Below are 288,358 nucleotides of genomic sequence, written 5' to 3'. Positions count from 1 at the left end.
CTCCACAACTCCCAGCAACACATGAAACTAATCTCTAGATATTCAAGGGAGGAAAAGGGTGTCACAGAAGGACAATCTTCAATTTTGTAAAACCCTGCATCAACCTTCTTCACTGAATTCAATCTTGAAATATAGAGCTTCTTAAGAGACGGTAGTTGCCCAAGTGAAGGAAGCACACAACAGTTTTCACAATAACTTAAACATAGAGTTGTCATCTTGTGGTAGGAAAAATTTCCCACCCAATCTGGAAGTATGGTTCCATTATAACCCCATATTGTTAGAGATTCCAGGCCTTGGTGAGGTTTTAATTTGCACAGTACATGAAATTCAATTTGGAAGTCGGTGCCATTAGACCACCATTCCAACGATAAATCATTAATGTTCTTCTTATCCATCATCCTAGCCTCCAATGCTTCATTGCTTCTGGTTACATTCTCCAAATTACTAATAGAAAGTGAACCATGAAGATTTGAAAGTGTCCCCAGTTCTTTGATTCCGTTCTCTTTGTGCTTACCCACAATAAAGAAATCCAAATGTTGCAAATGACTGAACATTCCCATGCCTCTAGGCATCTCTTGTATATGAGTACCATTAATATGAAGATGACACAAGTTGACAAGATTTTGCATGTCAGTAGGCAACCTGGTCAACACTCCACAATGAGACAACACCAGAGTTTGTAGATTGTACAAATTACACAATGACTCCGGCAGTGTTTTTATTCTTGTAGAAGACAGATTTAAATAACGCAAATGGATCAATTTACCTATTGAATCAGGCAAAACATCCAGACTTGCAAAGTCACAAAATGATAAGACTCTCAAGCCCTTAAGCTTCGACACTACAATACCTGGTGCCTTTTCCTTGTTGAACGGAGAATCTTTAAAATCAATTGCCAAGAAAGTTCTCAAAAATTGTAGTTTGTCAAAAACTTCAATGTCTGAGATTGGATCACTGAACTTTGTAACTGACAAATGACGAGTCTTCATACCAATCTTGGTTTCTTTTCCAAGTTCTTCTGATCTGAAATAGAATTCTCCACCAAGGGATAATGCTAGATCATGCACGAGGTCATGCATTACAAAATAATTGCCCCAAGTTTGATTACTTGAACGTTGAAAAAATGATCTCGAAACTAAATCATCAAAATACTCGTAACCAACTTTTAACGCCTTTCCTTTGTTTGGAAACTTCAAAAGATCTTCAGCCATCCACAACAAGATCAATTCATTTTTTTGAAATTCATAATCTTTGGGGTATAATGAACAATAAACAAAGCATCGTTTCAGACGTGGAGGGAGATAATGATAACTGATTCTCAAAGCTGGAATAATTTTACGATGACTTTCAGGAAGTTCCCAAATGTCACTTTCAAGTATATTATTCCAATCCCTAATAGCATGTTTTCTTCTCAGCATACCCCCGAGTGACCGTGCTGCTAAAGGCAATCCATTACACTTTTTAATAATCTCCCTTCCAATTTTTTCTAAAGCTCTTTTATCCTCGCCACTTGATTCTGACGGAGGAAATGCGTGGTTTGCAAACACTAGCCAACAATCTTCATTTGACAATTTATTTAGAGGATAAACTTGAACAATATGGTAAGGTACTACATTCGCTACATTTTCATTGCGAGTTGTCAAGAGAATTTTACTTCCCCTTGTCCCATTTAGAAATGGTTTTATAAGATTACTCCAATTATCATAATCCTCGATCCATACATCATCCAAGACAATTAAGAATTTTTTATCTTTTAGCTTGTCCATCAATTCAAGTTGAAGTAAGTTTAGATCATCCAATTTACAAGACTTTTGCGTAATTTGCTCTATCATAGTTTTTGTGACCTTCACAATATCAAATTGATCAGAAACACAAACCCATGCATTTAAATCAAACATTTGCTTCAAATTGCCATCGTTGAACACAGATCGGGCTAGAGTGGTTTTTCCAACCCCACCCATGCCTACAATAGCGATAACAGACACTTGTACGCCATCACTGCTATCCTTTACCAACTCCATTATGGCCTCCTTGTCTGTATCCCTACCATACATATCATATCCATCTTCCAGAGATGTTGTTGGCTGGGCATTCCATGGCTCGTTGCTCTCCCCTGCCATCACTTGCAAAGGAAGACCCTCCATGCCTCTTAAAACTTTATCCAAATTGCCAACTACTTTTTCCAACTTACTGGCCATTTTCCTATCAGTAAATCGAGAAAACACTTTACTTACCTTCTTTTGAGTTGCAGCTTTGGTTGAAATTTCATCCAGCATGTCATCGGCCTCGTAGAGAACATCCTTGAGCTGAATGAGCCACTGGTTGACACTGGAGAGTTTGGTTTGTTTCTTCTCAGCATCATCAAGCACAGCTCCAACCACTCTCAGAGTGCTCTTCAAGTTCTCAAGCAAATTGAGGTCAACCTTCTTTCCACGGATGAAGTCAACAACCTCATCGGTAGCAAGCTTGTCGAACACGACATCAAGGAAAGCAGAGAGAAACGCACCACCAACTGCCTCAGCCATGATCTGAAGAAGAAAGACAAAGGATAGGAATTGGTTAGAATAAACTGGATTGGTTCTTGAAAAGGTTAACTGATATGAAGAGATCGGATTTAACTAGCTCTGCTAAATATGACAGTAACACTGTAGAACCGTCCTTGGTTGGATGGTTCTTTAAAGCGGAATCTACGTGGAAGACTAGTTGCTTGAAAATTCTAGGGGTGGTATGTGTCGTGTCCCTTTCCTATTTAATTAATTATTACAATCGTATGTTTTCTGGGACCGCTTTTGAGTCTTGTCAACTTCATGCATTTGATTTGATGTATTGTTATGATTTCAAGTTATTAACTTCTTGAACCGAATTTAGCTGTAAAAAATAATAATAATAAAAGTTGCTAAATAAATTAATGTCTTTTGTGAAGCCATGGGATTTGTGGCTTGGGCACACTAAATAGATAAAAGGGTGATGGTTGAGACACTCAACATTTTTGTTGGAACATCCAGTAACGTGGGTGAAAGGACAAAAATGTACTTCATCCTTTCATATAGAAGTGACACACTGACTCGTCCGTATGAGTCACTGTTCATTATCTGAAAAATCGCTTCTTCTTCCTCGCTGCACAATGCCTTTTCTTCTTCTTCCGCACTACTTCTTCTCCCTATAGCCTCTTCTTCTACCTCCACACTGTCGGTTGGTTGCGGTCTCTTCTTCTTCCTCGCTGTTGCGTCTTCTTCTTGTGGTGATTGTGGCCTCTTCTTCTCCAGTCTTCTTCCTGTTGCGTCATCGTCTTTGAGGTTAGTAAATCTTCTTCCTCCTATGGTGCTTGTTCTTCCTTGCAATTAGATATTGTGTATTGTTTAGTGTTTTGATTTGCATTGGTGCTACTTGTTTGTTATATTTCTCCCCCGCCCCTGCCATGCTTCTGCTGCTCCATGGTTATTTCTGTAAAAAACTTGCACGGATCAACAATCTGTATGGCTTATACGGATTGCCAATTCGTATGGATTTTTTTTTAAAAAAATGATTTTTTTATGTTTCTGAAAACCCATATAGATTGATATGTCTCATACAGATTATCAATCCGTATGGGTTTTTTTTTTTAAAAAAGAAATTGATTTTTATTAGAAAAAAAGTAGGAAAAACGAATTTTGTCACCTTAACTCATTATGGTAAGAGTGCATTTTTTTCTTACCATATTCAAGACTAGTTGTATGCCCAGATCATTCCTAAGATAACACTCTTTATACCATCAAGTGTCAAATTCTGTCACCTTCAAGGTTTATCTCACTCAGTAGAAAGTTACCTGTAGCAGTCTGGTAAGTAACTTTCTAATTTAGTTGTCAACATTTCTTTATTTTTCAAGTTTTAAATTTCATAACATAAATCGCTAACATAACACTATTCTTAATATCAAGACGTTTCAAGCAACATGTATTATTTTCTTAAAGACAAAGGTTGTACTCATTTGCACTTGGAGGACGTTGCAGAATGCCGACTTGTGTTTAATCATTGGAGGAAGACACTTAAAATTGGAGCTCGATGTTAACATTTCTACGAAACCTTGTCCTTGACCGCTGACATGGAAATAGTTTTTGAATTCATTGATCTCGTCGTTAACCGTGTGCTTTATTGGTCATGTTTATGAACATTTTAGGATTTTGAACATTTTAATTACTATGAACATGTTAATTATTATGAACATTTTAATTACTAATGAACAATTTATTTATATAATAGTTGTTTTATAATAATTGTTTTAACATGTGCTGATTCTAAATTTGTTGCAACCATGTTCTTATACATAATAGTTGTTTTGTCATGCCTAATATTTTCCCATTGTTTTTGAAAAAAATTGGTAATGTTTTTGAAATAAATTATTTTTAATTAATGACTCAATTAAATTTTTTTATCATTGCTAAATTTAACCAATTACTAAATTAAAATTAATAACTAAATTTAAGCAACAATTGAATTAAAATATATTTTGAAATGATTTGTTTTATCATTGCAAAATTTTTGTTATTTATGGTTTTTCTATTAAAAAAATTCTAATCCGTATCACAAAAAAATGGTCGGTATCTCAAAAAAAAATTTGACGTACATACGGATCAACAATCCGTGTGGCCATACGGATTGTTGATCCGTACGTACGTCAAAATTTTTTTTTGCACTCTTCTCCTTTTTCGACAATGAAAATCAACCAAAATTCACCATATACTCCTCACAAACGCATGTACACCACCGAAGACCAAATACGCTTCCTAACCGCCCTTAATGGAAGCAACTTACACTAAGTGACAAAAATTTTACGAAAAAAATAGCATTGCAGAAATGAAAAATTGTACTTGCTATTTACAACCGAAAATAGCATAAGGGTATTTTTGACATTTTTGGAAATTGTTGGGTACCCCAGCAAAAATGTTGGGTGCCCCAAACAATTCCCTAGGTAAAATTGTGAAACTTTTTAAAAGAATGCTAAAGAATAGAGTTTGAGAGTCATTTAAGCAAACGAACCTTAAGGTACTACTACTATTGATTTGTAATAGAAGTAAAAAAATATTAAGGGCAAAAATAAATAAATTATTCACTAAATATGATATAAACCTTAAAAATATAACTAGTAATAATTAATTAAATAAATAAAACACTACCATTAATAAGTAATAACACTAACCCATCAGAATTTTGCCCATTATTTGTAGCATCATTACAATTTATTTTATGGAACAAGTGAATTCAAACTTGGCCCATGGTTAGCCTCTTTCATGGATCTATTGAATACGACCATGCTCTAAAATATTTGATTTATTGTTGTACTTTGTGGTCTATAATTTCCTATTGATTGTTATTATCATTTTATCTTTCAGATCTAGATGAACTCCATTGATACGGCCATAGATAAGAAGATACTTGAGAGTATGACATTTTAGATCAATCTCATCCATTTATTCTTGTCAAATATCTTCAGTGATGTGGCTCAAAATTATTCCCTTAATTTTATTTTTATTTTCATGAATCTATTGATTATTTTTTTAAATAATCTATTGATTATTGTTAGTATAAATATACTTTTTTTTATTGTGCCAAATTGTGCTTGGACCGAAAAATATCATTATTCATATAAAAAAGTTGAGATAAAACTCTAGAGTTTAACTTTCATTCCTGTCAACTCTAAATCAATTAAAAATCACAATTTTGTGATAAAAAGAATTCTAGTGAAGTGTGAAGGAATAAAGATAAAAATAAAATTTTGCAGAATATTTTTCCAAAAAAAAATGATAATGCTATGTGTAAAAATTAGATTTTAAAGTCTATATTTTAGTAATATCATTATAGTTCTCATTATTTTGACCATTGTGATTGTTGTTTTAACCGTTATTGAAAATTATTCCCCTATTTAATTCTCAATGATGTTCTAGGGAAAGAAGTGGGTTTTTGAAGCCTATATCATGATGTCGTCACTATAGTATGCAAAAATCCATAGTCTAAAGACATTATTTTGAAGATTCTAGGTGTTACCATAGCCGTTACAACTATTGAAAACTCCATTTGAGGTTGAGGTTGAGATGGGCGACGACTTCAACACCTTCGAGATCGGAGTGAAAGCAACTAGAGGACCCGAAACGAGATCTGAGTTTGTCCAGATCTACAAAACGAAGACTTCTATATATGAGTTCGTCCAGATTTGCAAATAAAAAATGTTCATCAATGATATCAATAGTGCTAAAAACACTTATCTGAAATTCCAAAAATCTGCAAAACTTGGAATGAAGGTGACAAGTAGCAAAGAAAGCTTCTCCGGCGATAGCGACTCACCTCACTTGAATTGCTCCTCTCCAACCTTCGTCAACTACAACGAGTGAATAATGTTTTGTTTTCTTTTTCTTTTTATATATAAAAAAAAAATCGTTGCATGTTTGCAGTGGTACTAACAAATTGAAGAAATCAGTAGCATGGAATCTTTTTTTATTGGTTTCATTTTTGTATTATTTTATTTGTTGGATTCTGGTTAGTTTGTTTTGTTGATTTGTGTTATGGAGTTGCTTGAGTTTTTTTGTTCTTTCTTGATGAGATTTGAATTTGGGGTGGTATGTATGTTTGTGTTTGTGAGCAAAGGAGAAAGAGGGGAATGGAGGTGCTCGCAATAAGAGAGAAGGCAAACCGAAAACAAAGAGGAAAACGAAACGAGAAGGGAGAGAGACAAAAGATGGTTTAGAAATAACCATAGCTGGAAATCATTGTGAAGGGCGTGGTTGGCGACAGAGAAGGGGAGGTTGTGCATTGCAACAGTGATGAAAGTTACCGGCTAGTATTGCACACAGGGAGGCCAGTGCAGATTTGGAATGCCGATAACAAGGATGACCTGATGAAACTAGAAATTAGAAAAAACATTATTATAAAAGAAAAAAATTGAAATGTATTAAAAAATAATTGGTTAAACAAGTCTCCCTTCTTCAGTGACCTGATAAACCTATAACCTTTTTCCATTATAATATAATTTATCTTTTTATTTTTATTCATCTTTTTTATTTTTTTATTTTTTATTATTTTTTTCTTCCGGTAAGTAACCTGCTATTACAGGTAAATTTTAATTTTCCACAGGTGGTCTACGTTTTGCAGACTTCACCATAGCCGAACACGATTTTACAGGTATCCAAACACACTATCATTGTTCCATCTGTTGCTTCTCTCTCTCTGTCACTGCCATTTTCATATCAAGATCATTTTCAATAATTCAGTTAATACCACCAAAAGGATAAATTTGAGAAAGTCTACGATTTTCCTAGGATAAAAAATAAGCTAGCTGTCTATCCTATAATTCTACTTCCAATTAGATACCTAAAGTCAAAACTATATTTTACCCAACCAACAAGCTACAAATCTAAACCAATATAAACCCATACAAATAAGACATGAACTAGAAGAAAGAGCTTGTAAACCTCAAGTCTAACTCAACAGCAATACACATTATGACAAATCAAACCCTGCCCCTGCAAATTCAACAAAGTGCAGAAATTATGACTTATGAGATGAAAGAAACCCTACATTTATTCTATTATATGTCAGAAACGAGATCTAAGTTATGTATTTTCGAGGCTTAAATGAGAAAATTTATTATTAAAATTGAAAAATAAAATCACTAGGAACCACAGAAATTGAACAATATAATTCTGAAATCAATAGATCATGAACTGACAAATAGATAACTTGGTTAAAACCACGGTTCAACTACGGTTAAAATATTAAACCTTGAATTAGTACCTTCACATGTTCAATCACTGGTCCGGCTTGGTTAAAACCATATTTATGCAACCATGGCCCCTTGGGAGGCACAAATCTAACAAAAGCAATACACCTTGTAAACATCATAAAGGCAGAGATTACAAGATAAAACACCTTTACATCTATTCTACTCAATCCCAAATGTTATGAGATCTAAGCGACACTATAGTATTATGATTAATTTCCATAGGATTTTAACAAAAAAAATGCTGAGATAATACATTGTCAATAAAAATGAATAAATAATCACCTGAGCCACCGCAATCGTCCAATATAATTCTGGAAACTACAGATCGTGAGAAAACATATAAAAATTGAAAAATATGATCACTAGAACCACAAAAATCGAACAATATAATTCGAAAAACCAAATAAAATAATGCAATCACCAGATTACAAATCTCACCAATGTAATAAACTGAAAAGAATCAACATAAAAGCAATGAACAATATGATAGATCTAACACTGCTCACGCAAAGACATAAATTACAGTTGGAGGGTAAGGTTGGATGGTGAAGTTGATGTGTGGGAGTCACAATCATGAATTGGCCAAGTCATTAGTTGAACATCCATATGTTGATCGATTGACTAAGGATGAGAAAACAATTATTGTTGATATGACAAAGTCAATGGTGAACCCAAGAAACATTATGCTAACATTGAAGGAGCACTATGTCAATAGTTGTACAACAATCAAACAAATATACAATGCAAGAAGTGTATATTGTTCTTCCATTAGAGGTAGTGATACTGAAATGCAACATCTGGTGAAGTTTCTTGAATGAGATCAGTATATTCATTGGCATAGATTAAAGGATGAACATGTTGTACGTGATATCTTCTGGTGTCATCCTGATGCAGTGAAGTTATGCAATGCATGTAATTTAATGTTTTTGATAATAGTACCTACAAAACAAACAGGTACAGATCCCTGTTACTTGACTTTGTTGGTGTGACACTAACGACGATGACATTCTCTGCTGGTTTTTCATATCTGGAAGGTGAGCGTGATAATAATGTGGTATAGACTCTAGAACGGTTTCGAGATCTTTTTCTAAGATGTGATGTCTTCCCTGGAGTTATTAGCATTGATGAATGCAGTGAAAACTGTATTCCCTGAGTGTACTAACTTGTTGTGCAGGTTTTACATTGACAAAAATGTCAAGGAAAAATGTAAATCCCTAATTGGTCAAAAAAATGCATGGGAGTATGTCATGGATGCCTGGGGGAGTTTTATTGATTGTTGTTCCGAAAATTAGTTTGATGATTGCCTTAAGAAGTTTAAAATTGATTGTTCACCATGCTCAAGGTTTGTTGACTATGTTAATGAAACATGCATAATTCCCCCACAAGAAAAAATGTGTTAAAGCCTGGACGAATAAAATGATGCACTTAGGAAACACAAGAATAAACATGTATGAAAATGTTATTTTTTTATGAGGGTTGATGAATTCATGGATTTTAATTATTGCATTTGTTTATTATTTTTTTGTGTATTTGAAATGTAGGGTTGAATCTACTCATTGAGCTTTAAAAAGACTATTATAGAATAGCCTTTGACACCTATGTAGTGTTTGGGATGCCATGAACAACATGATCATGTTGCAACACACTGAAATCAAAGCATCCTTAATTTGAAACATGTACACATGTGGTTGAACATGTTTTTAAAGTTATCTTATTCAAGAGGCTACTTGACATGGTTTTAAGGTATGCTTTAAATCAGATTGTTGCTGAGTATGACCGTGTACATTATGCTGGCAAAAATCCTTCTCGTTGTGGGTGTGTGATGAGAACTACTCATGGTCTTCCATGTGCTTGTGAGTTATCCAAATACGTTCTTGGTAGCATCCCACTTGATTCAATCTATATGTTTGGGCGGAGGCTAAGTTTTTCAGACCAATGGTTATCTGAGCCCTGAGTGACAATAACGAAAGAGATGGAAACCATATCCAAGTGATTTGACAAGCTTGATATTTATGGAAAAGTAACTCTAAAGAGTAAACTTTGAAAAATTGCCTACCCTGATCAAAACTCTATGTGTCATCCTCCAAAAAATTTCAACAACAAAGGTGCACAGGAGAAACCGATGACCAAGCACTAAAGATCAATAAAGCATGATCCGTCTTACTGGAAGTATGTTGATGTTTTACATTTTGAGCAAAATAGTAATTCTTCAGTTAAATGTAGTGTATCATCTTCTGACCAGGCCATTCCAAGAAGGACCATGCCGATGTTGGATCAATTTCATTCGTTCATTCACGATTTCATTGAAAACATTATGGATGTGAAAGCTGACAGTAACTGCGGATATTGAGCAATTGTTGCGTTATTAGGTATGTGTGAAGATTCATGGTCTGATGAGTATATCAACATCTTTGGTGGGATAGACAGATTTGAAGAATTAAAGAGGTCTCTACTTGTTGAATGCCATGTATACTTGTTTAATATAGGTTAGTATGAATAAATGGATGGATATAACCGACATGAGATATATTATTGTATTAAGGTATAATATAATTCTTGTACCGTTGTCTCTGCAACAAAGCATGAAGTTCTTTACTCTTAGAAGTCAACCACCAACAGATTCTTTTGTGCATCGCATAATATGTATTGGTCACATTTTTGGCAATCATTTTGTTCAGGTACATTCATCGTATTGGTATTTTTAACATAATGTAAATAATCGTGTGCTCATATATAACTTGAAATTTTTTGTGCATGTGTAATAGGTTTATTTAAGAGACTATTGTCTGTTACCGCCTCTAGCTTTGTAATGGTCTACAAATTGTCATCCTCAGGAAAAGCAGTAACCAACTCCATATATTAGTAGAATGCATTAGTACAATTTGATGATGTTGAAAAGAGACTATGTTGATTTAAGTGAAGATTGAACATTTAGCTTTTGATGACTTTGTAATATTCTACATTAATATATAATTGTTTCAGTGCATATTCACATAATTATGCATTATACATTACGTTAAAGTTAACTATTTAAGGTGTAGTACTACGTGGTTGTTAGAGTTAACTGTGATGTCAATACCAGGGTCTAGTAATACACTTTAGGGTTAAGTAATTTAAAATAATTTGTTAACAATAACATTAATAGTGACATTAATAAAATTCAAATAAGTTTGGTAAAACCAAAATGTTATGAAATACAATAAAATTATAAACATAGTCTAAATTTTTTTCCAAAAGAATCGAAAATGTCTTCAAGCATGATCCGTGCGCCGCCTTCGTCGTGACTTGATATAAACATTGTGCTCTACAGTGACATCCCTAGCGATCCTTAAGCAGTCTTGCATGACATCATGTGCTTTTGTGCCTTCAATGACTATTGACAACAACAGATAAGGTATTACCATAATGCATAATTAGGCTACTCCACATCAGAAGGGGCATGTGTAGGTGCTTCTTCCATAGTTGTTGGTGCCACTGAGAACTCAGACATATCTGGTTCCACATATGTCTCATCTTGCATGACAGGTGGATGTCTGGCCGGATCCCCGGACTGTGTCGGTGTCATGAATGGATGTGAAATCATGTTGAACCAGTGCATGTAGTTCGGTGCATATTGTCTTGGCACAACACAGATTTGGCCCACTGGTGCAAGGTACTCAGAAAAATGCATCCATCTATCGTCAATATCTTCCAACGATAACCTTGATCTCAGAGACTATGGAGGAATGACATGAACATGCCCAAATTGTTGCACTACCCTCTCTTGTCGGTGTATCACGACAACGGGATCCCATCAGATATGTCCAGAAAAACATGAAATGAGGTCAAACTCTCGAACTTCACAGTGGTCACCGTAAGGCATCCAAAAACATCAGTAGTTAGTTGATCTAGATGCTTCCGATACGTCGATGCTGGTAATGACTTCGTAGAAGTCCACTGGCAGGCACATGGTGACCTTTCATCATAGTCTGGGTCCTTAAAAGCCTCAGCAATAGATGGAAAATGCTCCTAAATCCAACACTACAGAGATTAGATCAGAAGAAAAAAACCAATTTTCAAATGAAGATATTAAAAACATATTAAAAAATGATTAAATAACAATCATTGACAATAATTACATGTAATAGTGTGATATATCCAGCAAGTTGTCGGTTGCTGCTCTTACGAGTATCATTCGAATTATCGTACATATTCACTAGGGCGGCAGCTCCCCATGCGTAGCTTCCACTCTGACTCTGGTCTCGGAAGGCGTCCAAGAACACCACATGCACATGTGTTGCACTATTGTTAGCAAAAAGAGTGCAACCTAACAAATGCAACAAATAAGCACAAGCTACTATAGTCCAATGTCCGACCTCATATTTACTTTGACAAATCTCTTGTAGCCACGATAGGCATACGTATGCCCCCATGACATTGTACTATCTCAGCTCTAGCCTCATCTCCAAAGACTTCAAGTAACTCGACCAACATCAACATCGCTTCATCGACATGAAGAGTCTCGAAGCTATGGAATGTGCCTATGATGGGAAGATGAAGTAGAGAGGTCACATCATTGAGGGTGATGGTGACCTCTCCTACTGGATGATGGAAACTGCTCGTCTTTTTATGCCACCTCTTGACAAAAGCTGATATAAGTCCTTGATTGCCAGTGTCCAATGAACATACGATGAAAGGACTTAATCTTGTGGCAGCAACTAGCCCTTCAATTTCAGCAGCAGGTCTCAAATTTTTTAACCTTTTTTTCATGGGAGGATAACTTCAATTGTTCCTAGAAAGAATAATTTTAACAATAATAACAAATACTTATCAAATTATAATTTATTAAAAATTATAAATACTTCTCCATTCCAAACAATGATTGCAACATTGTCACCATCGACAGTCAACACTGATGGGTCAAGTGGCCCGCCTAGAAAACTCTCGGCATCATCAACAACTTCTTTAGCATGTTGGAATACATCTTCAGTTACATCATCCACGTGAGGAGCATTCTCAGCAACACCACCAGCTTTCCATTGCCTACGTGCGGATGTTGTGGGCCTTTGCCGTTGGGAAACATCATTTGAATGACGATTATTCTCTCCCCAGGGCTCTACCTATAACTCTGCCTAAGGCAGGATCTATACATCTAGTTCTAACCATAATTTGAAAATTTCCACATACATAATTTTTTTCCCTCAAAATTCAAACAATACTTAAAATCAATGACAATACAATCATTCTTAAATAAAAAATTATTTAATTTATACTTAAAACAAAAACAATTTCATTATATTAATAATTAAAATAAATAACTATTTACAATTAAAACAAATTTAATTATGTTTATAAACAAATACAAAATTAATATATTTACAATTAAGATTAATAACTATTTCATAACATAATTCAATATAAAATATTTTTATTTAAAACACAAACAATACCTATTTTTAGAAAAAAATTAAAATTTACATATTTACATGCACAAAAAAATAACTATTACAAATCATAATTCAAAATAAAATATTTTTTAAAAAAATAAACAACATATGCATCATGTAATTCGTATGAGTTATACGAATTAGATGATCCGTATCACTCATATATATATAGTTAAAATATAAAGATTTTTTTTTTCTGATCACTATTCTTTGTGAGAATGATTTAAATCCCACATCACTTAATTAAAAAAATAAAAATTATTATCGCATTATGTCATCCATTATTAGTTTATAAATTTGCTTAGAAAGTACAATATTCTTCTTCTTTTTTTAGGAGAAAAAGTAAAATATTCTTAAAAAATATGAAAATGAATAGTGAATATTCAATCGCAAATTCAATTAAATATTAAATAAAATTGTCTAACGAGTATCTAAATTGTATCCCAGTAATTAATTGAGATAAACACTGAGATTTTTTAATAATTTTATTATTTGAGGAGATATTTTGCCTGTGATAGGTAAAACAACAACAAACAAAATAAAATCTACCACTAAAAACACGTGTCAGGAGGACACAGAATTGGATCCGCTCCAGCTAGCCATCTCTCCGACAACAATCACAGCCCTTGAATTTAGTTCAATCTAATGGTCTAAAATTTCTTATAGACAACCAATAAAAAATTGCAAGCACATTATAAAATGAACACTTTTTAAAAATAAAAATAACTTAATTATTAATTTTGTCCCTAAATTATTTAAAATAATTAATTTGGTGACCAAAAAGTTTAATTTAATTCTCAATCTTGAAAAGATTCAATTTGATTTTTAAATTTTTAAAAATAAATCAATTTAATCTTAAATTATTTTAAATATTTAATTTAAATATTTAAAATAATTTAATAATCAAATTGCTTCATTCCAGAAAATAGAATGATCAAATTCAAGCTTTAAAAAATTTGGAGCCCAAATTTGGAGACTCCCAAATTTCGAAACAAATGACCACAGCCAAATTGAGCGCCACTGAATACAAAATTACCGATGACGGCAAGGCACTTTGGCGACTCCAAGACCACCGCAAAACCACCCGTGGCAGCTTACCACCTCCTATGATGGCAAGATATTGCCGTTGAAAATTGGGATTCCCTGTTTGTAGTCCAATGTGGAATCCATTATTTTTCTGATTGGATTTTCACTAGTGTATAATTATAAAATAAAATACGGTGGATATGTAATTTTTTTTATTGGGTTTTCTGATTGGGTTGTTAATTTATTATTGTACATACAATTTTTTTTTTATCAATTTTTCACCATTATCTAGCGGATAAAAGTACTATACATTAAAAAAAATTAATGTGTTGGCAACACTTCATTGGATGGATACAACTTTTTACTGACATTCATTCGCACGGGTAAGTTGAAAAATAAAAAACTGTAATATAAGTGTGGACTATACAATTATAATATTATACTGTATTTTTATTTATTAAATTTGAAAGTAGGTAAATGAGGAAAAAAATTAATATAAACTAAAAAATGAATCATCGGTCCGTATGACTGATTTGAAGATCAAACAAAAAAAAAATAGATATTATATAACAAAATGAATGTTAGAAATATTGTTTGTAGCAAAACAAAAGTATTTAATCTTATATTTATATATATATATATATTTTTATAAAAAAATGTGTAATTGATGGTTAAGATAAACATGACAATATAACATCACGAGATTGTATGTTATTCTTTGTTATTGTTCTCTAATATCGTCTTTATCCTCGTCTCATATACTCAACCACGATAATAAGAAGATATAAAAGAAAGAAAATGAATATTAATAACCATCATTTATATATTTTTAAATAAAATAATTATATATAAACATAAGATTAAATAATTTTTATGATAGTTTTGGTTTCTAGAATGTGGTGGAGTGGGAAAATTAATCATTGGTAGTCTCGTGTTTTGATTTCCTAACCTGCAAATTCATTTACCTAATTGAATAAATCATTGAATTGATCAGATTTATAAAATCTTATGAGTAATTCTTTTAGTGGTAGTTCAAGATGAAATCTAAAATTAAATTAAATTAAATGAAATAGAATTGAAAGTTGCAGTAGATGTTTAAAACAACTTACATTCCCAGAAGAGTGTGAAACTCATGAATTGGACAAAACATCTCTAAAATCATCCATCACATTCTTGAAAGTAGAACTTGAGAATTGAAATAAGACTTAAGTCAAAATAGAATGTACACCTCAATATTAGTTTGAACTATTAAAAGTTGGAAGTCACTTTCATGTGTGATATAATCAGAATTTTTAGATACTTACCATAGATTTTGGAAACTTCGTTGAAAAGAACAATAGATCTTGATAATACAAATCAAATATCAAAATGACATTGTTTTACATCGAAAGAACTATGTTGTCACAAGTTTTAATGGATATAGCACATGTTTCCTCTAAGAAATCCTCATCAACAACCATTGATGGATCAACAATTTTTGTCACCAGGTCAAGTAAGACTTTTCCTTAGCAACAAACGCCATAGCCACAAATTGATGTTGATGAACCTGTTCGATAGTAAATAAAATCGATGTCATAATAATAGATTGAAAGAAATATTCCTAACTATTTCAACACCTATTTCTCTGCATTCATACGCCCCTCAAGGCACAAAAAAGGAAAACACAATTAACATAAGCATATAAAATAAACCACAACATCAATCACCTAATATAAATGATTCAAGAAAGTACTCAAATCTACACACTTACACTTTTGAAAGACAGGTTCAACACAAACCAACCAAAGTTCTATGAGCTTTTTGTGTGAATGAAACAATAGAACTTCTCAAGCCAACATGAATCAGTACATGTTCAATCACCCCACATATATCTTGACCACTTAACTACTTCTAAATGAATATCATGCATAATAGTGAAGTTTAATTTTTTTTGTTGTTGCATATTTTCTATCTTCATAAGTCAAAGAATCATTTTCACAATTTATAGAAAAGTAAGAGAATTCTATGCAGACCTACCTGACTCCAATGCCTCCTAGGAAAGAGAATAAAGGGACTAACAATAATGTGATGAGCACCTTGTTCAACGTAAGATTCAAAGGCATCTCTTATTGATGGTTTTGCTAATTCCTGTGAATGTAAAATACAATTATGAAGCATCCATAGGTACAATTTTGTCATGAAATGAAAAGGCAAAGACATTACTAGATGCCCAAAGAAAATTATGTTACTACAACTATTATTTCTGCGAGCCAAATCTAGATTCTAGGTCAGACCGAGAAATAAAGGGTAAGCATCTCAACTATATTTCCTCATATCGGAAATTCATGCATTATTGTGCTTGCCAAACAATCCAAGGAAAATGCTAAGAATATTAATACATGTGCATCCACACGAGCATCCTTTATATTTACACATGTGCACATTCTCTATTATCATTCATGTAGTACTTTTAAGAATTTAATTGAATTAATTAATAATAATATGTGTAGTGACTTTAACTCAATTCAATTGTCCTTTATGTTAGATGTGGAATCATATTTTTATTTGGAAAAAATATATTATATGCTAAGGAAGTTCGCGATAAGGATAAGAGAATTATCGATAACTCATCCAAACCTAAAACATTATACGCTAAGGTAGTAAAAGATAAAAATAAGAGGGTTACTGATAATTGATCCAAATCGAAGACATTATACCATAACTTATATAACTGATAATCATTATATGTATGTCATTGTAAGTCATACATGCAGACATTTTAGAAAAACCATTTTAGCAACGGCAAACCAAAAGAGATACACGATAATAAACACAAAATGTTATAATAAGTGAAACTATTGTTGTAAAATAGAACATTAAACCCAAACCCAATAACTCTTAGTTAACTTTTGTCACTTCAACCACCTTTCCCATTGCAGCATCAAAGGTAAAAAGAATTTTGTCTCCCTTTTATAGTTTGTTATATTTGTAGTAATGCTTTCAACTTTTTCCAATCTTCACTGTGTTCTGAATCAGATTTAGCTTGCCTTAAGAAATTCACAACATGGAAGGGTAAGTTCTGGCAAAAATGAAATATAGTAACCACCAAAATTTTGGGTATGCAAAGAATTGAAATAATTGTATTCCAAATTAGAAGTGAAAATAAAATAAGTGAAAGACAAAAAATTTAACCATATGAATTGGCTTCATATTGCTTTGTACTTGGTCAAGGTTGCTTCAAATAAGATCTCTTCTTAGTTGGTTGCATTATGTGACTGAGGTTTGGGAAACTGATCACATTCTCCACCATCTTGAGGTTGAAGTCATTAATTTTTTAAAACAATAATTAGGAACAATGAGTGAAAAGATATACAACAAAATAAAAGGTTGAACCTCAACAGTTATTCTATTATGAAAATATAACCCAAAAAATTAATCATTGGTAGTCTCGTGTTTTGATTTCCTAACCTGCAAATTCAATTGCCTAATTGAATAAATCATTGAATTGATCTGATTTATAAAATCTTATGAGTAATTCTTTTAGTGGTAGTTCAAGATGAAAACTAAAATTAAATTTAATTAAATGAAATAGAACTTGAAGTTGCAATAAACGTTTAGAACAACTTACATTCCCAGAAGAGTGTGAAACTCATGAATTGGACAAAACATCTCCAAAATCATCCATCACATTCCTGAAAGTAGAACTTGAGAATTGAAATAAGATTTAAGTCAAAGTAGAATGTACACCTCAATATTAGTTTGAACTACTAAAAGTTGAAAGTCATAACATAAAATTCTTTTCATGTGTGATACAATAAGAATTTTACCAATTAAAGATTTTGCATTTGTCGTAGTATTCAATGGTCTTCCTTCCTTATCATGTATCAAGATCTTTAATTAATCCTTGTTTATTCTTAACTCTTGAGACTGTTACATATAGTTGACCATGGCTAAAACTAGTCTAGGCAAGTAAAGTCCAACACATTCCAATAACTGACCCTAAGATTTGTTTATTGTCATGACATATGATAGCATGATAGAAAACTGGCTCCTAATCAGTTTAAAAGGCCATGGGGACTGTGATAGAGACATACTCATTCTAGGAATATATATCAAATTTCCATTTTGTTTCCATCAATGATTTTTGGTTGGGTGACATGGTTTGCTAATCTTGTCACAATTAGTCTTGTGTCATTACATAAACCTTCAGATTGATTTATATTTCTCAAAACATGACCGGACTTCCTACTTTAAGTTTAATTTTATGATTAGGAAGTCCAAATGTCCTTAGAGAGTTTAGAAATTCAGGAGTAAGTGTTTCCCATGCTTGGCTGTCTAAAGGAAATTAAGAAACAACAGTGAGTAAGAACAAAGACAATTGTCCAAACCAGCATAGAAAATGATAAGCTTGATGCATTATAGTTTATAGATGATGACTGAAATCAGGACTTCCCTTCTCAGACAGACCACATTCTCCTCCTACCTATGACCCTCTATTTCATACAAAGTTTCACATAGCTTACAAAATTTATGTAAAGAATGGGAGGAAAAATAAAATATAAGATTAAGAAGAAAACAAACATTATCTTATTTGTCCTTTCCTTTTTTTATTCCCTGTTAAAGTTATATTTTGACAATTTTTATTGAGATACTTGACTGGAACTGTAATTTATTTTTTGTTATTTCAAATCATATAAGGTGTGATTGTTAATTTGGTTCACAAATATTTGGTATTACCCTCATAGAATAAGAAGCTTTAATGTTTTGGTGAAGTTAATAGATATTGCCTATCCGATCAGGCCAAGTCATGGCTTAAGGCCTGTATCAATCCTATTCTCTTCCCTTATCCAAAGCACTCTTCTATCTTCAGAACTTGCCACGACTTCCTCCACCCTTAGCCCTGCAAGATCAGCTTTATACCCAAAATACTATTTGTATAGCAATGCATCTACTGATGCTATTTTGCTTCAAAGCACATGTTGTGAAGCACCTCTAGCATGTGATTGAAACACAACTACATTTTGGTGACGCAAATAATCCAACACAAAAAAATGGTAACAAAAGTTTTTGATAACAAATTTTGTGAACAAGCTACACAGAAAATACCCAGATGTCTGCAGCAATCAGATTTTATTCAACTATGAAAAGACTGGGTTATAGCATCAGTACATTATTATGTTTCTTAATCGAAGCAAGATGGACACATTCTATACGTATGAGATTCAGTCAGCATCCTGGAAACAAACAAAATAATGTAGTTATTTTTAAAACTGTTTTAAGAAAAAGTGGTAAGCTATGGATGTTTGCCAAATCATAAATCAGAACATTTCTTATTGCTTACTCTTTTGAAACCAAAAAATTGTACAATGTTGGAATGTCCAGCTTTTTAGAAGTTGTGCATTCTGACAAACCACGAAAAAAATAAAATTATAAGATTATGACATTTGAATAATATGAAAAAAGAATCATGGTCATGAATAAACTAAACTTGGGTTATTGTACTGGAGTTTCAACTCTGGAATTTATTTGACTTCCATATATATTGATTTTGTAGTTCGATTAAAATGCCAATGATCAAAAACCTTACCCATCATCAGTCATCATTCATCCTCCAAACTTCCCGAGTTTTTGTTTGGATTCAAAATGACTTGCCATACTCACTCCAAACAACGAAGCCTGTACCAAAAAGGTGCTCAAGCTTTCCTTATGGAAGTTTGATGTTGTTAAGAACAAGATAACGTCCTAGCTTTCGAGGCCTAGGTACCTCCAGAAACAAGGTAAGGGAAAAGGAAATTGTATTATTGCTTGCTCCATTAGTTACATTGCTTCTCTTTATATAGAATTTCAGCCTCTAACAATTCTAATGGTGCTTTTTGGCATATTGCCTTGGAGGAAAAAGACAAACAAAGGAAAGGAATTCTGCTTTTTAATGGAATGGTGCCACCTCAACTGACAAGCAGAATTTGAGGAGGATCATTGCTGCGTTTCTGCATTGCGGAGCACCACTCCTGCCCACTCACTTTTCCACAAAATCCTTTAGGTACGGTGTCTTGACAATTTCCCTTTTTGGCCTTGTTGTTTCATCTTTTCTTGCCCCTGTTTTTGGCCTTGATTCTGCTCCTTGAATTGATTCTGAGTGTGGCTCTGCCCCTGCATTTTGTTGCTCTGCATTGTTTTGTGCTGTGCCTATAGCTGTAACATTCCCACCTGCATCGAGAAAAACCTTGTCCTCAAGGTTGTAGGTTTCTTTCAATGTCGTCCATGGTTCCCATGAGGTGTCTTCCGGTAAGAGACCCGCTCACTGCACCAAGACAAGTAACTGTTTCTCGCATCCTGAGCCTTCCCACTTGGTGTCCAAGATGGTAAGAGGAGTTATAAGTGGGTGGTTATCATCGACTGAGTCAGGTAATGTGATGGGGGTCTCTGTGGGAGTGAACGGGGAACGGTAAGGTCGAAGCAACGAGCAGTGAAATACAGGGTGAATTTTGGATTATGCTGATAATGCGAGCTTGTATGTGACAAGTCCGAGCTTCTGAACAATTTGAAAAGGGCCATAAAATCGTTTTGCTAGCTTGGTGCCGCCTGAAGCCGTTGACTGTTGGCGAGGTCGTAATTTGACCAGGACCCAATCCCCCTCTGCAAAGTCAACCTCCCTCCTCTTTTTATCAGCAATTTCCTTCATTCGTTCCTAGGCCTTCAGTAATTTCTTAGTCAAACTTTGGATCATGGTGTCGCGACCAGTTAGCCAGGTATCCACAACGTCAACATTGGAGTCTCCGGCGAGGTATTGAGGAAAATATGGGGGTTTCTTGCCGAAGGTAATCTCGTATGGCGACATGCCTATGGCTGAGTGGATTGAAGTATTGTAGCCATTCGGCCCACATGAGGAAATGTCCCCATGTCGCAGGTTTGTTGTGAACGAATGCCATGAGGTACTGTTCAATTATCTGGTTCATCACCTCCATCTGCCCATCTGTTTGCGGGTGGTACGCGGTACTCATGTGGAGGGTCGAGCCGTTGAGCTTAAACAGTTCCTACCAGAAACGACTGATAAACAGGGGATCTTGATCGGATACGAGGCTTCATGGAGGGCCATGAATTTTGCCAGAGATCTCCATGAATAATCAAGCAACTTCAAATGCAGTGTAATGAGCTGGAAGTAGTCCCAAGTGCACCCCCTTAGAGAATTTGTCCACGACTACTAGCAGTGCGGAGTGGCCCTTGTATGGAGGAAGGCCGACAATAAAATCCAGGGATAGATCCTCCCAGGGTCTCGCCGGAACTGGTAGAGGGCATAGGAGTCCTGAACTCTTTTTATGATCATTCTTGGTCTGCTGGCACACAAGGCAAGCGGTGATGAAGAGCTGAACATCCTTCTTTATAGACGGCCAGACAAAATTCTCACCAATTCGTGCCAGGGTCTTTGCGATACCCATGTGGCCTCCAGTGAGGGTGGTGTGAAATTCCACCAAGATGGTGGAGATGAACGGAGATCCTCTGGGTGGCCATATGCGACCCTTCTGCAAGATGAAGTCGTTGTTAATTGAACAATCTGAGTATTCCTCCTGTGTGTCTTGGATTCAGCATCGAAAGTCCAAGAATTTAGGATTGGCATTGAGCTCCCTCTTGAGTTCCTGCAAAAAAAAGGAAATAAAGAATCATTAACAGAAAGAGTGTGCCAGGGAGGTTTTCCGACCTCCGTGATAGGCCATCAGCCACCGTGTTCGATCTTCCGGCGTGGTACTGAATGGTGTAGTCAAAGCCCAAGAGGCGTGCTAAATAGCGATGTGTTCGGGCGTTTGAACAGCTTGTGCCATGAGCTCCTTAAGGCTACGATGATCTATTAGGATTGTGAAAAGGTGGCCCAGAAGGTATTGACGCCATTTCTTGATGGCGGCGGTAATGGCAGCGAGCTCCCTTAAATATGTGGACGCGCGAAGGAGCTTGGAAGAGAATTGCTAGTTGAAGAAGGCAATGGGATGGTTTCGTTGAGACAGGATTGCGCCCATGCTGACACCGAAAATGTCGGTTTCCACCACGAAGGGAATGGAGAAATCCGACAAGCTGAGCACCGGTGCGCGACATAAAGCTTCCTTTTAAAAAAATAATTTAGAAATTTTTAAAAAAAAATGAGTTAGAAATTTTAAAAAAAACTTAGCTAGAAACTTTAAAAAAATAAGTTAGACATTGAAACTAATAAGTTACAAATTTTAATTTTTACTTAAAATTATTATATTATTTAATCAAAAACAAGTTAGAAATTTCAAAAAAATAAGTTAGAAATTTAAAAAAATAAGTTACACATTTAAAAAATAAGTTAGAAATTTTAAAAAATAAGTTAGAAATTTCAAAAAAATAAGTTAGAAATTTAAAAAAATAAGTTACACATTTTAAAAATAAGTTAGAAATTTTAAAAAATAAGTTAGAAATTTAAAAAAAATGAGTTAGAAATTTTTTAAAAAAACTTAGCTAGAAACTTTAAAAAAATAAGTTAGTCATTGAAACAAATAAGTTAAAAATTTTAATTTTTACTTAAAATTATTATATTATTTAATGAAAAACAAGTTAGAAATTTCAAAAAAATAAGTTAGAAATTTAAAAAAATAAGTTACACATTTAAAAAATAAGTTAGAAATTTTAAAAAAATAAGTTTGAAATTTAAAAAAAAATGAGTTAGAAATTTAAAAAAAAACTTAGCTAGAAACTTTAAAAAAATAAGTTAGACATTGAAACAAATAAGTTACAAATTTTAATTTTTACTTAAAATTATTATATTATTTAATAAAAATTTCAAAAAAATAAGTTAGAAATTTTTAAAAATAAGTTACACATTTAAAAAATAAGTTAGAAATTTAAAAAAATAAGTTAGAAATTTTAAAAAAAATGAGTTAGAAATTTTTAAAAAAAGTTAGCTAGAAACTTTAAAAAAATAAGTTAGACATTTTAAAAAATAGGCTAGAATTTTTTAATTGATTGAAACAAATAAATTACAAATTTAAATTGATTGAAACAAATAAGTTACAAATTTTAATTAAATGTAATTGATTGGACAAAATAAGTTACAAATTTTAATTTGCACGAACGGGTCACAAACATTTATTCCTTATAAAATTTTTTGCTAAAAGTTGATAATAAAACTTTTATTCCTTTTTCATACATACTACACATTACAAACGGATCACAAACATAACAAATTGACACACTAAGACATATTACATCGACTAGAACATGATGGACACAAATTTAATTTGCACGAAACAGCCTAACATTTAACTAGCATTCAATCACGCAAGGACGTAACCACATCGTCCTCATTTTCCATAACCACTTTACTAAAGAGAGCCAAAATTTCTATTGGCACAAATTGTTTCCAGTAATTAGACTCTACCAACACCTTCAGCACGTCGTCGTCACATTTCAGCTCAACAATTTTAAATTCTAAAACTTTCTCAGAATACTCTAAATGACTAGGTTGTCGATAAAACAAACGCCTTACAACTTGGGATTCGTGAATCCCATGAGAAGGATTCCCTTTAGGTGCTACTTGCTTGATCAAATCCTTCAGTTGATCTATGCTACATCCTTTTGGAATATCAATTTTTTTTGGATTTATTCCGGTGAACGCGTAACCCACAAAGTTGTTTTGGCGTGACATGTTCCATCTTCCGTTGTAATACAGAACCGCATCATGTGTAGGGATGCTGGGCCGTTCAAGTAAGTTTAAAATTGCATCTGTTGTTCTACCAATGGTACATAACAACTCAATCGGTCCAACAAATGAAAATTGATCATTATACATTAACATGGTGTTCACATCCATGTCATTTTTCAATTGCATACTTTCAAAGTAAATGTTGTTACCTGTATCTTCCACTGGTCGCCGGTAATGAATTTCATCCACAACTTCATTGTTGTTTAGCCGAAGACTGTTGTATATTCTGCTTTTGAGAGTTGAAAAATCGCATAAGTTTGGTACTCGCATGGGCACTGCACCAGAACTTTGAAAATAAACCCCACACTCGTTGTGAATGACGATTCCATTTCGAAAAATGAATGCCAACCTCGAGTTCATGATCGTCTGGGACGAAGTCTCTCCTAAGAATTCCATTGTTTATCGAAAATTAATTTGACAAACTCTGAATACTAGTTGATGTTGAGTACCATGGACATCCCCATCTATCATATATATAAATGGCCCAGCCAGGCACATGGCTTCCCTTTTACCAGACCCGTGACTATTTTACATTGTGAAGCGTAAAACTAAAGCAACCTCCTGTCACGTCGTTCACTGTCGGGTCACGTCAGTCATTGTCGTCTGAGAAAAAGGTTGGTTTCGGGCCATGTAAACTTGCCTAAGTACCCCTGTTCGAGGTTTTTTTTAAAAATTATCTGGGAAAGCCGTGAGACTCTCCAAAGGTGGCCTGTCTCATGTTTGCACGTCAACGAATCCAAAAAAAATAACAGGAGACACTGGTTCATTCAAACAGGGCCTGCAACGGAACTCCAAAACTCAAAAAAGCTAGTTTCGGGCCATGTAAACTTGCCTAAGTACACCTGTTCGGGGTTTTTTTTAAATTATCTGGGAAAGCCGTGAGACTCTCCAAAGGTGGCCTGTCTCATGTTTGCACGTCAACGAATCCAAAAAAAATAACAAGAGACACCGGTTCATTCAAACAGGGCCTGCAACGGAAGGCCCAAAACTCAAAAAAGTTAGTTTCGGGCCATGTAAACTTGCCTAAGTACCCCTGTTCGGGGTTTTTTTAAAATTATATGGGAAAGCCGTGAGACTCTCCAAAGGTGCCCTGTCTCATGTTTGCACGCCAACAAATCCAAAAAAAATAACAGGAGACACCGGTTCATTCAAACAGGGCCTGCAACGGAAGGCCCAAAACTCAAAAAAGTTAGTTTCGGGCCAACATTTCCTCTTGAGGGACGACACGTGACCTGCTACTCTGGCCCTTATCTGACATGTCCATCCTTCTTGGCGCGGAATTTAATTCGTCGTCAGAAATAACTGAAGGACACCTCGCTTGTTTCTCTTTTGGCCGCCACCGATCTTGTCATCGTCAAAGGCGCCCTTGCGCTTGCCGGCAGAACCTTTTCCGGCAACCTCCTTGCCTTTTCCTTTGACCTTGTTCGTCATTTCTACAGAGAATGCAATGAGACCAACGCCAATTGCATGGTCAGAGTTAGAGAAATGGAGAGAGGAAGAAGTACGTGACTAGAGTGTGTGTAACTATGAAGAACGATGAGTCCAAAATGAATTTTACTGTAAATAATTTGAGGAAAAAAGTGACCAATACATATTATGCGGTGCATACAAGAATCGGCCATTGGTCAACTTGTGAGAGGAAAAGATCATTTAACTAATACCAAATAATCTTAAAATTAACAAAATAATTTAACTAATTAACCCACGGAAGAACCTTCTTCCGTTGATTCTGACGGAAGAAGTTCTTCCGCGTAGTTCCACGGAAGATGATTCTTCTGCAGTTCTTCTTCCATTGACACTCGCGGAAGAAATGTTTCGCGGGCATCCACGGAAGAACCTTCTTCCGTCAACTGCGGAAGAAGGTTCTTTCGCGGATGCCCACAAAACATTTCTTCCACGAGTGTCAACGGAAGAAAGTTCGCAAAAAGGCTGAAGGGCATTTTTGCCATTTTGGAAATTTGCTGGGTGCACCAGCAATGCTGGTGGGTGCCCCTAGCAAATCCCATATAAATAATAGCATCTAGATACTATTGGTTTTTTTTACTGGTCCAGGCGAAGGAAACTAATAAACTACACAAGCAACAAAAATGGGATGCAGATTCTGAAATTGGATTTCATATGTAGTGGGTGTTTGGAAAAGATTAAAAAACGTGGTTCCAAACTTCTCTCTACATGTCCATAGTTTAAAATGCATAATTAGTTGCTCATTCTCGTGAATCAATTTTGTAGAAACAGGAAAACAAACATGCTAGTAGTCAATGAGATAAGTTAGGAAGAATGAATGTGGCTTCAATTCAAGAGGCCAGGAAAGTCTCTTTGGGGTTAGTGAGATAAGTTTTTAAATATAGTTAAAATATAATGTTGTATAATTTATAAAGATTTCTTATTTTTCAAAAGTGATGACTATTTGAGAAGAATTTAAATCCCGCGTCACTTAATAAAAAATAGAAATTATCATCCATCATCTCAACCATTATTAGTTTATAAATTTAATTAGAAAGTAAAATATTCTTCTTCTTTTTTAGGAGAAAATGTATAATATTCTTAAAAAATATGAAAATGAATAGTGAATGTCACTCTTATAGATTCAATCGCAAATTCAATTAAACATTAATTAAATAAAATTGTCTAAGGAATATCTAAACTGTACCCCAGTAATTAATTGAGATAGACATTATGAGATTTTCTAATATTTTTATTATTTGAGGAGATATTTTGCCTGTGACAGGTAAACCAACAAAAAACAAAATAAAATCTACCACTATAAAACACACGTGTCAGGAGGAAACGGAATCGGATCCGCTCCAGCCAGCCTTCTCTCCAGCAGCAATCACAGCCCTTGAACTTAGTTCAATCTAATGGTCTAAAATTTGTTATTGACAACCAATAAAAAATTATAAGCACGTTATAAAAGGAACACTTTTTAAAAATAAAAATAACTTAATTATTAATTTCGTCCCTAAATCATTTAAAATAATTAATTTGATGACCAAAAATTTTAATTTAATTTTTAATTTTTAAAAGATTCAATTTAATTTTTAAAATTTTTAAAAATAAATCAATTTAATATTAAATTATTTAAAATAATTTGATAATTTCATTCTAAAGAATAAATGATCAAATTCTAAGCTTTAAAAAATTTGAAGACCCTCAAATTTCGAAACAAATGACCACAGCGAAATTGAGCGCCACTGAATACAAAATTACCGGCAAGGCAGTTTCGCAACTCCAAGACCACCGAAAAACTACCGGTGACAGCTTACCACCTCCTATGATGGCAAGACATTGCCGTTCAAAATTGGGATTCCCTTTTTGTATTCCAATGCTTACGCTGAGTTACTGGAATCCATTATTTTTCTGATTGGATTTTCACTAATGTATAATTATAAAATAAAATACGGTGGATATGTAATTTTTTATTTGATTTTTTGATTGGGTTGTTAATTTATTATTCTACATAGATCTTTTTTAATTTTATCAATTTTTCTGCATTATCTAGCGGATAAAAGTACTAAACATTAAAAAGATTTAATGTGTTGGCAAACCCTTCATTGGATGGATACAATTTTTTATTGACATAACTAAATCCAATGATTGATATTGTTGCTGGAGAGAGGGAACGGTGGAGAGGATCCACTTCCCACACTATTATCCATTTTATATGTTGACTTTTTATGTTTCTCACGTCGTCCCAGTGAAGGAGGTCCAAGGAAAGTACTCCATACGTAGGTGTGAGTGAGTGAAGGGAGAGAAGATAAGGGCAAAAATGAAAAGAGAGAATCTGGAAAGATTGGTGTTCATGCAAGGAGATGTTGTGGTCACACATGCTGGTGTTGTCGATGGCAAGGGAGGCAAAACGAGAACGAAGGAGGTCGACAATGGAGAGAACTTAGAACAATGAGTAACCACGACTGCAACAAAACTACGACAAAGATGGTGGGTGGGTATCGGAGAAGGTGGTGGTCGGAGAAGATGGTGGCTGAGGTCAAAGAACTGAGAACACGGCTTAAGGCCTGTGATTGTATTTGTGAGAAAATGGCAAGAGAAAATGACAAGAGAAGTTTTTGATAGAAATATTTGTGAGAAAGACAGAATATGCAGAGATGTCTTTTATTTTATTGCATTCAACTATGAAGAGAATGTGTTAAAGCACCAGTACATTAATGTATTTCTCAATTGAAGTAGGATGGACACATTCCATATATATGAGATTCAGTCTCCATCCCTCAAATACAAACAAAATATATAGTAATTGTTTTAACTGTTTTAAGAAAAGTGGTAAATATGGATGTTTGCCAGATCATAAATCAAAACATTGCTTGATGCTTACTATTTTGCTACCATAAAAATGTACAATGTTGAAATGTTCAGCTGGTTAGAAGTTTTGCATCCTGAGAAGGAAAAAAATATAAAGGAAATATAAGAATGTTATGACATTTGAATAGTGCAAAAAGAAAAAAAAATCATGGTCATTATTAAACTGAACCAGACTATTGTAGTTGACTTTCACTTCTGAAATTGATTTGACTTACATAAATATATATACTTTAGTATTTCGTTTAAAGTGGTAAAGATCACTGACCTTACCCATCAGACGTCATTCTTCCTTCAAACTTTTCATGTTCTTTTGATTTCAAAATCTCTTGCCAGAACTCATTCCATACAATGAAGCATGTACCGCTAAGGTGCTCGAACTTCTGTTATGCAAGTTTGAATGTTTGATCTCTGAGAACATCATGGTAACCTTCCACACAGATGAAACCACCACCTCCCCTCTTATGTTTTGCATCAAACAAACAAAAAAGCAAACAAAAAAAAGTGATGACCTGCCTAGGGAGCAGTATATTACAATTTCCTACAACAGAATAATAATGGAAAAAGCAAAACCTCAGATACGTTCTAGCAGAGAATTTGAAATGGCTAGCAGTTAAAGGATATGCAACATTTTCAATAATCCGCCAGTATACCTAGGAAGACTGCATGCCTTATGGAAAGATCTGAGATCGTCCTATGTAGTTGTCCTGATATGCATGGCTTTTCATCCTCTCCATTGTATGCAATGAAAAGTTTTTCAGTTAATAATTCAGGTGTTTAGAAAGCATCAGTATCACGTCCATTAAATCAGAAGTTCCATTTAGATCTTGTTCAAAGTTGAATTCATATCCATTGACAGGTGCAGTTTCTACAGGACAAAAAAAAAAAAACATTGTTGCGAAAGACACATTGAAAGGAAGATAATGTAATTGTGAAGGTCTAGTTATACCTGTGTTTGATTACAGATACAGCAGTGCTACCGCCACAAAATTCATCAGTGTCAATGTTCTTAGCAAGCTTTTCATCTATTCACTGAAGCACCTCATAAAGGTTCCCTCCCATGAAGGAAAGGACATGTTTTGGTTATCCTCAACATGGACATCACTATGACTGCCACCATTTGTAGCATTAGCATGACAGTGTTTCATGGCCTTTTCTTGAGACAGTTTGATTGGTGCTGAGAGTTTTGAGGGTAGATTGTCACGTATGCACTGTGATAACCTGTGTCCTAGAGGATCATGACCATCAAACACGCCACAAAAGATCATGTCTTTCTTTCCAGTGAAGTCCTGATAATGTATCATATTAAGCATTAGTCCAAGCCGTGAATATCATTCTCTAAGAATCATTATGCTTTATTAAAAACCATAAGATAAAGTCACTGTTCAACCATGAAGTTAAAGATGACTATCAATGCTAGTAACATAGAGATAAAGCTTCGCCATCTTAAGGCTCATGCTGTTACATCATATGGCTATTGAAGAAGATTCCAAACTTAATAAATCATCTTAATATTTGGTTTGAACAAAAAATATTTTAAATTATGACATGACAAATTATTGAACTAAGCTATGGCATAAAATATGCAGAAGCAAATAGTTCGGCCTCTGCAGTCCATAGTAATGAATCTTCATCCGCATAAAAAATGTTCCATTAAAATAGAAAAGAAAGATACTAAATATAGGTAATCAAGAAATTTCCATGAGAGCATTAGTTAAAATATTTGTAAAGTATACCAGAAAAATAAAATAAAACCATTGCCATGAGAGCATTATCCATTTAACTCAAAATGGTATTGCCATGTCAATAATCAAGAAATTGCAGCTCAATTGTTAAGGATTTAAAAGGTGGAAATTTTTAATTCAAAACTTGATGCTCTTTAATTCTTTTAGCAAAGAAAGCATGGTAATGTCATGAAAAAAAATCTGTTAAGACTTAAGAACAATTTTTTAATGAGAAGAGAAAAACACATGTCGCGAGCACAATGAAGTAAGAAATAAAAAATAAACCAAATCCATTGCAAACAGATGAATGAAGAATTAATCTTACCGGCCAAACCGTCAATGCATCTTGATTAACTCCTTTTGAACCTTTTTGGCTGTACATTGACACAAATGTAGAGGACCCTTTTAACATGACCCTGGCCCTACCATGTTCACATGCACCATCGTCATTATTATGTCTTACATGTTGGTAAATATTTGTGTTTTAATTTAAAATTTATAAATATATATTAATTATATTCATTCTATTTTATAACATAAAATATTTATTTTAGATTTTTTTAAGATTTTATTTTAATGAGTCAACTAGTTTGTTACGTTTGTAGGTTGGTTTCCAATGGTCATATTTTGTTGTTGAAAAAATGCCTATATATATCTCTTTTCTCTTTTCTATAAAAGACACGGAGCAACGTCTCGTTTCTTTCTCCCAAAAAATTGTCTCTTTCTTTTTCTGGAAAAAACTTATTTTTGTGAGAGCAAGAACATTGGTGTTCAGAAGGTTCGGAAATCCTTTCGCTGCACACAATCGAAATCAACGGGTTGTCGTATCTTGGGAGAGGAGCGCAATCAAATTTTTCTACCAGTGCAGTGGGGCGTTTTCTCTCTAAGGATAGCTTTTATTCGCTTTAATCCAGGTTATATCTTCCTTCCCCTAATTTATTTTTTCCTTGTGTTTATTGTATGTTATAATGCATTATTCATGTGTTGTCAATTAAATTTATTTTGCTACTATTATTTTGTTATTTAATTCAAGACTGTGCATCTTCTTCGTATTTATTTTCTTTCATTTTTATTTTATTTTCTAACAGTCTTAGAAAGAAAAATTATTTTTCACTTTCTTCTTGCATAGTCTTTTCTGCAGTAGCATTCTATTTTATCAAAATGTCCGCCATGGATATAATTAAGTCCCTTTCCAGTAAGCCTGAAAAATTTACGGGTGAAAATTTTTTCTGTTGGCAACAACAAATGAAATTCTGACTTACTGAATTGGATTTATACTCTGTGATTTCTAAAAGAGAAATAAAAACTTCAACTTCCTCTACTGATATAGTTCAAACTGATAAAGATATTTTATGTCATGGACACATTTTAAGCATGATGTTTCTGATAAAGATATTTTATGTCATGGACACATTTGAAGTGGTTTGGCTGATAACATATATAAGATTTTTTGCCATACCAAAACTTTTGTTGAGTTATGGGAAGCTCTTGAATTGAAATATGGATCTGCTGAAAAAGGTTTAAGTCATTACTCGTGTGAAAAAATGATTGAGTTTCAAATGATTGATGAAAAATCTATTTCAGATCAGATCCATGAATTTGAAAATATTATTTATGACATGAAATTGAAAGGAATCGTTTTGCCTGACATTATGCTTGTGGCTTTCATGATTTCAAAATTGCCTCCTTCGTGGACTGATTTTGCTCGAAACCTGAAACATAAACATGAAAGTTTTACCTTTGATGATTTGCTTGTCTGTCTCCGCATTGAGGATAAACATCGTTCATCTCAAAAACACTTGCAAAAATCTGATTCTCACTCTAAGGCCTATCTTGTTGAGAGCTCTAGCAAACCTTTCTCTAAGTTCTTCAAAAGGCATGGGTTTAACAAAAATAAATTTGGTAGAAAGCCTTCCTTTTCTAAAAATAAGAACAATGCTTTTAATAACAACAATAAGCCTAAGGATAAAAATTCGGGGAATGAAATTTTTTGCTTTGTTTGTGGGCGAGCTAACCATTTGGCTAAGAATTGTTTTCAACGTCATCGCCAGTCCACGTCTTTCCCTAAACCTCAGGCTAATGTTGTTACAGTAAGTGCTGCCTCTGATTCCCCATCTGACAGGTACCATGTCACTAGCCCTGAGTTAAATTGTGTTTTTAACTCAAATGATTGATTTATAGACTCCAGGGCTAATGTTCATTTATGTGTTGATAAAAAATTATTTTCTTTATATCAGGAATCAAGCACACGTACTGTGAGCATGGGGAATGAGAGTATGGCACATGTGTTAGGAGAAGAGCAAGTGAAACTAGAGCTATCTTTAGGAAACTTTATTGTTTTAGATGGTGTCTATCATATTTCTGATATTAGGAAAAATTTAATGAGTACTTCTTTGTTAGTCCAACAAGGGTAAAAGGTTGTTTTTGAATCCAATAGAGTTGTTATTACGAGACATGGTAATTTTATTGGTAAAGGCTACATTTGTCATGATTTGTTTAAGTTAAGTTATCTCTCAGTCTATTAATAAAATATCCAATATTTCTTCTTTTGTTGCAAATGTTGAATGTTCTAATATGTGGCATGCTAGACTTGGACATGTGAATTTGAATTCTATCAAAAGAATGATGTCTCTTAATCTTATTCCTAAGACTTCCATTGATTTAAAACAAAAATGTGAAACATGTATTCAAGCAAAGCAACCTAGAAAGATTTATACTACATGTATTGAAAGAGAAACTAACTTGCTTGAATTGGTTCATAGTGATGTATGTGATAGTAATGATGTGTTAACACGTGGTGATAAGAGATATTTTATTACTTTCATTGATGATTTCTCCAAATATTGTTATGTGTATTTAGTTAATCACAAAAGTGAATTGTTTGATAAGTTCAAAGTATATAAAACAGAAGTAGAAAATCAATTAAAAAGAAAAATTAAAATTTTAGGTTCCGATAGAGGTGGAGAATACGCATCTTTAGACATGAGTAATTTTTGTGAAATGCATGGTATTATTCATGAAGTGACACCTCTGTATGCTCCTCAATCTAATGGTATTGCGGAAAGAAAGAATCGTACATTGCTTGATATGGTGAATGTTATGCTTGTAAGTTCTGGTTTACCAAGTAATATGTGGGGTGAAGCTTTGTATTCTACATGTCATTCTTAAAAGAGTGTCTTATAAAATTTTTGAAAAAACCCCTTATGAGCTATGGAGAAAAAGAGAACCAAACCTAAAATATTTTAAAGTGTGGGGGTGTCTAGCAAAGGTAAACATTCCCATTAATAAGAAAAGGAAAATTGGACCAAAAACTGTTGATTGTGTTTTTGTTGGATACTCTATGCATAGTACTACTTATAGATTTTTGGTAGTTAATTCAGAAGTGTCTGAAATTTCTAATGGTACTATTATGGAATCTAGAGATGTTATTTTCTTTGAAAATATTTTTCCTTTGAAAAATAAATTGTCTAAATCTTTTTGTGATACTTCTTGTTCTAATTTATCTTCTTGTAGTAATACTAATAAGAATATTGTGTTTGAACCTAGGATTTTGGTTAAAAAAGTTAAGGATTTTGGTTCTGAATTTTGCTCTTTTTTGCTTGAAGATGGTCCTAAAACTTATGGTGAGGCCATGAGGTCTATTGATGCACCTTTTTGGAAAGAAGCTATTAATGATGAAATAAGTTCTCTTAAAAATAATAAAACTTGGTTTCTTACAGATCTTTCCCCTGGTTGTAAAAGTATAGGTTGTAAGTGAGTTTTCCGAAAGAAATTAAGAACTGATGGATCTATAGAAAAATTTAAGGAAATACTTGTTGTCATTGGATGTAAACAAATAGAAGATGTAGATTTCTTTGATACATATTCTCCTATTTCTAAAGTTACTACCATTAGGGTCTTAATTGCACTTGCTTGTGTTTTTAATTTAGAAATTCATCAAATGAATATAAAAACTGTCTTTTTAAATGGTGAATTAGAAGAAGAAATTTATATGAGCCAACCTGAAGGCTTTGTAGAACCGGGGAAGGAAAAGAAAGTTTGCAAACTTGTTAAATCTTTATATGATTTGAAACAAGCTCCAAAGCAATGACACGAAAAATTTGATCAAGTTGTTCTTTCGTATGGTTTTCAAATCAATAATAGTGATAAATGTGTGTATGTGAAACGATTTGATGATAATGGATGTGTCATTTTATGTTTGTATGTGGATGACATATTGATATTTGGTAGTAATATGCAATTCATAAATGATGTGAAGTCTTTCTTATCTAGAAATTTTGATATGAAGGACCTTGGTCCAGTAGATGTGATTTTGAGTATTAAGCTTATAAAGAAAAATGATGGCATGATTTTAACCCAATCACACTATGTTGAAAAGCTATTGAAGAAGTTTAATTATTTTGATGTGAAACTTGTTTCTACTCCTTATGACTCATCCATCAAGCTAAAGAAAAATTTGAGTAAAGGAATTTCTTCACATAAATATTCTCAAATTATCGGTTCTTTGTTACATTTGACAAACTTCTCTAGGCCTGACATTGCATATGCAGTTGGTAGATTAGGAAGGTATAGTAATAATCCTGATCATTCTCATTGGATTGCATTAGAAAGAGATTTTAGATACTTAAGAGGAACCATCAATTATGAGATTCATTATACATGTTTTCCTGCAGTAATTGAGAGGTTTAGTGATGCAAATAGGGGTGGGAATAGGCTAGGTCGGCCTACAGGGGCCTACGACCTGGCCTACATAAAACCTGACCTGAACTGACCTATTTAATTAAAAGGTTAGGCTTAGGCTCTTTTAAAAGCCTATTAAATTAAATAAACCAGGCTTAGGCTTGTTAAAAAGCCTTATAAGCCTGATAGGCCGACCTATATATATGTATATATATTTATATTATTTTTTGGTACCAATTTATACTTATATTATTTTTTGGATACAATTAATTTTTTGTTAAACTAGCCGACTTTGATTACAGATTACTGCTCCATAAATTTCATTCCTATAATCAAGTAAGACTTTAATTACAATTTAGGTGTGAGTCGTGTATCCCTTTATATTACTCATTATTTTTATTGACTTTCCTATTCTGATTAACGTTTCCTTTTCCATTAACTCTCCTATTATGTTTCTACCTACCCCAAAGCAAACAAATATAAAAAAGGTTTTTAAAAAGGCTATTAGGTCAGGCTAGACTTTTAAAAAGGTCAAGCCGAGCCAAAATAAAAGCCTTTGATAGGCTATAGGCCAGGCTCAGGCCTGAAAAATTCATCGTAGGCTAGGCTCAAGTCTTTTAAAGCCTGACAAGGCCTGGCCTATTCCCACCCCTAGATGCAAATTGGATTTTTGATTCTGATGAAACAAAATAAACATGTGGTTATGTTTTCACTTTAGCTGGTGGTGCAGTATCATGGAAATCTGCTAAACAAACTATTATTTCACGTTCTACTATGGAAGCAGAAATTATTGCTTTGGATGCTGCTACTAGTGAGGCTAAGTTTCTTAAAAATTTGTTATGTGATTTGCCATTGTTGAATAAGCCTATACCTCCAATTCCAATGCATTGTGATAGTCAAGTTGCTATATCTAAAGTTAGTAGCAAAAATTTTAATAAAAAAAAAAAAGACACTTAAGAGTGAGACATAAGTCTATTAGAAATTTGATTTCTCATGGTGTCATTTCTCTTGACTTTGTCAAGTCAGAAAATAATATTGCGGATCCGCTTACAAAAGGGTTGACGCGTCAACAAGTACTTGAGTTGTCAAGGGGAATGAGACTAAAGCCCATTATTTAGTTACAACAATGGACACTCGTCTCCATGTGATTAGTGATCCCATGAATGGAGTTCAACGAGTAACAACGAAATTGTTTGTTGACTAAAGTACACCAAAATGAAATTTGGCGAAGCTGTTCCGTTTCTCATTCCTATGACGAGGTGTATTATAAATTGTGACAATATTAAGGTTGAGGTATTTATATATATGTATTTTTTGTATAAAAAAATACCTCTTAATGAATCCGATGACAATTGTTGTAGGGGTGGGGGTCACAACCCACTCTTTGAGGATTCACCTAGTGAGTGTGGTGGTGGGACCGCCACTGTGAGATATGAGCTAATCTCTAAGTGACACTCACGAAACAAGTTACAAGTGCAAGGCCGTATAACGCGCTACCACTGATTAGAACCTAATTGAACGCCAATATTGTAGGGGTTGTGTACTAAAATCCGGTTAAAGAATATGTAGTTCAAGACAATCAAGTCATTACATTTTTCTCGGATGGAAGTTCATAAACACTAAGTATAAGGCTCAAAACCAGAAGGTTCCTTATACCAAAATACAATATCACATGCTCTTTCTCTTATGTTTTATACAAATTATCTTTTAGAAAATATATTTTAAAATTTTAAATTATGTGGGGGAATGTTGATAAATATTTGTGTTTTAATTTAAAATTTATAAATATATATTAATTCTATTTTATAACATAAAATATTTATTTTAGATTTTCTTAAGATTTTGTTTTAATGAGTCAACTAGTTTGTTACTTTGTTGTGACAACTGTAGGTTGGTTTCCAATGGTCATATTTTGTTGTTGCAAAAATGTCTATATATATCTCTTTCCTCTTTTCTAAAGAAGACACAGAGCTGGTTTCTTTCTCCCAAAAAATTGTCTCTTTCGTTCCCTATAAAAAAAACTTATTTTTGTGAGAGCCAGAAGGTTCAAGGATCTTTTCGCTGCACAGGATCGAAACCAACGGGTTATCGTATCTTGGGAGAGGAGCACAATCAAATTTACGCGCTTCAACCCAGGTTATATCTTTCTTCCCCTAATTTATTTTTTCCTTGTGTTTATGGTATGTTATAATGCATTATTCATGTGTTATCAATTAAATTTATTTGACTACTGTTATTTTGTTATTTAATTCAAAACTGTGCATCTTCTTCGTATTTATTTTCTTTCATTTTTATTTTATTTTCTAACATTACATGCACAACAAAAATTTTCAAAATATAAAGAGGGCCCTCCAAATTTCCACAGAAAACAAGGAAAGGAAAAATTGCATGCAAGAGTTTGCGTTTTTTGAGAAAAATTGGATGACTAAACCTTGAATTGGGATAAAAAAAAATGTTGGGGTCTTGTCTTTCAATTATCTATAGCAGTACGTAGTTCAGTTTTTAATTTGTTTGCAGCTGTCACCACGGACTTAATTTTGGATTGTAAGTTAAGTATTTGAACTGGCTTAGTTCTATTTTAGATTAAAATGATCGTTATCTAACTAATACTGTTTTTATTAGTAGTTAATATCGAATCGAAAAACTTAATTCGACAGCTATATATATTTTAGTTGTGTTGTAAATAACGGATAAACACATTAATTGTCTTCTTTTATAGTAAATTTTATAGTTTTATCTGAAATGAGTTTTCATTTGTTTATTCTTAATTTAATAGATTCTCTATTTCACATTTTATGACAATACGTTAGTTTTTTTAAAATGAATATATGTTTATTGTTTAAAAAATAATTGTATTCACGAACAAACTCATTATAATTAAAAGATAATTAAATTTCTTAAACATGTCAATAAAACGTTAACTTTTGATCATTTGCTTAAAAAATTTATTTAGAAATTTATTTTTTCAAGAATGGGAATGTTAATTTTTAGGAATTATTTTTTAGTGAGAAATATTTTAGGATTTTTTATTTCAACGAGAGCATTTTTTATAAATTTATCTTAACATCTTACTTCTTTGAAATCCATTTCACCTTTATCTTTAAATTAAAGTTTAATATTTTAAAAAATTTCAATAGTTAAAAATAATATTTTATCACAATATAAATCGTTTATCACAAATCTAAAATGAGTAAGAAACAATGAGAAACATTGTATGCATTGACAAGAACAACTTTTGAAACTATGATCTAAAGGAAAATAAGAAACAATGAGTAAGAACAAAGCTCTGGGGCAAATTTAAAGGGAAACAAGAAACAAGAATGAGAAAGAACAAAGACAATTGCCTAATAAATTAGCTTAGAGAATAATAAGCTTTATGAATTCTAGGTAATGACTGAAATCAGGACTTTGCTTCTCAGATAGACCACAATCTCCTACCCAAGACCCTCTAGTTTCTATTCCTTGTTCATTGTTATTATTGTATTTTAAATCATCCAAGTTTCACATAGGTTACAAAATTGATGCAAGGCAAGGGAGGGACAATAAAACAAGATTAAGAAGAAAACAACATTGTCTTATTTTTTCTATCTTCTTTTTATTCCTTGTTGAACTTATGTTTTGGAAAATTTCCTAGAGATGTTAGACAGGAACTGCAATTTATTTTGTTATTTAAAATCATCCATGGTGTGATTGTTAAGTTGGTTCACGAATCCTTGGTATTACTAGCAAGATCTAAACCCTTATCAATTTTATATGAACCCTCATAGAATAAGAAGCTTTAGTGTCTTGAATTCAGTAATTATTACCTATCTGAACCAGTCAAGTCATGGCTTAAGGCCTGTATGCTCAGGGAGTTGCTGGTGCTATGCTCCAGATGGTGCCATGGAACAATCTTAAACACTCTGCCATCAGCCGACTGCGCCCTCGCTTCCTCCTCCTTTTGCCCTGGAAGATCAGCTTTACACGCATAAATATGAGCTTTCTGGTGTTTTACTTGAAAGTTTTCCTGACAATAATATTTTCCACAATATATATTTGCATAACTTTGCATCTACTAATGTGATTTTTCTTCAAAGCATCTCTAGCATGTGATTGAAACACTGTGAATTACATATTGGAGATGTAAATGATCCAACCCAGGAGAAAATGGCAACAGAAGTTTTTGACAGAAAAATTTGTGAGAAAGACAGAATATGCAGAGATGTTTGACCTTTAGTATGGTAAAGATCAATGACCTTACCCATCAGATATCATTCTTCCTTCAAACTTCCCAAGTTGTTTTTATTTGAAAATCACTTGCCAGAACTCATTCCATACAATGAAGCCTGTACCGTTAAGGTGCTCAAACTTTGGTTATACAAGTTTGAAAGTTTGATCTCTGAGAACATCAAGGAAACCTTCCACACAGATGAAACCACCACCTTCCCTCTTACGTTTTTGCATCAAAAGCTTTGAATGTAAGATTTCCTTTCTTCCAGTTCTTTCCCATTCAGTGCACTGGTGTAAGGGCAAATCAGTACTATGTAACAGAATTCACATCAAATAACATGTACAGCCTACTTTGAGCATTTTGCTTACTGACCAAACTTGCAAAAATTCATAGATTCAAGCAGTATGAGAAATTCAACCTGTACATATTGGGATAAACCTTTCAGAAGTGTTCCACCTATATATATCCATCTTTGCATCAAACACAAAAGTGATGACCTGCCTAGGGAGCAGTATATGACAATTTCCTACAACAGAATAATAATGGAAAAAGCAAAACCTCAGATATGTTCTAGCAGAGAATTTTAAATGGATAGCAGTTAAAGGATATGCAACATTTTCAATAATCTGCCAGTATACCTAGGAAGACTGCATGGCTTGTCGAAAGATCTGAGATCTTCCCATGTAGTTGTCCTGATATAGCTTTTCATCCTCTCTATTGTATGCAATGAAAAGCTTTTCAGTTTCTAATTCGTGTGTTTAGAAAGCATCAGTGTCACGTCAATTAAATCAGAAGTTCCATTTAGATCTTGTTCAAAGTTGAATTCATATCCATTGACAGGTGCAGTTTCTACAGGACAATCTATCATCTCTGAAAAACAAAGTACACCCAATTACACTTTGAACACTGACAGAGAATGTAACAAGATGAAACAACCACCATGATTGCCGATATATTGAGAAAGTTCAAATACAATGGCATTGATTAATAACATTTCTTCAGGGTAATAACACTTGTTGAATGAAATGAATAAATTAACTGTGAGAATAAAAAGACATGAAAAGAAAGATATCCTTGACTGAAATAGTTTTGTTTGGTTAGACTTAGAAGACGATGAAGTAGGTCAAAGAAGGAGAATTACCCGGTGCTCATCCTTGGTCACTAAATCCATCTATTGTCAACTTTAATGTGATGGATGTGGGATATTTTAGGCCAAATTTGAGGGTGCTTCCTGCGGCATTGTTTTTCCAGCAAAGGACATCTCTCTATGGTTAATTTTATTAGAGAGACAGGAAGCATTTCTCCCACCATATTCTCCAGCAAAGGACATCCCTTTATGGTTAATTCTTGCAGGGATGTGAGATGGAGAAGCCCCGTGCAGTCCAACATCTCCAGATTTGACAAGTAATATAGCTTCAAAGACGTAAGGGAGGGAGGCAGCAAACCCTCCTTAGGGAAGGACTTGATGCCGCCACATGGACCCAAAACAGTGAGATCAGTAAGCATGCCCATGGATGGCCATGCTAGGCCGCTCAGTAGTTTCTCACAATACCCAATCCAAACTGTTCTCAGGTTAGGTGGCATACCCCCTTCTGGAAACGACTCAATTTCTGGGCAGTTGGATATTTGGAGATATTCTAACTTTGGGAGAAGACTACTTATTTTGTCAGGTAATGACTTCAACTTGTCGCAATGCCCAACTTCAATTCGAGTCAAATTGGGCGCAGGCAATCCTTTTTTACAGAATGATACAAAGTTGGGGCATTCGTAAATGCTCAAAGAACACAGACTCTTAAATGACTCTGCCCCTGAAACCAAAAGAGATTTCAGATGTTTACAGTATCTGATTTCGAGACGTTTGAGATTTGGAAAAGTAACCAATGGAAGAGACCTGAGAAAATAACAACTATTATCTAGGACCAGTGATTCCAGTAACTCGTGCTTGTGTTGGGTCGGCAATTCCAGATTTTTAAGATTGCTGATATCCAGAGCCTTCAGAGATGCAGGCAGACGACCACCTGGAAATGATATGGCTGACGAACAATGACTCAATTTTAAATGTTGGAGGCAAGTTGGCTCAATGCTGGTGATGGCCTTAATCATGGACTCCACCACTTGGCTTCCTTCTACTTCTAATCTCTTAAGGGTGGGAGCCCTAGGGAGAGAAGAGACAAGAAGCTCGCAATATGTAATTGTAAGTGTTTCCAGAGCAGGAAGGTGATTTGGCAAATCTCCCCTTAGTTTGGGGCAATCCTCTATTGTAAGAGACTTGAGTAGAGGAAAGGCGTCTGACTCAGGGATACTCCACAACTCCCAGCAACACATGCGTTTAATTTCTAGAGTTTCAAGGGAAGAAAAGGGAGTCACAGAAGGACAATCTTCATTGTTGTAAAACCCTGCATCAACAGTCTTCACTGAATTCAAGTATGAAATATAGAGCTCCTTAAGAGACGGTAGTTGCCCAAGCGAAGGAAGCACACAACAGTTATTACAGTCAAATAAACGTAGACATGTCATGTTGTGGTAGGAAAAATTTCCCACCCAATCTGGAAATATGGTTCCATGATAGCGCCGTATTGTTAGAGATTCCAGGCCTGGGTGAGGTTTTAATTTGCACAGTACATCTAATTCAGTTTGGAAGTCGGTGCCATTAGACCATCCCAAGGATAAATGATTAATGTGCTTCTTATCCATCATCCTAGCCTTCAATGCTTCATTGCTTCTGGTTACATTCTCCAAATTCTTAATAGAAAGCGAACCATGAAGATTTGAAAGTGTCCCCAGTTCTTTGATTCCGTTCTCTTTATCCTTGCCCACAATAAAGAAATCCAAATGCTGCAAATGACTTAACATTCCCATTCCTCTAGGCATCTCTCTTATACGAGTATCATCAATATGAAGATGACACAAGTTTACAAGATTTTGCATGTCAGTAAGCAACCTGGTCAAATTGTGGCACTCAGACAACACCAGAGTTTGTAGATTATACAAATTACACAATGACTCCGGCAGTGTTTTTATACTTGTACGAGAGAGATTTAAATAACGCAAGTGGATCAATATACCTATTGAATCAGGCAAAACATCCAGCTTTGTAAAGCGACAAAATGATAAAACTCTCAAACACTTAAGCTTCGACACTACAATACATGGTGCATTTTCATTGCTGAACGGGGAATCTTTAAAATCAATTGCCAAGAAAGTTCTCAAAGATTGTAGTTTGTTAAAAACTTCAATATCTGAGATTGGATCACTGAACTTTGTAACTGACAAATGACGAGTCTTCATACCAATCTTGGTTTCTTTTCCAAGTTCTTCCGATCTGAAATAGAATTCTCCACCAAGGTATAATGCTAGATCATGCACGAGGTCATGCATTACAAAATAATTGCCCCGAGTTCGATTACTTGAACGTTGAAAAAATGATCTAGAAACTAAATCATCAAAATACTCATAACCAATTTCTAATGCCTTTCCTTTGTTTGGAAGCTTCAAAAGATCTTCCGCCATCCACAACAAGATCAAGTCATTCTTTTGAAATTCATAATCTTTGGGGTATAACGAACAATAAACAAAGCACCGTTTCAGATGTGGAGGGAGATATTGATAACTAATTCTCAAGGCTGGAATAACTTTACACTGACTTTCAGACAGTTTCCAAATGTCACTTTCAAGTGTATTATTCCAAACCCTAATAGCATGCTCTCTCCTCAACATACCTCCGAGTGACCGTGCTGCTAAAGGCAATCCATTACACTTTTTAACAATCTCCCTTCCAATTTCTTCTAAAGCTCTTCTATTCTCCCCACTTGATTCTGAGAGAGGAAATGCGTGGTTTGCTAACACTAGCCAACAATCTTCATTTGACAATTTACTTAGAGGATAAACTTGAACAATACGGTAAGGGACTACATTCACTACATTTTCATTGCGGGTTGTAAAGAGAATTTTACTTCCCCTTGTTCCACGCAACAATGGTTTTGTAAGATTACTCCAATTATCATCATCCTCGATCCATACATCATCCAAGACAATTAAGAATTTTTTATCTTTCAGCTTGTCCATCAATTCAAGTTGAAGCATGTTTAGATCATTCAATTTACATGACTCTTGCGTAATTTGCTCTATCATAGTTTTTGTGACCTTCACAATATCAAATTGATCAGAAACACAAACCCATGCATTTAAATCAAACAACATTTCCTTCAAATTGCCATCGTTGAACACAGATCGGGCCAGAGTGGTTTTTCCAACCCCACCCATGCCTACAATAGCAATAACAGACACTGGTACACCATCACTGCTATCCTTTACCAACTCCATTATGGCCTCCTTGTCTGTATCCCTACCATACATACCATATCCATCTTCCAGAGATGTTGTTGGCAGAGCTTTCCATGGATCGTTGCTCTCCCCTGCCATCACTTGCAAAGGAAGACCCTTCATGCCTTCTAGAACTTTATCTAATTTGCCAACTACTTTTCCCAACTTACTGGCCATTTTCCAATCAATAAAGCGAGAAAACACTTTACTTACCTTCTTTTGAGTTGCAGCTTTGGTCGAAATTTCATCCAGCATGTCATCGGCATCATAAAGAACATCCTTGAGCTCAATGAGCCACTGGTTGACACTGGAGAGTTTGGTTTGTTTCTTCTCAGCATCATCAAGAACAGCTCCAACCACTCTCAGAGTGCTCTTCAAGTTCTCAAGCAAATTGAGGTCAACCTTCTTTCCACGGATGAAGTCAACAACCTCATCGGTAGCAAGCTTGTCGAGCACAACATTGAGGAAAGCAGAGAGAAACGCACCACCAACTAACTCAGCCATGATCTGAAGAAGAAAGGCAAAGGATAGGAATTGGTTAGAACAAACTGGATTGGTTCTTGAAAAGGTTAAGTGATATGATGAGATCTGATTTAAGTCGCTCTGCTAAATAAGACAGTAACAGAGTGTAGGGTTGTCCTTGGTTGGAAGGTAGGTGTCATGTCCTTTTCCTATCTAATTAATTATTACAATTGTATGCTTTCTGGGACCGCTTTTGAGTGTTGTCAACTTCATGCATTTGATTTGATGTATTGTTTATCATTTCAAGCCATTAACTTCATCAACCGAATTTAGCTCTAAACAATAATAATAATAATAACAATAATAAAAGATGCTAAATAAATTAACGTCTTTTGTGAAGCCATATGTGCTTTGTGGCTTGGGCACACTAAATAGATAAAATTGTGAAACTTTTTAAAAGAATGCTAAAGATTAGAGTAGGAGAGTCAGAGTCATTTAAGCAAATGAGCCTTAAGGCACTACTACCATTAATTTCTAATAGAAGTATAAAAATATAAAGGGCAAAAATAAATAAATTATACACTAAATATGATATAAACCTTAAAAATATAACAAGTAATAATTAATTAATTAAATAAAACACTAACATTAATAAGTAATAACACTAATCTATCTATATCTATATATTATATGTAAAATGGTCTTACCCATCAGAATTTTGCCTATTATTTTGTAGCATCATTCCAATTTATTTTATGGAACAAGTGAATTTAAACTTGGTCCAGGATTAGTCCTTTCATAGAGTTTAAATTTCTTGAATACGATCATGCTCTAAAATATTTGGTTTATTGTTGTACTTTGTGGTATATAATTACCTACTTATTCTTATTATCATTTTATCTTTTAGATCTAGATGAGCTCCATTGATGCGGCTATAGATAAGAGGATACTTGAGAGTATGACATTTTAGATCAATCTCGTCCATATATTCTTGTCAAATATCTTCAGCGATATGGCTCAAAATTATTACCCATTTATTTTCTTTTTTCTAACATGTAGTACTTATGATAAATTTATTAGAAATCAAAATTATGCATATTTTTATTGACTATTTTAATTATTTATTATATTACATAATTTAATAAAAATAACATGTTATTTTTTATTGTAATAAAAGAAAAATTAAATTTAAAAAAAATCTCACTTCCTGGTGAAAGTATTTTCATGGAAAATTAATAAAAAAACACTTTTGGAAAACTTCATTTCACATGAATGCTTTTTTCAAATGCATACCAAACATCAATTTTTCATCCTATAATTCCCAAAAAAATCAAAAATTTATCTTCTACTAAACATCCCCTTAATGTTATTTTTATTTTCATGAATCTATTGATTATTGTTAGTTGAAAAATATCACTGTTCATATAAAAAAGTTGAGATAAAACTCGATAGTTTAACTTTCATGCCTATAAACTGCAAATCAATTAAAAATCACAACACACAATTATGATCAAATTCATAACATTTTTTATTTAGATAATAGTGTGAAAAAAATCTTTATGTGAGCAATACATTCTATTTAATAGAGTAAATAATTTATACTACACGCCTAAGTCACAGTTTACACACACAATCACCACCCATCTTTTTTTTATAGAAAAAATCACCACCCATCTAAGAACGATAAAACATAGTAATGAAATCAAAAAAATAAAAGACAATAATGAAAATATGCGATAAAAAGAATTCTAGTGAAGTGTGAAGGAATAAAGATAAAAATACAAGTAAATTTTGCAGAATATTTTACCAAAACAAATATGATAATGTTATGGATAAAAAATAGATTTTAAAGTCTATATTTTGGTAATATCATTATAGCTCTCATTATTTTGACCATTGTAACTGTTGTTTTAATCGTTATTGAAAATTATTCCGCTATTTAATTCTCAATGTTCTAGGGAAACAAGTGGGTTTTTGAAGCCTATATCATGATGTCGTCACTATAGTATGCAAAAGTCCATTCATGGCTTTAGTCGTTATGACCACTAATAAAAATAGTCGGAAAAGACATTATGTTGAACATTATAGGTGTTATTACAAGCCGTTACAACTATTGAAAGCTACACCATTTGAGGTTGAGGTTGAGATGCGCCACGACTTCGACACCTTCGAGATCAGAGTGAAGGCAACTAGAGGACCCGCAACGAGATATGAGTTTGTCCAAATCTACAAAACGAAGACTATACGTGAGTTCGTCCAGATTTGCAAATCGAAAATGTTCATCAATGATATCAGTCATGCTAAAACACTTAGATTTGAAATTCCAAAAATCTACAAAACTTGAATGAAGATGACAAGTTGAAAAGGAAGCTTCTCCGGCGATAGCGACTCAGCTCACTTGAATTGCTCCTCTCCACACTACTAAAAAAAAGGCCTTCTACATCGATTCTAATGGCCTTTCTACATCGGTTACGACGCGTGGTGGTAACACAGTGTCGTTGAATACCAACATCGATTGGAAGACCGTCTTTGAAGGGCGACCTTTCTACATCGGTTGTGTGGCTCAACCAATGTAGAATGTGAGCTTTCTACATCGGTTCTAAGGTTTAAACCGATGTTGAATGATAGCGTTTCTACATCGGTTATCAGCCAACCAATGTAGAATGGGTAATAATGACAAGGTTTCTACATCGGTTATAAGTCAACCGATGTAGAATTTGAAGGATTTCTACATCGTTTATTACTTAACCGATGTAGAATGGATAGGAATGGGAAGGTTTCTACATCGGTTATAAGTCAACCGATGTAGAATTTGAAGGATTTCTACATTGTTTATCGCTCAATTGATGTAGAATAATGATTTTTTTTTTGCGAAATTTATAATTTCCCCTTCAAATATTGATGTGATGTTAAAGTGCATGATTGTGGTTTACTAAATGTAAAAATACACATATTTGAGCATTGTAAGAACAATATCAGCATTGTAATTGTGCATATCAAATGTTAGAATTGTCAAGAAAGACAAAAAGATGATTTCAAATTTTGAAGTGGAATTTAACACACCAATTCACCGTACCCATAACCAACATCAAATAATTTAAAATAAAAAGTCATAGCAACAAGTTGGTTTGTGCAAACAGCAGCATGCAGAATCAATCGATATGTATATACACTTCCAATGGCTCAAATATTATGAAAATTTCTATGCAAATATTTCTACCAATCAAGTCATAGTACTTTGGTCCTGCCAATCACCGATGATTAAGTGTCAAATCTGAACAAATATTTTTTGCCAAGAAGTTTATTGCACAAGACACTTGTTCAATCATACAAGTAGACTGTTTGGTTGGAATAGGAAGCAACTAGCTTTCAAGAATAAAAATACAAGTTTTTCACACATTTTTCTTTTTTGTCTTTTCCTTTCATTACCAGGTTTTGTAACTTGTCATACCTCTTCTATCTATATGACATATAATACACTATCTATCACAGCATCACCATAAAAGCATTGTATTCAGAAAGCTTACCAATACAAAGAAATAATGATCCTAAACTTATGCACCTCTGTTAAAATATAAAATAAATACCTCTCTTAAAATTAAAATAAAATCTGAAGCACTAAGAACACCAACAAATTGTCCCTTGCAGAAGTCCCAAAGAGGAGCCATGAAAACTCCCTGCAAATTATCCAGGTCATGCATCTGAGAGAAAAAAAAAATAGCTACCTGCTCATGCAATATATGAAACGCCTGTTTCACTGGTAGATCAACATCCAAAGCAACAACCTGTGGCCAGGAGTCACTATCACTATTAGTAATTTTAAACAACATAATATACTTAAAGTACCTCACTCAAAGTACCATCGGTCAACCGGGCCTGCTTATTAAGTGAACAACATAATATACTTAAAGTCTGAACAATTAAACATCCTATGCAAATAAACGAGATACAATTTCAGTTTTCAGACATGAGTGGAAATCATATTATAAAATGCTACAGAACAAACATGAGTAACAAGAAATTGTAAGTTACCAGGTTCACAAGTTATAACAAACAAGGAATCAGAAAGATTATATTTAATTTCATTCCAGAGAGAAAAGTCAACAGACCTACATAGATTAATATTGCTGGAATATAGATCTTAACATCTGGGTTCGAATCCGGAAACAGCCTCTTTGCATATACAAGGGTAAGGCTTCGCATAGCGAAGAGCCTCTGGGCAATGGGGTACGAAATTTTTTATAGATCTTAACATCTAAAATGAGTTACAAAACATTCTCTAGAGTCCAGTCAGATCATAGTATTGGCCCTACTTTTTGAAATTCCATTCACAAGTACAGCATAGCCAGAATACAAAGAGCAGCCATGTCACTAAAAACAAACACAAGTGTCAAGGTAAGACTAACTCTCACCATTCGGCGAAAAGCATCATTATCCACATCCATGCTATTTCCAGAAGCAACGTCTGGAGGCAATTACAATGCCACAAACTACATCCCCGTTGCCTTATATGTGATAAATAGGAGTATGGAGTGAGAGTCTGAGACTGTTATGAGAAATTAAAAATATATATTTAATTATATATAAATAGTTTTTTTTATCATTCTTTAATTTCTTATTTGGAATTTTGATTTTTTTTCTTTTGCAATTTATATTATCAGATTTTAAAAAATCTACAAAAATTTTCCAATCCTCAATTTTATGTAAATTTATTTCTTTTCTTTTTTATATTTTAATTAATTAATTTTAATTATTAAATGTTAATTTACACATTATTAGAATACTGACATATCAATAGTCAATTATTAAGTCAAACAATCAACGTAAGCAAAGTTGGTTATTGGAATAAATAATGAATTTTCTAACATTTAAGAACTAAAATCATAGGAAAAAAATATGGAGACTAAAAGTAAAAGTGTGAATAAAAAATTAAAAGGAACCCAAATTGCTATTAAGATAAAAAAGACAAATCAATATAGCTAAAAGATTAAAAAACGAAAAAGACCAATTAATCAAAATTATAATAGTAAGAACTCAGGTACACCTAACATAATATATACTTCACCGATCAATTTATTTAGTTCATTTCATGTTGGCAACTAGTTCAACATTTTATTTGACACTTCGATATTGTTCTTCCTTCCTCTTATGATGATGACATTGAAATTATCAAATTGAGTGATATTCGTCGCTGGACCTTCCATAAATCAACATTAAAAGTCTCAGACTAACTCTCCTTATGAAATTGTTTAAAATAAATTAGGATTTACCATCTTTTCAACCCATAAACTTTTAAAAATTTCTATTTTTAATTCTTGAATTTTTTTAATTTTGTTTTTAGTCTCTTTTCTTTTTTCTCTCATTTTTAGTCCTTTTAAGGAACTAAAACTAAAGATAGAAAAAAAAGGTTAAAGAACTAGTAAAAAGTATGGACAAAAATATAATTTAATGGATTCAAAATAAATAAAGAACTAGTAAAAGTATAGATAAAAATATAATTTAAAGAACTACTATCACTATCATTATCGCCACTATTCCACCAACACCACCACTATTGTCACCATCGTCATTGTCTTCACTCCCATCCGTTACCTCTAGCACCTCCATTCATAATAGAATAAGATAAGATAAAATGATTAACTTGTTTTGTTTATTTTAATTTGAAACATGTTTTAAAAAACTAAAAATAAAATATAAATAGAAACTCAAAACTAAAATTAATTTTATTTTTTTAAAATTTCAAAATTAAAAACAAGAAAAACACCCGAACGGGGACCTCAGGAATGTTGAGGTCAAGACTGTGTGGTGGTCAGTGTGGGTGGCGATGATAAGGGCTATATGGCAGCTAATGAATGATAAGTCCAAAATCCCACACGAGTTTGATGATCGCATATGCAAATCATGGAGGGGTTCAATTTCAGCCTATAAGTATGGAGATTAGATGTGGAAACCTGCATGCATGGAGCAATTACAATGGCATGCTAACACCAAAGATGCATTAAATTTTGTGGAGGGGAACATGATGCAGGGGGCTCGTGAGAGTGTAGTTGGGAATGATGACTGATGGGAATGGTTATATAATAATGTGAGAACTGTAAGTTTGTTGGATCACACTAGATGGGGAAAGGATTTGTACTAATGGCCCTTTATGTTGACAAAGTGGGCTGGTTTTGTTTCTTGTTCTCTAAATATGCTCCTGTAACATTTTGGCTTGGTAGGTGCTATAACTTGTGACTTCTACCTTGCTTTTAATGATTATAATTTTTAGCTGTTGGAAAAAAAAACTATTGCTTTCTAACCTGTTTATCATAACGATACAACTGGCTTTTTTTTTTTATCCTTCAATGGTGTAATATTTTTACTAATTAACGAAATTGGTAGGATGCGAATTTTTTCCCCCAAAACATGTACGCTGTGGCTGGAAAACACAATTGAATGAAAAATAAAAAATTTATGTAAACACGACTTGTATTTTTATATATCTTAATTATTTTCTTTTACAAAATCATAACTATATTTATGACTTGTTTTTTATTTTTATTTTTTACTAGTCAAAAAATAATATGACTTCTTTTTTATTTTTTATCTGAAGAAGTTGTAAAAGTGAATATGATTTACATTTGAATTTTTTATTTCCTTTTTTATACAAGTCTTGAATTGTAATTTTAGCTAGATTTATTAGAAAAGTATATATATATATATATATATATATATATATATATATATATATATTTCACTCTCCCTTCCCCATTTTGATTTTTGAGAGCTATTGGAATAAAATTACCTTTTTCTCTTAAAAAAAAGGTCTGGAAAACAATGATTTTTAAGTTGCTTCCTATTTTCTAAAGAAAGTAGATCGACAACATAAGTTGATTCTAATAGGAAGCTATTGTCCAAAAGGGAATAGGAAGAAGAGAAAAGAAGATCAAAAGGGTATAGAATTCAGATAACCATATCTAGAGTTTCACTTCACAACCAACTCAAGAAACAATACTATATACCTTACCAGCCACTCCAAGACTCACGATTTAATATGTTCATCCCAATAATGATTGGAGTAACAGAATTGATAAGCTTTTCAATTACAAACCCAGGATCTTAAAATTTTGAGAGAAAACAAGACAGAATTATCCTTAAGTAGTGATTTATTAGAATGAATTTTGTGAGTTTCCAGATCCACTCCAGGATTCTTTTTAACATCAAGATTTCACTTTTAGTGAGGAACTTATTCCCATGCAAAAAACTCTTTCAGCTATTATGCTCCCATGCTAAAAACAAGGTGAAAGGAACTGCCTACCTGAGAAAGAATGATAGGACCACCCTGAGACTGAAATAGCTTTTCATTCTTCATCATCTGGACTATTTTCTGAGTGAAACCTTGCATTGCAGTCGAAAAGTAAAAAAAGTTAAAAATAAGTGTTTTCTGGTTAAGACAATTCAAAACTTAAAATTATTTTTTTAAAATTAAGGTTCGAACATACTTCAACCAAACTGGAAATCCTCTACAGTTACACCATCAAACAATGTGATTAAGCATTGATACTAAGAAACCAAAGATAATTTGACAACTTAGAAAGTTTTATGGTTCAATTTTGATAAAATGATTTACTTCCACCTATCTTTGCTCATCATATTTGATGTAAAGCGGCTCCTGTCCTGTTCCCACAGATATGTGTATGTACATGGTTATATCTATGGAGCAAAAGGTAAAAGTAATTAATTTGTGTATGTACATGGTTATATCTATGGAGTAAAAGGTAAAAGTAGTTAATTTGTGTATGTAAATAGCATGCTTCAAAGAAAGCATGGTGCAGGTGAAAAACAGCCAAGACTAAATTTGTGAAAACATAAATGAGACACATGAGAAAGTCAAAGACGTGGAAATTAACTCTTTTCATTGCCACAATGGCTAGCTTAGTAGCTTGCAACTAATGTAAAAGATGCAAGTGAAAAGTAGCTTGCACAATGGAGTATTTATATAGTCAGATAAATGAAGGATATGAAATTTTAAAGTTCTCATCTATAAACGGGACAAGAGACAAACAAATAAGACTTAAAAGTGTTATTTACTTGTAGTAAGTACTAATTTATAGGATATGTCTTCCTTCTGAATTGATGCATTTTCTCATCTCATGATTTCATTTCGTTTACTCAGAATCACAATAAGAAAAGCATGGGACAAAAGCAACATTGTTATGTAACTAAACAGATCGAGAAGCAATTAAGAGAGTAGAAAGAACCTAATTGATGAGACTCTATCAGAGAAGGCACCGAGCAAGATTAAGCTGAGCTGCACAGCTACTCTAACCCACCACTGGAATATTGAAACCCTTTCCACCTTCATCTTTTACCAATAATTAATATGAACCTGCAAATAACTTTGAAGAGTTCAAGCTTCATTTCAGGTGACAAGGAACAGAAGAATATTATGGCAAAATGAACTTTGCTAATGCTGTTAGTGATAAAAACTGAAGACATACATAAATGACAAAAAAAGATAATTAAATTAACCTAATGTAAAATTTCTAAGGGACACGTACAAACCTTGACATTCTCCAATGTCTTTCCCAGAAAGACCCTAATAGAGTTACAGAAAGCCATATATACGTAGGAGATGAACAGTTGATGATAGCTATTTTTTCTTTGGAACAGTTGAATGGTACAACATCATTGCTACAAAAACAGGAAACCACAAGGCAAGAATAATATAATAATAATAATATTTCTCTGTTTTAAAAAGAAGCAAACAAAATACACAATCTAGAGTAGTACCCACACTTTTGCATCTTTGTTAGGCATTGGCAAGATAGTTTGAACTACAACTGGAATCATTGCCAAGTGTGAAGCAAGTGATGGCAGCATTTCAAAAAAATTTAACTGCAACAATTTAAAGTTAAGAGGAAAAAAATATTTTACATATGATGGGAGATAAAAGAACAAGGTAATGCCATGAAATAAGTGCCATTACAAAACGGAGAAGTTACCAGCATATCATGGTGATTGATATAATTTCTTATGAATATATTATTGTAAGACATAATTGTTAGCAACAAAGGAACTCCCAGTTTAACAACATGATTCAAATTAGGGACAAATTGTACCCTAGAATAACTGAGCACAACTTCAAACTAGAGCTAAAAGATATGAACGATTATTCTAATTCATAATGATAAAATACACATGTCATAATCGAATACAACAGTAAGCGTCAATGTGTGGCACGTTAACATTTTAACTCAGACAATCCAAATTGCAATGAGTAGCAATTAGCAAAGACTCCACACGTTTAGGGCAACATATGCAAAACAATTTCATCTCACCGATTATTAACAAAAATGAATAAAAAAAATTAGGGTAAACAGAGGATTGGGCATTGTGTATACCTTGGTGGCGAAAACAAGGTTGCATTCGGTCTTGCAGATGCAGCAAAGGCGATCGTCACAGATGAAACGTAGACGAGGGACGCACGTGGAACACACCTCCCGGTGCAAGCAGGGTCCGTACGCAACCCATTCCAAAGGCTCAGCACAAACGGCACAACAATCATCCATCTCTTCTCCTATCTCTTTCTCTCTCCTTTTGATTCTTGATTATGGATCACAGAAAGCGCAAACCCTAATTCCAGTGCCCAGATCACGACACGAGGTTAGGTTATTGCAATAAGGAGACAAAGAGAGAGATTGGGATTCTAGGATTTGAAACGATCGGGCTTCCTGATCTTAAAATTATTTTGATTTCAATATTGGACTGTTGCTTTGCAATGGGTCAGATAAATAAGGAAAGAGAGAGATATGTATATGTCAACATGTGAGGTAGAGGTGGTGGGGTCGAAGGACAAGGTTTTGGTGAGGGGGTGGAAGATAAGGGGCCAGGGGATGGCCGGGGAGAAGTTGTGGGTGGTGGCAGCGACGAGGAGGACGAGGCGGTTGGAGGAGGCGGAGATAAACTGTGTGAGGGTTAAGGAGAGAAGATGGATGAGGTTTCGCATTTTCCCCTTAATATAAAATGGGAAATTATGTAAAGACAATGACGGTTCTTAAAAACCGTATTTGAAAGGTTGTTTTCAAGGGCGGTTTTTAGAAAATCGGCATTGAAAGCTTCCGCATTTTTTACCAAGGTGGTTTTATAAAACCGTCCTTGGTTTAATGTTGTAAATTCTCACTTTTGTAGTAGTGCCAACCTTCGTCAACTAGAACGACTGAATAATGTTTCGTTTTCTTTTTCTTTTTATAAAAAAAAATGTTGTATGTTTGCAGATCTAACAAATTGAAGAAATCAGTAGCGTGGAATCTTCATTTTATTGGTTTCATTTTTGTATTATTTTATTTGTTGGATTCTGGTTAGTTTGTTTTGTTGATTTGTGTTATGAAGTAGCTTGAGTTTTTTTTGTTGTTTTTCTTGATATGAGATTTGAATTTGGGGTAGTATGTATGTTTGTGTTTGTGAACAAAGGAGAAAGAGGGAATGAGAAAACGAAAAGAAAAGCCAGAGAAAAAAGATGGTTTAGAAATCATTGTGAAGGGCGTGCTTGGAGACAGAGAAGGGGAGGTTTTGCATTGCAACAGTGCAGATTTGGAATGCCGATAACAAGGATAAACTAATGAAACTAAAAATTAGAAAGAAAAAAAACATTATGATAAAAGAAAAAATTGCAATGTATTAAAAAATAATTGGTTAAACCTTCTTCAGTCTCAAACCTAATTCCTGATAAACCTATAACTTTTCTCCATTATAATATAATTTATCTTTTTATTTTTATTCATCTTTTGAATTGTTTGAATTTTTTATTATTTTTTTCTTCCGGTGAGTAACCTGCTATTACAGGTAAATTTTAATTTTCCACAGGTGGCTCGTTTTGCAGACTTCACACCATAGCCGAACCCGATTTTACAGGTATCCAAACACACTATCATTGTTCAATCTGTTCCTTCTCTCTCTCTCTCTCTCTGTAATTGCCTTTTTCATATCAAGATCATTTTCAATAATTCAGTTAATACCACCAAAAGGATAAATTTGAGAAAGTCTACGGTTTTTCCAGGATAAAAAATAAGTTAACTGGCTATCCTGTAATTCTACTTCCAATAAGATATCTAAAGCCAACCAACAAGCTACAAATCTAAACCAATATAAACCCATACTACTAATGTGAAACTTTTTAAAAGAATGCTAAAGATGTATGAGAGTCATTTAAGCAAATGAGTCTTAAGGCACTACTACTGCTACTGATTTCTAATAGAAGTAGAAAAATATAAAGGGCGAAAATAAATAAATTATTCACTAAATATGATATAAACCTTAAAAATATAATTAGTAATAATTAATTAAATAAATAAAACACTAAAATTAATAAGTAATAACACTAATCTATCTATATCTATATATTATATGTAAAATGGTCTTACCCATCATAATTTTGCCTATTATTTATAGCATCATTACAATTTATTTGAGGGAAAGTCTTGGGGCACCCAGCAGTTTTTGCTGGAGCACCCAACAACTTCCATAAATATCGAAAATACGGGTCATAAATAGTAGGAGGAGTTTTTCATTTCTGCCGTATCATCTTTTCCTATAAAATCCCGATCACTTAGTGTAAATTTTTTCCGTTAAGGTCGATTTTGAAACGTATTTGCTTTTCGGTGATGTATGTGCATTATTCAAGAGTATATAATAAATTTTGGTCGATTTTCATTGCTGGAGAAGAAGTGTTACGTGAAAAAAAAAATTGAAAAACCTACATATTGTCAATCCGTACGGATTAATCCATATGGGCATACGGATTGCTTCATACATATTGATGATTTGTAGGTTCGTAAAATTTATTTAAAATTGTGAATATTTTAAAAATAATTTTAGCAATTGTGTGAATTTTTTTAAATAATTTTAGCGATTATAAAAATAATAATACAGCTTCAAAGAAGAAATAATAATACAGGTATTAAGTGTGCAACATCAGTTACTAAATCCAGCTTAGTTCGTAACATCAATGCCATTGTATTTGAACTTTCTCAATACATCAGCAATCATGAAAGTTGTCTCTTCTTGTTACATTCTCTGTCAGTGTTCAAAGTGTAATTGGGTGTTCTTTGGTTTTCAGAGATGGTAGATTGGCAGTAGAAACTGTTGGAAACCCACGTTCACGTTCCACGTGTTTCTATTTTTCTTTTATTATTTTTTTGGAAAATTTTGTTATTTCTAAATCTGATCCATTTTCCATCCACATTCAACCCATATCTTTGCAACATATTTGCAACCACCTTCAGTAACAAATCACGTACCCATCCTTTATCTCACGTACTGATAACTTCTATCTCACGTTCTGATAACAAGTTGAGCTCTGTGATGGACAAACTCTATAAATAGGATGGAGTGCTCTCAGTTTTGTATCACCAAACTCACTTCTCTATTCAGAAAAATACACCATCTATTCAGAGCGAATAAGGGTCTGAAAGAACAAAATTACCTTTCAGGTTCATGTGTGTGTCGCTTCGCGTTCGATTAACAATGACTGGAGGTACGCTTGTAATATTTAATTTCCATTGTTTGATTTGAATATGACATTTAAATTGATTTGCATGTTTAGATCAGTATATGTATATTTTACATTTGGTATCAGAGCCACATAGTGCCTCTATCTTGCTTTTATTATGTTTTGTTCAATTAAAGAAGAAAGGTGAACAGTAAGTGTTAAACAATGTTTTTTTTAAAAGCATACCCTCCTCAAAAGGCTGAATTTAATATTTAAATATTAAAAGTTTGAACCTTTTCAAAAAGCGTAAAATGGAAGCTAACTTTTATATATTAAAATAATGTGATACGCTGGAGGATGAAGATGTACATGCGCATATTTACTGATATAAAATTGTTAATACATATTTGTTTCTAAGAATTCTAAACAAAGCATGACTTATCCAATGGTTGATACGGTTAATATACCTCTCTGTCACGGGTTTGAATCTTATTGGCAGCCTTTTTGTTGCTTGTTTTCGTTTTTAATTAATTAAAAGGAACGCATAAATGAAATGAAAAGGCCTTGGGCTGGTCTTGAATCCTTGCCATGTAGCATGCAATGACTCCCTCTACCACTAAGATATTGCGATTTATTTGTTTATTAGGTTCAGTTCATTTATATTTATAACTTATGAAGGATAAATCATTTATGTGCAAGCTATTTAAAATTGTGTGTCTCTAAGTTATGCTGAACATGCAATATTATGTTAAATACTGGTATGCATTAGATTTGATCCTTTAAAGTTTATTACATGTTGAATGGATATACGTGCAATGTTATTTTGAATTGGTATACGTGTAATTTGTATGATTTAATATTGAGCACGTTTGCATTATTAAGTATGTTATGCAAATATTATTTTTGAATGTTAAGTGATTAATATAATTTTATTAAATTAGAGAATAGCCACAACATCTTTAATTGAGTAAAATTATATGCTAAATTTATAATCACATTAGAAATATTAATTGTGATTAATCATATGTAATGTGATGAAATCTACCCACAGAAATTTTGTTGTATTTGTATGATTAATTAGGATAAAATATTAGATTATATTTCTTAATTTACCCACAGGAATTAAGGAAAAGAACATGATTTAATAGTTTTATCATAAAGTTGCATGATGAATCTAATTGAGTAGGACTTTAGCCCACAGGCAAGTTTTGTGTCACTAGATTCATATATTGAGACATGATTTGCATTGGCAAAACATGACATTTGTTTAGTCTCAAATTTTCTTAATGAGCATGTGTGTTTGTTTGCAGTTTCACAATCAATGAATATTTCTTGTGACCTTCCCATATTGAAAGGTGATAATTATAAGGTTTGAAAGGAAATAATTCTCCTTCATTTGGGCTGGATGGATATTGACTATGCTATAAGGAAGGATGGGCCACCGGCTATTACTGAAACTAGCGAACCTGATGTTGTTGACCTTTATGAAAAGTGGGAGAGATCTAATCGTCTCTCCGTTATGTTCATAAAAACCAATATATCCGCTAGTATCCGGGGTTCAGTTGACCAACATGATAAGGTCAGCGATTTGTTGAAAGCCATTGATGAATAGTTTATGACCTCTGAGAAGTCGCTTGCTAGCACACTCATTATGCAATTCTCTTCCATTAAGCTTACTGGAACGAGAGGTGTGCGTGAACATATCATGCGCTTAAGGGACATAGTGGCTCAGTTGAAAACCCTGAAAGTTACCATGTCTGAATCCTTCCTAGTACATTTCATTTTGTGCACCCTACCTCAACAGTATACACCCTTCAAAATCTCCTATAACACACATAAGGATAAATAGTCTATTAATGAATTGATGACCATGTGTGTTCAAGAAAAGGAGAGATTGATAATGGAAGAGGGTGAGAAGGTAAATTTGACTACTTCTACTTCTGGAAAGGATAGGAAGAAGTTTGTAGGCACCAATAAAGAAAGGATTCCGACTCAACCAACAATTAAAAAGGAGTCAAAGTGTTTCTTCTGTAAAAAGAAAGGACACATGAAGAAGGACTGCCCCAAATTTAAAAGTTGGTTTGAGAAGAAAGGTACACTATTTACTTTCGTTTGTTATGAATCTAATATGATTAATGTGAATCATAATACAAGGTGGATTGACTCTGGTTCTACAATCCATGTTTCTAATAACCTGCAGGGTATGGAAAGCCTAAGGAAGCCAGTGGGAAGTGAGTAGTGCATCTACTCAGGGAGTAGGATGAGCTCGCATGTAGAGGCCATTGGAACGTGCGTCTTAGTTTTAAGTAGTGGCTTTAAATTGCATTTGGAGAAAGTTTTTTTATGTTCCTAGTTTTTGTAAAAACTTAATTTCTGTTTCTAAACTTGCACCTTTGGGATTTTATTTTAATTTTATAGCCTTTGGTTTTAATTTACTAAATAAATATGAAATTATTGGTTGTGGTCAATTGTTTAATGGTCTTTATTTGATTGAATTGAAAAGCGACACTACTTCTATGTACGTTTCTATTGGGTTAAAACAATGTATTATGAATGAAGAATCCTCTATGTTGTGGCACCGGAGATTAGGACATATCTCTATTGAGAGAATCAAGCGATTAGTAAATGAAGGAGTACTTAGTACTTTGGATTTCACTGATTTTGATACTTGTGTAGATTGCATTAAGGGTAAGCAAACTAATAAGTCTAAAAAGGGTGCAAAGAGGAGTTCTAATTTATTAGAAATCATACATACAGACATATGTTGTCCAGACATGGATGCAAATAGTCCGAAATACTTCATAACCTTTATAGATGATTATTCACGATATATGTATCTCTACTTACTTCATTCTAAGAATGAAGCTTTAGATGCCTTTAAAGTTTTTAAGGCTGAAGTTGAGAAACAATGTGGAAAACAAATTAAGAACGTGAGATCAGATAGAGGTGGGGAGTATTATGGTAGATACACAGAGGATAGACAAGCACCAGGTTCATTTGCGAAATTTCTTCAAGAACATGGGATTGTTGCCCAATACATTATGCCTGGTTCTCCGGATCAGAATGGTGTGGCAGAATGAAGAAATCGAACCTTATTAGACATGGTGAGAAGCATGAGGAGTAATGTAAAGCTTCCTCAATTTTTGTGGATTGATGCACGTAAGACGACTGTGTATATATTAAACTGAGTTCCAACCAAGGTTGTCTCAAAGACACCTTTTTGAGTTATTCAAGGGTTGGAAACCAAGTTTGCGACATATACGCATTTGGGGATGCCCGTCTGAAGTAAGAATTTATAATCCACAAGAGAAGAAACTAGACCCTAGGACTATTACTGGTATTTCATTGGATATGCTGAAAAGTCTAAATGGTATAGGTTCTATTGTCCATCCCAGAACACTAGGATTGTGGAATCAAGGAATGCAAAGTTTCTTGAAAATGACTTGATCAGTGGGAGTGATCAATTTCAGAACATTTCTTCTGAAAGGGATCACTATGAAGCAGAACCTTCTGGGACAAGTAATAGGTTGGTAGTCATTCCTACCCCTCAAGTTAAAATGGGTGTTAGACAACTAGTTATTGAAGTACCACAAGCTGTTGAAAGTGATCATGTAGATCAAGTTGTTTGTGAGGAACAACATGATGATATTGAACAAACTGGTGAAGAACTAGTTGAACAAGTTCCTCAGCAAGATGACCAAACAACATTAAGAAGATCTACTAGAGTAAAAAAGACAACAATTCCTAGTGATTTTGTAGTGTACCTACAAGAATCAAACTACAACATTGGAGCCAAAAATGATCCTGAGACGTTTTCACAAGCCATGAGTTCTAAGGAATCAAATTTTTGGTATAATGCTATGAGGGATGAGATGGATTCTATGGCATCTAACCAAGTTTGGGATCTCGTTGAGTTGCCTGTTGGTGTAAAAGCCATCGGATGTAGATGGGTCTTCAAAACAAAGAAAGACTCAGAAGGCAACATTGAGAGACATAAGGCAAAACTTGTTGCTAAAGGATTCATTCAAAGAGAAGGAATCAATTACAGAGAGACCTTTTTCCCCTGTATCTAAGAAAGACTTTCTTTGAGTAATTTTGGCATTAGTAGCTCATTTTGATCTTGAGCTGCATCAAATGGATGTGAAAACGGCGTTCCTGAATGGTGATCTAGAAGAAGAGGTTTACATGAAACAACCTGAGGGATTCTTATCTAGTATTTGTGAGCACTTAGTCTGCAAGCTTAATAAGTCCATCTATGGATTGAAACAAGCCTCCTGCCAGTGGTATTTAAAATATCATGAGGTCATTTCTTCATTCATCTTTGAAGAGAATGTCATGGATCACTGTATATACTAGAAGGTCAGTGGGAGTAAGATTTGTTTCCTTTTATTATACGTAGATGATATTCTGCTTGCGACTAATGATAAGGGTAATGCTATATGAGGTGAAACAATTTCTCTCAAAGAACTTTGATATGAAGGATATGGGAGAGGCATCTTATGTCATAGGAATAAAGATCCATAGAGAAAGATCTCGAGGCATTTTAGGCTTGTCTCAAGAAACCTATATCAACAAAGTTTTAGAGAGATTTAACATGAAAGATTGTTCACCAAGTGTAGCTCCCATTGTGAAGGGTGACAAACTCGCTTTGAGTCAGTGCCCTAAAAATGATTTTGAGCAGGAACACATGAAAAATATTCCATATGCTTCAGCAGTTGGAAGTCTTATGTATGCTCAGGTTTGCACTAGACCTAATATTGCGTTCGCTGTTGGAGTCTTGGGAAGATATCAAAGTAATCCAGGTATTGACCACTGGAAAGCTGCAAAGAAAGTGATGAGATATTTTCAAGGAACAAAGGATTACATGCTCATGTATAGACAAACTGATTGTCTGGAAGTGATTGGCTACTCCGACTCAGACTTTGCTGGTTGCGTTGATTCACGAAGATTAACATCAGGTTATATTTTTATGTTAGCCGGTGGAGCTGTATCTTGGAGAAGTGCCAAGCAAACCTTAACTGCTACTTCCACTATGGAGGCTGAGTTCGTTTCCTGTTTTGAAGCTACCTCGCATGGTGTATGGTTGAAGAGTTTCATGTTTGGCCTTAGAGTTATGGACTCTATTTCTAGGCCATTAAAGTTGTATTGTGACAACTTTGCTGCGGTGTTTATGGCTAAAAACAACAAAAGTGGAAGTCGAAGTAAGCACATCGACATCAAGTACTTAGCCATAAGAGAACGTGTTAAAGAAAAGAAAGTGTTCATTGAACACGTCAACACTAAGTTGATGATTGTTGATCCTTTAACTAAAGGCATGCCACCAAAGAATTTTAAGGATCATGTAGTACGAATGTGACTTGATTCCATGATGTAATTTCATTGTATGTACATTTATTATTTTCAATGAAACTCTTATTCTGTTAGATATTTTCTCATATGGTTTTGTGCACATATTTATTTATTTCGAGAAAAATCATTCGGTTTAGATATAGAATAAACATATGGTTTATTCATTAAGTTGAGAGCTAGTGTTGAGAGACTTGATATATTGTGGTACATGGAAGATACTACTCATCATTAGAGGACATATCACCATGACTCATATATTATGTTTCTTGTTATGGTTGATGTTGAGTTAAATGGACCAAGTGGGAGAATGTTGGAAGCCCACGTTCACGTTCCACGTGCTTCTATTTTTCTTTTATTATTTTTTTGGAAAATTTTGTTATTTCTGAATCTGGTCCATTTTCCATCCACATTCAACCCATATTTTTGTAACATATTTGCAACCACATTCAGTAACAAATCACGTACCCATCCTTTATCTCACGTACTGATAACTTCTATCTCACGTTCTGATAACAAGTTGAGCTCTGTGATGGACAGACTCTATAAATAGGATGGAGTGCTCTCAGTTTTGTATCACCAAACTCACTTCTCTAATAAAAAAAATACACCATCTATCCAGAGCGAGTAAGGGTCTGGAAGAACAAAATTGCCTTTCAGGTACGTGTGTGCGCCGCTTCGCATTCGATTTGCAATGGCTGGAGGTACGCTCTTAATATTTAATTTCCGCTGTTTGATCTGAATATGTCATTTAAATTGATTTGCATGTTTAGATCAGTATATGTATATTTTATAGAAACTGCACCTGTCAATGGATATGAATTGAACTTTGAACAAGATCTAAATGGAACTTCTGATTTAATTGGCTTGATACTGAATGCGAAAGAACTGGAAGAAAGGAAATCTTACATTAAAAGCTTTTGATGCAAAACATAAGAGGGGAGGTGGTGGTTTCATCAGTGTGGAAGGTTACCATGATGTTCTCAGAGATCAAACATTCAAACTTGCATAACAGAAGTTTGAGCACCTTAGCAGTACATGCTTCATTGTATGGAATGAGTTCTGGCAAGAGATTTTGAAATAAAAACAACTTGGAAAGTTTGAAGGAAGAATGACGTCTGATGGGTAAGGTCATTGATCTTTACCACTTTAAAGGAAATACTGAAGTATATGTATTTATGTAAGTCAAATAAATTTCAGAAGTGAAAGTCAACTACAATAGTCTGGTTCAGTTTAATAATGACCATGATTTTTTTTTTCTTTTTGCACTACTCAAATGCCATAACCTTCTTATATTTCGTTTTTTTTTCCTTCTCAGGATGCAAAACTTCTAACCAGCTGAACATTTCAACATTGTACATTTTTATGGTAGCAAAATAGTAAGCATCAAGCAATGTTCTGATTTATGATTTGGCAAACATCCGTATTTACCACTTTTCTTAAAACAGTTTAAAAAATTACTATATATTTTGTTTGTAATTGCGGGATGGAGATTGAATCTCATATATATGGAATGTGTCCATCCTACTTCAATTGAGAAATACATTAATGTACTGATGCTTTAACACATTCTCTTCATAGTTGAATACAATCAGACTTCTGCAATAAAAAAAGACATCTCTGAATATTTTGTCTTTCTCACAAATATTTCTATCAAAAACTTCTCTTGCCATTTTCTCCTGGGTTGGATCATTTGGATCTGCAATATGTAGTTCACAGTGTTTCAGTCACATGCTAGAGATGCTTTGAAGCAAAATTACATCAGTAGATGCATAATAATGCAAATACATATTGTGGAAAATATTATTGTCAGGAAAACTGTTAAGTAAAGCACAAAAAGCTCATACGTTTATGTGTGTAAAGCTGATCTTCCAGGGCAAAAGGAGGAGGAAGAGAGGGCATGGTCTGATGATGGCGGAGTGCTTTGGATAAGGGGAGAGGGGAAAGACGAAGAACTCAACAGAATAAGATTGATCCATGGCATTGTCAGGAGCATAGTACAGCCCTTAAGCCATGTTCTCAGTTCTTCGACCTCAGCCACCATCTTCTCCGACCACCACCTTCTCCGATACCCACCCACCATCTTTGTCGAAGTTTTGTTGTCGTCGTGGTTACTCATTGTTCTCAGTTCTCCCCATTGTCAACCTCCTTCGTTCTGGTTTTGCCTCCCTTGCCATCGACAACACCACCATGTGTGACCAAAACATCTCCTTGCATGAACACCAATCTTTCCAGATTCCATGTTTCCATTTTTGCCCTTTTCTTCTCTCTCTTTATTCCAACTCCGGCATGTCCTTCCTCTTTCTCGTTTCAGTTTTCGACATCGTCACTCACTCACACCTACGTATGGAGTACTTTCCTTGAATTCATAGACCTCCCTCACTGGGGACAAATACATGAGAAACACACTTATGTTGGGAACACGAAAAAAACAAACCACAAAATTCATATATGTGGGAAGTGGATCCTCTCCACCGTTCCTTCTCTCCAGCAACAATATCAATCATTGGATTTAGTTATATGTCAATAAAAAATTGTATCCATCCAATGAAGTGTTGCCAACACATTAAAATTTTTTAATGTATAGTACTTTTATCCGCTAGATAATGCAGAAAAATTGATAAATTAAAAAATAAAAAGTCCATGTACAATAGTAAATTTAACAACCCAATCAGAAAACCAAATAAAAAATTACATATTCACCGTATTTTATTTTATAATTATACATTAGTGAAAATCCAATCAGAAAAATAATGGATTCTAGTAATTCAGCTTAAGCATTGGAATATAAAAAGGGAATCCCTTTCCTCATGACACTTATGTTTTTAGATAAATTTTTTTTAATTAAATTGATTATGTTTTTAGAATTGATTTTCAACTATTTTTTTTAGGTTTTTTAGAAATTAGGTTTTATTAGTTGAACTCCTAAGTTAATTTTTTTAATTTGTCTTTGATCATGTAAATGTTTTTAATTGAGTCCTTAAGTTTCTTAAGACTATCGTAAGTTGTAATTTCTTGTATTTTCAAGATGCTAAAAACTAATTCCAAGATCTAGTTTTTTAGTTTAGGGATAGGAATCCACCCATTTATTTACTTTTAATTTTTTACCCCCTGTGCATCTTATTTTCTAGTTAATTTACTTTTCTTTCCAAGTTAACTTTTACTGGATTACAAGTGTACACTTTTGTTTTCAGGTTGTTTTTTGTTGATTGTATTTACTTCTCTTCATGTTCAATGTTGTCTCCTTTCATCAATTATTTTTAATTGAAAATATTTAAATGTGAATTATTTTATAAATTTTTTAGTATTGATTTTATCAGTTTCCAATTTATTTATTTATTATTGATTTTATGTATGAAAAACAAACATTATGTATGAAATATTTGTTAGTTATTAGTAAGATTAATAACATTTTAAATTAGATTAGATTTAAAAAAACAAATATTAGATTATATTGCTATGACAAAAAACATGACAATCCGTTTAATTAGTGTTTTGGCCATAGGGATCACATATCCATATGGTAATTTTTAAAATTTTTTTAAACTAGTGTTATGTTTGGTAAAAAAAAAATTGCAGTTATTCTTTTAATATTTTATTTTATTTTTTGTGATTTTGTTAAAAAAAATTAGTGTAGTTATTTTTTAGTGTATGAACCATACGAATCAGTGTGGTTTTTTTTTTAATTGAAAATAATATAGTGTAGACACCTTGCAGACCTTATGGATTGTTGACCAAAATTTCAAATATACTTCAGAATTGATGAAGCAAGAAACAGGACATTCAGGTTCTGCTCCACCGGCATCACAGTTAAGCACCCTCAACGAGGAACTGGAAATGATTCTTGCAACTCAGCCTAGTAAGAATGTTTACCTTTCATATTGATACGTTTATTCACACATGTGACATGTCTGTAGTTAATTAGCTTTGACAATTGCTAAGAATGGTTTCTTTTGAATACATGTTGAGTTAATAGATTAATAATTCTACCAATTGCTAAGAATGAATTGGCGTTCATCATGACTGCTAATTGAATATCAATTTTGTTATATCATGTTTGAATGTTAATTATGTCATAATTAACAAATGAAGAGCACAGACAATGCTGTTAAATGGCTAAGATCATGTTGAAGGTCTCGGTTCCACCAAATACTATTTTAAATACTATTAACGTCAAGGATCAAATCATCTTCATTTTGATTTAATTAACATATCATTATTTTGTTATTTTGTGCAACTAACCAACCAACCAACCTTATTTTGTTATATCAAATGTAGATTTACGGTGAAGTTAGTATGTCATTTATTGTGAGGTATTTTTTGTGAGGTGGAAAGACGTACTTGACCGTTTATTGACAAGAATTGAAATTTCCATACCATTGTCTACAACCAAGATTTGGATAAATCAATCATTGCAGCAGGGTGGACAACACTAAGATTTTTATCACCTGACTGAAGATCATCAAGTCTCGTTAACTCATTATGGTAAGAGTGTATTCTTTCTCACCATATTCAAGAACAGTAGCATGCTAAAGTCATTCCCAAGATGACACTTATTATACCATCAAGTGCCAAATTTTGTCACTTTCAAGGTGTATCTCACTTCACACAAAGTTACTTGCAGCAGACTCATAAGCATTTTTCCAATTTAGTTGCCAACAATTTTTTATCTTCCAAGTTTTAAATTTCATAAATTGCTGACATAACATTATTCTTAATATCGGGATGTTCTAAGCACCATGTATTATTTTCTTAAAGACAAAGGTTGAAATCATTTGCATTTGGAGGACGTTGCAGAATGTCCTTGAAAGTTGGCATGGAAGTTGTCTTTGAATTCCTTGATCCAACCATTATGCTTCGAAACCAACCTTAACAGAAGAAACTTACACTAACTGATCGAGATTTTACAGGAAAAAATGACACTGTAGAAATGAAAAACTCGTCCTGCGATATTTTCAGTGTTTATGGAATTTGTTGGGTGCCCCAGCAAAAAATGCTGGTTACCCCATGACTTTTCCTAAAATAAATTGTAATGATGCTATAAATAATAGGCAAAATTCTGATGGGTAAGACCGTTTTACATATAATATATAGATATAGATAGATTAGTGTTATTACTTACTAATTTTAGTGTTTCATTTAATTACTTAATTATTACTAGTTATATTTTGAAGGTTTATATCATATTTAGTGAATAATTTATTTATTTTTGCCCTTTATATTTTTCTACTTCTATTACAAATCAATAGTAGTAGTGCCTTAAGGCTCATTTGCTTAAATGACTCTCATACTCTAATCTTTAGCATTCTTTTAAAAAGTTTCACAATAGTAGTATGGATTTATATTGGTTTATATTTGTAGCTTGTTGGTTGGGTAAAATATAGTTTTGACTTTAGGTATCTTATTGGAAGTAGAATTATAGAATAGACAACTAACTTATTTTTTATCCTGGGAAAACGGTAGACTTTCTCAAATTCATCCTTTTGGTGGTTTTAACTGAATTATTGAAAATGATCCTGATATGAAAATGGCAGTGACAGAGAGAGAGAAGGAACAAATTGAACAATACCTGTGGAATATTAAAATTTACCTATAATAGTAGGTTACTTACCGGAAGAAAAAAATAATAAAAAATTAAAACAATTCATAAGATGAATAAAAATAAAAAGATAAATTATATTATAACGGAGAAAGCCAGAAAGGTTATAGCTAGGTTTATCAGGTTTGAGATTGAAGACAGTTTATCCTTGTTATCGGCATTCCAAATCTGCACTGTTGTAATGCACAACCTCCCCTTCACGGTCTCCAAGCACGCCCTTCACAATGATTTCTAAACCATCTTTTATCTCTCCCTTTTCTTTTAGTTTTCCCCATTCCCTATTCTCCTTTGTTCACAAACACAAACATACATACTACCCCAAATTCAAATCTCATATCAAGAAAGAACAACAAAATAACTCTAGCAACTCCATAACACAAATCAACAAAACAAACTAACCAGAATCCAACAAATAAAATAATACAAAAATGAAACCAATAAAAGAAGATTCCATGCTACTGATTTCTTCAATTTGTTAGATTTGCAGACATACAACATTTTTTTTATAAAAAGAAAAAGAATACGAAACATTATTCATTCGTTGTAGTTGACGAAGGTTGGAGAGGAGCATTATGATTTAATTAACATATCATTATTTTATTTTGTGTAACTAATCAACCTTATTTTGTTATATCAAATATAGATTTACGGTGAAGTTAATATGTCATTTAATGTGAGGTGGAAAGACGTACTTGACCGCTTATGACAGTATATTGACAAGGATAGAAATTTCCATACTTTTGTCTACAACCAAGATTTGGACAAACCAGCCATTGTAGTAGGATGAACAACAATAAGAGATTTTTATCACATGACCGGAGATCATCAAGTGTCGTTAACTCATTATGGTAAGAGTGTATTCTTTCTAACCATATTCAAGAATAGTAGTCTGCGACAGTAGCCAGCCAAAATCATTTCCAAGATGACACTCATTATACTATCAAGTGCCAAATTTTGTAACTTTCAAGGTGTATCTCACTTCGTACAAAGTTACCTACAACAGCCTGGTAAGCAACTTTCCAATTTAGTTGCCAACAATTTTTTATCTTCCAAGTTTTAAATTTCATAAATTGCTGACATAACATTATTCTTAATATCAGGGCGTTCTAAGCACTATCTATTATTTTTGTTGGAGATATACTTTTGTAACTGCATAATATTTTATTTTTCAATTTTTAAAATAGGATTTAGTAAATAAGTTGATTTCCTATATTTTAGGAGTAAGTCAGTTTTAATGGATTAGCCTAGTCAATAAGTGGTTCCTCTTATCTTTAAGGAGCAAGTTAGTTTTAATATTATGTTTTGCTAATATCTTGTTATCTAATTAGTTTATCTTTTGCTATTTATTGTATCGCTGCTGAGAACAATTTGAATTAGAATAGAATAATTCTATTTTCTCTGCATACGTATTGTCTCTCTTCTCTCCTCTGTTTTTTATAATTTCCTCCACAAAATCAACAATTGGTATCGAGAGCCTTATTCTTACGGGACCTCTACCATGGAAGGTGAAACAAGTTTTTCCCACATAACTCTTCCAATCTTTGATGGAGAGAATTATGATCTTTGGGAAGTGAAAATGCAATCCTACATGGAGTCTTTGGATTTATGGGATGTTGTGAAAGAGGATTATGAAATATATCCGCTGCCTGAAAATCCCACCACGGCCCAAATTAAAAATCACAAGGAAAGAAAGATGAAGAAGGCAAAGGCCAGGTCATGTTTGTTCACTGGTGTTTCACAAATGATATTCATCAGAATCATGACTCTTAAATCACCCAAAGCAATTTGGGATTATCTGAAAGAGGAATACACTAGAGATGATAGAATACGAAGCATGCAAGTGCTGAATTTAAGGAAGGAATTTGAGCTTCAAAGGATGCAAGAGTCAGAGACAATCAAAGAATACTCAAACAAATTGTTGGGTATTGCCAACAAGATAAAGTTGTTGGGAAGTGATTTTGCTGATTCAAGAATTGTAGAGAAAATTTTGGTAACGGTGCCGGAGAGGTATGAAGCATCTATAGCTTCATTGGAGAACACAAAGGATCTGTCGAAAATCACATTGGCAGAAGTGCTACATGCCCTGCAAGCTCAAGAGCAGCGAAGGTTGATGACGCAAGATCATGTTGTCGAAGATGCTTTGCCCGCCAAACATCATGAAGTTGATGAAAGCAAAAAGGATTTTTTCAAGAAGAATCAACCAGCAAGCAGGGAAAACAGTGCAAACAACCAAGGTAAGGATAAAAAGAAAAATTATCCACCTTGTCAGCATTGTGGCAAAAAAGGTCATGCACCTTTCAGATGTTGGAGGAGACCAGATGCAAAATGTAACAAGTGCAACCAGATAGGGCATGAAGCGGTGATCTGTGCCAACAAAAATCACCATGATGAGGGAGCTCAGATTGCTAATCAAGAAGAAGAGGACCAACTGTTTGTGGCCACATGCTTCTTGAGTAGTGAATCAAGTGAAAGTTGGTTGATTGATAGTGGTTGTACAAATCACATGACATATGATAAGACTCTATTCAAGGATTTGAAGCCAACTAATGTCTCAAAGGTCAGAATTGAGAATGGTGACTATATTCCTGTAAAAGGAAAAGGAACTGTTGCAATTTCAACGTGTTCAGGTATCAAATTAATATCAGATGTTCTTTATGTACCTAACATTGACCAAAACTTGCTAAGCGTAGGTCAGTTGATTAAAAAGGGATTTAAAGTGTCCTTTGAACATCAACATTGCTTTATCTATGAAAATTTTGGCCGGGAAGTTCTAAGGGTTAAAATGAAAGGTAAAAGCTTTTCATTTGATCCAGCAGAGGAGGAGCATACAACCTATTTCACTCAAGTCACACCCACGAAATTCAAGCACAAGAGACTTGATCATTGCCATCTTGAAAGAATGCTAAACATGAAAAAAGGAAATATGCAAAAGAAAATTTAAAGAAGTTTCAAATGGAGGAATGCAAATCTGTTAGCACACCAATGAATCAAAAGGAGAAGTTCAGCAAGGAAGAAGGTGTTGATAATATTGATGAAGGATATTATGGGAGTTTGATTGGATGTCTAATGTATCTTACTACAACAAGGCCAAACATTCTATTTGCTCAAAAGAACAAAACTGGAATTTTTGTTGACAATCAAGTAGCCATTGCTACTGCAAACAATCCCGTGTGTCATGGGAAAACTAAACATTTCAACATCAAGTTCTATTATTTGATAAAGATGCAACAAAGTGGTGAAGTGAACTTAATTTATTGTAAGTCTAAAGATCAACTGGCTGACATGTTTACAAAGTCACTACCTATTAACAAACTTGAACCCAAAGAATTGGAGTTTGCAGTTCCAAAAGCAAGGAGGAGTGTTGGAGATATACTTTTGTAACTGCATAATATTTTATTTTTCAGTTTTTAAAATAGGATTTAGTAAATAAGTTGATTTCCTATATTTTAGGAGTAAGTCAGTTTTAATGGATTAGCCTAGTCAATAAGTGATTCCTCTTATCTTTAAGGAGCAAGTTAGTTTTAATATTCTGTTTTGCTAATATCTTGTTATCTAATTAGTTTATCTTTTGCTATTTATTCTATCGCTGCTGAGAACAATTTGAATTAGAATAGAATAATTCTATTTCCTCTGCATACGTATTGTCTCTCTTCTCTCCTCTTTTTTTTTATAATTTCCTCCACAAAACCAACAATTTTCTTAAAGATAAAGGTTGGACTCATTTGCATTTGTAGGACGTTGCAAAATGTCCTTGAATGTTGGCATGGAAATTGTCTTTGAATTCCTTGATCCAACCATTAACCATGTTTTATTTTGGTCATGTTTATGAACATTATTACGACTTTGAACATTATTATGACTTGGAACATTATTCCTTTTAATTATTAGGAATTCCCTAAATGTGCTTTTGCTACAAACAATTTGTCTAATATTATCCCTTTGTTAGTTATCAATTTCTTATATAATAGTTGTTTTATTATGTGTTGATCATAAATTTTTTGCGATGTTGAAGTAACATTGAGCGACAAACAGTATCTTTTAGTAATTAATTTGGTCATGTTTATGAATTAAATTATTTTTAATTAATCACTAAGTTAAAATTTAAGCAATCTAATGCTAGTTTTAGTAATTTAAAAAAAGTTTATATATATTATAAATTTTTTAACAATCTATTTAATAAATACATTTGTTTATACCACTATAAAATAATATCACAAAATCAACATTTTTGTTTATACCACAATAATATCACAAAATCAATATTTTTATAATTGCTAAAATTATTTTAAAAAAAATTCACACAATTGCTAAAATTATTACAAAAAAAAGTTATTACAAAAAAATTATTTTTAAAATATTCAAAATTTTAAATAAATTTTACGAACCTACATATCACCAATCTGTATGCCCATACGGATTGACAATCCGTAGATTCTTTAAATTTTGTTTTCACGTAACTTCTTTTCCGGCAACAAAAATTGACCAAAATTTACCGTATACTCCTGAACAATGCACATACATCACCAGAGAACAAATACACTTGGAAACCAACCTTAAGAAAGAAACTTACACTAAGTGACCGAGATTTTACAGGAAAAAATGATATTACAGAAATGAAAAACTCATCCTGCTATTTATAACCGGTATTTTTAGTATTTATGGAAGTTGTTGAGTGCCCCTGCTAAAAATGATGGGTGCCCCAAGACTTTCCCTAAAATAAATTGTAATGATGCTATAAATAATAGGCAACATTCTGATGGGTAAGACCGTTTTACATATAATATATAGATAGATTAGTGTTATTACTTATTAATTTTAGTGTTTTATTTAATTAATTAATTATTACTAGTTATATTTTTAAGGAATTCGAAGACAATTTCCATGCCAACTTTCAAGGATATTCTGCAATCTCCTCCAAATGCAAATGAGTTCAATCTTTGTCTTTAAGAAAATAATACATGGTGCTTAGAACGTCCTGATATTAAGAATAATGTTATGTCAGCAATTTATGAAATTTAAAACTTGGAAGATAAAAAATTATTGACAACTAAATTGGAAAGTTGCAGGTAACTTTGTGTGAAGTGAGCTACACATTGGAAATGACAGAATTTGGCACTTGATGGTATAATGAGTGTCATCAAAAATGATTTTGGTAGGCTATTCTTGAATATGGTGAGAAAGAATACACTCTTAGTAGTCAATTAACAGTCATGATGAACGCCAATTCATTCTTAGCCGTTGGTAGAATTGTTAATCTATTTCTCGACATATATTTGAAAGAAATCATTCTTAGCAATTGTCAAAGCTAACTAACTATAGACATGTCACATGTGTGAATAAACGTATCAATATGAAAGGTAAACATTTTTATTTGGCCGAGTTGCAAGAACCATTTCTAGTTCCTCATTGAGGGTGTTTAACCGTGATGGTAGTGGAGCAGAGTTGAATGTCCTACTTCTTGCTTCATCAATTCTGAAATATATTTGAAATTTTGGTCAGCAATCCATAAGGTCCGCAAGGTGTCTACACTATATTATTTTCAATTAAAAAAACAAAAAAAAAAATACTCATCTGTATGATTCATACACTAAAAAATAACTACACTAATTTTTTTTAACAAAATCACAAAAAATAAAATAAAAATTAAAAGAATAACTACAATTTTTTTTAACAAACATAACACTATTTTAAAAAAATTAAAAAAATACCATACGGATATCCATATGACCAAAACACTAATTAAACGGATTGTCACATTTTTTGTCCTAGCAATATAATCTAATGTTTGTTTTTCAAATCTAATCTAATTTAAAATGTTATCTAATCTTACTAATAACTAACATAAATATTTCATACATAATTTTTGTTTTTCATACATAAAATCAATAATAAACAAATAAATCAGGAACTAATAAAATCAATACTAAATATATAATTTATAAAATAATTCCCATTTAAATATTTTCAATTAAAAATAATTGATGAAAGGAGACAAAATTGAACATGAAGAGGAGTAAATACAATCAACAAAAACAAACTGAAAACAAAAGTGTACACTTGTAATCCAGTAAAAGTTAACTTGGAAAGAAAAGTAAATTAACTAGAAAATACGATGCACAGGGGGTAAAAAATTAAAAGTAAATAAATGGGTGGATTCCTATCCCTAAACTAAAAAACTAGATCTTGGAATTAGTTTTTAGCGTCTTGAAAATACAAGAAATTACAACTTACTATAGTCTTAAGAAACTTAAGGAATCAATTAAAAACATTTACATGATCAAAGATAAATTAAGTTGAAAATCAATTCTAAACACATAATCAATTTGATTAAAAAACATTTATCTAAAATCATATCAATTGGCATTTTAGTCCGACTCTAAATAATTTGTACATCCAAACATAATAAAATATCTAAACTTGTGATGCACTTCATTGGGGGAAAAAGTGGAAATTCCTGATCCTTTCTTTTTCTTCTTTTGCGTTGTCATTATTTTGTGGTCATAAAGAAGAGGCTTTCATAGGCATCTTTTTTATGATGGTTTGAGGCATCGTGTGTAATATTGTACTGCACGTAGGGACATCAATGCGACACGGATTGTCCACCTTAATAATTTCATGGTGATATCGATTATTAGAATGCATTATTAGCTCCAAAAAATGGAGCACAAAACAAAAGAGGAGTTGTGAATTGTATTACGTTGGGAGGGAAATAATATTCGTGTGTCAATGTCACATTTGTAACGAGACTCTGCTGAATTATGTTTCAACAAAAAAATAAAAATTGTTATGTTTTGGAAACAACATGGGAGAAGAAGTAAACTTGAAGAAGTTGAAAAAGTAGAGAGGATTGATTGAGTATTAATTCAGGATTAAGGCATTGTGTTCAACTTTTTGAACAATTAACAAAAATTTGAAATATCAAAAGCAAGATGATAATAATATGTATAACTTCAATGTTACATTACATTTTTTAATTATATTCATTTTTTGAAAATTCTAATAATTTTATCTATATTACTGGCCTTGTTTTAAGAGAAAAAGTCTACAAGGAAAAATTGTCTAATTTCAGTATTCTTTGCGAGTTTCATGAAAATAAATTATAGTGATATTTAAATTAACTTATTAATGAAAAATTTAGGGGATGCCAATCTTAACTATTTAAATTTAATTAATGATTATTTTCTTTATACAAATGAAAATAAGCTTCGCTTAATATATGTCTTTTAATATATATATATATATATATATGTGTGTGTGTGTATATATATGTTCTTCCGAATTCTCTATGCAAGAGTAAGCTGATAGGAACATTAATTTTTCTCTAAATGATTGAAACTTGTCTGTTCCAAGTCAAATAGTGATTACCCTTAGGCCATGCTTAATTATCTAACACTAGCTTAAATACCTTCTTCCTTCATACAAATATATCAGGTTTTACTTTTACTTTTAATTCTTATAATATTTATATCTATTATTTCCCCCTTTTATTAATTAAATAAATACTTATATGGCTCCGTCCGGCATTGTCAAGTAAATACTATAGTTAGTGTTATCACATGACAACGTCTATTTCAAAAAAAAAAAAAAAAACAAACGTCTATAAAATTATGTAAATATTTTTGCACTAGAAAATTTGGACATCACAAAAATCATAAACAAACAAAATTATAGGTTAAAAGAAAGTAATATATTTATATGAATTTATAAAAAGTTTTAAAATTTATTCAATTTAGACTGAGTTATAATTTTTAAATTTCATATGAAATTATTTGGGGCTTTGGGAATACTCGTATCTAGTAAATATAGATAATAGCATTAGATACTATTGGTTATTTTTACTGGTCCAGGCGAAGGAAACAAATAAAATACACAAGCAACAAAAATGGGATGCAGATTCTGAAATTGGATTTCATATGTAGTGGGTGTTTGGAAAAGATTAAAAAACGTGGATCCAAACTTCTCTCTACATGTCCATAATTTAAAATGCATAATTAGTTGCTCATTCTCGTGAATCAATTTTGAAGAAACGGGAAACCAAACATGCCAGTAGTTAATGGGGCGATAAGTTATATATATATATATATATATATATATATATATATATATATATATATATATAATTTAGGAAGAATGAATGTGGCTTCAATTCAAGAGGCAGGAAAAGTCTCTTTGGGATTAGTGAGATAAGTTTTTAAATATAGTTAAAATACAATGTTGTATAATTTATAAAGATTTTTTTTTCAAAAGTGGTGACTATCCGAGAATGATTTAAATCCCTTAATTAAAAAATAAAAATTATCATCCATAGTTTATATATTTAATTAGAAAGTAAAATATTCTTCTTCTTTATTAGGAGAAAAAGTAAAATATTCTTAAAAAAAATATGAAAATGAATAGTGAATGTCACCCTTATAGATTCAATCACAAATTCAATTAAATATTAAATAAACGTCTAACGAGGATCTAAACTGTACCAAAGTAATTAATTGAGATAGACACTACCCAGCAGGAATCACAGTCATTGAATTTAGTTAAATCTAATGGTCTAAAATTTGTTATTGACAACCAATAAAAAATTACAAGCACATTATTAAATGAACACTTTTTAAAAATAAAAATAACTTAATTATTAATTTCTTCCCTAAATCATTTAAAATAATTAATTTGATGACCAAAAAGTTTAATTTAATTTTCAATTTCTAAAAGATTCAATTTAATTTCAATTTTTTTTAAAATAAATCAATTTAATATTAGATTATTTTAAATATTAAATTAAATTATTTAAATTAATTTGATAATGTCATTCTAAAGAATAAATGATGAAATTCACCCCCAAATTTCGAAACAAATGACCATAGCGAAATTAAGTGCCACTAAATACAAAATTCGGTGACGGCAAGGAGAAAATGGCAAGAGATGTTTTTGATAGAAATATTTGGGAGAAAGACAGAATATGCAGAGATGTATTTTTTTCATTGCAGAAGTCTGATTGTATTCAACCATGAAGAGAATGTGTTAAAGCATCAGTGCATTAATGTATTTCTCAATTGAAGTAGGATGGACACATTCCATATATATGAGATTCAGTCTCCATCCTGCAAATATAAACAAAATATATAGTAATTTTTAAACTGTTTTAAGAAAAGTGATAAATACGGATGTTTGCCAAATCATAAATCAGAAAATTGCTTGATGCTTACTATTTTGCTACCATAAAAATGTACAATGTTGAAATGTTCAGCTGGTTAGAAGTTTTGCATCCTGAGAAGGAAAAAAAAAAAAGAAGGAAATATAAGAAGGTTATGGCATTTGAATAGTGTAAAAAGAAAAAAAAAATCATGGTCATTATTAAACTGAACCAGACTATTGTAGTTGACTTTCACTTCTGAAATTTATTTGACTTACATAAATATATATACTTTAGTATTTCCTTTAAAGTGGTAAAGATCAATGACCTTACCCATCAGACGCCATTCTTCCTTCAAACTTTCAAGTTCTTTTGATTTCAAAATCTCTTGCCAGAACTCATTCCATACAATGAAAGCATGTACCGCTAAGGTGCTCAAACTTCTGTTCTGAATGTTTGATCTCTGAGAACATCATAGTAACCTTCCACCACACTGATGAAACCACCACCTCCCCTCTTATGTTTTGCATCAAAAGCTTTGAATTAAAGATTTCCTTTCTTCCAGTTCTTTCCCATTCAGTGCACTGGTGTAATTGCAAATCAGTAGTATGTAACAGAATTCACTTTTGATTACTGACCAAACTTGCAAAAATTCATAGATTCAAGCAGCATGGGAAATTCAACCTGTACTTATTGGGATAAACCTTTCAGAAGTGCCCCACCTATATATATCCATCTTTGCACCAAACATAAAAGTGATGACCTGCCTAGGGAGCAGTATATTACAATTTCCTACAACAGAATAATAATGGAAAAAGCAAAACCTCAGATACGTTCTAGCAGAGAATTTGAAATGCAGTTAAAGGATATGCAACAGTTTCAATAATCCGCCAGTATACCTAGGAAGACTGCATGCCTTATCGAAAGATCTGAGATTGTCCTATGTAGTTTTCCTGATATGGCTTTTCATCCTCTCCATTGTATGCAATGAAAAGCTTTTCAGTTAATAATTCAGGTGTTTAGAAAGCATCAGTATCATGTCAATTAAATCAGAAGTTCCATTTAGATCTTGTTCAAAGTTGAATTCATCTCCGCAGCCAATGTTCAATCCCTGAAAAACAAAGAACACCCAATTACACTTTGAACATTGACAGAGAATGTAATAAGAAGAAACAACCACCATGAATGCTGATATATTGAGAAAGTTCAAATACAATGGCATTGATTAATAACATTTCTTCAGGGTAATCGTTGTATTGAGGTAGTAACTGATGTTGCACAATTAATACCAGTATTATTATTTCTTCTTTGAAGCTAGAGGATCATAAGAAACATTCTCATATATGTTGCCTTTAATAATGCTTTTATTCCCTGTAGATTCAGTAACATATATAGTACATCAATTTACATGTCAGAATCAGTTCATGGAGGGAGGCAGCAAACCCTCCTTAGGGAAGGACTTGATGCCATCACATGGACCCCCAACATAGAGATGGGTAAGCATGCCCATGGATGGCCATGCTAGGCCGCTCAGTAGTTTCTCACAATTCTTAATCGAAACTGTTCTCAGGTTAGGTGGCATACCCCCTTCTGGAAACGACTCAATTTCTGGGCAGTTGGATATGCCAAGATATTCTAACTTTGGGAGAAGAGTAATCATCTCATCAGGCAACAACTTCAACTTGTCACAGCCCATAACTTCGAGAAAACTCAAGTTTGGTGTATGCAATCCTTCTCCCGACAATGATACAAAATTGGGGCATTTGTAAATTTCAAAATAATTCAGACTCTTAAATGACTCTGACCCTGAAACCAAAAAGAGATTCCATACTTTTGCAGTTTTCAATTCGGAGCTTTTTAAGATTTGGAAAGGTAACCAATGGAAGGGACATGAGAGAATCACAACTATTATATAGTAACAGTGTTTCCAGTAACTCATGTTTGTGTTGTGTCGGGAATTCCAGATTTTTAAGATTTCTGATATGCAGAGCCTTCAGAGATGCAGGTAGACGACCACCCGGAAAAGATATGGCTGACGAATAATCACGCAATTTTAAATGTTGGAGGCAAGTTGGCTCGATGATGGTGATGGCCTCGATCATGGACTCCACCATTGGGCTTCCTTCTACTTCTATCGATTCCAACAAAAGTGGAAACACATGCAACGATACATTATTGCTTTTACATATCTCTAATCTCTTAAGGATGGGAGCCCTTGGGAGAGAAGAGACAAGAAGCTCGCAATTTCTAATCTCAAGTGTTTCCAGAGCAGGAAGGTGATTTGGCAAATCTCCCCTTAGTTTGGGGCAATACGCTATTGTAAGAGACTTGAGTAGAGGAAAGGCGTCTGACTCAGGGAAACTCCACAACTCCCAGCAACACATGAAACTAATCTCTAGATATTCAAGGGAGGAAAAGGGTGTCACAGAAGGACAATCTTCAATTTTGTAAAACCCTGCATCAACCTTCTTCACTGAATTCAATCTTGAAATATAGAGCTTCTTAAGAGACGGTAGTTGCCCAAGTGAAGGAAGCACACAACAGTTTTCACAATAACTTAAACATAGAGTTGTCATCTTGTGGTAGGAAAAATTTCCCACCCAATCTGGAAGTATGGTTCCATTATAACCCCATATTGTTAGAGATTCCAGGCCTTGGTGAGGTTTTAATTTGCACAGTACATGAAATTCAATTTGGAAGTCGGTGCCATTAGACCACCATTCCAACGATAAATCATTAATGTTCTTCTTATCCATCATCCTAGCCTCCAATGCTTCATTGCTTCTGGTTACATTCTCCAAATTACTAATAGAAAGTGAACCATGAAGATTTGAAAGTGTCCCCAGTTCTTTGATTCCGTTCTCTTTGTGCTTACCCACAATAAAGAAATCCAAATGTTGCAAATGACTGAACATTCCCATGCCTCTAGGCATCTCTTGTATATGAGTACCATTAATATGAAGATGACACAAGTTGACAAGATTTTGCATGTCAGTAGGCAACCTGGTCAACACTCCACAATGAGACAACACCAGAGTTTGTAGATTGTACAAATTACACAATGACTCCGGCAGTGTTTTTATTCTTGTAGAAGACAGATTTAAATAACGCAAATGGATCAATTTACCTATTGAATCAGGCAAAACATCCAGACTTGCAAAGTCACAAAATGATAAGACTCTCAAGCCCTTAAGCTTCGACACTACAATACCTGGTGCCTTTTCCTTGTTGAACGGAGAATCTTTAAAATCAATTGCCAAGAAAGTTCTCAAAAATTGTAGTTTGTCAAAAACTTCAATGTCTGAGATTGGATCACTGAACTTTGTAACTGACAAATGACGAGTCTTCATACCAATCTTGGTTTCTTTTCCAAGTTCTTCTGATCTGAAATAGAATTCTCCACCAAGGGATAATGCTAGATCATGCACGAGGTCATGCATTACAAAATAATTGCCCCAAGTTTGATTACTTGAACGTTGAAAAAATGATCTCGAAACTAAATCATCAAAATACTCGTAACCAACTTTTAACGCCTTTCCTTTGTTTGGAAACTTCAAAAGATCTTCAGCCATCCACAACAAGATCAATTCATTTTTTTGAAATTCATAATCTTTGGGGTATAATGAACAATAAACAAAGCATCGTTTCAGACGTGGAGGGAGATAATGATAACTGATTCTCAAAGCTGGAATAATTTTACGATGACTTTCAGGAAGTTCCCAAATGTCACTTTCAAGTATATTATTCCAATCCCTAATAGCATGTTTTCTTCTCAGCATACCCCCGAGTGACCGTGCTGCTAAAGGCAATCCATTACACTTTTTAATAATCTCCCTTCCAATTTTTTCTAAAGCTCTTTTATCCTCGCCACTTGATTCTGACGGAGGAAATGCGTGGTTTGCAAACACTAGCCAACAATCTTCATTTGACAATTTATTTAGAGGATAAACTTGAACAATATGGTAAGGTACTACATTCGCTACATTTTCATTGCGAGTTGTCAAGAGAATTTTACTTCCCCTTGTCCCATTTAGAAATGGTTTTATAAGATTACTCCAATTATCATAATCCTCGATCCATACATCATCCAAGACAATTAAGAATTTTTTATCTTTTAGCTTGTCCATCAATTCAAGTTGAAGTAAGTTTAGATCATCCAATTTACAAGACTTTTGCGTAATTTGCTCTATCATAGTTTTTGTGACCTTCACAATATCAAATTGATCAGAAACACAAACCCATGCATTTAAATCAAACATTTGCTTCAAATTGCCATCGTTGAACACAGATCGGGCTAGAGTGGTTTTTCCAACCCCACCCATGCCTACAATAGCGATAACAGACACTTGTACGCCATCACTGCTATCCTTTACCAACTCCATTATGGCCTCCTTGTCTGTATCCCTACCATACATATCATATCCATCTTCCAGAGATGTTGTTGGCTGGGCATTCCATGGCTCGTTGCTCTCCCCTGCCATCACTTGCAAAGGAAGACCCTCCATGCCTCTTAAAACTTTATCCAAATTGCCAACTACTTTTTCCAACTTACTGGCCATTTTCCTATCAGTAAATCGAGAAAACACTTTACTTACCTTCTTTTGAGTTGCAGCTTTTCGTAGAGAACATCCTTGAGCTGAATGAGCCACTGGTTGACACTGGAGAGTTTGGTTTGTTTCTTCTCAGCATCATCAAGCACAGCTCCAACCACTCTCAGAGTGCTCTTCAAGTTCTCAAGCAAATTGAGGTCAACCTTCTTTCCACGGATGAAGTCAACAACCTCATCGGTAGCAAGCTTGTCGAACACGACATCAAGGAAAGCAGAGAGAAACGCACCACCAACTGCCTCAGCCATGATCTGAAGAAGAAAGACAAAGGATAGGAATTGGTTAGAATAAACTGGATTGGTTCTTGAAAAGGTTAACTGATATGAAGAGATCGGATTTAACTAGCTCTGCTAAATATGACAGTAACACTGTAGAACCGTCCTTGGTTGGATGGTTCTTTAAAGCGGAATCTACGTGGAAGACCAGTTGCTTGAAAATTCTAGGGGTGGTATGTGTCGTGTCCCTTTCCTATTTAATTAATTATTACAATCGTATGTTTTCTGGGACCGCTTTTGAGTCTTGTCAACTTCATGCATTTGATTTGATGTATTGTTTATGATTTCAAGTTATTAACTTCTTGAACCGAATTTAGCTGTAAAAAATAATAATAATAAAAGTTGCTAAATAAATTAATGTCTTTTGTGAAGCCATGGGCTTTGTGGCTTGGGCACACTAAATAGATAAAAGGGTGATGGTTGAGGCACTCAGCATTTTTGTTGGAACATCCAGTAACGTGGGTGAAAGGGCAAAAATGTACTTCATCCTTTCATATAAAAGTGAGACACTGACTCGTCCGTACGAGTCATTGTTCATTATCTGAAAAATCGCTTCTTCTTCCTCGCTGCACAACGCCTTTTCTTCTTCTTCTTCTGCACTACTTCTTCTCCCTATAGCCTCTTCTTCTACCTCCACACTGTCGGTTGGTTGCGGTCTCTTCTTCTTCCTCGCTGTTGCATCTTCTTCCTGTGGTGATTGTGGCCTCTTCTTCTCCCGTCTTCTTCCTGTTGCGTCATCGTCTTTGAGGTTAGTAAATCTTCTTCCTCCTATGGTGCTTGTTCTTCCTTGCAATTAGATATTGTGTATTGTTTTGTGTTTTGATTTGTATTGGTGTTACTTGTTTGTTATATTTCTCCCCCGCCCCCGCCATGCTTCTGCTGCTCCATGGTTATTTCTGTAAAAAACTTGCACGGATCAACAATCTGTATGGCTTATACGGATTGCCAATTCGTATGGATTTTTTTTTAAAAAATGATTTTTTATGTTTCTGAAAATCCATACAGATTGATATGTCTCATACAGATTATCAATCCGTATGGGTTTTTTTTTTTTTAAAAATGATTTTTATTAGAAAAAAAGTAGGAAAAACGAATTTTGTCACCTTAACTCATTATGGTAAGAGTGCATTTTTTTCTTACCATATTCAAGACTAGTTGTATGCCCAGATTATTCCTAAGATAACACTCTTTATATCATCAAGTGTCAAATTCTGTCACCTTCAAGGTTTATCTCACTCAGTAGAAAGTTACCTGTAACAGTCTGGTAAGTAACTTTCTAATTTAGTTGTCAAGATTTCTTTATTTTTCAAGTTTTAAATTTCATAACATAACACTATTCTTAATATCAAGACGTTCCAAACAACATGCATTATTTTCTTAAAGACAAAGGTTGTACTCATTTGCACTTGGAGGACGTTGCAGAATGCCGACTTGTGTTTAATCATTGGAGGAAGACACTTAAAATTGGAGCTAGATGGAAACATTTCTGTGAAACCTTGTCCTTGACAGCTGACATGGAAATAGTTTTTGAATTCATTAATCTCGTCGTTAACCGTGTGCTTTATTGGTCATGTTTATGAACATTTTAGGATTTTGAACATTTTAATTACTATGAACATGTTAATTATTATGAACATTTTAATTACTAATGAACAATTTATTTATATAATAGTTGTTTTATAATAATTGTTTTAACATGTGCTGATTCTAAATTTGTTGCAACCATGTTCTTATACATAATAGTTGTTTTGTCATTCCTAATATTTTCCCATTGTTTTTGAAAAAAATTGGTCATGTTTTTTAAATAAATTATTTTTAATTAATGACTCAATTAAATTTTTTTATCATTGCTTAATTTAACCAATTACTAAATTAAAATTAATAACTAAATTTAAGCAACAATTGAATTAAAATATATTTTGAAATGATTTGTTTTATCATTGCAAAATTTTTGTTATTTATGGTTTTTCTATTAAAAAAAATTCTAATCCGTATCACAAAAAAATGGTCGGTATCTCAAAAAAAAATTGACGTACATACGGATCAACAATCCGTGTGGCCATATGGATTGTTGATTCGTACGTACGTCAAAATTTTTTTTTGCACTCTTCTCCTTTTTTGACAACGAAAATCAACCAAAATTCACCATATACTCCTCACAAACGCATGTACACCACCGAAGATCAAATACGCTTCCTAACCGCCCTTAACGGAAGCAACTTACACTAAGTGACAAAAATTTTACGAAAAAAATAGCATTGTAGAAATGAAAAATTGAACTTGTTATTTACAACCGAAAATAGCATAAGGGTATTTTTGACATTTTTGGAAATTGTTGGGTACCCCAGCAAAAATGTTGGGTGCCCCAAACAATTCTCTAGGTAAAATTGTGAAACTTTTTAAAAGAATTCTAAAGAATAGAGTTTGAGAGTCATTTAAGCAAACGAACCTTAAGGCACTACTACTATTGATTTGTAATAGAAGTAAAAAAATATTAAGGGCAAAAATAAATAAATTATTCACTAAATATGATATAAACCTTAAAAATATAACTAGTAATAATTAATTAAATAAATAAAACACTACCATTAATAAGTAATAACACTAACCAATCAGAATTTTGCCCATTATTTGTAGCATCATTCAAACTTGGCCCATGGTTAGCCTCTTTCATGGATCTATTGAATACGACCATGCTCTAAAATATTTGATTTATTGTTGTACTTTGTGGTCTATAATTTCCTATTGATTGTTATTATCATTTTATCTTTCAGATCTAGATGAACTCCATTGATGCGGCCATAGATAAGAAGATACTTGAGAGTATGGCATTTTAGATCAATCTCATCCATTTATTCTTGTCAAATATATTCAGTGATGTGGCTCAAAACTATTCCCTTAATGTTATTTTTATTTTCATGAATCTATTGATTATTTTTTTAAATAATCTATTGATTATTGTTAGTATAAATATACTTTTTTTTATTGTGCCAAATTGTGCTAGGACCGAAAAATATCATTATTCATATAAAAAAGTTGAGATAAAACTCTAGAGTTTAACTTTCATTCCTGTCAACTCTAAATCAATTAAAAATCACAATTTTGCGATAAAAAGAATTCTAGTGAAGTGTGAAGGAATAAAGATAAAAATAAAATTTTGCAGAATATTTTTCCAATAAAAAAAGATATGATAATTCTAGTGAACTTTCATTATAGTTCTTATTATTTTGACCATTGTGACTGTTGTTTTAACCGTTATTGAAAATTATTCCCCTATTTAATTCTCAATGATGTTCTAGGGAAAGAAGTGGGTTTTTGAAGCCTATATCATGATGTCGTCACTATAGTATGCAAAAATCCATAGTCTGAAAAGACATTATTTTGAACATTCTAGGTGTTACCATAGCCGTTACAACTATTGAAAACTCCATTTGAGGTTGAGGTTGAGATGGGCGACGGCTTCAACACCTTCGAGATCGGATTGAAGGCAACTAGAGGACCCAAAACGAGATCTGAGTTTGTCCAGATCTACAAAACGAAGACTTCTATATATGAGTTCATCCAGATTTGCAAATAAATAAATGTCCATCAATGATATCAATAGTGCTAAAAACACTTATCCGAAATTCCAAAAATCTACAAAACTTGGAATGAAGGTGACAAGTAGCAAAGGAAGCTTCTCCGGCGATAGCGACTCACCTCGCTTGAATTGCTCCTCTCCAACCTTTGTCAACTACAACGAGTGAATAATGTTTTGTTTTCTTTTTCTTTTTATATAAAAAAAAATCATTGTATGTTTGCAGTACTAGCAAATTGAAGAAATCAGTAGCATGGAATCTTTTTTTATTGGTTTCATTTTTGTATTATTTTATTTGTTGGATTCTGGTTAGTTAGTTTTGTTGATTTGTGTTATGGAGTTGCTTGAGTTTTTTTGTTCTTTCTTGATGAGATTTGAATTTGGGGTGGTATGTATGTTTGTGTTTGTGAGCAAAGGAGAAAGAGGGGAATGGAGGTGCTCACAATAAGAGAGAAGGCAAACCGAAAACAAAGAGGAAAACGAAACGAGAAGGGAGAGAGACAAAAGATGGTTTAGAAATAACCATAGCTGGAAATCATTGTGAAGGGCGTGGTTGACGACAGAGAAGGGGAGGTTGTGCATTGCAACAGTGATGAAAGTTACCGGCGAGGATTGCGCACAGGGAGGCCAGTGCAGATTTGGAATGCCGATAACAAGGATGACCTGATGAAACTAGAAATTAGAAAAAACATTATTATAAAAGAAAAAAATTGAAATGTATTAAAAAATAATTGGTTAAACAAGTCTCCCTTCTTCAGTGACCTGATAAACCTATAACCTTTCTCCATTATAATATAATTTATCCTTTTATTTTTATTCATCTTTTGTATTGTTTTAATTTTATTTTATTTTTTTCTTGTAAATTTTAATTTTCCACAGGTGGTCTACGTTTTGCAGACTTCACCATAGCCGAACCCGATTTTACAGGTATCCAAACACACTATCATTGTTCAATCTGTTCCTTCTCTCTCTCTGTCCCTGCCATTTTCATATCAAGATCATTTTCAATAATTCAGTTAAAACCACTAAAAGGATAAATTTGAGAAAGTCTACGATTTTCCCAGGACAAAAAATAAGTTAACTGTCTATCTTATAATTCTACTTCCAATAAGATACCTAAAGTCAAAACTATATTTTACCCAACCAACAAACTACAAATCTAAACCAATATAAACCCATACAAATAAGACATGAACTAGAAGAAAGAGCTTGTAAAGCTCATGTCTAACTCAACAGCAATACACATTATGACAAATCAAACCTTGCCCCTGCATATTCAACAAAGTGCAGAAATTATGACTTATGAGATGAAAGAAACCCTACATTTATTCTATTATATGTCATAAATGAGATCTAAGTTATGTATTTCCGAGGCTTAAATGAGAAAATATATTAATAAAATTGAAAAATATAATCATTAGGAACCACAGAAATTGAACAATATAAATCTGAAATCAATAGATCATGAACTGACAAATACATAACTTGGTTAAAACCACGGTTCAACTACGGTTAAAATATTAAACCTTGAATTAGTACCTTCACAGGTTCAATCACTGCTCCGGCTTGGTTAAAACCATATTTATGCAACCATGGCCCCTTGGGAGGCACAAATCTAACAAAAGCAATAAACCTTGTAAACATCATAAAGGCAGAGATTACAAGATAAAACACCTTTACATCTATTCTACTCCATCCCAGATGTTATGAGATCTAAGCGACACTATAGTATTATGATGAATTTCCATAGGATTTTAACAAAAAATGTTGATAATACATTGTCAATAAAAATGAATAAATAATCACTAGAGCCACCACAATCGTCCAATATAATTCTGGAAACTACAGATCATGAGAAAACATATAAATATTGAAAAATATGATCACTAGAACCCCAGAAATCGAACAATATAATTCAAAAAACCAAATAAAATAATGCAATAACCAGATTACAAATCTCACCAATGTAATAAACGGAAAAGAATCAACATAAAAGCAATGAACAATATGACAGATCTAACACTGCTCACGCAAAGGCATAAATTACAGTTGGAAGGTAAGGTTGGATGGTGAAGTTGATGTGTGGGAGTCACAATCATGAATTACAATCATGAATTGACTAAGTTATTAGTTGGACATCCATATGTTGGTCGATTGACTAAGGATGAGAAAACAATTATTGTTGATATGACAAAGTCAATGGTGAAATCAAGAAACATTTTGCTAACATTAAAGGAGCACAATGTCAATAGTTGTACAACAATCAAACAAATATACAATACAAGAAGTGCATATTGTTCTTCCATTAGAGGCAGTGATACTAAAACATCTAATGAAGCTTTTTGAACGGGATCAGTATATTCATTGGCATAGATTAAAGGATGAAGATGTTGTACGTGATATCTTCTGGTGTCACCCTGATGCAATGAAGTTATGCCATGCATGTAATTTGATGTTTTTGATAGATAATACCTACAAAACAAACAGATACAGACTTCCGTTACTTGACTTTATTGGTGTGACATCAACAACGATGACATTCTCTATTGGTTTTTCATATCTGGAAGGTGAGCATGTTAATAATGTGGTATAAACTCTAGAACTGTTTCGAGATCTTTAAAAGATTCAATTTGATTTTTAAGTTTTTAAAAATAAATCAATTTAATCTTAAATTATCTTAAATATTTAATTAAATTATTTAAAATAATTTGATAATCAAATTGATTCATTCCAGAAAATAGAATGATCAAATTCAATCTTTAAAAAATTTGGAGACCCCCAAATTTCGAAACAAATGACCACAGGGAAATTGAGTGCCACTGAATACAAAATTACCGATGATGGCAAGGCACTTTCGCGACTCCAAGACCCCCGCAAAACCACCAATGGCAGCTTACCACCTCCTATGTTGAAAATTGGGATTCCCTATTTGTAGTCCAATGTGGAATCCATTATTTTTCTGATTGGATTTTCACTAGTGTATAATTATAAAATAAAATACGGTGGATATGTAATTATTTTTATTGGGTTTTCTGATTGGGTTGTTAATTTATTATTGTATATAGAATTTATTTTTTTCAATTTTTCTTCATTATCTAGCGGATAAAAGTACTATACATTAAAAAAATTAATGTGTTGGCAACACTTCATTGGATGGATACAATTTTTTACTGACATACTAGTTCAGTGCAATCACACGGGGTAAGTTGAAAAATAAAAAACTATAATAAGTGTGGACTATACAATTATAATATTATACAGTATTTTTATTTATTAAATTTGAAAGTAGGTAAATGAGGAAAAAAATAAATATAAGCTAAAAAATGAATCATCAGACCGTATAACTGATTTGAAGATCAAACCAAAAAAATAGATATAACAAAATGAATGTTAGAAACATTGTTTGTAGCAAAACAAAAATATTTAATCTTATGTTTATATATAATTTTTTTTATAAAAAATGTATAATTGATGGTTAAGATAAAAATGACAACATAACATCACCAGATTGCATGTTATTCCTTGTTATTGTTTCCTAATATCGTCTTTATCCTCGTCCCATATACTCAACGACAATAATAAGCAGATATAAAAGAGAGAAAATAAATATTAATAACCATCATTTATACATTTTTAAATAAAATAATTATATATAAACATAAGATTAAATAATTTTTGTGGCAATTTTGGTTCCTGGAATGTGGAAGTGGAGTGGGAAAATTTTTGTCATCAGGTCAAGTAAGACATTTTCTTAGCAACAAACGCTATAGCCACAAATTGACGTCATAATAAAAGATTGAAAGAAATATTCCTACCTATTTCAACACCTATTTCTCTGCATTCATACGCCCCTCAAGGCAGAAAAAAGGAAAACACTAAAAAATAAACCAGAACATCAATCACCTAATATAAATGATTCAAGAAAGTACTCAAATCTACACACATGCACTTTTGAAAGACAAGCACAATACAAACCAACCAAAGTTCTATGAGCTTTTTGTGTGAATGAAACAATAGAACTTCTCAAGCCAACATGAATCAGTACATGTTCAATCACCCCACATATATATTGACCACTTAACTACTTCAAAATGAATATCATGCATAATAGTGAAGTTTAATTTTATTTTTTTTGCATATTTTCTATCTTCATAAGTCAAAGAATCATTTTCACAATTTATAGAAAAATAAGAGAGAATTCTATGCAGGCCTACCTGACTCCAATGCCTCCTAGGAAAGAGAATAAAGGGACTAACAATAATGCGATGAGCACCTTGTTCAATGCAAGATTCGAAGGAATCTCTTATTGATTGTTTTGCTAATTCTTGTGAATGTAAAATACAATTATGAAGCATCCATAGGTACAATTTTTTCACGAAATGAAAAGGAAAAGACATGACTAGATGAACAAAGAAAATTATGTTACTACAACTAATATTTCTGCCAGCCAAATCTAGATTCTAGGTCAGACGGAGAAATAAAGGGTAAGCATCTCAACTATATTTCCTCATATCGGCAAATCATGCATTATTGTGCATGCCAAACAACCCAAGGAAAATGCTGAGAATATTAATACACGTGCATCCACATGAGCATCCTTTATATTTACACATGTGCCCATTCTCTATTATCATTCGTGTAGTACTTTTAAGAATTTAATTGATAATAATATGTTTAGTGCCTTTAACTCAATTCAATTGTCTTTTACATTAGATGTGGAATCATATTTTTATTTGGAAAGAATATATTATATGGTAAGGAAGTTCGCAATAAGGATAAGAGAATTATCGATAACTCATCCAAACATAAAACATTATACGCTAAGGTAGTAAAAGATAAGAATAAGGGAGTTACTGATAATTGATCCAAATCAAAGACATTATACCATAACTTATATAACTGATAATCATTATATGTATGTCATTGTAAGCCATACATGCTGGCATTTTAGAAAAACCAAAAGAGATACAACGATAATAAACACAATGTTATAATAAGTGAAACTATTGTTGTAAAATAGAACATTAAACCCAAACCCAATAACTCTTAGTTAACTTTTGTCACTCCAACCACCTTTCCCATTGCAGCATCAAAGGTAAAGAGAATTTTGTTTCCCTTTTATAGTTTGTTATATTTGTAGAAACGCTTTCAACCTTTTCCAATCTTCACTGTGTTCTGAATCAGAATTAGCTTGCCTTAAGAAATTCACAACATGGAAGGGTAAGTTCTGGCAAAAATGAAATATAATAACCACCAAAATTTTGGGTATGCAAAGAATTGAAATAATTCTATTCCAAATTAAAAGTGAAAATAAAATAAGTGAAAGACAAAAAATTTAACCATATGAATTGGCTTCCTATTGCTTTATACATGGTCAAGGTTGCTCCAAATAAGATCTCTTCTTAGTTGGTTGCATCAGGTGATTGAGGTTTGGGAAACTGATCACATTCTCCACCCTCTTGAGGTTGAAGTCATTAATTTTTTAAAACAGTAATTAGGAACAATGAGTGAAAAGATATACAACAAAGTAAAAGATTGAACCTCAACAATTATTCTATTATGAAAATATAACCCAAAAAATTAATCATTGGTAGTCTCGTGTTTTGATTTCCTAACCTGTTGTTAACTCATTGGCAAGTGTACCAAATCATTACAAGTAGTAAAGTTCTTGGAAAGCCGAGTGTCGTACCACAGGAATTTTGTTGCACTTATGTGAAGTACTTTTCAGTTTGCAAGTTGTAAAATTCGTGTATAAAATTAAAGGCAATCTAAATCTAAGAAATTTAAAATTTAAAATAAAAGATAAAGATAATAGATAAGATAAGATAAAAGATTTAAAGATAAGATTAAAAGATAAAATTAGAAGATAAAATATTTAAATTGCGATAAAGATAAATACTTCTACGAAATTCAAATAAATAAAATCTAAATCTACTAAATCTAAATACTTACTCCTAAAACCCAACAGTGAAATAAGGAATAACTACTTCTAAGAAAAACCAACAATAAAAATAGAGAATAAAATCTATATATTAAAATCGCTAAAACCTGACAAGTCTAATTAGCCTAGATATATGGATTCTGGATTTGTCTGTTATCAATACCAGTGAACTAATTCTGTCCCACATCTATCCATCTACTTGCCCCTGATGCCTCATGATGACAAGCCTACCTTAATTACCTATCTTCCAAATGCCCTTTGCGAAGACTCAATAACTAAGATGCTTGAAGATTACATTCTAGATGCTTGCTAAAGCATGGGCATTGAGGCATTAAGTTATGCTCACCCAATGATTTCTTTCTTTTATTGTTCTATTAAGCGTTACCCTCTCCCGAGTGGCATAACCCTTAAAACCGATTCACGCATTCATTCCTTATCCCTAGTTAGGCTTTACCCTCTCCCGAGTGGCCTAAAGACTAACAAAAAACAAAGTCCGAGATGCAGAATAAGCAAGAAAGAAAAGCAGATAAAAGAAACGGGAAGGAAAAACCCTCTAAAAGATAACCCGATAATTTCCTCCTTTTAGTGTTCTCTTAAGCGTTAGCCTCTCCCGAGTGGCCTAACCCTTAAAACAGATTCAAGTATTCATTCCTTACCCCTAATTAGGCTTTACCCTCTCCCGAGTGGACTAAACCCTAACAGAAAGCAAGTTCAGAGATACAAGATGTAAAAAGAAAGAATGGTAAATAAATGAAGAACCTGGAGGGAATTCCTCTTTTTATTGATAACTCTTGAAATGTGTTAGTGCTTAGCACTACTGAGTTTAAAAAGGTTGGCTAAGATTTTGTTAAAACATAAGCACTTAGACAATGAAGGAAAGCTGGAGTTGCTGCACATGATGTCCAACGTTATGTCAACGAATAAGATCGGGCTGCACAATGCACAAGGCAAGATAAAGTGTCAAGTGATGAATTGAAGTTGAAGGATCCACGATGTCGGATACAATGTCCTGACATCCTGCTCGAGAATACTGGAATTGCTGTACAATGCAAGATAAAAGTCAAGTGAAGCATTGAAGCTGCAGGATCCAAGATGTCGGATACGATGTCCCGACATCTGGCCCGAAAATACTGGACATATAAATCTGTTATATCTTTAACAGATTATTGTGCAGTTAGCAAGAGATAAGAAGATCTATCTTTAGGAACGAATTAAAAGATCATTATAGTTCGAATTTCAAAGTAGAAGAGTTCGTTCAGGGATTAAAGATTAAAGATTAAAGATTCAAACTAAAAGAACAAAAGGTATCTTTTAGTTCCTTAACTGCAGATTTTCAGGTAAGAGATAGATCTCCTCCAGCATCAAGAACTTGCAGCCCAGAATCGTACACGGCTATATAATCATGGAGGCTGCACGAGTTCTTGACCAAGTCCAGGATTGAAGAGTTATTTTGTGAGTTTTGGGACTTGAGTCTTTTGTGAGCCACCTTGATGGTACCCTAGCATCAAGTGTTGGACCTATGTGTGTAGAGTTGATCTCTTGTGTCTAGAGTTGATCTCTAGTGTGTAGAGTTGATCTCTTTTGTACAGAGTTGATCTCTGGTGTGTCTTTGAATTAATTGTAAACACGGGAGTGTGAGTGAGAGGGAGTGAGCAGAGGTTCTCATATCTAAGATTGGGTCTTAGGTAGAGATCGCACGGGTAGTGGTTAGGTGAGAAGGTTGTAAACAGGGGTTGTTAGACCTTGAACTAACACTATTGAGAGTGGATTTCCTCCCTGGCTTGGTAGCCCCCAGATGTAGGTGAGGTGCACCGAACTGGGTTAACAATTCTCTTGTGTTATTTACTTGTTTAATCTGTTCATACGGACACATACAATCTGCATGTTCTGAAGCGTGATGTCGTGACATCCTGTACGACATCTGTCCCCTGGTATCAGAATTTCATTTGGTATCAGAGCAAACACTCGAAATCACAGAGTGAGATCTGGGGAGATAAATTCTGATGAACATGGAGAAAGAAGGAGGACCAGTGAACAGACCACCAATTCTTGATGGAAGCAACTATGAATACTGGAAAGCAAGAATGGTGGCCTTCCTCAAATCACTGGATAGCAGAACCTGGAAAGCTGTCATCAAAGGCTGGGAACATCCCAAGATGCTGGACACAGAAGGAAAGCCCACTGATGAATTGAAGCCAGAAGAAGACTGGACTAAAGAAGAGGACGAATTGGCACTTGGAAACTCCAAAGCTTTGAATGCACTATTCAATGGAGTTGACAAGAACATCTTCAGACTGATCAACACTTGCACAGTGGCCAAAGATGCATGGGAGATCCTGAAAATCACTCATGAAGGAACCTCCAAAGTGAAGATTTCCAGATTGCAACTCTTGGCTACAAAATTCGAAAATCTGAAGATGAAGGAGGAAGAGTGTATTCATGACTTCCACATGAACATTCTTGAAATTGCCAATGCTTGCACTGCCTTGGGAGAGAGGATAACAGATGAAAAGCTGGTGAGAAAGATCCTCAGATCCTTGCCTAAGAGATTTGACATGAAAGTCACTGCAATAGAGGAGGCCCAAGACATTTGCAACATGAGAGTGGATGAACTCATTGGTTCCCTTCAAACCTTTGAGCTAGGACTCTCAGATAGGGCTGAAAAGAAGAGCAAGAATCTGGCGTTCGTGTCAAATGATGAAGGAGAAGAAGGTGAGTATGACCTGGATACTGATGAAGGTCTGACTAATGCAGTTGTGCTCCTTGGAAAACAGTTCAACAAAGTGATGAACAGAATGGACAGGAGGCAGAAGCCACATGTCCAGAACATCCCTTTCGACATCAGGAAAGGCAGTAAATACCAGAAAAAATCAGATGTAAAGCCCAGTCACAGCAAAGGAATTCAATGCCATGGGTGTGAAGGCTATGGACACATCATAGCTGAATGTCCCACTCATCTCAAGAAGCACAGGAAAGGACTCTCTGCATGTCAATCTGATACAGAGAGTGAACAAGAAAGTGATTCTGACAGAGATGTGAATGCACTCACTGGGATATTTGAAACTGCTGAAGATTCAAGTGATACAGACAGTGAAATCACTTTTGATGAGCTTGCTACATCCTATAGAAAACTATGCATCAAAAGTGAGAAGATTCTTCAGCAAGAAGCACAACTGAAGAAGGTCATTGCAGATCTGGAAGCTGAAAAGGAGGCACATAACGAGGAAATCTCTGAGCTCAAAGGAGAAGTCGGTTTTCTGAACTCTAAACTGGAAAACATGACCAAATCAATAAAGATGTTAAATAAAGGCTCAGATATGCTTGATGAGGTGCTACAGCTTGGGAAGAATGTTGGAGACCAGAGAGGACTTGGGCTTAATCGTAAATCTGCTGGCAGAAAATCCATGACAGAATTTGTTCCTGCCAAAACCAGCACTGGAGCCACGATGTCACAACATCGGTCTCGACATCATGGAACGCAGCAGAAAAAGAACAAAAGAAAGAAGTGGAGGTGTCACTACTGTGGCAGGTATGGTCACATAAAGCCCTTTTGCTATCATCTACATGGCCATCCACATCATGGAACTCAAAGTAGCAACAGCAGAAAGAAGATGATGTGGGTTCCAAAACACAAGGCTGTCAGTCTTGTTGTTCATACTTCACTTAGAGCATCAGCTAAGGAAGATTGGTACCTAGATAGCGGCTGTTCCAGACACATGACAGGAGTCAAAGAATTCCTGCTGAACATTGAGCCCTGCTCCACTAGTTATGTGACATTTGGAGATGGCTCTAAAGGAAAGATCATTGGAATGGGAAAGCTAGCTCATGATGGACTTCCTAGTCTGAACAAAGTACTGCTGGTGAAGGGACTGACTGCAAACTTGATTAGCATCAGTCAGCTGTGTGATGAAGGATTCAATGTAAACTTCACAAAGTCAGAATGCTTGGTGACAAATGAGAAGAGTGAAGTTCTAATGAAGGGCAGCAGATCAAAGGACAATTGTTACCTATGGACACCCCAAGAAACCAGCTACTCCTCCACATGTCTATCCTCCAAAGAAGATGAAGTCAGAATATGGCATCAAAGGTTTGGACATCTGCACTTAAGAGGCATGAAGAAAATTCTTGACAAAAGTGCTGTTAGAGGCATTCCCAATCTGAAAATAGAAGAAGGCAGAATCTGTGGTGAATGTCAGATTGGAAAGCAAGTCAAGATGTCCCACCAGAAGCTTCAACATCAGACCACCTCCAGGGTACTGGAACTACTTCACATGGATTTGATGGGGCCTATGCAAGTTGAAAGCCTTGGAGGAAAGAGGTATGCCTATGTTGTTGTGGATGATTTCTCCAGATTTACCTGGGTCAACTTTATCAGAGAGAAATCAGAAACCTTTGAAGCATTCAAAGAGTTGAGTTTAAGACTCCAAAGAGAAAAAGACTGTGTCATCAAGAGAATCAGGAGTGACCATGGCAGAGAATTTGAAAACAGCAGGTTCACTGAATTCTGCACATCTGAAGGCATCACTCATGAGTTCTCTGCAGCCATTACACCACAACAGAATGGGATAGTTGAGAGGAAAAACAGGACTTTGCAAGAGGCTGCTAGAGTCATGCTTCATGCCAAAGAACTTCCCTATAATCTCTGGGCTGAAGCCATGAACACAGCATGCTACATCCACAACAGAGTCACACTGAGAAGAGGGACTTCAACCACCCTGTATGAAATCTGGAAAGGGAGGAAGCCATCTGTCAAGCACTTTCACATCTTTGGAAGTCCATGTTACATCTTGGCAGATAGAGAGCAAAGGAGAAAGATGGATCCCAAGAGTGATGCAGGAATATTCCTGGGATACTCTACAAACAGCAGAGCATATAGAGTATTCAATTCCAGAACCAGAACAGTGATGGAATCCATCAATGTGGTTGTTGATGATCTGTCTCCAGCAAGAAAGAAAGATGTCGAAGAAGATGTCAGAACATCGGGAGACAATGTAGCAGATGCAGCTAAAAGTGGAGAAAATGCAGAAAACTCTGATCCTGCTACAGATGATTCAAACATCAACCAACCTGACAAGAGACCCTCCATTAGAATCCAGAAGATGCACCCCAAGGAGCTGATTATAGGAGATCCAAACAGAGGGGTCACTACAAGATCAAGGGAGGTTGAGATCGTCTCAAACTCATGTTTTGTCTCCAAAATTGAGCCCAAGAACGTGAAAGAGGCACTGACAGATGAGTTCTGGATCAATGCCATGCAAGAAGAATTGGAGCAATTCAAAAGGAATGAAGTCTGGGAGCTAGTTCCTAGGCCCGAGGGAACTAATGTGATTGGCACCAAGTGGATCTTCAAGAACAAAACCAATGAAGAAGGTGTCATAACCAGAAACAAGGCCAGACTGGTTGCTCAAGGCTACACTCAGATTGAAGGTGTAGACTTTGATGAGACTTTTGCCCCAGTTGCTAGACTTGAGTCCATCAGATTATTACTTGGTGTGGCTTGCATCCTCAAATTCAAGCTGTACCAGATGGATGTGAAGAGCGCATTTCTGAATGGATACCTGAATGAAGAAGTCTATGTGGAGCAGCCAAAGGGATTTGCAGACCCGACTCATCCAGATCATGTATACAGGCTCAAGAAGGCTCTCTATGGATTGAAGCAAGCTCCAAGAGCTTGGTATGAAAGGCTAACAGAGTTCCTTACTCAGCAAGGGTATAGGAAGGGAGGAATTGACAAGACTCTCTTTGTCAAGCAAGATGCTGAAAACTTGATGATTGCACAGATATATGTTGATGACATTGTGTTTGGAGGGATGTCGAATGAGATGCTTCGACATTTTGTCCAACAGATGCAATCTGAATTTGAGATGAGTCTTGTTGGAGAGCTGACTTATTTTCTGGGACTTCAAGTGAAGCAGATGGAAGACTCCATATTCCTCTCACAAAGCAGGTATGCAAAGAACATTGTCAAGAAGTTTGGGATGGAGAACGCCAGCCATAAAAGAACACCTGCACCTACTCACTTGAAGCTGTCAAAGGATGAAGCTGGCACCAGTGTTGATCAAAGCCTGTACAGAAGCATGATAGGGAGCTTATTATATTTAACAGCTAGCAGACCCGACATCACCTATGCAGTAGGTGTTTGTGCAAGATATCAAGCCAATCCTAAGATAAGTCACTTGACTCAAGTAAAGAGAATTTTGAAATATGTAAATGGCACCAGTGACTATGGGATTATGTACTGTCATTGTTCAAATCCAATGCTGGTTGGGTATTGTGATGCTGATTGGGCTGGAAGTGCAGATGACAGAAAAAGCACTTCTGGTGGATGCTTCTATTTGGGAACCAATCTTATTTCATGGTTCAGCAAGAAGCAAAACTGTGTGTCCCTATCTACAGCAGAAGCCGAGTATATTGCAGCAGGAAGCAGCTGTTCACAGCTAGTTTGGATGAAGCAGATGCTGAAGGAGTACAATGTCGAACAAGATGTCATGACATTGTACTGTGACAACATGAGTGCTATTAATATTTCTAAAAATCCTGTTCAACACAGCAGAACCAAGCACATTGACATTAGACATCACTATATCAGAGATCTTGTTGATGATAAAGTGATCACACTGAAGCATGTTGACACTGAGGAACAAATAGCAGATATTTTCACAAAGGCTTTGGATGCAAATCAGTTTGAAAAACTGAGGGGCAAGCTGGGCATTTGTGTGCTAGAGGAATTATAGCAACTACAGCAATCTGAACGTGCCCAAACGAATCACTTAGCATTAATAGCACGTTCACTACTGAACCAAGGAAAATTCGACCGTTGCTTCACACGGCCCTCTACATTCCTCATTCAAATATATATCTGCTTGACATTCGTGTTTTCATCAGCATTTCCCAATAGTTTTCTGAGATTTACTAAATCATTCCAAACGCTCTGCTTTTCCATGGCTACCTCATCAAAAGAAACTGCAGCTTCTGGTTCACCATCTGTCCCATCATCTCCACACCAGGAACAACCTGAACTCAACATCCAACCCATCCAAATAATTCCTGGTCAAGCCTCTGTCCCTGAGAAACTGGTTCCCAGAAGACCACAGGGAGTGAAGATTGCTGAGAACCCTAGCTCTGCAACGAGTTCTAGGGAAGTAGACACGGAGATGGACAAGAGAATCCGCAGTATTGTGAGTAGCATTCTGAAAGATGCTTCTGTGCCTGATGCTGAGAAAGATGTTCCAACATCGTCCACCCCAAGTGTTTCTGTGCCTGATGTTGAGAAAGATGTTCCAACATCTTCCGGTCCAAATGCTGAAGTACTCTCTTCCCCCAGCAAAGAGAGATCAACAGAGGAAGATGATCAAGCGACAAAGGAGACCCCTGCACCAAGGGCACCAGAACCTGCTCCAGGTGAACTCATTGACCTGGAAGAAGTAGAATCTGACGAGGAACCCATTGCCAACAGATTGGCACCAGGTGTTGCAGAACGATTACAAAGCCGGAAAGGGAAAACTCCCATCAAGAGGTCTGGACGAATCAAGACTATGGCCCAGAAGAAGAGCACTCCAGTCACTCCTACCACATCCAGAAGAAGCAAGGTTGCTATCCCCTCCAAGAAGAGGAAAGAAATTTCCTCATCCGATTCTGATGAGGATGTCGAACTAGATGTCTCGACATCTAAGAAGGCCAAGACTTCAGGGAAGAAGGTGCCTGGAAATGTCCCTGATGCACCATTGGACAACATTTCATTCCACTCCATTGGCAATGCTGAAAGGTGGAAATTCGTGTATCAACGAAGACTGGCCTTGGAAAGAGAACTGGGAAGAGCTGCCTTGGATTGCAAGGAGATCATGGACCTCATCAAGGCTGCTGGACTGCTGAAGACTGTCAGCAAGTTGGGAGATTGCTATGAAGGCTTAGTCAGGGAATTCATTGTCAACATTCCCTCTGACATATCAAACAGAAAAAGTGATGATTATCAAAGAGTGTTTGTCAGAGGAAAGTGTGTTAAATTCTCCCCTGCTGTGATTAACAAGTATCTGGGCAGACCTACTGATGGAGTGATCGATATTGCTGTTTCTGAGCATCAAATTGCCAAGGAAATCACTGCCAAACAAGTCCAGCATTGGCCGAAGAAAGGGAAGCTTTCAGCAGGGAAGCTAAGTGTGAAGTATGCAATTCTACACAGGATTGGTGCTGCAAACTGGGTACCCACCAATCATACTTCCACTATTGCCACAGGTTTGGGTAAATTTCTGTATGCTGTTGGAACCAAGTCCAAATTTAATTTTGGAAACTATATTTTTGATCAAACTGTTAAGCATTCAGAATCATTTGCTATCAAATTACCCATTGCCTTCCCTACTGTATTGTGTGGCATTATGTTGAGTCAGCATCCCAATATGTTAAACTACACTGACTCTGTGATGAAGAGAGAATCTCCTCTATCCCTGCATTACAAACTGTTTGAAGGGACACATGTCCCAGACATTGTCTCGACATCTGTCTCGACATCAGGGAAAGCTGCTGCTTCAGGTGCTGTGTCCAAGGATGCTCTGATTGCTGAACTCAAGGACACATGCAAGGTGCTGGAAGCAACCATCAAAGCCACCACTGAGAAGAAGATGGAGCTAGAACTGCTGATCAAAAGGCTCTCAGAGAGTGGCATTGATGATGAAGAAGCAGCTGAGGAAGAAGGAGAAGCAGCTGAAGAAGAAGAAGAAGCTGCTGAGGAAGAGGAAGATGCAGCAGAAGAGACAGAATCCGATGATGATTCTGAAGCCACCCCATGATCATCAGACCTTTAATTTTGTTTTTCACTGTTACTAGATATAGGGGCATGCCCCTTTGAACAATTGATTGTTATTGGTCTGTAATATTTGCACATTAATTTCATGCATCCTACTTTTGCCAAATTTATGTCTAAAAAGGGGGAGTAATAGTATTATGCTTGCTATTATGCATGATTATGTTGAATGTATGCAATAGTAGATGTATGGCAGTAGGATACGATGTATGCATGATTCATGACTTGAGGGGGAGTTGTATGACGTTGAGGGGGAGACTGCTGCTGATGATGACAAATGTAAGCTACTAGAAGCTGCTAGAAGATGCTGCAGTAGGAGCATAAAGACAGGGGGAGCAGATAGCGGATGTCACATGAGATGTCTTGACATCCTGGAGAAGACTAGTAGCTGATAGAAGATGATGCAGTAAGCATGGAGACAGGGGGAGCAGAAGCAGAAAGCTGATGTCATCAGAGATGTCTTGACATCCTGGAGAAGACTTGTAGATTAGCAACTTGAAGAATTTCCGCTGTGCTTGATTACTCTGATAATGAATGTTGCTGATCCCACTTGCATAACTGCTCGTACCTGCTCAGGAAGTGTCTAAGTATGTTTTAGACAAAATTTGCCAAAGGGGGAGATTGTTAGTGCTTAGCACTACTGAGTTTAAAAAGGTTGGCTAAGATTTTGTTAAAACATAAGCACTTAGACAATGAAGGAAAGCTGGAGTTGCTGCACATGATGTCCAACGTTATGTCAACGAATAAGATCGGGCTGCACAATGCACAAGGCAAGATAAAGTGTCAAGTGATGAATTGAAGTTGAAGGATCCACGATGTCGGATACAATGTCCTGACATCCTGCTCGAGAATACTGGAATTGCTGTACAATGCAAGATAAAAGTCAAGTGAAGCATTGAAGCTGCAGGATCCAAGATGTCGGATACGATGTCCCGACATCTGGCCCGAAAATACTGGACATATAAATCTGTTATATCTTTAACAGATTATTGTGCAGTTAGCAAGAGATAAGAAGATCTATCTTTAGGAACGAATTAAAAGATCATTATAGTTCGAATTTCAAAGTAGAAGAGTTCGTTCAGGGATTAAAGATTAAAGATTAAAGATTCAAACTAAAAGAACAAAAGGTATCTTTTAGTTCCTTAACTGCAGATTTTCAGGTAAGAGATAGATCTCCTCCAGCATCAAGAACTTGCAGCCCAGAATCGTACACGGCTATATAATCATGGAGGCTGCACGAGTTCTTGACCAAGTCCAGGATTGAAGAGTTATTTTGTGAGTTTTGGGACTTGAGTCTTTTGTGAGCCACCTTGATGGTACCCTAGCATCAAGTGTTGGACCTATGTGTGTAGAGTTGATCTCTTGTGTCTAGAGTTGATCTCTAGTGTGTAGAGTTGATCTCTTTTGTACAGAGTTGATCTCTGGTGTGTCTTTGAATTAATTGTAAACACGGGAGTGTGAGTGAGAGGGAGTGAGCAGAGGTTCTCATATCTAAGATTGGGTCTTAGGTAGAGATCGCACGGGTAGTGGTTAGGTGAGAAGGTTGTAAACAGGGGTTGTTAGACCTTGAACTAACACTATTGAGAGTGGATTTCCTCCCTGGCTTGGTAGCCCCCAGATGTAGGTGAGGTGCACCGAACTGGGTTAACAATTCTCTTGTGTTATTTACTTGTTTAATCTGTTCATACGGACACATACAATCTGCATGTTCTGAAGCGTGATGTCGTGACATCCTGTACGACATCTGTCCCCTGGTATCAGAATTTCAAAATGCTCCATACATCATTGGCTTTTTAGGCCTGCCAGGCCCTAGCTAGGGGATTAGCCACTCATAGTCATGAGGGCTTTACAATGAGAAGGGGGGTGAAAGAAAGAATGAGAATATAAGAAAAGGGAAGGAAGAGGAGAGAACTGAGTGCCAGAGGTCTGAAAACTGAGCTCTCAGGAAGTGTGTGTTTTCCTAGGCTGACCCTCTTATTTATAGGTGCAAACTTGGGCTTGGGCTTTTTCTGATTTTCTTCTTTTTTTTTCCTTTATTTCTGCTCCTTTTTGCTTGTTGTACCTCCCTTTTTCACATCTGCAATCAAAATTCGAAATTAATTAAATCTTTCCAAATTAAAGCATAAATAACTGCTAAATAATTAATTCTAAGTTAATTTTAGACCGATTTTCCACTATTAATTCACTATTATTTAGCAGTTATCAAAATCCCCCAAATTAAACTTTGCTTGTCCCCAAGCAAATAAGAAGAATAAAATTATTCCATTCTTAAGCAAAAATTTCCTCAAGTAAGTTCCAATCATTCCAACACTCTCCATGACTTCAATTCCTTGGTCCTTTGACTGGTCTCTTTGCATCTGTCATGATATGAAAATAAAAGCATAAACACGAGAGCATAAACAAGTCAATTATCTGGAATTCCAACAGGTCTGGCTTGCCTTACTTCCTTACAAAGCTGGTATTTCTCTCTGCTCACAAGTGTCTGGTCAAGTGTTTGCAATTTTAACAACCTGTAAATAAAACTCAAGAGTTTTGTACTTCATCTCGGTTAAGGTTAGCCTTAATTACCTTTGGTGGATCACTAAGGACTTTTATGGCTTGTAATAGGGCCTAGCTAACAAAGAATCATGGTTTTTCTTGGAAATTCAAAATATAAGATTATAAGAGAGCATGCATTCCAAAAATTTAAATTCTTGTCAAGATCTATTTCCCACTTTAAGCCCCTTTTTGCCTTTAGCACTTTCCAATGACACCTCTCTTTTTCATTCTTGCCCTTTTTATTTATTTATTATATATATATATATATATATATATATATATATATATATTTTTTTTTTCTTTTTCTTTTTCCCTTTTTTTCTTTTTTTTTTCAATAATAAGCATAATAATAACAATGGGCTCACAATTATTTAAAGGTGTTCTAGTGTGTGCTATTTCCTTGGCTACTTTACCCATTTGTTCAAAATCCCCCAAATTAAGGCCTTAATATCATTTGGAACCCTACTGCTCTCTTAGAATCCTACACAAGGTCAGGAATATCAATTTCTTGGCTTAGGGTTCTACTCAGAATAAATCATTATAATTCTTTCGACTCAATATGGGTGCAAGGGATAAAATTATGTTGGGTTGGCTTTTTGGCTGAGTGGGTGAAATAAAACAAACATGGCCTTGATCATATCCACCTTAAGTAACTAATTTTAACAGTCCAAGAATGATGCAAAACTAAAAGTTTAAAAACAGGCATTTTCTCTCACAATTAAGGTCACACTCTCACCGGGATAAATTCAGTATTAGCGTACCAGATGTGTCTTCATTCCATCAAGCTAACCTTTCCTTTTCCGTGAATCATGTTTCATTCCTTGATCTAACTTTTGCTTCCAAGACCAGTGTTTTCCAATGACTAGTAGCCTTTCAAGTGTTGGACCTTTCAGAACAAACTCAGAATTGTCATTTCTCAAGTTATCATGCAATTTATTTATTCACGCATATGCTCAAATCTAATAATATTACCACTGCTTTTCATTTTGAACATAAGCTATAAGTATGACAAAATAACTTAAAATAAAAACCTAAAACATAAGAACATAAAACATAAACATAAACATAAAACAAAAACATAAAGAAAAATAAAATAAAACTAGTGTCCTGCGCCACCTCCCAAATCTGCCCATGGGCCCCAATCAGCGCCAGCCATGAGGTCCTTATCAACTGCAGGATCCTCAGCGGCGGCTCCAGAAGGCCCTTCCCCCCTGTCAGTGGAGGGCTGGTCTCCTGGCCAGGTGACCTGCTGACGATAGGCCTCCGAAGTCGTGAGCGGCGGATCCATCTGGAAAACTGGGTGCTTAGCGCGAGGTCGCGTGCTAAGCGCGTGGCTTCGTGCAACCTACTTCAAGTTGTTATTGGTACCCCTCCTGTTTGCTGCTTGCACCTGTTTGCGCCATGTGTTTTTTTTTTTAAGGAAAAGAAACAAAACAGGAAATAACAATTGCAAAATAAGGACAGAATATAACAAAGATAGAACAGAAATACCTATAATAAAATGTTGGGTTGCCTCCCAACCAGTGCTTAGTTTAATGTCTTTAGCTAGACATAGAGCTTTTTTCAAGGATCTTTTAAATGCACGACGGTCGTCAACTTCTCTAATTGTCCTCCATTATAGATCTTTAAGCGTTGTCCATTGACGATCCATTTCTTCTCATAATTTTCTGCTCGAGGGTCCACTAATCCTACTGCTCCTTGAGGTCTGATTTCTTTAATAATGAACGATCCTGACCACTTTGACTTCAGCTTTCCTGGGAAGAGTAATACCTACTTCCCTGGCTAGAATTCTTTCTTTTGTAACTTCTTATCGTGATACGCCTTATTAGTCTTCTGCTTGTAAATCCTAGATGATTCATAAGCATTTAACCTCATTTCTTCCAATTCCAGTAACTGCAGCTTCCTCTTCTCTCCGCATGCCCTATTATCAAAGTTTAGGAATTTAAGAGCCCAATATGCTTTATGCTCCAATTCTACTGGTAGGTGGCATGCCTTCCCATATACTAGCTGAAAGGGTGATAAGCCAATGGGAGTCTTAAATGTTGTCCTGTAGGCCCAAAGTGTGTCATCGAGCTTCAAGGCCCAATCCTTCCTTGATGATGCTACTATCTTTTCGAGGATTCGTTTCAGCTCTCTGTTAGATATCTCTGCTTGGCCATTTGTTTGCGGATGATAAGGTGTAGCTACCTTATGTCGCACATTGTATTGCTCCAGGACTTTTCTCAGATGATGGTTACAAAAATGCGTGCCCCCATCGCTAATCAGTGCTCTTGGGACTCTAAAACGGGAAAAGATGTTCTTCTTCAAGAACTTGATCACTACCCTGGCGTCATCTTTTGGTGTGGCTATGGCCTCCACCCATTTGGAGACGTAATCCACAGCTACCAAGATGTAGACATTCCCATATAAAGAAGGAAGAGGCCCCATGAACTCTATGACCCAACAGTCGAAAATCTCAACTTCCATTACATTTTGTAATGGCATTTCATTCCTTCGTGAGATTCCCCCTGTTCTTTGGCATCTATCGCAATAACGCACGAACTCGTGGGCATCTTTAAAAATGGAGGGCCAGAAAAAACCCGATTGTAGCACTTTTGCCGCCGTTCTGTCCCCATTGTGATGACCACCATAGGGTGAACTGTGGCAGTGCCACAGAATATTTCGCGCTTCTTCCTTCGTGACACATCTTCTTAGCAAATTATCAGCCCCTGCCTTGAATAAATGAGGATCGTCCCAGACATAGAAGCGTGAATCATGCAAGAATTTCTTCTTCTGATTCCAATCAAATTCTTCTAGGATGATCCCAGTGGCTTTATAGTTGGCCATGTCCGTAAACCAAGGTCGAGTGTCGGCCTGTAAGAGGAATTCGTCAGGGAATTCGCCTTTTACCTCTAGTTCCTCCTTGGTGATCTCCTCGTTATTCAATCTGGACAAATGGTCAGCCACTAGGTTTTCGGATCCTCTCTTATCCTTGATGGTGATATCAAATTCTTGTAGCAACAGGACCCATCTAATTAATCTCGGCTTTGAATCCGCCTTAGCTAGCAAATGCTTGATGGCGGCATGGTCAGTGAAAATGATGACCCTTGATCCTATCAAGTAAGACCAAAACTTTTCTAAGGCAAAAACAATGGCCAACATCTCCTTCTCTGTACTGGTGTAATTCAATTGCGCCTCGTTTAGGACTTTGCTGGCATAATATATGGCGTGAAAAACCTTGTCATGCCTTTGTCCCAGAACCGCACCTACTGCTTAGTCGCTAGCATCACACATCAATTCAAAATCCTTGCTCCAATCTGGGGCAATCATTACTGGTGTCGTGGTGAGCCTATGCTTCAGTGTTTGGAACACTGCTGAACAATCTTTATCCAACTTAAAGGCTACGTCTTTGTTCAGCAGATTACTTAGGGGCTTGGCGATTTTTGAGAAGTCCTTAATGAACCTCCTATAAAAGCTCGCATGCCCCAAGAAACTTCTGACGCCTTTGACATTCAGTGGTGGTGGCTACCTCTCGATGACATCTATCTTTGTTGGGTCAACTTCTATGCCTTTACATGAGATCTTGAGACCCAAAACAATACCCTCTCAAACCATGAATTGGCATTTTTCCCAGTTCAATACCAAGTTGGTTTCGACACACCTTTGTAATACCTTTTCTAAATTATCCAAACAAGTGTCGAACAAGGGTCCAAAAACCGAGAAGTCATCCATGAAAACTTCGATACTCTTCTCCACCATATCTGAAAATATGGCCAGCATGCACCTTTGAAATGTAGCGGGTGCATTACACAATCCGAATGGCATTCGCCTATAAGCAAAAACACCATAAGGGCATGTAAAGGCCATTTTTTCCTGATCCTTGGGATCTACCGCGATTTGATTATAACCTGAGTATCCGTCCAAGAAACAGTAGTATGCTTGCCCTGCAAGTCTTTCCAACATCTGATCCATGAAGGGCAAAGGAAAATGGTCCTTCCGGGTGGCTTCGTTTAACTTGCGGTAGTCAATGCACATCCGCCAGCCCGTGACAGTTCGTGTGGGTATTAGATCATTCTTTTCATTCTTCACGACTGCCATTCCACCTTTCTTGGGGACCACTTGCACCGGACTGACCCAACCACTATCAGAGATAGGGTATATGAGTCCAGCCTCTAACAACTTAAGCACTTCCTTCCTTACTTCTTCTTTCATAGTCGGATTCAGACGTCTCTAAGGTTGTCAAATAGGCTTGTAATCGTCCTCCATCATTATTTTATGCATGCAGTACGAAGGACTGATTCCCTTCAAGTCAGATATATGCCATCCGATTGCTTCCTTATGCTTCCTCAGGATGTCCACCAACCTGTTCTCTTCTGCCTGTGTCAGTGCATTACTAATTACTACAGGTTTGGTGTCACCCTCCAAGAAAACATACTTTAAATGCTTAGGCAGTACCTTTAATTCAACCTTCTTTTTTCTCGGGCAAAGCCTCTTTCTCTAATATCTGAAAACAAACTTCTTTCTCAGGAATGACTTCTTGTCGATCCAAGTCTTCCAAGCAGGCCTTGTGATCCTCTTCTTCTTCACTGGTGAGACAGTCCATCTTGTTTACTATTTCTTTCTCCAGTGAAGTGTGTGGTGTATCCAGAATATTGACCTTATCATCCCTGTCAATCTCTTCTATCTTGAAGCACTTCCAACCTTCCCGTGGATACTTCATTGCTTTAAAAATATCGAAAGTGATCTTCTGATTGTCAATACTCAGTTCCAAGCTTCCGTTCCCCATATCTACCACACAGTTGGCAGTCAACATGAAGGGTCTGCCTAAGATAAGGGGAATTTTTGTGTCCTCATCGATGTCCATGATGACAAAGTCCACCGGAAAAGTGAAGTGGCGAACCTTGACCAGGACATCTTCTACAACCCCGTATGGTCTCGTAATTGAGCGGTCTACCAATTGAAGTGTCATTCTAGTGGGATCAATTTTCAGATTCCCAAATCGTCGACACATTGATAAGGGCATCAAATTGATGCTTGCCCCTAGATCAATGAAGGCTTTATCTACCGTTTCTTTTCCTATAGTGCATGGGATGGTAACGCTTCCGGGGTCCTTGAACTTTTTAGGTAGCTTCCTTTGAATGATCGCGCTACAGTTGCCTCCTACTACAATGTTTTCGCTGTCTATATATTTCCTCTTCTTAGTGATGATGTCTTTCATGAACTTAGAATAAAGGGGCATCTGTTGTAAGGCTTCCCCGAATGGCATGGTAATCTCCAGTCCTTTAAATATTTCTAATAAATGCTTGAAGTAGCGCTCTTTATTCTTCTTGGTTGGCACCTTAGGATACGGAAGATCCTGCGGCAAGACTGGTGATTCTTCCTTCTTAGCTTCTCTTGCCTTTTGACTCTTGGTTTTAGGTGATAAGACCACCTTTTCTTCTTCCTCTGGCTTTCCTTCCTCTTGAAGTTCTTCTTTCTTATCCTCAGTTTCCTCGTCTTCTGTCATCGTTCTTGCTTCTTGAGCGTTCTTTTGTGCTCGAGTCATTACCGCTTTACACTCTTCTCAGTATTAGCCCCAAAAGTTCTTGTGGGCCTTTCAGCCCTTTCCTGGGCTAGCTGGCCCAATTGTGTCTCCAGGTTTCTGATAGCTGCATTTGTGCTCTTTTGATGTGATCTCGTCTCCTGGATGAATGCCTTCGTCTCTTGAGTGTTTTCCTGGATGAATGCCTTCATCTCCTGAGTGTTTGCCCTTGTCTCTTGGATGAAACTTAAAAGCATTTCCTCTATAGTGAGAGACGACTTCTCTTGCTGACTCGGACAGTGACTAGGGTGCTGGTATGGTGGTTGGGGCCTAGGCTCCTTGTACTAATTTCCTTGATTTCTCCAGCCGGAGCCTTGGTTAAAGTTTCTTCCCTGGTTAAATCCTGGTGGTCCGTTATTGTATCCAGACGAGTTTCCTTGGTAGTAGCCTTGGCGATTAGGATTGCCCATGTAATTTATTTCTTGAGAGGGCTCATGTTGGATTGCGCATTGTCGAGGCTCATGTGTCCCTCCACATGTGGGACATCCCTCTATTTGCAAAACAGGGGAATGAGAAATATTCACTGCTTGCAGTTGTTGGGGCAATTTGTTAAGCGTCTCCGTAATAGCTTCTAGTTGTCTGGATATCAGCTTATGTTGTGCCAGAGTTGCGTCTTGTGTACTAAGCTCTAGGAGGTTTTTCTTTGTTGGGACATGAGAACGGTCAAGAAGGATAGCCTGATCGCTAGCTGCCATGTTCTCAATGAGTTCCATCGCTTCCTCGGGTGTCTTTAACTTAATTTTTCCTCCCGCAGATGCGTCCAGTAATTGCTTCAATTGAGGTCGTAATACATCAATGAAGATGTATAATTGTATTGGCTCGCTATATCCATGAGTGGGCGTTTTCCTTAACAATCTGTGGAAGCGTTCTAAGGCCTCGCTAAGGGATTCATCTGGGAATTGATGGAAGGATGAGATTTCTAGTTTCCCTTCAGCTGTCTTGGATTCAGGGAAGTACTTTTTCAGAAATTTGTCTACAACTTCTTCCCAAGTCCTAAAGTTGTTGCCCTTAAAAGAATGCAACCATCTTTTTGCCTCTCCCGCTAACGAGAAAGAAAAGAGGCTGAGGCGTACCGCCTGTGGTGGAACTCCCGCTATCTTGAATGTGTTGCATATTTCTATAAATGAGGCTAGATGCGTATAAGGATCCTCACTTGGGAGACCGTGGAAGAGGTTCCCCTGAATCAGCTGAATGAGGGAATGAGGGTACGAAATATTAGGGGCTTGAACCTCTGGCGGTGTGATACTTGTGAAGAATTCAGGAGTAGTAGTCTGACAGAAATCTTCTAATGTAACCCTACGTACTGGTTCTCCGTCCATTTAAACGTGATTTAGAGAGAGAGGAGGTGAAGTATCTATGTCTTGCTCTCTTCGTCTTCTTGCGGCGTTATTACGCCGACAGGTAGCTTCAATTTCTAAGTCTATGGGAACGATAGTAGATTTATCTCGCATAAAAACACAGGGTTCTACCCGTGTAATTTATGGAAAAGGAAAGAATGGGGAAAGAGGAGTGATGATAGAAAGATTTGCCAAAGGAATGGCCAAGGGATAGAGGAGGGGTGGAAGAAAGAATGGCCAACAGAATGGCCAAGAGTGAAAGAAAGATTGGCCAAGAGAATGGCCAAGAGGGAAACAAATTACAAACTGATAGTATGACACTTAAATGCGAAAACAAAATCCCCGGCAACGGCGCCAAAAACTTGTTAACTCATTGGCAAGTGTACCAAATCGTTACAAGTAGTAAAGTTCTCGGAAAGCCGAGTGTCGTACCACAGGGATTTTGTTGCACTTATGTGAAGTACTTTTCAGTTTGCAAGTTGTAAAATTCGTGTATAAAATTAAAGGCAATCTAAATCTAAGAAATTTAAAATTTAAAATAAAAGATAAAGATAATATATAAGATAAGATAAAAGATTTAAAGATAAGATTAAAAGATAAAATTAGAAGATAAAATATTTAAATTGCGATAAAGATAACTACTTCTACGAAATTCAAATAAATAAAATCCAAATATACTAAATCTAAATACTTACTCCTAAAACCCAACAGTAAAATAAGGAATAACTACTTCTAAGAAAAACCAACAATAAAAATAGAGAATAAAATCTATATATTAAAATCGCTAAAACCTGACAAGTCTAATTAGCCAAGATATATGGATTCTGGATTTGTCTGTTATCAATACCAGTGAACTAATTCTGCCCCACATCTATCCATCTACTTGCCCCTGATGCCTCATGATGACAAGCCTACCTTAATTACCTATCTTCCAAATGCCCTTTGTGAAGACTCAATAACTAAGTTGCTTTAAGATTACATTCTAGATGTTTGCTAAAGCATGGGCATTGAGGCATTAAGTCATGCTAACCCAATGATTTCTTTCTTTTATTGTTCTATTAAGCGTTACCCTCTCCCGAGTGGCCTAACCCTTAAAACTGATTCACGCATTCATTCCTTATCCCTAATTAGGCTTTACCCTCTCCCGAGTGGCCTAAAGACTAACAGAAAACAAAGTCCGAGATGCAGAATAAGCAAGAAAGAAAAGCAGATAAAAGAAACTGAAAGGAAAAACCCTCTAAAAGATAACCCGATAATTTCCTCCTTTTAGTGTTCTCTTAAGCATTACCCTCTCCCGAGTGGCCTAACCCTTCAAACAGATTCAAGTATTCATTCCTTACCCCTAATTAGGCTTTACCCTCTCCCGAGTGGACTAAACCCTACCAGAAAGCAAGTTCAGATATACAAGATGTAAAAAGAAAGAACGGTAAATAAATAAAGGACCTGGAGGGAATTCCTCTTTTTATTGATAACTCTTGAAATGCTCCATACATCATTGGCTTTTTAGGCCTGCCAAGCCCTAGCTAGGGGATTAGCCACTCATAGTCATGAGGGCTTTACAATGAAAAGGGGGGTGAAAGAAAGAATGAGAATATAAGAAAAGGGAAGGAAGAGGAGAGAACTAAGTGCTAGAGGTCTGAAAACTGAGCTCTCAGGAAGTGTGTGTTTTCCTAGGATGACCCTCTTATTTATAGGTGCAAACTTGGGCTTGGGCTTTTTCCGATTTTCTTCTTTTTTCCTTTATTTCAGCTCCTTTTTGCTTGTTGTACCTCCCTTTTTCACATCTGCAATCAAAATTCGAAATTAATTAAATCTTTCCAAATTAAAGCATAAATAACTGCTAAATAATTAAAAATTCTAAGTTAATTTTAGACCAATTTTCCATTATTAATTCACCATTATTTAGTAGTTATCACCTGCAAATTCAATTACCTAATTGAATAAATCCTTGAATTGATCTGATTTATAAAATCTTATGAGTAATTCTTTTAATGATAGTTCAAGATGAAAACTAAAATTAAATTTAATTAAATGAAATAGAACTGGAAGTTGTAGTAGATGTTTAGAACAACTTACATTCCCAGAAGAGTGTGAAACTCATGAATTGGACAAAACATCTCCAAAATCATCCATCACATTCCTGAAAGTAAAACTTGAGAATTGAAATAAGACTTAAGTTAAAGTAGAATGTACACCTCAATATTAGTTTGAACTACTAAAAGTTAGAAGTCATAACATAAAATTCTTTTCATGTGCAATATAATAAGATTTTTACCAATTAAAGATTTTGCATTTGTCATAGTATTCAATGATCTTCCTTCCTTATCATGTATCAAGATCTTTAATCCTTGTTTATTCTTAACTCTTGAGACGGCTACATATAGTTGACCATGGCTAAAATTGGTCTAGGCAAGTAAAGTCCAACACATTCCAATGACTGACCTGAGATTTGTTTATTCTCATGACATGTGATAGCATGATAGAAAACTGCCTCCTAATCAGTTTAAAAGGTCATGATGACTGTGATAGAGACATACTCATTCTAGGAATGTATATCAAATTTCCATTTTTGTTTCCATCAATGATTTTTGCTTGGGTGACATGGTTTGCTAATCTTGTCACAATTAGTCTTGTGTCATTACATAAACCTTCAGATTGATTTATATTTCTCAAAACATGACCGGAATTACTACTTAAAGTTTAATTTTATGATTAGGAAGTCCAAATGTCCTAAGAGAGTTTAGAAATTCAAGAGTAAGTGTTTCTCATGCTTGGCTGTCTAAAGGAAACTAAGAAACAAAAGTGAGTAAGAACAAAGACAATTGTCCAAACCAGCATAGAAAATGATAAGCTTGATGCATTATATAGTTTATAGATGATGACTGAAATCAGGACTTCCCTTCTCAGACAGACCACATTCTCCTCCTACCTATGACCCTCTATTTCCTATTCCTTTGTCATTGTTTTTATAGTGTTCTAAATCATAAAAAGTTTCACATAGCTTACAAAATTTATGTAAAGAATGGGAGGAAAAATAAAATATAAGATTAAGAAGAAAACAAACATTATCTTACTTGTCCTTTCTTTTTTTTATTCCCTGTTAAAGTTATATTTTGACAATTTTCATTGAGATACTAAACTGGAACTATAATTTATTTTTTGTTATTTCAAATCATATAAGGTGTGATTGTTAATTTGGTTCACAAATATTTGGTATTACCCTCATAGAATAAGAAGCTTTAATGTTTTTGTGAAGTTAATAGATATTGCCTATCCGATCAGGCCAAGTCATGGCTTAAGGCCTGTATCAATCCTATTCTCTTCCCTTATCCAAAGCACTCTTCTATCTTCAGAACTTGCCACGACTTCCTCCACCCTTAGGCCTGCAAGATCAGTTTTATACACAAAATACTATTTGTATAGCAATGCATCTACTGATGCTATTTTGCTTCAAAGCACATGTTGTGAAGCACCTTCATAGACTACTAGGAACTCCAGTTACAGTTCCAGGAACAGGGAGTAAAGTCACTAAGAAGCCCGAACAGAAGGTGCAGGTAGCAAAAAAGCCCAAAAGGAAAGTTACAAGGCCTACATACCTGAAGGATTACGCCTAAAGGGCAATGTGGGAAAAGCCATCTCCAGCAGCAACATCAGCACGGTAGCACTAGATCAAGCTTGATTGTGATTGTCTCATTTTAGCTAGACAAATATAACCAATTCTGTTATCTGGAATATTCCTGTAGGCAATTCAATACAAATTCTGTTAGCAGGAATTCCTATAAATACCTATGTAATAATCAATCAAGCATAGAAAAGAATACTCTCAGTTTACGCAAATTCTTTTTCCTTTCCTTCGGAGGTCCTGGCCCTCGAAGCCAGTAGCTGCACCTATCAATTTCTAGTGCTTTCATTGACTTGGAAAACTCAACCCCACCAGAATCTTCTCTGAAACTTGAGGAGATCCTCACCCGTCTTTCCATTCAACAGCTATCCTTGGGCAAGAAACTTGACGCCCTTCTCACCCACATCAATCCTCACCACAATCATGTTTCATCCGCTTCCTCCCCCAACCCCATTGTTCCTCAGCCACACACTTCGTCCCCTGCACACAGTCACAAATTCAAGTTAGATGTTCCGTGATTTGACGGTACAAACCTGAATGGTTGGATCTTCAAGATCAACCAATTCTTTGACTATCACCAAACCCCAACCCAGGACCGTTTAACAATCACCTCCTTCGATATGGAAGCAGAGCAACGACCAACTTACCTCATGGCCAGTTTTTTTACAGGCACTGCAACTCCGGTTTGCTCAGTCCCCTTATGATGATCCTACAGGTGCCTTGTTTAAACTCACACAGTGAGGATCAGTCAGTGCTTACCTGTCTGAATTTGAAGAACTCGCCAATCGCGTTGTTGGCCTTCCGCAAGCCTTCCTGTTAACTTGCTTTGTTGTTGGCCTGTCGCCAGAAATACGCCGTGAGGTGCAGATCCTTCAACCTCTGACACTTGCTCAGGCCGCCGGCCTTGCACGCATTCAGGAGGAGAAGTTCCTCAAACAGCGCCATGCCGCCCGTCCCCGACCTGTGACAGCCAACCCCCCCTTTCGCCCTCTCACCATCCCACCATAATCACTAACCACGATCTTGCAACCATTGATCCCGCCCTTGCCATCCCCTGCACGTCCTCCTCCACCTCCTACCAAACGCCTTTCACCGGAGGAGATCGCCTCACGTCGTGAGCGTGGGCTTTGCTTCACCTGCAATGAGAAATACCATAGAGGTCACCATTGTGCCTCTAGGGTTTTTCTCTTCGTTGCTGAAGAGGACAACCCATCCCAGACCCTTATAGAGCCACTTGAACCAATACCCGACCCGCCCGACCCAACAAACCCAAGCCCAGCCCAAATAAGCCTCAATTCTCTAAAAGGCCACGTCGCACCTGAAATGCTGCGTTTGGTGGGCATCATCGCCAATCACCAGGTCGTGCTCCTGGTTGATGGTGGCAGCACCCACAACTTCATCCAGAAGCAACTGGTGAAGCAACTGGGGTTACCATGTCAGCAGACTGCCCGTTGAAAGTCATGGTGGGCAACGGTCAGCACCTCGAGTGCTGTTACTTATGCCCAGCGGTTTCCATCGAAGTTCAGTCCACTATCTTCACAGTTGACCTCCATGTGCTGCCCATTTCCAGTGCTAATGTTGTCCTGGGGGTACAATGGCTGAAATCCTTAGGGCCTATATTGACGGATTTTAATACATTGCGCATGCAATTCTTCCATCAGGGGAAGTTGGTCGAACTTAAAGGGGACGATGATGCTAACCTTCGCCTGATTACTCTGTCCCAATTCCGACACTTATGTCATCAGCAAGGAGAGGGTTATTGCTTTCATATTGCTACCATCTCAGACCACTCCAGTACGAGGGACCCACTTCCTTTTCCCCCTGCCATCCAATCCTTACTCACTAAGTACGAGGTGTTATTTCAGGACCCACAGAGCTTACCTCCGTCACGTGTAACTGACCACCATATTAACTTATTGCCACACGCTTCTCCGATGAATGTCTGGCCGTACCGGTACCCCCATTTTCAGAAGCATGAGATTGAGCTTCTGGTGGAGCTCATGCTTCAAAAGGGGTTGATTCAGCTCAACACTAGTCCCTTTTCGTCGCCGGTGCTACTCCTACGTAAACAAGACGGCTTTTGGCATTTTTGTATGGACTAGAGAGCCTTAAACGCAGTGACGATCAAAGACCGATTTCCCATTCCTACAGTGGATGAACTCTTGGATGAGTTAGGTGGTGCGTGCTACTTTTCAAAACTCAATTTGCTTCAGGGCTACCATCAAATCCGCATGAACTTCGATGATGTTCCGAAAACAGCCTTTCGAACACATCATGACCACTACGAGTTCAGGGTTATGCCTTTCGGGCTTTGTAACACCCCTTCGTCATTTCAAGCTACGATGAACCTCATCTTCGGCCCATATCTCCGACAGTTTATCATCGTCTTTTTCGATGATATCTTGGTGTACAGTAATTCGATTGAAGACCACTTGCGCCATTTGGAAACTACATTTCAAGTACTGATGGCCAATCAATTCGTCCTCAAATTATCTAAGTGTTTTTTCGTGCAAGACCAGGTTGAATATCTCGACCATTTCGTCTCGCACAAGGGGGTGGCCCCAATCGCAGCAAAGGTGGCCGCCATCCAGCAATGGACCACTCCATGTTCTACCAGAGCCTTGAGGAGCTTCTTGGGGTTAGCAGGGTTTTATGGCCGCTTTATCAAAAATTAGGCTACTATGGTAGCTCCCCTTGTTAAGGTGACCACTATAGAGCCATTTCAGTGGACTTCGTCAGCCCAGGAAGCATTTGACAATCTCAAATTAGCTTTGTCGATCGCGCCGGTGCTGGCCCTCCCAAACTCTGATATTCCTTTCACCATTGAGTCTGATGCTTTCGGCATGGGTATGGGTGCCGTTTTAGCCCAAAATGGTCACCCCATATCATTTTTCAGCAAACCCTTTAGTCCCAAGCTTCTCTGCTCCTCCACATATGTCCGAGAACTGTGTGTCATCACCACAGCTGTGAAGAAATGGAGGCAGTATTTGTTGGGCCATCGTTTTATGATTATCATCGATCATCGGAGCTTGAAAGAGTTGCTTACTCAGGTCATACAAACCCCTGAGCTACATATGTATCTGGCCAGGTTGATGTTATATGATTATGATATCCAATATCGCTCGAGAGCTAATAACCAGGCGGCGAACGCCTTATCCAGGCTTCCTGAAATGCCGGCGACCTTGCATTTGATTCTTTCCGTGCCAAGTCTGACCTTTCTCGGGGAATTGCGCCACCAGCTTAATTCCAATGCTTCTTATTGTCACCAACGTTAGGCTATTATAGACTCTCCTGCTGCCCATCTTGGCTTCTCCATTAATCACGACCTTATTCTCTACAAAGGTCACATTTGGCTGTGTTGGGATTTGCCCATCATCGCGACCTTGCTTACAGAGTACCACACCATGCCAACTGGGGGTCATGCCGGCGTTACCAAAAACCTGACGCGCTTGTCGAAAAATTTCCATTGGCAAGGGATGCGTGAGGATGTTGTTCGTTTCATGGCACAATGCTTGGACTGTCAAGTTATGAAATATGAAACTAAGAAGTCTGCAGGTTTACTCTGTCTGCTTCCTATTCCATACCGGCCATGGGAGGATCTCTCCCTTGACTTTATTACTGGGCTTCCGCCATTTCACGGCAATAGGGTGATTCTCATGATTGTGGATAGGTTTTCGAAAGGTTTCCACCTTGGAATGTTACCTGCAGCACACACAACGCATATGGTGGCCTCGTTATTTGTCAACATTGTCGTGAAACTCCATGGTTTACCTCGGAGTCTGGTATCGGATCGCGACCCGCTCTTTATCAGTCGATTTTGGCAGGAGCTCTTCCGTCTGAGTAACACCTTGCTAAGGATGAGCTCTGCGTACCATCCACAAAGTGACGGTCAGACAGAGGTGTTAAATAGGGTCATCGAACAGTACCTACGCACCTTTGTTCACCGCCGGTCGAGAATGTGGGGAAAACTGTTGCCATGGGTCGAGTGGTCTCATAATTCTTCGTGGAGTGTGGGCACAGGATCTACTCCTTATGAAATTAGGTATGGCCAAAAACCTTTCTCCTTTCCCGAATATGTTACTAGCACCTCCAATGTCGCCGCAGTAGACGAAATGTTGACTGAACGGGACATTACCTTCCAGGCTATTCGCCGGAAGCTTATCAAGGCACTGGAAAGCATGAAGAAGTTCGCAGATAATAAGCGCAGGGATGTCACTTATCAAGTGGGTGACTTGGTCCTCCTCAAGCTGTGACTGTATCAGCAGAGCACTGCTCGAGGAGCTTCCTCTACCACAGCTAAGTTAGCCAAACGCTATTATGGACCCTTCAAGGTTCTTGAGCGTATTGGTGAAGTAGCTTATCGTCTGCAACTCCCGGAAGGCACCCCCATTCATCCGGTTTTTCACTGTTCGGTTCTCAAACCATTTCTAGGCTCCCCTGACCAGACCTCAGAGGTTCAGCTCCCAACTTAGGCAATTAATGGGCAGCCTGTGGTTACCCCTTTGACTATCATTGACTATCGTCGGAGCTCGGATACTGGGTCATGGGAAGTGTTGGTTCAATGGCAAGGCCTATCTCCTGACGAATCATCATGGGAAGATTGGGAGCATCTATGCGCAACTCACCACCTTGAGGATAAGGTGCTCTTTCAAGGGCCAGAGAATGATAGACTACTAGGAACTCCAGTTACAGTTCCAGGAATAGGGAGTATAGTCACTTAGAAGCCAGAACAGAAGGTGCAGGTAGCAAAAAAGCCCAAAAGGAAAGTTACAAGGCCTGCATACCTCAAGGATTACGCCTAAAGGGAAATGTGGGAAAATCCATCTCCAGCAGCAGCATCAGCACGGTAGCACTAGATCAAACTTGATTGTGATTGTCTCATTTTGGCTAGACAAATATAACCAATTCTGTTATCTGGAATATTCCTGTAGGCAATTCAATACAAATTCTGTTAGCAGGAATTCCTATAAATACCTATGTAATAATCAATCAAGCATAGAAAAGAATACTCTCAGTTTACACAAATTCTTTTTCCTTTCCTTTGGAGGTCTTGGCCCTCGAAGCCAGTAGCTGCACCTATCACACCTCTAGCATGTGATTGAAACACAACTACATTTTGGTGACGCAAATAATCCAACACCAAAAAATGGCAACAGAAGTTTTTGATAACAAATTTTGTGAACAAGCTACACAGAAAATACCCAGATGTCTGCAGCAATCAGATTTTATTCAACTATGAAAAGACTGGGTTATAGCATCAGTACATTATTATGTTTCTCAATCGAAGCAAGATGGACACATTCTATATGTATAAGATTCAGTCAGCATCCTGGAAACAAACAAAATAATGTAGTTATTTTTAAAACTGTTTTAAGAAAAAGTGGTAAGCTATGGATGTTTGCCAAATCATAAATCAGAACATTTCTTAATGCTTACTCTTTTGAAACCAAAAAATTGTACAATGTTGGAATGTCCAGCTTTTTAGAAGTTGTGCATTCTGACAAGCCACCAAAAAAATAAAATTATAAGATTATGACATTTGAATAGTATGAAAAAAGAATCATGGTCATGAATAAACTAAACTTGGGCTATTGTACTGGAGTTTCAACTCTGGAATTTATTTGACTTCCATATATATCTTTGATTTTGTAGTTCGATTAAAATGCCAATGATCAAAAACCTTACCCATCATCAGTCATCATTCATCCTCCAAACTTCCCGACTTTTTGTTTGGATTCAAAATGACTTGCCATACTCACTCCAAACAACGAAGCCTGTACCAAAAAGGTGCTCAAGCTTTCCTTATGGAAGTTTGATGTTTTCTTGGAGATTATGGAACCCTTCCACACTGATGAGACCCTAACCTCCACTCTGATCTTTTGCATCAAAAGCTTTGCATGTATGATTCCTTTCTTCTAGTTCTATCCCATTCAGAGAACTGGAGTCAAGTGCATATCAGTAGTGTATAGGCAACTTTGGGCATTTCAAATACTGACCCAACTTGAAAAAATTCAGGGATTCAAGCAGTACTGGAAATCCAACCTCAACATATATCATTCCTTGCATCAATGGATAACCTTCGCAGAGAGCAGTATACTACAATTTCCTAGAACACAATAATAATGGAAAAAACAAAACCTCAGATATGTTTTGCCAAAGAATTTGAAATGGCTAGAAATTAAAGGATACGTAACATTTTCAGTTATCTGCCAATATATACCTGGGAAGCATGCCTTACTGAAAGATCTGAGATTATCCTATGTAGTTGGCCTCTTATAGTCGGGTGCCCAATGAAAAGCTTTCCAATTAAAAATTCAGCAATTGAAAAATCATCACTTTCAGGTCAATTAAATCAGAAGTTCTGTTTAGATCTTATTCAAAGTTGAATTCATATCCATTGACAGGTGCAGTTTCACTGGGCCACTCTACCATCTCTGAAAAACAAAGTACACTCAACTAATCGTGAAAATTATATTTATTATTCAAAACAAAAATATTTTTAAGATAATAAAGAAATTTTTACTGAATGATTATATTAACATCTTTTATCCACATCTTTGGGTGTTGATGCTGATCCAAAAAACATTTTTCGCATGGTAATATTTGTTGGGAAGAGATAAGAATTATATGAATACTAAAAAAATAGAGTAATTATTTGCTTAATTGTTTTATACATTAGTTGTTACATTTTGTTAATAAAAGGGATTTAAATCACGATATTTCCTACTTTTCTCTCTTTAAAAATCACCTTATGGGTACTTGAATACTATTTCAGATCAATCTAGCTCAATTCAGATGAGAAAATGTTTGATCAACATCCAAAAATTTATTCAACATTTAGGGAGAAAAAAATGAAAAAATATAGGTATAATATAATTTATGATGCAATAGAAAAATAAAATGTTTAAAATAAATTATAGTTCATATATCATTAATTAGCCATTCAGATGTCTTGTTGTGTGGAGTACATGGCGTTGAACTTGTCCTTCAACAATTAATCTTAATCCTTGGCTATTTAAAACCTTATTTCTATTGATTGGAGCATTGTGTTGGAGCATAATTTGTGCGAGGCCAACTCATTGGAGGAATGGGAGAATTTGATTTGATTATTTAGAATCCACTCCCAACCAGCTTTATTATTACCCCTTTGGATTTTCTTGTATTTTCTCCTAAACGTGCGTGCTGTTAAAGTTAGCTAATTAACTTCCGCATCAAAAGTTACAATTGACGCAAATCTATGAACTTTTTCTTTTAAACTCACATTTGTCTCATAGGATGGAATTGTGTAGGGGGCATTTGGGTTAGAAAAAGGAAACGCAGAGGAGAAAAATAAAATAATTTTTTTAATTAAAGTAAAATATAAGAGATGTGGATCCCATGAAATAAAATATATATATTTTTTGGTATATTATTTTTCTCCATCATACCAAAGGCAGTCTAAGGGTATGTAGGGTAAAAAGGAATAGAAATAGATGAAAGAAAGTTGAAATGTGAAGAGACTCTCTTCAAAAAAAAAATAAAAAAAGAGTGAAAAATAAAGTTATTTGATTGAGATGAAAAAAAAAGTGTAAAAGAAATTAAATGTTTAAATTAAAGTGTTTAGGTCAATAATAAAAGAAAAAAACTGAAAAAGAGATTAAGTAAACATTCATTTTACCCCGAAAAAATACATTTATGTAACTATATATATGAGATAAAAATGTATATTTTTTTAGTAATTAAATTCACATAATCAATTATACAAATTGCATATATAACTGATTATACCTTGAGTAAAGATCACTAGAAAGCAAACTTGATTGCAAACTAAGCATAATCAACTATAACATTTGAATAACTTATTATATGTGACATGATACCCTAATCTGAAAGTTCCAGCGAGGGTTAACGAAGGGCTTGAGGGACAATTTTAGCTACCAACAATTTTGTGCATTGCATCCTTTTTATTGTTTATTTTCCTCCCTTTTACTCTCTTTTTGAGATGAAAGTAAAAACATGTGGGTGATCACATTATTTTTAAAACTTTCATTAACTTTTCACATGTAACAAACATCCTAGATCATCTTCTCTCATTGTTTTTCAATTCTATATACTTTCAATTCTCTTTCATCCTTCTTAACCAAATAGTTAGAAAAGGTAACTATAAAGAGTTGAAGACTACTCTTTCCATTTCTATTTATAAGACTCAAATTTAAAATAATATTTGCTCTTTTTTATAAGACCTAATCTATAATGTTTCATGCATTAATTAATTTTAAATTAAAAATGTCCCTCGTTAAAAAAGAGAAAGCTAGAATATATTGACAAACAATTAGGAAAGAGAGGAGTATTAATGACAATAATTTTGAAAAAAATTATAAATTTAAAACAAATTTATTGTTATCAACTAAATTAATCAATTTTTTTAATTTTGATGAATTCAGTAATTAGGTCTTTTATACACAAACAGAGAAATGGTAATTTCTTGAAGATGGCTAGTGTGGGACCTCACTTCATATCTCATTATTTGAAACTTATTTCAAGCCATTAGAAAGATACATTTTTAATTTAATGGACAATTTTTTTCTTCTTTCTTTTTTTTTATTTTGTTTTTTTCCTACTCTTTTTCAATTTACTCCTCTGTTTTCTCTTTAGCCGTCGTGCACTATCAAAAATCACCATAAGTGTTACTTCTACTCTTCCTCATCTTCCCCTTGTGATTGTCGCCCTGCCAGTAACCATCATCAGAATCATCTTTCGATGTGTCAGAATGTTATAGGAAAATCCTAACGACATCACATTCCCACAGAGACCAACACCCTAACCAACATCAAACAAAGATGAACCTCGTCAACAGCATCCTTTTCATAAAGACAACGAAATCAACATCGAAGAGAAGAACTTAGAGGGAATCCAAAGGGATCTAGTAGCAATCGCCCATGATCCCCCATGATAGCTGCAACAAAGGGACTAAGATCCACTCGGCAACGTCACAGCAGTGGCCATTATAGTCTTACCAACACAAAACACTAAGAGCACAAGGATATGCATAAGCATAGAGATGCACGTAATGAGGAGCACAGGGATTTAGGCAAAGCCATATCGGCATCAGGGACGACTTTGCAAAGAAAGGTGACAAGAAGGTACTCAGAAAGAAGGAGACAAAAGGGAAAAGAAAGGAGTTAAGGAAGAAAAGGATATATCGGGAAAAAGAAAAAAAAATAGAAGGCTTAAATAATAATTTGGTCGCTATAATATATTTTATTTTTTGTTTTATTCTTTAATTTTTTATTTTTTTTAGTCCCTATAAAAATTTAATATTTTTGGTTTTAGTCTCTGCTATCAACTAATGTTGATTGATAATGTAACGAAAATATTGATAACTCATTAACTTGTTACATTATTAAAGAGTTTGACAAGATAATCATTATATTTTTTTATAAACTATGTTTTTAATCTTCATCTACTAGTATGACATCATCAATATAAATATAGTTCTAAACATATGATAATTCTTTTTTTTTAAGGATGAGAATTCTATTCTCATTATATTAAGTTGTGGATTGTGCTTTAGATAATCGTTTTGTGGGATGCTGATTTGTGTAAATTCTTCTTTATGATTTATTGATTTTGATTACTAAATCTCCTTTGTTTTTTTGCAAAACTTCAAACTTTTTCTAGTAGTTTTACACCATCAAAAAATTTGTAGCACCTTAGAACTCCCAAATAATGTCTTGAACCAACAATATTTTATTATGTGATTATTACATCATATTAGTAATGCACGTGTTTATGCATCATCCTTTAATGATGATATTTGATGAAAATAACTAAAAACAATGACAGACAAAAGTTGAGGGACTTAGATCAATCAAAAAAATTATTGAGACTAAGATGGATAAAAAAAATTATTTTTTTCATGATAATTGTTTTTTATTTGTTATTATTCCATTTGAAAAGACTAATGACAAATGATTTTTTTATTAGGGACTGAATGTGATATTTTTTATCAGAAAACAAATACAAAATTTAGATATTTCTTAAGAATAAAAAATATAAACCTTGTGTTTTTCAACATTGGTGTTACTGTTTATAATTCTAAGGCATGCTTTTCGGCCAAATAGCATTTTTTTGGTGCTGTAATCTTTTACCAGAAGTTCTGGTAGTTATTAATAAAATTTCATTTCTTTCGGCTTTAAAAAAAATAACCTTACGCTGGGTTGTTAATTGATCACTTTTTACTTTTGTAGATTCATTTTTAAGCTTCATAATACTCAGCAATAGTATAACCCCTCTGAATTATCAGCAATCTATTAATACTATATTCTTGGTATGTAAAATTCCAAAATCCTCTGGTTCTAGTGTCTAGTAATGTTTTATGCTGAATGTTAGTGTCAACAAAGCACACTAGGAAATAGTTGAAGATAAATAGAAAAGTAGGTGCTGCTTAGTTCTTCATTGAACTCTTTAGAACCCAAGCCAGAAAAAAGAAAAGTTTTATGGTACCATAATAAAGAGTGCTAAAATTGATCAATGTTGGTCTTAGACAGATAGAAAAGAAGTTGTTATGAATGGGGGAAAGAACAGTCTAGCTTTGAGGGCTAGGAACCTCCATAAGAGAGAAAAATAAGGAAGAAACTTGTATTTTTCTGCTTGATTCCTATTACATGCTTCATTCATATATATAAGTACCAAATACTAGCTAAAAGCTGTTATCTGATTCTAGCACATTCTAACAAAGAACACTAACAGAATTTGGCAAATAACAGAAAAAGCATAAATGGCAGACAGCATATGCTTATGGAGCCAATGAATTCCTGCCAACTCAGCACTGTTGTCGGAATTGGTTACGCAAAATCATTTAGAGATATTGTGGCTTGGTTATCTTCCTCTTGGGCCTTTGGTTTGTGCCTGCTTGCTGTGTATCTGGTTATTGCTTCTTTATTCCATTCCTGACAGAAGTCTTGCAGGTAATAACACCAGAATTAGAAAGGCTAAAATAATTTCCTTCTTCTGGGATTGTGTCAAAAGAAAAATCTTCTGGCCATACAATTGTTAACTTGTTAGTAGCACTAGCACTCCGATTTGTGGAGTTTGTGGCTGAGTTAGTGATCAGCTTCAACCCTCCTTAAGGTACTGAGGTGATTGCAATTTATGATTCATAGTTGGCAATGGAGAACCCTCCAAGAACTTTCCATATTTCCTTTTGATTCTACCATACTCTTGCCATATCTACAATTTCAGTATTTACATGTCTAGATTATGAGAAATGCAGGTGCTTCAAGGGATGTCTATTGTTCCCACTCACTTTGGATCAGGATTGGGTTAAAGCAGGCTAATCCTTCAGCTGGAAGAAGCATATGGATGAACAATCATCAACCTCGAAACCATACTTATATTTCAAAGCCCGAACAGCATGGTTTACAAACAATTTGGCAGCCATGGACCTTTTTGGTGCTGAAGCAACTATGTTTATTACTTCACTGTTTGTTAGCACATCCGAAATCTGTAAAAGAAAGAAAATTCAGACCTTTTTGGTTGGGATAATTTTTTAGAAGTTAATTGGTTGTTGTTTATTGCTGAAAAGCTCTCTTAGGAAATTGATAAAAATAAGCTATTATTTGTGCCAAATATGCTGGGACAAAACTTAGATACAGTTTTGCAGGTGCTTTTAACATTGTTCTTCAATCTAAATTGGATTTTCACCAAAGTAGTCTATGTTCACTTTTAATAGAAACCTCTATTACACGGATTACTAGGTGAAACTCCAATTCTAATTGAAAGACAACAACGAAAGCACTTGTAGAACTAACTGCATCTAATTTTTGTCCAATATGAACTAAACACGTATGTGTGGAAACTACATGCTGTTAATTCATTTAACCTTATTTGTTATTTCTTTTCTTACACTATTTGATCAAATATTAGCAAACATATTTGGATTGAGAGGAATACGAGTATTGAGCATCATTTAAACACTAACAATGATTGTTCTGTTCCTGTAACTGATTATTCAAGAATCAAAATCCAAAATTCGAAGTTGACATCCTGATATGAAAATGCTTACCCCATCAGAAGCCAAAACCACACACTTATCCTCCTTGGTAAGTTTTCTTTAAGACACATCAGGGACTGAGGCGACACCATAGTATTTTAGGCAAAAATTTGTAAAGGCTCTTGCCATAGCCAGTCCAGGGCAGTCCCTTTCAGGCATCCATACTCTGTTTACAGTAGGATCTTCTTCTACAGCAAAAATTCTCAAAGCTTCTCCTGAGTGACATTGAGAAAGAAAAGCTAGTTAGACACAGACCAAGGGACATTTGGAAGAATTCATAAAACTTATTTGGACTAGTAGAAGTAGCTTATGGCCATTCAGTAGAATATTTTTAGCTTATTTCAATTAAGTTTCAAAAAGAATGTTATCAAAATAAGTTCGGTTAGCTTATTTACTAAGTTTTACAATCAAGCTTTTAGGGTCTGTTTGGATAAACTTATCTAGAAGCACTTTTAGGAGAGAAAAATAAGAAGAAATGAAATGAGTCTCTCTCTAAGCTAAATTGTGGAAACTCTCTTGTATAGTTTCTCTAAAAGATGAGAGAGCTTTTACAAACTTGTCTATGCATAAGTGCTTTTGGATAAACTTACCCAAACAAGTCCTGAAAGAAGCTCTCATCTAATAAGTTCTTAATGAATATGGCTTAATTAGACCATTTAACCAAACACACTCAAAAGGGTTGTAAGATTTGGAAACTAAGTATAGGTAATACCAAAACATACTTGGAATATCTGGAGCCAAGTCAACAGTAAGTTGAACAGGAATAAGGTGATTGTCAGGTGCTCTTCTGCAAAGAACTGCACAAGAATCCCCCACATTGCCAATTATTACTTGGTCACTCTGAAATTTAAAGGGGGAAAAAGATGTGGTTATAACATTGTTGCAAAAGTATTCACAGAAAAAGAAAAAACATAGTTGCAAAAGCAACATTGACAAGAAGGTAATGTAATTGTGAAGGTCTAGTTATACCTGTTTGATTACAGATACAGAAGTGCTACCGCCAAGAAATCCATTAGTGTCAATGTTCTTAGCAAGCTTTTCATCTATTTCACTGAAGCACCTCATAAAGGTTCCCTCCCACGAAGGAAAGGACATGTTTTGGTTATCCTCAACATGGACTTCACCACAACTGCCACCACTTTGTAGCATTAGCATCATAGTGTTTCATGGCCTTTTCTTGTGACTGTTTGATTGATGCTGAGAGTTTTGAGGGTAGATTGTCACGTATGCACTGTGATAACTTATGTCCTAGAGAAAACAAGGGAAGGAAAAATTGCATGCAAGGAAGAAGTTTGCGTTTATGAGAAAAATTGGATGATTAAACCTTGAATTGGAATTAAAAAAAAAAATGTTGGGGCTTTGTCTTTTATGTATAGTAGTATTTCAGTTTTTAATTTGTTTGCAAATGTCACCACAGACTTAATTTGGATTGTAAGTTAAGTATTTAAAATGGCTCAGTTCTATTGTAGATTAAAATGATCGTTATCTAACTAATACTGTTTTTTATTCGTAGTTAATGTCGAATGGAAAAACTTAAGTTGACAGCTATATTTTAGTTGTGTTGTGAGTAACGGATAAACACATTAGTTGCCTTCTTTTATAGTAAATTTTATAGTTTTATCTGAAGTGAAATGAGTTTCCTGTAACGGAAAATATTTCCAAGAGTTATTCTTCAACTAAAGTATTTTCAGTTTTTTTTCAACGAGATATTTTAAATTTTTTATAAAACTTTTATCTCTTTTTAATTTTTCATTTTCATACTTATTTTTAAATTGAATTTCAATATTTTCAAAAGAATATAAATAAAGATAAATATTTTTGTATTATAATATAAATTGTAAATTTATAGTTTCCTGTAGCACAATACTAGTAAAATAATATCAATAGGATTTATTTAACTTGTTGGTCTCTCGTCTTTTGTGATTGTTTTTAGCCCTAGCCTTCTTAATCTTTTGACTTGTCTTAGTCTATAAAAAAAAATTGTTTCGTTTATAGTCCCTCAATTTTTTTGTTTCATTTTTAGTCCCTAAAAAATTCTACATATATTCAGAACAAAAAATAAAACAATATTTTTTTTGGGACTAAAAAAGGACAAAAAATTATGAAACTAAAAACGGAAATTCACAAAAGATGAAAGACCAAAAAGATAATAACCCAACTCAGATGAAAACTTGTAGTGGCAGAGAATTTATAACAAGTAGTTAGAGGCAGGATAACACTTTTCAATTATGTGACATCATACTTGCGTGACATGCTTAATAGGAGGTGTATCCAGAGGTAGGATGGGATCATCCTTGTCAATTTGAACAAAGCCACCCCTTTGGGTGAAAGCAAACATTGCATGCAATGACATGAACAACTTTTGAAAATATGATCTAAAGGAAAATAAGAAACAATGAGTAAGAACAAAGCTCTGAGCCCAATTTAGAGGGAAATAAGAAACAAGAATGAGAAAGAACAAAGACAATTGCCTAATAAATCAGCTTAGAGAATGATAAGCTTGATAAATTCTAGGTAAAGACTGAAATCAGGACTTTGCTGCTCAGGTAGACCACAATCTCCTACCCAAGACCCTCTAGTTTCTATTCCTTGTTCATTGTAATTATTGTGTTTTAAATCATCCAAGTTTCACATGGGTTACAAAATTGATGTAAGGCATGGGAGGAACAATAAAATATAAGATTAAGAAGAAAACAACATTGTCTTATTTTTTCTCTCTTCTTTTTATTCACTGTTGAAGTTATGTTTTGGAAATGTCCTAGAAATATTAGACAGGAACTGCAACTTATTTTGTTATTTCAAATAATCCAAGGTAGGATTGTTAAGTTGGTTCACGAATATTTGTTATTAATAGGAAGATCTAAACCCTTATTAATTTTATATGAACCCTCGTAGAATAAGAAGCTTTAGTGTCTTAGTGAATTCAGTAATTATTACCTATCCGAACCAGCCAAGTCATGGCTTAAGGCCTGTATGCTCAGGGAGTTGCTGGTGCTATGCTCAAGATGGTGGCGTGGAACAATTTTATTCTGTTGAGTTTCTCGTTGTTCCTGACTCTCCTTATCCAAAACACTGCCATCATCAGACCACACCCTTGCTTCCTCCTCCCTTTGCCCTGGAAGATCAGCTTTACACACATAAATATGAGCTTTTGGTGTTTTACTTAATAGTTTTCCTGGCAATAATATTTTCGACAGTATATATTTGCATAACTATGCATCTACTAATTTGATTTTGCTTCATAGCATCTCTAGCATGTGATTGAAACACTGAACAATTGGAGATGTAAATGATCCAACCCAGGACAAAATGGCAAGAGATGTTTTTGACAGAAAAATTTGTTAGAAAGACAGAATATGCAGAGATGTCTTTTTTTATTGCAGAAGTGTGATTGTATTCAACTATGAAGAGAATGTGTTAAAGCACCAGTACATTAATGTATTTCTCAATTGAAGTAGGATGGACACATTCCGTATATATGAGACTCAGTCCCCATCCAGCAAACACAAACAAAATATATGGTAATTTTTTTAACTGTTATAAGAAAACTGGTAAATATGGATGTTTGAAAATCATAAATCAAAACATTGCTTGATGCTTACAATTTTGCTACCATAAAATTGTACAATGTTGAAATGTTCAACTGGTTAGAAGTTTTGCATCCTGAGAAGCAAAAAAAAAGGAAATATAGGAAGATTGTAGCATTTGAATAGTGCAAAAAGAATAAAAAAATCATGGTCATTATTAAACTGAACTCAGACTATTGTAGTTGAATTTCACTTCTGAAATTTATTTGACTTCCATAAATATATATACTTTAGTATTTCCTTTAAAATGGTTAAGACCCATCAGATATCATTCTTCAAACATCCCAAGTTGTTTTGATTTGAAAATCACTTGCCGGAACTCATTCCATACAATGAAGTTTGTACCGCTAAGGTGCTCAAACTTCTGTTATGCAAGTTTGAATGATTGATCTCTGAGAATATTATGGAAACCTTCCACACTGATCGAACCACCACCTTCCACTCTTATGTTTTGCATCAAAAGCTTTGAATGTAAGATTTCCTTTCTTCCAGTTCTTTCCCATTCTGTGCACTGGTGTAAGTGCCAATCAGTAGTATGTAACAGAATTCACATCTAATAACATGTACAGGCTACTTTGAGCATTTTCAGTACGGACCAAACTTGCAAAAATTCATTGATTCAAGCAGTATGGGAAATTTAACCTGTACATATTGGGATAAACCTTTCAGAAGTGTTCCACCTATATATATATCCATCTTTGCATCAAACACAAAAGTGATGACCTGCCTAGGGAGCAGTATATTACTACTTCCTACAACAGAATAATAATGGAAAACTGCATGTGTTATCAAAAGATCTGAGATCGTCCTATGTAGTTGTCCACTTGTCCTGATATAGCTTTTCATCCTCTCTATTGTATGCAATGAAAAGCTTTTCAGTTAAAAATTCAGGTGTTTAGAAAACATCAGTGTCTCGTCAATTAAATCACAAGTTCCATTTAGATCTAGTTCAAAGTTAAATTCATATCCATTGACAGGTGCAGTTTCTACAGGCCAATCTTCCATCTCTGAAAAACAAAGTACACCCAATTACACTTTGAACACTGACAGAGAATGTAACAAGAAGAAACAACACAATGATTGCTGATATATAGAGGAAGTTCAAATACAATGGCATTGATTAATAACATTTCTTCAGGGTAATCATTATATTGAGGAAGTAACAGATGTTGCACACTTAATACCTGTATTGTTATTTCTTCTTTGAAGCTAGAGGAACATAAGAAACATTCTCATATATGTTGCCTTTAATAATGCTCTTATTCCCTGAAGACTCAGTAAGATATATAGTACATCAAATTCCATTTCAGAATCAGTTCATAGACAAGAAATCTAGTCATTTCTGAAGTAAGTATGTTTCTGAAGTAAATAAAATCTATACAAAAGAATTTGCTTTCGTTTACACCTGCAATTCCAACCAAGTATGAAACTGAACAACTAACCTAACACTTGTCGAATGCAATGACTAAATTAAATGTGAGAGTAAAAAGACTTGAAATAAAAGATATCCATGACTGATATAGTTTTGCTTGGTTAAACTTAGAAGACGATGAAGTAGGTCAAAGAAGGAGAATTACCTGGTGCTCATCCTTGGTCACTAAATCCATCTACCATCAACATTAATGCCTCGGATATGGGATATTTTAGGCCAAATTTGAGGGTGCTTCCTGCGGCATTGTTTTTCCAGCAAAAGACAACTCTTTATGGTTAATTTTATTAGAGAGACAGGAAGCCTTTCTCCCACCATATTCTCCAGCAAAGGACATCCCCCTATGGTTAATTCTTGGAGGGATGAGAGATGGAAAAGCCCTGTGCAGTCCAACATCTCCAGATTTGATAAGTTATATAGATACAGAGACATGAGGGAGGGAAGCAGCAAACCCTCCTTAGGGAAGGACTTGATGCCATCACATGGACCAAAAAGATAGAGATGGGTAAGCATGCCCATGGATGGCCATGCTAGGCCGCTCAGTAGTTTCTCACAATTCTCAATCCAAACTGTTCTCAGGTTAGGTGGCATACCCCCTTCTGGAAACGACTCAATTTCTGGGCAGTCGGATATGTGGAGATATTCTAACTTTGGGAGAAGAGTACTCATTTTGTCAGGTAATGACTTCAACTTGTCGCAATCGAAAACTTCACTTTCAGTCAAATTGGGCGCAGGCAATCCTTCTCTCCAGAATGATACAAAGTTGGGGCATCAGAAAATTCTCAAAGAACACAGACTCTTAAATGACTCTTCCCCTGAAACCAATGGAAGAGACGTGAGAGAATCACAACTATTATATAGGACCAGTGATTCCAGATTTTTAAGATCGCCGATACACAGATCCTTCAGAGATGCAAGTAGACGACCACCCGGAAAAGATATGGCTGACGAACAATCCCTCAATGCTAAATGTTGGAGGCAAGTTGGCTCGATGCGGGTGATGGCCTCGATCATGGACTCCACCATTGGGCTTCCTTCTACATCTATCGATTCCAACAAAAGAGGAAACACATTCAACGATACAAATTGTTGCTTTTACATATCTCTAATCTCTTAAGGGTAGGAGCCCTAGGGAGAGAAGAAACAAGAAGCTTGTAATTCATAATTGTAAGTGTTTCCAGAGCAGGAAGGTGATTTGGCAAATCTCCCCTTAGTTTGGAGCAATCCATTATTTTGAGAGACTTGAGTAGAGGAAAGGCGTCTGACTCAGGGATACTCCACAACTCCCAGCAACACATGATATAAATTTCTAGGTTTCAAGGGAAGAAAAGGGAGTCACAGAAGGACAATCTTCAGTCTTGTAAAACCCTGCATCAACAGTCTTCACTGACTTCAATCTTGAAATATAGAGCTTCTTAAGAGATGGTAGTTGCCCAAGCGAAGGAAGCACACAACAGTTATCACAATCAAGTGAACTTAGACTTGTCAAGTTGTGGTAGTAAAAATTTCCCACCATATCTGGAAATATGGTTCCATTATAACCCCATACTGATAGAGATTCCAGGCCTTGGTGAGGTTTTAATTTGCACAGTACATCTAATTTAGTTTGGAAGTCGGTGCCATTAGACCATTGCAAGGATAAATGATTAATGTGCTTCTTATCCAGAATCCTAGCCTCCAATGCTTCATTGCTTCTGGTTACATTCTCCAAATTCCTAATAGAAAGCGAACCATGAAGATTTGAAAGTGTCCCCAGTTCTTTGATTCCGTTTTCTTGGTGCTTGCCCACAATAAAGATATCCAAATGCTGCAAATGACTTAACATTCTCATTCCTCTAGGCATCTTTCCTATAGGAGTACCATCAATATGAAGATGACACAAGTTTATAAGATTTTGCATGTCAGTAGGCAACCTGGTCAACATTTTGCAATAAGACAACACCAGAGTTTGTAGATTGTACAAATTACACAATGACTCCGGCAGTGTTCTTATACTTGTAAAAGAGAGATTTAAATAACACAAGTGGATCAATTTACCTATTGAATCAGGCAAAACATCCAGACTTGCAAAGCCACAAAATGATAAAACTCTCAAGCACTTAAGCTTCGACACTACAATACCAGGTTCCTTTTCCTTGTTGAACGGAGAATCTTTAAAATCAATTTCCAAGAAAGTTCTCAAAGATTGTAGTTTGTCAAAAACTTCAATGTCTGAGATTGGATCACTGAACTTTGTAACTGACAAATGACGAGTCTTCATACCAATCTTGGTTTCTTTTCCAAGTTCTTCCGATCTTAAATAGAATTCTCCACCAAGGGATAATGCTAGATCATGCACAAGGTCATGCATTACAAAATAATTGCCCCAAGTTCGATTACTTGAACGTTGAAAAAATTATCTCGAAACTAAATCATCAAAATACTCGTAACCAACTTCTAACGCCTTTCCTCTGTTTGGAAGCTTCAAAAGATCTTCAGCCATCCACAACAAGATCAAGTCATTCTTTTGAAATTCATAATCTTTGGGGTATAATGAACAATAAACAAAGCACCGTTTCGGATGTGGAGGGAGATAATGATAACTAATTCTCAAGGCTGGAATAATTTTACACTGACTTTCAGGCAGTTCCCAAATGTCACTTTCAAGTATATTATTTCCAATCCCTAATAGCATGCTCTCTCCTCAACATACCTCCGAGTGACCGTGCTACTTAAAGGCAATCCATTACACTTATTAACAATCTCCCTTCCAATTTTTTCTAAAGCTCTTCTATCCTCCCCACTTGATTTTGAGGGAAGAAATGCATGGTTTGCAAACACTATCCAACAATCTTCATTTGACAATTTACTTAGAGGACAAACTTGAACAATATGGTAAGGGACTACATTCACTACATTTTCATTGCGGGTTGTCAAGAGAATTTTACTTCCCCTTGTTCCATGTAGAAATGGTTTTGTAAGATTACTCCAATTATCATAATCCTCGACCCATACATCATCCAAGACAATTAAGAATTTAACTTTCAGTTTGTCCATCAATTCAAGTTGAAGCAAGTTTAGATCATTCGATTTACATGACTCTTCCGTGATTTGCTCTATCATAGTTTTTGTGACTTTCACAATATCAAATTGATCAGAAACACAAACCCATGCATTTAAATCAAACATCTGCTTCAAATTGTCATTGTTGAACACAGATCGGGCTAAAGTGGTTTTTCCAACCCCACCCATGCCTACAATAGCGATCACAGACACTTGTACACTACCACTGCTATCATCTGACAACAAAAACTTCATTATGCCCTCCTTGTCTGTATCCCTACCATACATACCATATCCATCTTCCAGAGATGTTGTTGGCTCCATGACTCGTTCATCTCCCCTGCCATCACTTGCAAAGGAAGACCCTTCATGCCTCCTAAAACTTTATCTAATTTGTCAACTATTTTTTCCAACTTACTGGCAATTTTCCTATCAGTAAAGCGAGAAAACACTTTACTTACCTTCTTTTGAGCTGCAACTTTGGTACAAATTTCATCCAGCAAGTCATCGGCATCATAGAGAGCATCTTTGAGTTCGATGAGCCACTGGTTGACACAGGAGAGTTTGGTTTGTTTCTTCTCAGCATCATCAAGCACAGCTCCAACCACACTCAGAGTGCTCTTCAAGTTCTCAAGCAAATTGAGGTCAAGCTTCTTTCCACGGATGAAGTCAACAACCTCATCTGTAGACAGCTTGTCGAACACAACATCAAGGAAAGCAGAGAGGAATGCACCACCAACTGCCCCAGCCATGATGTCAAGAACCTTAATGCATTTTATTTTTTTCTTCTGTAAGTGTTTTTAAAGAAATTTATCTAAAAAGAACCAAATTGTTAATGATAAGCTTGATGCATTATAGTTTATAGATGATGACTGATATCAGGACTTCCCTTCTCAGACAGACAACAATCTACTCCTACCTATGACCCTCTATTTCCTATTCCTTTGTCATTGTTTTTATAGTGTTCTAAATCATACAAGTTTCACATAGCTTACAAAATTGAGGTAAAGAATGGGAGGAAAAATAAAATATTAAGATTAAGAAGGAAACAAACATTATCTTATTTGTCCTTTCTTTTTTTTATTCCCTGTTAAAGTTATATTTTGATAATTTTCATAGAGATACTAGACTGGAACTATAATTTATTTTTTGTTATTTCAAATCATATAAGGTGTGATTGTTAATTTGGTTAACGAATATTTGGTATTACCCTCATAGAATAAGAAGCTTTAATGTTTTGGTGAAGTTAATAGATATTACCTATCCGATCAGGCCAAGTCATGGCTTAAGGCCTGTATCAATCCTATTATCTTCCCTTATCCAAAGCACTCTTCTATCTTCAGAACTTGCCACGACTTCCTCCACCCTTAGTCCTGCAAGATCAGCTTTATACACAAAATACTATTTATATAGCAATGCATCTACTGATGCTATTTTGCTTCAACGCACATGTTGTGAAGCACCTCTAGGATGTGATTGAAACACTGAACTACATTTTGGTGACGCAAATAATCCAACACAAAAAAATGGTAAGAGAAGTTTTTGATATCAAATTTTGTGAACAAGCTACACAGAAAATACCCAGATGTCTGCAGCAATCAGATTTTATTCAACTATGAAAAGAGTTATAGCATCAGTACATTATTATGTTTCTCAATCGAAGCAAGATGGACACATTCTATGGATGTTTTAAAACAAAATAATGTAGTTAATTTTTAAACTGTTTTAAGAAAAAGTGGTAAGCTATGGATGTTTGCCAAATCATAAATCAGAACATTTCTTAATGATTACTCTTTTGAAACCAAAAAATTGTACAATGTTGGAATGTCCAGCTGTTTAGAAGTTGTGCATTCTGACAAGCCACGAAAAAAATAAAATTTTAAGATTATGTCATTTGAATAGTATGAAAAAAGAATCATGGTCATGAATAAACTAAACTTGGGCTATTGTAGTGGAGTTTCACCTCTGAAATTTATTTGACTTCCATATATATCTTTGATTTTGTACTTCCATTAAAATGCCAATGATCAAAAACCTTACCCATCATCAGCCATCATTCATCCTTCAAACTTCCGGAGTTTTTGTTTGGATTCAAAATGACTTGCCATACGAAGCCTGTACCAAAGAGGTGCTCAAGCTTTTCTTATGGAAGTTTGATGTTGATACGGAGGAACACACACTGCAATCCACTATAACAGAGGAACGAGCTACTACAATGGCAGCAAATCAAGAAAATGCAGAGGCAACAGAACAGAGGGTACAATTAGCAAATAGGCCCAAAAGACCAGTTATTAAACCATCATACCTTAGAGATTATGTATAAGGGGCGAGATAGGAATTTAGCTTGGTATTTTAGCTTGCTTGATACTTGCTTGGTAGTGGGGGACAAGCTTAACGGATTCTGATTCCTTGAGCTGCAAATATCCGAATTCTGTTAGAATCCATAGTATAAATATATGTAAATAAAATCAAGCAAGGCATGAATGAAATGAGAATTATCTTTTGAGCATTTTCTTTGGAGGTCCCTGGTTCCTCGAAAACCAGTCCCCTTTTCTCAACCCCGTATCAGTGGTGCTTTCATTGCCTCCCATGTCTGACCCACCTCCATTAACCTCTTCGACCAAGCTCGAAGAAATTCTCGTAGCCCTCACCACCCAGCAATTGTCCTTATCTCACAAAATTGACGACCTTATCCAGCATCTCGCCCACCCCACGCCTGCCAATTCCTCTTCCTTGCCTCGCGTCAATCCCAATCCTGCACGACAACACAGACTCAAATTAGAGGTTCCTCGTTTCGATTGGACGGACCCCGTTGGCTGGATTTTTAAGGTCAATCAATTTTTTTATTACCATGGGACCCCTGAGCACGAACGTCTCCAAATTGCATCCTTCTACATGGAGGGTCGAGCCCTCTCATGGTTTCAGTGGATGTCCGGCAACGCGCAATTCACGTCGTGGCCGGCGTTCATCCAGGCGCTTCAGACCAGGTTTGCGCCGTCTCAATACGAGGATCCCATTGGAACCCTTTGCAAGCTTACCCAGAAAACCACAGTCACCAATTACCTGTCGGAGTTTGAGGATATCGTGAACCGCATCATTGGCATTCCCCCTACCTTCCTCATTGGCTGTTTCATTTCCGGCCTCACGCCAGAAATCCGTCGTGAAGTCCAAGCCCACCAACCCCTTACCCTCACCTAAGCCGCGGGCCTCGCCAAACTTCAGGAAGAAAAATTCCTTGAGTCGCAGCCCCTCCTTCCCCCCAACCGTCCGCGACCAACCTCCGGCCCTTTTTTCCCCACCCCACCTCTCCATTCTCCTTCCCCACCCTCTTTTCCCTCACCCTCTCCCAAACAGAACCCTCCTTTACCCTCCCCAAATCCTCGCCCCAACCCACCCCCGCCGTTCAAGCGCCTCACCTCGGACGAGATAGTTTCTCGCCGGGAACGAGGACTTTGCTTCAGCTGTGATGAGAAATACCATCGAGGACACCGGTGTGCCTCTCGGGTATTTCTCCTTCTTGCTGAGGACGGCGATACCCTAACCATCCCTGACTCACCTCTTATAACCAACTTGGACCCTGACCCGGACCCACCTTTTGACCCGACCCATAACCCTGACCCGTACCCGGCCCAATTGAGTTTGAATTCCATGGCGGGCCACCTAGCTCCTGAAACGCTCCGTTTCATTGCCACGATTGCCAGCAACGATGTAGTGCTCCTTGTAGATGACGGGAGCACTCATAACTTCATTCAGCAGCAGCTAGTGACCCAATTGAGCCTCCCTTGCAGAACCACAACCCCCCTGCGTGTCATGGTTGGCAATGGCAACCAACTCGAGTGCAACACCATCTGCGAGGAAATTCTGGTCACCATTCAGGCTCACAATTTTCACGTTGACTTATATGTTCTTCCCATTTCCGGCGCGAACGTGGTGTTGGGCGTTCAGTGGTTGAAGTCACTGGGACCAGTATTGACGGATTACAATACGCTCCTCATGAAGTTCTTTCATAATGGTGGTCTGATCACACTACAAGGAGACATGGATGCTTCCTTGACTTCCCTATCCTCCTTCCGCCGTTTATCCTGAAAGCCAGATAATGCCATGTATTATCATATCACCCTATTACCGGACCTCAATTCAGCGACCCACCTTCTTCCTCAGCCCGTCCAAACACTCCTTGACAAATTCGACTCCCTTTTCCAACCCCCTCAGTCCCTCCCACCTCCGAGACACACTGACCACCACATTCATTTGTTACCGCACGCAGCTCCGGTCAACGTGAGACTTTATCGATACCCTCATTATCAAAAGCGCGAAATTGAAGAACAGGTGGATTCGATGCTTCAGAGGGGACTCATTCAGCCAAGCACCAATCCCTTTTCATCTCTGGTGCTCTTGGTTAAGAAAAGCGATGGGTCGTGGCGCTTTTGTGTGGATTATAGGGCCCTAAATGCCTTGACGGTGCGTGACTGATTTCCAATTCCGACCATCGACGAGCTCTTGGACGAATTAGGCGGAGCTTGTTACTTTTCGAAACTTGACCTTCTGCAGGGGTATCACCAAATTCGAATGCATCCCGGAGACATACCGAAAACCGCTTTTAGGACTCATCACGGCCATTATGAGTTTAAAGTCATGCCATTTGGGCTCAACAATGCCCCTTTTTCATTTCAGACCACTATGAACCAGATTTTCAGGCCTTACCTCCGTCGGTTCATCATCGTCTTCTTCGACGACATTCTTGTTTATAGTCACTCCATGGATGACCATTTACACCATTTAGAGCTTACATTCCAGGTATTGCTTGCCAATCACTTCGTCCTCAAGTTTTCTAAATGCTTCTTTGCTCAACTTCAGGTCGAGTACCTTGGCCATCTGGTTTCGCATTCCGGTGTCGAGCCCCTTCCTTCCAAGATCACTGCCATTTAGCAATGGCCTGTGCCTCAGACCACTAAGGTGGTTCGCAGTTTCCTGGGCTTAGCAGGGTTCTATCATCGCTTTATACGAGGGTATGCCACCATTGCTGCCCCTTTGGTCAAAGCAACGACCGTTGACCCTTTACAGTGGACGTCGGAAACTCAACTTGCGTTTGAAAATTTGAAGCAGGCGTTATCCTCTCCCCCAGTACTAGCCTTGTCGGACTTTAGTATTCCCTTCACAGTGGAAACAGACGCTTCGGGAGTGGGTATGGGTGCCATTCTATCTCAGAAAGGTCACCCAATTGCGTTTTTCAGCAAACCATTTAGCGCCAAATTACTTTGCTCCTCCACCTACGTTCGCGAACTCTTTGCAATCACGGCCGCCATCAAGAAGTGGCGCCAATACCTGCTGGGTCACAGATTTATCATTCTGACGGACCATAAAAGTCTTAAGGAACTTCTCACTCAAGCTGTGCAGACACCAGAACAACACATGTATTTGGCCCGTCTCATGGGCTATGATTATCAGATCATGTATCGATCAGGAGCCCACAACCAAGCAGCAGATGCCCTGTCGCGCGCTCCTATTAATTCCTCCACTCTCTACATGATTCTTTCAGTTCCCTGCTTCACCTTCTTGGAGGAACTCACTCAACAACTGAAACTTCATGATGATTATCTCCGACAACGTCAGAACATCACAACTGATCCTTCCAGCTTCGAGGGGTTTACCTTAACTGACGATTTTATCCTCTTTCGCAATCGAATTTGGCTTCCTCGCGATCTACCCATCATTCCCACTCTGCTCAGAGAGTATCACGCTACCCCTACTGGGGGCCATGCCGGAATCACCAAAACTCTGACCAGGCTTTCTGAGAACTTCTTTTGGTCAGGAATGTGTAGTGATGTCTCCACCTTTGTCGCCAATTGCTTTGAATGTCAATGCACAAAATATGAAACAAAGAAGAAGCCTGGCCTATTATGTCCACTACCAGTTCCCCGGCAGCCTTGGGAGGATCTTTCTCTTGACTTCATTACTGGGTTACCACCTTACCAGGGCCATACCGTAATACTTGTTGTTGTTGATCGATTCTCCAAGGGAGTTCATTTAGGAATGTTGCCCATAGCTCATACTGTGCATGCAGTTGCTTCCTTGTTCCTGAACATTGTAGTCAAAATTCATGGTCCACCGCGAAGCTTGGTGTCTGATAGGGACCCATTGTTCATAAGTAATTTCTGGAGGGAGCTTTTTCGCATGAGTGGAACCCAGCTACGGATGAGTTCGGCGTACCACCCAGAGAGTGACAGACAAACTGAAGTCATCAATCGGGTTATAGAGCAATACCTAAGGGCCTTTGTCCATCAGAAACCAACTTCTTGGGGCAGACTTCTTCCTTGGGCGGAGTATTCTCACAACACTTCATGGAGCTCTTCCACGGGGACCACGCCTTATGAAGTGACCTTTGGAAGAAAGCAGCCTTTTAATTTTCTAACTTACCTCGCGGGTCAATCCACCATTGACGCTGTGGATACAATACTCACAGACCGTGATGAAGTTTTCCACATGATTCACAAGAAGTTGTTGAAGACACAAGAGGCCATGAAACACAAAGCTGATCTCAAACGCCGTGAAGTCACTTACAACCCTGGTGATTGGGTTTTGCTTAAACTTCGCCCTCACCGACAAGTCTCTGCCAAAGGTTCTGAGCAGGTCACGAACAAACTCTCTAAGCGGTTTTTTGGCCCCTTTCAAGTTGTCGAGCGCGTAGGCAAAGTTGCTTATCGACTCCAACTTCCACCCGAGGCCAAATTGCACCCTGTCTTTCATTGCTCCTTGCTCAAACTCTTCCATGGTGATCCAGCAGTGGCGTCGGACACATTCACAGGTATTTCCTTCGATCAGCAACGACCAGTGGCCCCATTGGTTATCTTGCCAACGCGCAGAACAGGTGATGCACTCATAGAAGTTTTGTTTCAGTGGCAAGGGTTGTCTCCAGATGATGCTACTTGGGAAAATTGGGATATCCTTCGTGATGAATTTCACCTTGAGGACAAGGTGCTTCTCCATGGGCCGTGGAATGATACGGAGGAACACACACTGCAATCCACTATAACAGAGGAACGAGCTACTACAATGGCAGCAAATCAGGAAAATGCAGAGGCAACAGAACAGAGGGTACAATTAGCAAATAGGCCCAAAAGACCAGTTATTAAACCATCATACCTGAGAGATTATGTATAAGGGGCGAGATAGGAATTTAGCTTGGTATTTTAGCTTGCTTGATACTTGCTTGGTAGTGGGGGACAAGCTTAACGGATTCTGATTCCTTGAGCTGCAAATATCTGAATTCTGTTAGAATCCATAGTATAAATATATGTAAATAAAATCAAGCAAGGCATGAATGAAATGAGAATTATCTTTTGAGCATTTTCTTTGGAGGTCCCTGGTTCCTCGAAAACCAGTCCCCTTTTCTCAACCCCGTATCAGATGTTTTCTTGGAGATTATGGAACCCTTCCACACTGATGAGACCCTAACCTCCGCTTTGATCTTTTGCATCAAAAGCTTTGCATGTATGATTCCTTTCTTCTAGTTCTATCCCATTCAGAGAACTGGTGTCAAGTGCATATCAGTAGTGTATAGGCAACTTTGGGCATTTCAAATACTGACCCAACTTGAAAAAATTCAGGATTCAAGCAGTACTGGAAATCCAACCTCAACATATATCATTCCTTGGATCAATGGATAACCTTCATAGAGAGCAGTATACTACAATTTCCTACAACACAATAATAATGGAAAAAACAAAAACCTCAGATATGTTTTGCCAAAGAATTTGAAATGGTTAGAAATTAACGGATATGCAACATTTTCAGTTATCTGCCAATATATTGATGGGAATCATGCCTTACTGAAAGATCTGAGATTATCCTATGTAGTTGGCCTCTGGTGCCCAATGTAAAGTTTTCCAATTAAAAATTCAGCTATTGAGAAAGCATCACTTTCACGTCAATTAAATCAGAAGTTCTGTTTAGATCTTGTTCAAAGTTGAATTCATATCCATTGACAGGTGCAGTTTCTCTGGGCCACTCTACCATCTCTGAAAAAGCAAAGTACACCCAACTAATCGTGAAAATTATATTTATTATTCAAAAGGAAAATATTTTTAAGATAATAAAGAAAATTTTACTGAATGATTGTATTCACATTTTTAATCCACATCTTTGGGTATTGATGCAGACCCAAGAAACATTTTTTGCATGGTAATATTTGTTGGGAAGAGATAAGAATTATATGAATACTAAAAACAATAGAGTAATTATTTGCTTAATTCTTTTATACATTAGTTGTTAGATTTTGTTAATAAAAGGGATTTAAATCATGATATTTCCTCCATTTCTCTCTTTAAAAATCACCTTTATGAGTACTTGATAGATCTAGCTCAATTCAGATGAGAAAATGTTTGATCAACACCCAAAAATTTATTCAACATTTAGGGAGAAAAAAAAAAGAAAAAATATAGGTATAATATAATTTATGATGTGACATAAAGATAAAAAAATATTAATAAAATGTTTAAAATAAATTATAATTCATATGTCATTAATATAAATTTTATTTAAACCTTATTTCTAGAAGATTGGAGCATTGTGTTGGAGCATAATTTGCGGGAGGCCAACTCATTGGAGCAATGGGGGAATTTGATTTGATGATTTGGAATCCACTCCCAACCAGCTTTATTATTGCCGCTTTGGATTTTCTTGCATTTTCTCCTAAACGTGGGTGCTGTTAAAGCTAGCTAATTAACCTCCGCAACAAAAGTTACAATTGACGCAAATCGTAAACTTTTTCTTTTAAACACACATTTGTCTCATAGGATGGAATTGTGTAGGGGGCGTTTGGTTTAGAAAAAGGAAACGTAAAGGAGAAAAATCAAAGAATTTTTTTAATTAAAGTAAAATATATATATATAAGAGATGTGGATCCATGGAATAAAATATATAATTTTTTGGTATATTGTTTTTCTCCATCATACCTAAAGCAGTCTAAGTCTAAAGGTATGTAAGATAAAAAGGAATGAAAATAGATGAAAGAAAGTTGAAATGAGAAGAGACTCTCCTAAAAGAAGAAAGTGTAAAAGAAATTAAATGTTTAAATTAAAGTGTTTAGGTCAATTATAAAAGAAAAAAAAAACTGAAAAAGAGATTAAGTAAACATTCATTTTGTCCTAAAAAAATTTGTTTATGTAACTATCCATATGAGATAAAAATATATTTTTTTTACTAATTAAAGTCAAATAATCAATTATACAAATTGCATATATAACTGATTATACCTTGAGTAAAGGCCACTAGAAAGCAAACTTCATTGCAAACTAATCATAATCAACTGACATTTGAATAACTTATTATATGTGACATGATACCCTAATTTGAAATTAAGTTCCAGCCAGGATTAATGAGGGCCTTGAGGGACAATTTTAGCAACCAACAATTTTATGTATTAGCATCCTTTTATTGTTTCTTTTCCTCCCTATTATTCTCTTTTTGAGATGAAAGTAAAAACATGTGGGTCTCACATTATTTTTAAAACTTTTATATATCAACCTTTCACATGTAACAAACACCCTAGAACATCTTCTTTCATTGTTTTTCAACTTTATATACTTCCAATTCTCTTTCATCCTTCTTAACCTAATACTACGAAAAGGTAAGTATAAAGACTATTTCTTCTATTTCTATTTATAAGACTCAAATTTAAAATGATGTTTATTCTTTTTTATAAGACGTAATCTATAATGTTTCATGCATTAATTAATTTTAGATTAGAAATATCTCTCATTAAAAAAGAGAGAAAATATATTAACAAACAATTAGGAGAGTCTAACACCCTATTTTTCGTAAAATAAAAAAAAGTTTTTATTTAAGAATAAATAGAGTTTTAGAAGAAAAAAATGATGAGATTTTATAATTAAATAAATAAGAAAAATAATTTTATCAATTAAAATAATTATTTGAAGGAAAATAGAAAAAAAATATTTTACTTATTCATTTGATAAGAAATAAAATAGATTTCTTGTTTATAAAATAATAAAAATAAAGAAAAACAGATTAAATAACAGGCTCTCCTGAATGACCCATTATGTTTCAACCAAAAAAAAATTGTTATCTTTTGGAAACAACATGGGAAAGAAGTGAACTCGAAGAAGTTGAAAAATTAGAGGATTGATTAAGGATTAATTCAAGATTAAGGCATTGTGTTCAACTTTTTGAACAACTAACAAAAATTTGAAATATAAAAAGCAAGATAATAATAATAATAATAATAATAATAATAATAATAATAATAATAATAATAATAATAATAATAATAATAATAATAATAATAATAATAATAATAATAATAATAATAATAATAATAATAGGCGTAATATTACATTTTTTAATTATATTCTTTTTTTGAAAATTCTGATAATTTTATCTATATTGCTGGCCTTGTTTTAAGAGAAAAAATCTACAAGAAGAAATTGTCTAATTTCAGTATTCTTTGCAAGTTTCATAAAAATAAATTATAGTGCTATTTAAATTAACTTATTAATGAAAATTTTTGGGGGATGTCAATATTAACCATTTAAATTTAATTAATGATTATTTTACTTATAACAAATGAAAATAAGCTTCGCTTAATACATACCTATTAAAAAATATATATCTGTTCTTCCGAATTCTCTATGCAAGAGTAAGCTGATAGGAACATTAATTTTTCTCTATAGGATTGAAACTTGTCTGTTCCAAGTCAAATAGTGATTACCCTTAGGCCATGCTTAATTATCTAACACTAGCTTAAATACCTTCTTTCTTCATACAAATATATCAGGTTTTACTTTTACTTTTAATTCTTATAATATTTATATCTATTATTTCCCCCTTTTATTTATTAAATAAATACTTATATGGCTTCATCCGGCATTGTCAAGTAAATATTTTAGTTAGTGTTATCACATGACAACGTCTATTTCACAAAAAAAAAAAAAAAACATGGCAACGTCTATAAAATTATGTAAATATTTTTGCACTGGAAAATTTGGACATCACAAAAATCATAAACAAACAAAATTATAGTTTAAAAGAAAGTAATATATTTATATGAATTTAAAAAAAAGTTTTAAAATTTATTCAATTTAGACTGAGATTTAATTTTTAAATTTCATATGAAATTAATTGGGGCTTTGGGAATACTCGTATCTAGTAAATATAGATAATAGCATCTAGATACTATTGGTTTTTTTTACTGGTCCAGGCGAAGGAAACTAATAAACTACACAAGCAACAAAAATGGGATGCAGATTCTGAAATTGGATTTCATATGTAGCGGGTGTTTGGAAATGATTAAAAAACGTGGTTCCAAACTTCTCTCTACATGTCCATAGTTTAAAATGCATAATTAGTTGCTCATTCTCGTGAATCAATTTTGTAGAAACGGGAAAACAAACATGCTAGTAGTCAATGAGATAAGTTTTATATATATATATATATATATATATATATATATATATATATATATATATATATATATATATATATAATTTAGGAAGAATGAATGTGGCTTCAATTCAAGAGGCAAGGAAAGTCTCTTTGGAGTTAGTGAGATAAGTTTTTAAATATAGTTAAAATATAATGTTGTATAATTTATAAAGATTTCTTATTTTTCAAAAGTGATGACTATTTGAGAAGAATTTAAATCCCGCGTCACTTAATAAAAAAATAGAAATTATCATCCATTATGTCAACTATTATTAGTTTATAAATTTAATTAGAAAGAAAAATATTCTTCTTTTTTTTTAAGAAAAAAAGTAAAATATTCTTTAAAAATATGAAAATGAATAGTGAATGTCACCCTTATAGATTCAATTAAACATTAAATAAAATTGTCTAAGGAATATCTAAACTGTACCCCAGTAATTAATTGAGATAGACACTATGAGATTTTCTAATATTTTTATTATTTGAGGAGATATTTTGAATAAACAAACAAAAAACAAAATAAAATCTACCTCTAAAAACACACATGTCAGGAGGAAACGGAATCGGATCCGCTCCAGCCAGCCTTCTCTCTAGCAGCAATCACAGCCCTTGAATTTAGTTCAATCTAATGGTCTAAAATTTGTTATTGACAATCAATAAAAAATTATAAACACGTTATAAAAGGAACACTTTTTTAAAAATAAAAATAACTTAATTATTAATTTAGCCCCTAAATCATTTAAAATAATTAATTTGATGACCAAAAATTTTAATTTAAATTTTAATTTCTAAAAGATGCAATTTAATTTTTAAATTTTTAAAAACAAATCAATTTAATATCAAATTATTTAAAATATTAAATTAAATTATTTAAAATAATTTGATGATTTCATTTTAAAGAATAAATGATCAAATTGTAAGCTTTAAAAAATTTGGAGACCCCCAAATTTCAAAACAAATGACCACAACGAAATTGAGCGTCACTGAATACAAAATTACCGATAAGACACTTTCGCGACTCCAAGACCACTGCAAAACTACGGGTGACAGCTTACCACCTCCTATGATGACAAGACATTGCCGTTCAAAATTGGGATTCCCTTTTTGTATTCCAATGCTTACGCTGAGTTACTGGAATCCATTATTTTTCTGATTGGATTTTCACTAATGTATAGTTATAAAATAAAATCCGGTGGATATGTAATTTTTTTATTTGGTTTTTTGATTGGGTGGTTAATTTATTATTCTAAATACATTTTTTTTAATTTTATCAATTTTTCTGCATTATCTAGCGGATAAAAGTACTAAACATTAAAAAGATTTAATGTGTTGGCAAACCCTTCATTGGATGGATACAATTTTTTATTGACATATAACTAAATCCAATGATTGATATTGTTGCTGGAGAGAGGGAACGGTGGAGAGGATCCACTTCCCACACTATTATCCATTTTATATGTTGACTTTTTATGTTTCTCACATCGTCCCAGTGAAGGAGGTCCAAGGAAAGTACTCCATACGTAGGTGTGAGTGAGTGACGCTGTCGAAAACTGAAACGAGAAAGAGGAAGGACATGTAGGAGGTGGAGTGAAGAGAGAGAAGATAAGGGCAAAAACGAAAAGAGGGAATCTGGAAAGATTGGTGCTCTGCAAGGAGATGTTGTGGTCACACATGCTGGTGTTGTCGATGGCAAGGGAGGCAAAACGAGAACGAAGGAGGTCGACAATGGAGAGAACTGAGAACAATGAGTAACCACGACTGCATCAAAACTCCGACAAAGATGGTGGGTGGGTATCGGAGAAGGTGGTGGTCGGAGAAGATGGTGGCTGAGGTCGAAGAACTGAGAACACGGCTTAAGGCCTGGGATTGTATTTGTGAGGAAATGGCAAGATAAAATGACAAGAGAAGTTTTTGACAGAAATATTAGTGAGAAAGACAGAATATGCAGAGATGTCTTTTATTTTATTGCATTCAACTATGAAGAGAATGTGGTAAAGCACCAGTACATTAATGTATTTCTCAATTGAAGTAGGATGGACACATTCCATATATATGAGATTTAGTCTCCATCCCTCAAATACAAACAAAATATATAGTAATTTTTTTAACTGTTTTAAGAAAAGTGGTAAATATGGATGTTTGCCAAATCATAAATCAGAACATTGCTTGATGCTTACTATTTTGCTACCATAAAAATGTACAATGTTGAAATGTTCAGCTGGTTAGAAGTTTTGCATCCTGAGAAGGAAAAAAAAAATAAAGGAAATATAAGAAGGTTATGGCATTTGAATAGTGCAAAAAGAAAAAAAAAAAGCATGGTCATTACTAAACTGAACCAGACTATTGTAGATGACTTTCACTTCTGAAATTTATTTGACTTACATAAATATATATACTTTAGTATTTCCTTTAAAGTGGTAAAGATCACTGACCTTACCCATCAGACGTCATTCTTCCTTCAAACTTTCCATGTTCTTTTGATTTCAAAATCTCTTGCCAGAACTCATTCCATACAATGAAGCATGTACCACTAAGGTGCTCAAACATCTGTTTGTAAGTTTGAATGTTTGATCTCTGAGAACATCATGGTAACCTTCCACACAGATGAAACCACCACCTCCCCTCTTATGTTTTGCATCAAAAGCTTTGAATGTAAGATTTCCTTTCTTCCAGTTCTTTCCCATTCAGTGCACTGGTGTAAGTGCAAATCAGTAGTATGTAACAGAATTCACTTCTAATAACATGTACAGGCCACTTTGAGCATTTTGATTACTGACCAAACTTGAAAAAATTTATAGATTCAAGCAGCATGGGAAATTCAACCTGTACTTATTGGGATAAACCTTTCAGAAGTGCCCCACCTATGTATATCCATCTTTGCACCAAATAAAAAAGTGATGACCTGCCTAGGGAGCAGTATATTACAATTTCCTACAACAGAATAATAATGGAAAAAGCAAAACCTCAGATACGTTCTAGCAGAGAATTTGAAATGGCTAGCAGTTAAAGGATATGCAACATTTTCAATAATCCGCCAGTATACCTAGGAAGACTGCATGCCTTATCGAAAGATCTGAGATCGTCCTATGTAGTTGTCCTGATATGCATGGCTTTTCATCCTCTCCGTTGTATGCAATGAAAAGTTTTTCAGTTAATAATTCAGGTGTTTAGAAAGCATCAGTATCACGTCAATTAAATCAGAAGTTCCATTTAGATGTTGTTCAAAGTTGAATTCATATCCATTAACAGGTGCAGTTTCTACGGGACAAAAAAAAAAAAAACAAACATTGTTGCAAAAGCAACATTGAAAGGAAGGTAATGTAATTGTGAAGGTCTAGTTATACCTGTGTTTGATTACAGATACAGCAGTGCTACCGCCACAAAATCCATCAGTGTCAATGTTCTTAGCAAGCTTTTCATCTATTCACTGAATCACCTCATAAAGGTTCCCTCCCATGAGGGAAAGGACATGTTTTGGTTATCCTCAACATGGACATCACTATGACTGCCACCATTTGTAGCATTAGCATGACAGTGTTTCATGGCCTTTTCTTGAGACAGTTTGATTGGTGCTGAGAGTTTTGAGGGTAGATTGTCACATATGCACTGTGATAACCAGTGTCCTAGAGGATCATGACCATCAAACACGCCACAAAAGATCATGTCTTTTTTTCCAGTGAAGTCCTAATAATGTATCATATTAAGCATTAGTCCAAGCCATGAATATCATTCTCTAAGAATCATTATGCTTTATTAAAAACCATAAGATAAATTCACTGTTCAACCATGAAGTTAAAGATGACTATCAATGCTAGTAATATAGAGATAAAGCTTCGTCATCTTAAGGCTCATGCTGTTACATCATATGGTTATTGAAGAAGAATCCAAACTTAATAAATCATCTTAATATTTGGTTTGAAGAAAAAATATTTTAAATTATGACATGACAAATTATTGGACTAAGCTATGGCATAAAATATGCAGATGATTTATTAAGTTTGGATTCTTCTTCAATAGCCCGATTCCAAGAATCATTATTTAGATGTTGTTCAGTTAAGACTTAAGAACGATTTTTTAATGAGAAGAGAAAAACACATGTCGAGAGCACAATGAAATAAGAAATAAAAAATAAACCAAATCCATCTGCAAACAGATGAATGAAGAATTAATCTTACCTGCCAAACCGTCAATGCATCTTGATTAACTCCTTTTGAACCTTTTTGGCTGTACATTGACACAAACGTAGAGGACCCTTTTAACATGACCCTGGCCCTACCATGTTCACATGCACCATCGTCATTATTATGGTTACATTCAGATTCCACATCATGCACCTTCCCTACAAATGAAACATGACAACTGCAACACCCTCCTATGTCTTACATGCACAACAAAAATTTCCAAAATATAAAGAGGGCCCCACAAATTTCCACAGAAAACAAGGAAAGGAAAAATTGCATGCAAGAGTTTGCGTTTTTTGAGAAAAATTGGATGACTAAACCTTGAATTGGGATAAAAAAAATGTTGGGGTTGTCTTTCAATTATCTATAGCAGTACGTAGTTCAGTTTTTAATTTTTTTGCAGTTGCCACCACGGGCTTAATTTTGGATTGTAAGTTAAGTATTTGAACTGGCTTAGTTCTATTTTAGATTAAAATGATCGTTATCTAACTAATACTGTTTTTATTAGTAGTTAATATCGAATCGAAAAACTTAATTCGACAGCTATATATATTTTAGTTGTGTTGTGAGTAACGGATAAACACATTAGTCGCCTTCTTTTATAGTAAATTTTATAGTTTTATCTGAAATGAGTTTCCATTTGTTTATTCTTAATTTTATAGATTCTCTATTTCACATTTGATGACAATACGTTAGTTTTTTTAAAATGAATATATGTTTATTGTTTAAAAAATAATTGTATTCACGAACAAACTCATTATCATTAAAAGATAATTAAATTTCTTAAACATGTCAATAAAACGTTAACTTTTGATCATTTGGTTAAAAAATTTATTTAGAAATTTATTTTTTCAAGACGGGAATGTTAATTTTTAGGAGTTATTTTTTAGTGGGAAATATTTTAGGATTTTTTATTTCAACAAGAGCATTTTTTATAAATTTATCTTAACATCTTACATCTTTGAAATCCATTTCACCTTTATCTTTAAATTAAAGTTTAATATTTTAAAAAATTTCAATAGTTAAAAATAATATTTTATCATAATGTAAATCGTTTATCACAAATCTAAAATGAGTAAGAAACAATGAGAAACATTGCATGCAATGACATGAACAACTTTTGAAAATATGATCTAAAGGAAAATAAGAAACAATGAGTAAGAACAAAGCTCTGAGCCCAATTTTGAGGGATATAAGAAACAAGGATGAGAAAGAACAAAGACAATTGCCTAATAAATCAGCTTAGAGAATATGATAAGCTTGATGAATTCTAGGTAAAGACTGAAATCAAGACTTTGCTTCTCAGATAGACCACAATCTCCTACCCAAGACCCTCTAGTTTCTATTCCTTCTTCATTGTAATTATTGTCTTTTAAATCATCCAAGTTTCACATAGGTTACAAAATTGATGCAAGGCATGGGAGGAACAATAAAATATAAGATTAAGAAGAAAACAACATTGTCTTATTTTTTCTATCTTCTTTTTTTTCCTTGTTGAACTTATGTTTTGGAAAATTTCCTAGAGATGTTAGACAGGAACTGCAATTTATTTTGTTATTTAAAATCATCCATGGTGTGATTGTTAAGTTGGTTCACAAATCCTTGGTATTAGTAGCAAGATCTAAACCCTTATCAATTTTATATGAACCCTCATAGAATAAGAAGCTTTAGTGTCTTGAATTCAGTAATTATTACCTATCTGAACCAGTCAAGTCATGGCTTAAGGCCTGTATGCTCAGGGAGTTGCTGGTGCTATGCTCCAGATGGTGCCATGGAACAATCTTAAACACTCTGCCATCAGCTGACTGCGCCCTCGCTTCCTCCTCCTTTTGCCCTGGAAGATCAGCTTTACACGCATAAATATGAGCTTTCTGGTGTTTTACTTGAAAGTTTTCCTGACAATAATATTTTCCACAATATATATTTGCATAACTTTGCATCTACTAATGTGATTTTTCTTCAAAGCATCTCTAGCATGTGATTGAAACACTGTGAATTACATATTGGAGATGTAAATGATCCAACCCAGGAGAAAATGGCAACAGAAGTTTTTGACAGAAAAATTTGTGAGAAAGACAGAATATGCAGAGATGTTTGACCTTTAGTATGGTAAAGATGAATGACCTTACCCATCAGATATCATTCTTCCTTCAAACTTCCCAAGTTGTTTTTATTTGAAAATCACTTGCGAGAACTCATTCCATACAATGAAGCCTGTACCGTTAAGGTGCTCAAACTTTGGTTATGCAAGTTTGAAAGTTTGATCTCTGAGAACATCATGGAAACCTTCCACACAGATGAAACCACCACCTTCCCCTCTTATGTTTTGCATCAAAAGCTTTGAATGTAAGATTTCCTTTCTTCCAGTTCTTTCCCATTCAGTGCACTGGTGTAAGGGCAAATCAGTAGTATGTTACAGAATTCACATCTAATAACATGTACAGCCTACTTTGAGCATTTTGCTTACTGACCAAACTTGCAAAAATTCATAGATTCAAGCAGTATGAGAAATTCAACCTGTACATATTGGGATAAACCTTTCAGAAGTGTTCCACCTATATATATCCATCTTTGCATCAAACACAAAAGTGATGACCTGCCTAGGGAGCAGTATATGACAATTTCCTACAACAGAATAATAATGGAAAAAGCAAAACCTCAGATATGTTCTAGCAGAGAATTTTAAATGGATAGCAGTTAAAGGATATGCAACATTTTCAATAATCTGCCAGTATACCTAGGAAGACTGCATGGCTTGTCGAAAGATCTGAGATCTTCCCATGTAGTTGTCCTGATATAGCTTTTCATCCTCTCTATTGTATGCAATGAAAAGCTTTTCAGTTTCTAATTCATGTGTTTAGAAAGCATCAGTGTCACGTCAATTAAATCAGAAGTTCCATTTAGATCTTGTTCAAAGTTGAATTCATATCCATTGACAGGTGCAGTTTCTACAGGACAATCTATCATCTCTGAAAAACAAAGTACACCCAATTACACTTTGAACACTGACAGAGAATGTAACAAGATGAAACAACCACCATGATTGCCGATATATTGAGAAAGTTCAAATACAATGGCATTGATTAATAACATTTCTTCAGGGTAATAACACTTGTTGAATGAAATGAATAAATTAACTGTGAGAATAAAAAGACATGAAAAGAAAGATATCCTTGACTGAAATAGTTTTGTTTGGTTAGACTTAGAAGACGATGAAGTAGGTCAAAGAAGGAGAATTACCCGGTGCTCATCCTTGGTCACTAAATCCATCTGTTGTCAACTTTAATGTGACGGATGTGGGATATTTTAGGCCAAATTTGAGGGTGCTTCCTGCGGCATTGTTTTTCCAGCAAAGGACATCTCTCTATGGTTAATTTTATTAGAGAGACAGGAAGCCTTTCTCCCACCATATTCTCCAGCAAAGGACAAATCTCTATGGTTAATTCTTGCAGGGATGTGAGATGGAGAAGCCCCATGCAGTCCAACATCTCCAGATTTAACAAGTAATATAGCTTCAAAGACGTAAGGGAGGGAGGCAGCAAACCCTCCTTAGGGAATGACTTGATGCCATCACATGGACCCCAAACAATGAGATGGGTAAGCATGCCCATGGATGGCCATGCTAGGCCGCTCAGTAGTTTCTCACAATTGTCAATCTCAACTGTTCTCAGGTTAGGTGGCATACCCCCTTCTGGAAACGACTCAATTTCTGGGCAGTCCTCTATGTGAAGATATTCTAACTTTGGGAGAAGACTACTCATTTTGTCAGGTAATGACTTCAACTTGTCGCAATGCCGAACTTCAATTCGAGTCAAATTGGGCGCTGGCAATCCTTTTCTACAGAATGATACAAAGTTGGGGCATCGGGAAATGCTCAAAGAACACAGACTCTTAAATGACTCTGCCCCTGAAACCAAAAGAGATTTCAGATGTTCACAGCATCTGATTTCGAGACGTTTGAGATTTGGAAAAGTAGCCAATGGAAGAGACCTGAGACAATAACAACTATTAACTAGTGACAGTGATTCCAGTAACTCGTGCTTGTGTTGGGTCGGCAATTCCAGATTTTTAAGATTGCTGATATGCAGAGCCTTCAGAGATGCAGGCAGACGACCACCCGGAAATGATATGGCTGACGAACAATCACTCAATTTTAAATGTTGGAGGCAAGTTGGCTCAATGCTGGTGATGGCCTTAATCATGGACTCCACCATTTGGCTTCCTTCTACTTCTATCCATTCCAACAAAAGAGGAAACACATGCAACGATACATTATTACTTTTACGTATTTCTAATCTGTTAAGAGTGGGAGCCCTAGGGAGAGAAGAGGCAATCTTAAGTTTTTTCAGAGCAGGAAGGTGATTTGGCAAATCTCCCCTTAGTTTGGGGCAATTCTCTATTGTAAGAGACTTGAGTAGAGGAAAGGCGTCTGACTCAGGGGTACTCCACAACTCCAAGCAATACATGCGAACAATGGATAGAGTTTCAAGGGAAGAAAACGGTGTCACAGAAAGACAATCTTCATTTTTGTAAAACCCTGCATCAACAGTCTTCACTGAATCCAAGTTTGAAATATAGAGCTCCTTAAGAAACGGTAGTTGCCCAAGCGAAGGAAGCACACAACAGTTATCACAATAACGTAAACTTAGACTTGTCATGTTGTGGTAGGAAAAATTTCCCACCCAATCTGGAAATATGGTTCCATCATAACCCAATATTGTTAGAGATTCCAGGCCTTGGTGAGGTTTTAATTTGCACAGTACATCTAATTGAGTTTGGAAGTCGGTGCCATTAGACCATAGAAACGATAAATGATTAATGTGCTTCTTATCCAGCATCCTAGCCTCCAATGCTTCATTGCTTCTGGTTACATTCTCCAAATTCCTAATAGAAAGCGAACCATGAAGATTTGAAAGTGTCCCCAGTTCTTTGATTCCGTTCTCTTTGTGCTTGCCCACAATAAAGAAATCCAAATGCTGCAAATGACTTAACATTCCCATTCCTCTAGGCATCTCTCTTATATCAGTACCATCAATATGAAGATGACACAAGTTTATAAGATTTTGCATGTCAGTAGGCAACCTGGTCAACTTGTCGCAATCAGACAACACCAGAGTTTGTAGATTGTACAAATTACACAATGACTCCGGCAGTGTTTTTATACTTGTACGAGAGAGATTTAAATAACGCAAGTGGATCAATTTACCTATTGAATCATGCAAAACATCCAGACTTGCAAAGCCACAAAATGATAAAACTCTCAAGCACTTAAGCTTCGACACTACAATACCTGGTTCCTTTTCCTTGTTGAATGGGGAATCTTTAAAATCAATTGCCAAGAAAGTTCTCAAAGATTGTAGTTTGTTAAAAACTTCAATATCTGAGATTGGATCACTGAACTTTGTAACTGACAAATGACGAGTCTTCATACCAATCTTGGTTTCTTTTCCAAGTTCTTCCGATCTGAAATAGAATTCTCCACCAAGGTATAATGCTAGATCATGCACGAGGTCATGCATTACAAAATAATTGCCCCGAGTTCGATTACTTGAACGTTGAAAAAATGATCTAGAAACTAAATCATCAAAATACTCATAACCAATTTCTAATGCCTTTCCTTTGTTTGGAAGCTTCAAAAGATCTTCCGCCATCCACAACAAGATCAAGTCATTCTTTTGAAATTCATAATCTTTGGGGTATAACGAACAATAAACAAAGCACCGTTTCAGATGTGGAGGGAGATATTGATAACTAATTCTCAAGGCTGGAATAACTTTACACTGACTTTCAGACAGTTTCCAAATGTCACTTTCAAGTGTATTATTCCAAACCCTAATAGCATGCTCTCTCCTCAACATACCTCCGAGTGACCGTGCTGCTAAAGGCAATCCATTACACTTTTTAACAATCTCCCTTCCAATTTCTTCTAAAGCTCTTCTATTCTCCCCACTTGATTCTGAGAGAGGAAATGCGTGGTTTGCTAACACTAGCCAACAATCTTCATTTGACAATTTACTTAGAGGATAAACTTGAACAATACGGTAAGGGACTACATTCACTACATTTTCATTGCGGGTTGTAAAGAGAATTTTACTTCCCCTTGTTCCATGCAACAATGGTTTTGTAAGATTACTCCAATTATCATCATCCTCGATCCATACATCATCCAAGACAATTAAGAATTTTTTATCTTTCAGCCTGTCCATCAATTTATGTTGAAGTAAGTTTAGATCATTCAATTTACAAGACTTTTGAGTAATTTGCTCTATCATAGTTTTTGTGACCTTCACAATATCAAATTGATCAGAAACACAAACCCATGCATTTAAATCAAACAACATTTCCTTCAAATTGCCATCGTTGAACACAGATCGGGCTAGAGTGGTTTTTCCAACCCCACCCATGCCTACAATAGCGATAACAGACACTGGTACACCATCACTGCTATCCTTTACCAACTCCATTATGGCCTCCTTGTCTGTATCCCTACCATACATACCATATCCATCTTCCAGAGATGTTGTTGGCAGAGCATTCCATGGCTCGTTGCTCTCCCCTGCCATCACTTGCAAAGGAAGACCCTTCTTGCCTTCTAGAACTTTATCTAATTTGCCAACTACTTTTTCCAACTTACTGGCCATTTTCCTATTGGTAAAGCGAGAAAACACTTTACTTACCTTCTTTTGAGTTGCAGCTTTGGTCGAAATTTCATCCAGCACGTCATCGGCATCATAAAGAACATCCTTGAGCTGAATGAGCCACTGGTTGACACTGGAGAGTTTGATTTGTTTCTTCTCAGCATCATCAAGCACAGCTCCAACCACACTCAGATTGCTCTTCAAGTTCTCAAGCAAATTGAGGTCAACCTTCTTTCCACGGAAGAAGTCAACAACCTCATCGGTAGCAAGCTTGTCGAACACAACATTGAGGAAAGCAGAGAGAAACGCACCACCAACTAACTCAGCCATGATCCGAAGAAGAAAGACAAGGGATAGGAATTGGTTAGAACAAACTGGATTGGTTCTTGAAAAGGTTAAGTGATATGATGAGATCTGATTTAAGTCGCTCTGCTAAATATGACAGTAACAGAGGTTGTCCTTGGTTGGATGGTTCTTTAACGCGGAATCTACGTGGAAGACCAGTTGCTTGAAAAGTCTAGGGGTGGTAGGTGTCATGTCCTTTTCCTATTTAATTAATTATTACAATTGTATGTTTTCTGGGACCGCTTTTGAGTCATTTGATTTGATGTATTGTTTATCATTTCAAGCCATTAACTTCATCAACCGAATTTAGCTGTAAACAATAATAATAATAATAATAATAAAAGATGCTAAATAAATTAATGTCTTTTGTGAAGTCATATGTGGGCTTTGTGGCTTGGGCACACTAAATAGATAAAATTGTGAAACTTTTTAAAAGAATGTTAAAGATTAGAGTATGAGAGTCATTTAAGCAAATGAGCCTGAAGGCACTACTACTATTGATTTCTAATAAAAGTAGAAAAATATAAAGGGCGAAAATAAATAAATTATTCACTAAATATGATATAAACCTTAAAAATATAACTAGTAATAATTAATTAATTAAATAAAACACTAAAATTAATAAGTAATGACACTAATCTATCTATATCTATATATTATATGTAAAACGGTCTTATCCATCAGAATTTTGCCCATTATTTGTAGCATCGTTACAATTTATTTTATGAAACAAGTGAATTCAAACTTAGTCCATCTCTTTCACAGAGTTTGGATCTCTCGAATACAATCATGTTCTAAAATATTTGATTTATTGTTGTACTTTGTGGTTTATAATTACCTAGTGATTCTTATTATCATTTTATCTTTAGATGAGCTTAACCGATGCGGCCATAGATAAGAGGATACTTGAGAGTATGACATTTTAGATCTATCTCATCCATATATTCTTGTCAAATATCTTCAGTGATATGGCTCAAAATTATTACCCTTTTATTTTCTTTTTTCTGACATGTAGCGTACGTATGATAAATTTATTAGAAATCAAAATTGTGTATATTTTTATTGATTATTTTAATTATTTATTATATTACATAATTTAATAAGAATAATAAAAGAAAAATTAAATTAAAAAAAGGATTCTCACTTCCTGATGAAAGTATTTTCATAGAAATTAATAAAAAACGCTTTTGGAAAACATCATTTCACATGAGTGCTTTTTTCAAATGCATACCAAAAATTTTCATCCTATAATTCCCAAAAAAAATATCTTCTACCAAACATCCCCTTAATGTTTTTTTTTTTATTTTCATGAATCTATTGATTATTTTTTTAAATAATCTATTGATTATTTTTAGTATATATATATATATATATATACTTTTTTTTATTGTGCCAAATAGTGCTTGGACTGAAAAATATCATTGTGCATATAAAAAGTTGAGATAAAACTCGAGAGTTTAACTTTCATGCTTGTAAACTGTAAATCAATTAAAAATCACAACACACAACTATTATCAAATTAACAATTTTATCATTGATAACATTTTTTTAATTAGATAATAGTGTGAAAAAAAATCTTTATGTTAGCAATACATTCTATTTAATAGAGTAAATAATTTATACTACACGCCTAAATACTGAAAAAACAAAATCCAAAATTAAAGAAATTTATGGAAGATATAAGTCACATTGACTCGTTGGCAAATGCACCAAATTTGTCACAAGTAGTAAAGTACTCGGAAGTCCGAGTGTCGAATCCACAGGGACTTTGTTTGTACTTACACTAATACAAACCCAATTTATAAGCAAGAGATAATAAATTTAAAATAACAAATAGAAAAAGATAGAAGATAAGATAAAGAAAAGATAAAAGATTTAAAGCTAAAATTAGAAGATAAAAGAATTAAAGATAAAATTAAAAGGTAGAAGATTAGAAAAGTGAAAGATAAGAAAGATAAAAGATTTAGATAAAAGAAAGAAGATAAATTCAAGATAAGATAATGTTGGGAACTGACTCGCCTAGTATGCCTAAGATGTATGAGTTTTTGATTTTTCTTTTACCAATTCAGGTCATTCTATCCTACCTACATCTATTCATTTACTTGTGATATCTTTTCTTCTTGTTGAAGTTATCTTCTCCCAAGCGTCTAACCCCTAAAACTAATGCATGCATACCTTCTTTAAATCTTATTTAGAAGTTACCCTCTCCCTCTCCTGAGCATCTAACTCCTAACAGAATATAAAGATGAATATGCAAGATAAAAACAGAAAAGAAAATAGGAAAAGAAAACCTGGTATTGCATTGATAAATAGTGAAGAGTACATCATACATCGCATTTGCTTTTAGGCCTGTCAGGCCCTAACTAAGGGTTTACCTAACTAAGGGTTTAGCCACTCATGGCCATTGAGGGCTTTACAATGGATGGGGTATAAGAACTGATGGAATGAGAGGGGTGAAAGAAAGTAAATGAAACCCCTAGGAAAGAGGGTCATGTCGTGGTGTCTATTTTCCCTTGGACTGATTCTCTATTTATAGTTGTTGAAGTGGGCTTTGGGCCTTTGTAGGCGCGCTTAGCGCGACACTCCGCTCGCTCAGCACGTGTAGATCGCGCGCTTAACGCGTGTCGTAGGCTTAGCGTGTGCTTCTGTTGGATCGCGGGCTTAGCAGACTCTTCTCGCTTAGTGCATTTTATTTCTATTTCAGTTATGCGCGCTCAGCGCACGTGACAACCCTCGAGCTTAACACCTCGTTTAAAAGAATAATTAGTAATAATTAATTAATTAAATAAAACACTAAAATTAATGAGTAATGACACTAATCTATCTATATCTATATATTATATGTAAAACGGTCTTACCCATCAGAATTTTTCCTATTATTTGTAGCATCATTCCAATTTATTTTATAGAACAAGTGAATTTAAACTTGGCCCAGGATTAGCCTCTTTCATAGAGTTTGAATCTCTTGAATACGATCATGCTCTAAAATATTTGGTTTATTGTTGTACTTTGGGGTCTATAATTACCTACTTATTCTTATTATCATTTTATCTTTCAGATCTAGATGAGCTCCATTGATGCGGTCATAGATAAAAGGATACTTGAGAGTATGACATTTTAGATCAATCTCATCCATGTATTCTTATCAAATATCTTTAGTGATATGGCTCAAAATTATTACCCTTTCATTTTCTTTTTCTGACATGTAGTACTTATGATAAATTTATTAGAAATCAAAATTATGCATATTTTTATTGACTATTTTAATTATTTATTATACTACATAATTTAATAAAAATAACATGGTATTTTTTATTGTAATAAAAGAAAAATTAAATTAAAAAAAATCTCACTTCCTGATGAAAGTATTTTCATGGAAAATTAATAAAAAAAAAAAACACTTTTGGAAAACATCATTTCACATGAATGCTTTTTTCAAATGCATACCAAACATGAATTTTTCATCCTATAATTCCCAAAAAAATCAAAAATTTATCTTCTACTAAACATCCCCATAATGTTATCTTTATTTTCATGAATCTATTGATTATTTTTTAAAATAATCTATTGATTATTGTTAGTATATATATATATATATACTTTTTTTTATTGTGCCAAATTGTGCTTGGACTGAAAAATATTACTTTTCATATAAAAAAGTTGAGATAAAACTCGTTAGTTTAACTTTCATGCCTCTAAACTGTAAATCAATTAAAAATCACAACACACAATTATGATCATATTCATAACATTTTTTAATTAGATAATAGTGTGAAAAAAATATTTATGTTAGCAATACATTCTATTTAATAGAGTAAATAATTTATACTACACGCCTAAGTCACAGTTTACACACACAATCACCACCCATCTTTTTTTTATAGAAAAAATCACCCATCTAAGAACGATAAAACATAGTAATGAAATCAAAAAAATAAAAGACAATAATGAAAATATGCGATAAAAAGAATTCTAGTGAAGTGTGAAGGAATAAAGATAAAAATACAAGTAAATTTTGCAGAATATTTTACCAAAAAAAAATATGATAATGTTATGGGTAAAAAATAGATTTTAAAGTCTATATTTTGGTAATTATAGCTCTCATTATTTTGACCATTGTAACTGTTGTTTTAACCGTTATTGAAAATTATTCCGCTATTTAATTCTCAATGTTCTAGGGAAACAAGTGGGTTTTTGAAGCCTATATCATGATGTCGTCACTGTAGTATGCAAAAATCCATTCATGGCTTTAGTCGTTAGGACCACTAATAAAAATAGTCTGAAAAGACATTATTTTGAACATTCTAGGTGTTATTACAGCCGTTACAACTATTGAAAGCTACCCCACTTGAGGTTGAGGTTGAGATGCGCGACGACTTCGACACCTTCGAGATCGGAGTGAAGGCAACTAGAGGACCCGCAACGAGATCTGAGTTTGTCCAAATCTACAAAACGAAGACTATACCTGAGTTCGTCCAAATTTGCAAATCGAAAATGTTCATCAATGATATCAGTCGTGCTAAAACACTTAGATCTGAAATTCCGAAAATCTACAAAACTTTGAATGAAGATGACAAGTTGAAAAGGAAGCTTCTCCGGCCATAGCGACTCACCTCACTTGAATTGCTCCTCTCCAACCTTCGTCAACTACAACGATTGAATAATGTTTCATATTCTTTTTCTTTTTATACAAAAAATGTTGTATGTTTGCAGATCTAACAAATTGAAGAAATCAGTAGCATGGAATCTTCTTTTATTGGTTTCTTTTTTGTATTATTTTATTTGTTGGATTCTGGTTAGTTTGTTTTGTTCATTTGTGTTATGGAGGCTTGAGTTATTTTGTTGTTCTTTCTTGATATGAGATTTGAATTTGGGGTAGTATATATGTTTGTGATTGTGAACAAAGGAGAAAGAGGGAATGGGGAAATGAAATGAGAAGGGAGAGAGAGAGACAAAAGATGGTTTAGAAATCATTGTGAAGCCTGCTTGGAGACAGACCTTGGGAGGTTGTGCGTTGCAACAATTCAGATTTGGAATGCGGATAACAAGGATAAACTGATGAAACTAGAAATTAGAAAAAAAAACATTATTATAAAAGAAAAATTGAAATGTATTAAAAAATAATGAGTGAATAATTATTTTGGTCTTAGTAATCATTTTGTAAATTAATTCATATCCTATTAAAATGTAAAAAATAGTTTATAATCATATGTATATGTGGCAAGTCTTTGTCTATGTAAATAAACCCATATGATAAGTCTTTAGAGTGAATTACAAAATTATGATAAGTTATGATAAAATGAAACTTCATACCATTACGCACATAAGCCACAGCTTCTGCAATCCCAATTGCAACTTCATACCTCACAGACCATGGAAGTGGTGAACTACCCTTCACACCCTTCTTCCTCCCTATAAAAAAAGCCAAACTATAATCACTGAAAATCATCAAACTCAATTCTAATCACTACACACCTGGCAGGAATCAAGAAAAATAAAATAAGAGAAAATGAGTACCATGTAAGTGATGCTCTAAGCTTCCTCCTGACACATACTTGTACACAAAAAACAAACCCTCCTCCGAGTCAATACAAAACCCCACAAGAGGAATAACATTTGTGTCATTCAGAGAACTAGCAATCATCAATTCTCTGCAAAACGCCTTGGCACACTCCTTGTCTTCCTTATCCAACCTTTTAATAGCAATAGCAGTCCTCCAAATCCCAACTCTTCCTCTAAACACACAGCTCAAGGCACCTCTCCCCAACACTCTCTCTGTCCATAGCAAAACATCGATTCCTGAACTCATAATTGAAGAAAATGCCATTGAGGTAACAGAACTCTCAACCTACAAAGGAGCAAGTTGGAAAGAGAACCAAACACAGCATGATTATAATACCTGATAAACCTATTAAAATTGGTTAACCTAATATCTGATAAACCTATAAGTTTTCTCCATTATAATATAATTTATCTTTTGAATTGTTTAATTTTTTATTATTTTTTTCTTCCACTAAGTAACCTGCTATTACAGGTAAATTTTAATTTTCCACAGGTGGTCTACATTTTGCAAACTTCACGCCATAGTCGAGCCCCATTTTACAGGTATCCAAACACACTATCATTGTTCCATTTGTTCCTTCTCTCTCTGTTTGTGTCTGTTGAAATTGCTACAAATTTCTAGAATATTCTTAAATATAATATGTATGAAAATAGTAGAATATCTTAGAACTATAGTGTGTATGAATATGGTAGAACAATATAGAACTATAATGTGTATGAATATGATAGAACAATCTAGAACTATAAGTGTATGTATAAGATAGAAGAATCTAGAACTATCATGATACTAATCTATCATGAAAACTCTAGAAAGACCTAAAGTGATGTAGAAACATTCACCACCATTGAGAAGTTGGTGACTTGAGCCTATAAATAGGCAATTGGTATGTTGTAATCGATAATCCAAGAAATCAATGGCATAGCCTTCTTTCTAAAACAATTCTCTAAAACTATCAACTATCATCTAATCAACTACCAACAGTGGTATCAGAGTTACGTTTGGTCATACATTGGGCGTAGTTATATTACCTACCTACCATTCCAAAATCCTCCCAACTACAAAAATTTCATTTGTACTATTAACCCACACTAATAATATTTTTTCTAAGCTATGGATAACACTACTCAATCGTCAACTATTTATGTCCTTATCTTCAATGGTGGAAATTATGATTTCTGGCGTGTTAAAATGGAAACATATTTTTCATCTCAAGATTTATGGGACATAGTAGAAGAAGGCTTCACCATTCCCACAGATACTTTAGCTCTTAATGCATCTCAAGAAAAAGAGTTGAAGAAAAATAAACAGAAAAATTCAAAGGCGTTGTTCACCTTGCAACAAGCGGTGACTGATTCAATTTTCTCAAGAATTATGGGAGCTAAGACTACCAAAGAAGCGTGGAACACATTGTAGGAGGAGTTTCAAGGAAGTGGTAAGGTACGTGCCGTTAAACTTCAATCTCTAAGAAGAGATTTTGAACTATTGAAGATGAAGGAGTCTAAGACAGTTAAAGATTACTATTCTAAAGTTAAAGAAATAGTTAATCAAATGAGAGCTTTTGGGGAAGATATTCTTGACAAGAAAATTGTTGAGAAAATTCTAATTACTATGCCCCAAAAGTTTGACCCAATCGTGACAACGATTGAGGAAACCAAAGATCTGTCCACTCTATTAGAGACAGAACTTGTGGGCTCTCTTGAAGCATATGAGCAAAGACTGTATAGGGATAAAGAAGATACAATTGAAAATGCCTTCCAGTCAAAGCTTAAATTTCAGCCCCAAAACAAAGAAAATAGGGGAAAGAAAAAATATGGAGAAACTTCTAGAATAAGAGAAGGTTCTAGGAATTGCCTTAAGAACAAAACAGATAAAAATCCTCCATGCAATATATGCAAAAGGCAAGGCCACACAGAGAAAAATTGTTGGTTCCGTAATATGCCACAATGCAACCATTGCAAGAAGTTCGAGCACATAGAGAAAAATTGTCGCAACAAAAGTAGGCATCAAGCTAATATCACAGAGGAGCATGATCAAGAACAATGTATGTTCTATGCCACTCAAGACTCAATAAAAGAAAAGGGAGGAAGCTGGTACTTGGATAGTGGATGTAGCAATCACATGGCCAAGGATGAGACTATTTTCAAAAGCATTGACGAGTCTGTCAAAGTCAAAGTTTGACTGGGAAATGGAAGTGTGGTTGAATCAAAAGGCAAAGGAATTGTCATGGTGGAGACAGATAAAGGTACGCGACTCATCCATGATGTCTTACTAGTTCCAAGCCTAAAAGAAAATCTTCTAAGCATTGGCCAAATGATGGAGAGAGGCTACACACTTCACTTTGAAGGAGGTGTATGCAAAATCTTAGACAACAAAAATAAAAGGTTTGAGATAGCCCAAGTAAAGATGAATAAGAGCAATAGAAGCTTCCCTCTAAATTTAAAATATGCAACAAACATTTCCATGAAGGTACAGGTTGATGATTCATGGCTATGGCATCGAAGATTTGGCGACTTCAACACACATGCCTTGAAGTTGTTACATGAGAAGAACATGATGAGAGATCTTCCAAGCATAAAGGAGAACAATGAAGTGTGTGAAGGATGTCTCCTTGGTAAGCAACACCAATTTCCTTTCTCAACAAGCGGAGCATGGAGAGCGAAAGATCTATTGGAGCTGATACATACGGACGTTTGTGGACCAATGAGGACGCCATCACATGAGAACAACAAGTACTTCATACTCTTCATTGATGACTTCTCTAGAATGACATGGGTATATTTTCTAAAAGAAAAATCAGAAGTCTTTGGAGTATTCAAAAAGTTCAAGGCCCTTGCTGAAAATCAAAGTGGAAAACGGATAAAAGTACTAAGAAGTGATCGCGGCAAAGAGTACACCTCTCGCGAGTTTGAAAGATTTTGTGAGGATGAAGCATTGAGTGACAACTTACAGTCGCATATTCTCCTCAACAAAATGGAGTGTCCGAGAGAAAGAATCGCACAGTTATGAAGATGGCTAGATCGATGCTCAAGGAGAAGGGACTACCTAACACATTCTAGGCTGAAGCAGTCTACAATGTTGTTTACTTACTCAACAGATGTCCAACTAAGTCTGTAAAAGACAAGACTCCAATTGAAGCTTGGAACGGGAAGAAGCCATCAGCAAAGCACCTAAGGGTCTTTGGATCTATATGCTACATTCATATTCCATACGTGAAGAGGCACAAGCTTGAAGCCATCAGTAATTGATCTCTTTATTATGTTAAAATAAGAGTGCACGCTTGTTTTAATGTAATAATGAGATGTTCGGTTTAGGCAAAATTTTGGAAGTTACATGGAAGTTACTAAAACTTCCATCAACGGTTGGAAGTTACATGGAAGTTACTAAAACTTCCATCAACGGCAGTTTTTAAAAAGAAAAAACTTCCATCAACCGCCAAAAAATACCTGTTCTTTGATCATAAATAATCATTCTGGTTTAGAAAGCATAACGGGTGACAAAACATACAAGACCAAAACAAAACTCTTGAATTATAATCTTCTGATTTTATCCGATTGAACAATTTTGGTTGAACCCCGAAATTTGATTCAATCTGAAAGTGTTATACATGACTTCAGATTTATCCAGTATCATCTCGATTTTCAAATTAACCAACAAAAGATTGAATCAAATTTTTTGAGATGACGAACGATAGTTCGAAGATGACAAGCAAGTTTGCGAAGTTGGACAAGTTTGAAGGGCAGAATTTCAGAAGATGGCAAAAGAAGATGCATTTTCTCTTGACAACATTGAATGTGGTGTATGTGCTGAGTACACCAATGCCGGTGTATAAGGAAGACGAAACTCTGGATCAAATAAGGAAGCGTTCGAAATGGGAGAACGACGATTACATTTGTCGTGGACACATTCTGAACGGTATGTCTGACTCTCTCTTTGATATTTATCAAAATGTTGAGTCTGCTAAGGAATTATGGGACTCTCTTGAATCCAAGTATATGGCAGAAGATGCTTCAAGTAACAAATTCTTAGTTAGTAATTTCTTTAATTACAAAATGATTGATTCGAGGCCTGTTATGGAACAATATAATGAACTGCTGCGAATTTTGGGTCAGTTTACTCAACATGATTTGAAAATGGATGAATCCATTGCAGTTTCATCTATAATTGATAAACTGCCTTCTTCTTGGAAAGACTTCAAGTATACCTTGAAACATAAGAAGGAAGAGTTGACTCTTGTTCAACTCGGTAGTCATTTCATGATTGAGGAGTCGCTGAGGGCTTAGGAAATTGACAAAGTCAATGATAAAAACGTAGCAGGTTCCTCTTCCGTTAATATGGTAGAGGAAAGTGGAACAGTTAAGAAAAATTACAATGCTAAAGGTAACAAACAAAAATTTCAAGGAAATAAGAACAAAGGTCCAAACAAACAGAAAAAATTGTCATGTTGGAAGTGTGGGAAACCTTGTCATTTAAAGAGGGATTGCCAGGTGTTCAAAGGAAAGAACAAGGCTGGTCCAAGTGGGTCTAATGATCCTGGAAAGCAACAAGGTCAGATTATAGTGAATAATTTTAATTCGAATACGAATTCAAATTATGTATCACTAATATCTGATGCATTCTATGTGCAGGATGATGACATTGCTTGGTGGTTTGATTCGGGAGCAACAAGCCATGTGTGCAAAGATTGTCGTTGGTTCAAGGAATTTAGACCAATCGATGATGGCTCTATTGTGAAGATGGGCAATGTTGCAACTGAACCAATCCTAGGATTAGGTTGTGTGAATTTAGTTTTTACTTCCGGAAAAAGTTTGTATTTAGATCATGTCTTATTTGTACCTGGTATTCGTAAGAACTTATTGTCTGGTATGGTTTTAAATAATTGTGGTTTCAAGCAAGTACTTGAAAGTGACAAGTACATCTTGTCAAGACATGGTTCGTTTGTTGGATTTGGTTATCGTTGTAATGGAATGTTTAAATTAAACATTGATGTTCCTTTTGTTCATGAATCTGTTTGTATGGCCTCGTGTAGTTCTATAACTAATATGACAAAATCAGAAATTTGGCATGCTAGATTAGGACATGTTCATTACAAAAGATTAAAAGATATGTCAAAAACAAGTATGATTCCTCCTTTTAATATGAACATTGAAAAATGCAAAACTTGCATGTTGACCAAGATCACTAGGAAACCTTTTAAGGATGTTAAAAGTGAGACTAAAGTCTTAGACCTTATTCATAGTGATTTGTGTGATTTGCATGCTACTCCATCATTAGGTCATAAAAAATATCTTGTTGCTTTTATTGATGATGCATCAAGGTATTTTTATGTATATTTATTAAATACAAAAGATGAAGCTCTTGATAAATTTAAAATTTATAAGAAAGAGGTAGAACTTCATCAAAATGGGCTAATCAAAACTCTTCGTACGGATAGGGGAGGTGAGTATTATGATCCGGTTTATTTTCAATCTACTGGAATAATACATCAAACTACAGCTCCCTATACACCACAACAAAATGGTGTAGCCGAAAGGAAGAATAGAACCTTGAAAGAAATGGTGAATTCCATGTTATCCTATTCGGGTTTAAGTGAAGGATTTTGGGGTGAGGCTATGTTGACAGCCTGTTACTTGTTGAACCGAATTCCTAACAAAAGGAATAAGGTTACCCCATATGAACTTTGGCTAAGGCATATAGTCAAGTGTATAATGGGAAGTCTAGACACTTGGGTGTTAGACACAACATGGTTCGGGAGTTAATCATGCATTGTGTGATATCAGTGGAGTTTGTGAGAACTCGGCATAATTTGGCCGATCATTTAACCAAAGGGTTAAGTAGAGATCTCGTGAAAAGGTCGGCTGTGGGATTAAGATTAAAGTCCATCTGAAATCTCTTATGTTAAGATACCCAATTCCCATCTAATATGACATTAGGTGCTGAATTCAATGTGGAAAGCTTAACATGTAGAGATTGGAACACATCATCGAAAGTATCCCAAAAGGAATGTGTTCGGTTCTGTAAGTTAAGGAGGTTGAAGTATAACTTCTCAATGGTTCTTTTGAAAAATTGCATTTGCAGGTGCAAGAAAGAAAAGGACTACCTATATAAGCATGAAGTTTAGCCGCTTCAAGAAGCTGGGACTTGGCTTTGATATGCTTATGAAGGATAGGGACACAAGCTAGTAAACTAGTGTCGAGCAAGAGTAATGTTATAAACTATTGTGCAGATTATCTTCATGTATTCATTATGAATAGAAAAGGTTCAATCCTTAGTGACACTCTGATATTCGAATATTTGAAACGTATAATTTGCTAAGATGAAATTCAATCGTCACGATATTTCATCTATGCAGTAGTTTGTGGTATGTTATGACTTTGGTGATTTGATCGGTAATTACACTAAAATGGGGGAGGTTTGTTGGACATTTTAGTGTAATTGATCTCTTTATTATGTTAAAATAAGAGTGCACGCTTGTTTTAATGTAATAACGAGATGTTCGGTTTAGGCAAATTTTGGAAGTTACATGGAAGTTACTAAAACTTCCATCAACGGTTGGAAGTTACATGGAAGTTACTAAAACTTCCATCAACGGCAGTTTTTAAAAAGAAAAAACTTCTATCAACCGCCAAAAACCACCTGTTCTTTGATCATAAATAATCATTCTGGTTCAGAAAGCATAACGGGTGACAAAACATACAAGACCAAAACAAAACTCTTGAATTATAATCTTCTGATTTTATCCGATTGAACAATTTTGGTTGAACCTCGAAATTTGATTCAATCTGAAAGTGTTATACACGACTTCAGATTTATCCAGTATCATCTCGATTTTCAAATTAACCAACACTATGTGGAGCAGCCACAAGGATTTGTGTCTGAAGGCAAAGAAAACAAAGTGTTAAGACTAAGAAAAACACTATACGGTTTGAAGCAAGCACCTCGAGCATGGTATAGCAGAATCGATCAGTATTTCATGGATCGAGGATTCAGGAGGAGCAAGAGTGAGCCTACACTTTACATCAAGTCTCAAGCTACACGGCCTGACATAATATATGCTACAAGTCTTCTATCAAGATTCATGCAAAGCCCAAGTCAAATACACTTTGGAGTAGGAAAAAGAATTTTGAGTGATTGGGCAGGTTCGGCAGATCACATGAAGAGTACCTCTGGCTATGCTTTCTCACTAGGATCAGGAATGTTCTCTTGGGCGTCGAAGAAGCAAGCTACAGTAGCACAATCAACAGCAGAAGCAAAGTACCTGGCAGCTGCTGAAGCAACGAGTCAAGCTATATGGCTTCATATGATACTTGAAGACATGGGAGAAAAACAAGATGAGCCTACTAAAATCAACTGCGACAACAAATCAGCAATTGCAATGGCGAAGAATCCAGTTCATCACAGCAGAACAAAACACATAGCAATCAAGTATCACTTTATCAGAGAAGCTGAAGTAACTAAAGAAATCAAACTCGACTACTGCAGAACAGAAGATCAAATTGCAAACATATTCACGAAGGTTTTGCCGAGACCAAGATTTGAAGAATTACAAGCTATGCTCGGAGTCACAGAAATTTGCATCAAGGAGGAGTGTTGAAATTGCTACAAATTTCTAGAATATTCTTAAATATAATATGTATGAAAATAGTAGAATATCTTAGAACTATAGTGTGTATGAATATGGTAGAACAATCTAGAACTATAATGTGTATGAATATGATAGAACAATCTAGAACTATAAGTGTATGTATAAGATAGAGGAATCTAGAACTATAATGATACTAATCTATCATGAAAACTCTAGAAAGACCTAAAGTAATGTAGAAACATTCACCACCATTGAGAGGTTGGTGACTTGAGCCTATAAATAGGCAATTGGTATGTTGTAATTGATAATCCAAGAAATCAATGACATAGCCTTCTTTCTAAAACAATTCTCTAAAACTATCAACTATCAACTATCAACTACCAACAGTGTCACTGCCATTTTCATATCAAGATCATTTTCAATAAGTCAGTTAAAACCACCAAAAGGATAAATTTGATAAAGTCTGCAATTTTCCCAGGATAAAAAATAAGTTAACTGTCTATCCAATAATTCTACTTCCAATAAGATACCTAAAGTCAAAACTATATTTTACCCAACCAACAAGCTACAAATCTAAACCAATATAAACTCATACTACTATTGTGAAACTTTTTAAAAGAATGTTAAAGATTAGAGTATGAGAGTCATTTAAGCAAATGAGCCTTAAGGCACTACTACTATTGATTTCTAATAGAAGTAGAAAAATATAAAGGGCGAAAATAAATAAATTATTCACTAAATAAGATATAAACCTTAAAAATATAATTAGTAATAATTAATTAATTAATTAAAACACTAAAATTAATAAGTAATAACACTAATCTATCTATATCTATATATTATATGTAAAACGGTCTTACCCATCAGAATTTTGCCTATTATTTATAGCATCATTATAATTTATTTTAGGGAAAGTCTTGGGGCACCCATCATTTTTTGTTGGGGCACCCAACAACTTCCATAAATACAGAAAATATTGGTTATAAATAGCAGGAGAAGTTTTTCATTTTTGTAGTATCATTTTTTCCTGTAAAATCTTGGTCACTTAGTGTAAGTTTCTTCCGTTAAGGTCGGTTTTGAAGCGTATTTGCTCTTCAGTGATGTATGTGCGTTGTTTAGGAGTATAAGATAAATTTTGGTCGATTTTTGTTGTCAGAGAAGAAGAGTTACATGAAAAAAAATGAAGAACCTACAAATTGTCAATCAGTGTGATTCATACAGATTAATCCATATGGGCATATAGATTACTTCATACGGATTGGTGATCTGTAGTACGTAAAATTTATTTAAAATTGTGAATATTTTTAACTTTTTTTTTGTAATAACTATTTTTGTAATAATTTTAGCAATTGTGTGAATTTTTTTAAATAATTTTAGCAATTATAAAAATATTGATTTTGTGATATTATTGTGGTATAAACAAAAATGCTGATTTTGTGATATTATTTTATAGCGGTATAAACAAATGTATGTAGTAATTAGATTGTTAAAAAAAATTATAATATATATAAACTTTTTTAAAATTACTCAAATTAACATTAGATTGCTTAAATTTTAATTTAGTGATTAATTAAAAATAATTTAATTCATAAACATGACCAAATTAATTACTAAAAGATATTGTTTTTCGCTCAATGTTATTTTAGCATTGCAAAAAATTTATGATCAACACATAGTAAAACAACTATTATATAAGAAACTGGTAACTAACAAAGGGATAATATTGGACAAATTGTTTGTAGCAAAAGCATAGTTAGGGAATTCCAAATAATTAATAGGAATAATGTTCCAAGTCATAACAATGTTCAAAGTTGTAATAATGTTCATAAACATGACCAAAATAAAACATGGTTAACGGTTAGATCAAGAAATTCGAAGATAATTTTCATGCCAACTTTCAAGGACATTCTGCAACATCCTCCAAATGCAAATCAGTCTCACCTTTGTCTTTAAGAAAATAATACATGGTGCTTATAATGTCCTAATATTAAGAATAATGTTATGTTAGCAATATATGAAATTTAAAACTTGGAAGATAAAAAATTGTTGGCAACTAAATTGGAAAGTTACTTACCAGGCTGCTGCAGGTAACTTTGTGCAAAGTGAGATACACCTTGAAAGTAACAGAATTTGACACTTGATAGTATAATGAGTGTCATCTTGGGAATGATTTTGGCAGGCTACTGTTCTTGAATATGGTGAGAAAGAATAAACTCTTACCATAATGAGTTAACGACACTTGATGGTCTCCGGTCAGGAGATAAAAATCTCTTAGTGTTGTCCACCCTGCTACAATGGCTAGTTTGTCCAAATCTTGGTTGTAGACAACAATATGAAAATTTCCATCCTTGTCAATAAAGTGCCATAAGTGGTCAAGTATGTCTTTCCACCTCACAGTAAATGACATACTAATTTCACCGTAAATCTACATTTGATATAACAAAATAAGGTTGGTTAGTTATACAAAATAACAAAATAATGATATGTTAATTAAATCAAAATGAAGATGACCTGGTCCTTGACGTTAACAATGTTTAAAATAATATTTGGTGGAACCACGACCTTCACCATGATCTTGGTCATTTCACTGCATTGTCCGTGCTCTTCATTTGTTAATTCTGACATAATTAACATTCAAGCATGATATAACAAAATTGGCATTCAATTAACAGTCATGATGAACGCCAATTCATTCCTAGCAATTGGCAGAATTGTTAATCTATTAACCCAACATATATTCGAAAGAAATCATTCTTTGCAATGGTCAAAGCTAACTAACTGCAGACATGTCAGATGTGTGAATAAGCGTATCAATCTGAAAGGTAAACATTCTTACTAGGCATAGTTGTAAGAACCATTTTCAGTTTCTCGTTGAGGGTGCTTAACCGTGATGGCGATAAATGTCCTACTTCTTGCTTCATCAATTCTGATATATATTTGAAATTTTGACCTGCAATCCGTAAGGTCCGCAAGGTGTCTATACTATATTATTTTAAATTAAAAAAAATACTCGTCCGTATGGTTCATACACTAAAAATAACTACACTAATTTTTTTAACAAAATCACAAAAAATAAAATAAAAATTTAAAAGAATAACTACAATTTTTTTTTACCAAACATAACACTATTTAAAAAAAATTAAAAATACCATACGGATATGTGATACGTATGACCAAAACACTAATTAAATGGATTTGTCACGTTTTTTTGTCATAACAATATAATCTAATGTTTGTTTTTCATACATAAAATCAATAATAAATAAATCATACATAAAATCAATAATAAACAAATAAGTCAGAAACTAATAAAATCAATACTAAACAATTTATAAAATAATTCACATTTAAATATTTTCAATTAAAAATAATTGATGAAAGGAGACAAAATTGAACATGAAGAGAAGTAAATACAATCAACAAAAACAACCTGAAAACAAAAGTGTACACTTGTAATCCAGTAAATGTTAACTTGGAAAGAAAAGTAAATTGACTAGAAAATAAGATGCTGAGGGGGTAAAAAAATTAAAAGTAAATAAATGGGTGGATTCCTATCCCTAAACTAAAAAACTAGATCTTGGGAATTAGTTTTTAGCGTCTTGAAAATACAAGAAATTACAACTTACGATAGTCTTTAAGAAACTTAAGGACTCAATTAAAAACATTTACATCATCAAAGACAAATTAAAAAAATTAACTTATATTAGGAGTTCAACTAAAAAAACCTAATTTGTAAAAAAACTAAGAAATTAGTTGAAAATCAATTCTAAACACAAAATCAATTTAATTAAAAAAACATCTATATATCTAAAATCATGTCAATTGGCATTTTAATCCGACTCTAAATAATCTGTACATCCAAACATAATGAAAATATCTAAACTTGTGATGCACTTCATTGGGGGCAAAAGTGGAAATTCCTGATCCTTTCTTTTTCTTCTTTTGTATTGTCATTATTTTGTGGTCATAAAGAGGCTTTCATAGGCATCTTTCTGATGATGGATTGAGGCATCGTGTGTAATATTGTACTACGCGTAGGGACATCAATGCGACACGGATTCTCCACCTTAATAATTTCATGGTGATGTCGATTATTAGAATACATTATTAGCTCCAAAAAAATGAACACAAAACAAAAGAGGAGTTATGAATTGTATTACGTTGGGAGGGAAATAATATTTGTGTGTCAGTGTCACATTTGTAACGAGACTCTGCTGAATGACCCCATTATGTTTCAAAAAAAAAAAAAAAATTGTTATGTTTTGGAGATAACATGGGGAAGAAGTGAACTCGAAGAAGTTGAAAAATTAGAGGATTGATTGAGGATTAATTCAGGATTAAGGCATTTTGTTTAACTTTTTGAACAACTACCAAAAATTTGAAATATCAAAAGCAAGATAATAATAGTATGTATAGCTTCAATGTTACATTACATTTTTTAATTATATTCATTTTTTGAAAATTCTAATAATTTTATCTTACTGGCCTTGTTTTAAGAGAAAAAAAATCTACAAGGAGAAATTGTCTAATTTCAGTATTCTTTGCAAGTTTCATAAACATAAATTATAGTGATATTTAAATTAACTTATTAATGAAAAATTTAGGGGGATGTCAATCTTAACCATTTAAATTTAATTAATGATTATTTTCTTTATAACAAATGAAAATAAGCTTCGCTTAATATATGCCCTTTAAAAAATATATATTTGTTCTTCCAAATTCTCTATGCAAGAGTGAGCGGGGTATTTGATTTGATTGTTTTCTGTTTTTATTTTAACTGAAAATGTGTTTGGTTAGATTTTTTAAAACATTTTAAGTGAAAATAAAAACAAGAAACAACCAGAAAATGAAAATAATAAAATTTCGTTATCAGTATTTTCAATTGAAGTCAGGAACCTCATTTTGGATCAAATGACAAAAAATATAATTTTAACCAAATCTAAAAATACACAAAGATAAGAAGTCAATATATCATAAATTTTCAGTGTTTTTATTTTCCGAAAACAGAAAACGAAAAATCAAATCAAACATGTTTTCATAATTCTATTCTTTTGAAAATGAAAAAAGTTTTTAGAAAATGAAAACTGGAAATAAAAACAGAAAATGGAAATGCAAACCAAACATACCCTTAATTTTTCTCTAAATAATTGAAACTTTTCTGTTCCAAGTGAAACAGTGATTAACCTTAGGCCATGCTTAAATACCTTCTTCCTTCATACAAATATATAGGTTTTACTTTTACTTTTAATTCTCATAATTTTCATATCTATTATTTCCACCTTTTTATTTATTAAATAAATACTTATATGGCTCCATCCGGCATTGTCAAGTAAATATTTTAGTTAGTGTTATCATATGACAACGTCTATTTCAAAAAACAAAAAAAAAAAAACATGGCAACGTCTATAAGATTATGTAAATATTTTTGCACTGGAAAATTTGGACATCACAAAAATCATAAACAAACAAAATTATAGGTTAAAAGAAAGTAATATATTTATATGAATTTATAAAAAGTTTTAAAATTTATTTATTCAATTTAGACTGAGATTTAATTTTTAAATTTCATAGAGTAAATAGGCAATTTAGTCCCTGACTTTGTACCCCTGTTGCATATTAGTCCCTAACTTAATGAAAAATTTAAAATAGTCCCTATTTTTTGCATAAGTGTTGCAAAATAGTCCTTAACTTAAAAGATGCCAGAAATCATGCTTAAAGTGTCCATGCATTGCAAAGGTTGTGCCTTGCATGATTTCTGGTGGCACAAATTCATTCTTGGATTCCTTGTCATCTTTTGATTCCTCTGGTTTTTTCTCTTCTTCTTTCTTTTCTTCTTCATTTGCTTTTTTCTCCTCCACTTTGTTTTCCTCTTATTTTTTCTCTTCCTATTCAAAACACAAAAAAAAAATCAAAACCCGGAATGATACATTGGTGGTAATTGAAGAGAAAAAAAAGAGGAAAAGAGAATGGTTATGCAGACCTCGCCCTTGGTGTTGACGGCTATAGAGATAAGGTTGTTGCTGTAGATTTTTGGTTCTTTTTATTTGTGCAAGTGTGTGTGGGTTCTTTTTCGTATATATGTCTCAATTGGTTCGGAACCATCAAATTTGAAGAAGCCACTCATTCTATCATCATCAAATGACGTGACACTAAAATTGACCTCACTAACAGTGTTACTTTAAAATTTAACGGAAGGGCTATTTTGAATTTTTCATTAAGTTAGGGACTAATATGCAACAGGGGTACAAAGTCAGGGACTAAATTGCCTATTTACTCATCTTTCATATGAAATTATTTAGGGCTTTGGGAATACTTGTATCTAGTAAATATAGATAATAGCATCTAGATACTATTGGTTTTTTATACTGGTCCAGGCGAAGGAAACTAATAAACTACACAAGCAACAAAAATGGGATGCAGATTCTGAAATTGGATTTCATATGTAGTGGGTGTTTGGAAAAGATTAAAAAAACGAGGATCCAGACTTCTCTCTACATGTCCATAGTTTAAAATGCATAACTAATTGCTCATTCTCGTGAATCAATTTTGTAGAAACGGGAAACCAAACATGCTAGTAGTAGTCAATGAGATAAGCTTTATACACACACACACATATATAATGTTGTATAATTTATAAAGAGTGATCAGTTTTAAAATATAGTTAAAATATAATGTTGTATAATTTATAAAGATTTTTTTTTCAAGAGTGATCACTATTCTTTGTGAGATGGATTTTAATCCCACATCACTTGATTAAAAAATAGAAATTATTATCATGTCAATCATTATTAGTTTATAAATTTAATTAAGAATTAAAATATTCTTCTTCTTTTTTAGGAGAAAAAGTAAAATATTCTTAAAAAAATATGAAAATGAATAGTGAATGACACCCTTATAGATTCAATTGCAAATTTAATTAAACATTAAATAAAATTGTCTAATGAATATCTGAATTGTACCTTAATAATTAATTGAGATAGATACTATGAGATTTTCTAATAATTTTATTATTTGAGGAGATATTTTGCCTATGATAGTTAAAACAACAAAAAAAATGACAAAGACACCAAAAATGGTCACTTTTACAGGCTGTTTTGCAATTATTTACCTGGGGGGTCTATTTTTTTATTACAAAGCGCCCCCCAGACAGGCGCTTTCATGGAGTACGCGACACGTGGCACGGCGCGACGCACGAGGGAGCAGCAGGGTAGCGCCCCTGACGCGGGCGCGTCTGGTAGCGCCCTGCCGCTGGGCGCGACTGGTGGCGCCCCTGCACCAGACGCGACCCCAGGCGCCAGCCCCCCCCCCCCCCCCCCCCCGGCTCCCCCCAACACTCCCTAGCCTCTTCCCGCACCCCGGTCTCTTCTTGTCACACCCCCCAGTCTCTTCTTCTCACACCCCCAGCCTCTTCCCACACCCCCCACCCCAAAATTGTATATTTTTTAATTTGTTTATAAAAAATTTAAATTGTTTCATTTTTGTTATTAATATTGTTTGTTATTTTTTTATATTCCCACCCCCCACCCCAAAATTTCAATAAGATTATTTTTTATACACTCTAAATTGTATATTTTTTAATTTGTTTAGCAAAAATTAAATTTTTTTTCATTTTTATTATTAGTATTATTTGTTATTTTTTTATATTCCTACACCCCCACCCCAAAATTTCAATAAGATTATTTTTTATACACTTTAAATTGTATATTTTTTAATTTTTTTATCAAAAATTAAAATTTTTTTCATTTTTATTATTAGTATTATTTGTTATTTTTTTATTTTTTATTATTCTCTCTTTTTGAAGTATATATAAGTACATTTTCAATAAAATACATTTTCACCTAAAATACATTTTGAAATCCTAAAATGTTTTAAAATGCTTTTTGATTTGGTCAATTCTTTTTTGATTTGGCAATTAAATTACGTTAGAGATCACTTTTGGTTTATGTGTCATTAACATTATGGTTATTTATTTTTATTTATTTTAAAAGCATTGCACAATAAGATTGAAACGTTGAAGTAACAATAATATAAAATTAACATGAAAAAAAATCATACAAAGTACATGACAATATGAAACACATGGAAAAAAATAATACAAAGCACATGAAAATGTTAAACCATATGGAAAAAATGTAAACTCATTATTAATCAATCATCACTATGTCTGTGATGCCGCGACGAAGTCCCACATGGCCGGTCCCAATTTCTAGCAGCCCTATCAGGATTTCTTCTTCTAGGATTCGCCCTTTCATCCACTTGGTCAGCCTTGGCAGAGAAATCATGACGTAAATCGACCCCTAATAAGTCGTCCATGTCGGGTATATCTCCAGGTACATTCCACGGACCAGCAAGTGGGGCATTTGGGGTCAATACTTGACCACTTTGGATAAATGAAGGAGTTCCCGTTGAAGAAGGAGAGGACCCAAATATGCCTGCAAAACTATACCCTGGTTGAAAATCATGTGGGTATGAATACATCGGCGACATCTGAGACGGTTCTTGGGTGAATGTCGGCGGTGTGAAATACATTCCATGTTGTCGTTCTGGCATCGGAGGCAAACTATACGTTGCTGCATCAACAGTTTTCCGACGTCGCGCTAAGCCTCGAGTCTCCACACTTTGCCGTAGTATATTAAACTGTTGATGTTCAAATTGTGGCTGAGAAGGGGGAGCATCTTCATGTGCCTCAAGTATCCTATCCTCTTCCTCAGACAAAAGAGTGATCTTCTCGATACATGGCAGTAAATCGTCAAAAGTACAAACCCTTCTCCGAACAGGCGACACTATAAAATGTAGTGTTTCGACGATTTCACCTTGCATAGAAAATAAATGAATAGTTATTAAAATAATCTTCAATAAGCGCAACATTCTTTTGTAAATTATAATGGACAATGTATACCAATAGTCCTCTTCTTGCATGTTTTGGGTCGACATAAACTTTTGTTTTACGCCTGTACCACCTCATATATTTAGAGTTCAGACTGAGGGTCCCTGTTTGTGGCGGTGTTTGCTCTACTCTCCTTTCATACCGACTATTCCATTCATTAAGCGCGGGTTGCATTAGTCGCATCCAATTTTTTCCTTCCTTTCCCTTTAATGTCAAGTCATGTATGTTGTTGGGTTGCATTACTGGTCCCGGAATAGGTTGCTGCATTCCAAATTGTCTCATGACTCTATCTAGCTGGTGCCATTCCACTTTTTGAAAACAAATAAGTGGTATGATACATGTCCATAATACAGACCCAAAAAAACAAACTTGACTCAAATTCATTTCCACATGTCCAGCATAAGGGACCCATACAAACTGCATATAAAAGTTAAATTTAATAAATTAATTAAGAAATACAACATCATTTAATAAACAAACATAAAAATTGTTACCTCGTCGCGTTTCATGACATCTAATTTACGACGAAACTCAATTAAATTGTCATTGCCTATGTGATGCAATTCACCTCCCAACCATCTTCACAAAAAATTAAATAACAAAATAAAATGTTACATAGAATAATGATTAACATCAACCAAGCATGTTTATTAATAATGAATTCAAAATAGTAAAGGAAAGTATACCTGTAACCAAGTGGCGCGTTTTGTTGTTGTGAAGGAATAACTGAGGGGGCTAACGTTGGGCATCGTTCCCATGCCCATAATTGAATCAAGAGAGTGAAACCGCCTATTGATTTAGTATTATAGTCTGTTGCGATGCACATCTCTCTATAAAGGTTACCCAAAACAGCAGTTCTTCATGCATAACTGCTGCACTCTCTAAGGTCTCTCAGAAACTGCAAATATTTCAAATGCACCCGTTTGCTGCTTTTGTCAACAAACATTACCCCTCCTATGAATTGTAAGATCCAAGCACGAGCAAATCTTTCAAGGCCTTCTTGGTTGCCTGTAAAATCATGAATATTTGCAAAATGAGAAGACAACCAACTCAATTTAATTGAGTTCCCATCAATTGCAGCATCGTCAGGCATGACACCCAATAATTCATGAAACAACTCAAACTAGTCAATATTTGTATTTCCAATTAATGGTCTTCCATCCACAGGAATACCAAGTAGCACAGAAACATCTTGAAGTGTAATAGTTGCCTCTCCACACTTCAAATGAAATGTATGCGTTTCTGGCCTCCACCTTTCAATAAAAGCATTCACCAATGCTCCATTCACTTTCAACTACGCCAATTTCATTATTGGGTACAAACCCGAAATTTGTAATAGAGGAATAATTTCTTCGGGCGGTGCTTCTCTATGATTGTGCAGTGGTGTGGCTCGTCGGATTTTTAACGTCCTATCATTACCACCATTCCAAATATGTTGGGATACATGATTTTTTTGCATCCACAATAAATCATCCTCTAATGGTCCAGATGCCACGTCATAATGATGAGAAGATGACGAACTAGCCATATTAAAACTCCTGTATAGAAAGAAAAAAAAACTAATAGTCACACATATCATAAATAATAAATAAAGTCAAGTACGTACGCGTAATTTAAATTTTAGAAACGAACACGTAATTTAAATTTTCTTCACATTGAGGAATTTTTTTACTTAATTTTCAGAAAATATATATATTTTTTTCTCCATTTCAACAATTTCAAAAAACATATATATATATATATATATATATATAATAAAAAATAATTTCTACACATTGAGGAATTTTTTTTCTTCATTTTCAGAAAATAGATATATATTTTTTTTGTCAATTTCAACAATTTCAATAAACATATATATATATATATATATATATATATATATATATATATATATATATATAATAAAAAATAATTTCTCCACATTGAGGAATTTTTTTTCTCAACTTTCAGAAAATATATATATATATATTTTGTCAATTTCAGCAATTTCAATAAATATATATATATATATATATAATAAAAAATAATTTCTTCACATTGAGGAATTTTTTTTCTCAACTTTCAGAAAATATATATATTTTTTCCTCAATTTCAGAATATAATAATAATAATAATAATAATAATAATAATATGCCTTTCTTTTTTAAATACGCCTAATAACAATATTACAGTAATATTTATTATGAATCTTTATTAAATTTATATTCTAAAAATTAAACAACCGTAATAAAAATAAACAATTTGTTATATAATTAATAAAAAATAACTAAAATAATAAACAAATTAAACTAACAGCAAAAATATATAAAGATAAAGAAAATAAACTTGTTGTGTTGTGAGTTAATACAATTTTCTTGTACACAACATGACTACCTGCAAAAAAAAAACATACAAATAATAAAATATAACAATTTATAAAAAATAAATAAATTTGAAACAATTAAAAAAATAACATAGCTTGCTGGGAGAAGGGAAACAAAAATGGAGTGCTGGGAGGGGGGACAAGCCTCGGGACAGAGGGGAGTTTGGGGGAGGAGGAGGGAGTGGGGTGAGGGGGGGACCAGGAGCCAGTGGGGTGGGGTGGGGAGGGGGGGGAGGGGGGGGGACCGCCCTTTATCGGGCTGGAGGGGGTGGGGGAGGGACGCGCCTGGTCCCTAGGCGCCTGGGGTCGCGCCTGGTGCAAGGGCGCCACCAGTCGCGGCTAGCGGCAGGGCGCTACCAGACGCGCCCGCGTCAGGGGCGCTACTCTGCTGCTCCCTCGTGCGCCGCGCCGTGCCACGTGTCGCATACTCCATGGAAGTGCTTGTCTGTGGGGCGCTTTGTAATAAAAAAACAGACCCCCAGGTAAATAATTGTAAAAGAATCCCTATTTGATAAATAAAATGTAAAAGTGACCCTTTTTGGTGTTTTTGCTCAAAAAAACAATAAAATCTACCACTAAAAACACACATGTCAGGAGGAAACGGAATCGGATCCGCTCCAGCCAGCCTTCTCTCCAGCCCTCTCCAGCAGCAATCACAGCCCTTGAATTTAGTTCAATCTAATGGTCTAAAATTTGTTATTGACAACCAATGAAAAATTACAAGCACATTATAAAATGAACACTTTTTAAAAATAAATATAACTTAATTATGAATTTCGTCCCTAAATTATTTAAAATAATTAATTTGATAACCAAAAAGTTTAATTTAATTTTCAATTTCTAAAAGATTCACTTTAATTTTTATTTTTTTTAAAAATAAATCAATTTAATATTAAAATATTTTAAATATTAAATTAAATTATTTAAAATAATTTAATAATGTCATTCTAAATAATAAATGATCAAGTTCACTCCCAAATTTCAAAACAAATGACCACAGCGAAATTGAGCGCCACTGAATGCAAAATTACCGGTGACGGCAAGGCACTTTCGCGACTCCAAGACCACCGCAAAACTACCGATGGCAGCTTACACCTCCTATGATGGCAAGACATTGCCGTTGAAAATTGGGATTCCCTTTTTGTATTCCAATGCTTACGCTGAGTTATCGGAATTCATTATTTTTTTAATTGGCTTTTCACTAATGTATAATTATTAAATAAAATACGGTGGATATGTAATTTTTTTATTTGGTTTTCTGATTGGGTTGTTAATTTATTATTCTACATAGATTTTTTTTTTAAATTTTATCAAATTTTGTGCATTATCCAGCGGATAAAAGTACTAAACATTAAAAAAAATTATGTGTAGGCAACACTTCATTTTGTGCATTATCTAGCTTAAGGCCTGTACTATGCTCCTGAGCATGTCATGGATCAATCTTATTCTGTTGAGTTTTTCGTCTTTTCCCTCTCCCCTTATCCAAAGCACTCTGCCATCATCAGACCATGCCCTCGCTTCCTCCTCCTTTTGCCCTGGAAGATCAGCTTTACACACATAAACGAATGAGCTTTTTGTGTTTTACTTAACAGTTTTCCTGGCAATAATATTTTCCACAATATGTATTTGCATTATTATGCATCTACTGATGCAATTTTGCTTCAAAGCATCTCTAGCATGTGATTGAAACACTGAACTACATATTGGAGATCCAAATGATCCAGCCCAGGAGAAAATGGCTAGAGAAGTTTTTGATAGAAATATTTGTGAGAAAGAGTGAAAGACAGATGTCGTTTTTTCATTGCAGAAGTCTGATTGTATTCAACTATGAAGAGAATGTGTTAAAGCACCAGTACATTAATGTATTTCTCAATTGAAGTAGTATGGACACATTCCATATGTATGAGATTCAGTCTCCATCCTGCAAATATAAACAAAATATATAGTAATTTTTTAAACTGTTTTAAGAAAAGTGGTAAATACGGATGTTTGCCAAATCATAAATCAGAACATTCCTTGATGCTTACTATTTTGCTACCACAAAAATGTACAATGTTGAAATGTTCAGCTGGTTAGAAGTTTTGCATCCTGAGAAGGAAAAAAAAAAAAAAAAGGAAATATAAGAAGGCTATGGCATTTGAATAGTGCAAAAATAAAAAAAAATAAAAACTCATGGTCATTATTAAACTGAACTCAGACTATTGTAGTTGACTTTTACTTCTGAAATTTATTTGACTTACATAAATATATATACTTTAGTATTTCCTTTAAAGTGGTAAAGATCAATGACCTTACCCATCAGACGTCATTCTTCCTTCAAACTTTCCAAGTTGTTTTGATTTCAAAATCTCTTGCCAGAACTCATTCCATACAATGAAGCATGTACCACTAAGGTGCTCAAACTTCTGTTATGCAAGTTTGAATGTTTGATCTCTGAGAACATCATGGTAACCTTCCACACAGATGAAACCACCACCTCCCCTCTTATGTTTTGCATCAAAAGCTTTGAATGTAAGATTTCCTTTCTTCCAGTTCTTTCCCATTCAGTGCACTAGTGTAAGTGCAAATCAGTAGTATGTAACAGAATTCACTTCTAATAACATGTACAGGCTACTTTGAGCATTTTGATTACTGACCAAACTTGAAAAAATTCATAGATTCAAGCAACATGGGAAATTCAACCTGTACTTATTGGGATAAACCTTTCAGAAGTGCCCCACCTATATATATCCATCTTTGCACCAAACACAAAAGTGATTACCTGCCTAGGGAGCAGTATATTACAATTTCCTACAACAGAATAATAATGGAAAAAGCAAAACCTGAGATACATTCTAGCAGAGAATTTGAAATGGCTAGCAGTTAAAGGATATGCAACATTTTCAATAATCCGCCAGTATACCTAGGAAGATCTGAGATCGTCCTGTGTAGTTGTCCTGATATGCATGGCTTTTCATCCTCTGCATTGTATGCAATGAAAAGTTTTTCAGTTAATAATTCAGGTGTTTAGAAAGCATCAGTATCACATCAATTAAATCAGAAGTTCCGTTTAGATCTTGTTCAAAGTTGAATTCATATCCATTGACAGGTGCAGTTTCTACAGGACAAAAAAAAAAAATTGTTGCAAAAGCAACATTGAAAGGAAGGTAATTTAATTGTGAAGGTCTAGTTATACCTGTGTTTGATTACAGATACAGCAGTGCTACCGCCACAAAATCCATCAGTGTCAATGTTCTTAGCAAGCTTTTCATCTATTCACTGAAGCACCTCATAAAGGTTCCCTCCCATGAAGGAAAGGACATGTTTTGGTTATCCTCAACATGGACATCATATGACTGCCACCATTTGTAGCATTAGCATGACAGTGTTTCATGGCCTTTTCTTGAGACAGTTTGATTGGTGCTGAGAGTTTTGAGGGTAGATTGTCACGTATGCACTGTGATAACCTGTGTCCTAGAGGATCATGACCATCAAACACGCCACAAAAGATCATGTCTTTTTTTCGAGTGAAGTCCTGATAATGTATCATATTAAGCATTAGTCCAAGCCGTGAATATCATTCTCAAAGAATCATTATGCTTTATTAAAAACCATAAGATAAAGTCACTGTTCAACCATGAAGTTAAAGATGACTATCAATGCTAGTAATATAGAGATACCATCTTAAGGCTCATGCTGTTACATCATATGGCTATTGAAGAAGAATCCAAACTTAATAAATCATCTTAATATTTGATTTGAAGAAAAAATATTTTAAATTATGGACACGACAAATTATTGGACTAAGCTATGGCATAAAATATGCAGATGCAAATAGTTCGGCCTCTGCAGTCCATAGTAATGAATCTTCATCCGCATAAAAAATGTTCAATTAAAATAGAAAAGAAAGATACTCAATATAGGTAATCAAGTTAGATGACGAACCAAAGAGAATAAATAGGAACTTATAGTGGGAAACAACCAACTCTTGTTTGCATGAATGTCCTGGGAATTAGTTAAAATATTTGTAAAGTATACCAAAAAAAAAAAGTAAAACCATTGTCATTAAAGCATTATCCATTTAACTCAAAATGATATTGCCATGTCAATAATCAAGAAATTGCAGCTCCATTGTTAAGGATTTAAAAGGTGGAAATTTTTTATTTAAAACTTGATGCTCTTTAATTCTTTTAGCAAAGAAAGCATGGCAATGACATGAAAAAAAATCAGTTAAGACTTAAGAACGATTTTTTAATGAGAAGAGAAAAACACATGTCGAGAGCACAATGAAATAAGAAATAAAAAATAAACCAAATCCACCTGCAAACAGATGAATGAAGAATTAATCTTACCTGCCAAACCGTCAATGCATCTTGATTAACTCCTTTTGAACCTTTTTGGCTGTACATTGACACAAATGTAGAGGACCCTTTTAACATGACCCTGGCCCTACCATGTTCACATGCACCATCGTCATTATTATGGTTACATTCAGATTCCACATCATGCACCTTCCCTACAAATGAAACATGACAACTGCAACACCCTCCCATGTCTTACATGCACAACAAAAATTTCCAAAATATAAAGAGGGCCCCACAAATTTCCACAGAAAACAAGGAAAGGAAAAATTGCATGCAAGAGTTTGCGTTTTTTGAGAAAAATTGGATGACTAAACCTTGAATTGGGATAAAAAAAAATGTTGGGGTTTTGTCTTTCAATTATCTATAGCAGTACGTAGTTCAGTTTTTAATTTTTTTGCAGTTGTCACCACGGACTTAATTTTGGATTGTAAGTTAAGTATTTGAACTGGCTTAGTTCTATTTTAGATTAAAATGATCGTTATCTAACTAATACTGTTTTTATTAGTAGTTAATATCGAATGAAAAACTTAATCCCACAGCTATATATATTTTAGTTGTGTTGTGAGTAACGGATAAACACATTAGTTGTCTTCTTTTATAGTAAATTTTATAGTTTTATCTGAAATGAGTTTCCATTTGTTTATTCTTAATTTTATAGATTCTCTATTTCATATTTGATGACAATACGTTAGTTTTTTTAAAATGAATATATGTTTATTGTTTAAAAAATAATTGTATTCACGAACAAAGTCATTATCATTAAAAGATAATTAAATTTCTTAAACATGTCAATAAAACGTTAACTTTTGATCATTTGGTTAAAAAATTTATTTAGAAATTTATTTTTTCAACATGGGAATGTTAATTTTTAGGAGTTATTTTTTAGTGGGAAATATTTTAGGATTTTTTATTTCAAGGAGAGCATTTTTTATAAATTTATCTTAACATCTTACATCTTTGAAATCCATTTCACCTTTATCTTTAAATTAAAGTTTAATATTTTAAAAATTTTCAATAGTTAAAAATAATATTTTATCACAATATAAATCGTTTATCACAAATCTAAAATGAGTAAGAAACAATGAGAAACATTGCATACAATGACATGAACAACTTTTGAAAATACGATCTAAAGGAAAATAAGCAACAATGAGTAAGAACAAAGCTCTGAGCCCAATTTTGAGGGAAATAAGAAACAAGAATGAGAAAGAACAAAGACAATTGCCTAATAAATCAGCTTAGAGAATATGATAAGCTTGATGAATTCTAGGTAAAGACTGAAATCAGGACTTTGCTTCTCAGATAGACCACAATCTCCTACCCAAGACCCTCTAGTTTCTATTCCTTGTTCATTGTAATTATTGTGTTTTAAATCATCCAAGTTTCACATAGGTTACAAAATTGATGCAAGGCATGGGAGGAACAATAAAATATAAGATTAAGAAGAAAACAACATTGTCTTATTTTTTCTATCTTTTTTTTTTTTCCTTGTTGAACTTATGTTTTGGAAAATTTCCTAGAGATGTTAGACAGGAACTGCAATTTATTTTGTTATTTAAAATCATCCATGGTGTGATTGTTAAGTTGGTTCACGAATCCTTGGTATTACTAGCAAGATCTAAACCCTTATCAATTTTATATGAACCCTCATAGAATAAGAAGCTTTAGTGTCTTGAATTCAGTAATTATTACCTATCTGAACCAGTCAAGTCATGGCTTAAGGCCTGTATGCTCAGGGAGTTGCTGGTGCTATGCTCCAGATGGTGCCATGGAACAATCTTAAACACTCTGCCATCAGCTGACTGCGCCCTCGCTTCCTCCTCCTTTTGCCCTGGGAGATCAGCTTTACACGCATAAATATGAGCTTTCTGGTGTTTTACTTGAAAGTTTTCCTGACAATAATATTTTCCACAATATATATTTGCATAACTTTGCATCTACTAATGTGATTTTTCTTCAAAGCATCTCTAGCATGTGATTGAAACACTGTGAATTACATATTGGAGATGTAAATGATCCAACCCAGGAGAAAATGGCAACAGAAGTTTTTGACAGAAAAATTTGTGAGAAAGACAGAATATGCAGAGATGTTTGACCTTTAGTGTGGTAAAGATCAATGACCTTACCCATCAGATATCATTCTTCCTTCAAACTTCCCAAGTTGTTTTTATTTGAAAATCACTTGCCAGAACTCATTCCATACAATGAAGCCTGTACCGTTAAGGTGCTCAAACTTTGGTTATGCAAGTTTGAAAGTTTGATCTCTGAGAACATCATGGAAACCTTCCACACAGATGAAACCACCACCTTCCCTCTTATGTTTTGCATCAAAAGCTTTGAATGTAAGATTTCCTTTCTGAAAATAAAATAAAAAAATGAAGGAAAATAAATATGAAGAAGATGCACAGTCTTGAATTAAATAACAAAATAGCAGTAGCAAATTAAATTTAATTAACAACACATGAATAATGCATTATATTATACAATGAGCACAAGGAAAAATTAAATTAAGGGAAGAAAGATATAGTCTGGGTTGAAGCGCGTAAACGCTATCCTTAGAGAGAAAACGCCCCACTGCACTGGTAGGAAAATTTGATTGCGCTCCTCTCCCAAGATACGACAACCCGTTGGTTCCGATCGTGTGCAGCGAAAGGATCCCCGAATCTTATGAACACCAATGCTCTTACTCTTAAGAAATAAATTATTTTATAAGAAAAGAAATAGAAAATTTTGGGAGTAAAAGATGAGACTGTAGTTCTGTCCTCTTTTTAGAAAGGAGGAAAAAGAATATATAGGCATTTTGTAACAACAAAATATGACCGTTGGAAAACCAACCTACAGTTGTCACAACAAACATAACAAACTAGTTGACTCATTAAAATAAAATCTTAAGAAAATCTAAAATAAATATTTTATTTTATAAAATAGAATTAATATATATTTATAAATTTTAAATTAAAACACAAATATTTACCAACATTCCCCCTTATAATTTAAAATTTTAAAATATATTTTCTAAAAGATAATTTGTATAAAAACATAAGAGTAAGAGCATGTGATATTGTATTTCGGTATAAGGAACCTTCCGGGTTTGAGCCTTATACCTAGTGTTTACGAACTTCCATCCGAGAAAAATGTAGTGACTTGATTGTCTTGAACTACATATTCTTTAACCGGACTTTAGTACACAACCCCTACAATATTGGCGTTCAATTAGGTTCTAATCAGTGGTAGCGCGTTACACGGCCTTGCGCTTGTATCTTGTTTCGTGAGTGTCCCTTAGAGATTAGCCCAAATCTCACAGTGGCGGCCCCACCACCACACTCACTAGGTCAATCCTCAAAGAGTGAGTTGTGACCCTCACCCCTACAATAATTGTCATCGGATTCATTAAGAGGTATTTTTTTTTTTTTTACCAAAAATACACATATATAAATACCTCAACCTTAATATTGTCACAATTTATAATACACCTCGTCATAGGAATGAGAAACGGAACAGCTCCATCAAATTTCATTTTAGTGTACTTTAGTCAACAAACAATTTCGTTGTTACCCGTTGAACTCCATTCATGGGATCACCAATCACACGGAGACGGGTGTCCATTGTTGTAACTAAATAATGGGCTTTAATCTCATTCCCCTCGACGACTCAAATACTTGTTGACATGTCAACCTTTTTGTAAGCGGATCCGCAATATTATTTTCTGACCTGACAAAGTCAAGAGAAATGACAACATGAGAAATCAAATTTCTTATAGACTTATGTCTCACTCTTAAGTGTCTTCTTTTTTCATTAAAATTTTGCTTGTCACTTTAGATATATCAATTTGACTATCACAATGCATTGGAATTGGAGGTATAGGCTTATTTAACAATGACAAATCACATAATACATTTTTAAGAAATTCAGCCTCACTAGTAGTAGTATTTAAAGCAATAATTTTTGCTTTCATGTGAAATAATAATTTGTCTGGTAGATTTTCATGATACTGCACAACCAGCTAAAGCAAAAACATAATCACTTGTCAATTTTATTTCATCAAAATCAGAACTTCAAGTTTGTATCACTAAATCTCTCAATTACTTTCCAATCTACCAACTGCATATGCAATATCAGATAAGCCTAGAGAAGTTTGTCAAATGCAATAAAGAAACGATACTTTGAGAATATTTATGTGAAGAAACTCCTTTACTCAAATTTTTCTTTAACTTGATGGATGAGTCATAAGGAGTAAAAGCATGTTTCACATCAAAATAATTAAACTTCTTTAATATATAGCTTTTCAACATAATAAGATTGGGTAAAAAAATCATACCATCATTTTTCTCTATAAGCTTAATACCCAAAATCACATCTACAGGACCAAGGTCCTTCATATCAAAATTTCTAGACAAGAAAGACTTCACATCATTTATGAATTGCATATTACTACCAAATATCAATATGTCATCCATATACAAATATAAAATGGCACATCCATTATCATCAAATTGTTTCACATACACATATTTATCACTATCATTAATTTGAAAATCATACAAAATAATGACTTAATCAAACTTTTGTGTCAATGCTTTGGAGCTTGTTTCAAATCATACAAAGATTTAACAATTTATTTTTCAAGAAAAAATATTTTCAAAGAAAGTCACATCTCTAGACTCCATAATAGTACCATTAGAAATTTCAGATACTTCTAAATTAATAACTAAGAATCTATAAGTAGTATTATGTAAAAAATATCCAACAACATATAATTAATATATTTTTTTTATTAATAGGGATATTAACCTTTACTAGACACCCCCACACTTTAAGATATTTCAGATTTGGTTCTCTTTTTCTCCATAGCTCATAAAGATTTTTTAAAATTTTTTTTATAAAGTACTCTATTAAGAATACGACAAACAAAATATAAAACTTCATGTTTATGTTTTAGGCTTCGAGCAAAATCAGTCCACGAAGGAGGCAATTTTGAAATCATGAAAGTCACAAATATAATGTCAGGCAAAACAATTCCTTTCAATTTCATGTCATAAATAATGTTTTCAAATTCATGGATCTGATCTGAAATATATTTTTCATCAATCATTTGAAACTCAATCATTTTTTCACAAGAGTAACGTCTTAAACCTTTTTCAGCAGATCCATATTTCAATTCAAGTGCTTCCCATAACTCAACAGAAGTTTTGGTATGACAAAAAATCTTATATATGTTATCAGCCAAAGCACTTAAAATCCGTCCATGACATAAAATATCTTTATCAGAAACATCATGCTTAATGGTTGCATCAGTTTGAACTATATCAGTAGAGGAAGTTGAAGTTTTAATTTCTCTTTTAGAAATCATAGAGTATAAATCCAATTCAGTAAGCCAGAATTTCATTTGTTGTTGCCAACAGAAAAAAATTTTCACCTGTGAATTTTCCAGGCTTACTGAAAAGGGACTTAATCATATCCATGACGGACATTTTGATAAAATAGAATGCTACTGCAGAAAAGACTATGCAAGAAGAAAGTGAAAAATAATTTTTCTCTCTAAGACTGTTGGAAAATAAAATAAAAAAAATGAAGGAAAATAAATATGAAGAAGATGCACAGTCTTGAATTAAATAACAAAATAGCAGTAGCAAATTAAATTTAATTGACAGCACATGAATAATGCATTATATCATACAATGAGCACAAGGAAAAATTAAATTAAGGGAAGAAAGATATAGCCTGGGTTGAAGCGCGTAAACGCTATCCTTAAAGAGAAAACGCCCCACTGCACTGGTAGGAAAATTTGATTGCGCTCCTCTCCCAAGATACGACAACCCGTTGGTTCCGATCGTGTGCAGCGAAAGGATCCCCGAATCTTATGAACACCAATGCTCTTACTCTTAAGAAATAAATTATTTTATAAGAAAAGAAATAGAAAATTTTGGGAGTAAAAGATGAGACTGTAGTTCTGTCCTCTTTTTAGAAAGGAGGAAAAAGAATATATAAGCATTTTGCAACAACAAAATATGACCGTTGGAAATATGACCGTTGGAAAACCAGTTGTCACAACAAACATAACAAACTAGTTGACTCATTAAAATAAAATCTTAAGAAAATCTAAAATAAATATTTTATTTTATAAAATAGAATTAATATATATTTATAAATTTTAAATTAAAACACAAATATTTACCAACACTTTCTTCCAGTTCTTTCCCATTCAGTGCACTGGTGTAAGGGCAAATCAGTAGTATGTAACAGAATTCACATCTAATAACATGTACAGCCTACTTTGAGCATTTTGCTTACTGACCAAACTTGCAAAAATTCATAGATTCAAGCAGTATGAGAAATTCAACCTGTACATATTGGGATAAACTTTTCAGAAGTGTTCCACCTATATATATCCATCTTTGCATCAAACACAAAAGTGATGACCTGCCTAGGGAGCAGTATATGACAATTTCCTACAACAGAATAATAATGGAAAAAGCAAAACCTCAGATATGTTCTAGCAGAGAATTTTAAATGGATAGCAGTTAAAGGATATGCAACATTTTCAATAATCTGCCAGTATACCTAGGAAGACTGCATGGCTTGTCGAAAGATCTGAGATCTTCCCATGTAGTTGTCCTGATATAGCTTTTCATCCTCTCTATTGTATGCAATGAAAAGCTTTTCAGTTTCTAATTCATGTGTTTAGAAAGCATCAGTGTCACGTCAATTAAATCACAAGTTCCATTTAGATCTTGTTCAAAGTTGAATTCATATCCATTGACAGGTGCAGTTTCTACAGGACAATCTATCATCTCTGAAAAACAAAGTACACCCAATTACACTTTGAACACTGACAGAGAATGTAACAAGATGAAACAAGCACCATGATTGCCGATATATTGAGAAAGTTCAAATACAATGGCATTGATTAATAACATTTCTTCAGGGTAATAACACTTGTTGAATGAAATGAATAAATTAACTGTGAGACTAAAAAGACATGAAAAGAAAGATATCCTTGACTGAAATAGTTTTGTTTGGTTAGACTTAGAAGACGATGAAGTAGGTCAAAGAAGGAGAATTACCCGGTGCTCATCCTTGGTCACTAAATCCATCTATTGTCAACTTTAATGTGACGGATGTGGGATATTTTAGGCCAAATTTGAGGGTGCTTCCTGCGGCATTGTTTTTCCAGCAAAGGACAACTCTCTATGGTTAATTTTATTAGAGAGACAGGAAGCCTTTCTCCCACCATATTCTCCAGCAAAGGACATCTCTCTATGATTAATTTTTGCAGGGATGTGAGATGGAGAAGCCCCGTGCAGTCCAACATCTCCAGATTTGACAACTTATATAGCTTCAAAGATGTAAGGGAGGGAGGCAGCAAACCCTCCTTAGGGAAGGACTTGATGCCATCACATCGACCCGCAACAGTGAGACGGGTAAGCATGCCCATGGATGGCCATGCTAGGCCGCTCATTAGTTTCTCACAATTGACAATCCAAACTGTTCTCAGGTTAGGTGGCATACCCCCTTCTGGAAACGACTCAATTTCTGGGCAGTTGGATATTTGGAGATATTCTAACTTTGGGAGAAGACTACTGATTTTGTCAGGTAATGACTTCAACTTGTCGCAATTTAAAACTTCAATTCGAGTCAAATTGGGCGCAGGCAATCCTTCTCTCCAGAATGATACAAAATTGGGGCATCGGAAAATTTTCAAAGAACACAGACTCTTAAATGACTCTGCCCCTGAAACCAAAAGAGATTCCAGATGTTCACAGTTATCGATTTTGAGACTTTTGAGATTTGCAAAGGTAACCAATGGAAGAGACGTGAGAGAATCACAACTATTATCTAGGACCAGTGATTCCAGTAACTCGTGCTTGTGTTGGGTTGGGAATTCCAGATTTTTAAGATTGTTGATACACAGATCCTTCACAGATGCAGGTAGACGACCACCCGGAAAAGATATGGCTGACGAGCAATCCATCAATGTTAAACGTTGGAGGCAAGTTGGCTCGATGCTGGAGATGGCCTCGATCATGGACTCCACCATTGGGCTTCCTTCTACTTCTATCGATTCCAACAAAAGAGGAAACACATGCAACGATACATTATTGCTTTTATGTATCTCTAATCTCTTAAGGATGGGAGCCCTTGGGAGAGAAGAGACAAGAAGCTCGCAATTTCTAATCATAAGTGTTTCCAGAGCAGGAAGGTGATTTGGCAAATCTCCCCTTAGTTTGGGGCAATCCACTATTTTAAGAGACTTGAGTAGAGGAAAGGCGTCTGACTCAGGGATACTCCACAACTCCCAGCAACACATCTCATCAATGGATAGAAATTCAAGGGAAGAAAAGGGTGTCACAGAAGGACAATCTTCATTTTTGTAAAACCCTGCATCAACAGTCTTCACTGACTTCAATCTTGAAATATAGAGCTGCTTAAGAGATGGTAGTTGCCCAAGCGAAGGAAGCACACAACAGTTATTACAATCACGTAAACCTAGAATTCTCAAGTTGTGGTAGGAAAAATTTCCCACCCAATCTGGAAATATGGTTCCATTATAACCCTCTATTGTTAGATATTCCAGGCCATGGTGAGGTTTTAATTTGCACAGTACATCTAATTCAGTTTGGAAGTCGGTGTCATTAGACCATTCCAAGGATAAATGACTAATGTGTTTCTTATCCAGCATCCTAGCCTCCAATGCTTCATTGCTTCTGGTTACATTCTCCAAATTCCTAATAGAAAGCGAACCATGAAGATTTGAAAGTGTCCCCAGTTCTTTGATTCCGTTCTCTTTATGCTTGCCCACAATAAAGAAATCCAAATGCTGCAAATGACTTAACATTCCCATTCCTCTAGGCATCTCTTCTATACGAGTACCATTAATATGAAGATGACACAAGTTTACAAGATTTTGCATGTCAGTAGGCAACCTGGTCAACTTGTCGCAATGAGACAACACCAGAGTTTGTAGATTGTACAAATTACACAATGACTCCGGCAGTGTTTTTATACTTGTACGAGAGAGATTTAAATAACGCAAGTGGAGCAATTTACCTATTGAATCAGGCAAAACATCCAACATTGTAAAGCGACAAAATGATAAAACTCTCAAACACTTAAGCTTCGACATTACAATACCTGGTGCTTTTTCATTGTTGAACCGGGAATCTTTAAAATCAATTGCCAAGAAAGTTCTCAAAGATTGTAGTTTGTTAAAAACATCAATATCTGAGATTGGATCACTGAACTTTGTAACTGACAAATGACGAGTCTTCATACCAATCTTGGTTTCTTTTCCAAGTTCTTCCGATCTGAAATAGAATTCTCCACCAAGGTATAATGCTAGATCATGCACGAGGTCATGCATTACAAAACAATTGTCCCAAGTTCGATTACTTTTTGAACGTTGAAAAAATGATCTTGAAACTAAATCATCAAAATACTCGTAACCAATTTCCAAGGCATTTCCATTGTTTGGAAGCTTCAAAAGATCTTCAGCCATCCACAACAAGATCAAGTCATTTTTTTGAAATTCATAATCTTTGGGGTATAATGAACAATAAACAAAGCACCTTTTCAGATGTGGAGGGAGATAATGATAACTAATTCTCAAGGCTGGAATAATTTTACACTGACTTTCAGGCAGATCCCAAATGTCACTTTTAAGTATAATATCCCAATCCCTAATAGCATGCTTTCTCCTCAACATAGCTCCAAGTGAGCGTGCTGCTAAAGGCAATCCATTACACTTTTTAACAATATCCCTTCCAATTTTTTCTAAAGCTCTTCTATCCTCCCCACTTGATTCTGAGAGAGGAAATGCGTGGTTTGCAAACACTAGCCAACAATCTTCATTTGACAATTTACTTAGAGGATAAACTTGAACAATACGGTAAGGGACTACATTCACTACATTTTCATTGCGGGTTGTGAAGAGAATTTTACTTCCCCTTGTTCCATGCAGCAATGGTTTTGTAAGATTACTCCAATTATCATAATCCTCGATCCATACATCATCCAAGACAATTAAGAATTTTTTATCTTTCAGCTTGTCCATCAATTCAAGTTGAAGAAAGTTTAGATCATTCAATTTACATGACTCTTGCGTAATTTGCTCTATCATAGTTTTTGTGACCTTCACAATATCAAATTGGTCAGAAACACAAACCCATGCATTTAAATCAAACAACATTTCCTTCAAATTGCCATCGTTGAACACAGATCGGGCCAGAGTGGTTTTTCCAACCCCACCCATGCCTACAATAGCGATAACAGACACTGGTACACCATCACTGCTATCCTTTACCAACTTCATTATGGCCTCCTTGTCTGTATCCCTACCATGCATACCATATCCATCTTCCAGAGATGTTGTTGGCAGAGCATTCCATGGCTCGTTGCTCTCCCCTGCCATCACTTGCAAAGGAAGACCCTTCATGCCTTCTAGAACTTTATCTAATTTCCCAACTACTTTTTCCAACTTACTGGCCATTTTCCTATTGGTAAAGCGAGAAAACACTTTACGTACCTTCTTTTGAGTTGCAGCTTTGGTCGAAATTTCATCCAGCATGTCATCGGCATCATAAAGAACATCCTTGAGCTCAATGAGCCACTGGTTGACACTGGAGAGTTTGGTTTGTTTCTTCTCAGCATCATCAAGCACACCTCCAACCACTCTCAGAGTGCTCTTCAAGTTCTCCAGCAAATTGAGGTCAACCTTCTTTCCACGGAAGAAGTCAACAACCTCATCGGTAGCAAGCTTGTCGAACACAACATTGAGGAAAGCAGAGAGAAACGCACCACCAACTAACTCAGCCATGATCTGAAGAAGAAAGACAAGGGATAGGAATTGGTTAGAACAAAGTGGATTGGTTCTTGAAAAGGTTAAGTGATATGATGAGATCTGATTTAAGTCGCTCTGCTAAATATGACAGTAACAGAGTGTAGGGTTGTCCTTGGTTGGATGGTTCTTTAAAGCGGAATCTACGTGGAAGACCAGTTGCTTGAAAAGTCTAGGGGTGGTAGGTGTCATGTCCTTTTCCTATCTAATTAATTATTACAATTGTATGTTTTCTGGGACCGCTTTGATTTGATGTATTGTTTATCATTTCAAGCCATTAACTTCATCAACCGAATTTAGCTGTAAACAATAATAATAATAATAAGAATGATAAAAGATGCTAAATAAATTAACTCTTTTGTGAAGCCATATGTGGGCTTTGTGGCTTGGGCACACTAAATAGATAAAATTGTGAAACTTTTTAAAAGAATGTTAAAGATTAGAGATAAGAGTCATTTAAGCAAATGAGCCTTAAGGCACTACTACTATTGATTAGACTATTGATTTCTAATAGAAGTATAAAAATATAAAGGGCGAAAATAATAAATTATACACTAAATATGATATAAACCTTAAAAATATAACTAGTAATAATTAATTAATTAAATAAAACACTAACATTAATAAGTAATAACACTAATCTATCTATATCTATATATTATATGTAAAACTGTCTTACCCATCAGAATTTTTCCTATTATTTGTAGCATCATTCCAATTTATTTTATGGAACAAGTGAATTTAAACTTGGCCCAGGATTAGCCTCTTTCATAGAGTTTGAATCTCTTGAATACGATCATGTTCTAAAATATTTGGTTTATTATTGTACTTTGTGGTCTATAATTACTTACTTATTCTTATTATCATTTTATCTTTCAGATCTAGATGAGCTCCATTGATGCGGCCATAGATAAGAGGATACTTGAGAGTATGACATTTTAGATCAATTTCATCCATGTATTCTTGTCAAATATCTTCAGTAATATGGCTCAAAATTATTACCTTTTTATTTTCTTTTTTCTGACATGTAGTACTTATGATAAATTTATTAGAAATCAAAATTATGCATATTTTTATTGACTATTTTAATTATTTATTATATTACATAATTTAATAAAAATAACATGGTATTTTTATTGTAATAAAAGAAAAATTAAATTAAAAAAAATCTCACTTCCTGATGAAAGTATTTCATGAAAAAATAAAAATAAAAAAACACTTTTAGAAAACATCATTTCACATGAATGCTTTTTTCAAATGCATACCAAACATGAATTTTTCATCCTATAATTCCCAAAAAAATCAAAAATTTATCTTCTACTAAACATAATGTTATTTTATTTTCATGAATCTATTGATTATTGTTAGTGTATATATATATATACTTCTTTTTATTATGCCAAATTGTGCTTGGACTGAAAAATATCACTGTTCATATAAAAAAGTTGAGATAAAACTCGTTAGTTTAGCTTTCCTGCCTGTAAACTGCAAATCAATTAAAAATCACAACACAATTATGATCAAATTCATAACATTTTTTAATTAGATAATAGTGTGAAAAAAATCTTTATGTGAGCAATACATTCTATTTAATAGAGTAAATAATTTATACTACACGCCTAAGTCACAGTTTACACACACAATCACCACCCATCTTTTTTTTATAGAAAAAATCACCACCCATCTAAGAACGATAAAACATAGTAATGAAATCAAAAAAATAAAAGACAATAATGAAAATATGTGATAAAAAGAATTCTAGTGAAGTGTGAAGGAATAAAGATAAAAATACAAGTAAATTTTAGAATATTTTACCAAAAAAAATATGATAATGTTATGGGTAAAAAATAGATTTTAAAGTCTATATTTTGGTAATATCATTATAGCTCTCATTATTTTGACCATTGTAATTGTTGAAATTGCTACAAATTTCTAGAATATTCTTAAATATAATATGTATGAAAATAGTAGAATATCCTAGAACTATAGTGTGTATGAATATGGTAGAACAATCTAGAACTATAATGTGTATGAATATGGTAGAACAATCTAGAACTATAAGTGTATGTATAAGATAGAAGAATATAGAACTATCATGATACTAATTTATCATGAAAACTCTAGAAAGACCTAAAGTAATGTAAAAACATTCGTCACCATTGAGAGGTTGGTGACTTGAGCCTATAAATAGGCAATTGGTATGTTGTAATTGATGATCCAAGAAATTAATGACATAGCCTTCTTTCTAAAACAATTCTCTAAAACTATCAACTATCAACTACCAACAGTGGTATCTGAGCTACGTTCAGTCATACATTGGACGTAGTTATATTACCTACCTACCATTCCAAAATCCTCCCAACTACTTCAAAAATTTCCTTTGTACTATTAACCCACTCTAATAATATTTTTTCTAAGCTATGGATAACACTACTCAATCATCAACTATTTTTGTCCCTATTTTCAATGGTGAAAATTATGATTTCTGGCGTATTAAAATGGAAACATATTTTTCATTTCAAGATTTATGGGACATAGTAGAAGAAGGTTTCACCATTCCCGCAGATACTTCAGCTCTTAATGCATCTCAAGAAAAAGAGTTGAAGAAAAATAAACAGAAAAATTCAAAGGCGTTGTTCACCTTGCAACAAGCGGTGACTGATCCAATTTTCCCAAGAATTATGGGAGCTAAGACTGCCAAAGAAGCGTGGAACACATTGCAGGAGGAGTTTCATGGAAGTATTAAGGTACGTGCCGTTAAACTTCAATCTCTAAGAAGAGATTTTGAACTATTGAAGATGAAAGAGTCTGAGACAGTTAAAAATTACTATTCTAAAGTTAAAGAAATAGTTAATCAAATGAGAGCTTCTGGGGAAGATATTCTTGACAAGAAAATTATTGAGAAAATTCTAATTACTATGCCCCAAAAGTTTGACCCAATCGTGACAACGATTGAGGAAACCAAAGATCTGTCCACTCTATCAGAGACAAAACTTGTGGGCTCTCTTGAAGCATATGAGCAAAGACTGTATAGGGATAACGAAGATACAATTGAAAATGCCTTCCAGTCAAAGTTTAAATTTCAGCCCCAAAACAAAGAAAATGGAGGAAAGAAAAATTATGGAGAAACTTCCAGAAGAAGAGAAGGTTCTAGGAATTTCCTTAAGAACAAAACAGATAAAAATCTTCCATGCAATATATGCAAAAGGCAAGGCCACACAGAGAAAAATTGTTGGTTCGGTAATATGCCACAATGCAACCATTGCAAGAAGTTCGGGCACGTAGAGAAAAATTGTCGCAACAAAAATAGGCATCAAGCCAATATCGCAGAGGAGCATGATCAAGAACAATGTACGTTCTACGCCACTCAAGACTCAATAAAAGAAAATGGAGGAAATTGGTACTTGGATAGTGGATGTAGCAATCACATGGCCAAGGATGAGACTATTTTCAAAAGTATTGATGAGTCTGACAAAGTCAAAGTTCGACTGGGAAATGGAAGTGTGGTTGAATCAAAAGGCAAAGGCACTGTCATGGTGAAGACAGATAAAGGTACGCGACTCATCCACGATATCTTACTAGTTCCCAGCCTAAAAGAAAATCTTCTAAGCATTGGCCAAATGATGGAGAGAGGCTACACACTTCACTTTGAAGGAGGTGTATGCAAAATCTTAGACAACAAAAATAAAAGGTCTGAGATAGCCCAAGTAAAGATGAGTAAGAGCAATAGAAGCTTCCCTCTAAATTTAAAATATGCAACAAACATTGCCATGAAGGTACAAGTTGATGATTCATGGCTATGGCATCGAAGATTTGGCCACTTCAACACACATGCCTTGAAGTTGTTACATGAGAAGAACATGATGAGAGATCTTCCAAGCATAAAGGAGAGCAATGAAGTGTGTGAAGGATGTCTCCTTGGTAAGCAACACTAATTTCCTTTCTCAACAAGCGGAGCATGGAGAGCGAAAGATCTATTGGAGCTGATACATACAGACGTTTGTGGACCAATGAGGACACCATCACATGAGAACAACGAGTACTTCATACTCTTCATTGATGACTTATCTAGAATGACATGGGTATATTTTCTAAAAGAAAAATCATAAGTCTTTGGAGTATTCAAAAAGTTCAAGGCCCTTGCTGAAAATCAAAGTGAAAAACAGATAAAAATACAAAGAAGTGATCGCGACAAAGAGTACACCTCTCGCGAGTTTGAAAGATTTTGTGAGGATGAAGGCATTGAGCGACAACTTACAGTCGCATATTCTTCTCAACAAAATGGAGTGTTCGAGAGAAAGAATCACACAGTTATGGAGATGGCTAGATCGATGCTCAAGGAGAAGGGACTACCTAACCCATTCTGGGCTAAAGCAGTCTACACTGCTGTTTACATACTCAACAGATGTCCAACTAAGTTTGTAAAAGACAAGACTCCAATTGAAGCTTGGAACGGGAAGAAGCCATCAGCAAAGCACCTAAGGGTCTTTGGATCTATATGCTACATTCATATTCCAGACGTGAAGAGGCACAAGCTTGAAGACAAGACTATACGAGGTATCTTCCTTGGGTATAGCAATATCTCTAAGGGCTACCGTGTCTACAACTTGCAAACTAAGAAACTCATCATCAGTCGAGATGTTGAAGTTGATGAGTATGCTTCTTGGAATTGGGATGAAGAAAAAGTGGAGAACATTCTTATACCTGCTCAACTACCTCAAGAAGAAGCTGAGGAAGAAGACCTAGGTGAACCACCTTCACCTCCACCACAAAAACAAGATCAAGAACTATCATCACCAGAGTCTACTCCAAGACGAGTAAGATCTTTGGTGGACATATATGAAACCTGTAACTTGGCCATACTTGAACCTGGAAGCTTTGAAGAAGCGTCAAAGCAGGAAGTATGGGTCAAGGCAATGGAAGAAGTGATACAAATGATTGAGAAAAACAACACATGAGAGTTAGTAAATCGTCCCCTTGGAAAAGATATCATTGGGGTTAAGTGGGTCTATAAGACAAAGCTCAACTCTGATGGCACCATACAGAAACACAAGGCGAGGCTAGTAGCTAAGGGTTACTCACAGCAACCCGGAATTGACTACAATGAGACATTTGCACCAGTAGCTCATCTTGATACCATAAGAGCCCTAATAGCTCTTGCGTCACAAAAAGGATGGAGTATCCATCAACTAGATGTCAAATCCGCCTTCCTTAACAGCGTACTTGAAGAAGAGATCTATGTGGAGCAGCCACAAGGATTCGTGTCTGAAGGCAAAGAAAACAAAGTGTTAAGACTAAGAAAAACACTCTACGGTTTGAAGCAAGCACCTCGAGCATGGTATAGCAGAATCGATCAGTATTTCATGGATCGAGGATTCAGGAGGAGCAAGAGTGAGCCTACACTTTACATCAAAGTCTCAAGACATGATGAAGACCTTTGAGATGACCGACCTTGGTTTGATGAGTTACTTCCTCGGCATAGAGGTAAGTCAGAGAAATGAAAGGATATTCATCTCGCAAAAGAAATACACAGAAGGCTTACTTAAGAAATTCAAGATGTATGGTTGCAAACCTATTGCTACTCCACTCATAACAAATGAGAAACTACAGAAGAATGATGGAGCACCAGAAGCTAATGCATCCAAATACCGAAGTCGAATTGGAAGCCTCCTATATTTGATAGCTACACGACTTGACATAATGTATGCTACAAGTCTTCTATCAAGATTCATGCAAAGCCCAAGTCAAATACACTTTAGAGCAGGAAAAAGAATTTTGAGTTATTGGGCAGGTTTGGCAGATAACATGAAGAGTGCCTCTGGCTATGCTTTCTCACTAGGATCGGGAATGTTCTCTTGGGCGTCGAAGAAGCAAGCTACAGTAGCACAATCAACAACAGAAGCAGAGTACGTGACAGCTGCTGAAACAACGAGTCAAGCTATATGGCTTTGTAGGATACTTGAAGACATGGGAGAAAAACAAGATGAGCCTACTAAAATCAACTGCGACAACAAATCAACAATTGCAATGGCGAAGAATCTAGTTCATCACAGCAGAACAAAACACATAGCAATCAAGTATCACTTTATTAGAGAAGCTGAAGCAACTAAATAGATCAAACTCGACTACCGCATAACAGAAGACCAAATTGTAGACATATTCACAAAGACTTTGTCGAGACCAAGATTTGAAGAATTACGAGCTATGCTCGGAGTCACAAAAATTTGCATCAAGGAGGAGTGTTGAAATTGCTACAAAAGAACAATAAAATCACCACCCATCTTTTTTTTTTTATATAGAAAAAATCACCACCCATCTAAGAACAATAAAACATAGTAATGAAATCAAAAAAATAAAAGACAATAATGAAAATATGCGATAAAAAGAATTCTAGTGAAGTGTGAAGGAATAAAGATAAAAATACAAGTAAATTTTGCAGAATATTTTACCAAAAATAAATATGATAATGTTATGGGATTTTAAAGTCTATATTTTGGTAATATCATTAAAGCTCTCATTATTTTGACCATTGTGGGTTTTTGAAGCCTATATCATGATGTCGTCACTATAGTATGCAAAAATTCATTCATGGCTTTAGTCGTTATGACCACTAATAAAAATAGTCTGAAAAGACATTATTTTGAACATTCTAGGTGTTATTACAGCCGTTACAACTATTGAAAGTTACACCATTTGAGGTTGAGGTTGAGATGCGCGACGACTTCGACACCTTCGAGATCGGAGTGAAGGCAACTAGAGGACCCGCAACGAGATCTGAGTTTGTCCAGATCTACAAAACGAAGACTATACGTGAGTTCATCCAGATTTGCAAATCGAAAATGTTCATCAACGATATCAGTCGTGCTAAAACACTTAGATCTGAAATTCCAAAAATCTACAAAACTTGAATGAAGATGACAAGTTGAAAAGGAAGCTTCTCCGGCGATAGCAACTCAGCTCACTTGAATTGCTCCTCTCCAACCTTCGTCAACTACAACGAGTGAATAATGTTTCATTTTCTTTTTCTTTTTATAAAAAAAAATGTTGTATGTTTGCAGATCTAACAAATTGAAGAAATCAGTAGCATGGAATCTTCATTTTATTGGTTTCATTTTTGTATTATTTTATTTGTTAGATTCTGGTTAGTTTGTTTTGTTGATTTGTGTTATGGAGTTGCTTGAGTTATTTTGTTGTTCTTTCTTGATATGAGATTTGAATTTGGGGTAGTATGTATGTTTGTGTTTGTGAACAAAGGAGAAAGAGGGAATGGGGAAAACGAAAAGAGAAGGGAGAGAGAGACAAAAGATGGTTTAGAAATAACCTTAGCCGTAACCTTTCGCCATTATAATATAATTTATCTTTTTATTTTTATTCATCTTTTGAATAGTTTTTATTTTTTTAATTATTTTTTTCTTCCGGTAAGTAACCTGCTATTATAGGAAAATTTTAATTTTCTACAGGTGATCTACGTTTTGCAAACTTCACACCATAGTCGAGCCCGATTTTACAGGTATCCAAACACAGTCATTGTTCAATCTGTTCCTTCTCTCTCTCTGTCACTGCCATTTTCATATAAAGATCATTTTCAATAATTCCGTTAAAACCACCAAAAGGATAAATTTGAGAAAGTCTACGATTTTCCCAGGATAAAAAATAAGTTAACTGCCTATCCTATAATTCTACTTCCAATAAGATACCTAAAGTCAAAACTACATTTTACCCAACCAACAAGCTACAATCTAAACCAATATAAACCCATACAAATAAGACATGAACTAGTAGAAAGAGCTTGTAAACCTCAAGTCTAACTAAACAGCAGTACACATTATGACAAATCAAACCTTGCCCCTGCATATTCAACAAAGTGCAGAAATTATGACTTATGAGATGAAAGAAACCCTACATTTATTCTATTATATGTCAGAAATGAGATCCAAGTTATGTATTTCCGAGGCTTAAATAAGAAAATATATTGTTAAAATTGAAAAATATAATCACTAGGAACCACAGAAATTGAACAATATAATTCTGAAATCAATAGATCATGAACTGACAAATACATAACTTGGTTAAAACCACGGTTCAACTACGGTTAAAATATTAAACCTTGAATTAGTCCTTCACAGGTTCAATCACTGGTCCGGCTTGATTAAAACCATATTTATGCAACCATGGCCCCTTGGGAGGCACAAATCTAACAAAAGCAATAAACCTTGTAAAAATCATAAAGGCAGAGATTACAAGATAAAACACCTTTACATCTATTCTACTCCATCCCAGATGTTATGAGATCTAAGCGACACTATAGTACTATGATGAATTTCCATAGGATTTTAACAAAAAAATGTTGAGACAATACATTGTCAATAAAAATGAATAAATAATCGCCAGAGCCACCGCAATCGTACAATATAATTCTGGAAAATGCAGATCATGAGAAAACATGTAAAAATTGAAAAATATGATCACTAGAACCACAGAAATCGAACAACATGATTCGAAAAACCAAATAAAATAATGCAATCACCAGATTACAAATCTCACCGATGTAATAAACTGAAAAGTATCAACATAAAAGCAATGAACAATATGATAGATCTAACACTGCTCACGCAAAGGCATAAATTACAAGATTAAACCTCAAATCGATTATATTTAACACCAGATATGATGAGATCTACTCAACATTAAAGTACTACAACGAATTACCATGGGATCAAACATAAATAACCCGCACAAGACAATGCATTGTGAAAATAACGAAAAAATAATCACGGGAGCCACCAAAATCGTACATTTATAATTCTGGAAATGCTTGATGGCAAAACTCAAGAGCGAAATCAAACAAATTAAACAATGAACAGATCGCATGACTAAAATTGATAAAATTCACACAGATCCATCAGAGATTAGCGAATAATTTATATAACAAAATAAAAAACAACAAAGATGCATACAAAATGTAATCATAATTCTTATTCAGCCTACGTATAATAAAATTCGTTTAGACAGATAAAGGAATTTTAAAAACCGAAAACAAAATACAAACTACATTTCAAGATTCATTCTTCCTCCATGCGTCAAAACTCATCAGATCGGGGAGAAACATCACCAGATCTGACGATTTCACTGAGATTTTTTTTTTACCTAAACGCGTGAGGCAACGGTGGGAACAGCGGCGGCGGCGGCGGCAGCGGCGGAGGCAGGGCCGCGGAGGAAGGAGAGGAATCCGGTAGCCTGAGAATTCTCCTGATCGTCGAGGAACAGATCCTCCGGCACGCGGAACGCGCCGTGGAGGCAAACGACGGCGACACCGAGCATCAGAGCCGAAACGAGGACAGATCCGACGCTGGTGAGGAAAACGACGAAGACGGTGAAGGCGGAGAGGAGGGCTAGGGTTTCGAAGTCGGAGAATGTTCGGCCGAGAATGACGAGAGGTTGATCCGAGGGACGGAAGAGGTAGAGGAAGGTCCAAGAGGCGAGGAGGCCAACGAGGAGGATGAGAGAGAAAGGATTGGTTAGGAGAGAGACTGCGAGGATGAGTGAAACGACAGCGTAGTAGTTGACGCGGAAGTAGGAGAAGTTTTTGCGGACACGGAGGGTGGCTTCGGAGAAGGACTCGGGTTTCGAGAACGCTGAGCGGTCCGCGAGCTCCGACCAGGGGCGGCGCTGGTCGAGGCCGTGGCGGAGGGAGTTGGAGAGGTTGTTGATGAAAGCGCGGAAGGCCGGGTTGTTGGCCGGAGCCTCGATGGCGCCGCCGCCTGCACCGGTGGTTCCCGCGGTGGTTTGGGAGTTGGAGATGGGGAGGACGGGAGGCGCGGTGGAGGACATGATGGTTTAAGAGAGAGAGAGATAATATGAGGGGATTTTGTAATTTGTGGTTTTAGAGAGAGAGAGATAATATGAGGAGATTTTGAAGGGAAGAGTGTATTTAAAAGTTTGATGCTTAGTGGTGAAGGTTTTGACGCACCACCGACGGTGGCGTTTTTGTGCCGTTTCGTTGGTCAGTCACAGGTCGTTTGCATTATGCCAACGCGTTTGTGAAAGGGGCACAATATGACACCACTCGTTGGTAGTTTCCTCAAATTTTATACATAAATAATACACAAAAATTTATTATTTAGATAAATGATACAAATTAATTATTATTTATTATTTTTATCTATGATATAAATTATTGTTCATAAGTGAGAAATTGATTCTTCTCAAACTACTGACTTTTCAGTTCTTTTTTTTAATTTTTAGTTGTGAAATCAGTTTTTTTTTTATTTGTTTTTAACCTAACACCGACCAAGCTCATGTTAAATACATGTTTAATGTCTAAATTTAAAAGCATATTTTTAATCAATTTATCACACTTAAAATTTTAGTGCATAATTGTATTTTATTATTGTAAATTTGTAATTATAATATCTCTTCATTTTTGTAAATTTTTTACATAAATAATATAAAAAATTATTATCTACCCAAATGATGCATGTCAACTAATATTTATATTCATAATACAAAATATTGTTCATAAGTGAGAAATCAATTTTCCAAACTCATTTCTCAACTCTCTTTAAAAAAATTATTTTGGTGTTAAGAAATCATTTCATGGGAAATGGATTTCTTAAGGCCTTTTTTTTCAACAATCTTACTAAATCGGTTTCTAATGATGTTGTAAGACTTTCTTTTTTAAAAGAAACCTGGGTTATAATATTTTTTTCTTCGCTTTATTTATTTGAGTTTTTTATTTTGTTTTTCAAAATTGTTATTTATTTTGTTTATTTTTTAATTAAAAATTATATGTTTTTGTTTGGTTTTTATTTTATTTTATTTATTTGTTTGAGCTTTTTTTTGGTTTTGTTTATGCAATACTATTTAATATTTTGTTTTTTATTTTAAAATTTACTATTTTTTTTATTTCATTTGTTTATTTATTTGAGTTTCTTTGGTTTTGTTTATTCAAAAATATTTTTTTATTTTGTTCGTTGTTTTTTTGTTTGGTTTTTTTATTTGAAATTATTATTTTTTGTTTTGTAGTTAAAAATCATCTTTTTTTTGTTTGTTTTGAATTTTTTAGTTCACTAATTTATATATATTAAATGATAAAAAAATAGAATTTATGTAGAATAGCATTTTCAAAAAATACATATATTTAAATACTTAATATAAATTTAATTTAGTTAAATATTTATGAAAATTACATATATTTAATTGGTCTAATTATTTTACCAAAACAATTAAAAAAATAAAATATGTTCAATTTTAATAGTTCGCATTAGTGTAAAACTATGAGTACTTAAATATGAATTAAATCTACAATAGGGTTTTAAAAAAATCCTTAAATGAGACTAGAGAATTTTACTAATGTAAATTATTTTCCGAAATCCTTAGTACATAAACGACAATCCATAAAATTGAACAAAATTACATACATGAAATAAAACAATATTACACATAAAAAGAAACATGAACGATAAAGTCATTGAATAAACAACATATGGACATACAATGCAAATTTGTAAATATTAAAATTATTGGTAACTTAAAATGCAAAAACATTACTTTTACAACATTATACAATGTAATATATAACATTTAGAGTGATAAGGAAAGCAAGAAAAACACAACCGCCTATAAAGTATACCATTTAATTGAATAAAAAAAAACTCTATAAACATAGAAAGTAAAAAATTAATAACAAGAGTATCAAACTTACATCTCGCAGAACTAAGATAGATTCACCATTTAATTGAATAAAAAATAAACTCTATACAACATAGAAAGTAAGAAATTAACAACAAGATTATCAAACTTAAGTCTTGCAGAACTAAGACAAAATCAACATGAATGTTTGTCATATATGAACTATAATTTTGACCTTCTATGATTGTTTGTTTCATAGTGACATCAATAGTTTCTGTAGGATCCTGAAATTACAACTCTTGTGAATGAATATCTGAAAAATAGTAATGCAATCCTTAGAAAGCGAATTAAAGTTAACTACCTTGAGTGTAATTCTCATATCGCCAAAATCATCAAGGGTACAACTCTTGACAATGATGATCGTTAAAGGGACACAATAAAAAATATAGTCAACGAACCCTAACATTGTCTCATGAGGTATGTCATCAACATTTACCAATCCTACGATTATATGAATTCAACAATCAATTGAATGTTCAAGTGGATCAAATACAATAAATGTTTAACCGTAGCTGACCTTGTGATCGAACGAAAACTAAAGCATATAACCATGGATTAATGTTAAATTCATGTTGGACTACTTGGTGGGTGCGCATTATGAATTCTTGGGTTGAGAGTGACTCCCTAGATTGTCGATTCATGATGGCAACTTGTACGACCCCAATCAAACCAGGAAAAAGTCTTGTTGAATTGGAGGAAGAGTGGTTAGTTGGGCAAACAAAGGATGAGAGATCTGAGTCGTCATTATTGAGAAGCTCCCATAGATTGTTGTCCATTATGAATTAGACTTTGTGAGAAAAATAAATAGTTTAAGGTGATGAGATACGGTGAGTAGTAGACAAAGGTGTTGAGTTATAGCTAACCCCCTGCTATATATATAATAGGTGATCTAGTGTTTTCATGTGACTGATACAAACGACTAAGATTGCACCGACAATATAAACGGTTTAGATTGAGTCTTAATTAATCACGTTTGGTTTGCATTATTTGAATAAATTAGTGTTTAGTCTAATCTTCATAGAAAGAATTGTTCAGTCACATCGTCTTGAAACATGCGATGTTAGGTAAAAATCGTATGGGGAAAAGCAACGTGGGGCCGCATCCTTTTTCTAACACAAAGGACAGGATTCCTTATGGGTGATTAGTAATCTCATTTACGTGAATGTGTTATAGGTCGTTAATTGTCATCGGTGCAATCTTGATCACTCATGTTTTGGTATAGGGGACAAAACTCTATAGGATTCCTGATGAGTGAATAGTAACATCGTTTACATGAATGTGTTATGGGTCATTGATTGTTGTCGGTGCAATCTTAGTCACTCCTTTTTTGGCACAGAGGACGAAGCTTTTCAATATTCATAACAATTGAGTAGTAAATACATATATTTGAATACTCAATATAAATATAATTTACTTAAATATTTATCAAAAATACATATATTTAAGTGATATCTAGGTTGTTGATTTTGTCGGTGACAACTTGGCCATTCAACGTTTGTTGATCCAATCGGTGATATCTAGGCCGTTGATTTTATTTGTGGGATTTTCCTCATTCAATGTTCGTTGCTTCATTCGGTGATATCTAGACCGTTGATTTTATCAGTGGCATCTTGGCCATTCATTTTGAGGTGTATGTCACAAGCCATTAAACATTATAAATATGGTATGCAGTGAGGAAGTCTAATCCATCACCTTAACTAGAAACCTTTCTGCAACCATATATCCTAAACCTTAACCTTAAACCCTAAATCATGGCTTCATCATCAGCCAATGTGATTGTGTATTATGATGGCTTCATCATAACAACTATACATGGTTCAACGTTTGTAAGCGGTTCACCAAAGATCATTCAACTTGATAACATAATGTCATTTGATGCCTTGAAACAGGCTATTGGAAACAACATTAAAGTCTACCAAATGGTCAAGTGGTGAAGGATATACAATTTTGTTTACTTGTATTATTTGTTGGTTATTGTGGCAAGTACACGACATTCATGTTGCACAATGATGAAGTTGTAATGACTATGTTTTCCATGTACACAGACATCTTGAAGTTGACATGTCTGGAATTGTATATTACCATCGTGGACCCGCCCACACAAACATGTGCACATCCACCACCAATTTTTGTTAGTTCTTTCAATTTTGAGGGTTTGAATGAATACCTCTCTAAAGTAATGAACCTTGAATTGAGTTTTGAACCCCCCCCCCCCCCCCAAAGTTTATTTGAGTAAATTTTATTATTTAATTATTTGTAGGACACATATGTGTGTTTTTCATTGTTGTGTTTTTGACTTGTTGTCATCTCTATTTTAATGCCAAAAGTTTTAAATATGGATTGAAATCTTCAAGTGTTACTAATTTTTTCTTCATTTTACCCTATTTGTTGAATGCGTTTAAGAGTCGAATCATGACCTAATAGTTGTCTTAATGGCTTTATTGACATTAAAACTATGGGAATGAAACATTATTTTGACCAAACCATCTGATACAAATAACAATCTAAGTGATCAAAGTTGTCTTCGTGGATTGAAATCTTCAAGTCTTAGTAATTTTTTTGTATCTTTTGCAAATTGGTTCATGCATTTGAGGGTCGAATCAAGACTCGATAGTTGTCTTAATGGATTTATTGACATGAAAACTATGGGAATAAAACATTATTTTGACCAAAAAGCCTTATACAAATAACAATCTAAGTGACAAAAGTTGCCATAATGGATTGAAATCTTCAAGTCTTCGTAATTTTTTCGTATCTTTTGCCACTTGGTTCATGCACTTTGTGTGTCTCGGTTACAAGTCGAATTTATTTCAGACCCTTATCTACTTATGTTAGGGAACCCAATGCTTTTAGACCTATATCTACTCACATAAAGGAATCCAATTAATTTCAAACCCATATCTACTCGCGTCAGGGAATTCTATGCTTTCAAATCCTTATCTACACACCTCAAGGAAACCAACTAATTTTAGACCCTTATATGCTCATGTTAGGGAAACCAATGCTTTTAGACCCTTATTTACTCACGTCAATGCTTTCATACCCTTATCTACTCATGTCAGTGAAACCAATTAATTTTAGACCCTTATCTACTCATGTCAGGGAATCCAATGCTTTTAGACCCTTAGCTATTCACAATTAGGAATATAATGCTCCAAACTCTAACCCATACCCTAGGTCATAAACCTTTAACCCTAACCATATATTCTACACTTAAGAGAAGACAAAGCCACTATTATTTGATGTTTTTTGTGCTTTTTTTTTCTCTCATACATGAATCCAATGTATTTCAAACCCTTATTTACTCACGTTAGAGAATCCATTTAATTTGAGACCCTTATCTACTCACGTCAGGGAAACCAATGAATTTTAGACCCTTATTTACTCACATCAAGGAATCCAATGTGTTCTAGACCCTCATTTATTCACCCCAGTGAATCCAATGCTCCAAACCCTAACCCTTACCTTGACCCTAGATCACAATCCCTTAACCCTGAATCCTATATATAGCACTCAAATCTACCTTTGTTGAACACATCCACACTACACTTCCTTACTTTTTTACTTTCTTCGAAGTTTTTAAACACAAACCATGTGTCACATTTAGTTATCTATTATTTTTTTATTACAAAATATGTCTTCCTTATTTATCAAATGGTTAGTGCAGTACAATGTTGAAATCATCAAAACAAATGAAGGGGATACTTTTCAAAGCCCTAACCCACTGTTCTTTGAAACAAAGTGAGGCCTCACACTTGAGGCCTTGGAAAAAAAATCCACCAACACCTCTGTCTTTAACCATTAGACCAAGTATGCAATATTTGATTCCGATACCCTTAAGTAGTGAAACACATAATGCTGAAATTTACAATAGTCTAACTTGTTAACAACGAAGACGTTAAAGGTATGATTTTAATTATTCTTCATACTGAGATTCTTCAATGTTGCGAATTGTATGCAAACATCGAGTGCAATACAATCCCCACCCCAAACCCTGAACCAAAACCTTATCAACCACAATATTATCCTTCATCCCATTATTCAAAATTACCAGATGCTACCCAAGACACTTTATCTTTATCCCAACAAGAACAAAATATATTTGAACCAAACACATATTCTTTCACCCAACTTATTTCTAGACCATTTCCCACCAATTTTTTTGGCTCACAACTATTCGATGCTACTGAGGATCATCCCACCAAGCGAGCCTAAGTTCATAGCACAGCCAGGCTTACCTAACGAAGAATATGGTCCCTTTAGTGAGGACGAAGATGAAGTTCTTCACAATCAACCCTAGGAGGAAGATGACGAGGAATAAGCCTGACCTGTTTTACCAATCATAAATGTAAGATCATGCTTCATACCACTTCATATGAAATTTTTTGAAGAATCCTATTTTCAAGATTTTGAATACGAGCATAACTTGGATCGCGAACAAGTCCAACATCAAGTGGAGACTCTCTTTGAAGGTATGTGTTTCCTAACGAAACAAGACGTACAAAATACTTTGCAATAATATCATGTGAGCAAAGGAGTTAACTATAAGACACAACTATTGAACCCAACAAAGTTAATTGTCATTTGTAATGGCGATAATTGTTCTTGGAGGTAGAGAGCATCATACATCCTTGCCTCCAAGCAATGTGAAATGAGAAAGCTCCATAAACCCCACACATGTTCAAATCCTTCAATCTCACAAGATCATGCAAAGTTGTCGTATTTATTGATCAGTAAAAGCATCCATAACCTAATAAAAAATGATCCATCAACTTTGGTGTCAACCTTAATAACACACATCAAAAGTACTGAAGGATACACTACCATGTATCGCAAAGCATGGATGACAAAGAAAAAAGCTATTGAAGACAACTATGACAACTTGGAAAAATCATACCATGATATACCGGGATTTTTTTTTAAAAAAAACAAACATATTTTTTTTTAAAAACAAAGGGTAAAAAAAATTAGAAAACTATTTTAATACAAAAATAAAAAAATCAAATAAATAAATAAAAAACGAAAAAATAAACATTATGACCTACATTTTAAAAAAAAAATCCATTTTTTAAGAAAAATTATACATAAATGAAAAATACTTATGTTTTTAAAAGTATTTTTTAATAAAATAAGTAGATTTTATTTTATTTTTTATAATTCAATTTGGGTATTTTGCATCAGTTTGACCGACACTAAATTCTTTCATACATGATATTACTTTGATATCAAACATCCTCTAGATAAACATGCTAATTTTAAAAAATAACACATCGGTTACCAATTTCACAACTAAGAATTGAAACAAATAAAATAAAAGAGAGCTGAGAAATCGGTTTGGGGAGAATCAATTTCTCACCTATGAACAATAATTTGTATCATGGATGTAAATAATAGTGGGCTTGTATCATTTGGGTAGATAATAATTTTCTTGTATTATTTATGTCAAAAATTCTAGTTTTGTGAGTCTTTTGATCAACTTATTTTCAGGACTGAGAATCATAGATGACGATAAAAGAATATAATATGTTTTTAATCCTATATTTTTGTTGAAATTTGTTTTTAGTTTTTGAATTTTGGTATGATTTAATCCCTGAATTTTATATAAAAATAAATGTTTTTAGTCTCTGGTCACACTTCCTAGTTTTTACACTTTTTTAACTTTATATTGTGTGAAGGAACTAAAAACACGTTTTTTTTATAAAATACAGGAACTATATTGCATAATATGAAAAATTGGGAACTAAAAACAAGATTTAACAAAATTATAAGGATTAAAATATATTTTATCTAGGGTAAAAAAGAATTAGGTCAAAGTGTGATAAATTAGTAGGTTAATTATTTATATAGAAAAACTTAGTTGAGTTGAATATAAGAATTCATCATGATTAGAGTATGTCTCAAGGCTCAAATTAACATGTTTATAATAGTACTTATAAATTATTCATCAACAAAATCTTCAGTTGGTTAATTAAGTATTTATTTTAAAAAATAATAATTTTTTTATAAAATTGCTTTAATATACATATACTGTTTTACTGGGGTTTAATTATTTTGTAAAAATAAGTTTATGTATGTTTGGTTTAGATTTTCTTTTAGCAAAATTAATTAAAAAAGTTCAGGTTAAGGGTAGAATTTGTGGAATGGTGTGTGTCGTCGTGGAAGTATATGCTCTTAGACTCTTGGTTAATGTGTTGTGCAAAAGTGAGCTTCAAGATGATTGAGGCCAAGATTCATCATGAGTGAGGAAAGGTAGGGTCTGTTCATATATAGATTATAAATGCTCAAAATCACTATATGGTTTATCTCTCAGCGGAAGATGACTATAATATTTATGACTCCATAAACATTCTTAGGAATTGAACGATGATAGAACAATCTATTTGGACCAAGGTTAATGTTTGACCTAGATATGCATCACTTTGGAATGCATATATGTTTGGGGAATGCTTAAGTTAAAGTTCACCAGAATTATCAATATGCTTAGGAGTTAGGATGATAGAACAATTTTCAAATGCAAACGAAGCATATTTTAATATGGAATTCGGAACCTTTTAACAGGACAAATGTCAAATGAATCATATGCTTGAGTTCAGCTCCCAATTTGGATCATCTTATGTGATTGGAGCATGTTAGAATTGTGTCTTTGTATTCTATTTTTTTGGTTCAAAAGATTAGGGTTATGCTTCAAAACACACGAACCAAAACTACTTAAAAAATTCCAATTTACGGCAACCATAACACTAATTCAAAGAAGCATAAAGGCATGAAAATTGAAACCAAAAATAGCTTCATAGTTGCAAATCAAACTTTTGTCAGTTTTTTTTATTGATAAATATTAATTTGTTACCATAACCAAAATACATACATATTTAAAAGTTAGCCAATCAAAATTTCAAAACTACTTAAGATTCTTTTGACTGTCCCAACATCCAAGTATGCAAGTCGAAGAATAAAAAAAATAAATAAAAGCACATAGTTCTAGTACTCTGCAAAACTTGATGCACTCCAGTCTTAACTGTAGCGCTGAGCAGAAACTACCTTGCCCCCAATTTTCATTTTAAGGAACATGATTCAAATAAACTACAGTTGACACTACACAAAAACCTGCCATTACTATCATAGAACAAGTATGGTATCATATTAATAAGCAATAACATGATGATCATATCAAATCTATGGTTTCAAGCTTAATTCATAAAATGCATCATCAATACAAATTATCATTTTAAGCGGTGCCAGATAATGTTTGTCACAAAAAGTGTCAAACACATATGATCCCCATTTATCCTTGCAATTAAGCAAGTTACGTTTGCGCTTAGGCTACCAGAAATCCCGAGTGTACTTATATAATGATACAAACATAGACATAAACACGGGTGAAACATAATGAACACTCCATCCAACATTCAAGGTACCACAACCAATGTAACATGGAATTCGGATTTCAGAATGTAGATCCATTCCATCCGAAGTTGGAACCCTGCATAACAAACAAAGTACCATTACCATCAATCATCAGCCACGAAAATTAAAAAAAAAAAATCTTGGGCGTAAAAGCAGACACTGGAAAAAGTGAGAATCAATGTTAAACGAAAACAGATAGCAGTATAAGAGTAAATTATATTGACACTCCCAGTGGTCTCGTTGAATTTCTCCAAATATCTTTCCTTTTTCTACCCCTACACAAATCCTTTGAAAAACATTACATTGACAATCATATACATTACATTAACCCCCTTAATTGTTTGAAAAACATTACACCGTATATCTCTATAAGGAAGGTTGCTGCAAACATTAAAAAAGCAGGGGATTGAGTGAAATCTCAATAAACCTCAGGAGAGTCAGTGCAATTTATTCAATTATTAATTACAGCTTATAAAAGGGGCTATGCTAACAGTCTAGAACAGTGAGAATTAATGATGTAAGTAAAACAAGCAAACATTTTGTGTATTCTTGACCCTGATAGACCTCAACAAATATGAACAATGCAATAAGAAAAAAGATAAGGGGCAATGAATGACCCTTCTTTTCAGGACAGCTCAAGTGAAAATACTTGCCTTGGTGTCATAGAATTTCAAGAAGAACCGCGACTTCGGCACTGACAATTTGGTTTCCAGAATTGAAGCAATTGCAGCACTAAGTTCCTTGTTTACACTAGGGTTAAGACCACCAATGGAAACCAATTCTCCATAAGCTGCTGGCTGCTCATTCCCACCAAAAGCTATGGGTACTGATCCTTTCAGTACAATCATCACATACTGCAAAATCAACAAAGGGCAGAATACTAACTTGATAAGGCTTTAGTAGGGGTGCTCATGGTTTGAGTATTTATATAACTATAACCATAACTAATTTTATATAACTAGTTATATTTTGATATAACCTGTTATTGTTTTTAAAATATGGGTATACAACCCATTATGAATAAACTAGTTATATAACTGGTTATATCTAAAACCAATTACATAACCAATTATGAATGAATAAAAATAAGTTATTTGAAATAACAATTTCTATAAAACTAATTATAGTCTTATTACCATAACTATGAAACTGGTTATAATTTTATAACTACTTTTATATAACTAGTTATAGTTATTTTTTAACAACTAGTTTTTTAGCAGCCCTAGGCTTTAGAACAGTCCGACCGAACAAATCAAAACACGAAGGCAAAGCAGGAAACATACATTATCATTAGCAAAACAAACCATCAGTAAGATATTCCACTATTTGAAGCCTTCTCAAGGATAGTTTTATAAGATAATAAATTGACACAAGAATAAGATTGTTTTTTTAAAAAATCATAGGAATCTGCATAGCCAAAATATAACATATGTAAAATTAATAAAATTAACATTTTAAATCACCAGAGAGAGAAATCATATTTTAAAAATGGGTATAACTCATTATAAAAATAATAAAATGCTAATTACAAACATGTACTATCAGTTTTTTTTTTGGAAGGCAACAAATATATATATATTATTAATCATAGAAACGGCAGCACCAGAGGTACTGCTGGTGAATTGTACAAAAGTGCAAGGCAGCTAATAACATCAACCAGCATGAATAAAATCAAGCTGTAGCCCCATTACATATGTTGATTAAAGTAACCCAACCTAACCAAAATATTCCCCAAGATTTGAGGACCAATGGTTAAACGAAAGACAGAACTTTTTATCTCTGGTCTTTACCCAAGACCATGTTAGGAATAAAGCGTCTTCCATCACTTTGGCTGGGTCAAACCGGTAAATGACAATTATTATAAATGACAATTGCGAATTGCGAATTGCGATAATACCTTTATTGTCAATGTATAAATTATTTATTCTTTTAGATATGCACACAGTGTAAATGCTTTTTATAACATGATCCAATTATAACAAATTGTCATATATCATAAATTTACTAATTTCTCCATTAGCTACCTTAAAAATCATTTAATGGCATGATTTTCAATTGGTTGACATTTTACCAGTTTCTACTTTTATTTATTCATTTTTATAAATTCTTCAATACGGTACTGTAGGCAAATAACAGAAAATCCGTTCCCACCTTATCCACACCAGCAAGTCCACTAACCACCACATATAAACTTAATCAGCAAAAGAAACACTCTGATAAGCGACCAAAGTCGACCATTTCCAAATCTAATTTCAAATTTACCATTTTTTTTCACGAATTACGAATAATCAGCGGAAATAAAATAGCAAAAAGAAAAACAATAATAACGTACGGCTTCGGGTTTGCCGATGATGTTGGCGACGGAGGAGGTGGCTTCGGCGAGGATGGAAGAGGTGTCGACGCCTTCGAGGGACACGTTGGTGCTGAGGTTGAGGCACGGCATTTTTTCTTCTCTTCAGTTACTTCACTCACTATCTTTCTTTGCTCACAATAACTTGAAACCCTTAAACGACATATCGCGTTACTCGTGTTTTTATAAGAAGGCATCGATGGAAATATCTCTCTCAAAAATGCCCTTTACCAACCAAATTAGTACTATTTATTTCCTTATTTTCTATTTCCTCAAAAGTCAAAAGTAAAGTTCTTTTTTTATATAATTTGAAGTTTATTAGTTAGTACCACGACAAGGATTTGAAGTTGTTTGTTTTCTTCTTTTGTTTTAGAGAGACATATTTAAATAAAAATAGAATAACTAAAAATAGATATTTCCACGATAAAATGATATAAATGGAGATATTTATGGATAAAATTACTTTTTTAAAGTGTTATAATTTTATTTTTTAAATTAATTTTAAAATCTTGTATTTTTCATTTAGATAATTTATTTCCACAACCTTCTTAGTTTCACTTATTACAATTTTTTCATATTATGCATTTTACTATTAATATTATATCTTAATGTATTTTTAATCAAATTTAAAATAAAGGAAGAATTAATGATAATTTATTTTTAAAAAAAATGAATTAAAGTTTTGTAGTTAGATAGTTAGAAAGTTATACTAATTGATTTCATATAATACATGAGAATTAGGAACTCGATTTTGATTATTATTTTTATCTTAACACAATTGACAAAATCTTCAAATGCATTAGACACGTGAGTTAAGATTGTTGCTCAGTTTAAAATAATCAACTTTAGGGGTTGAGATTCTTGAAATTACTAGCCCCAGGGAAATTTGTCACTCCCTTGCATATCGAGCCATAACCAATTGAGTCATAATCAAGAAGAACTCCAATAGTAATGTCTCTTTCTCACCAATAATTTTTAAGAACTAGTGCCTAATTCTAACATACCTTTATTATAATACTAATTATGCTTAAATACATGAACACTATGATGATTATTATGGTAATCGAGTTAATGTTGTTAGTGAAATGGACCCTTATCGAATCTTTACCACTACCTAACACACATATATATAGTGTAGACAAATTTTTAAGGTTTATTTTTGGATGTGTTCTCTTTAAAGAGAGTAAATCAAGGATCATTACTTTTAAAGGGAAAATTATCTTGAAGAAAAAAGAAAGAAAGAAGCAAGAAAATGTGTTTATGAGATTGGTTTAGATTATGCAAAGATTTGAGAAGGTTTATGACTTTTTCATTCCTTCTTTTTGCACCCTATAGCTTAATAAACTTATTGTTCCATTCTCATAATTGAAGGCCCACTCATCTAGGCCCAATTTTTCTAAAAACCAACTAACCACAAATACAAGTAGGGGTAAACAAAAATAATTGACCTAACCCAAAATTGAGAAAAAAGTTGGTGTTTAGGTAGGTTCAAAAGGGTTAGCTGGTAGGACAGGTTGGAAAATTTGTTTCGCATAGATTTTTATGGTTATTTGACAAATACATCACCCATCGAAACTCAAAACTGATCGTATCATGAGATCTAATTAAAAGGGCTTTAAAAATCTTAGGTAAAAGCTTTGTTAACTAATTTCACCGTTCGCTTTTCCTCCAACATTGTTTCCTTTTTCAAATCCAAACCTAAAATCGTTCTTTCCCAAATTTGAGATGAAATATACTCTTTTCATTCCCCTCTCATGAATCTCCTTATTCTTAATTGTGTTTTCCTTTCCCTTTCTTTTCTATGGCTTCTGGAAAGGAATCAAAAGAAAAGGGGTTTTTGGAACACATGATGACACCTTTTTCTATCCTGTGGTTTCAATGAAGACCTCACGCACATAAGAGATTTGGAGATAAGGCTTATCTGAGACTAAAGTATAATTGAAACACTAAGCTACGTTTAGGAATTAGGTATTCCTCTTTTCCTTTGTTTTCAAATGGGTCACTCAAAGTAATTGCTTTTCCCTTTTATGCTCTTTGAGGCTCTCATAATAAAAAAGTGCATGGATTTTTTTTCCTTGTTTAGATGCTTTCTCACAAGCTAAGTTGATTGTGGTTTCAGTGTAGTTTTGGTTTTTGTTAGATTTATGTGGTTTTTGTGGAGTTGTGGTTTGACTTAAATTTTAGTGAAAATGTTAGTTTTAATTTGCAAATCTTAGCCTATACTAGATAAAGCACTTGGTTAGGTTATGTCGCATCCAAACTCAGTACCCTCTCGGTCACATACCTACATATTTTGTACAACATGTACCGGTCTTCAACATAGGCAATGGACAAGTACCATTTGGCCATGATTATTACCAATATACTCACTTCAGGATAATTACTTGATTATAAGTACTTAAGCAGGATTAAGAGGTATATTATTCAACTAGTAATCAGGACGTCCAGGCCCACTAAGGTCAGTATAAATTGGGGTGAACCCCCTAGGTAAGATAAGAGATTCATTCTTGAATATTCACTAGATATCATCTACAACTTTGAGCTAAACTCTTACTTGAGCGTTGGAGTGCCTTTTGCGGGTACCCCCCTTACTCTTTTGGACTCACACAAACTGGAGACTTTAGCGAAGAACCATCAAAGAAGACCCTTCGGCACAATAAAAGACCCTTCGACATAAGGGTAAGTATTTGGTTCATTTGTGACAGGAACATTTTGGCTCCCACCGTGGGGTCATGTAAGATATATCTTGACCCTAAGAGTTCATGGAAATAACAAGGCCTATAATGAACATGTCAACGATGGAGCAACCAGTCAATCATCACAACAAAGACATTCACGTTGAGGACCAAATTGACTTGTCCTCAATAGTTTAGAGACTGCAGGCTCAAATTTTTAAATGCAAAGGCACCACATCAAAGAAGTTGACGCCCTTCAGTGCAAGAATACTCACCTACGGGAAGCCCATGGGTCACGACAACCTGAGGCTAGCTTGTTTGAGGGAGGAGAAGTTAACTCAACCACAATTGGCTTGCCTAGAGCTACCAATAAGAGCATGTGTCTGAACACTATTCCTCTGTCTCTCAACACATTAGGAAGACAATTGTTGTAGTTTAAGAACCTCTTTGTCCCTAGCATCATGGAGGTGAATCTTCCTTCCAATTGGAAGAACTTGACTAATGAAAAGTATGATGCTACCACATACCCAAACAAACACTTGGATGTGTACATCACCCAAGTGAGCATGTACACCTTCATTGGTTCATATGAATACCCCCTAACTCTATGGGTTCATTCGACACCTTGATTGCCCATTTTGGCACAAAATTTGCCACTAGGCGACCTCACCATTTGACGACTGTGACCCTTGTCAACATTTGGCAGGAGAAGAAGGAACCTTTACAGACCTTCATGGAACATTTCAAAAAGGTTGGGGGTGAATATCTGAAACCTTGACCCAGTTGTGGCTATGCATTATTTGATAACACTGTTATGGTTGAGACCTTTTGTCAACTGTCTGTGCAAGAAACTGAAATGTGATCTTGACAAACTACAAACAAGAACAACTAACTATTTTTAGATTGAGGAGTTGTTTGAGTACAAGAATCAGGTGCGGGCCGATGTCGTGTCAACCAAGAAATACAATGACAAGCCCAACTCCGAAAAAAATTGTGATGACGAAAGGAATGATTAGCCCCCACGAGAACCACATTATGCTCATTACGTTCCCCTTACCGCTAGTAGATCCCATATCATGGATTAGGCCTTGGCCTTGAGCATTTTAACCATGCCTAAGAGAGATAACACTCTACTGAAAGCCAACTACTCAAAACATTACCAGTATCATCACAATCGTAGTCACTCAACGGAGGAATGTAGTGACTTGAAAGACAAGATAAAAGAACTCATCAAGTTTGGCCAACTAAAGGAGTTCATTCATAAGCCACAGTCATACAGGCCCGAGGGAAGGACTCGACCAAAGTCTAGTTAGGAGAGGGACCGAGAACATGCAGGTTGGTCAAAAAGGCTGAGAAGCTGAAGCTGCTTGAGGGAGAGAAAGGAGAAACCCCTCGACCAACCGAGGTGGGTCATAAACACCATCGCCTGAGGTTTTGTTAGGGAGGGGCCACCGCCTCCGCGTGAAAATAACACTTTCAACAAGTCTGATCCATCAACATGATCTCTCGGCACCGAGTACCTAAAATGTCACTTATAACTTTCACAACATATGACTTCAAAGCAATTGACCCAGTACAGGATGACCCCATGGTTATCAGTGTTGAGATATCCAATTGCATAGTCATGAAGATCCTTGTAGACCAATGAAACTCGACCGATATATTGTTTTGGAACACCTTTATGTAGATGGAAATACCTAAATCCAAGATCGTCCCACATGATGACCCATTATTTGGTTTTGCTTAAGAACGGGTAGGGATAAAGGACTGTATTTGGCATTACACTAAGTTTGGACATAAGGGGCGATTACAGGAAAGACTAAAAATATGATACGTGATAGTGCATGTTCACATGTGATAGTGCATGTTCACACTAAGTTTGGTCGCCCCTCACTCAATGCCCTGGGTGTAGTTGTCTCAACCCTCACCTGGCGATGAATTTCCCGTCAAACCCTAGGACCATAATAACTACGCACATTGACCAGAGGAAAAAGCCCTATAAGTCGTACACCGTGTAAAGGCTAGAACAGAGACTAGAGAGGTGGAGGAACTAAAGCTCAATCCAAGAACTAGGGAAGGAAATGTCACTCAGTTGGGAAACCAACTACCCAATGATGATCGCAATTGAACACAACAAGTTATCTAGACATGATGACTTATTTGCATGGTCCACGGTAGATATTCCCGAGATCGATCCAAGCTTTCATTGTCATAGGTTAGCCATATGTAAAGATGCAAAGCAAATAGCCTAGAGGAAGAGGATGGGGTAAAAGAGGTGTCGGATAATACGACAAGAAGTGGCCAAGTTGATGTCTACCCAATTCATTAGAGAAATCAACTACTCCACTTGGCTTTCTAATGTTGTTATGGTAAAAAAACCGAACGGGAAGTAGAGGATGTGTACAGGCTACACGGATTTGAATCGAGCATGCCCTAAGGATGCATACCTATTCCCAAACATCGCCCATCTTGTCGAAACTAGATACTAGCAAGAAGCTGATTTTCTATCTTTCAGTCTCAGATGAGGCCATAAAGGCAGTATTGGTACAAGAAGATAGAAGTGAGTTGAGGCCAATGTATTTCGTAAGTCGGGTGCTACAGGATCCAGAAATGAGGTACCGGTTGATGGAAAAGGTAGCCTTTGCACTTGTTAATACTACTTTCCATCTCCGTCAATATTTTCAGTGCCCTAAAATCACTACTCGGACTAATTGTCACATAGCCAAAATACTACACAAGCCCAAATTGCTAGGACAAATGATGGGATGGTCAATCAAACTTTCAAAGTATGAAATTGCCTATGAATTGAGAGGTACTATTCGGGCACATGTGCTAGCCGATTTCAACAACGAGTTGCATCCTTTACTGCCACAATTCAAGCATGAATGGTGGACAATGCATGTGGATGGCTCCTCTAACTGGCATGGGAGTGGAACTAGTGTTATCCTGGAAGGACCCAACGACGTGACCATGGCATAATTGTTATGCTTTGACTTCAAAGCCATATGCAATCAGGGTGAGTATGTGGCTCTCCTCGAAGGGCTAAGACTCACCAAAGTGGTTGACTCCCAAAGATTTATGTTTTATGTCCAAGATTTGTGTGATGCAAGATTGTCAGTGGTTCTACAAGGAAGACCAAGTGGTATCAGTCACCAAAATAATGATTTAACAATTGATATTTCTAAGACTCATTCTTTCTCCACATGCATGCCTTCAATAATTAAAGAACATGAAGTGGATGATGTACTTGCAAATCATAATGATAACAAAGAAGACTTATGGGAGAACATTCCTACGTAATTATATTATATAAAGTAATGTTTATGATATCCCCAAAATATGTAATCAATTATTTTTATTTGCATATTTACAATTTATTACTTTTGTTTACTTGTAATTGATGTTAACTTTAAATTTGTTTTATTTGCACAGAGTCATGGCAACACCACCAAGGTCGCCTCCCTATTCATTAGATCCTTCGGGAGTGTACATCTAAAAGGTCTAAAGAATCTACATGACTTCAAAACTTGACTGTTAGAGACTTAGATTAGCCCAGGCCAGTGGTTAATGTCAATCCTACAACTAGGAGAGGTTCAATCCCACATAAAGAGAAGTTCCAAAGTTATTTGGGGTCAATAGCTCGAGAAAAGATTCCTATTGTCCATCCAAATTGGAAAGTTGTATCGGAATCTCTAAAAAATCTAATTTGGGATGTCCTTATGGTATGTCTAGCAAGCTATCTATTTTTTTTGTATTTTATTTGATTTAAGTTGAAATGGTTGTGATTCAATATGATCTACATAACAATATTTGATGCAGGGAAAATTTAATATTCCAGAAGCATCCAATGCCAAGAAGAAGGTGATGTCATCAGTGGCCACAAGATGGAGGCAAATTAAGTCATCCTTGACCACAAAATATGTATATGTAGACAAGGAGGGTCAAGATGATCAGACTTATTCTGACCAAACTCTTTGTTTTAAGTATGGTCTTGATCCATAGAGTTGGGAGGAATTTGTTCCAAGCCATAAAACCCCAACTTGGCAGGTTATTTGTGGATGTTTTTTTGTTTGAATTCCATATCTGTAAATCATTTTTTTAATTAATTTGTTAAAAAACTATCTAATTTATCACATGGAATTAGAAAGAAGGCTCCTGAAATTCAAAAATATAATAACTGTCCACACTTACTGTCTCATGGGGGTTATGATTTGCTTGAGAAAAAATTTATGGAGAAGAAAAGGAAGAAAGGACAAGAGGAGGCAATGTAGATTGAGGATTGACCATTGATTGTCAACCCTCCATCTTCTATTGAAAGACATGTGAAGTGGAAGTTGACATGCACAAAGCGATATGGGTAGATGACATTTGAGGCGACACAAGAAATTTCTGATAAAATTGTTAGTTCATTTTCATTTTCACATGTAATTTATATAATAACAACATCATTTGATAAATAAGCATGCTTTGTTTGTTACATGACTCCTTACAAGAACAAACGACACAAGGAAGCTTTATTTCCCATGGTTGTCAAGATATACTGAACACTACGATTGGGCGACCGGACCAACCAGGTCCTATTCATGCTGCGGGAGTCAGTGTCACAATCAACCAATACTTCAAAAATGCATCACATGGCTCCAACAGTTCAACTACATTGATCAACCTACAATAGTTGGATGAGATAATAGGAAAGCTTAACGAAGAGTGGAGGAGAGAAGTAGAAGACAAGAATAAATAGAGTCTAGAGAAAATTAAACAAAAGTTAAAGGAGGTCATAAAAATTGAGTTAACCCAAATGGCATCGCAACACTCATTCCCGATTAAGGCATATATACAAGTATTAGGTGCACGTGTGAACACAAAGAAGAACTATGTTGAAATTGCTGTCAATCTATCAAGAAAAAAACATGTTGTTAATGTCATACCTACTATGGGATTGTACATTCATCATGATCATTCTACCCGCCTTATGGCCTTGAGAAAAGTATATGAGGGGGTGTCAACCATACACAATGCATATGCCTTATGCAGATGATGTGGTGAAGGTGTGTGTTGGAGAAGTTTACAATGGTAATGCTTAAGTCTCTTTTTCCACTTCTAAGGTTGAGTATGTGAGGAAAACCCTTCATACATTCATTGCATGGTTGAGACATCTTGTGAGACCTGTTTCACATGAGGTATTTAGTTATGTTTATTTGTATTAATTGAGAAATCTTATATCGTTAAAAACTCTTTACTTTTGCTGATGAATTATTTTGTTTATTACCTAAATAGGATTCACAGATGTGTCCAAAGAAATAGGTTAAACTTGTTCATAGATTCTATAGATTCTAAGAGAATTTTTTAGGAAATCGTCTTAGAATATAGAGTTTCTAAGACGATGGAATACTGATGTTTTAAACATTTTTTAAACAATAAATAAAACTATCTAAGATGACTTCTAAAAGAATCGATGTAGAAACCAACATACTAAGACGATTGAAAAATCATTGTTGAAAGTGTTCTTTCCACGACAATGACTTCATAAACGATTTTAGAACTGTCATGTAATGTGCTAAAGAACCAACTTGGAAAACATTTTTTCTAGTAGTGTTGACTAGGTCTGACTCGGGGTTGTATCAGGAGAAGTACCTACTTCTCTGTCAATCCACATGAACCCCAGAAGTATGATCGGAGGAGGCGAGTGTTTCTCCTTGAGCACTGAGTGCTTCTTAGGCCAACATGCAACTTCTTGGGAAGTCCCTGTCTCAACAATGGTGACCACCACTAGAGTTGCAATGTTCTCGCCCACATTTTCCAACAATTGGCTCAAAAATGCCAAAAGGTCACTAGACCCCTCGGTCATCGCAAAGTCAATTAAACTAGAAACATCCGATCCCGAAGAGTGAGAGTCAGATAACACTTCAAAAACTTCATCATTGTACCCTCAAACCTTGGACCCATTTCTAACCAACTCCCACAATGATAGCTTTTGACCGGCACCATTATTACGTACCTAAAAAAGAATTGACCTGCTACACTACTCGACGAAAAGGAAAGAACACTATTCAGCTCAGAGCAAAGAAGTAAATATCAGAGGTAAAAAGTGAAGAGAGGTTCCCCCTTATTTATAGAAGTTGGGCCTACGACGAAGCCAAACCAACAACCACTATCCATCATTCAATCAGAAAAGATCTACGAATGAGATCATGAGACATTTTGGTACCCAATGTAGGAAAACGAGCAAATGTGGGATATAACTGTTACATCCATGATGTAACTATTACATCGTGCCAATTAAGCACGTAAACATCAAGGGAGTTAATAATAACCATTTTGACATGGAGGATAAAGCCTTTCTTTTTTACTGAGGCCAAAAAAAGGCTTAAGGGCTAGTATACTAGATAAAGTACTCGGTTAGGCCAAGGGAACACCTGTCGCATCGAAACTGAGTACCCTCTCGACCACATACCCACATATTTTGTACAAAACGTCTTGGTCTTCAACATAGGTAAAGTACGAGTACCATTTGATCATGATTATCACTAATAAATCCACTTAAGGATAATTACTTAATTAAAAGTATTAAAGCATAATTTGGAGGTGTATTACTCAACTAGTAATTAGGACTTGCAAGCCCATTGACCCCAAGCTCATAAAGGTTAGTATAAAAAGACGTGATCCCCAGGTAAGAGGAGAGATTCATTCTCGAATATTCACTAGATATCATTTACAACTCTAAGTCAAACCCTTACTTGAACATTGGAGTGCCCTTTGCAGGTATCATCCCTCACTCTTTCAAACTCACACATTGAAGACTTCAATGAAGAATCATCATAAAAGATCCTTTGGCACCACAAAAGACCTATCAACAAAACAGAAAACCTTTCAGTCCCTTCAGCATAAAGATAAATGTTTAGTCTATTTGTGATAGGAGCATAGCCCCTTGTAATATTGAATGCATGCACTGTCAAAAGATATTCATATTATACTAGATCGTTTTTGCAGAGCAACGGGTTTATGGTTCATTTTTGCAATTACAAGGTATAACTCCACTTTTCTATTTTACACGATCAATGTTGAATGAATAACACTAACCTCAAGATGTTTAAGTTGATAATAAATGGTATTGTGATCTGTACTTAAGAATGGCTAGAGATTTGGTTGAAAGGAAACACGTTGGTATTCTTTATTTGTTTCTTACAAAAATGTGAGTTTTTCAGTGTTTCATTTTCTACAAAGAATCCTTGGTACCGGCGTGAGATCCTTGTCACTCTTCATTTTCTTTCCTATTATTGTTACTTTCTAGTCTATGTATTAAGTTTTTTAAGCTTAACTTATATATTTTGTTTTATGGCATTACTAAGTTTTGCAGATAAATATGTTAATGGAGCTCAATTTAGACTTTGGAGAGTGATTGAAGCATGTCGTTATCATTTTAGTTATTTTGTAATTAATATTTTATTTTATTGGATGCTAGTAATTCATTCCAGATTTTTTTATTTATTTTGTAATGTCTTTGATTAGATTTTTGTAACAATTTTAATCAAAATTGATATTTTTTATTTATTCCTTTTGCAATTTGGATCTAAACAAAATATTGATTGACCCAAATGAAAGGATGTTAAAAAGTATCAGGATAAACAACAAAAATAAAAATTCGAATTTGGTAATTGAAATGTGATTTTGGCCCACTAAATTCATACCCGCATCAACCCATTCGCCCAAATCCAAACCCGCACAACCCGAATGTTTACTAGGTCAGGTTCGGAATTGAAATTACAATCTAGTGGATTCTGGTGGAATGAACTTTTGGACCTAAATCCAATTGACCCCGACTCATTGCATATTCCCACATAAAACATGGTTTAAGCATACAAACAAAGATATAAATACTATAAACCATCAATTCATAATTAATGAATTAATTATAAATATTCAAGGAAATTGAATTAGTACTATTCGAATCAATGACCTGTTAGGTCATTTTCTTTTTACGAAACAACCTAAAAATCATCTTATTTTTTTTATTTCTTTCCTTTTACTTTCTTTTTTCTGTAAATGAAACATACCATAAAATGGCATAAAAATTATGAGATCAGATTAAAAATGGAAAATAAGTTAAAGGATTTTTTTTCCATAACCATATTACGTGGCATTCTTTTTATTGAGTGCAAAAATGAAGATCACATGGGCATATTTTAGTGGCAACATACGTTAAAACTCATCGATAAATGATTAGGGAACAATATTGTGGCATGTCATAATCAGATCAAGCATATTATTACATTTTGGATTTAGTACGGAATAGTGTTGTGTCAAAGACTTTGAGAAAAAATCTTGTTCTTGGTATAGATAGGTTGGACTGCAATATGGTGCCAATGGTATTAATTAGCTTCCTCTTCACTTCTGGATTTATACCACCCATTGAAACTATCTCAGCATATGCAGCTGGTTCTTTGTTACCCTCAAAAGATATTGGCACTGACCCCTTCAATATGACCATCACAAACTGCACATATATAGTCACAACACAGGCTTTAAGTCACAATACCCCATAGAATTGAAGACATTTAAGCTTAATTGATATTACTAATTCTATCATTCAGTTTACAATGAAAGACAGTAGAGAACCAAATTAATTTTCGGCCTTAATAACTTCCCTGGGTTGGTTGGTTGCTTTGAGGTTCATGAGATTTCACTGGCAACAATAAAGAATCAAAAGACCTTATTATGTTTCTTAGAGTTAATTTAGTTAGTTAAGTTATAGGATATGAATTATGAATGGGTTTTTCTTTTTTGATCAGTCAATACGTGAGTTCAATTACTTATGATGTAGTTAGTTCCTTTTTTTGGTCTTTCCTAATAATTTTTTCAAAAATAAAAACAGTCGTTTAGATGTGTTTGAATTAAAGAGTTTTTATATTATTCGATTACAAATTATTATCTAGCTGCATAATTTTATTGACTTTTATAATATATTTTAAGAAAATTTATTAAATATGATTTCTTATTAATTGACAATATAAATTTTCTTATACCAATAATACATATAAATTAAACTCAATTTTAAATAAGTTCTTATTCAACTAAGTTATTACTTTCTCTATAAAAAAAATAACTCATCACTTCAGAGTTTATATATGTCATAAATTTGATAATAAATTTTACACTGACAAATTTAAAACCTTAAACAAATTTTATATATTAATGAAGTTTAATTTAATTAATTAAATATAATATATACGTATCATAAATTTTGATATCACGTATAAAAAAATTTCTTAAGAATTTCTAAGGGTGTTTTTCTAAATTTATGACATCTTCCATATGATTTCATCAATTCTTTTGAGTGGAGTTTTTGTTCTTTACCTCAAATATCCCATCCATCTTTTATGCCCGCCCCTGATTTAAGATCAGATTCAAGATATACTTATTCATTTATCTTTCTTAATTTACCTAGCTATCTATCGAATTATTGACATATATCTGCCATATCTCATCATCATTTCTTTTAAATGGGGTTTCTGTTATTTTTTTTACCTCAAATATCCCATCCATCTTTTATGACATGAAAAGAATTATCAGATCTCACACCCTATAACATTTCAAACGAATAATAGTGGGGTTACTGTGGGCCTCCCAAACAGATAATAGTACGTGGCCTTCATGATCGAATCAAGATAAAGATGAGGTGCTTGTGTTGTTCCTCAAGTGGAATAAGTAGACAACTACACTTCTTCCACTACCCTCCTTGCTTGTTTCTTTTTTCACACGTGATATAGAAAAGGAATTGAATCGATCTAGAAGGATTCATGGTATCTAATTATCTATTACAATTAATGATAATGATTTTTTTAGTCTTTTATATTTTGAAATTAATGATAATGATTTTCATCTTCATACTTTTGATGATTAGTAAATTTCACCTCTGTCAGGAAAATGCTAAAAATGTTGCTCATCAGAATATCTCAAATCTTAAATTCTGTAAAAAGGACAAAATTTATCAATTTATTAAAAATATGAAAACAAATTATCATTTTACCATAACTAATAGCAATATTGACTGAAACTTCAAAGTCTGAAAATATATTTTATCTAATATTTTATTTATATTTAAATATATTTGTCCTCTAACAAATATCACATTTTTCTTTTAAAATTATGCACTTTTAATTCTTATATTTAATAAAATGGCGTGATTTTGATTTTTCATTAGACGTATTCTTAATTTTTTTAATAAAAGACTGAAATTATACGATTTTATTAAATTGAACAAAAATACTAAATTAAAATCATGATATATTCATAGATAAAAACGTATTTAGCTCTTTATTTAAGTACTTAAACTGCATTCGTTGGACTTTCCTTTTCTTAATCATTCCAACATTTGCATTATGGTTTGTCCCCATTGTTAAAATAATAAAATAAATAAATTGCATCATGTAGTCTTTAATATTCCATTGCATTATTTTATTCTAGGGATCTGATTTCATATGCATTCAACAATATCAAACAGCCCTAAAACACTGCACTCTACCCTAAAAATTAAACTGGAAAAAACTCCCAACTTGCCTGTCTTTCTCAACCAACTTGTTTAGTTGCCCATTGGATTAGTTTATTTCATTTTATGAATAGTTTATGTATTCATAATATTTCGAAGTTTGACTGACCTTATTCAACTTGAGTCGGACAAAATAACAGCCAAAGTTTTATTTACCGAATTTTAACTCAGTTTCGATACTACGAATTAAACCAAAACACTGTCATATCATGCTTGCGTTCGTTGACTCAAGTCACATTGAAAGTATAAGATTTTAATTAATGTGATATTTATATAAGGTCTTAACAAATTACTTTGTATAGGTTGTCAAGATTCAATTGTAAGATATCCCATTAGGAATATGGGATGCTAATTAATGAGATTTATAAAGTCTTGGAATTTCTAACTGGTGTGATATGATTCTTCTAAGTTTCTTATCATTATACAACAAAGTACTAAAGTTCTTTTAATGATAAATAAACTAGTGAAATCAAATTGATTATTTCATGCCAAATTGCATGAAACTTAGTAATAGTAAGTTAGTAAATGTAACTATCAATAATTACTGCCAGAAAACTTCTAGACGCTCTGATCAAACTAGACAACGGAAAGACAGAAAGCAAAAAGGGGCAGTTTCTCATATGCAGAGCAATCAAAAGCACACACTTCGTGATATTCAGAGTTAACAAATCTGTCAAACTTATAAAGTTGTGTCCAATTTTACATATAGAATTCAGATTCCTTTTGCAGTAGATTGAGTTGTTGGGGGAGTATATAAAAATCAAACAGTTGAACCATTAACAGATTTGCATCAAATTTACAATAGACCAAACAAAGAATAAGAATAAGAATACCCCAAAAGAGAATTTTTCACACGTCTTGAGAATTGAGACCAAATTTCATAAGCTATGATTGGAAAAAAGCTGATTAGAGAGAAAAGAGAATAGAGTGGCATACCTTCTCTGGTTTGCCGATGATTGTGGAAACTGCAGTGGTGGCTTGAGAAAAGATTGGATCGATGTTAACTCCATCTAAGTTTATGTTGGTGGAGATGTAAAGGCAAGGCATCTTTTCTTTCCCCTTTTTCCTTGTGATGACTCTTCTTTCTTATTGGGAACCTATTTGGGTTTGTTATATAAGCTCCAGTTTGTTGCAACCCCATCTTGAGAATATATATATATATATATATATATATATATATATGTGTGTGTGTGTGTGTGTGTTTGTGTGTGTGTAAAAATTGAGTGGTGGAAAGCTGACTTTCATTGTTTCCACCAATTGCTAATGGATTGCTTGGGTTGGACAACAACATTCATCATACCCTTTCTTTCTCATTTTCACAAAAACAAAAATAAGTGTTTTTTTTTTTTTTTTTACTTGGTCCATAGCTGGTTTAACATCCTCAATTCCGGCAAATAAAGTGAGTTAGATTAAAAGAAAATACACTATAGGGTTTTTTAATGGAAAAATACATTATAAGATAATATTATATCATCATAATTATTTACTAATATTTTTTAATTAAATTTCATGTAATTGAATAGAATTTTTATGAATTTAAAATGGATACCATATTATTTTAGTCTCTAAAAATATAAAACATTATCATATTAACCCTTAAAATTAAACAGATTTAAAATAAATTTCTAAGATGTCAAATAAGTTACTAAACTAATTGGTCTCACGACTTTTTAAATTTAAAATAAAGTGATTGACAAATTATATTTTTAGGTGCACTCTTCTAATTAACTATTAATGTGACAAGGCTATACATTTGATCCGAGACCATCATTTGTGATTTCAACCAATCAGAATGAGATATGTGGCTAAAAATAAAATGGGCATGATATGAAGTTAAAAATAAAAAATACTTAATTAACCGTAAATCACGTTTAATCAGATTGTAGATGATTAATATCTATAAACAACAACCAAATCTTCCACAATGCCGGAAACGACAACTTCCTCTCTGCATTGTTGTACCAAGAAAACGTTGTATTTGATGAGTTTTTAGTGAGAAATCAACAAGCTAGTTAAACTCAAGTAATCGTAGAGAGATGAGAGTTGTGAGAACATTTAACTTGAGACTTGAGTTACAACAATGGCAGAACAAGTTTGCTGTTTTTTTGGGTACATCAATATCGTTTCTGGGTTGTGGAAGGTTTGTGTGTTTACAGATAATTTTGGAAAATTATTATTCATGTTTTGATTAAACGTGATTTATGTTTAAATTTATTACCTTGTTTTTTAAATTTAGATAATTATGTTTTGGATTTTGTTTCTATATTTTTTTTAATGTTTTTTAATTCCATTTTCAACCCTTCGTATTGAGTATCTATTTTTACATTGACACGTGTTGCACCATCGTTTTAAATCAAGAAATAATTTTTCTAATTTTAAAGACCCGAAGAGTGTTTTATTGATTTTAAAATTAAATTATATGTTTGAATTTTGATCATTTAATGCCATCCTTGTATAAGTAATCATGATATGTATACGTATTTTCTATTTTTCTTAATTTAGATGGTTTCTATTTTTTAATACCAGTAAGTATAATATAATAAAGCATAAGTTTCATTTCTTCACATAGGCCCGCAATCTAACTCGCCTTGCGAAGTCTCAGGTGCGGCAACACGGTTCGTACATTCTCCCCTGAAACATTTTCGTTTAACCAGATCAATATGTAATTGTGGAAAGACAACGACACAATTTAAATATAAATACTTTCAAATTATTTTTGATGCCACACAACAACTTTAATTAACCAAAGATTCCCTTCACACTCACCGAGTTGACACTGTTCTAAACCATTAAGGAATCCGATGTTTTAATTATGGATACAAACTCTTCAATTAACTCGTTAATTCTTAATAGTTTATGAGAATTCATTGTCCTGAGTGGACTCATGTGTATTATGCACAAACCTTATAAACTCTAATAAACTCGATAAATTCTCGAGTTTATTATTGAATCAACGAGTTAATAAATTAAAAAAATTAAACTAAAATATAAGTCATTTTTATTATTTTCTATCTGTTTAACATTCGACATATCTTCATTTTATTTTCAAATACAAAATTCTCATCTTTAATATCATCAAACCCTTTCTCTAATAACATAACGTTACTGTAACCTTTGCAAGTTATTGTTTAATGATGTATTATTATTAGATTTAGTTACTTAAATATTCTGAACTTTATGATTCACTGTTTTATTTTATTATATTGTTGAAATGTTTAATTAATATTTTATTTATAAATATTTTGTTATTATTTTTATATGAAGTAGATTCTTATCCATCTATTGGTTGAGTCTACGAGTTGAGTTTATAAAATTCTCATAAATTTATGTAAACTCTCAAATTTGATAACCTTAATTTTAGTAATGTTTTTAATTATTGTTATAGTTATAACATTGTTTCCTTAGTTTTTTTTTAAGAAAATAATATTTCCTTGTAATCTTTATAAATTTAAAAAAATATTTTAGTTCTTATAATTATTATTTTTGTTTATTATTATAAGATATTATTAACTAATTCATATATATATATATATATATATATATATATATAATTCATTTAATTATTAACATTATTATGGGAGTTTAAAAATAACATTTTTGTTTCAAGTGAATTAAAATTAAATAAAGTAGAACCATCTTTCTTTTCCGTGCATAAGTCTTAATTTGTAGCTTAAGGTCACTATGAAGTCACATTATTATTAGTGGATGCCACTAGTGGGCTGATAGCTAGCATGAGTTACAACCAGTGTTGTCCCACTAGGTGGATTGATGGCTCTGTACCACTCATATTTATCACCAGCTAGCACGATACAACTTCACATCCTACTTTATCATTAAAATAACTATATTTGTCTTCTTGGCAACCAGCCTAATTAATTGTTAATTGCAGTCATGCCAACTCCTTTGTTGACTTAGACTTAGAGAGATGCAAAGTACAAACAACACCAATAACAAACATTAGATTAAATTGATTGAATAACTAACCAAACTAACTAACCAAACTAACTTGTAGTGCTTATTTTCATTATTTTAAGCACCATTTGCAAATATGTAGATTGTGCAAGTCATTCCTTTGCTACACACTTTCCAGAGTGACGAGGAACATATTTAGCTAAAGAACCACCAATACCCTATCCATAATGTTATTTTTTTTTAATTATTAACTTTTACTGCCCCAATCACATATATAGATATTCCTTAGAGAAGTTTTTCCTTTATAAGTTTCTCCATCATCCCTGGCGGATCAAGTTCCTTAATACTTGGAACCATTTTGTTTCCATCAAAGCCACCAAGAGCAAACCTACAGAGTGGATATAAGCTAGTTTTGAAGCATATACAAGTCTAGCACAGAATGTTCAAAGCAAAAAAGTGCCTAGTCTAGCGTAGTTCTAACTATTATATTTATATATAACTTTATTCTGTCACTAGCAACAATCCTATAAGACCTGTTAGTGATCCCATTCTTTTTTTTTTTTTTACTATAATGATTTTCAAATATGTTGAGGTGATAAGCAACAATTACTACAATCCATCAATCATTATTGTTTATTGTTTGTTCATAGTTATAAATATTTAATGTTAGTTGCGATAAAAAATAACAAAAAATTTAAAAATATTTCCATTTTGTACATAAAAGAATAAGTAATGACAGACACAAAATAGAAAGAAAATGTAGTTTTCAATTAAGTGAGGTAATTATTTTATTCATAAATTATAATAATGATAAATATGAATAAAAAATCATATGACTAAAAGAATATGACCAAAGTCATTAATGGGCCGATTCCTTAGTATAGTATACATAAATGAAACTAGAAATTGAGCAATAAAATCTTACTTCAAATAGTTAATTAATTCCATTTCCACAAGTAATATAAAACAAACTATAGAATTCCGCAGCAGCAATACCAAATACCTGGGAATATAAAAAAGACTATTAATCAAGTAAGAATTCATTATAATTTTATATGCTTTTCAAAACAAAACATAGTCAATTGGCAATTTAATTACTTATATTCTATAATGTGAGAAGAAAAGATCCCAAAGAGACAAACATGTAAATATTCTAAAAGTTACAAATACAAAGAAGCATGAAAGGAATAAGCTCAATTGTAGAACTTGATGCAAGGATACAAACTATGTTATGATATAAGCTTCCATGAAAATCCTTATAGCTATCTAATATTTTTTTTACACCAAGACAAATGTGAAAGTACAATGTAAATTTGAAGCAACAACTAACTAATGGAATTTATAAAACAAATTAAAGTATAATTCTGGTTATTTCAATTTTACTTATTTTCATACTAGAAATATAAATTCACATAATTCTTGTGGCATCTCCTTTTTGTCAAAGCATATGTATTTTTTAATTTATGACACGCCCTCCCATTTGGAATGTTGATAAATGTAAGTCTCAAAGCTTAAAGGCAAAACATATTATATCCATAATTATGCCTCCTCTCGATCATGCCCTGAAACATCCATATCAGACTGTGTTTTCACTATTTTTTTCTCAAAAGGATCATATAACCTTCATAAATTAGTATATTTCACCTTGTCTAGCATGAAAAGTGCAGAGATCCACCTTCCATTGTCTAAATCAAACATCTCAATGTCAGAAAAGATGTAAATTCCATTGGCCAGAGACATCACTGCCAAGTTTCCTTTGCTCTGATTCAAAGAGGGGCACAAGGTCTACTGGTCTAAAATTGGACAATAAGATCCAACTACATGTATAAAAGACAAAAAAATGACAAAAAGTTCATGTCACATACAAAATAAAATAAAAATTCTGCAAGATCTATCTCTTATGTGATAGCATCATAATCATCTCTCTACCACCAAAAACATTAAAATTACCATTTAGTTGTACCATTGAAGCACTTTAATGAGCTAAGTTGTTGGGAAGGACAAATATAAATCTATAGTTGGTAACCATGACTCTCCATCCAAATTTCCTTTTAAAAGGACAATACACTCTGCTCAGCATATGACGCAATGACTGTGTTCTCAGCATGTGGTAGAAGAAGATTAAATGCTGATCCTATCATTGTACAACGATCCCATAGATGTTGAATTTTCAACTCTGCTCCCCTCTGGATTGATATAAAACAAAATAAGCATAAAAGACTTATGATATGAAAAATAGAAACGGAGTAGAATTAAAGGTACTAAGGGTTATTTCAAATGATGCTTATGTAAAGCTTCAAAGATTATTTTGATGATGTCAAAAATTATTAAAAATCTATTCAAACAAGATTAAAGTGAAGATTAAAAAATCAAGAAGATTTAAGAGAAGACTCAAGATATGCAAGAACCTCAAGAAAAACATCAAGATAAGTATAAAAAGAAGTTTTCAAAGAAAAGATTGAATAACACAATTTGTCTAAAAGAATTTTTCAAAGAAAAATATTTTACTAGATTTTTTACTCTCTAGTAATCGATTACCATAAAACAGTAAAGCCCTAAACAGTTTTATAATTGTTTTACAAAGTAGTAATCGATTACCATGGGCATGTAATCGATTATCAATATTTTCGAACGTTGAATTTTAAATTTCAAGAGTCACAACTTATGATAAAATATTTTTAAACTTGTGTAATCGATTACACAACATTTGTAATTGATTACCAGTGTTTCTAAACGTTGATTTTCAAATCTAAACACGAAGAGTTACAACTGTTGATGTGTAATCGATTATCGGTGACTGGTTTAGAAAAATAAATTGTCAAGAGTCACAACTTTTAAAGTGACTAGTTTTCAAGAGAGTCACAATTTTTAAAGTGACTAATTTTTAAGAGAGTCACAACTTTTAAAATGACTAGTTTTTAAGAGAGTCACAACTTTTAAAATGATTAGTTTTGAAGAAATTGCTAAGAGTCAAAACTTTTAACATGGTTTCTTCAAGAACAATCAAATGGCTATAAATATGTGACCATGACACGAATTTCAATACTGAGAGATTATTTACTGAATCATTCTCAACATATTTCTAAAAAATTTTGTTCAATACTTACTTTGTCAGAAAAAGTTCATTGGACAAAAACTTGTGCTGTTCTATTTTCCTCTCCTCCTCCATTCTTACAAAAAGTTTTTCAAGAGACCTACTCTTGGTGACTGTTTTCAAGAGAAGGTCTTTTTGGTTGAACACTGAACACAAGGGACCAACGTACCTTGGGTTCATTGCAAGAAGCATGATTTGCTTCTTGGTTGATCATTGGACTCAAAAGACTAACCGCTTTTGGGTTCATTGCAATAAGTGGGTATAACTTCTTGGTTGTTATCAGTGGACTCAAAAGACTAACCGCTTTTGGGTTCATTGCAAGAAGTGGGCATAACTTCTTGGTTGTAATCACTGAACATAAAGGAGGAGATTCCTTTGTGGTTCATTGCTTGTAAAGGATTTTACAAGGATAGTGAAAATCTTAAGCGGGTTGCTTGGGGACTGGATGTAGGCACGGATTGTGGCCAAACCAGGATAAATCTGGTTTTGCATTCTCTCTTCCCTTATCTCTTTTACTTTCTGTTGTCTTTACATTTCCGCAAGTTATTTTCCTTCATTTATTATTTGAGTAACTTGTTAACAAAGAAATAATTAAATATAGGGAATACTTAAGAAAGGGAAAATTTTCAATTAGAAATAGTCAACGAAATCTTAATTCAACCCCCCCTTCTTAAACTTTCTGAGGCCACTTGTCCAACATGCACAACAACAAAACCAATCACAACCGGAACCGAGCTGAAGAACAGACGAAAGTGAACAAAGCCATTCACAAATTCTTTGGCCATAGCGGAAAATACTCGCATAGAAAAGGAAGGTTAAAAAAAATTAGATACTGTTGAAGATATACTTTTGTAACTGCATAATATTTTATTTTTCAGTTTTTAAGATAGGATTTAGTAAATAAGTTGATTTCCTATATTTTAGGAGTAAGGCAGTTTTAATGGATTAGCCTAGTCAATAAGTGGTTCCTATCTTTAAGGAGCAAGTTAGTTTTAATATTCTGTTTTGCTAATATCTTGTTATCTAATTAGTTTATCTTTTGCTATTTATTGTATTGCTGCTGAGAACAATTTGAATTAGAAGAGAATAATTCTATTTCCTCTGCATACCCATTGTCTCTCTTTTCTCCTCTGTTTTTATAATTTCCTCCTCAAAACCAACAATTGGTATCGAGAGCCTTATTCTTACGGGACCTCTACCATGGAAGGTGAAGCAAGTTTTTCCCACATAACTCTTCCAATCTTTGATGGAGAGAATTATGATCTTTGGGAAGTGAAAATGAAATCCTACATGGAGTCTTTGGATTTATGGGATGTTGTGGAAGAGGATTATGAAATATATCCGCTGCCTGAAAATCCCACCATGGCCCAAATTAAAAATCACAAGGAAAGAAAGATGAAGAAGGCAAAGGCGAGGTCATGTTTGTTCACTGGTGTTTCACAAATGATATTCATCAGAATCATGACTCTTAAATCACCCAAAGCAATTTGGGATTATCTAAAAGAGGAATACGCTGGAGATGATAGAATACGAAGCATGCAAGTGCTAAATTTAAGGAGAGAATTTAAGCTTCAAAGGATGAAAGAGTCAGAGACAATCAAAGAATACTCAAATAAATTGTTGGGTATTGCCAACAAGATAAAGTTGTTGGGAAGTGATTTTGCTGATTCGAGAATTGTAGAGAAAATTTTGGTAACGGTGCCGGAGAGGTATGAAGCATCTATAGCTTCATTGGAGAACACAAGGATCTGTCGAAAATCACATTGGCAGAAGTGCTACACGCCCTACAAGCTCAAGAGCAGCGAAGGTTGATGAGGCAAGATCGTGTTGTCGAAGGTGCTTTGCCCTCCAAACATCATGAAGTTGATGAAAGCAAAAAGGATTTTTTCAAGAAGAACCAACCAGCAAGCAACGAAAATAGTGCAAACAACCAAAACAAAGGTAAGGATAAAAAGAAAAATTATCCACCTTGTCAGCATTGTGGCAAAAAAGGTCATGCACCTTTCAGATGTTGGAGGAGACCAGATGCAAAATGTAACAAGTGCAACCAGATAGGGCATGAAGCGGTGATCTGCGCCAACAAAAATCACCATGATGAGGGAGCTCAGATTGCTAATCAAGAAGAGGAGGACCAACTATTTGTGGCCACATGCTTCTTGAGTAGTGAATCAAGTGAAAGTTGGTTGATTGATAGTGGTTGTACGAATCACATGACATATGATAAGACTCTATTCAAGGATTTGAAGCCAACTAATGTCTCAAAGGTCAGAATTGGGAATGGTGGCTATATTCCAGTAAAAGGAAAAGGAACTGTTGCAATTTCAACGTGTTCAGGTATCAAATTAATATCAGATGTTCTTTATGTACCTAACATTAACCAAAACTTGCTAAGTGTAGGTCAGTTGATTAAAAAGGGATTTAAAGTGTCCTTTGAACATCAACATTGCTTTATCTATGACAATTTTGGCCGGGAAGTTCTAAGGGTTAAAATGAAAGGTAAAAGCTTTTCATTTGATCCAACAGAGGAGGAGCATACAACCTATTTCACTCAAGTCACACCCACGTAATTCAAGCACAAGAGACTTGATCATTGCCATCTTGAAAGAATGCTAAACATGAAAAAAAGGAAATATGCAAAAGAAAATTTGAAAAAGTTTCAAATGGAAGAATGCAAGTCTGTTAGCACACCAATGAATCAAAAGGAGAAGTTTAGCAAGGAAGAAGGTGTTGATAACATTGATGAAGGATATTATGGGAGCTTGATTGGATGTCTAATGTATCTCACTTCAACAAGGTCAAACATTCTATTTTCTAAAAAGAACAAAATTGAAATTTTTGTTGACAAACAAGTAGTCATTGCTATTGCATACAATCCCGTGTGTCATGGGAAGATTAAACATTTCAACATCCAGGTTTATTATTTGATAAAGATGCAACAAAGTGGAGAAGTGAACTTAATTTACTGCAAGTCTAAAGATCAATTGGCTGACATGCTTACAAAGTCACTACCTATCAACAAACTTGAACTCAAAGAATTGGAGTTTGCAGTTCCAAAAGCAAGGAGGAGTGTTGAAGATATACTTTTATAACTGCATAATATTTTATTTTTCAGTTTTTAAGATAGGATTTAGTAAATAAGTTGATTTCCTATATTTTAGGAGTAAGGCAGTTTTAATGGATTAGCCTAGTCAATAAGTGATTCCTATCTTTAAGGAGCAAGTTAGTTTTAATATTCTGTTTTGCTAATATCTTGTTATCTAATTAGTTTATCTTTTGCTATTTATTGTATCGCTGCTGAGAACAATTTGAATTAGAAGAGAATAATTCTATTTCCTCTGCATACCCATTGTCTCTCTTCTGTCCTCTGTTTTTATAATTTCCTCCACGAAACCAACAGATACCAAGCTGCCGTGAATGAAAAAAAAAAATAAGGAAATACCTGAGGTTAGTGTGTTGCGGTTGCGGGCATGGAGCCGGAATCGCCTCCATGAAGGAAGAAACAAAAAGAATCAATGAAAAAGAGAAGAAGATTCAGGAAGAGAAAGATAGAGAAAGAGAAGATTGAGAGAGAAAACGCAGAGGGAGAAAATGCAACAACGGAGGAAACTCAAGAGAGAGAAGAAAACACCCACAATTCGAGTATTAAGAGGAATTAAATGAGCCGTTAAATCCTCCAATCAGGAAGGGGACACGTGGCAATGACAACAAAAAAACGCTGGAGAAAAAAAGGGGCAAAATGACCAAAAAACCAATAAATTGGACATATGTCAAGCGCTAAGCCATGAATATTTTAGGGTTTTCTATGGCCTTCTCTTTTATTATATACCTTGAATATATAACTTTAGTCACTAGCAACAATCCTATAAGATCTATTAGTGATCCCATTTTTTTTTTTACTATAATGATTTTCAAATATGTTGAGGTGATAAGCAACAATTACTACAAGATTATATAGGAAACAAGACTTTTTTCTCTCTTTTCCTATCTTTGTGCATATTTCAATTATTGATACAAGCATATTGAAGTATCCATCAATCATTATTGTTTATTGTTTGTTGATAGTTATAAATATTTAATGTTAGTTGCGATAAAAATAACAAAAAATTTAAAAATATTTCCATTTTATACCTAAAAGAATAAGTAATGATCGACAAAAAAATAGAAAGAAAATGTAGTTTTCAATTAAGTGAGGTAATTATTTCATTCATAAATTATAATAATGATAACTATGAATAAAAAATCATATGACTAAAAGAATATGACTAAAGTCATTAAAGGGCCAATTCCTTAGTATAGTATACATAAATGAAACTAGAAATTGAGCAATAAAATCTTACTTCAAATAGTTAATTAATTCCATTTCCACAAGTAATATAAAACAAACTATAGAATTCCGCAGCAGCAATACCAAATACCTGGGAATATAAAAAAGACTATTAATCAAGTAATAATTCATTATAATTTTATATGCTTTTCAAAACAAAACATAGTCAATTGGAAATTTAATTACTTATATTCTATAACGTGAGAAGAAAAGATCCCAAAGAGACAAACATGTAAATATTCTAAAAGTTACAAATACAAAGAAGCATGAAAGGAATAAGCTCAATTGTAGAACTTGATGCAAGGATACAAACTATGTTAAGATATAAGCTTCCATGAAAATCCTTATAGCTATCTAATACTTTTTTACACCAAGACAAATGTGAAAGTACAATGTAAATTTGAAGCAACAACTAACTAATGGAATTTATAAAACAAATCAAAGTATAATTCCCTTTATTTCAATTTTACTTATTTTCATACTAGAAATCTGAATTCACATAATTCTTGTGACATATCCAAGCATATGTATTTTTTAATTTATGACACACCCTCCCATTTGGAATGTTGATAAATGTAAGTCTCAAAGCTTAAAGGCAAAACATATTATATCCATAATTATGCCTCTCAATCATGCCCTGAAACATCCATATCAGACTGTGTTTTCACTATTTTTTTCTCAAAAGGATCATATAACCTCTATAAACTAGTATGTTTCACCTTGCCTAGCATGGAAAGTGCAGAGATCCACCTTCCATTGTCTAAATCAAACATCTCAATGTCAGAAAAGATGTCAATTCCATTGGCCAGAGAAATCACTGCCAAGTTTCCTTTGCTCTGATTCAAAGAGGGGCATAAGGTCTACTGGTCTAAAATTGGACAATAAGATCCAACTACATGTATAAAAGACAAAAAAATGACAAAAGGTTCATGTCACATACAAAATAAAATAAAAATTCAGCAAGATCTATCTCTTATGTGATAGCATCATAAGCATCTCTCTACCACCAAAAACATTAAAATTACCATTTAGTTGTACCATTGAAGCACATTAATGAGCTAAGTTGTTGGGAAGGACAATACAAATCTATAGTTGGTAACCATGATTCTCCATCCAAATTTCCTTTTAAAAATGATGTCTCTTTAGGGTCTATACTCTGCTCAGCATATGACGCAATGACTGTGTTCTCAGCATGTGGTAGAAGAAGATTAAGTGTTGATTCTATCATTGTACAACGATCCCATAGATGTTGAATTTTCAACTCTGCTTCCCTCTGGATTGATATAAAACAAAATAAGCATAAAAGACTTATGATATGAAAAATAGAAACGGAGTAGAATTAAAGGTACTAAGGGTTATTTCAAATGATGCTTATGCATGTTCATGGTTTTAAATTGCAGTGTATATTTTGATTTAGTTTGTCTTAAGGTTTAATTCCTTATCCCACCAAACATGAACACTTTTTTTTATAACTTATATTACCAAAAATTCTCTCCTGAAGACTATTTTATTAATTACTTTCCCCTGTGTGAGTAAGTTACATATTATTAAACTCAAGAGGAATAATAAAATTTTGGGGTTTGGTTCTACAACAGTCACTGTATGAATGGAGAGAAACAAAAGTGAGTCCCAGTCCCATTTATTAACTGACACCAAAATTATGAAAGAAGTGGATAAACTAGAATGAAATATTGGAATGGGGTAACAAAGTTAATTAGTAAGAACTAAGAAGAAGCAAACTAACACTTAATTTGAATATTTGGGAATTTCAAACAAAAGCAGAAGTTTGAAGTTCTATGTGGTGATAACTACTTACCATGAATCAATAAATTAGGTAAATTAAGATGTTTTGTATGTTTGGTCTATGCATGACTATGAACAATGAAGGCCATATAAATTTTATGCAAGCCAACAAACTTAGAGATGCAAGATTTGAAGAAACAATTAAAAGGAGTACCAGCTTCTTCTCCAGGCAGCAATTTTTCTGTTTTTGTATTTTCTTGAAAGTTGTTAGTTCTACAACTTCTTGCATCAACTACAAATGGGTGGTTAGTTGCATGAAAGCACAATTAGTTCACAGCATTAAACATAGGTTTATACATGTTATGATGATTTTTTAGATAAATTCCAATTCAAATGTTATCTGTTTCTGGTTCTTTAAAATTTAACATTACAAAAATCATGTGTTTTCAACAAAAGGATCTTTTGTGTAGGTAGGAGTTTAACTGATAGTTGGATACATAGACAAAGGATTAAATGTATTATGTCTTAATTTTAATTCTGTGAATCAGGGACTACAAATAATTAAATAAAACTAAAATAAAAAATGACAGAGGGAACAAATACATAACTAAGTCTTATACTTCTCAGTTACCTGGTCAATGGTGTTGTGGTGCTCAACTGGAGGACTTGAACTCTCTTCCTTTTTTTCTGAATTTGCTGTCACATTCAGAAAATCATTTTCCATGGTGCATATATTCTCATCTGGAGTGTCATTTACATCGCATGACATAGAGAGGTATGGACTTTCATGGCCAAGAGTCAATTCCTTTAGTTCCTCATACATAAGGTCCTTCTCATTCTCATTATCCTCATGATGAGTGCCATTCACATTCTCATGTTTTTTTTTTTCGAAAGTGCACATTTCATTCTTACCAGACGTGTCATTTACATTGTGTGAAATAGAGAGGTCTTTACTTTCATGACCGAGGGCCAATTCGCTAGTTTCTCATACATAATGATGGAAGTGATGGAGATACAATTTTCTGCGCCTCAAATGACAACCAGAGGAGAATGCTAGAGAAGCCAGTAATGAAGTAAGCTTGTTTGCTTGTGGTTGTGTAATTCGAACCAGAAATGGTTATTCCTGTAGTAGTAGTTGTCTGCAATTACTGCAAATTTATCTTACAGTGGTTGGCACACATTGAAGCCGGATACGAACTTTCACCTTAAAACCTTAACAGCAGAGAAATTTAAGGGTCTTTTTGATGAATTTTGACTTGATGATTAGTATGATGAACCATGTGAAATAGAATATGGTATGAAGATATAGCAAGTAGTACGTGTGCAGGATACTGTGTTCTATCCAAATCTGAATTATCATCAATCCATGCATAAGGGTCTATATACATTTTCCCTTTGCTAGATACCTCAAAAAATTCCAGGGAGCTTCCTGTCACTATAGTTGAATAAGAATGTAGGCAGACCATATTCTTCACATAGGAAAAGTGGCTAGCTGGTAAACCTATTAAAACAAACACAAATGACTGACTTAAGGATAAGTTACTAGGAATAAGATAACTCCACCCTCAAAGTGAGGGATTTCATAAGGTCCTCATCCCTATCCTAATCCTGTTATCATATTATTCAGTCTAATTTCAAGCATTCATAAGAAAAGAATAGTTGAAGTAAATATTTCAGTGTTGAATGTTAACAAAGTTAATTTAATATTGAATGTAAAATATCATTGCTTTAAGCTCATACTAATTGCTATCAGTCTATTATAGATGTTACAATAAAAACAATCAAATGCAAAAGAGTGAAATATTAACCAAAAATTTGTTTTGATTGACATTCTTTTAAAGTATTGTTCTTGCAACCAACTATGACCCCACCAAGTTGATACTTCTCCAAATTTCTGTCTACAAAATTGACCACTGAATTTGAAGAAAAAAGGCATAGTCCAGCTGATTTTAGAAGCTTGTTGATAAGGAAACAGACTCTGCTGAAGGGAACATAGATGCTAATGCAGGAGGTGCTGAAGACATAGCAATAGTAACAGAGCAGGCGCAAGGAGCAGAAAAGCACAAAAGAGTAGTGAAGAGACCATCTTACCTCAGGGACTTCGTCTGAGGGTGAGATAGGGAATTCAGCATGCAATCCTTCGTTATCTTCTTGCTTGGCGCTTGTCAACACTAAAGGAGGCAGGCATAACAAACTATATTCCAATAGGCACTACAGGATAACAGAATTTGTTAGAAGGAATAGTATAAATACATATGTAATAAACAAGCAAGCTATGAATGAGAATTCCCTTTTCCTTATTTTCCTTTGTTCTTTGGAGGTTCCAGGTCCTCGAAACTTGCTAGCTTTCTTTGCATGTATCAACTGGTGCTCTCGTTGTCACCATGTTCAATCCTGTGAGTTCCTCCAATGCTGAACGAATTGAGGATCTCCTCATTCAACTCACCAAACAGCATCTCTCCCTCACTCATAAAATCGATGGCCTCATCCACCATGTCTCCCCGATACCACCACAACCCAACCCCTTTTTCTCCTCCGTTTCTCGTCTTCCCCCCAACCTCGCAGCACACCACCGCCTCAAGCTTGAGGTGCCTCGTTTTGACGGCACGGATCCCATGGGTTGGATTTTCAAGATTAATCAGTTCTTCGAGTACCACGACACTCTAGAACATGATTGTTTGACGATTGCCTCCTTCCATATGGAGGGCGGCACCTTGGCCTGGTTTCAGTGGATGACCAGTAACGGTCAATTCACCTCTTGGCCAGTGTTTTTGCAGGCATTGCAAACACGGTTTGCACCTTCTCAATATGAGGATCCCATCGGGACCCTCTGCAAATTGACCCAATAGAGTTCAGTCACGGCTTACCTCGCAGAGTTTGAAGATGTGGCCAACCGAATCATCGGTGTTCCGACACCCTTCCTCCTCAGCTGCTTTATCTCGGGCCTTTCCCCGGAGATTTGTTGGAAAGTCCGTGCTCACCAACCCCTCACCCTCACTCAGACTGCTGGTCTCGCAAAGCTTCAGGAGGAGAAACTATTTGACTTGTGACCACCAGTACCCTTTCCCCGACCGTCTCGACCCCCACCTTCCCTTTCCCCATCTGGCCCACCTCGTCTCAGCCTCCCTCCACCTTCACCCTCCATGGCTCCTCGCCCAATTTCGACCGCCATTCCTTCTCCCAGACCACCCCCACCATCCTTCAAGCGACTCACCTCCGAGGAAATAGCCTCGCGCCGTGAACGAGATCTTTGCTTCAGTTGTGACGAGAAGTACCACCGCGGGCACAAATGCGCGTCTAGGGTTTTCCTTTTGCTTGCTGAGGAAGACGAACCCCCTGACCCATCTCTTATAACACCTTTGGGCCTTGACCCGGACTCGGTTCCTGACTCGGTTCCTGACTCACCCGCTACCCACGACCTATACCCGGCCCAGTTGAGTTTAAATTCTCTTGCAGGACACATGGCACCGGAAACTCTCCGTTTTGTCGCCACCATCTTCGGCCGCGATGTGGTGCTGCTAGTGGACGGCGGTAGCACCTACAATTTTATTCAACGCCAGTTGGTAACTCAGTTGGGCTTACCCTCTTGGGCCACAGCTCCTTTAAGGGCAATGGTCAACAATTAGCTTGTGACTCGGTATGTGAAGCTGTTTCCGTTATCATTCAGTCAACGAAAATTAGCTTGTGACTCGGTATGTGAAGCTGTTTCCGTTATCATTCAGTCAACGAAATTCCATGTTGACCTTTACATTCTTCCCATTTCTGGCACGAATGTGGTGCTCGGTGTGCATTGGCTCAAATCCTTGGGCCCGGTTTTGACGGATTACAATACTCTAGCCATGAAGTTCTTTTATGAGGGAAAATTGATTACCCTCCAAGGGGATATGGATGCTTCCTTGTGTTCCCTTTCTGCCTTCCAACGACTCTCCAGGACGCACAATGACGCTCTCTACTACCACATTACCATGCTCCCTGACATTACTTCTTCCCCCCAGGAGTTGCCATCTGCCATCAACACTTTATTGCACAAATTTGAAGCTCTTTTTCAAACTCCCCATACATTACCTCCTCCACGCGTGACTGATTACCGCATTCATCTTCTTCCTCAAGCAACTCCGGTGAACGTAAGGCCCTATCGATATCCTCATTACCAGAAACAAGAGATTGAATCACAGGTTGACTCCATGCTCCAGAAGGGGTTAATTCATCCCAGCACAAGCCCTTTTTCCTCCCCGGTTTTGCTGGTCAAGAAGCATGATGGTGCTTGGAGGTTCTGCATTGACTATAGGGCCTTGAATGCCCTCATAGTACGTGACCGCTTCCTTATTCCAACGATTGATGAGCTTTTGGATGAGTTGGGAGGCGCACGGTATTTTTCCAAGCTCGATTTGCTCCAAGGCTATCACCAAATACGTATGCACTCCGATGACATCCCTAAGACAACGTTTCGTACCCACCATGGCCACTATGAATTCAAGGTGATGCCATTCGGGTTATTCAACGCGCCTTCTTCCTTCCAAGCAACTATGAACATGATATTCAGACCGTACCTTCGAGATTTCATCATCGTCTTCTTCGATGATATCCTGATATACAGTGCCACCATGGATGATCATTTAAAGCACCTGAAGCTAACATTCAAGGTATTATTCGAAAATCAATTTGTCCTTAAGCTTTCAAAGTGTTTTTTTGCTCAATCACAGGTGGAGTACTTGGGCCATCTGGTTTCGCACAAGGGAGTCGAACCACTGGAATCCAAAGTTCTTGCAATCCAACAATGGCCCGTACCTCGCACCACGAAGGTCGTCAGAAGTTTCTTGGGCCTTGCAGGTTTTTATCGCAGATTCATAAGACAATATGCCACCATTGCAGTCCCACTGGTCAAGGCTACGACCAAAGAACCCCTTCAGTGGAACACAGACACACAGGCAGCTTTCGACACTCTGAAACATGCTTTGTCCACAGCTCCGGTATTGGCCTTACCGGATTTTGACCTTCCCTTCACAATCAAGACTGACGCGTCTGGAGTCGGTATGGGTGTTGTTCTTTCTCAACACAACCACCCTATCGCCTTCTTCAGCAAACCATTCAGCTCTAAATTGCTCTGTTCTTCTGCCTATGTTCGCGAATTGTTTGCAATCACTGCTGCAATATAAAAATGGCGTCACTACTTACTGGGCCACAAATTCATCATCTTAACTGATCATCGTAGCCTCAAGGAGTTGCTCACTCAGGTTATTCAAACACCTAAGCAGCACATGTATCTCGCCAAGCTCATGGGTTACGATTATCAAATTCAATATCGTGTCGACGCCCTGTCACGGTTGCCGGAGCAAGTCGCAACCCTTTCAATGATTCTTTCGGTTCCTTCCTTAATGTTCTTAGAGGAGCTTCATCACCAACTGGAGGCACATTCCGGTTACACTCAGCACCGTGCCGCCATCATGGCCCAACCTGCACATCACTCTGATTTCTCCATCTCCAACTATTGGATACTCCATCGTGGTCGACTTTGGCTTCCACAGGGCCTTCCCATGATCAACACACTCTTAAGAAAGTATCATGCAACTCCTAGTGGTGGACATGCCGGAATTGCAAAGAAAATTGCGCGGATTTCTGAGAACTTCCACTGGCCTGGTCTCCGGCAAGATGTTTCTTAATTTATCGCCAAGTGTCCTGATTGTCAGTACACTAAGTACGAGACTAAGAAACTCACTGGCCTGCTCTGCCCCCTGGTCGTACCACATCGCTCCTGGGAGGATCTCTCCCTTGACTTTATCACCGGCTTACCCCCTTTTCGCGGAAATACTGTTATTTTATTTGTGGTGGATTGTTTTTCCAAGGGGGTGCACCTTGGAATGTTGCCTACGACACACACAGCTCACGTAGTAGCCTCCCTGTTTCTTGAATTGGTCGTGAAAATCCATGGAGTGCCTCAGAGCTTGGTCTCCGATAGGGATCCACTCTTCGTCAGCAAGTTCTGGCAAGAACTTTTCCACCATAGTGGCACGCAGTTGAAGATGAGTTCAGCCTATCACCCTCATAGTGATGACCAAACAGAGGTTTTAAATCGTGCCATTGAGCAATATTTGAGGAGTTTCGTTCATCATCAACTGTCAAGCTGGGGCAGGTTTCTGGCATGGGCAGAGTACTCTCATAATACATCATGGAATGCAGCCACAGGCGCTACACCTTACGAGGTGACATTCGGCCGTAAACCGTTCAACTTTCTGGCATACATTGCCAGCACCTCTAACCTCAAGGCAGTTGATACCTTTATGACCAACAGAGATGAAGTTTTTCAATTCATTCGCAAGAAACTTTTGAAGGCACAGGCTACGATGAAGGATCACGCTGACACCCACCGTCGTGAGGTGACTTACAATCCTGGGGATTGGGTGTTGCTGAAATTGAGACCACATTGCCAATCCACTGCCAAGGGCTCTCAAGCTTTTTCGGGCAAGCTAGCTAAAAGGTTTTATGGACCTTTTCAGATTATTGAACATATTGGCAAAGTTGCTTATCAATTAAAGCTACCACTTGAGGCGAAAATTCACTCTGTTTTTCATTGCTCCATGTTGAAGCCATTTCATGGGGACCCCGGAGTTGCTGAAAACACCTTACCAAGCCACATTATTGATCATCAACCCATTGTTACTCCCTTGGAAATCCTAGATTATCGCAAAGCGCATTCCTTAACAGAGACTTGGCAGGTTTTGGTCTAGTGGCAGGGACTAGCTCCTGATGAGACCTCTTGGGAAGATTGGTCTCAGCTTTGCCACGATTTTCACCTTGAGGACAAGGTGCTTTTCCAAGGGCCGTGGAGTGATAAGGAAGCAGACTCAGTTGAAGGGAACATAAATGCTAATGCAGGAGGTGCTGAAGACATAGCAATAGTAACAGAGCAGGCGCAAGGAGCAGAAAAGCCCGAAAGAGTAGTGAAGAGACCATCTTACCTCATGGACTTTGTCTGAGGGTGAGATAGGGAATTCAGCATGCAATCCTTCGTTATGTTCTTGCTTGGCGCTCGTCGACAGTAGAGGAGGCAGGCATAACAAACTATATTCCAATAGGCACTACAGGATAACAGAATTTGTTAGAAGGAATAGTATAAATACATATGTAATAAACAAGCAAGCTATGAATGATAATTTCCTTTTCCTTATTTTCCTTTGTTCTTTAGAGGTTCCAGGTCCTCGAAACCTGCTAGCTTTCTTTGCACGTATCACTTGTGTTCTCATCCCTATCCTAATCTAATCCTGTCACAAGAGGACACAGTTTATTTCATCTAGAAAAACAAATTATTAACATCTTGACAATATCAAACGAAAAAAAAGATTCAAGCTATTAAAAGTTAAAATCAATATATCTTTCTTTCATTCAAAAGAGGGCAATTCACAAATTTGATTGACAGATGACATAATAAAGACAATTAAAGTACTAAATGAATATTGAACTAAACAAATTTAATTGAGCATCAATTTATATTGGAATTAAACTAGTCCTTAAGGATTACCATGAAAACACTATTGGGAGATCAAATGATAACGATATAGTTCTACAAGAGTTACACCTAATTCAAACCATAAATATAGAATGATCTTATGATTTATAATATATCTTAATACATGTAGTAACTTTAACACAATATGTAACTATCACTTAATTAAATTCAAATAATCGATTAAATTACTTTATTTAACTTATTTGAATTATTGAACTTTATATTTTAATTATTTATGAAAATGATTAAAAAAATATTTTTACATATTTTAATCAATTCTAAATGGTAAACAATATATATTAAAATTAATTTTAAAATATATTTTTGTATTTAATGGATGATTTTTTAAATTAATTTACTAAACCAATTGAATTAATTTATTATTTGATTGATTTTTAAGAATTATTTACATAAATTATAAAAAAACAATATTTTACAAATTTTTTGAGTAATAAATAGGAAACTGTATAAAGTTATGCTAATCTTGACACAAGTTATAATTTTTTTAGATTATATAAATAAATATTTTTATAATAAATTATAAAGAATATGAAATGTTTCAAAATAGTATTTATTCAAAGATAGCGGAATAGTTTTTTACTTCTGATTTATGAAATAAAAAAATCAAGAATTAAAAATAAATTATGACCATTTTTTTAATTAGAATACATTATGACCGTGTTTATATGTATTAAATAAATCAAATATTAAATAAATGTTTTTACTTTTTGGAATATGTATTAAATAATCTCATATATATTAAATACATAAGTAAAATCAAATAATGGAATAATTTAAAACTACGGCAAAAAGAAGGTATGATTGCGTAGTTTTTCATGGCTTTACTTAATTTTAATTAAAATGCAACCTTTAACTAATGTTGAAAAACTATACCAAAAAGAATATCCATAACTTTAGTAACAAATATATATATATATATATATATATATATATATATATATATATATATATATATATAAAATATGATAATTGAATTACTTAACTTCAAGCAATTAAATTATTTGATTTGAAATTACAAGATTAACTTAATGATGAAATGAATAGGAAGGGAAAAAGAGGTTATAGATTCAAATTCTTCTACTAACAACTAGCAAACTACTTGTAATAAAAAGGAGAAGTTTTTTTTTTAATTTAGTAAATAAGCCTGGAATTTGGATCAAGTAATTATCCTTAAGTGGATTTATTGGTGATAATCATGATCAAAATGTACTATTTTACCTATGTTGAAGGCTAAGATATTTTGTACAAAATATGTGGGTATGTGGTCCAGAGGGAACTCAGTTTCGATGTGACATGTGTTCCCTTGGCCTAACCGAGTACTTTATGTTGTATACTAGCCCCTAAGCCTTTTTTGGCCTCAGTAAAAACGAAAGGTTTTATCCTCCATGGCATAATGGTTACTATTAACTCCCTTGATGCATACGTGCCTTAATTGGCACGATGTAACAATTACATAATGGATGTAACGATTATATCCCACGTTTGTTCGATTTCCTACATTGGGTACCAAATCATCTCATGATCTCATTTGTAGATCTTTTCTGATCGAACGATGGGTAGTGGTTGTTGGTTGGGCTTCTTTGTAGGCCCAACTTCTATAAATAGGGGGATCTCTCTTCACTTTTTACCTCTGATATTTACTTCTTTGCTCTAAGTTGAATAGTGTTCTTTCCATTTCGTCGAGTAGTGTAGTAGGTCAATTCTTTTTTAGGTATGTAATAATGGTGCCGGTCAAAGGCTATCATTATGGGAGTTGGTTAGAAATGGGTCCAAGGTTTGAGGGTACAATGATGAAGTTTTTGAAGTGTCATCTGACTCTCACTCTTCGGGATTGGATTTTTCTATTTCAATTGACCTTGCGGCGACCGAGAGGTCTAGTAACCTTTTGGCATTTTTGAACCAATTGTTGGAAAAGGTGGGCGAGAACGTTGCAGCTCTAATGGTGGCCACCGTTGTTGAGACAGGGGCTTTTCAAGAAGTTGCACGTTGGCCTAAGAGGCACCAATGCTAAAGGAGAAACGCTCACCTCCTCCGATCACATTTATGGGGTTCATATGGGTTGACAGAGAAGTAGGTACTTCTCCCGATACAACCACAAGTCAGACCTAGTCAACACTACTAGAAAAAATGTTTTCCAAGTTGGTTCTTTGGCGCATTTCATGACAGTTCTAAAATCATTTATGAAGTCACTGTCGTAGAAAATGAACACTTTCAACAACAATCGTCTTAGTATATCAGTTTCTACATCGGTTCTTTTAGAAGCCGTCTTAGATAGTTTTATTTATTGTTTAAAAAATGTTTAAAACGTCAATATTTCATCGTCTTAGAAACTCTATATTCTAAGACAATTTCTTAAAATACTGTCTTAGATTCTATAGAATCTGTGAGCGGGTTCAACCTATTTCTTTGGACACATGTGAATCCTATTTAGGTAATAAACAAAATAATTCACCAACAAGAGTAAAGAATTTTTAACAATATAATATTTCTTAATTAATACAAATAAACATAACTAAATACCTCATGCGAAACATGTCTCACAAGATGTCTCTGCCATGCAATGAATGTATCAAACACTTGCCTTACATACTCAACCTTAGAAGTGGAAAAAAGGGACTTAAGCATTACCGTTTGTAAACTTCTCCAACACTTACCTTCACCACATCATCTGCATAAGGCACGTCCATTGTGTATGGTCGGCACCCCCTCATGTACTTTTCTCAAGGCCATAAAGCGGGTAGAATGATCATCTTGAACATATAATCCCATAGTAGGCATGACAACAACAACATGTTCTTTTCTTGATAGATTGACAACAATTTCAACATAATTCTTGTTTGTGCTCACACATGCACCTAATACTTGTATATATGCCTTAATTGGGAATGAATGTTGCGATGTCATTTGGGTTAACTCAATTTTTATGGCCTTCTTCAACTCTTGTTTAATTTTCTCCAAACTTCGTTTGTTTTTCTCTTCTACTTCTCTCCTCCATTATTCTTTAAGCTTTCCTATTATCTCATCTAACTATTGTGGGTTGATCAATATAGTTGAACTGTTGGAGCCATGTGATGCATTTATGAAGTATTGGTTGATTGTGACATTGACTCCCGCAACATGAACACGACCTGGTTGGTCCGGTCACCCAATCACAGTGTTCAGTATATCTTGACAACCATGTGAAACAAAGCTTCCTTGTGTCATTTGTTCTTGTAATGAGTCCTGTAACAAACAAATCATGCTTATTTATCAAATGATGTTGTTATCATATAAATTACACGTGAAATGAAAATGAACTAACAATTTCATCTGAAATTTCTTGTGTTGCCTCAGATGCCATCTACCCATATCGCTTTGTGTATGCAAACTTCCACTTCACATGTCTTTCAATAAAAGATGGAGAGTTGGCAATCAATGGTCAATCCTCAGTCAACATTGCCTCCTTTTGTCCTTTCTTCCTTTTCTTCTCCATGAGTTTATTCTCAAGCAAATCATAACCCCCACGAGACAGTAAGTGTGGGAAATTATTGTATTTTTTAATTTTAGGCACCTTCTTTTTTATTCCATGTGATAAATTAGATAGATTTTCAACAAATTAATTAAAAAATAATTTGTAGATATGGAATTCAAACAAAAAAACATCCACAAATAATTAAATTGCTTGAAGTTAAGTAATTCATTTATCATATTATAAATAATCCTGGAATTCATTTATAAATAAACTTCTTAAATTAGTTTATTTAGTAAATAAGTCTGAAATTTGGATCAAGGAACATATAATGAACAAATCAAAGGCTCCCTCGTGGATGGTCTAACATATATTCTCTCCTTAAATATATTATATATGAGACAAACAAAATTAGGACTAATTGTAAAATTTGTTTTCCTATTTTTTAATTCACTATTTGAATTTTAAAATTCACTATTTTCTTGATTTTGACTGTCAACTAATCATTGATTTTTAAATTTTAAATATTGACTTAGACTAAAAAGTTGATCAATATTTTATTAAAAATAAGAACTTAAAAAAATGTTTAAGAAAAAACTAGAACCAAGAACCTTGGTGTGAATGACACAATTCTTTACTATTACACCCACATAACCATTTAAATATTTACTGTAAAATATAATATTAATATAAGTGTTACATGAAAATTGTTCAAAGTTGAAACTTTAGGGAAGAGGGATTTACAAATTTGTGGGTTTTTTTTTCTTGCATTTTGTGGTAGTTTTTAACCCCCTAAAAATCACTCATTCCCATAGTCATCAATAGAACCAATGAAATAGTGACACGTAGGTTCAGATACTTGAACCTACCTCTGGACCAAAAAGTAATAGATTTTAATTTTTCAAGGACATAAAAATGACTCAAAATTTTATAGGGATGAATTCCAAGCATTTCAATATTTATAGGGATGAAAAATCTATTTTAGCATATAATTTGATTTTTTTAAAATGTCACGTAGGTTTGGATTCGACTAAGCTTGATAGAAGACTATCTAAGGAGGAAGAGTTTGGCTTGCACTACTAAAAAAGAGATCTTTTACGACATCGTATTTAAGTCGGTTATACGAAAACCGCTGTAATAAATAAAACGGTGACATTTTCGTAAATAATAATATCTTTTTAAAGACGGGTACCTTAAAACCGGCTTAAAAAATACTTTATGGGAGCGGTTTTAAAAAACCATCTTTGAAGACATGCGTTTTTTCAATTTTTATGCTGATGTGGCACGTTATAATTGGGTTAGTTTTAACAACCCTATATCTTACTTTTTCTTGTATTGTGACTCTTCATTGTCGTCATAGAGAGCGGGGGAGAGAGAAGAAACACTCTCTGCTCTCTCATCTTCGAGCTTCGATGGCGATGAGCGTTGCAAGGCTGGAGAAGGACGAATCCAGAGGCTGAAGAAGGAGATCGATTCGCTCCGGCGTCCAACAGTGGAGCTGCATGAGTCAGAGACGAGCGCGGCACTGAAGAACCTCCTCGAAGAGAGAGAAAGAATGGTGACATTCCCAGAGATGAGCGCAGCAGCACCACCATCGCCGCTGTTATTCAAACCCTAACCCTCCTCACCCTCACCCTCAGCCCACTTTGCTCGTCTTTTCCAGTGAGACTGCCTTCAACGGCATTGTCGAGGAGCTCAAGAATTTCACCACCCACGTCGCTCACGTTCTCCCCATTTCTGACGATGGAGGAAGCACTGGTGAGATTGTTAGTGTTCTCGGTACTGTGTTATGTTAAATTAACAATTATGATTTCAAGTGTTTCTACATTTGGGAATTTTTGTGGAACCAAATTTTGAGGGCGAGGAATTAGGGATTTTGATTGATTGGGTGCAGGCGTGCATTGCAGGTGGTCCTGTTGTTGGAGACATACGTTCCAGGTGCCTGAGGTTGTCTGATTAGAGTACCGTTGAGGCTCTCGCAGTTCGAAATTTGGTTAGGCATCGTCTACCACTTGATCCACTGCAAGCTAAATTAGAATGGTTGGTACCACATTCTTAATTATTGTTGTGAAGTCGTAAAAGTTTGTTTTAATAGATTTTCCTTCCTTTTCCATTTTGAGAATTCATTTTTGTGGGAGCATGAATTAGTGAGACAACTATGGGAGGATATTGAGAGTAAAAAACCAAACAAAGGAAAATTGGATGGATGGCCATGGCGGGGCAGCTCTGATAACACTTATACTGTCAAGAAAACATTAGTTGTTGCACTGTGAAGGAGATTTGACTGAAGCAAAGTTTTTCCAAACAATATGGCACCATCAAAGCTTTTTGTTGGAGAGTATAGCATTAAACAGAATTCGTCAAAGGATAATTTACTTAGAAGAAACATAATTCAAATTGTGTTTTCTGCCCAAACCAATTAGAAACTACTACCCACTTGTTATTTAATTGTGACTTTGTTGTGGAGGTTTGGAGGAGATGCTACATTTCCAGGGGAATGTATTCCCCATTTTTGGCAATACAGGGAACAAATTAATGGAAGAAAGGTGGTACAAGGATCATGGTTGATATGTGATAGGATGCACTTCAGACCTAAAATAAAATGGTTAAAAGATTTTTTGGGTTGGAGTTAAAATATTTAAAATATTAATTATTAGGATATTATTTATTATGTTATTTAACTTTTATTTCCAATTTCCCAAGGTAGGATGATGACACTTGTATGGTCATCATCAGCAATTAGGTTATAAATTGTATTTTCTCTATTCTTTTGATATGAATGGAAAATGTGAAGTTTTTATTTATCTTTTCTTTAGCTTTATTGGTAATTTTCTTTGGTTTTAGAGTAGAGTAGCTTTGAGCACTCTATCAATATGGCTATCAGTTATTTGGACACATAGAATCGGTATTCTATTTTAATAATGATACAAGTGATGTGGGATCAGTTTTGGATAATATAGATCATGGCTATGGATAACAACAAAGATGAAGGGAATGGAGGATGTACCACTGTATACATGGTGTATGGATCCATCTTTGGCTCTAAACCAGTTGCGGTAATTTTGATGATGCAGGGGAATTGTTCTGGTCAGTAAAATGTGTAGTCATATGCGAATTCAATACTGTTAGGCAAGATGACAGAATTCTTGTCTGAATGGTGGAAGGTGCTTGTGATATTGTATGTTTTTTTTCTTCTCAAAAACTGAACGGGTATATGTGAGGATATGTACCCATATCATGTATTTCTGTTCTCTAGTTTGTCTATGGATTTTGTGACAGAGCAAATTCAGCTATTAATGAAATCTTTATTTGTTGTGAAAAAAAAAAGAAGCTAATTATACACTTTGCCGATATTGGAATTTGTATATCCTACGGAAGGCATTAGGTGCTAGCTAGCTAAGTATTTTAATTAAAAATATTGCTTAATAGAGCAACCAGCTCTGTATAAAAAATATTTATATAGAAAGAAAAACGTGCATGGGATGAGAATTTTTGTATAAAAGTTCTGTATATGAGTTGGATCATTATTTGCATCCAAAAAGGTTGGTCCCTTAGAATATCAAATTTGTAATTGTGTTAGCTAATGATGATTGTCTCATCCCCCAAAGCCAAAAGGTTAAAACTCAATAACTGCACTTTTATATTATTAAATCACGTGTATTAATTTTTAAAAGTTTTTTATATGTGCATAAGATTTATAAATTCGTAATATTCATAATTGTTGATCTCCTGTTAGTTCTTGAGCTTATTTCCTAGCAACTGGATCTTTTGTGTAACTTCATTTCTCTCCACCAGTTTTACCAATATACCAATTTTAAATTATAAATATTTGTGTAGGAGCATGCCAACCTCTGCTGTCCTGGATGTTGTTGCCAAACATCTGAATTTGAAATTTTTTGAGATATATTGCTCTTCAATGTCTTTTAAGTATGAAAATAGTTGTTGGTGGCTATTAGACATGTAATTATTTTATTTAATTGTTATTCAAAACCAGGTCCCCACGGGTTAGAAATTCTTTGGTAATTTAATGGATACTGGATTATGTTCAGTCTGTGGTGAAGAAAGTTTTGGGACTGGTATGTGTTTGCTATTGCATTAAGAGGAGCAAAGTACAACTTTCAACTTTATTGAAACCTAGTTTTAAACTTTTTATCTTGTGATTATTCCTTGTGTTTGTGGATAGGTTCAGACCGTATTCGTGAGAAAGATGGAATCTGGGAAGTTTTGGCCTGGCTATCTATACTTGCATATAAAAATAAAGATAAACTTGAAGACAAGCTTGTCACTGTTGAAGACATAGTTCGCCAGCATTAGGCTACTTATGGGCGCCATTATTATACTCAATACGACTATGAAGTATGATACAATCACATTTTCCTCCTACTTTGTTATAATCTGTTTTGAGAATCAGTTAGTGACCTCAATTTTTTTTCCTTAAAGAAGGTGGATGCAGGTGCAGCGAAGGAACTGATGGCATATTTGGTCAAGCTGCAGTCCTCACTTTCAGAAGTCAATCAGTATGTTAATTTTAGTACACTAACAATAGAAGCTATTTGGTTCACTCAATTAAGAAAAGAATCTTAACAAGTTAATTTCCCATTCTTTAAAACTCAGTACATAATGAGTTTTGCTTTTATTTTGTTAACATAAAACAAAAATCTATATTAATATTTAAGGCAAATAATATTTTCAATCCTCGTGTAGGAGAAACGGGTGTACTGGTGTACTAGAAAACAATAGAAATAATAAAAATTAAAGAATGTTTAACAAGTTAAGCAATAAACAATGGTAACAATAAAAATTACTACTAAAAATAAATGTACAAGAAAAAGAGTTTACATAATTTTTATTCACGGAACAAGTGAAAATATTTGGATTCTCTAGGTTCAAGGGTAACTTAGGTAGTTTGTTTCTAAATCTATTATACCATATCGTTCTATAAGATTATTGAATTTAAAAAAATGAATGGTTGAAATAAAGAGTAAATATTATTCTTAAAATAATTTCATCCCTCCTTGTTAAATATATCTATTTTTTGATACTTTTTTTTATAAAATAGGAGAAGGATTTTATTGTTAGAAATATATGATTTTCCTCGAAAAGAATTCTGCAAGAGTTTTCCAAATATATGATTTTCCTAGAACCATTATTCTCTAAAGCTTTAACAAATAAGTCTTAAATCTTCACATGATATTTATTTTTGAAATATTTGTTACTTAGAAGTTATGACTTTGTAGCAATAAGACTTATTTTTATTATTTAAAAGTTCGATTAAAAATTGTAATTTTTTTAATAAAAAACTTTTAAAATTCAGGATTGAATACACCCCTACTTAACAAAATTTATAAGGTTTAGAGAAAAAAGAACTATTATATGATGTAAGTCATGATATTGATAACCCATTTTATAAGAAAAATTTTCGGCCCTAGCTAAGAGATATAACACAAAATAATTGGATACTTGAAGTTATACTTTTTAGTATATAAAGTACTACCACTAATTAAGAGTAGTTCAATGCAATTTTTCTTGTGAAATAAACTGTTTTTTCTTTTCTTTTTATTAAGTTGAATCACTATCATGTCACTTTCAATTGTTATTGATTATTACAAGTGTAACATGATAGCACGTAATTACGTCATCGGAGAATAGAAAATAGCACGTGTGAAGGCACAGATATCACTTGTGAAATAAACTATTTTTTATTTCCTTTTGATTCCAGAATTATAGCAACTACCATGTATTCGTAGATTAAAATCCCCACCCAATTTTAGACTAGGTCCAGAGTTGCTTAAGTTGAGGTGAGTCAGAGATCACTTGAAAAAATCAAACAAGTGGTTGGTTTTCTAGTTGATACAAACATAGTTAACAACTAATTCAATTAATTATGAATGAAAAGCAAAGTTTTTATGAGGTTTTTTCGTCTTTGAATTTGATGCATTTCTACAAATGGTTTTATAGTACTGCTCCATCTAAAATGTGGTATAACATTCAAAGACGATTAACCATCTTTGAAAGACACAACATTCAAAGACGGTTATTAGCAAATAACCGTCTTTAAATGCCTATTTTGACACAACATTCAAAGACGGTTATTTGTTGATTGTAAAGTCTGACACACCTTTCAAAGACGGTTATTAGCTAATAATCGTCTTTAAATATCTATTTTGACACACAGTTCAAAGACGGTTATTAGCAAATAACCGTCTTTGAATGTAAACTCTGACACAGCATACAAAGACGGTTATTAGCTAATAACCGTCTTTGAAAGGTTCCTACATTCAAAGACGGTTATTATAATAACCGTCGTAAAAATTGATTTCGTTTTAACGACGTTTTAAACAATGACGGTTGATAATCGTCGTTAAATACACTTATTAACTGTCGTAAAAAACCTTTTTTTTTAATAGTGTTGTGTGGGCTCAACATGGATGGACTAGTCACTTGAGTAAGGAGTAAGAGATTTTAAGAAGAGCTTGACAAGTTTTGATATGTTTTTCCATTGGAAAATATGTTGATGAGATATTGTTTGATGTTGTCCCTATGGAGGCTAGCCGTATCTTACTTGAAAGGCATTGGCAGTATGATAAGGTTGTTGTCCATAGTGGTGTCACAACAAAATTTTCATTTGTACATAAAGGGAAAAAGGTTACCCTCACACCTTTGTCTCCAAGTGAGATTTGTGAGGATCAAATAAAAATGAGAGTGAAAAGAGAACAAGAGAAAAACAAAAGTGATAAAAAGAGAGAGAAACATGAAAGGAGAGAAAAGAAAGAAGAGTGAAGATAAAAAAAAAGAGTGAAACTGTAAAAAAATATAAAAATCAAGTGAGAAAATAGAGTTTGTTCATGAGAGAAAAAGAGGTGAAGAGAGTGATGTTAGCTAGGCAACCTATGCATTTAGTACTTCCTCATGATTACTGTTTGTTTTCCGTAGCTAGTTCTTTTACTCTAGGTGTGGAAGAATTATTGAAGAAGTTTGAGGATGTCTTCCTCAAAGAACCCCCTCATGGGTTGTCTCTTTTAAGAGGGATAGAACACCAAATTGATCTCATTCCGAGAGTTTTCATACCAAATAGGCCAACATATAGAAGTAATCTGGAAGAGACAAAAGAGAGCCAAAGACAAGTGGAGAGCTTGATGGAAAAAGGATGGGTTAGACAAGGTTTGAGCTTATGTGCTATGTCTGTCGTTCTGGTAAATCGAACCCTATCTTAACTTCTAAGGTGCCTGATAGGTAAGAATTTGAAAGCTTGAGAGGAATGCCTACCCCATGCTGAATTTTCTTATAATAAGGTAGTAAACTCTACTACTTCTTATTCTCCTTTTGAGGTAGTTTACAGTTTTAATCCATTGTTCCCTCTTGATTTGTTACCTTTGCCTAACACTTCTGCTATGATGAATATGAATGGACTTTCTAAAGATAATTTTGTTAAGAGTTTGAATGAGAAGGTGAAAGCACAAATTGAGAAAAATGTTGAATAATATGCTAGATATTCCAATAGGGGGGGGGGAGAAAATGGCTTTCAAATCGGGTGATTGAGTTTGGATTCACTTGAGGAAGATTAAGTTTACTTCCAAAAGGAAATCTAAACTTCAAGAAAGGGGAGATGGTTCTTTTCAAATTTTAGAGTGCATGAACTATAATGCATATAAAATTGATTTACCATTAAACTATGGTGTGAGCAACACTTTGAATGTTACTGACTTGACTCTTTGTGATGTAGGTACCTTTGACATCGATTCGAGGACAAATTCTTCCCAAGAAGGAGGAGGGAATGATATAGGACTATTCAAGGAGGAAGTGTTTGACTTGGGTGGGTTCAACATAAATGGATCAATTACTTGAGTAAGGAGTAAGAGATTTCAATAAAATTTTGGTGAGAGACTAAATTCTCCCATAGAGGAAAGAGAAGAAGTGAAATTCATAAATTTTAGCCTTAAAATTTATTTTTGTTTTTACTTGTATTTTGGACCTATTTTTGGACTTGTAATTTGCTATCTTATTATTATTATTTTTAAGTATTTTAACTATTAGATTAGTTATTGGGTCTTGATCTAATTTAGGATTATTAATAGAAATTATAAGTAGTCTTTTAATGAAATTTAATATTAAGTGTCTCTCTTGGTACCCTGGATTCTTATCAAACAATTCTATTATTCGTGACAAATTATCCTTAACTTATCAATATTCCAGGATTATGATATTATTCTTACTATCTTCTCTTCTAATTCCTCTTTTTTCTTATTATTTTCACCAATTTCAGAGAGTCCCAAATAAGTTTCCTAATTTGTTGATGATATAAGGTTGATCTGCAAATTAGGGTTCATTAAAGTTTGACTGCGGACCAAAAAACAACACATTCCAATTTTACAAAAACGAAAAACATTCTAAATTTTTTGCAAGAGATGTATTTCAAACTTTTTGTATATTTATAAGAACAAAAAAATATATTTTAGACTTCACTTAAATATTCTTCTTTTTCTGTTTTCAAACCTTCTTTCTCCTTCCTTCCCGGACACACTCCCCCCTGTCTTTCACCACACCCCTCAATTTTTTCAAACTCGGTCTTTTAGTCTATTACAACGTGTGGCTCATTTTGTTCTCACCTATTCCGGGGCTAACTCTGCTACTGGAATTGTGGATAACCTTTTCTTATTTTGTTTAGATAGTTATTGTGATAAGAGGGTTGAACCGGCGATGTGATGATCCTCGATCTAAAGTGAGGGGATGCACTTTAAAGCACAAAATATAACAATAATCGTTAATTTAAAAAATCAACCGTGAGATTTGTGATAAAATAAAAAATATACGTAACAAAATCAATTAATTATAATATCAACTAGAAGTCAAATTCAGAAAGTAGCTAGAAGTTGATTGAGAATAAAGGTTGAAGACAATTAGGAGTTATTAGCAGCATCGACACAGCTGCTTGATAGGCAAAAAAACCATATAAACACCAGTGTCTATTTGACAACACTTGTTGAAGGGTTGTACAGATGCAAAACACATAAACATAAGTTGTTATTTAAGCACCGGTCCTTATACCTTATTAAATAAAAAACAGCTTTTTAATAGAATATTGCTACACCACACACATAATTATAATATAATAAATATATTATTGATAAACATGTAAAGATGTGAGATTTCTTTGCAGCCTATTTAAGCTCTTAAAATTGTTTCTAAATTAAAAAATATCAATAAGTCATTGATTCAAGTGATAAAATTTAATATTTTTAAATAAGATTTTAAGTTTGAGTCTTATATGGATATAAAAAATATGATTAGAAGAGAAAAATCTATTAAAAGTAGTTAATCAAATTTTTTCTGATAAAATTTTATTATTAGTAAAATTAGTGGATATAACACATTAATGTTAGGATGATTAAAAAAAAAATATTTATGAGATGTTTAAGTTAGAATATATAAACTTTATTTTTATTTTATATATTATATTTTTATAATCTTATGTATTTTTATCACATCTTTGAAAACTTATTTTATACAATAAATATATAATATAAATTTTTTAATGTAGATTTTTATATAAATTAAAATTGAATTTGAGCCTTCGTGGAATTTTGTTAAAATTAAATTATAGGTTGAAATATGTTTTTTGTCCACATAAATATCGAAATGTTCAAAATTTTTCCCTATAAAATTTTGAGTCTTTTTTTCGTCTTCAAAAAATTGAGATCTGTTACTTTTTGGCCTAGACGTAGGTTCTGGTATTCGAACCTACATGTCACTTTTTCATTGATTCCATTGATGGTTATGAGAGTGAATGATTTTTTAGGATTTAAAACTGTCACAAAATGCAGAAAAAAAATCCCAAAATTTGAAAATCCATCTTTACTAACCTTTTTCTTCCCTAACTTTCTTCATTTTCTTTGAATTTAAATAAACATTTTTTTCTTTTTCTTTTTCAAATGTCTATTCAACTACATTGACCAGTATCACCTTATTGACTCTATCATCTTCTTCTTCTTTGAATTCCCCTTCATTTTGAAAACCTAACACCTTCACTCTCAAACTTAACGATACGAATATCAATTCCAATGTTCTATCAAAATCAAACGTCGCCCACAAACTCAACAACATGGATTATGAATTCACTTCTCTCTTGGATTAGCTTGGTGGGCAGAGAAGATGAAGAAGTTAGGGGAAAAGGAGGTTAGGGAAGAGGGATTTACAAATTTGTGGGTTTTTTCTTGCATTTTGTGGCAGTTTTTAACCCCCTAAAAATCACTCATTCCCAAAGTCATCAATAGAACCAATGAAATAGTGACACGCAGGTTCAGATACTTGAACCTACCTCTGGGCCAAAAAGTAATAGATTTTAATTTTTTGAGGACATAAAAAAAGACTCAAAATTTTATAGGGATGAATTCCAAGCATTTCAATATTTATAGGGATGAAAAATATATTTTAGCATATAATTTGATTTTTTAAAAATGTCACGTAGGTTCGGATTCAACTAAGCATGATAGAAGACTATCTAAGGAGGAAGAGTTTGGCTTGTGTGGGCTCAACATGGATGAACCAATCACTTGAGCAAGGAGTAAGATATTTTAAGAAGAGCTTGACAAGTTTTGATATGCTTTTCCATTGGAAAATATGTTGACAAGATATTGTTTGATGTTGTCCCTATGGAGGCTAGCCATATCTTACTTGAAAGGCCTTGGCAATATGATAAGGTTGTTGTCCATAGTGGTGTCACAAAAAAGTTTTCATTTGTACATAAAGGGCAAAAGGTTACCCTCACACCTTTGTCTCCACGTGAGATTTGTGAGGATCAAATAAAAATGAGAGTGAAAAGAGAACAAGAGAAAAACAAAAGTGATAAAAAGAGAGAGAAACATGAAAGGAGAGAAAAGAAAGAAGAGTGGAGATAAAAAAAAGAGTGAAACTGTAAAAAAAAATATAAAAATCAAGTGAGAAAATAGAGTTTGTTCATGAGAGAAAAAGAGGTGAAGAGAGTGATGTTAGCTAGGCAACCTATGTATTTACTACTTCCTCATGATTACTGTTTGTTATTATTGAAGAAGTTTGAGGATGTCTTCCTCAAAGAACCCCTTCATGGGTTGTCTCCTTTGCGAGGGATAGAGCACCAAATTGATCTCATTCCGAGAGTTTTCATACCAAATAGGCCAACATATATAGAAGTAATCTGGAAGAGACAAAAGAGAGCCAAAGACAAGTGGAGAGCTTGATGGAAAAAGGATGGGTTAGACAAAGTTTGAGCTTATGTGCTATGTTTGTCGTTCTGGTAAATCGAACTCTATCTCAACTTCTAAGGTGCTTGGTAGGTAAGAATTTGAAAGCTTGAGAGGAATGCTTACCCCATGCTGAATTTTCTTATAATAGGGTAGTAAACTCTACTGCTTATTATTCTCCTTTTGAGGTAGTTTACAGTTTTAGTCCATTGTCCCCTCTTGATTTGTTACCTTTGCCTAACACTTCTGCTATGATGAATATGAATGGGCTTTCTAAAGACAATTTTGTTAAGAGTTTGAATAAGAAGGTGAAAGCACAAATTGAGTAAAATGTTGAATAATATGCTAGATATTCCAATAGGGGGGGGGGGAGAAAATGGCTTTTAAATCGGGTGATTGAGTTTGGATTCACTTGAGGAAGATTAAGTTTACTTCCAAAAGGAAATCTAAACTTCAAGAAAGGGGAGATGGTTCTTTTCAAATTTTAGAGTGCATGAACTATAATGCATATAAAATTGATTTACCATTAGACTATGGTGTGAGCAACACTTTGAATGTTACTGACTTGGCTCTTTGTGATGTAGGTACCTTTGACATCAATTCGAGGGTGAATTCTTCCCAAGAAGGAGAAGCGAATGATATAGGACTATTCAAGGAGGAAGTGTTTGACTTGGATGGGTTCAACATAAATGGATCAATTACTTGAACAAGGAGTAAGAGATTTCAATAAAAGTTTGGTGAGAGACTAAATTCTCCCATGGAGGAAAGAGAAGAAGTGAAATTCATAAATTTTAGTCTTAAAATTTATTTTTGTTTTTACTTGTATTTTGGGCCTATTTTTGGACTTGTAATTTGCTACCTTATTATTATTTTTTTGGGAAAAAAATGTAAATTATATTAAACCCAAAATGATACAATAATAAACGGGGCATACCCTGCAGTTAAAGAAAATCAAAAGTCTCCCTAATACAAGAAGACCTATATCAAGATGCTAAAACAAATGCAACAGGTGCACTTGTCTATACATAAGAAACTTAATCTTGCTAATAACCTCTATTACAGAAAATTGATAATCTTCAAAAATCAGCTTGTTCCTAGACAGCCAAATGCAGTAGACTGTAATTGCTATAGCCAGACAATGTAATTTTCCTTGTGTAACATCCCAATTTTTCGTAAATAAATTTAAAAAGCTTTTTAGTAAAAAAATAAATAAATAAATAAATATAGAGCAAATAATAGGCTGAGTACCCTAGTTATAAATAGTTATGTTAAGTCAGCTGCCTCCTTTTGGCCTCATTTTCGTTTTTCCCCTTCTCCTCTCAAAACCCTTTCTTTTTCCCGCAGCCCACCAAACCAGTCTCAGAAAAACGACGATCTCGAACCTGTTCACCGTTGGATCGTCGTAAAATTTGAGTATCATGTTCGCAACAAAATTCCGAGCATTCTCACCGTTGGGAATTTCGATATCATGTCTGAACTGAGAGAAACACCCTTCGCATTGTAGCCTTTTTCTTTCCCGCAGAAACCCAGAGCTGTCTTGGTAAAACTACGATCTCGGTTTCGTTAACCGTTGGATTATTGTGAAATTTGCATATATTGTTCGAAATTCAATTACGCACGCTTCCACCGTTGGGATTTGCGAGATAATATTTGTGGAGGGAGAAAAAGGAATCGCATGAAGACAGTATAAGTGGAGGTTTCAATCTCTTCTCCGTCTCTCTGACGTTTGGGAATTCTATCGGAGCAGTCGGAGGAATAACTGAAAGAATTTCAGGGAACCGCTAAAGATGTTGCTATCCCTGGCTGAAGACACGTGAGTCCGCTCAGAGGTAAGGGATGAGTTATTCACAGTTGTGGATTAGTGAGAACATGTGTAGGGATCCTTAGAGGATTAAATTGAGGTTTTATTTTGAGATGTTTATTAAATTGCAATTTTTCCTTTATGATTATAAATAAAATATTGATGTCCTAATGAAAATTGCTTGATAAATTGTGTTCTTGATATTTGTATATTTCGACCTATGATTTTGATATAATTGTGTAATATTAGTTAAGGGGTTTTAGTCCTAATGTTGTGATAGTGTTTTATATAAATTGTTATATTGAGGATATGAAATGATGATTCAAATTGTGAGTATGTGATAAATTGTAGAAGAATATGTTGCTTTGAGATTATAATATTGTTATTGAGATTGAGTATAAGTGTAAAGTTGAACATGTGTTAATTTGTGAGATACGTGTAAACATGTGATGGTGGATTGTCACACTATGAGAAGTAAAATTGTGAATGAGTTCTAGTTGTGGATAAGTGTGTAGTTAACACTTGATGTGAAATTACTTGTGTTGTAAGCTATGAATTGTACAATAACCCGACCAGTGTTATCTTGAGAAAAGCGTTGATGCGCAGTGTTAAAGAGAAAATGTAGGTTTCCTATTTAGGAGCCAGTGTTAAATCATAGTGCGATTGTGTTGAACGTGTTTAAAACACGAGTGTAAGGTCATGGGTATTGTATAATTCATGAGCAGTGTTTGCATGCAAAAATTATTTTAGGGGTTGGACCTGAATCAGGAGGGAGAGGCCCTGACGGACTCTTCGGAGTGTAGGCCTTGGGGGTCACCGGGTTTGAGTGCTCCTTTAAGCCTATGCTGATCTCATATGGTTGGAGCATTCTCGCAAAACATCGTGACCCTGACTGGTCTCCCTATGATCTTACTTAGTGAGAGTGACCTGACAAACCCATTGTGTGGTGTGTCTTGTTATGTACTCCTAAGCGCCCCAGGGTGGTTTTTCACTGACATGGTACCACATTGCATATAGGATTGAGTCTTAGCATAACTATTGCATATGCTTGCTAATTGATGTGTTATTATATCTTGATCGAAGTGTGGGATTCTTGTGTAATGTGATTGATAATTGAAAAGTGAATTTTGAATGATGAAGTGGTGAAGTTACGTGAGCTATGTTTAAGCAAGTGGTATCTCATTTATATAATATGTATATTTAATTGTCTTGTTTCTCTATTAGCTAGGAATGTGATAACTCACTCCCTGTGTGTTGTTGTGTTTGGATCCTGTGATGATCTTGAACTTGTGTTTGGGGGAGCAGATGAATAGGTGGATGACTATGAAGAACCTCATGCTAGAGGACACGGGAACACCACGCTCTGATAGGATGTGACATTAGGATATAGGTTCTATATTAATTGTATGAGACTTATATGATTTTCTTTGAGTCGAGATGACTTTATTATTTATTTGGACAAATTTGAATATGATGTAGAAGAAAGTGAATGTGAGCCTTTTATCCATTTGAAAAGCTTGTATTTAAAAATTTTTTAAAAATATTTTTAATTAATATTTGAATTTTTATTCCTTTATTAATATATATGTGAGGGGTAGAGGGTGTCACACCTTGAACACCTAATGTGAATCTGCCCCTAATTAAAGAGTCAGTAATGCGTTGTAAAGAAGTGAAACACCTGCGAAAAGGAGCCAAATCACGAATGTGAGTCCAAACTTGGAGAGATTTCCTGCAAGAAAAGAACAAATGAGCATTTGACTCAGGCTCATTTAAACATAAAGGGCAGAGGGAACCCTTGTTCAAAAAAGCAACTTTGTCAAGAGTAAGCAGCCGATTTCTTTTAGCAAGCCACAAAATGAAATACATCTTAGGGGGGATTGTTGGGTTCCATATAACAGAACACCAGCTAACAGTAGGCTTGACACCTCTAATGTATTCATAGACTTTGCTAATAAGCAATTGTTCATTGGTGCTCCAAGATTGAATCCTCTTTTTGGCTTCTTCCGTATTTAGCTCTTTAGAGATAATAAAGTCTCTTATTTGAATGATTTTCTTTATCAAAACTGAATCTGATGAAGAAGTATTGTAATTCCACACATCGCTCCCTCTGAAATAGTAATGGTGAACCCACCGAACCCATAGAGAATCTTTCTTACAATGAAAGTCCCACAGGATACGAGAAAGAAGCGTAAGGTTCCAGTCCTTGAGATTAAAAAGGCCTAAACCCCCTTCTTTTTTCGGAGAACAAACTACTGACCAAGCAACCAAGGGCTTGTTTTTGCCAATATCTGCTTTACCCCACAGAAAATTACGGCACGAAGCGTTGATCCGGTCCAGAACAGATTGCGGCAAAGGAAAAATCCCCATCCAGAAATTCACAATTCCTTGAATAACCGCTCTGATCAACTCTAACTTACCTGCATAAGATAAAGACTTTTGGTTCCATGCCTGAATCAGACCAGTAATCTTGGAAAGCAAGGGAGCATAATGACATACATTTAATCTAGATGATAAAAGGGGAACACCCAAGTATCTGAAAGGGAAGTCACCCAAGCTAAATCCAGTCAGCTGCTGAATATGAGAAAGCTCATGAGGCCTAATACCGGCTGAGTATATGGCAGATTTATCAGAGTTGATGGAAAGTCCTGAAACCCTATAGAAGTTCTGAAGCTTGGCAAAAATAGTTGACACAGAAGGGATATCTCCTCTAGATAGAAGCATAATATCATCTGCAAAAGCCAAATGAGATAGCTGAATACTTGCACAGTTGGGATGAAATTTAAAATTGGCATCATCCTTGAGGCTGCTCATATCTCTGGAAAAGTACTCTAAACAGAGCACAAACAGATAAGGGGAGAGAGGATCCCCTTGTCTAAGACCCCGCTGTCCTTTGAAGTGACCATAAATGGATCCATTGACTGCCACACTAAAGGAAGTGGAAGAAACACATTCCATGATCCAAGTACAGAACTGGGCTGGGAAGCCAATGGACTTAAGCATCCAATCCAAGAATTCCCAGGAAATGGAATCATAAGCTTTATGCAAGTCAATTTTCAGGAGGCATCTCGGAGAGGATCTTTTCCAGGCATATTTGCGCAAAATCTCTTGAACTAGGAAGATGTTGTCCATCATCTTTCTATTCTTAATGAAAGCAGTTTGAGTTTCCCCAATAATAGTCTCAAGCACTGGGGCTATGCGATTGGCCAGAATTTTAGATACAATCTTGTATAACAAATTACAGCAAGATATGGGTCTAAAATGGTTAACCTGGGAGGCTTGATCATGCTTAGGAATAAGCGCAATAATAGCATGGTTGAGTTGCTTTAGAATTTTTCCAGTTGTAAAGAATTCATTAACCGCTGCAAAGATATCATCACCAATGATATTCCAAGCCTTCTTGAAGAATAAAACATTGAAACCATCTGGCCCAGGAGCTTTATTATTATCCATCACAGAAATAACGTTCCAAACCTCTTGCTTAGAAAAGGACAAAGTAAGGCCGCAAAGCAATCGGTGGGAACCTTAGGACCCCTGTTGCATATCGAAATGGATGGAGTTTGGGTCAGCTCATGAGCACTAAACAAATTCCTAAAGTGATTCACAAAAGCAAGGGCAATTTCATCTTGGGAGGAAGTGTTATGCCCATCCTCTAGCCTTATGGCAGCAATAAACCGACTGTGTCTGTTGCGCTTAATTAAAGCATGAAAGAATTTGGAGCATTTATCAGCCTGCAGGAGATATTTGTTTTTGATGAGCTGAGCAAATTTCATAGACTCCGCTTTTTTAAGCATAATGGTCTGCCCTCTAGTGCGGTTTGCCAGAGCAAGAAGGGAAGGATCCTGAGGATTTTACTTTAGAGAATTAAGCACACTGTTATATTCAGCCTCAGCTAGCTCTAGCTACCTTATTATTTTTATTTTTAAGTCTTTTAACTATTAGATTAGTTATTGGGTCTTGATCTAATTTAGGATTATCAGTAGAAATTATAAATAGTCTTTTTTGATGAAATTTAATATTAAGTGTCTCTCTTGATACCCTGGGTTCTCATCAAACAATCCTATTCTTTGTGACAAATTATCCTCAACTTGTTAATATTCTAGGATTATGATGTTATTCTTTCTATCTCCTTTTCTAATTCCTCTTTTTTCTTATTATTTTTAACAATGTCGGAGAGTCTTAAATAGGTTCCCTAATTTGTTGATGATATAAGGTTGATCCGCAAACTAGGGTTCATTAAAGCCTAACTGTGGATCAAAAAACAACACATTCCAATCTTACAAAAACGAAAAACATTCTAAATTTTTTGCAAGAGATGTATTTCAAACTTTTTTGATATTTATAAGAACAAAAAAATATATTTTAGACTTCACTTCAATATTCTTCTTTTTCTGTTTTCAAGCCTTCTTTCTCCTTCCTTCCCGGGCACACTCCCCCCCTGTCTTTCACCACACCCCTCAATTTTTCCAAACTTGGTCTTTTAGTCTATTACAACGTGTGGCTCATTTTGTTCTCACCTATTCCGGGGCTAACTCTGCTACTGGAATTGTGGATAACCTTTTCTTATTTTGTTTAGATAGTTATTGTGATAAGAGGGTTGAACCGGCGATGTGATGATCCTCGATCTAAAGTGAGGGGATGCACTTTAAAGCACAAAATATAACAATAATCGTTAATTTAAAAAATCAACCGTGAGATTTGTGATAAAATAAAAAATATACGTAACAAAATCAATTAATTATAATATCAACTAGAAGTCAAATTCAGAAAGTAGCTAGAAGTTGATTGAGAATAAAGGTTGAAGACAATTAGGAGTTATTAGCAGCATCGACACAGCTGCTTGATAGGCAAAAAAACCATATAAACACCAGTGTCTATTTGACAACACTTGTTGAAGGGTTGTACAGATGCAAAACACATAAACATAAGTTGTTATTTAAGCACCGGTCCTTATACCTTATTAAATAAAAAAACAACTTTTTAATAGAATATTGCTACACCACACACATAATTATAATATAATAAATATATTATTGATAAACATGTAAAGATGTGAGATTTCTTTGCAGCCTATTTTAGCTCTTAAAATTGTTTCTAAATTAAAAAATATCAATAAGTCATTGATTCAAGTGATAAAATTTAATATTTTTAAATAAGATTTTAAATTTAAATCTTATATGGATATAAAAAATATGATTAAAAGAAAAAAATCTACTAAAAGTAATTAATCAAATTTCTTCTGATAAAATTTAATTATCAGTAAAATTAATGGATATAACACAATGTTACGATGATCCAAAAAAAAATATTTATGAGATGTTTAAGTTAAAAAAAAAAAGAAGTAAAAATGTGTCATGTGTGCCGGTGAGGCTCATTTAAGTATCCAATAAGAAGTGATTCTAAAAAGGTTAGCAAAATAATATAATATTGGTGGGGCTAGAGCTTAGCTTATTTGACAGAATTTGAGGTTGATTTTGATCGGACAACTAAGCATTGCATCTAAAAGTAAGTTGTGTTTGGTACGAAGGAGAGAAATAATATACCAAAGAGATTTTATATTTAATTTTATTTTGTGGGATTCACGTTTCTTATCCTTAATTTTAATTTTTAAAAAAAATCTTTGATTTTTTCCTCAAAATCAAACACAATCTAATGATTATAATTTGACTCTTTCATTTTTTTAACTTTGTTTAGAACATGATCACAAAATTCCTATTTGTTTCTCAAGAAAGAAAAAAAAAATGCGGTTAGCCACTGCAGGCTCACCTAATTAAAAAAAGGGACGATAATCAAACAAATAAAAGGAGATAAAAACCTAGGAAGGTAGTTTGTTTCCCACGGTTACTCTGTATTAACAAATTACATATGTAAATATATTGTAGCCACATTTAATAGCCAGCTGACCCACTCAGGCATCCCCAAAATATGTGACTCGAAGGAGGGACGAATTCAGAAAATCATAGAAGGGGTTTGGATTTATTTTATTTTATTTTTACTTTACGGTGAGTTTGATTTGAAAAAAATAAAATAGGTGTGAAATGAATTGAGATGAAAAGAGGTGAAATATTTAAATTAAAGTAGAGTGTAGAGATATGTGACTCACCAATTTTTAAAAATTTCATCTCAAATACAATTAAGTGTAAATCAACCAAACACTACCTTAATTAATTATTTAAATATTTAACTTCTAGAAAATAAATATTTAATAAACAATGAATTTTATAAAATTATTTATTAGTTTTACGAAAAATTATATTTTAATTTTATTCAAATGATATAAAAAAGAAATACGTGCATTTATAATTTATACTGATTTTTTATTTTAAATTTTGGAAGATTTTTTGGGTCTCACAAACATAGTAATAATTGAATAGACAATAATCTTAATCTCACAATAAAAAAGAAGAACAAACTCATTAAATATAATAATGCCTAAAAGTCTTTAAATTTTATAACAAGTATATTTAATATATTCTTAATAATAATTAATTTTAACACTTAAATATATTGATAGATAAATGAGACTTATAATAATATAAAAGCATAGTTAACCAAGATAATAACAATTGATAAAAAAAAGTTCATATAAATGTCATTATTATTATATCTATTAATTAATAAACATATATGTTTGGGTTAGATTATAGTTAGTAATGACAAATGTTATTAAAAAGATATTATATTAAAAATTTTAGTATAAAATCAATGATAATATATTTTATTATTATTTTTTAATTAATATATACTTTGAGCAAGCAGGGACCTCAGCCCCCTCCCCCTAAATCCGTCACTTGACTGGAAGCTCCTTAACTTAATAAGGACTTAAGGTTGCTATTTCTTACTTTTCATTACATTCTGAAATACAATTTATATTCCATAAGTCATTTTCAAAATAAAAAAAATAATAGTGGGAGTGCAAGTAATACATGCACCACTTGTTAAACATCAATCCATGATGGAACTAACTTATTGTAATATTTAATATTTAATTATTTCAGAATACAATTTGCGTTTCAAAAAGTTATTTCTGAAATACAATAAAAAGTACAAGAAACAACAGCGGACAGTATTGCAAGTAATACATTCCACTTGATAAACTCAATGTCATGTAGGTAAGCTATTGTAAAATTTAATATTTAATATTTTTTTACTCCCTAAAGTGATTTATGAATTGTGTAATATTAATTAAGTGGATAATGATAAATGAATTATTTTATGATGGGGTATTGATTAAATTAATTTTTAAATAATTAAATACTTTAATTTTTATGTATTAAAGTTTTGTAATTATATATAAGCGTGTATTCTGTAATTTTTTTCATTAAGTTTTGGAACCTTTTACCTTTTTTTTTTTCATCTAGTGGAAACCTTGTTGCATTATTAAGTATGGGAAAAAATGATTATACTCTTTATTTGATTTAGTTTGTTCAATTCATATACGTATATTATCATGATGATCAGTTTTTTCTTACTCTTTATTTTATTGTAGCGTGTATGACCAACTGAACGTGGCATAAAGGCATATATTAGCTCTCATTCATGGACTCCATCATGCATGAAATTTCTAGCAATTATTAACATTGCTTTTGAAGTTGATTTTTCAACTATTAAATTAATCAAACATGTGTTTTTGCCGTGCTTTCCGTTATAGGATGATGTGGAAGGTTCAGTCAAGATAAGTTCTTTTTTTTTTTTAAATGAATAGTCAAGAAAGTTATTATATATAATATTCAAATAATATATTTGTAAAAAATAATGGGTCTTAACTATTTTTTTTTATATAAGAAAAAGCATGTTCTAGAAGTTTACTTTTCAGCTCAGCTGTACAAAGTTTACCTTGGACATATATTCAACTCAGTGGCTGACCATTTTGCTTAGCAAGGTTTATCAAGGGATCCTTTCCCTTTGCACATATTGCAACAAGAATATCCGTACTAAATAAAGAATCTTTTAAATTTATTTCAATAATTTTTTGGTAAAAATTATCAAAATATAGATACATTTATTTTTTGATATATTATTTCAACATATTTTTCATTATTAAGTGATATATTTTCGTGATGATTAAATCAAATAAAGAATGTGAGTAAAATAAATCAAATAAAAAATGAGTCAATATAATTTGGTGGGTTAATCATTCATACTAACCACTACGGGCGTTATACAATGGTCTGAGCCTGATCGACAAATCCAAAACTTGATATAAAATATGGGGACATGCTAGGTGCACCCAGCAACATTGCTGGTGCACCCAGCAATTAGGTGAATGGGCAAAATTGCCCTTGCATTAAAAAAGATAATTTTTTCTTCCGGAAGAAGGTTCTTCCGGAAAGCTTCCGGAAGAAGGTTCTTCCGGAAGCTTTCCGGAAGAACCTTCTTCCGGAAGAACAATTTGTGTTCTTTCGGAAGAACCTTCTTCCGGAAACTTTCCGGAAGAACTTTTTTTCGGAAGAACCTTCTTCCGGAAGAACAATTTGTGCTCTATCAAAAGAACCTTTTTTCCGAAAACTTTCCGGAAGAACCTTCTTCCGGAAGCTTTCCGGAAAAACCTTCTTCCGGAAGAACAATTTGTATTCTACCGGAAGAACCTTCTTCCGGAAAGCTTCCGGAAGAAGGTTCTTCCGGTAGAACAATTTGTTCATCCGGAAGAAGGTTCTTCCGGATGAACAATTTATTCTACCGGAAGAACCTTCTTCCGGAGAAGCTTCCGGAAGAAGGTTCTTCCGGTAGAACAAATTGTTCATCCGGAAGAATCTTCTTCCGGAGAAGTTACCGGAAGAACTTCTTCCGGTAGCTTCTCCGGAAGAAGGTTCTTCCGGTAGAATAAATTGTTCTATCGGAAGAACCTTCTTCCGAAAAAATAATTATTTTTTTTAACAGGGGCAATTTTGCCCATTCACTTAATTGCTGGGTGCACCAGCAATGTTGCTGGGTGCACCTAGCATGTCCCTAAAATATGGATTAACTTAAAATAAATTTAAGGTCCAAATTAATATATTGGGTCGATTCGATCCAATCTAAACAGTTAATAATCTAATGTGCTAACTCGTAGTAGGTAGGGTCGAATCTGTTGACCAGAAAATTCAAAAATGAAAAAAATAAATGCGACCTCATAATTTATTCTCTTTTGTGATAAAATCATATAGTTTTGATAATATGATGAGCTTCTTATATAAAATTTAATAATTTCTAATTTTTAATGTATTCAAAAACACGTTTTTTAGTTCATAATGAAGGACTGAAATCATGTTATTTATGATAAATGTAGGAACGGAAGAACTACGGACCAACATTTAAAAATATTCTAAAGAACCAAAACATATTATTACCTTTAAAAATTAGTACTATATCCTTTAGATAAAAGTCTAAAAATAAATAACTTACTATTAAATTGACACTAACCTATCAAACATCAAGGAATAAAATTTAATTGGTTCAGCATAATATATAAATTATTATAATTTTTTTAATATCGATCTTCTATTCTTATGAATAAAAAAAATTGATCCATACCTACTATATAAAAAACACTGTAAAAAAAGTTAATCCAAAAAATTGATATATTAATGTTAGATCTTATTGTGTTTATGTGTGAAAAAAATATATATTTAACAAAATAATTGATATGTAAACCTAACCATAATCACACACTTTGAATAACATGAATACTTTGACAAAAAATTGACCCAAGCCTCACTGCCGATAACCTATTTTTCTTTTAAGTTTGCACATATTAGTACTTTTATGGTCGTTGAATTGGTGTACATATTAGTACTTTATTTACAAATACAACTTCTCACTTCATTTTTTTATCCCATTCTCACTTTACACTTTCATGCAAAAGACTCCCCACCCCAAGTCAACACCTACATCACCTCCTCTCCCTCTCACACACCTTTTTATATCCCTTCTCACACCCCTCTCTTCATCCGATCCCACTTTTGTTAGCCCAAAATCAAGAAACCCTTCACACAATACCCCACCACCAACCATGTCCACCAAACTACTCCTAACCCTAATCCTCATCTCTTACACCCTCTCCAATGTCATAGGAGAAGAAACGGGCTTTGTAGGCACACTACACCCCAAATCCTTAGGTCTTCACAAGAAACAAACCCTAAGCCACTTCAAATTCTACTGGCATGACATAGTGAGCAGTGGAGCCAACTCCACCTCAGCCACAATCATCCCACCACTCCCCAAATACAACACAACCACTTCCTTCGGCATGGTCAACGTCATGGACAACCCCTTGACTCTGGGCCCCGAGCTGGGCTCCAAGCTCGTGGGCCGGGCCGAGGGGTTCTATGCCCTAACCTCACAGTCCCAGATCAACTTGCTTATGGTCATGAACTTTGCCTTGTTTGAAGGGAAGTACAACGGGAGCACCATAACTATCGTGGGGAGGAACGCTGTTAGTGAAAATGAAAAGGATATTCCTGTGGTTGGTGGAAGTGGGGTTTTTAAGTTTGCTAAAGGCTATGCTCATGCCAAGACCTACTTCTTTGATCCCAAGACTGGGGATGCTACCACTGAGTACAACATCTATGTCCTCCATTACGAGTAAACCATTGATTTGCATTGCTCTCTCAAATATCATCTTTTCTCTTAAAGATTGTTTTTATTACAATAATGAAATTGTATAAGTATTCTCTAAAATATTCAATATCCATCAATTTTGTCCTTACGGTTGTATATTTTAATAATCGTAAGCGACTCATTTGAAGAATTTTTTTTCTATCAATAATTGAGAGATTATTTAGTATGATTTCTAATAATTAAGAGATTGGTTATGTAATTTTTTTTATTTAAGACTAATTATGAGAGGAAATAATACTTAGAAATGGAGTTGATGATTTATAGTGAGAGACTTGTGATTATTTTATCTTTTTGAGGGTTTTTCTTTTTGAGTTTATTTTTCTCATATTTTTGTGTTTGGTACTTGTTACAATGATATGAATAAGAATCTGATATTCTCTCTCCTGTTTAAGCAAATAATAATCTATGATATTCTCTCTCCTGTTTAAGCAAATGAAAATTAAGAATTCTAGAGAAATGATTTATTAATTTAGTACAATAACTTGTGTTCAATATATTAATTTCCCCCCTTTACAAAATTTCATGAGCTCATCATAATTATATATCACAAGTGAGATTAGTTGTGGACTAATGAATTGGAAAACACCAATTGTCTCTCATTTAAGAAAAAAAAAACACAAATGAAAGTACAAATATATGTTGAATTAGGCAACTTTTGTAACCAATCCGCATACACCAGGAATCGGTTCAATCTGCTCATGACTCTCTCCCTCCGGCTCTCACCCAAGTAAATGATATTCCCACCATCGGTATGTTAAAAAGTTCCATGCTCTCGATGAAAGCATTAAACTCCTCCATGTCACTTCTCCCCTGATTTCACTCCCCTCTTTCCCTTATCCTCTCTTCCCTAAACAGCAACAATTATATATATATATATATATATATATATATATATATATATATATATATATATATATATATATATATATGCAATGAACAGTGAAACATGAGGCACGCCTGGTCAACGAAGTTCGCTTAACCAATTCCTTATTCCTTATAGAATGGTTAATTTTTCAGAGCTATAGTAATATAACAACAGAGATAAAATATAAAATAAATTAAAATAGTTTTTAGGGAGTAAGAAATAATTTTTTTTATATTAGAAACTAAACGTAAAGTTTGATAACTTTTCAATAATAAAAACATATTTAAGTTTAAAAATGATAATAATAATAATTTGGTTTTTCTAGTTAAAAGGTAAACTAATAAGTACTGTCAATTAATCGTTGATGAAAAAAATTAATTGTTAATTTTAAATGCACATATATAAACCGTGATGTGCTAGAATATTAACCTTTTAATATCTGATCAAGAATATTAAGATTGATTTCTTACCTTTTAAATTGAGTTGTTCACTTTAAAGGAGTTAAATTAAAGAAGAAGAAAAAAACATGTACAACCCTTATATCATGTAAAAATTCACCAGTTTTAAAAGTTACTATTTATGTCTTGTAAAGTTCACTTAATTGAATTAAGAGTAAAGACGGAAGGGAAAGAATTTCTACAAAGTGATTTTTTTAATAAAATTTTCTCTAATAAATGTTAAATATAACGATTTCTCTAAAACAAAGTTTACCTATAGATACAACTACAAGTATATATTATAATGTTAAAAAAATGAATATGAATCTTTTACTGAAATATTTTTATTTAAATATATTTTAAAAAAAATTAAAATATATTTAAATAAAATGCACCGACCGTATAGCTTTTGGCTTTAATCGGGTTCGGGCTAAGACAATCAAGCCTAGACAATGCCTTGCTATGTTAAGACTTAAAAGAGTGTTGTATCTTGTTGCATTAATGTAATTTCTAACTTCAATTGTTTGTTTTTTTTTTTTTTAATGGAAGACATAGAGTGATGGAAAATTGAAAGAGGAAACTGAACATGTAGAGTGACCGTGGAAGCTTAAGATTTTTGAGTGCTTTTATGAAATTGAAATGGTATTAAAAAATTGAAATGTTGAAAGTTACAACAACTTCCAATATCACTCGAGTACTCTTGTGTCTCATACCTTTTATCTTCCCAATAAAAAATAATTTACTTTATGAAGGTGAAGATCTTCAGTTAATTTTGTTTCTATATAAAATAATAAAGTCACAAGTGGAATAGATCTGCAATAAACTAATGTTATTCGGTTGCTTATGGGTATCGGCGAAAAACAAAAATCGAACTTGCACCTGCCTGTTAAAATCATATGTACTCGATTTTTTTAGTTTTTTCTACCCGACACCCAATTTGACTCAAATCGTTCGGGTATTTCGGGTGATGGTAGAATCCGGGTTTTATGCTCACACCAAGTTTTAAGAAAGCAAAAATTCATTTAAATAAACTCAAGTACTCAACATTTCAAAAGAAAATTAACTTAAACTATAATTAAATTTTTAACAAAACTAAACTAACATTTGTCAATAAATATAATAATTAAAGAAATATCATACCATAAAAAAGAAAGAGAACCGTTCTCCTATGTAGAAAATGATGTCTCCAATCAGTAGGTAAAGTGCTTGGTCAAGACCTAGCTAGGCTAGCTGCATGGCTGTATGCCTCATTGCATGACATACAAGTGTTTTTGATATGACACCTTTATCCCACACATATATATTAACAATAAAAGGAATAAGAAATTAGAATTAATTATTTTTTTTAAAATATATTTAAATAAAAATATTTCAGTAAAAGGTTCATATTCATTTTTCAACATTATAATATAACTTGTCCAATAAATAATAAAATCATTTCGGCTCAAAAGAAGGTCGTTAAAGATTTCATGTAATTAATATAGAAACATATATTCCAATGTCATATCCTATCAAAGCAGTATGTCCAAACGTCGTTCAGCACAAGGTTCTTTAAAATAATTCACATACTCATTTGTTTCCTCAAATATAAAGTTCGAGATTATTACAGGATCCAAACACAAACAACACACATGGAATTGAGTTATCACATTCCTAACTAATAGAGAGAAACAAGACAACATGTAGATATACATATAATATAAACGAAATACAACTTACTTAAACATAGCTCATGTCATTCTACCACTTTGTTGTGTAACATCACATCATAACATAACACGTCTCATTCATTTTCACATCATTCACGTACTCAAGGATCAAAACACAATATCACTAAATCAATCAATATCGACCAATACACATGCGTTATGCAACAGATACACTAAGACTCAATATTATATGCAATGTGATACCATGTTAGTCAAAAACCTTGTCATGTGCCTAGGAGTACATGATAAGACAAACCACACACTAATACGTCAGGTCACTCTCACTAGGTAAAATCATAGAGAGACCAGTCAGGATCACGCTGTTTTGCAAGAATGCTCCAACCATGTGGGATCAGCACATGGTTAAAGGAGCACTCAAACCGAGAGTATTTACCCCCAAGGCAGACTCCGAAGAGTCTGTTAGGGCCTCTCCCTCCTGATTCAAGTCCAAACCAGAAAATATTTTAGCACAGAGACTTTATCTATGAACTGTATCAAAATACATGATTCCTCAATTATTATCAAAATAATTTTATCTTGTCAAGCTTGTGATTAAACTCATCGGGTCCCCACAGTGGTTCTCATCACAATACTCGTCGCTTTTAAATGGTCTTATAGTCATGTGATTATACGATTCATAGCTCACAACTGAGTGCACACAATATCTCAATGCACACATATATTACAAGTCAATACATACTTAATTTATCACATACATTCGGTCTCAATCACAATGGTATAATTCCAATTTAATACGTTATCACATCTCATGAATCATATACACTTTACCTATGAACTATGCAATACACACAACTACTCAATTATTTTCAAAATCATTTAAACTTGTCGGGTTCCCACAGTGAATCTCATCACAATACTCATCGCACAAAAACTCGTCGCCCTTAAATAGTTTTACAATTCTGTGATTGCACAGTTCATAACTCACAATTCAATACATACATCTCAATACACATGAATTTCACCATTCATCACAAGTTCAAGTTGTCACTTACTCACAATTTCATAATCTTAATATAATAATTTATACAAAATGCTTCTCACAACATGAGGAATAAAATCCCTCAAACAATTCCACACAATCATATCAAAATCATAGGTCAAAAACATGAAAGCATCAAGAGAACTCAAGTTTATCAACCAATTCACATCAGAACATTAATTGGTTCGTCAAACACAAAAATATTGTATTTATAATCGTAAAAGAAAATTATAATTCAATAAACATCCAAAAGTAAACCCTAATTTAATCATCTAAGGATCCCTACAGATGTTCATTCTAACCCCAATTGTGTTAAACTCATCCCTTACCTCTAAGTGGACTCACGTGTGTATTCTGGCAATGATAGTGGCATTTTTAGCAGTTTCCTAAGATTTCTAAAAAAATTTCTCTAGTTGCTCTCCTATGCATTCCTAGCGTTAAAGAGAAGGAGAAGAGATTGAAGACTTCATTTCACTATCTGCGTGCGATATGTATTTCTTCCTCCCTAAACACTAATTTGAAAATCCCAACGGTGAAGATATGTGGAAATGAATTGCAAACCAGGTGTCCAAAGTTCATGAAGATCCAACGGTTAACGAGTTCGAGATCATAATTTTATTATAACATATTTAGGTATATGCGGAAAAAAAACTACGATGCGAAGAACATTTCTCTCACCTCAAACATTATTTTGCAAATTTCAATTGTGAGATTGTTCATTTTACTTAAACAGGTTTGAGTGCATGTGAGAGAATAAGAGGGTTTTTGGAGAGAAAGAAGGGAAAACGAAATTTGAGAGGAAGAGAAAGTGTAGAGATGTATCATCAGTTTGAAAATTGACCTAATATGCCTCTATTTATAGCTAGGGTACTCTTAGCCTATTATTTACTTTATTTATTTATTTGTTTTATAAAAAATAACTTTATTGTATTTCCTATCAAATGAATAAATAAAATATCTTCCTTTTTTTTTCTTTCAAACCATTATTTTAAATAATAAATATATTTCTACTTATTTATTTAATTATAAAAATCTCATCATTTTTCTAAAACTCTATTTATTTTTAAATAAAAATCCTTTTAATTTATTTTACGAAAAAATGAGATGTTACATTCAGGATCAAGGGAACACTCACCTAATGAAAGGAAAAATAAAACAGGTAAGATTTTTTATATAAAAAATGCAGAATAATGAAAGTATATATATATATATATGTATTTCAAATTTATTCAAACCAAGTTTAGCAAGTTCAACTTCATCTCTCCCATGCAAGACACAACAACAACTCCTCAACATAATAGGCATTCTTCCAATTTCAACTTTGCACTGTGAAGAAAAACAAAGCCAAAGTTAATAATACAGATCTTTGTCAAATTCAGATTAATTACAGTAGTGTTCAAATGCCTTTCTCTTGATCTCTATGACTTTCTAGTGTGTACTCAACATCAGCACATATTGGAGCTGCATACCTTTTTATTAGACAAATAAAAAGGAATCATAGTTTGTAAGAAGTTCCCACAACAACAAAAAATGATTCGATAACAACCCTAACATATCAAAGTGACAACACCGAATTAAGGAAGAAAAAAAGCACATAAATGTCACTTGATTCTATCGATCAACCCTAAATGGAAATGAATAATAAAATGGAAACAAAGGAAAGCAAATCATAAGAGGCATAATCGGCAAAGGCAATGCCTCTGGTGAGAGCATATTTGAGGAAGTTCTAGCGGCTAGGAGAGGTGGCAGAAGGAGGAGGGAAGCAGAAGCAGCATTGATGCATAGGAATGGAAAAGAGGACACACACGCTCAGGATTTAAAAGGGAATTGGTGATAATTTTATAATTAGAGAAAATTAAAACTATGACAGTTTTAAAATCATAATAGTTTTAATTTTATCTAAATACAAAATTATCATTGTGTTATATTTTAATACGGTTTTTCATATCTGTCTTAAAATGTGTGTCATGAAAAATAATTTTTTTTAATAATATCACTATATTACGTGTTGCTTGGTGAGTTGTGTTTAAGGAACTTTTAATTAATGACAACCTATATTAATAAAGAAAATATCTTATTTTGATATTCACATTTTTTATAGTTTTATCTTCCATTAATTTATTATCTTTTTAACAATTGTTCCACTACTTTTTAGTTAATTAATTGTTTATTATTTTTTTAACGTCTAAATATTTTCTTCTTATATTTTATAATAATAATAATAATAATAATAATAATAGTAATATTGTTGTTGTTGTTACTAGTTATGTACGTATCTTTACTCGTACCGAGAAACTAGTAACTACGTGCCAAACCCGCACGTACTCCCTTGCTTCCCAACTTAATTTCCTCAATTTTCCCTCTGTAAATTCCTCCATTCATTCTCTCTATTCTCCACATTCAACTTATGTACCTATTAATTCTTCCATTCATCCTCCACATTCCAAATTCTGTATATAATAATAACAATAATCACTAAACCATGGTTACCAAATTCCTCACATTCAGCATCCTTTCCATAATTACCCTCACCTCTGTCACAGCCGAAGATGGCACAGGTATTCAAATCATTCCCTCACTCCCAAAATACAACACGACCACTTCGTTTGGTTAATTTGGTGAGAATCTTAAACCCTTTAACCTTGGGACCCGAGTTGAGCTCCAAGCAAGTGGGGAGGGCCGAAGGGCTCTACGCGTCGGCGTCGCGGACGGAGCTTAGTCTTTTGATGGTCATGAACTTCGCCCTAACCGCAGGGAAGTACAATGGCAGCACCATCACCATCATGGGGAGGAATAGGCCTCTCATGACCAAGGTTAGGGAGATGCCTGTGATTGGTGGTAGTGGGATTTTCCGGGTTGCTAGGGGATATGCCCTGGTAAAGACTCATTCTTATGATCCTTAGACCATGCAAGCTACGGTTGAGTACAACGTTTATGTTCTTCATTATTCATATGCTTAAGGTTGTAAATTGGGAGGGACAATATATATGGTTGGGTTTATGGTATGTGGTTACTAATTAATTACTATGTAATTCAATTAAACAAAAGTGTTATATTGATAATATGTGTAATAAACGTTGGCATTTAATGTTAATGCTGATTATTGGGTTTTACTTTGATAACATGTATTTTGAAGGTTGACATTTAAAGTCAACGTTGATTAGTAAATAAAATTCTAATTTTCATTAAATAACAACACTTTAGTATTGATTTGTTAAAAAGAAAAACACTTTAGTATAATTAGATTAGATGTATGTTACATGGCTATGGACTTCAATCTATAACATGGTTATATGAGATACTTTATTGGCTTCATTGTTAAACTCTCGGGGTTCTTAGTTTCCTCTTCCGGAATGCATATATAGATGCCCTCACTTGCATGTGGTGTTGCTCAGCTTTGTGTGCTTTTTTCTATAAAATTGAAAATGTGCTTTGTAGAACAAATTAATCAATTAGAGAATAATATAATCGATCATTATGCTCTATTTTCAAACAAGTATGTGCGCTGCCTAAATAATTGATATCTATTGAAGACAATCAATTATCTCGAGCTTGAGAAAATTTGAGATGTGCAGATGATCAATTAAATCGACATATAATCAATTATTATGTTTCCACTTGTGCTCAACATACTCTATGAACAAAATAATTGGTTATTCTAAGGACATGATCAGTTATCTCTGTTTCAAAGCTATAAATAACAAACTTTGAGATCATTTTACACTTCATAAATATCAGAATATTAGAAGCGATAGCCATCGCACACATATTTTATGAACAAGTTAAAAGTTCCACTTCATATAAGAAAATTTTTACCATTAAAATTTATTTGGCTTATTTTATTTTATTTTTTGATTCACGGGAAAGAAGCAAAGAAAAGTCATTGCTTTCGGCAGGAAATTGTGTACGTATGATTTCCAACGAAGATCAATCATTGTTTTCAACAGAGATATAATTCGTACCATGGTTAACAATTTTATTTTTTGAAATCCTAGTTACATATAAATTGAACTAAGACCATGCATAATATACAGGGATTAAGAGTATCAAAAACTATTAGCCAAGAAAAGAAAAGGAAGCAAATGTTAGCATGGAATTGGTGTTGGGGCAGTTTTTTTGTGACAATAAGATTTTGCCACTGTGGGTGCATTTAATAAATGAGCATATCTATGTAAAGAAATGTGTCAAAGAGAGACTACGTGTTATAGCTTGGCTTTCGAGGCCCAAGTAATCTCCCTAAAGAATAGACGAGAGCGAGAGATAGAGAGAGCGAGTAGAGTAAATGCTTCTTCTTCTTTTCATTCATAAGCGTTTCTTACATTAATTTATGAGTTATGTTACTAACAGAAAGCTAACAAACTCAACAATAAGCTTCTTCTAGAAGATACATGCATGCGCTCCTGTTGTTACTATGTTACTGTAATCCTTCAAATGAATGGGAGTATGGCTTTGCCTCTTGGGCCTTGCTGTTTGTAACTCCTTATTGCTATTCCTATCACTACCCAATTTTGGAGCATGAGGATGAGGAGTCAGGACAAGGTTAAATGAGTGATTTGTTTCAGTGGATGAATGTTGCTTATAAATGAAGGGAAAAACATCCCCTTAGATCCAATTTCTTAAGCTTGTTGAGGAAGAAAATAGTTGGATATGCACACTATGTCAAACTGATCACCATTACGGATATCATTATTTTCAAAAGAATTTGATCTTAGCCAAAATAAGATGACTGCGTTTATAAAACAGAAATAAAAATGCAAAGCAGCCGTCTGAGCATGAAAAAATTCGACACATAAAATTCTACTCATATTATTAGTATCTTGAAGTAACTATGAAATATCAATGAATTTGAGTTTTTTGTATATAATTAATACACTTTACTAAATTTATTATTTTCTCGGTTGTATGGATTTTATGTAGGATGTATGTGACTGTGAGTATGGAATCCCCATCTCAAGGATTAAGTCAGTTGTCTGAAACTCCTAACTCAGTATTAGAAGGATTTTTGGAGATAACACCAAGAAAGGATTTAACACTTTATGCAGATGTGATATATTTGCATACGTATCATGAAGTTTTTAGACAAATCTAATATTTTGCTTTCATTGTAACAATTGCTTTGGCACTACTGCTGTAATAAACGCTTCAAATTAATTCTTTATATGAATTAAATGATATTTTGGTAGAAGAAATTATTAATTCAATTGATGCTTATACACTAGACTGAGATCACATTTTGCTATATGAGCAAAATCTTGCTCTGATGCTATTAGTTGCCTTTAATTTGTTATTTATTGAAATTTGTTTAGGAGCGAAAGTCTGAAATTACACGGTTTTGGAGCAAAGATTTAACGCTATGTCAAGTTGCAATGACAACAAGTTTCTGTTAAAGAGGTTGACAGCTTGCTTATTTTTCTTCTTGGTTAATCTTTGCCCATGTGTACAACTTGCTTAATCAGATCCCAATATGCATGTGTAGAAATTGCATATTTACCTCTTACTGTTATCATAAACATAGGTTATATATATATATATATATGATCACCTAATAGCAATCTGTAATAAGCAGATTGGAAGGTAGCAATTGTTGTTGTAAGCAATTGAATTGAATGATTAATTTGACTTTAATTATCAATTGGAAGAAGAATTGAAGACTTTATCAGAATTGGTCCTTAACTATATTACTACTTTTAGCATTGATATTAACAACAATAATAGCAACCTATATGGTGAATATTCTGTCATTTTTGGTTTGCTTGGAAAATAAAGAGAACAACAGCTAGCACTAACACTACCTTTCAACTTTTAAGTTGTTTTCTTTTTTCAGTTTTTCTTTTCGTTATTCAGCAAAGACATGAATTTGAATCGTTCTCTTTAATATTAGTTTGTAATAGAAACTTGATTTTGAAATTTCTGGTTCTGTTTTGTTTGAGACAAGAGTGACACTGAATGTGTCGGACAGTTCCAAACCATTTATGTACATAAGTTTACGACGCAACCTTTCACTCATTCTCTCCTTAAAACCGGTTCACTGTCTATTTAAAGGGGTCTCTAACTTATTCATCATGTGTCCACTAACTCTCGATCTAACTTCTTCATACTTTGTTTCTGAAAATGAAAGCCAATAGTTGTCTGCAATACTGAATTGTGTGAAGATGGAAGATCCACTGACCCACAGAGCATTTTGAGGAAGAAATTGTAAGCGCCTCCAGTGTGTAAATAAGTCACAAATAAGACCTCTCATCATAATTTCACCAAGTCAATTTCACTGATTGATTTCGAAGGTCTTCAAAATTTACTTGCAAATATAATCCATTTGGTCAAGTCTTGGTGCCACTAGAGCAAAATCTTCATAAAACCTTGTTTTTGGTCAAATATAATAATTGGATGAATTTCCAAACTATTCCACCTCTGCATTTGATACTCTAGTTTTATGGTATAATAATTTGAGGTTCCTGTTCTTGTATCCGGTTTTCATCACATCAAACTAAATATACTTAAATTGTCTATAAACAAGGTGAGTGCATGGCGTAATACATCTAGATGTATTTGGAGGCTTAAAAGTTTATCTACGGTTGAATTTTTCACGTACGTAACAACATTTTAGTTGATGTAAACTCCATATATACACAACCCAATATGACAATATCAGAGTGAATTTCCTTGATTCTTTCTTGGTAAAACAAAGAAAGCTATCTTGATCTTTCTCACAACTTGCTTTTCAAGTTGGAAGAACCAATGCAGAAATAAAGCGATAAAAAATTTTGTGCTTGACCTTCATATATGCCACTTAACAATCTCCACGGTTGACTTCCAGCTTTTCCCTTATATGCCACCTAATTACTAAATATTGGATATTTTTAAACCAATTTCTTGTATTTCAAAATTAGTAAGTAAAACAGAATGGTAATTTGAAAAGGCAAAAATAACGGCCACCCAAAAAGAGGACAGCAAGAGTCAAAGTAAAAATTTAAAGTCAAGATGGAAACAGCTTGTTAGACAACGATGCAGGTCACTGGAAGAAGTACAATGATCAGGTTACAGTAATTATTTTTTTCTCTGCATAAATTTGAATGTTCTCAACTAAGTTTAGAAAAATAAAAAAAACGTTGGGAAGTAAGAAATTAATAAAATGTAAGCCTACCACCAAGTATATGGATTAACAGGTGTAGGATTGTTCCACCTTAGGTAGTGATCTCCAATTCGAATTCTACATATGCAGCTATATCAAATATTTGGAGGGGAGCTCCATAGTAGTCTTACTCGACTCTCAGAGAATTGTCTCCCTTGGTGGATATATAAATGGTGCAATTTGCATCCTTGAAAATTTAAAGGAAAAATTCCAACCTTCC

The 288,358-nt window shown here is 34.3% G+C and overlaps 17 protein-coding genes, 3 long non-coding RNA genes and 2 pseudogenes across 50 annotated transcripts in view; 5 read left to right on the top strand and 17 right to left on the bottom strand.

Annotated features, from left to right (window-relative positions):
• LOC114406052 (putative disease resistance RPP13-like protein 1) overlaps positions 1-2,692 on the bottom strand; it is a 5,287-nt gene extending 2,595 nt beyond the window's left edge. For both annotated transcript variants that reach the window (XM_028368619.1, XM_028368620.1), the window contains exon 1: positions 1-2,692. This exon is cut by the window's left edge and continues 777 nt beyond it. In XM_028368619.1, coding sequence (XP_028224420.1) covers positions 1-2,525 — 2,525 coding nt within the window. In that variant the 5' untranslated portion in view covers positions 2,526-2,692.
• Positions 2,693-27,992: 25,300 nt separating this feature from the next.
• Positions 27,993-43,829, bottom strand: LOC114406050 (putative disease resistance protein At3g14460). Of its 8 annotated transcripts, none has more exons than XM_028368611.1 (10): positions 39,966-43,829; positions 39,463-39,694; positions 39,243-39,350; positions 38,855-39,111; positions 38,421-38,559; positions 31,673-31,801; positions 30,260-30,356; positions 29,160-29,499; positions 28,479-29,078; positions 27,993-28,287 (listed from the first exon to the last, which is right to left on the bottom strand). In XM_028368611.1, exon 1 carries the CDS (start codon positions 43,649-43,651, stop codon positions 39,986-39,988), a length of 3,666 nt encoding a protein of 1,221 aa, XP_028224412.1. In that variant the 5' UTR covers positions 43,652-43,829; the 3' UTR covers positions 27,993-28,287; positions 28,479-29,078; positions 29,160-29,499; positions 30,260-30,356; positions 31,673-31,801; positions 38,421-38,559; positions 38,855-39,111; positions 39,243-39,350; positions 39,463-39,694; positions 39,966-39,985. The 8 variants fall into 8 exon arrangements, with proteins under 8 accessions (XP_028224412.1, XP_028224410.1, XP_028224411.1 ...); XM_028368609.1 differs by lacking the exon at positions 31,673-31,801 and adding an exon at positions 31,584-31,646; XM_028368610.1 differs by lacking the exon at positions 31,673-31,801 and adding an exon at positions 31,584-31,646 and having other exon boundaries at positions 30,260-30,350.
• Positions 43,830-45,617: 1,788 nt separating this feature from the next.
• On the bottom strand, positions 45,618-53,665 carry LOC114406056. 4 transcript variants are annotated; one of them, XR_003665337.1, is made up of 7 exons: positions 52,993-53,665; positions 52,386-52,486; positions 52,154-52,282; positions 51,850-51,977; positions 50,907-50,986; positions 47,335-47,394; positions 45,618-45,835 (listed from the first exon to the last, which is right to left on the bottom strand). It is a non-coding gene; the product is annotated as an uncharacterized LOC114406056 (long non-coding RNA). The 4 variants fall into 4 exon arrangements; XR_003665336.1 differs by lacking the exon at positions 45,618-45,835 and adding an exon at positions 46,365-47,286; XR_003665335.1 differs by lacking the exon at positions 45,618-45,835 and having other exon boundaries at positions 46,365-47,394; positions 52,382-52,486.
• Positions 53,666-62,311: 8,646 nt separating this feature from the next.
• Positions 62,312-62,830, top strand: LOC114406054. The gene is made up of 2 exons (XR_003665332.1): positions 62,312-62,554; positions 62,743-62,830. It is a non-coding gene; the product is annotated as an uncharacterized LOC114406054 (long non-coding RNA).
• Positions 62,831-75,957: 13,127 nt separating this feature from the next.
• Positions 75,958-80,739, bottom strand: LOC114406053 (putative disease resistance RPP13-like protein 1). Of its 2 annotated transcripts, none has more exons than XM_028368622.1 (6): positions 77,735-80,739; positions 77,050-77,261; positions 76,835-76,942; positions 76,479-76,734; positions 76,224-76,284; positions 75,958-76,118 (listed from the first exon to the last, which is right to left on the bottom strand). In XM_028368622.1, exon 1 carries the CDS (start codon positions 80,707-80,709, stop codon positions 77,941-77,943), a length of 2,769 nt encoding a protein of 922 aa, XP_028224423.1. In that variant the 5' UTR covers positions 80,710-80,739; the 3' UTR covers positions 75,958-76,118; positions 76,224-76,284; positions 76,479-76,734; positions 76,835-76,942; positions 77,050-77,261; positions 77,735-77,940. The 2 variants fall into 2 exon arrangements, with proteins under 2 accessions (XP_028224423.1, XP_028224422.1); XM_028368621.1 differs by having other exon boundaries at positions 76,484-76,734.
• A 6-nt stretch (positions 80,740-80,745) lies between these two features.
• LOC114404873 lies at positions 80,746-81,180 on the bottom strand (annotated as a pseudogene).
• Positions 81,181-106,326: 25,146 nt separating this feature from the next.
• Positions 106,327-107,409, bottom strand: LOC114404872. Its single transcript, XM_028367615.1, has one exon. It carries the CDS (start codon positions 107,407-107,409, stop codon positions 106,327-106,329), a length of 1,083 nt encoding a protein of 360 aa, XP_028223416.1.
• A 320-nt stretch (positions 107,410-107,729) lies between these two features.
• LOC114404871 lies at positions 107,730-108,764 on the bottom strand. Its single transcript, XM_028367614.1, has one exon. The coding sequence runs from the start codon at positions 108,762-108,764 to the stop codon at positions 107,730-107,732; it is 1,035 nt and encodes a 344-aa protein (XP_028223415.1).
• Positions 108,765-123,718: 14,954 nt separating this feature from the next.
• Positions 123,719-129,030, bottom strand: LOC114404870 (probable protein phosphatase 2C 73). Its single transcript, XM_028367613.1, has 6 exons — positions 128,955-129,030; positions 127,376-127,553; positions 125,408-125,567; positions 125,161-125,278; positions 124,565-124,653; positions 123,719-123,889 (listed from the first exon to the last, which is right to left on the bottom strand). Exons 1-6 carry the CDS (start codon positions 129,028-129,030, stop codon positions 123,719-123,721), a joined length of 792 nt encoding a protein of 263 aa, XP_028223414.1.
• Positions 128,885-130,225, bottom strand: LOC114404869 (putative disease resistance protein At3g14460; the record flags this gene model as incomplete). Its single annotated transcript, XM_028367611.1, has 3 exons — positions 128,885-129,032; positions 129,210-129,291; positions 129,603-130,225. A coding segment is annotated over one exon (603 nt), but the record flags the coding sequence as incomplete, so codon positions are not given.
• Positions 130,194-133,248, bottom strand: LOC114406047 (annotated as a pseudogene).
• Positions 133,249-145,881: 12,633 nt separating this feature from the next.
• Positions 145,882-155,212, bottom strand: LOC114406046 (putative disease resistance RPP13-like protein 1). Of its 2 annotated transcripts, XM_028368598.1 has the most exons (11): positions 151,997-155,212; positions 151,360-151,879; positions 150,857-151,088; positions 150,637-150,744; positions 150,249-150,505; positions 149,815-149,953; positions 148,114-148,210; positions 147,283-147,622; positions 146,982-147,196; positions 146,371-146,869; positions 145,882-146,176 (listed from the first exon to the last, which is right to left on the bottom strand). In XM_028368598.1, exons 1-2 carry the CDS (start codon positions 155,085-155,087, stop codon positions 151,380-151,382), a joined length of 3,591 nt encoding a protein of 1,196 aa, XP_028224399.1. In that variant the 5' UTR covers positions 155,088-155,212; the 3' UTR covers positions 145,882-146,176; positions 146,371-146,869; positions 146,982-147,196; positions 147,283-147,622; positions 148,114-148,210; positions 149,815-149,953; positions 150,249-150,505; positions 150,637-150,744; positions 150,857-151,088; positions 151,360-151,379. The 2 variants fall into 2 exon arrangements, with proteins under 2 accessions (XP_028224399.1, XP_028224398.1); XM_028368597.1 differs by having other exon boundaries at positions 151,360-155,211.
• Positions 155,213-159,328: 4,116 nt separating this feature from the next.
• Positions 159,329-204,740, bottom strand: LOC114406048 (PRA1 family protein B4-like). 8 transcript variants are annotated; one of them, XR_003665330.1, is made up of 4 exons: positions 203,821-204,740; positions 202,780-202,867; positions 202,471-202,521; positions 201,245-201,463 (listed from the first exon to the last, which is right to left on the bottom strand). XR_003665330.1 is itself a non-coding variant. In XM_028368602.1 (2 exons), the coding sequence occupies exon 1, from the start codon at positions 204,502-204,504 to the stop codon at positions 203,821-203,823; it is 684 nt and encodes a 227-aa protein (XP_028224403.1). In that variant the 5' UTR covers positions 204,505-204,740; the 3' UTR covers positions 159,329-159,547. The 8 variants fall into 8 exon arrangements, 5 of the variants coding, with proteins under 5 accessions (XP_028224403.1, XP_028224401.1, XP_028224404.1 ...); XR_003665331.1 differs by lacking the exon at positions 202,780-202,867; XR_003665329.1 differs by lacking the exon at positions 201,245-201,463 and having other exon boundaries at positions 202,270-202,521.
• LOC114406049 (receptor-like kinase LIP1) lies at positions 160,212-160,998 on the bottom strand. The gene is made up of 2 exons (XM_028368604.1): positions 160,620-160,998; positions 160,212-160,514 (listed from the first exon to the last, which is right to left on the bottom strand). The coding sequence occupies exons 1-2, from the start codon at positions 160,927-160,929 to the stop codon at positions 160,273-160,275; spliced, it is 552 nt and encodes a 183-aa protein (XP_028224405.1). The 5' UTR covers positions 160,930-160,998; the 3' UTR covers positions 160,212-160,272.
• On the bottom strand, positions 181,151-194,761 carry LOC114406045 (putative disease resistance RPP13-like protein 1). 8 transcript variants are annotated; one of them, XM_028368590.1, is made up of 13 exons: positions 190,904-194,761; positions 190,401-190,632; positions 190,181-190,288; positions 187,395-187,550; positions 185,966-186,195; positions 185,532-185,670; positions 183,828-183,924; positions 182,672-183,010; positions 182,399-182,456; positions 182,179-182,286; positions 181,792-182,047; positions 181,524-181,584; positions 181,151-181,417 (listed from the first exon to the last, which is right to left on the bottom strand). In XM_028368590.1, exon 1 carries the CDS (start codon positions 194,650-194,652, stop codon positions 190,924-190,926), a length of 3,729 nt encoding a protein of 1,242 aa, XP_028224391.1. In that variant the 5' UTR covers positions 194,653-194,761; the 3' UTR covers positions 181,151-181,417; positions 181,524-181,584; positions 181,792-182,047; positions 182,179-182,286; positions 182,399-182,456; positions 182,672-183,010; positions 183,828-183,924; positions 185,532-185,670; positions 185,966-186,195; positions 187,395-187,550; positions 190,181-190,288; positions 190,401-190,632; positions 190,904-190,923. The 8 variants fall into 8 exon arrangements, with proteins under 8 accessions (XP_028224391.1, XP_028224390.1, XP_028224392.1 ...); XM_028368589.1 differs by having other exon boundaries at positions 181,792-182,286; XM_028368591.1 differs by having other exon boundaries at positions 181,792-182,257.
• Positions 204,741-213,478: 8,738 nt separating the features above from the next.
• On the bottom strand, positions 213,479-216,290 carry LOC114406044 (macrophage migration inhibitory factor homolog). Its single transcript, XM_028368588.1, has 3 exons — positions 216,101-216,290; positions 214,422-214,622; positions 213,479-213,844 (listed from the first exon to the last, which is right to left on the bottom strand). The coding sequence occupies exons 1-3, from the start codon at positions 216,209-216,211 to the stop codon at positions 213,809-213,811; spliced, it is 348 nt and encodes a 115-aa protein (XP_028224389.1). The 5' UTR covers positions 216,212-216,290; the 3' UTR covers positions 213,479-213,808.
• A 10,602-nt stretch (positions 216,291-226,892) lies between these two features.
• On the bottom strand, positions 226,893-230,484 carry LOC114406043 (macrophage migration inhibitory factor homolog). The gene is made up of 2 exons (XM_028368587.1): positions 230,276-230,484; positions 226,893-227,287 (listed from the first exon to the last, which is right to left on the bottom strand). Exons 1-2 carry the CDS (start codon positions 230,384-230,386, stop codon positions 227,060-227,062), a joined length of 339 nt encoding a protein of 112 aa, XP_028224388.1. The 5' UTR covers positions 230,387-230,484; the 3' UTR covers positions 226,893-227,059.
• Positions 230,485-237,806: 7,322 nt separating this feature from the next.
• On the top strand, positions 237,807-238,157 carry LOC114404868. Its single transcript, XM_028367610.1, has one exon. The coding sequence runs from the start codon at positions 237,807-237,809 to the stop codon at positions 238,155-238,157; it is 351 nt and encodes a 116-aa protein (XP_028223411.1).
• Positions 238,158-245,434: 7,277 nt separating this feature from the next.
• Positions 245,435-245,875, bottom strand: LOC114404867. The gene has a single exon (XM_028367609.1). The coding sequence runs from the start codon at positions 245,873-245,875 to the stop codon at positions 245,435-245,437; it is 441 nt and encodes a 146-aa protein (XP_028223410.1).
• Positions 245,876-254,738: 8,863 nt separating this feature from the next.
• On the top strand, positions 254,739-261,497 carry LOC114406042. 4 transcript variants are annotated; one of them, XR_003665326.1, is made up of 7 exons: positions 254,739-255,143; positions 255,293-255,425; positions 256,346-256,563; positions 257,380-257,461; positions 257,569-257,741; positions 257,826-257,902; positions 261,109-261,497. It is a non-coding gene; the product is annotated as an uncharacterized LOC114406042 (long non-coding RNA). The 4 variants fall into 4 exon arrangements; XR_003665328.1 differs by lacking the exon at positions 256,346-256,563 and having other exon boundaries at positions 257,829-257,902; XR_003665325.1 differs by lacking the exon at positions 256,346-256,563.
• A 14,792-nt stretch (positions 261,498-276,289) lies between these two features.
• LOC114406041 (dirigent protein 22-like) lies at positions 276,290-277,382 on the top strand. The gene has a single exon (XM_028368585.1). The coding sequence runs from the start codon at positions 276,391-276,393 to the stop codon at positions 276,964-276,966; it is 576 nt and encodes a 191-aa protein (XP_028224386.1). The 5' UTR covers positions 276,290-276,390; the 3' UTR covers positions 276,967-277,382.
• A 6,176-nt stretch (positions 277,383-283,558) lies between these two features.
• LOC114404866 (dirigent protein 19-like) lies at positions 283,559-283,912 on the top strand. The gene has a single exon (XM_028367607.1). It carries the CDS (start codon positions 283,559-283,561, stop codon positions 283,910-283,912), a length of 354 nt encoding a protein of 117 aa, XP_028223408.1.
• Positions 283,913-288,358: the final 4,446 nt, after the last annotated feature.

Source organism: Glycine soja, chromosome 3 (genome assembly GCF_004193775.1).
Source record: "Glycine soja cultivar W05 chromosome 3, ASM419377v2, whole genome shotgun sequence".
Lineage (NCBI taxonomy): Eukaryota > Viridiplantae > Streptophyta > Magnoliopsida > Fabales > Fabaceae > Glycine > Glycine soja.
Note: the sequence above shows the minus strand (reverse complement) of the source record. Positions and strands in the feature narration are given on the sequence as shown.

Coding starts and splice junctions, on each gene's coding strand:
- LOC114406041 (XM_028368585.1), top strand. CDS start 276,391: ATGTCCACCAAACTACTCCTAACCCTAATCCTCATCTCTTACACCCTC.
- LOC114406043 (XM_028368587.1), bottom strand. CDS start 230,386: ATGCCTTGCCTTTACATCTCCACCAACATAAACTTAGATGGAGTTAAC. Junction 227,288..230,275: donor TCATCGGCAAACCAGAGAAG/GTATGCCACTCT, acceptor ATATATGTGCAG/TTTGTGATGGTCATATTGAA.
- LOC114404866 (XM_028367607.1), top strand. CDS start 283,559: ATGGCACAGGTATTCAAATCATTCCCTCACTCCCAAAATACAACACGA.
- LOC114404870 (XM_028367613.1), bottom strand. CDS start 129,030: ATGGAAGATTGGCCTGTAGAAACTGCACCTGTCAATGGATATGAATTT. Junction 127,554..128,954: donor ACTAGATCTAAATGGAACTT/GTGATTTAATTG, acceptor CTGATCTTCCAG/GGCAAAGGGAGGAGGAAGCA. Junction 123,890..124,564: donor ACTGCCCTGGACTGGCTATG/GCAAGAGCCTTT, acceptor TTTCTTTTACAG/ATTTCGGATGTGCTAACAAA.
- LOC114404872 (XM_028367615.1), bottom strand. CDS start 107,409: ATGACTCGAGCACAAAAGAACGCTCAAGAAGCAAGAACGATGACAGAA.
- LOC114406045 (XM_028368589.1), bottom strand. CDS start 194,652: ATGGCTGAGTTAGTTGGTGGTGCGTTTCTCTCTGCTTTCCTCAATGTT.
- LOC114406048 (XM_028368602.1), bottom strand. CDS start 204,504: ATGTCCTCCACCGCGCCTCCCGTCCTCCCCATCTCCAACTCCCAAACC.
- LOC114406044 (XM_028368588.1), bottom strand. CDS start 216,211: ATGCCGTGCCTCAACCTCAGCACCAACGTGTCCCTCGAAGGCGTCGAC. Junction 214,623..216,100: donor TCATCGGCAAACCCGAAGCC/GTACGTTATTAT, acceptor TTGATTTTGCAG/TATGTGATGATTGTACTGAA. Junction 213,845..214,421: donor TGAAATTCTATGACACCAAG/GCAAGTATTTTC, acceptor TTTGTTATGCAG/GGTTCCAACTTCGGATGGAA.
- LOC114404868 (XM_028367610.1), top strand. CDS start 237,807: ATGACTCTTAAATCACCCAAAGCAATTTGGGATTATCTAAAAGAGGAA.
- LOC114404871 (XM_028367614.1), bottom strand. CDS start 108,764: ATGGACGGAGAACCAGTACGTAGGGTTACATTAGAAGATTTCTGTCAG.
- LOC114406053 (XM_028368622.1), bottom strand. CDS start 80,709: ATGGCCAGTAAGTTGGAAAAAGTAGTTGGCAATTTGGATAAAGTTTTA.
- LOC114406046 (XM_028368597.1), bottom strand. CDS start 155,087: ATGGCTGAGTTAGTTGGTGGTGCGTTTCTCTCTGCTTTCCTCAATGTT.
- LOC114406050 (XM_028368611.1), bottom strand. CDS start 43,651: ATGGCTGAGTTAGTTGGTGGTGCGTTTCTCTCTGCTTTCCTCAATGTT.
- LOC114404867 (XM_028367609.1), bottom strand. CDS start 245,875: ATGTGTCCTGCAAGAGAATTTAAACTCAACTGGGCCGGGTATAGGTCG.
- LOC114406049 (XM_028368604.1), bottom strand. CDS start 160,929: ATGGCATTTTCTTCAATTATGAGTTCAGGAATCGATGTTTTGCTATGG. Junction 160,515..160,619: donor CTTAGAGCATCACTTACATG/GTACTCATTTTC, acceptor CTTTTTTTATAG/GGAGGAAGAAGGGTGTGAAG.